This window comes from Delphinapterus leucas, chromosome 13 (genome assembly GCF_059928025.1).
Source record: "Delphinapterus leucas isolate spDelLeu-1000000601 "Yukka" chromosome 13, BTC_Dleu_Yukka2, whole genome shotgun sequence".
Classification (NCBI taxonomy): domain Eukaryota; kingdom Metazoa; phylum Chordata; class Mammalia; order Artiodactyla; family Monodontidae; genus Delphinapterus; species Delphinapterus leucas.
The window spans coordinates 60475913-60719705 of NC_143141.1; the positions used below are offsets into that span (position 1 = coordinate 60475913).

Below are 243793 nucleotides of genomic sequence, written 5' to 3' on the forward strand. Positions count from 1 at the left end.
CTGGGATGGAAGATGCCTGGGGCAGCCTGTAGGTTCTGAGGGAGGAGAGCTCTGAGGATCTCATGGGAGGGGAAGGTGTGGGGAAAAGAGGGTGTTTTAAAATGTAGGTTTTATTATTATTCAGGTATGGTGAGGCCAACAGGTCAGGGGATCAGGAAACAATTGTCATTGAAAAGATACTTTGTTATACTCATAGGATCCCAAGAGAAAGGGTCAAGCCACACCATGGTGGGGGACACACCGGGAAGCACCAGGGTCAGTCAGGAGGCAGAGAGAATTAAGGGAAATGTGGGCAAGAGCCCTCTTTTTTTAAAAAAAAATATTCATTTATTTTTGGCTGCGTTGGGTCTTTGTTGCTGCGCGGGGGGCTTTCTCTAGTTGTGGCGAGCGGGGGCTACTCTTCGTTGCGGTGCATGAGCTTCTTCTCATTGTGGTGGCTTCTCTTGTTGTGGAGCATGGGCTCTAGGCATGTGGGCTTCAGTAGTTGTGGCACACGGGCTCAGTAGTTGTGGCTCGCAGGCTCTAGAGGTCAGGCTCAGTAGTTGCGGCGCCCAGGCTTAGGTGCTCCGCAGCATGTGGGATCTTCCCGGACTAGTGCTCGAGCCCGTGTCCCCTGCATTGGCAGGCGGATTCTTAACCACTGCTCCACCAGGGAAGCCCCTGGGCAAGAGCCTTTATCGTGGCTTCCACATCGAGAATGCGCAGGCAGGGTAAACAGATTTAGGATTGGCTAGTTTGAATAATTTCAGCAGGTTCTAGTGCACAGGGGCCGTCCCTAGCTGTCTGAACCCTGGTCCTGGGAGGTTAGGGCTGGGGATATTGCTTTGGAGTGTAAGAGACCTATAAAGGAGGTGGCTGACGATTTGGACTCTGAATTGGTTGGTTTGCATATAAAAGGTGTACCAGCAGGTGCGTCTCTTACTATCTCTAGGAATTGGCTAACGCTGGGAGAAACAGTCCATCCAGTGTCAGCAAGACCACAGAGCAAAGCATCAGAAATACAGAGAATAAAAGACACGCTTAGTGCAGAGGGAAAGAGGAGAGATTTGGTTTTTCTTTTCGTAGCCCCACACTAGACATTCTACAGATACCGGGCCTTGGATTAGTCTCATTCTAGAGCTTGTTAGGATAGAGAAGTCCATTTCAACCGAGTGTGTGACTGCATCATTTCAACAGGCAGGAAGATTTTGGTGACTGAAATTTCCAGAAACTTCTCTTGATGGGGCAGGCTGATGATAACTCCCGTTCAGGCCCAGATAACCTCTCCACTGCGCTGGCACCACCCGGACACTTGATGTGCCCCACTTCCAGAAGCTTTTGTCTCCTGGTGTGGCCAGGAGAGAAGAGCTCCCAGGTGTCTTCCAGGGGAGAAGTGCCCTGGGTGGGAGGGTTTGAGGAGGCAGTGTCTGGAGATGCTGGGTCTCAGGGTCCTGCTCAAGTTTGGAGGAGGGTCTTGCCAGGGGATTCCCAGGGACTCTAGACTGTGAGTTGGGGGTTCAAAAGACAGCTCAGAAGTTCTACTTGATTTTTCTGAGCTTGAATAGATAATCAAAATAAAGGCTCCCATTTATTGCAAGCTTATTAAGGGCTAGATGTTGGGCTAAGAGCTTTGCAGTTCTATGTCATTTCATTCTCTCAGCAACCCCAGGATGTAGATTTTTTACCCTCATTTTACAGACCAAACTGAGGCACTGAGAGGCTAAGTGACTTGCTGGCAAGTGGTAGAGGCAGAATTGCACCCAGATGGATCATGGCCACTTGGAGTTGAAAACTGAAGGAACTTTTCCTGGAGGCCTCTTCTAACAACCCCACTGATCTTTCTTCACTCCCCTGACCCGGTGCTTCTTAACCCTTTGGGGGCTGCAGGGCCCTCTAAGCACGTGATGAGTGTAGCGTCGCTTCCCAGAAAATGCACACTTTGCATTTTGCACATGTATATCTCCCAGGCAATTTCAGGGTCCCACAGGCCCTCCTGAAGCTCACGAACCCTGCTTTTGGCATTTGCTTCCTGCAGTGACTGTTTCTCTTTCTTGTAACCCTAGGGCACAGGGCAACCTTCTGGGCCCCAAAATCACTCCAGTGGGGAATGGAATCAGACAGGACAGGTTAATCAATGAAAGCTTGCGGCATGCTCCTTCCATAATTGCATTCCTGCCTTTTCATCCCAGCAGCCAGCACTTAGGGTAATTGCATTCCAATAAGGCTCCCAGATTTGGGGCCTCTGGGGCCTGCCCTGGAACCTGTTGACATGCCATCTGCTTCCAGAGGGGTTCTGGAGACCAAGACAGCCTTTTAAAATTCTTCTCTGTTGTCTTTGCTCTAAGAGAGACAAAGAACTCTGTAACAGATCTTGTCCAAAATTCCACTTTCTTAACCCACCCACATCAGCCCTGGAGCCAAGGAGCCTTCCTCCCTCCCTGGCTGTCTTTCTGAAGTCAAAAGAGCAGCACCTGTCATTCCAAGTAGATGACCTTTGGAAACACCTGGCTTCGGAGCAGGGTGACTGCCACCCGGCCGGCCGGCGGCTCGGAACCCGCTCAGGACTAAAGGATCGAAGGTCTTGGGCGCTCCCTCAGTGGCTGGGCCTTGTACTGCCTCAAACACCCCACTTCACTCATTTGTTCATAAGATTTATCGGAATCTCCCTAAAAGACTCCTCCTCTTTGCAAAGAAAACCCACCGTACAGGAAAGTAGGGAATCCCTCAAGAAACAGGGGAGTTTCATGAATCCAGGGAGTCTCATTTCCAGAAATAGAACTTCCTCTAAAAAAGGTCCACGTGTTCTCCAGGCACCACGAAGTCCATACAATTAATGGGAAAAGTACAGGGTTCAGGATGATTTGAGTTTCACTCTTTCCCAAATAGGAATGCCTCCTCTCCTCACCCCCACCAAAGGAATGAGGTATAAAATGGAGAGGTCTGCTGTTTGTTATATGACTTACAGATGCCTCTCCTCTCCCCCCTCCCCCTCCAGCCCCTGAGGCTTCTTTCTTGCAAAGAAAATTTTCCTCTGGGGCTCTTCTTCCTCTCGGATCTGAGCCCCAAGAAGCCCCCCACCAGCCCAGCTCCCTTGTGCTGCTGCCTCCTCAGGGCTGAGAGCCGAGTCCCTCGTTCCTGCTGAGACCTTCCCTCTCTCAGAGGAAATGGGTTGTTTCAGGATGGAAACGTTCTTAACTGCAGGAGGGAGGGCGATGAGTATTCTTGGGTGGTTAATGCCCCTCCAACATTATAATGCTGGTGGCTGACCTGTGGTTTAGCAGAAAAAGCATATCGACAGGCCAGCATTTGAATCCTGCTTCTGCTGATCACGAGCTGTGTGACATTGGGCGACACTCCTCACCAGCCTGCATCTCAGTTTTCTCCCATGGGGGTGGGGGGAAGAGAATAAGATTTACCTTATACGGTTGAAATTGAAGAGATAACATGCTCTGGCCCCTGGTATCTGATACTTGATTTCCTTTCCTTCTTTCCCTACACAAAGGCACAAATTCCTACAGCATCATGAGATGTTAGAAGGTTCTGCTGGGTTGTTCTCTATCAGCGCCCTTGGGCGAGGCTTCTCCCCAGCCTTTCCCCCTTAACCCATTCCGTTCTCTTCTTCCTTTATTCTCCTAGTCTCTGCCTGTACCTACAGCGGGTCACCTGAGCTCCAAATCATTGCTTCAGCCTTTCTCCAGAGAACTTGGTTCTCACTAACAGGCTTGGCATCCCTCCTGTACTTCACAGCAGCGGTCAGTGTGGCCTCACAAATGGGGACACACGTGGACAGGTCAATTCGTCCATCCCTGCCTCTTCTGGTTCAACACTAGGGTCCTTACATCCAAGTCTGTTAAGGCTGCTACACACTTTCTGTGGGTGGTGAGATGGTTGACTTTACACTGCGTGGGGTGGATCCTACATGGGCATCAGCCTCCTGGGCACGAACAGGAGCCAGCAGGGCTGTGCGATGCGTACATCCTTCTGTTCAAGGCCATGCCTGCTCCCATCACTTCATTGTCACCACCATGGTCACCCTTGCCATCGGCACCCGGCACCCCTATCAGGACTACCTGAACCTCGGGAAACTAACACCCTAAGACAGAGACCAGGACCTCAAAGAGGACCCACACCCAGACCACCAGTTCTGAGTACGTTTTGCATGCTTACAGGTTAAGTGTTTTAAATGGAATCTTGAAGTTCCCAAGTCAGTGCGGCGGAGGGGGGCGGGGGGGGGGCAGGGAGTGGGGTAGGGAAGGGGTCAAGACAGGCCAAAGGAGATTAGGGATTTAATTAAACTGCTTGTTTAGGTAAGGGCTTTTAGGTGCAAAGCTGCTTTGCATGATAATGGCAGTTTATCTGAATTCCATTCTACTGAAGGAAACTCTTTTAATTACTGTGACCAGTAAACCTGGTTTATCCTTTATGCCCCTCCCCAGGGGAAGCCACGGGGCAGGGGTGGGGGTAGCTTCCCTCTCAGCTTCAGTCCTGCTGACTACTGCCAAGGACAGACCCCTAGTCATCTGTTCCGTTATGAGGAGGCCTGTCCACGCAGCAGGCAATTCTAGGTGGGTGGAGGGACTTTGGGATGACTCCGCAAAGTCAAGTCTGGTTTCGGGGCAGGGGGGAGTGACCCCTGAAGGTCCCCATAGGGCTCTACGGCCAGCCAGGGCCACAGAGAACGGGGCTGGGATTAGGCTGTGGGCACTGGGCCTGGGGTCTCTGCTCCCAGAACCCCCAAACACTAGACAGGACCGACACTCACCTGGCAGGCTCCTGACCTGGCTGGCAGGGGTGTGGTGGCTAAGTGTGCTGGGTGGGGGTGGGTACGGGGGGGTGGGTAATCTAGACCCGAGGGGGACTCCTTGGCCGACTTATCAGGGCGGCCCGAAGGTGGAGGGGCTGCATTTTAGCATTTGGTGGCGGTAGCAACTGTTCTCCCGGTAGAAGAACAGCATTCATTGACCTGTCAGGTAAAGGGAGAGGAAGATGGAAAGGTTGGTGGGGAGAGTCAGAGAGCCCTGGTACGGATAGGAAGCCCCAGGGAGCTGGGCCTCAGCATTTCGAGACTCCAGGCGCACGGGCAGGCTAGGGAAGGGTTAAAGGGTTTGGGAACTCCTGTTTCCAATCACTTGTCAGCCAGCTTCTCTCCATCCTTATCAGCAGGGGTAAGGGCCAAGCGGGGAGAGGCTCAGAGAGCTTTAGTTTCCAAGCTCTTCCCAGACTCCAAGCTCTCAGCGTTTCTCTTTACCTTCTAAGGGCTCGAGGCTCAGGCTGGGGGCAGGGTGGCGGGTAGGGTCTGGGAACCCAAACACATTTAATGGAGTAGAGTGGGAGTTACTAAATACAGCCCTGGGGTGGTGAGGGCTGTAGAATCTCGGGAGTAACCCTTCAGAGTTAAACTGCCCCTCCTCTTCCCTCCTCAACAGAAAGCCAGATCCGCGCAGCTCTATCTTTGCTCCTTAGTTATCTCACCATTGGCTAACACTCTTCAATGTTTTTCCCTTTTACAGTTACCGCTGAGCCAGAGATCTCCATTGTGTATTTGTGCAGTGGCTTTTGGAACTCAAGTAAAGGACCTTTCATTTCGGGTGAAATTCCTCTTGGTAGAGTTGACCTATGCTGGTCTTTGGAGAGGTACGCAGTTTTCATTTCTGCTATCCCACCTATTTACCAATGGTCCGTGTTTCAGCCATTAGAAAAGTGTGATAAGTCTGCTTTCTATATCTTCATTCAAGTTATTGATTTAAAAGATGTTGCCTGGGAGAGGGCTGAGGGCAGAGCCATCAGTCACATGAGTATAGATTGTCTTCTAGAACTGGATATCAATCCAGGGTCAGTATCCTTTGGATGTGGCTGTTAAACGAGCTACTAATCTCCCGTATTGTGGTCCTCTAATTTATAATCCACCGATGTATCCAGAAGGTTACCATGAGAAAAGAGATGCGCCTTTCTGAGATCCAGTGCACTTGGTCCCCTGAATCTTTCTGATTTGCCGTTCCAGTAACCCTTAAAGAAGGAAGGAAGGTTCATGCGATATTTTGCAGTAGACAAGAGATATATTATGAATGAAAGTCAAAACTACAGTTTTGTAAGGAGCAAGTGTTTCTTGCCAGGAAGAAGTAAGTGGTACATGTTTCAAACATGCCAGGGAGCTGGGTCTGTAAAAGAGAACTGACCAAGGGAAGAAATGGGAATCTAAAGAGGATTTGAGTTAATCAAAAGCAGGGACTGTGACAGCAGTTTGTGGAAAAGGCACCCGTTTCGGCGATCTGGGGGCTCCTGTGACTGCAAGAGCAGGTCTTGCGCTAGAACCAAGATTTTCCCCGGGAGAACCAGCCACAAGGCCTTGATTTTCTAGATCTAGAAACTCCAGGCAAGTTCTGAACACCCCAGGCTGAGACTCCATGCCTTTGCTAATGCTGTTCCCTCTGGGAGCCGTCTCCTTGTGTCTACCTGGTCAACATCTCATCCTTCATTTCCGTTGCAAGTCTTACGTACTCTAACAGGTCTTGCCTGCCTCTTCCCCATGTCTCATTCCAGGTAGAACTACTTCTCCCACTGAGACTTTTTGTTCCCTGTATAGATGTTCCCAGAATACATTTGCACTGAGAACACTTTATTGTACAGAGGAAAGAACACAGGCTTTGAAGTCCAATAGAGTTAGATTTTAGCTCTGACTTTGCATCTTATTTTAACCTCTGTAAGTTGCAGTTTCCTCATCTGTAAAGTTGGGACAAGATAAATACTCAACAGGACTGGTGTGAGGACGCAGTAGATAATGATCACAAAGCACTGTATTAGCTCTCCACTGCTACATAACAAATTACCCCAGATTTAGTGGCTTAAACCAATAATAAACACTATCTCACACAGTTTCTACGGGTCAGGAATTTGGGAATGGCTTGGCTGAGTGATTCTGGCTTGATGTTTCTTATGAGGTTGCAGCCATCTGAAGGCTTGTTTTAAATTGGAGGCTCTGCTTCCAAGATGGCTGTTGGCAGAAGATTTCAGCTGCTCACTAGTTATTGGTGGGAGGCCTCAGTTCTTCTCCGCGTGGACCTCCCCATAGGGCTTCTTGAATGTCTTTACTATATGGCAGCTGATTCTCTCTAGGGTGACTGATACGAGATGGAAGATGCAATAGCACTTAATGGCCTAGCCTCAGAAGTCACACACCATTTTTTCTATAAATTCTATTAGTTACACATGTCAGTCCTGCTCAGTGTAGAAGGGGAGTACACAAGGACATGAATACCAGGAGGTGAGGATCTTTGGGGGCAGTCCTGGAGGCTGGCTATCACAAGTACCCAGCCTAATGTTTGTCGAAAGCATATCATATCATAAGGTGGAAACAAAGTATCCATTGACAGATTGATGGATAAAGAAATGTGATATATCTATGTATATATATAAAATGGAATGTTATTCAGCCTTACATATAACATATACGTATAATGGAGTATTATACAGTCCTAAAAAAAGACGGAAATCATGCCATCTGAAACAACGTACATGAACCTGAAGGACATTATGCTAAGTAAAATAAGCCAGACACAGACAAATATTGCGTGATCTCACTTATATGTGGAATCTAAAAATAAAAAAGTTGAACTCATGGTAACAGAGAGTAGAATGGTGGTTACCAGAGGCTAGGGAGTTGGGGAACAGTGGAGATACTGATCAAAGTGTACAGACTTTCAGTTATGAGCAAGTTCTGGAAAACTCTTGTAAAGCATGGTGACTGTAGTTAATAGTCATGCAGTATATGCTTGAAATGTGCTAGGAGAATAAATCTCAAGTGTCCTCGCTACACACGCACATAAAGTGTTTAACTATGGGAGGTGATGGATACATTAGCTAGTTGGATTGTGGTAATCATTTCACAATACCTACATATATCAAAGCATCACATTGTATACTTTAAATATAGACAATTTTTATTTGTCAAAAATAAATTAAAAAAAATTTTTTAAAAAGCCTACGGTAAGGGTTCAATAGATAGTAGCTGCCATTGTTATTAATTCACACGTCTGCATTCTCTACTAGAAAAGAAACCCGTTGAAGGTAGTCACCATGTCTTGACTGTTTGTATCCCAGGTGCCTAGAGTAGTATCAAGACTATCGGTAGGCCCGTGCTAAATGCTGGAGGAGAAGACCTGAATGAAGTCTTGGAGAGAGTTTGTCTAGCGGCAGGCTCAGAGCGACTGGAGAGAGTTCACACTCAGATTCTGTAACAGCCATGTACCTGGAGTTACCAACCTGTATGGAATCAAGATGAGACGGTTCCTCACACTTTGATGCTTGAGTACAAAAGACGTTTGATACCTTAGCAGCAGGTAGGGCAGGTGAAGTTCTTATGATGCTCTTTGGAAAAGAGGTCCTGATCAGGAATTTGGTGTGGAGAAATGGCCCATCCCCAAGTGAACCCACTGCTGTTTAATTCCCCAGGCTAAGGCAGACATGGGAACCTCTTGATATTTTTGTCATACTCAAATTCCTATCTTGATGACTCCTGTGTCCTTCAACCAGGCAGAACAATCTCCCTTTCTAGGAGATCTGGTGCACATTTCTTAGCGTTAATTAAAAGGTGCACAGAGAGTTTCACGTCAGAGACCTGCCCTGCGTCTCCTGCCCTCCCAGCAGCAGAGTCTGTGAGGTAATTGATGCTCTGGGCAATATTGAGTTTCCAGACATGTAGCTCAAATTGTAAGCCTTGCTCCCATCCCCTGGGCTTGAAAGTGCACCGATTGTCCTTTTTGTACAGACAGAGCCATCTGTCTCTGCTGGTGCTATGTTTGTTTGCCCCATTTTCCAATAAGAAGCCACTCCCGCAGGGCTGCACCTCCAGGAGCCTCGGACACAATGACCTGTGGAGGGGCAGGTATCTTTGCAGAGATTTCCCATGTAGATCACATTCCCACTTGCCCGAAGTCCCATTTCTCCCCAGTTCCTTGAAATCTCAAACGAGTGGCTTTAATGGGCTCTTTTCTCCCTTCTTTAAGCTATGGTGAGAGTGGCAAGAAGAGGGAAACTCTTTTTCCATTGGAGGGTAAAGAACTTGGTTGCACTGATCAATATGTTGCCCCCAGATAATAAAAAGAAGATTGAGACATGAACATAGACACACCATGGGAGACAGATGGTACTTGCATTACATCTAAATCAAACCAGGTCACTCTATGGGACTCTGAAAGGAAATTAAAAATGCTTATTGATTGAAATAAAAAATTCCATAGTTGGGTCTGATATTTCGTATCAGGAACCGCCGTAATCCCAGGCAACTGCACTCGGGAATGACCCCCATCTTGAATGAGCTCCTTTTCATGGTATTCATTTCACTTTCCATTAGGATTTAACCAGAAAGAACATTTTTGGTAGAGAATTGAGAGCATTGAGAAATATGGCCAGTGGGGAGTTGGAGACTCGTGCATATGAGGAATTCTTTGGGTATAGGATCAAGGCAATGTGACTCTGTTGGTTTTCAATTTCCCCCTCTGCGTAGCTGTGGAAAGAATGTGTCATTCCTGGTAGAAAACCCTGCCAAAGTATTTCCTTGGAGATAAAAACATAGAATAAGAGTTTTAAGAAACAATTTGGGGGAGTCAAAAGAATGTTAATGATATGGTTGATTAAATTATAAAAGAAGTTGAAAATAAAATAAGTACTTATGACCAGTTAAAATATTTGAAAAGATACTGAAAGAAAATTTTAAGTTTTCAGAGGAGAACCAGGGATTACAGCAGAGAGAACCCAAAAGGGGACAGCATGGAAACAAAATTGAGGAAGCAGGACTTTTAACCAGTGATTATTAGAAAGACAACAACAACAACAGGTATTGATTCTTTTAAAAAAACCAATTATGGTTCTAGGAAAAGGGACCCAAAACCATCCATCAGCCTTGGGAAGACTGTACTAGGTTGGATAAGCTGTGATGTTTATGGATAGTATCTTATTTCCTCTGTGATTAAAAACACTGTTTTTTGGATCATTGCATTCAGTCGACAATCATTTATTGAGCAGATACTATATGCCACTGCTTGGCATATCGGTATGCAATAAATATATTTAAAAAGTCCTTACAAGTAGGATTGAGTACGTGTAATTATTATACTCATTTTATAGGTGAAGGAATTGAAACCCACATGGGTTAAGCACTTGCTGAGTGCCACAGGTAGGAAGCAGTGGGGCATAGATTTGAACCTAGGAAGTCCTGTAAACCACTACATAATACCGCTCTTTGATAAATACACAAGACAGAAAGTGGAAAGCACTCCGTGGGTGATGAAACCAACTGCAGTCAAAGTTCTAACCTCTGGCAAAGGAAGGGAATGGTAGGAGGGGCTCCCTGGAGGGGTAGCATTTGAGTAGTGTCTTAAGTGTCGGTGAGATTTTCTAAGTGAGCACAGGGGGAAGCATCTTCAAGATGGAAGGGCTGACATGAACCAGCGCTCAGAACTGGAAAAGTGAAAGGTGTATTGGAGACGTTTACGATTCCAGTATGTTGGGACAGCAGTCCTCCATGGTGGCAGCAGGTTAGCTGGAGTGAGTTGGAAGCAGTCAGGAGTAGGGCTTCTCGTACTGTCATGGGCACATGGGTGACCTGGGGGTCTTGGTAAAATGCAGCTTCTGCTCCAGTAGTCTGTGGTACTAGCCCCCGGGCATGCCCAGGCAGCTGGTCTTGGATCACACTGGGCATCTGGGCTCTTGAGGGCCTTGCTTTCCTGGGCCAGGGCTGCACAGATGGATTCTAAGCAGGAAAATCAGGCTTTAGAAAGACATTTGGTGGTAGCGTAGAATGCTCTGGAGGGCGCTTGGGCTTTGGTTTCTTTAGCTCCTAACTTGCAACCCTCAAAGCTCAGAACACTGATTTAGTTGGGGTTCGGGCAGGAAAACAGAAACCACCCTGGCTAGTTTTTTTTTTTTTTTTTTGCGGAGCACAGGCTCAGCAGCCATGGCTCGCGGGCCCAGCCGCTCCAAGGCATGTGGGATCTTCCCAGACTGGGGCACGAACCCATGTCCCCTGCATCCGCAGGCGGACTCTCAACCACTGCGCCACCAGGGAAGCCCCATCCTGCCTAGTTTAACAGGACTAATCTCACCCTTGGCTTCCAATTGTCACTTATTTACCAGAACTGCCTAGAAACTATTCCTCCTCTCCTCCAGGATTGGACAGAGCTAGGTCTGTCCTATTCTCTAGGGGTCCAAAAAGGAGATGAAATGTTGGCTTGACCTTGGGTCATCCTTGTGGGCCTGTCCAGGTAAAGGCTGGGTCCTGTCACCCAGCACATTCTGGATCACTTTACCACAACCAGTAGATCTGCTCAGGGAAGGAAAAATGCTGCTAATATCAGCCTGAAGAAAAAACATCAGGAAATTAAATCTGTGGCTTTAAAAAATCCCACACAGCTTTCTGGCTCTGCTCCCTCTCTCAACCTCTCCCTCTTCCTGGGGGCCTCCTTCCGGCCTCCTTCCCTCCCTATCAGGTCCTCCCACCCTCTGTCCCCTCCCCCAGCCTCTCCTTCTCCCTTCCTTCCTTTCTTTCTCATCCCACAAGACCTCCAGCTTTCCTTCTTTCTTCTCACTGGGCTTCTCCTTTGTGGCTTCAGGCTTCCCTTCTGGTCTCCAGGCCTCCAGCTTTTCCTCAGCTCCACGGAAGCATCTGTCTGTCTCCTTTTCGCTTCCCATCAGGGAATCCGAAATGTTGAATAGGCCCTTCAGACCAGGCCCTGAAGGGGACTTGGCTGGGGCACCCGGCGAGAGGGGAGGGGTGCCAGGGACCTGCTGGGGCCATACAGAAGCCCATTGATAGGCAGCCCCTCGACACAGACAACCCAGCCCAGCCTCCATGGCTCCAGGCGGAGAAAAGTGTCCCTGGAGGCAGTGGTCAACATCCCGACCATCGTGAATGACCTCAGTGTCTCTGGCTGGTGGGGGGACCTTCGCTCTGTACCCTCCAAATCCTTCAGGGCTATCAGTCCCACCATCGGTGTGAATATATTCATCTTGAAAATAATTTGTCAGTACATCTCCATCAGCAGTGCTGATTTCATTAATTGAAAGAATTAGCTCTTTGTGGCCAATGGAAGAATATGGAGCCAAAGCACACGGAACACTTTTCCCCAGTGACCCAGAGACCCTTGGACGAACTCCTGGGTGCCATGAAAATGGATCGTTTCGCAGAAAGAATATCATTGGATGTTTGTTTAACATCACTCTCGATCCCCCCCAAAAAACCTTCGAATCCTTCTCACATCTGGCTGCTTTTCTTCCTGTACTTTTGTGCAGAGCCAGGGCAGGGAGGAAACTTCATCAGTCCAAAAACAGCCAGCAGCAAAGTGTAAATTAAATGTGCAGAGAAGCCGGGCTCGGGGGAGTCTTACATCCTGGGGGTGGAGGAGTAAGAAGACTGTGTTCTCACCCCTACTCAGTATGGGCAGAACTGTTTCTGGACCCTGCATCTGCCACTAGGAGCTGTGTGACCTTAGGCAAGACACTTAACTCTTTTGGGCCTCGGTTTCCTAACTGGTAAAATGGGGGAATAAGCATATCCTCACAGGACTGTGGGAGGATTAAAGGGGGTAATGCATGTACAGTGCATGGTACAGAGTAGATACTTGATTGATGGTAGCTACAATTATTGTTGCTGGGGCCAAAATTAGAACAGAATTTCAGCTGTCCCTAGGTCTCAGAGACCTGCCTTTGCTAGTCGCATTCAGGGAGACAGATGGGCAGAAGTATATCCAATTGGGGGGGAGACAGATGGACAAAAAAGCATGATCAAGGGGATTGGATGGAAGGACAGGCCAATGGGATGATGGACAGATGGGACATCTCATGGGGAAGGTAGATTTATGACAACTAAAAGGGGATACTTAGAAACGGTTGTCCTGTGGGAGGGACAGATAGATGAGGGTCCATCGGGGGAGACGGAGAGATGACAGGCCGAAGTGGAAGACAGATGGATGGCAATTTCATAGTGAAGTTGGGGGGAGGGTGGGCACCCCTATGACTGGGGAGAACAGATGGACAACATGCTGATGGTGGGGCCTGGGCTTCCTGTTTAGTCTCTATTCCTCAGGCCTGGACATCCCTGAATTCAGAAGAACCCCAGGGGCTCTGTGGGCATTTGAGCAGTGGGGGTGTGTCACATGACCTGAGAAGACACTAAGCACCGGGGTCAGCTGGGCCTCTGTTCCTCCCACAGCCCCTCCCTGGGTGGCCCCGCAGATAAAGGCTCAGCCAGGATGGGAAGGGGAAGAGGCGGGGAGGGGGGAGGGGGGAAGAGGAGAGAGAAAACAGCGTTTTGAAAGAAAAGGGAAATAAAACTGGCTAAAAGTTTTATTTATTTAAAATAAAGGTTCAGTTATGCTCGACTGTAAACATGCCGGCCCATCCCTCGCTCCCTCCCTCTCCTCCTGGCAGAGGGCTTGGACCACACAGCAAGCTGGGGGCAGGAGGCAGAGAGAAGGCCAGGGCAGGCCGCAGGGAGGGGTGGCACTAGGGTACCCCAGGTGTGGGGAGGGGGGAGGGACCTAGGAGCTCAGTGACCTGCTGGGCACAGCTGGGCTCCGCTGGTCTGAGGCCCGCTGGCTGTCAGCTCCCAGCCCCCCCCCCCGGCACACAAACCCCGACTAGTCCCAAAGGCTTTGGCTCCACACGCAGAGGGCGAACAGTGGGCACAGCGATGCGGGTGGCATAGCTGCGCACGCGGACACACATAGGTGTGCAGGTCTTTCTCTCACCTGCCTCTCTGTTTCTCTGTTTGTCAGAGATAGACGGCAGGGTCCTAGAGGAGGTGGCAGGACTCCAGCCGTGAGTCATATTTTCTTCCTTTCTTTTTTTGTTTTGCGGTACGCAGGCCTCTCACTGCTGTGGCCTCTCCCGTTGCGGAGCACAGGCTCCAGACGCACAGGTCCAGCGGCCATGGCTCACGGGCCTAGCCGCTCCGCGTCATGTGGGATCTTCCCGGACCGGGGCACGAACCCGTGTCCCCTGCATCGGCAGGTGGACTCTCAACCGCTGCGCCACCAGGGAAGCCCCCACATTTTCTTTTTTGAACTCCAAACCCTTACCTGCCTTTTGTCCTCTTTCTTTCCGGTTCCACCTGACATCCTTCCGTGGTTTTCAGGGACTGAGTCAGTTTGGGTGGCCTGTGAGAATCTGGGAGCTCCCTGGAGAAGGGAGCAGTGTGGATGGAGAAGAATCTGGAGTCGCGACAGGTGTGGGGGGCCCCTGCCTTGCAGATCCTTGATGGAGACCTTGCGGGGGTCGCCGCTGGTGGCGTCACTGGCCGGGGAAGGGCTGTGGTATGCAGCAGGGTCCGAAAGGAACAGGCAGGAAATGTTTGTGATAAGACGCTTCTCCTCTGCAAGCCCCCCCTCATTTCCAGAGGGCTGCAGGATAAGGTCAGGGAACTGCAGAAGTGCCTGCTGCAAGAGCCAGCCCTCGGGACTGTGGCAGGAAGGGCAGCATTCGCGGCGGCCCCTGGGGCCCAAAGACAGGCAGCGCCTGGGGATAAAAATACCCCTGGGAGCCCAGCCAGGGTTGCCTTCCTTTGGGATCAGAAAGCTCAGTCAGACTTCAGTAAGGCTGCTGGCCTGGCCCCAGGGCGTTTCATGCCCCAGGTTGGTCCCACCGGGGGTCACTCCTCACGGTTAACCAGTAAAGATGGGAAATGGAAGAGTGCGCTGAGGATCAGGCTAGAAGCTCCTAGAGGGAATGCAACCCAAGAGAGCCTTCTGCTGGGAGTAGGGGCTCAGGGATGCGGTCATGCAGCCGTTTGCGAAGCTTGGTGCTCCCTGGGCTCCTCCTGTCTCCCGTCTGCTCCGGGCCCATTAACTAACTTTGCCATCTGCGGTTGACTTGGCCAGCTCGCAAAGGAGCGGGAAGTGCTGCAAAGGAGCCCGCCACCCACGGGTGCTATTGTACCAGGGGCCCTTCTGAAGGATTAGCAGCTTCTATCTATCCCCGGGGGCTGCACTGTAAATGCCTGTGTAATGCTAATTTGTGGTTGGCAGGAGATTGATTGGGAAGGAGCTGAACAATGGCAAGAGGAGGCTGAGCTCGCTCCTACTTCAGGAGAACTTGGGTCTGTGTGTGTGTGTCTGTGCGTCTGTGTCTTCTAGGAGGAATGTAGCAACAAGGGTACAGAAAGGATGGTTCAAAGAGAGGAAGCCACCATCGGTCAGAGCGGAGTCTGCGGGGCACAAATTCAGGGAACTTTTTTTCATGGGAGTTAAGTGACATCCCATCACTTTTGCTGAATTCCATTTGTTGGAAGTGAGTCCCTAGGTCCAGTCCACACTTAAGGGGAAGGGGTTACACAGGAGGCAAGAATCAGGGAGAGCCAGTTGAGAAGCTGCGTGGGACCCTTAGAAAGATCCCAGCAAAGTGGCTGGTTTCTAGTCAGTGCTCAGGAAAATACATTGTTTCTTGGTCTAGTGAAATGGTCTGGGATACATGGTAGTTTCCCCCCAGTGGCCCTGTCCCCTGCTGTCCCATCTTCAACCCTGTTGGAACGGCTGGGTTTTCCTGGAAGGTCTTCCCTCTAGCACTGTGAGGTTTGTGGCTGTCTTCTCTGGGTGTGGGCTGGCAGACAGGGGACAGATGCTAAGTCATATTCACAGTATCTTCCTAACCGCCTCTTCATGAGCATGTGTGGTCCTGCGTTGTGGTCAGTGTACAGATATTTTAATTTCCTGCTCACCTGCTCAGTGGAGGATCCGATTTCTTCTTGCATTTATTTTTTTTTTCTCCAGCAGCCTGTGGACAGGTATTTCTGTCTGACCATCTGGTAGCCATTCACCTTTATGGCGGCTTGAGAAAGGAATTAATTTCACCTGTTTTTCAGCTGTATCTGCCTCCTTTATCACCTCTTAAAATTCTTACAATGTTGGTCCTTCTGGTACCTAGGGGGCTCTTTAGATCCCCTAACTTTGTGCAACTGCATCTCCCTCTTCAGGTTAGCTTCTCATGCCTTTCTTTTTGTGCCAAGGGTTTAAACATTCTAGGTAAACTCCTACCTACGTCTGTACCTGTCCCCACCCACCACCCACTGAGAGTGATGGATTCAGCTTAACTAGACCAGACCTAAAGGAATCAGAAAACAATCAGCTGAAAGAGAAAATCTGACCCCTGTCCCCATCTTGTCTCTTGACTGATTCTTAAGGCTTTCGGCCTAATTCTGGTGGGTGATTTGGGGACAGCAGTGTGTGGGAAGATAGAGGAAATTCCTGGGCAAGAGTGAGATGGGTGAAGCCTCTTCATCCTGCTTTGGTTTTGTATCCTGTGTCTCAAGGGCCTACCGCCTCCCCCAGGACTCCTAGAAGGTGGAGAAATCATGGATTGGTATCCCATTAACAGATGGGACATCAAGGGCTTCTGTTCAGGAGTCTTAGCTCAGCCAATCATGCTCTGTTGTATTTTTTGTCGGAAGGAGCACTGGGAAGGCAGGGGGCTCTCTGACCATAGGATACAAACACTTATGATAAGCGTCAGAATATGCTTTTCCTGAAAATGGTGCTGCATGGAGTGAATGACTAATATCCTAGTCAGGATGAAGCCAACTATCTTCTGGGATCTTAAAACTTCTCCCAACATCACTCACATACTAGTTTCTAATTGGTTAATGGACGTGGTCACCATTTCTAGGACCTGCTGCTCTCATGGTCAAGGGTATGCATTCTGGTCAGATGGGCCTTGGTTTGAATCCCAGTTCCTTCACTTACTAGCTATGTGACCTTGCTCGCCTCTCAAAGTCTTAGTTTTCTCATCTGTAAAATGGGCATGTGATGGTTTCTATTCTCACAGGGTTGTTATGAGGATTACATACAGTAACACATGTAGGAGACTACATAGCATAGAGCGCCTGGCATACAGGAAGCACTCAAAGTCTATTATCAGTTTTATTATCTTGGCCCCCAGGACTTTCCAACAGTTGAAGCCTCCGTTTTTGGAACTTACCATCTCTGTTATATGTCTTACTTGATGGGGACTGTCGCTTTCCCCACCCCTCCCTTGAAGGTTGAGCATCTGATGACCCTTACATCTGTCTCTCTCCTGGACATTCTGTCTCTGGGACCTCGACTCCCCTCCATGCAACCCTCGCCCCACACTCCTTCCAGTGTGTGGATCAGACTCCAAGTCCTGTCAGCTTATCACTGTGAAGTGTCCTCTTGGGGCTGAGGGACAGTCTGGCTGGGAGGTCTCCCTCCTTATCATTGATGACCTTGTCGTGAACCTTACTGAGGCACTGAGGAGAAATGTAAAAAGTTCAGACAACTTGTTAGTTGTCAACCTGCTCACCCCCCACCCGAAACTTAATGGAATTTAACGCACTTCCTAAAACACAGAAGTCAGTCAAAACCCTTTTTGTCTGTAGACGTAGAGTGAACCTTTCACGTGGCTGGGGAGCTGTGCTGAAGAAACCGCCCAGGAGGCCGGATGGGATGTCTGTGGTGGGTCGGATCTCTCAGTGTGAGAAGAGGTTAGATATAGGGGACAGGGAAGCATCCGTGTGGCCCAAGGCTCCACGGTGATCCCAGGCCGTATCCACAGCCGCTCCAGGCCAGAGGCCTCCTTCATTTCTACAGGAACCCTGGCAAAGCAGTGCTGCCCCGCAAAACTAGTCTGTCTCCTTTGGAAACTGGCACACTGGTTTCCATAGCAACAGGACTCCCCAGCTCTGTCCTCTCTGAACCCCATCTCAGAATCTTTTTGGCATGGATATCAAGGGGTGGTAGTCTTTTCAGAGAGGATAAATCATCCCCATACTTGATCCAAAGGGAGTTGGGCTTTCTAAGCCCACAGCTCTCATGTGATGTAAACAGTGGAGCTGAAGGCTAGGGTGTCAGGGTGTAGGGAGCTTGACGCTGCTCAGGAAAACAGGGATGCTGAGTCAGCTGATGGAGGCAGATTTCGATGAGTGTTGTGAATTATCGGTTTGGCATGGAACACGAAGTGGCTTTGTACCAAATCACTGGGGGGGGTGGGGGGGTGGGGGACAGGGCTGGCACCAGCAGGGACCTCAGCTGGCTTAGGTGGAGTGGTAGTGACTGTGAGCTCCTTCTCAGAGACCTGGACAGCTTGTGTTACAAAATCCTCCTGAGGAGGATGAAACTCATAAGCTGTCCCCTAAAGGGGGGCAGGAGGATCATTCATCTGTCTCAGTGACTACTGTCCTGTCCATCAGGGTGGATAAAGCCTGTTGCTCAGATGGGACAACGGGAGTGAGGGTCTGGGGGTGGGAGAGTGAACTTCAGGCGGGTAGGAATGAAATGTCTTCAGTTGGAGTGAAGATACTTTTCCTTTCTGATTATCCCAGAAGAGGACCCAGTTGACTGCGTGGTGGATGCTAGTGGCACTTCGTATGAAGGCTGGTGTAGTGGGAAGAGAACAGTGCTCGTGAGCTCTGCAAGCTCGTTAGCTACCGGAGGAGCTGACACTTACTTGGGGGAAGCTGATCACCCATATGGGTCTAATTTTCACCTGGGTTATTTCCCTGTTTCTTTTAGTACTTTTAACAAATAAAGGGAGAAGGATGAACAGATCTCCGCAGGTTTCATACTAGAAGATCCTGTTAATCTCTTCGTGATTTGAATAGGTGGATGAGATTCCTGATTTCCGTAATTATCTGTGCCTGGAGGTGTATACGGGAAAGGATCACCGGAGGAGACTGGAAACACGGTGCCCAGGAGTGGGGAGTGTACCTCAGGGGCCAGGGAAAGAACTTCCTTCTGACAGCCGGACACAGCCTTCTGTGTGGGTGAGAGGGGAAATAATCCCTTTTATCCTGGCTTTGGTTTGCTTAATTACCTCTTTAGCAGTACTGCACATGGCTGCAACAGGTGTCAGGCTTCGTGACGCAGGTGCCAAGAGCTGGCCAAGATCCTTGCTCATTCCTGACCTGTATGGTTGGGTCTTCGGCACCGTGAGGTCTTGTTCCCAATTGCAGTCCCTTGTCCTGGGGATGAGAGATAAAGTATCGTGTTCAGTTCTGAGAAAAGACTGGAAGGGCAGTTTCTCCTTCTGAATTGAAAAAAAAAGCTCCAGTGGAAGAATTGGGGTGGGAGGATGGGCGCAGGGGATGGAGACCAAGGGAATTTGTCATTGCTTTGGAAAATTGTCCTGTGCATTTGCAAGTCACAGAAAGTTAGCAGAGAAGAAACAGCTGGGTTCTTTTCATCACCTTAGACCGCGTATTATCTTGAGATAATATGTACTACACTACACTTTGAGAGAGTGTAGAAACCTGGGAAGTGCACGATAGTGGGATTCGGGACACTGGGATTTTAGACCGCCCCTGGCCAGTTGTGGACCCCTGGGGTAGCAGCTGGGGCTCTCTAGATCTCTCCAGTTTTCTCCTCCATTGGTGTGGGCAGGGAGGGTTGGTGGACCGGGATGAGGTAGTCTCCAGCCTATGACTCACTGGCCCACAGCATGACCACATCTCAAACCCGGAACCAAAGACGCTGATTGCTCTCAGCGGCCTGCACTCTCCCCTCCCCGGCCTCCCCAGCGGGTTATCATGCTGACTCAAGGAACACAACCCCCATCTGGATGCAGTCCAAACGCCAGATGTGCCCCCCGATTAGTGTCGGTCTGGGGAATGGTTCCACGACTGAAAGGTCAGTGTCGGCTGGAAGTGCCCAGAGTGGGCGTCTGCCCCCCACCCATGTCAGCTGCAAGGACTGAGCCTTGCATGATCTCACTGGCCCGGGAACTCAGCTGGGGCGGCATGGGGGCGGGGGCCAGCCAAGTTCAGAAGGGCCTTGTTTTACTCGCCTTCCTTCTCTGATTTTCCACTTGGAAGAGACTCCAGGGGTGTGCAAAGAGGGAAGGAAGTCCTGCTGGTGTGTAACTGAAAACACTTTGTTCTCCTTTAGATCTGCAATGGGCTCCTGTCTATTCTGATTTTCTTATGGCAGCCGTCACCTCCACTATGGAAAGAAAAATGAACGATAATGTTGTGATGGGCCGGGCTGCCATGTTTTAGCCTATTTACAGGTCATGTTAAGTATCGCTTCTACACTTCAGATGGGCTTTCATGTTTAATTTCATTCGGGTAGGGCTATGCTCGGCTTTCCTCTAGGTAGCAATGAAAATTAAACACAATTGAGTTTGATGTGTACCTTATTGATTCCAGACCCATTTCAGTAGACTGTGACACTTCAGCGACCTGCAAATTCTACACATTAGAGTTCAGATTTTACACAAACGCTGTACACCCAAGACGTGGACTGGGCGTTTCTACCAGCAACACCCAACTCCCAACAAAAGACACAGGCTCTGTCAGAAGATGAAAACTACTAATGAAGATGCATTCCAGATGATATTTTGGATCATCCCCTAGGAAAAAAAATGATTCATGAATAATTTCATGGCAATCACACCAAAAAAAGAGAGTAATAATTTCCTCAATTCCACGTCGTCCTTTTTGGTTCCTCTGTAAGCGACTTCTTGTCCCACAGTTGCCACAGTTTCATTTCAAAAGGATGAGGAAGGAGAGGGGAGAGGTTGTGTGTTAACCTGGCTTGGGAACTACCAAGTAATGATAGCTGCTCAGCACCTTGGATAAAGCGCAGAGTTTCTCTTCTTTGGGTGTGACTGTGAGGGTGAAGCGCACTCATCTGTGGCCCACGGCTCCGCTAGCAGAGGCATCCTTAGAGAAGGCCACTTGAGCAAAAGGAACAATTGGTAACAGAGCAAGCCTGGCTGGGCCGGTTCTGACCAGTCACTGGTTTCAGGGTGTTGGGTCAATCATTTCTCTTTTGCAACTGAGCTAGGAATTAGAGGCTTTATTCAGCCCGAAGTGGGAGAAAGGGAATTTTTACCAGAGGGCATGGCCTTCTGAGGCAAGAGAAAAAAAGTGTCTTCCCTGGGGCAGGGAACAGAGGGGAGTCAGAACGGCTTGTGGAGAGTGGTCACAGGGCCACTTGTAAAATGACCCCTAGATGTTGGTCTCCAGCCAAGGTTCTCAACCTTGGCTGCACGTAGAATCACCTGTGAGGCTTTTACAATCTGGATGGTCAGGCCCCGCTTCAGACCAATTACATCAGAATCTCTGGGGTGGGACCTCGGCTGAAGGAGTTGTCAAGGCTCCCCAGGTGATTGCAGTGTGCGTCTAGGTTTGAGGCCTACTGGTCTAGGACCTTGCTAATCAAAGTGTGGCCTGAGGACCAACATCATTGGTATCCCCTGAGACTTGTAAGACATGCAGCATCCCAGGCCCCAACAACAGACCTACTGAGTCAGTCAGTTTCGCAAGGTTCCTGAAAGATCTGAAGCCTATTGAAGTACGAGGAGCTGTGGTTCTCCAGCTGCACGTTAAAATCTCCTAGGGAGTGTTTAAAAATCCCAACGCCCAGGCCACACCTCCTGCCCATTAAATCAGAATTTTTGAGCGTGCGATGCAATCATTGGTAGGTTTTTATGGCTTTTCAGGTGATTCCAATGTATATGAGTTAGCAGCCCTGGCTACATATTAGAGTCACCTGGGGAGCTTTTACATATGCAGATACTTGAGCCCTAGTCAGAAATTCTGATTTAATTGGTCTGGAATAAGCTGCAAAAAGCTTCCTATATATTTTTATATATAGCCAGTGAGAGTCTCTGTTCCAGAATGTTGGTCCAGCTTCATTGAGGGGACAGCCTTGCTACAAGTCAACGAGTCCAAGAACCACTGATGGAAAAGAACGACCAGACCATGTCTAGACTTATCTAGTCTCAGGGCTTTGTTTGATATTGGATCTCCTTACATGTGACCACTACTATATTATTTTAATGAATTCAAATATTTCTATAAAGTTCCTTTTGAAAAATTCGACCTCAGTTCAGCTGAATTAAGGGGCGAAAGCACTGGCCCTACGCCTGGGCCACAGGAGCTGGGAACAATGGAAGGATCAGGTGGGATGGAGGCAAGAGAAGCCAAGATGAGAGCTAGGTTGAGCCAGGGTGGAGACGAGGAATGGAGAAGGACCCTGGGGGACAAGAAAGAGGTGAGCTGACTGGGATTTCTTGTCCCTTTCACCCTGTGGCACTCTCACCGTTTTCAGCATGGCTGTGGAGCCAGGTAGCTCTGCAGTAGGGTTGCTGGATTGAGCAGATAAAAACACAGGCGCCCAGGGCTTCCCTGGTGGCGCAGTGGTTGAGAGTCCGCCTGGCGATGCAGGGGACACGGGTTCGCGCCCCGGTCCGGGAAGGTCCCACATGCCACGGAGTGGCTGGGCCCGTGAGCCATGGCCGCTGAGCCTGCGCGTCCGGAGCAACGGGAGAGGCCACAACAGTGAGAGGCCCGCATACTGAAAAAACAAAAAAACAAACAAACAAAAAAAAACAAAACACAGGCGCCCAGTTAAATTTGAATTTCAGATACACAGTGAACATATTATTTTTTAATATAAATATGTCTCATGCAATATTTAGGCATGCCTATACTAGAAAATTATTTGTTGTTTATGTGAAATTCAGTTTTAACTGAGTATCCTATATTTTATCTGACAACCCTACTCTGTAGACAAACTTAAATGCTCAGTGTTGGAAAATGTGTGTTGTGGGTACGGCTTTCTCTAGGCCTTGAGTGGGCTCTTGCCATCTGAGGTGAGGTTCATGTGTACTTGTTTGAACCCTGTCCTAGGAAGTCCATCATCCCGTGTTCCATAGGGCTCTCTCAGCACCCCCAGACCAGCCTGGAAGGGCTGTGTGGGGATGTCACTGTGCCTATGGACAGTATCCTTGAACTTCACTTCTCCGGGCGTATCTACAGTCTTTTGTATTGAGGTGGTCCCTGGGAGTTCCTCTGAGGTGCCCTCTTCACCCTCTGGCACTCGCCCCATTTAGGCTGCATATGCCCAAGAGAAAGGGAGCCGAAAGGCTTTGATGGGCTGGAGGTGACAGTGTTGAGCGGATGGTGACTCAGACAAATGTAGGGACAAGTGGGAGCGGGGATTAAAAGAAAAGCATGGTTCACAGCCGCAGCCAGAGCACGTCCCTGAAGCTGCTGTTCAACGGCTGAGCCCAGCGAGGCTGGCTTTCAGCAGAGGCTGTTCTCCTGCAACATGTTCAGAGTGAAAAGTGCAGTTTCCTGTTCCATTCGGCTCTGAGCAGCTCACCCCCTGCTGGCTTCAGAGTATGTGGGGCTTGAGGGAGGGGAAAGGGGGGAAGAGAGTGGGAAAGAGCCAGCTGCCAGCAGGAGACGCACGTGCAAGAGATGTGCAGAATGAGAGAAAGATGGGGTCGGGGAGAGAGGAAAAGGGAGAGGGAAGATAGAGGGGGGAGGGAGAGAGAGGACGGGGAGAGAGGAAAAGGGAGAGGGAAGATAGAGGGGAGAGAGGAAAAGGGAGAGGGAAGATAGAGGGGCGAGAGGAAAAGGGAGAGGGAAGATGGAGGAGGGAGAGGCGGATGGAGCGAGAAAGCTGCTTAGTTAGCTGGGGACGCTCAGCAAGATGCCGATAATCAGGAAGGTTACCCTTGGATCATCCCGTCGCATTGAAGACCTCAGCTGGTGCTGGTCTCCTCTCTGAAGCAGAGTCTCTCAACCAGTTAGCCTCAAGAAAAGCGCAGGGGGGCTTGTGCAGGCTGGAGAACCGGCTGAGCCAAGGTCTGAGGCCATGGCTCATTTTCCCTGCTGCTCTGAGGTGAGCACCCCATTTGTGAGGCTCAGGAGCTGGTCCAACCCTGCAGGCATTACTGAGGCTGGAGCATTGGCATGTGCCCTAGGAGGAATGCTCACTTAAGATATCTGCAGTTGGAAAGTCTCCGCATCTCCCTCCTGACACCACTGTCTTCTCAGAATAATAAATCACCACACTTTATATGAAGGTCACGGACTTGGTTTTCTGTTTCTGCTGGGATTCAAGTCTTCGGAAATCCAGGCTCTCTACTGTGTCTCCTTCTGTGCTTCCTGTTCTCTCTTGCCTCCTTCCTGATATGTTACAGCGTGGAGAGCCGGGCTTTCCAGCACATCTTTTCCCACAGACATCCTAGACGTGCTGTGGGGAAGACTCTCCAGAGAAACCTCAGTAGCTGGTGGCAAATTAAAATAATAAATGGGCTTTTTGCCTCCCTGGCCAGTTAGTTGAAGACAGGAACAGCCAGAGACTCTGTGGAAGACTGGAAGAGAAGCCAGGGGAAGGGAGGGAAGGAGGAGGGAGTGGGTAGCTTCAGAACAGGGCTGGCGTCCTCAGCTCACACTTGTGGGGACCCCTGCTCACAGAGGGCTGGTCCCAGTTCAGTGTGGAGGGCTGGGCATCTCAGTGAGAGGTAGGTTTCCAGGTGAACTGTGCTGACTGGTAGATGGAGCTGGGCCTGGGCCTTGCTGCCTATTTAGGGTTTGGCTTATCAAATCTTGGCCAGTGCCTGACTACTGGCTCCAAGCCTGTTCTCCAGGAGATTAAGAGGCTTGGCCACTGGGGTAAGAGTTGGCCCGCTCCTATGGGCCAACAGCTCATTCTGGAATCTAATTCAGAAACACAGCCTGTTGGTGACATCATGTGTGTTATGGATGGTGGGACAGTGTGTCAAGTCCTGGAGCCATGGAAGATGGGCTTGGATGATCTCAGGGACAGGGTTCACGTTCTTAACCCAGCTCTGGGGAAGAACAGCTTGCCCACACAGGCTTCCTCCGGGGCTGGCGCACAGACCCCATTCAGGGGACAGGCTTGTACGGGCCTGGCTGGCCAGATCCTGGCTGGCTCTCATTTGTCCGCCTTTGACCAGACCCAGGCTTGGCCTGGGGGTCCTGAATCTCTGCCTGGTAGAGACATCAGTGTGGAAAGAGCCAGGACCCAGGAGAGACTCTTGGGTGAATCTGTAGGGGATTGTGATGTGCATTTCTTCCCGTGGAGCTGTGGGGTCTGAACACCTTGCTCATGTGTATTTTGAGGGTCAAGGAGGGAGAGCTCAGAGGTGGGGACGTGGCTGATTAAAAGAAGAAAGAGCCCAGCTCTCAGTCAGTCCCCACTCTTCATCCTCTCCTGGCCCCTCTCCTCCACACTTGGCATTTCTCATGTTCTGGGACAAGGTCTAAATTGAGACATTCCAGGAGCTGCCAACCTCCCGGTTCCAGGGTGGTCACAGGACTTGCTGGCTCCACATCTCCTCTCGGTTTGGCCCTTGCCCTAATCCCTGCTGGCGCCCGGTGCAAACATCTCGCTGCCCTCTGAGGTCCTCTTTTCTTGTGCCCGTTCCAGGCACTGTTTGCAGCTGCCGAGGTGGGTCTGCGTGTGTGTGCCTGTGTGTGTGTGTCTACACGTCCTCCTCGGACATTTGACTAGTCATTTATTGGCCCCGAGTGAGGCACAGATTCCACAATCCTTTCCAACCCTCGACTTAGTGGTTGGAGAAAGTGCCCGAGTACAGCTTATTAAACACGTATGGTTCTCCCCACCCTTTGGGGCCCAGCCCCTGCTGCCACTCCTTTAGAAAGTCTTCTCTCAGGACCTCCGCTCTGTGTGCCCTCTCCCCAGGCTCCTAGGGTCCAGAGAGTGTCCTAGGAGCCTCTGGGACAACCCAGCCGTGAGCTCTTCTGTCTTGGACCAGTTTTGAACAGTTGGTTTGTTACCTCCCAGAGCCCAGGCTTTGGAGTCAGTCGAACCCAGGTTCCAATTCTGATTCTCTTGCTTACGAGCTGATCACCTTGAGCTAGTTAATTTCTTTGAGACTCAGTTTTCTCATCTGAAAAGAGGGATGATATTACCTTCCTCTCGAGTTGGTTGTGAGAATTCGTGGGCTCATGAGTGAAGGACTTGGCACAGGTCTGAGTTCCTGTTTCTTTTCTTCTCTCCTCGTGGTGGTTGGAACAGAGCTGGGCTTGTGGTCGGCACCCAGAAAAGTAGTAGTGACTGACTAATGATTATGGAGCCTGCAATTGTTGGGATGAAGTCCCTAAACAGAGGAACAGCTCTAAGCAAACCCATTAATTAGGGGCCTGTTTGCAGTTCTTTTGTGCTGGCTTGTCATGTGTTAGCTCAGGGGGGGCTGGGTACTCCCCATCCCCAGAGGTCATTCTGGGAAAATAATGACCAAGGGGAGGCTCTGGCCTGAGGTGTGCAATTCCCACCTACTTGTGACCTTCACGCCCATCCTCCCCTCCCCACCCTAGAGCTGGTGCAATAAACAAGTTACCAGGTGACAAACACAGCCCTAATAAAGAGGGCCACCGGCTTTAGGACGGCATTAAGCCTGAGCTAATGGACTTTGCAGGGAGCGCGGACTCCCTGGGGCACAGGAGAACTTCTGACCTGGAGTGACCTCCCAGGCTATAGGGAAGGCGCAGGCCAGCAGCTACTTTCTGAGAAAAAGGAAGCTGTTTTTTTTTTAAAGGTAAAAGAAATCCCAAAATAGGGTATTACAAAAATCATGTTATAACTTGTATGTTAATGTTTATCCCATTAACTAGTTTAAACCCAAATGCAAAATAACTGTCATTTTACAATAATTTCAGGACTAATAAAAATATTAATTGTTGTGCACGGCAAACAAGCAGGTGGTGATAAGCTAATGGGATAGAAGTTGAAGGTAGCATGATGGACGTGTCTGTCTGTCTTGGGTCAGTGCCCAACCCACTCCACGGGGATGGTCCTATTGGGGCAGATTGGAGCCTAGGGCCCTGGCCTCTGCTGAACACTGTGATCCCCTTAGAGCTGGGTGGGGCCCTGGTGACAGACTCAAAGATGACCTCATCCCACTGGGAAACTAAAGCCCGTTCACAAGTCGCAGACCCATAAATGAGAGGTGGTACCGGCTTCCATTTTTTGGCCGCGCACAGCTTGTGGGATCTTAGTTCCCCAACCAGGGATCGAACCCGGGCCCTCAGCAGTGAAAGTGTGGAGTCCTAACCACTGGACCGCCAGGGAATTCCTGGCACTGGCTTCCTTTAAAGGCTGTGCTCCCTGTGGCTGGTGTGCATCTCTGCGGTGCCGGCACCAGCATCCTGCATGTAGTAGGTACCAAGTGCTCTGGAATTACCTGCTGCAGGCACAGCCAACGTGCTTTCATTCACTTCTGGGATGACTGCTGCTTCCCCTAATTGTAGTAAATACCACAAGACAGGAAGTATACCTGACTTTTTCCTTACCTGTGTCCTCAGCACATAAGTGCTTCATAAATAAATGTTGAAATACATTGACTCAGATCTTCTCTAGGAAGCACACTGATTCCCACGTGGACTGAGTAAGGCCTCTTTTCCTGGGCTTCTTTCCTCCATTTCAGAACATATTATATTACGCTGTTATTATATCTGTTTCCTTGCTTTTGTCCTGCCCGGGCTATGAGCCTTTACTTGGTATCCTGAGTGCTCAGCACAGAGGCCTGACCAAAATTCTGTGGCAGAACTGGATAAATCGTTGTGTGAATGAGTTTGCAGGGTGGGCAGAACGAGACAATCTTCCACCGACCCCAGGCCCAGCACGCTTGGAAGCTTGGAAATTTCCTGATGAGTGTTTTCCTGTTTTACAAAAATCCTTGTATGTCTCTAGAAGCCCATGTTCTCTTCTCCCGGTATCAGGGCACATCTGGTTGTTGGTACATGTCGCTTAGTTAGAAACTCTTAAAACAGCATGAAATTGTTAGCACGTTGCTCCTGCCTGCCAAGCTCTTCTTGAGACTCAAGCTTTGGTGGATTTGGTTTTCTCTTTGTTTTCTGTTTTCATGCAGTTTAGAAAATTGGTCTGTGACAACCTTGGGGGAAATAAGCCTGCCTTGAGCCCTGCCAAGGAGAGGGCAAGCCTGAGGTGAGGGCTGGGGGAGGCGGGGGATGGAATCAGCCTGGAGAATCTCTGGGAATCCTCGCTTGCACTTCCTTTCCTTGCGTTTTGGATTGGATGCTCGGGCTAATTTGATGTGTGTTTTGGATTGGCCGCTAGGGCTAATTTGATTAGAAGGGTGCCCGAAGGAGGTGGGGTGGGACTGGGGAGAGCCTTCCTTCTGGATGGGTCCTCACAGGGAGAGCAGCGCTGATCATTCCAGCACCTTTGGGTTCCGGAGGACCCAGACACCAGATAAATGCCCAAGGATGGGGGCTGGGAAGGACAATGCCCCTTCCTCATGCATTTGATTTCTCTGCTATCTTTGTGTGTGGGCAGCACCGGAAATCAACTCTTCCCCCATGGCCCCAATATACCATTCCCCGCCCTCCCCACTCTTGGTAGCTCTTGTCTCTTGGCAGATTTCTTTTCTGGAAATTGTCTCATCTGGGGAAAAGTCTGGGCTGGTCTATTTCACCTTGGGTGCCAGTTGTTATCCTTGCTGGGTGTGGACACCCAGCCAGGCCAGCTCCTGGATAGTCAGATGGGGCATGGCAAAGGCAGGTGGGAAAGGTCTTCAGGACGTCAAGGCAGGACTCAGTTTGACTCCTGGCAGTGGAGATGGGACTCATCAACTGTTCTGTTCCAAATGCCAGGAGCAGCCTTGCCCCCTTCTCCCCCAAGCACTGTGCCTTGTCTTTGGTGATCTGTGCCCCATTTTTACTGCTATTTGAAAATCTTTTCATCCACAACCGGGTGGCCTCTGTTTCAGCCTCTAATCTCTCGTCAGGGAATGATTCTGGGCTGTGCTGCTGGGCTCTGGGTCTTTTTGAGCAATGCTGAGATTTCTACTCTGGCCGCAACATCCTGAATGAATCTCAGAGCACATTCTCCAGGACCCCAGGGGTGGGCATTCTGCCTCTTTATTGCCCTTGGACTCTGAGGGCATTATACCATGGTATGCACTGAATATTTTGTCCCCCCAAAATGCGTAAATTGAGACCTAGCCCCCAATGTGATGGTATTAGGAGGTGGACCTTTAGAAGATGATTAGGTCATGGGGGTAGAGTCCTCTTAAATGAGATTAGTGCCCCAGAGAGCTCCCTTCCCCTTCTACCATGTGAGGACAGAACAAGAAGATGGCCATCTATGAGCCAGGAAGCGAGCTCTCACCAGACACCAAGTCTGCCAGAGCCCTGATATTGGTATTCCGGCCTTCAGAATGGTGAGAAGTAAATATTTTCAAGCCACATAGTCTGTGGTATTTTTGTTACTGCAGCCCAAACGGGCTAAGACACACCACTAAAATCTAAGTTCTCTCAGGGCACCTTTGCTTATTTTTTTATTATTTCTTTAATACTCTTTAGTCATTCTTTTTATTTATTTATTTATTGGCTGCCTTGGGTCTTCGTTGCTGCGTGTGGGCTTTCTCTAGTTGCGATGAGCAGGGGCTACTCTTCATTGCAGTGCACGGGCTTCTTATTGCGGTGGCTTCTCTTGTTGCGGAGCATGGGCTCTAGGTGCGCGGGCTTCAGTAGTTGTGGCTCGTGGGCTCTAGAGCACAGGCTCAGTAGCTGTGGCACACGGGCTTAGTTGCTCCGCGGCATGTGGGAGCTTCCCGGACCAGGGCTCGAACCCGTGTCCCCTGCGTTGGCAGGTGGATTCTTAACCATCGTGCCACCAGGGAAGTCTGACCTTTGCTTATTTGGTATCTACAATGTGCCAGACACTTAACACGTGGCTTAGATATAAAGACTTGCCCAAGCCATACAGGCAGTAAGTGACGTAGTGACAAAGTGACATTTAAGTGCATGTCTGTCTGAGGTCAAAGCCCTCCCTCATTCCTCTACACTAGGGGTTCATGAACTCAGGAAGAGCAGGGATTGGGGGGCTTGGCTTCTGAGTGTCACCCTGCCGCAGCCCAGAACTACTGGTCTGAATTTCTCAGTCTTACATTCCTCAACTCTAAGCCTGCAGGAATGCCCTTGCTATCCAGATCTAAATTAAGACAACATTCTCTGTCACCACCCCCTGAGCTTTACTTAAATATATTAAAACGGTCTTTCATTTTAAAAGGTGGGGGGAAGGGAGACAAGTACAAAAAGAAACCACTGGAAGAGTTTATAAATTTTGAATTCTGAATGGTAAGGCTTACAGGCACATGGTGCCATATTTCAACCCAGCCACATCTCGGGGATCTCCCAGTGCAGCTCCCTATCAGGCAGTGGGAAATCCTCCCTCTCCTCCCCTCCTCTGCCCCCTCCCCACCTGGATAGTGTTTGAGGCAAGTGTCCCTGCCACACCCATAACGTAGACTGGGGTTCCTAAACTGGGATCCATGGATGAGCTTCTGGAACCTGGGAATTGCCAGAGATTGAATGTGATTGCATGGGTGTATGTGCTATTTTTCTGGGAAGTGGACTCACAGATGTAGTGAGATTCACAGAGAAGTCGGTGGTTTCAAATGGTCTAAGAAGCCCCGGAGCGGAACATGGGTACATCCACGTGAGAAATTTACTTTGGAACTAAGTGCTAGGACAAGTTTTGCTTCCTCTGGAGGAACTGTTGGTATGTTTTCTCTCTTTGCAGTTGATTTTCTGTACATGACATCATGAAAGCCTTTCTAAATTATTCCATTTTTATTTTACTGAAATTATTTCTACCTGGACCAATTCAATTTTGCGTAAATATTACAGGAAGAGTTCGTTCATTAATCAGTTTTCTTCTTCGTCGTCTTTTTCTTTTTTAACTACAGAACATTTATCAATTATTGTTTCTCTTATACAAAGGTTTCTCTGGTGGCTATGATGTAAAGTGAATGCAGAGTGACAGACAGAGGGAGAAGGGAGACGAAGCCTGAGGGGCATCTTTACAGAGAGTGAGTTCAAATGTTCTTGGGGACAGATGCCCATGGGGTCAAGCAGTGGGGTCAAGCAGTGGGGTCAAAACATTCTGTTTTAGTGTCTCCACCAGGAGAAGGTCTTGGATTAGGAGGAAGCAGGCCCCTTAGAGAGTGAAAAGAAGTTGCCACCGTCCCGTGGGCTGGTGTGCCTTCACCGGGAAGGACGCAGTTGATAGGAAAATGCAGACGTCAGCGAAGTTGAAAGACTCCAGTGAGTTGTCTCCCTCTTTTTATCACCCGTGTGAGGCCCAAACGTGGCTCATCTTGAAGTAATCCTTGTCTGTCCCATCCTATAGGCTTCCCTCTGTCACTGAGTGACTCAAAGCCCTCACTCTCCCTGTAGTGCCAGGGTGGCTTCTGGCTTGGGTGGCAGGGACCCTCGGAGCAATTCCCTAGCTTTTGAAAGACACGTCTGTGCCGCTAAAACTTATGAGCCTCATTTATTTATTTGACCAACTACTGGAGGACAATGTTGGTTTAAAAAAAGAAAAAAAGAGGCGGTACCGTACAAACAACATGGGATTTGGAGTCGGTCAATACTCGTTCATATCCAAAAGTCAAGCAGCCTTTGCCAAAAGACACATTTAAACACTGTTCTTCCTCACTCTTTTCCCAAGGGCAGGACACACCTGAGAATATTTACTGAGCCCCTGAGATAGGGGCATTTCCTCTCAATGTTTGCTATCTAGCAGCTGTGGCAAGACAGGCCTTGTGGAAAGGACCACAGAGAAGCCACTGGCCTGTTACATCCTAATCCAGGCATTAAGCCTGTCTGCACTGGGCTCATACTTGGTCCAGCCTAGCTCACTAAGATGAGTGTTGGGCCAAAGGCCCAGCTAGAATAAAGTTTTACTATGCCTAGCATGGTTGGTTTTTAGGAAACATCTTTAAAAGAGGTCATATTTGACCTGTGCTTTTCTCTCCATCTTGCTAATGCAGATGTGATGGCTGGAACTCTGGCAGCCGCTTGAGAACATGAGAATGAGGGATGTACTGTAGCATGGTAGAGTGATGACCTGGATCCAGAAGACTGAGGAAATGCCACGTAGCCTTGTATTGTCAGCTTCTAGCATTCTTTTAATTCAGAGAGAAATAAACTGTCTTGTTTAAGTCACTGTTATATTAGACTTTTCTGGCACATAGGACCTAACCATACTAATCCAGTGGTCGCATTTGGTTTCTGGAGTCAGTTTACCTGAGTTGAAATCCAACCTCCATTATTTTATGGACTCCAATGTGGGAAATCTCTTAACCTTTATGAGCCTTCAGTTTTCTTGACTGTGAAGTGGGGGTCATTAATGTACATATCTCTTAGATTTATTATGTATGTTAACATGATATAATGTATATAAAGTACATGGGGTGTGTTCAGTGCTCAGTGAATGTTTCTGTTGCGTTGTTGTTATTACTGTTATCATCGCCGTCATCATCGTCCTGGGGCATCTGTAACCCTTGGAGAACTTCCTGGGGGCGACTATAGGAGGCCATGAGTCATGTGTTCAGGATCCACAAGAGAAACAACTCATAAATTCAGGGAGGTCACTTATCCTCTATGAGCTTCCCTTTCCACATCTAAAGCAGGGTTAATAATAATTTGTAGACTTGTTGGGAAGATTAAATGAGAAAATATGTGCAAAGCAGCCAGCTCAATGCACAAAGCATGCGTGCCACAAATGTTAGTTCCCATCTCTTGGTTGTATTGATACTTGCTTTTACTCTGTAGAGATAAATAGAGCCCCCTTCCCCCCACCCTTAGTACTCCTAGCCTGGGTAGATTGTAAGTTGGCATTGGCTGCTCAGTGGCTATAGGTGAATCCAGCTGGTGAAGGGCCAGTGGCCCAGCCAGGGCAGAGTTATGCAACCCCACCTGAAGACGCAGGCTGGCAAGCCAGATGGGTGTGGGTGGCAGGAAGTCTCTTGGGGGCAAGGGTAGAGGACAGGGGGATTGGGGGGACAGAGGGGAAATGGGCAAGTTTTACCAGCAGTGTTGGGGGCCTTAGTGAGAGGAGGCGGGAGAATGAGGGCTCTTCCCTTCCCTCTTCAAGAGATACTGCTTTTATTTTTTCAGATCCAACTCTGCAATTTTCAGGGTGAGAAACTGCAGGCAAAATAGTAATCTCTACGAAAACAATAATACTCATCTTAAAGGAGCTGTTTATGAGGCTCTAAAGAAATGAAATAATTTATATAAAGGTGTGTGTGGCATGTAGTATAGGCTGCTTGCTCTGACCCATCTTCCATTCACACCAACAAATTCTTGCCTCCTAATGAGTTTGCTATACCTGAATGTGCCCTTGGCGTCCCTGAATACCATCTGCTTATGCCTGAGGTAAGGCTGTGGGGCTGGATGGCTTCATATAGGGTGAACACAAGCTGTCATAGAAAGCTGGGTATAAAAGCAACCAGTTGCAAATACCAAGGTGTGATGGAGACAGGGCCTGGGGGTCCTACACCAGCAGCCCTGCCCTTCAAGTCTCTCCCCTCCATGCAACATCGGTATGCTTCCCACTGGACACCATCCTTCCAGCCCAGCACGGGAGATGGAACAGAGAGAGACCTGCCCTCTCTTCCCTCCTCCACCACCCCCTAAGCAAGCATACAATTCTTGTGGATTTGTATCTCCTCCCTTTTAAAAGATTTTTAACTGAAAAAAATTTAAATTACAGAAAGATATTAGAAGAAAATACAATGGTGTCTCACTGCTAAATTTAAGTGAAAGTTAACGTTTTGCTTTGAATACTTGCCTTGATTTTATTTTTCAGTAAAAGAAAAAAAGTTACTGACAATGCTAAAATGTTCATTGAACTGCTTTCCAGTCCCATCTTTTGGCAACCTCTGTCCTGTTATTGCTGTGCATCCCTTCAGCCCATGATTTTTACACTTACCCTATGGGTATGTATACATTTGAGATTTTGTATTTCTTCCCCTGTCCCTTTCATTTTGGAAATTACACATTGTATCTTTATTCTCTTTGTAGTTTCCCTAACACTCTTTTTGATTTAATTTTATATTGGGGAATAGTTGATTTACAATGTTGTGTTAGTTTCAGTTGCACAGCAAAGTGATTCAGTTATACATATGCATATATCCATTCTTTTTCAGATTCTTTTCCCATGTAGTTACAGAGTATTGAGTAGAGTTTCTTGTACTATACAGTAGGTCCTTGTTGATTATCTATTATATATAAAGTACTGTGTATGTGTTAATCCCAAACTCCTAATTTATCCCTCCCCACCACCTTTCCCCTTTGGTAACCATTAGTTTGTTTTCAAAGCCTGTGAGTCCGTTTCTGTTTTGTAAATAAGTTTATTTGTATCATTTTTTAGATTCCATATAAGTGATATCATATGATATTTGTCTTTCTCTGTCTGACTTCACTTAGTATGATAATCTCTAGGTCCATCCATGTTGCTACAAATGGCATTCTTTCATTCTTTTTTATGGTTGAGTAATATTCTGTTGTATATATGTACCACATCTTCTTTATGCATTCCGCCGTTGATGTACATTTAGGTTGCTTCCGTGTCCTGGCTATTGTAAATAGAGCTGCAATGAACACTGGGGCGCATGTATCTTTTTGAATTATGGTTTTCTCAGGGTATATGCCCAGTAGTGGGATTGCTGGGTCATATGGTAGTTCTATTTTTAGTTTTTTAAGGAACCTCCATACTGCTCTCCATAGTGGCTGTATCAATTTCCATGCCCACCAACAGTGCAAGGGGGCTTCCCTTTTTCTCCAGCATTTGTTTGTAGATTTTCTGATGATGCCCATCCTAACTGGTGTGAGGTGATACCTCATTGTAGTTTTGATTTGCATTTTTCTAATAATTAGTGACGTTGAGCATCTTTTCATGTGCTTTTTTGGCCATCTGTATGTCTTCTTTGGAGAAATATCTATTTAGATCTTCTGCCCATTTTTTGATTGGATTGTTTGGGTTTTTTTTTTTTGTCCCTCACATGCTTAACATCTATACTTCATATTTTGGGAACAAATTTTAAATTAATTGATGTCTCTGTTCTCTTCCTAGAAAAGACACAGAACCACAGAACTCAGAATGTTTTAACTTTGCTCCCATCTTCCGTGTTACCATGGTCTAGTATTTAGTTCTGCCATGTTTTTACTCACCATTTGTCTTTATTATTATTTTTAGAATCTACACCATCTAGACTTACCAGCACGTGTGTGTGTGGGTGTGTGTGTATATATATATATATATATATATATATATATATATATGCATTTTTGCACACAACTGTTTCTATACCATCTAGACTTACCAGCACGTGTGTGTGTGGGTGTGTGTGTATATATATATATATATATATATATATATATATATGCATTTTTGCACACAACTGTTTCATCTCTCTTCATTTTTCTGAAGTAATCCTTTAGTGGTTATTCAAAGATCTGTGTTTAGTTAACTCAGTTTTTTCTGAAAATACCTTTCCTTTGTCCCCCATCTCAGATGTGGGTCAGCTGAGTACAGAATGGCAGATGGACTTTTTCCCCCTACTTAGCACTTTTAAGATATTATTCCCTCATCTTCTGGCAGCTATATTGTTGCCAATAAGAAGGGTGATATCAATCTGGTAGACATTTCTTTGAAGGTAATCTTCCTCTCTTCTCTAGTATCTTTGAAAATATTATCTTTTCCTTTGATGTTCTGTGGTTTCACAGTCATGTGGCTAAATGTGTATTTGTTTTTTACTTATTCTATGTGTTTTCCAAGCCAAGGCTTAGACCCTTTCTTCAAATGTGGAAATTCCTTAGCCATCGTCTCTGCAAATATTACCTCTCACCCTCTTCTCTGTTGCCTGGCTTTCTGTAGCACTTACTGACAGATAGATACAGAAATATTAAAACATATTCTCCATGGTTCTCAATTTCTTTTTCATACATTTTTTCTTTCACATATATATATATATATATATATTTTTTTTTTCTGCGGTACGCGGGCCTCTCACTGTTGCGGCCTCTCCCGTTGCGGAGCACAGCCTCCGGACGCGCAGGCTCAGCGGCCATGGCTCACGGGCCCAGCCGCTCCGCGGCATGTGGGATCTTCCCGGACCGGGGCACGAACCCGTGTCCCCTGCATTAGCCGGCAGACTCTCATCCACTGCGCCACCAGGGAAACCCTCTTTGACATATTTAATAAAATGTCCTTTTCTTTATGTTGTGTTCTAGATGATTTTTCTTGGATCTGTTTTTCAAGTCACCAGTTTCCTTCATGGCTCTGTCAATGGACTATTGAACCAGCCCTGCTGAAGTTGTTGTCTTTTTTTCAATTTGGATGATTATGTTTTTCAATTTTAGAACTTTATTTTAGTTCTTTTTCAAACCAATTCTTCTTTTCTCATAATGTTTGCACTTGCTGTATAGATTATGTTCTTCTAGTTTTAAAACGTTTTAGACAAACTTATTTAAAATTCCTTTTCAGAAAGCTCAGTTGGCAATTCCTTGGGAATGATTCCTCTCACTTGTAATTTTTGCTGACACTTGTGGTTTTGCATTTCCTTGTGTGCTTTGTAAGTTTTGTCTCATCTTCAGCAGGAATTATCTTCCTCTGAGTCCTGTATATTCTCTAGTATTTGGAGACACCCCACTGGTGTAGTTTCTTCATTATAGGATTCTTTTTCCTAAATCAGTTTTACTTCATTTTATTGGCTTTGGGCTTTTTTTCCTAGTAAGAAGTGTGAGAATTTGGGTTTTATACTAGCACATACAGGCTAAGTGCTCCAATTTCTTTCATTAAGTCTTTTTCTTTTTTCTTACCCACACCCTGGGGTGGCCAGCCAGTTTCTCTGCTGACTAGCAGGAGTTTTTCTGATGGGATCATACTTTCCAAAATAATTTCTTCCTAGTTCCAACTCCTTGTGATAAACAGGAACTGCGGCCTTGACTTCCGTCCGTGATATTAAAGCCCTCCGTAAGTCCATGTTTCTCACATTTCAAAGTACGTATGAATCGCTTGGGGAACTTGTTAAAATGAAGATTCTGATTCAGTAGGTCCGGGGCGGGCCTGAGGTTGTGCCTAACAAACTCCCAGGTAATCCTGATGGTACTGATTCAAAACTGCTTGGAGGAGCAGAGTCCTCCAGCATGTACATCTCTTGTCAGTTACCCCTGGTGGCTTTACTTCTCACTCTCTGTTCTGCACTCTCTGTTTTTGACTACTGGAAAGTTCCCTCTAGAGTGTCCGTTCAACCTTAGACTAGGAGACCTAGGCTCTTTCCTGTTCCAGAAAATCTCTAGGTAGCAAGTGTTTTAATTAGCCATACAAAGTATGGCTGTGAGTCACAAACACCCCCTCCCCCCAAAACAGAGCCTTAAACTAGGAAAATATTTCTCACTCACATAAGAGGATCCAGAGTTAGGAAGTCTAGGGCTGTATGGTGGGCCTACAATCCTCAGGGACTAATACTCCTTGCATTTTGCGGCTCTGTCATTCTTGGTGTGCTTCCTCACAATTTAAGATAGCTACAAGAGCTCCAGCCATCTCATCACACTCCCACCATCAGGAAGAAGAGATAGATTAAGAAAGGCAATCCTTTAAGGATACTTCCCAGCAGTTACAAATGCCAGTTCCATTTATGTCTCACTGACTGGAATTTAGTCACATGTTTACTTCTAGTTGCAAAAATGGCTGGGAAATGTAGTATTTATTCTGGATGGCTAGATGCCAGCTAAAAGTTGAGGCATCTACTGCTAAGGAAGAGGGGAATTGCTATGCAATAGTTTCTGCCATAATCAGAATGCAGTTTTCTAGAATCTTAAGGCATTCCCTTAGCCTTGGACCCAGAAGATTGGTGGGATGGTGGAGGTGATGATGAAAAAACAACCTTGTTTGCAAAATGGCAGTTTGGGAGCTCCAAGAACCAAAGAGCACAATTTTTTTTAAAAGATAAATATTCCAAGAGGAAATTATGCCCCTTGATTAGTCTATTCCTTGCATGAAAAGAAAGCAGAATCTTGAGTACCTCATGATGTCTGTAAATGCCAGCATTTTCCCTCAAAGTCTTGCAAAATTTGCCAAGAATAACTGGGTGACAAAAGGGAAAGAAATGGAGACACCCTGGGAAATCAGAGCACTGGAGACTGGGGCAGGAGCAGACCTTTTAGAAGATGGGAGCAAAACCAGTTGGCAAGAAGGGAGAGGAACAGCTGTCCATGGGTCAGGAGCAGAGTGGTTAAAGATGCTGATATTCCTGTGTCTGGGTGCCTGTATGGGGGTCGAGCCAGGTGGCGGAGGTGGAGGGGAGAAGGCGCAAGAGAGGAGACACACCAGTCATCATGTCACACTTCAGGACCTCTAAGGTCTCTATATCAGGCTGCAGAGAGCTGGGCAGTGCAATCAGAAGTGTCGGGGTAGAGAAGAGAAGGTAATTTCTGCATGTAAATATCCACGTCAGCTCTACGGTTAGGACCCAATACAAGGACTGGCCTGTTATGATCATCCCCAGTCACCAAGTACATAAATGTTATATCTTAACATTATATGTGTATTGCACATTACCACATTAGTGACTAGAAGTCCTGCCTTAAAAACAGACAAAGAAACACACAAAACTAGATTTGCGTTGGAGATTTTTACTTTTTTGACTATGGAATCCCTTTTTCATGGAACACCAATGAACTGCCTTTGCCCTAGTGTACCTCACAGTACCCTCTAGAAAAATCGTGCCACGGATAAGTAAACCACTTGCCTGGGAGAAGCACTACTATTTTTAGCACTAAATTCAGACAGAGTTAACCCTGAGGCTACTTAATAACGCAAACGCTGTGTGATGTAGCGAACAACGTCTTCAACAGCCTTCTTACCCCAAACATAATAATGCTTTTCATGGGACTGTTTCTTGTAATTCTATTAAAAAATGCTGATGGAATCACACCAAAAATAGTTCAGCAAAAGCAGTTCTGCCAGGGCCAAGGTGATGCATTCCAGGCATCTGTGTTTCAGTTGCTCTGGTGGGATCCTGGGATTGGTGTTAGGAAATCTGGAAGAGTGAATGAACTGCTTATCCTTCAAGCAATCCTCTCTGAATAGTGTCATTTCTCAGCAGGGGTTTTAAGTAAATATTTAGTGGTAGGGCATTCAAATTGTACTTCCTAGCTGGACCTAAAGGGCATTGCTTTTTATGCCCTCTGAGTTCCTATCCACGTCTTGACTGACACTCGAGCTTGGGTGAGGTTGGCATCCCTTTGGAAAGCTGAGCTCTCCCATCATTGCCCACCAGCAAGATCAGAACTCTCTCCTGAAGTTGCCTTGAGCCCATTCCAGGGCATAAATGAACGAGCAGACCAGGGCCCCAAAGCCTACTTCAATTAACGTGGCTGAAGTAGTGCCCATGGCCGAGAATGTTTAAGATTGGTATAACCAGACACTTGCCACTGCCAAATAAAATCTTGGCAAAGCACCAGAGAATGCCTGGCTTTGGGCAATGCTACTGTCAGGACCCTATCCAAGAAAAAACTCTCCGTTAGTGCCAAGGTAACTAAATGAAGTAACTTGTACCGGATTGTTATTTATAAATCGGTTCAAATGTGGAATGCCTCTGAGAGATAACATATTTAGTTTTAGGACCATGGATTTGTGGGCTTTCTTTCTGAAAATAATTGGCTGGCATGGCAAACTTATTTTCGGGTCACCTCTAATTTGAGATAATAAAATGTCATCTCTGTATACGAGAATCTCTGTCTTTTTGCTCTGCGTGGGGACGGGGATGTTGGGATTGGCATCCAGGACACCCAAAGGATCATTAGGAAATAAGCTAGAAAGAAATGATTCCAGAATATATCCCTCCAGTGTGCTTGTCTGGCCAGTTTTCACAGCAGACTTTGAATCCCACTGACATAGATACCATCATCCAGAACTGTTCTAGACAGATATCAACGGTCCAAGCTCTACGTAACAGTCTAGGCCAGGGTCCACTCCAGGTCAACAGCAGTCACACATCATCTAATATGCTCTCGGGGTTGCCTGCAATGGTGACTGAATATTCCAGTGGATGGAATAGCTGTGTCCGATGCTTGCACGTTCCCTAAAGTGTAAGAGTTTGATATTTGCTGAAATATGCACTTGATCTACTGACAGTGCAAATCTCAGGTAGAGAGAGAACCTTTTATTAATGGTCTCCAGCATTTGCATTCTGTTTTCCATCATGGAAGTGAAAAGAATCTTCTATGTATTAATATTTGTGTACATGAGAAATAGATTCTCCCTAAAAGCCAACTCCTGTTGCTAGTGAAAGAACTGAAGAAGTTTAAGAAAAGAGACATTTTGGACAAGTTAGAGTGAAATATCACTCATACACACACACACACACACACACACACACACACACACACATACGCACACACACATGGATGGTAATTTAGTACATGATAAATGTGGCATTGCCGATAAATGGGAGAAAGGATACTCAATAAATGAGATTGAGACCATCAAAAGTTTAGGAAAAAGGGCTTCCCTGGTGGCGCAGTGGTTGAGAGTCCGCCTGCCGATGCAGGGGACACGGGTTCCTGCCCCGGTCCGGGAAGATCCCACATGCCGCGGAGCGGCTGGGCCCGTGAGCCATGGCCGCTGGCATCCGGAGCCTGCGCTCCACAACCGGAGGGGCCACAGCAGTGAGAGGCCCGCGTACCGCAAAAAAAAAAAAAAAAAAAAAAAAAGTTTAGGAAAAAAATAGCTCCCCTTTTTTCCCCATATACACAAATTTATTCTAGATGGAATAAAGAGCTAAACTACCCCCCCAAAACAAAACAACACAAAAAACCTTCAAAATATCTGAAGAAAATATAAATGAATATTTGATGAATCTTAGAAGTGACAAAGGATGCTACAAAGGAGATATTTATTATATTTGCATAAGCCTAACAACTTTGGACAAAAAAAGAGACTGTAAACAAAATCAAGAGACAAATGACAGGCTGGGAGAGAGTGTTTGTAACATGTGAGAGACAAAGGATTAAAAACCACAAAATACAGTTTCTATAAAATAGCAATTAAAAAACAACCCAGTAGAAAAATGGAGACAACATAGGAATAGGCAACTTATAGTAAAAATAAAAAAGACCACAAAATTGACTAGTAATCAGAGGGCTAAAAGTTGTCAGTGAAATGGTTTCCTAATATCAGATTAGTAAAAATTTGAGAGGGTTTAAATTTTCTGTGTTGGCAGGATGGGGGAAGCTTTTGGTGGAGTGGAATATAAATTCTGCCCTTAGGGCGGCAATGTGGCAGAGGCAGACAAAACTTTCAATACACAAATCATCTAACCCAGGTAAGCGCTTGTGCACATGCCCAAAGAGGCATGTGAAGGGAAATATTTTTCAACATCATATGAGGAAAAATTTAGAAACACCTGAAATGCTCGTTCATAGGTATGTCTCTGCTATGGAATATAATGTAGTGCTTAAAAGGATAAGGAATTTACTGGCATAGAGAGGTCTGCTAGATATAAGAGAAAGTGCAAGTTGCATCACTGCACACATGGCACAATACCATGTAATACGGGTCTCCAGGCACGAGGTCTGTAAGGAACAGGTCATACCAATTGTGTGTGTGTGTGTGTGTGTGTGTGTGTGTGTGTGAGCACGCTCTCTCAGTAGAGAAGTGTGATGAACTAGGGAGGAGATTGGTGAAAGGGAACTTTGTTTTTTTCTTTACTTACTTGTATGTTGTTAAACACACACACACACACACACACACACAAGAATGTATTCATGTATTACTTGCATATTAAAAAAACAAAATTACAGGGCTTCCCTGGTGGCGCAGTGGTTGAGAGTCCGCCTGCCGATGCAGGGGACACGGGTTTGTGCCCCGGTCCGGGAAGATCCCACGTGCCGCGGAGCGGCTGGGCCCGTGAGCCATGGCCGCTGAGCCTGCGCATCCGGAGCCTGTGCTCCGCAACGGGAGAGGCCACAACAGTGAGAGGCCCGCGTAACGTGAAAAAAAAAAAAAAATTACACACACAGAGTGGAGTGTTGCATCCTGTAGTGGCTTTTGGACACTTGAAGTGAGTGATTCTGTCATTTTGCTATACCTTCACTCATTCATTCATTTAACAAATATTTTTTGAGTGCCCACTATGTTCCCAACACAGAAACTAGAGGAAGACTAGAGAAAGCTATCTATAAAACTTATTTCAGTGAGTGCTCTGGTTAGCAACTGTGTTAGTCAGCTCCGGCTGCTGTAACAAAATACCACAGACTGGGTGGCTTAAGCAAAATAAATTAATTTTCTCTTTCTAGCTCTGGAGGCTGGAAGTCTAAGATCAGGATGCCAGCATGGTTGGGTTCTGGTGAGAACTCTCTTCCTGGCTTGCAGATGGCTACCTTCTTGCTGTGTCCTCACATAGTGGAGGGATTGATAGTGACAGAGAGAGACAGAGACAGAGATTAAGAGAACCTTTCTAACAAGGGCACTAATTCCATCATGGTGGCTCCACTCTCATGACCTCATCTAATCCTAATTATCTCTCAAAGGCCCTACCTCCAAAGACCATCACATTGGGGCTTAGGGCCTCGACGTATGAATCTGGAGGGGACATAGTCAGTCCATAACGATGATACATTGTATAGCATGTTAAAAATAAAAATTCCACAGAGACTTCAAGGTAAAACAGATGTGAACTTACATAGTTAGATCACCACTTGCAGAATGTACAAAGGAAATGGAACTGGTGACATTACCTTGTCCCCCTTGAGAATGTCAAATGGTTGAGGCAGTGGAGAGGGAGAATAGATGAGCAAAGAGGTTTCTCTGGAGGGAGCTGTTGCAGTGCTCTGACTCTGCTCAGTGCGTGTGCGTGTGTGCATGCATGTGTTGGTGAAAGACACACAAGACAGCTAGAGAGATTAACCACTCCCTCCCCTTCCCACCAAAAACTTTCAGCCTAAAGCAAAGTGGAGCTGGGGGAGGGAGGAAAGCATGCTCTTTTTTTTTTTTTTTTTAAATAAATTTATTTATTTTATTTTTGGCTGTGTTGGATCTTCATTGCTGCACACGGGCTTTCTCTAGTTGCGGCGAGCGGCGGCTACTCTTTGTCGGTGCACGGGCTTCTCATTGCGGTGGTTTCTCTTGCTGCAGAGCGCGGGCTCTAGGTGCTCGGGCTTCAGTAGTTGTGGCACACAGGCTCAGTAGTTGTGGCTCGCGGGCTTAGTTGCTCCACGGCATGTGGGATCTTCTCGGACCAGGGTTTGAATCAGTGTCCCCAGCACTGGCAGGTGGATTCTTAACCACTGTGCCACCAGGGAAGTCCTTTTGCTCTTAAATCAAGTTTAATCTTTATACATAAATGGGCATTCAACTTACTGAATCAGGACTGTGTCTGTCACTTAGTGAGTGACTTAGTGTGTCAACAACCTACGACTGAACTAAAAAGTCGTGGACCTACAAGGAGTTTTTATTTCGCAGTAGAGGAAGACTGCCCACGTGGAGTCAGGTTTAAAGGGATAATGAGAGATGAAAATAAAATTGTGCTTTGATTACATCATAAGTCATGCGTGGTCAATAATACCAGTTACATATAATTGCTCATCAAGCGAGAGGCAAAACTGTAGAGTAAGTGGAAAGGGAGGGTGGTGTGTGCTTCCAGGCGGCACATAGGATACCTGTGGCTTTCCATCTAAATGTGATTCCCGAGCAAGCCAGGAGTCTGTCCAGGCTTAGCTGCGTTTGTGAATTTGGAGATTCACCAAGACCCCCCGATGTACCTCTTTCAGATGCCAAGGGTTTACTATGGTACATTTTGGAAAGTTTTCCACTAAAATATCCAGTTAAAATTATGCTTTGGCATCTGAAAGATTAGCCTCCATTTATCCAGAAAGTGAAGCTATCTGGTTGGAATTTACTGCTACAGTACTTTGAGATTCTACATAGTCTCTGGAGATTCATGAAAGCCTCTCTGAAGGTTTGGAGAAGGCATCTAAAAGACCCGCTGGCCCCAGTAGCCCAGGGGAGACTCTCCTGGCAAAACTTTCCCCCTTTCCTCTTTCAAGACTCAGCTCCAGTGTCACCTTTGTGAAGATTTCCCTATTTCTATGGTTAACGTCAGTTACTTCCTTTTCTGGATTCCAGCTGAACAGCCTACCTACCTGTTAATACATTTATATTGTATGGAACATATTTATTTGCTTATCTGCTCTTTCATAAGGTCTTCAGCTTCTTGAAGGTAAGAAATGCTGTGTTTCATCAGTTTTAAGATACACATTTCCACCCCCCAAGTTTTTACATTTCTGAAATTAGGATAGCTTTTGATGGCATGTCATAGTTTCATTGGCAATATATTTTTTCTGTGGTACATAATTTTTTTTTAGTGGTACATACAGTAATGGTAGGTCTTATAATTGGTTATGACTTAGAATTAATGAACTATGGCATATCTAATTTACCATTGTAGCCTTAAACAGCTAGTACACCGCCTGGTATGTAGTAGGTTCTCCATAAATTCATGAAACTAACAGATTTTGTGACGGTGGATTTCACCAGCAGGTGTCACTAATCTGAGTAATTCTGGCATTGGAGAGCAAAACCATAGGCGGCAGACTTTGGGGGTTGCAAAACTTCCAGAATATTGAAGGAGATGTGATAATTAGGGTAACCCCAGCTGCTGTAACAGCTAGCTCTCCAAACTGCATAATGGCTCAAACTCAGAAGGAGTTTATTTCTTGCTATCATTAGCTGTTCAGACCAGGTGCTCCTTTTTGGTGGTGACTGTTCTCAGTGCAGTGTTTCAGGGACACAGGCTCCTTCCATGTTGTGCTGCCATCGATCTCCAAGGCGTCTCATCACCATCCCCATCCAGGCAGAACAGTTAAAGAGAGTGTAGAAGGCAGGTCCGCTTTTTTTTTTTTTTCTGTACGCGGGCCTCTCACTGTTGTGGCCTCTCCCGTTGCAGAGCCCAGGCTCCGGACGCGCAGGCTCAGCGGCCATGGCTCACGGGCCCAGACGCTCCGCGGCATGTGGGATCTTCCCGGACCGGGGCACGAACCCATGTCCCCTGCATCGGCAGGTGGACTCTCAACCACTGCGCCACCAGGGAAGCCCGGCAGGTCCGCTTTGAAAGCCTTGTTCTGGAAATGATTCATAACACTTCTGCTTATATTCCACTGGTGAGAATTCATCTTGTACCACATCTAGATGCAAGCCAGGGAGTGGGAGCCAGGAAATGTAATCCTTAGCTGGGCATCCATTTTCCAGTGACAACCCTATGCGATGCAGTGGGAACATGTATTTTGGTGGGACGCTAGCTCTCTAGCACGGGGAACCACTGGACTCTTGCTTTTATCAGGTAGGGCTGTCTGCTTCTTGTTGCAAGTTTAATTTTGGCTTCCAACTTCAACTGTACTAGCCAATAATTTCTTAGTTGCAAGAGACAGAAACCCAACTCTGACCAGTTTTAGTAAAAATGGAAACACCCTTGTTAGGTGTAGTTAGACCCAGGAGCTCAAATAATGTCAATCATCTTTCTTTCTTTCCTTTCTGCTTTTCACTGTACTGGTCTTAATTCGCAAACAAAAACTCTCCATAACATGGGTGAGAGAAGGATGCCTTACTGGGTCCTTTCAGCCCATAATCTTAGGAGGAAGGAGAAAGCTCTTTTTCACAGTGAAAGCTGGGGATCAGTAGGGATCATAGGTATCAGTCCCCCTGCCAACCAAACCAAACCAAACCAAACCAAACCAAACCAAGCCAAGCCAAGCCAAACCAAATGTTTGGCTCTAATTGGGTCATGTGACCACTCTTGGGCCAATGGCTGTGTCCAGGGGGTGGTGGCCTGTTCTGAATGGAGAGCTTGACAGCCCTGTGAGAATCACCTGGAATGAATGGGGGGAGGGGCAGTTCCTAACAGGAAAGGATGAACAGACAAAATGTGAAAGTTGTCCACTGTTTCCAGCACCACTACTGGAGCTTCATCTCCAGCCATTCCTCCTCTGCAGCTGCCCCAAATTGATGTCATTTCTCAAAATGTACCAGACCCCTTTAGAGATTCTCTGCTGTACCCCCTTTCTGAAATGACCTCTCTCCCATTCTTCTCCCCTATTCATCCATCAAGGCCACATCACAATCATCTTTGCAAAGCTATTTCTGACACCCTAACCTCACCCCATCGAGCCCGGTTACAGCTACCAAACAGGCTTTGCATTCACGTTGACAGCTTTGAGTAGATTTCCCTGTGCTATCCAGTAGGTCCTTGTTGATTATCTATTTTATACATAGTACTGTGTATATGTTAATCCCAGACTCCTAATTTATCCCTCCCCCCCACCTTTTCCCCTTGGTAACCATAAGTTTGTTTTCGAAATCTGTGAGTCTGTTTCTGTTTTGAAAATAAGTTCATTTGTATCATTTTTTTTTTAGATTCCACATATAAGTGATATCATATGGTATTTGTCTTTCTCTGTCTGACTTACTTCACTCAGTATGATAATCTCTAGGTCCATCCATGTTGCTGCAAATGAATTTCTTGTTCAAGTTTTTTGCATATTTTCTACTGGATTTTACATCTTTCTCATTGATGTATAGGAATTCTTTAGATGTTCTGAATACTATTTCTTCGGCCATTATTATGTGGTGCAACCATTTCTTCATACTCCGAGGCTTCTATTTGCACTCTACTCCTTTTAATATAAAAAAGTAACGTGTTAAAAAAATTGACTGAGCTTTGAGGCTGCATCTCAGGCCCACACAAAAGTGGGTTCTGTGGTTCTGCCATGCTGGTCACACCTGCAGTTCAGAGCTGGCTGGCCTGGGAGCAGCCTGTGATGTATTGTGTTGGCTGAGGTGTAAAATGTCATCTTGTCCCGAGCAAACACCAGTGCTGGAGAAGTCCTCATCCACATCACACAGGGACCCAGCTGGGGAGAGGGCTGCAAGGAGTTGGCTGCCCACAAAGCTCCAATTAGCCCTCAAATTATCTCCTGTGTCACGTGTGCAAGGATTTCTAACCAAAATTTGCTGGAAAATGGATTCTCAATGCTTCTGTCTATTTACCTAATACTTAACCCAAGGATAACAACATACATACAAATTTAAAATAAAACACATGTTGGGTTTTTTTTTAAATAAAAATTTGAAACAGATGGTCTCTTTTAAGACAAATATTTATTCCCCTGACATTTTTTTTCACTTATATGTTTATATTTTTAAATATAGGCTTTATGCAGAGACCTTAGCGATGTCACGATAATAAAATCCATGTTTTTCATAATTGTCTATTTCCTAGAAATGCATGGCTGGAAGCAACCTCAAGAAGCTATCTCTGGCATCCCCCTCCTCCAGGCAGGCCAGCATGCGACCAGCTGAGACCAACTGGTGTTTATTTTGTTTATCTTGGAGTCTTTTGAGGAAGGAAGCTGTAAACTCTTTCTTACTGAGCTCATGGACTCTCCATTGAGTTTTAGATCCCTTGGCTGGGTGAAGAGTTCTTGGATAGGGCAGAGTTCAGAGCAAAGCTTCTGAGTGTTTTTCCCCCTGGTGTCTCCCTTGTTATACTCTTGCTGATCCCACCCTGAATTTGCAGTGCAACGACCTTGACTTCGTCACCACATGCTTAACTTGGGTTTCATTGTTACCTGTTCAGATCCCTTTGTGCACATCTCTGATACGGTCAGTTGTCATCTTGACCAGGACCATTATTTTTTCTTCCCCTAAGGTAGGTGAATGTCTAAAGGGAGAATCAACAGATGTATGAGATATTAGGCAGAAAAAGATGGATGCTATTCAGAAGTCATTGATAAGAAGGGGCCAGCCCTTAGCCTGAAGTATGCGACATGAAGATATTTCCTTTGTGAGAAATACATTGATTTTTGTGTATTCTTGTATCAGTTAGCTTTTGCTGTGTAACAAACTACTCCTAAAGAGTACTGCCTTAAAATAACCGTATCCTTTCTCCCTATTCTATGGGTAGGCTGGGCCAACTGTCTGGTCTGGACTAGCTTGGCTGGGGATGGATAGCCTAGGATGGCCTCACACTCACGTTTGATGGTTAGCTCTAGTCATCTGAAGCAGTAAAGAACACTTGGTCTCATGTTTCTTACTGTCCAGCAAGCTGGTCTGGGTTTATCCACACGGTGGTGGTTGCAAAGTTCCCAAGAGCAGCAAAAGAGAGCAAGCAAGTGCATTTCAAGTCTTCATTTAGGTTATGCTTGCTATTGTTCCATGAGCCAGAGCAAGTCACTAGGCTAGCCCAGAGTCAGGACAGGAGGCCATATCAAAGGGCCTGGACAGAGGGAGGCCATCTTTGCAAGCTTACCCCACTTCTTGAGATCAGGAGAAGGAAGATGTCCCTTCTTGGCTCCTATAAAATCCAGATGGCCTGACAACATTCTCAAAGAAAGAAAATCTTGCAGTTTCTCATCTCAAATCTCATCCTCACCGAGTATTTGATTCAGTGCTATTCTTCCATGCCAGTCTTCCACACAGTCTCCGTTTGATGAGGACTTGTATATCTCTGACTCCTGGCATAGTTCTGGGCAGATAGCAAGTGCTCAATAAATAGTTTTGAATGAATGAATGAAAACTTGTCTACCTAAAAGAGGTTGTGCTAACTTGATTTCACTGTAACCTTCCTTATTTGCTTGATAACTAAAGACATGAAATAACTGGCTTCCAACCATCCCAGGTAGGAAGTGGTTTGAAAACCTAGATCAGATCAAGTCCCTCTCCTTCTTAAATGTCTTCAAAGGCTTTCTGTTATGCTTATAATAAAATCCAAATTCCTTACTATGGCTTAAAAACCCAGCATCATCTGGTGCCTGCATTTCCTACCTCATCCCAGTATTTCTTCTCATCAAGTATCAAGCAAATTATTTCTTCTCATCCCCGCTTACCTACCAAGGTCGGCCATAATGGCCTTCTTTTTGTTCTTAGAACACATATACATGTCATATTAAAGTTTTTACCTTCCCACCTAGAGTGTTTCTCCTTAGAATGCTGCCCTCACCCCCCAAGCCCCCAGTCTTTACAGGTTGGCTCCTTCTTTTCATTCAAACTTCATCCCTCATATAGGCCACCCCTAATCATCTATACGAAGGTATCTCCTCAACCACTCTCTATCACCAAACCATTTCAATCCTCTGTGTAGCTCTTGACACTAATGCTGCCCCCACTTATTTATTTGTTTCTTTGTCTATAGTTTGTCCTCCATCTCCCACGAGAATGTTAGTTCCAGGATAGTACCTTGTCCATCCTGTTCACTGCTGCATCTCCAGCATCTAGAACTTTGACTGGCACATAGCATGTGCTCAAGAAATATTGAGGGTAATGGGAGACTCTGACCTGATTCTTTAGGTCTTAATTTCTTAGTTCTCCTTGTTTAATTGACAAACAAAAAAGAACACCCTCCATTAAATTACTTAGGGGAAATGTAATCTGGTTCCTTCTCTGTAACAATTCCCTACAACGCAAGGTAACATACTACCTAATATGGACACAGAGGAACTAACTGCTAGAGAATCTCCATTTGCATTGATTGCTTTAAAAAAAAATCAGGAACAAAAACTAAAACTCGAGGAACAAAACGTTAAGATGACATAGCAATGAATTATTCTGATGATTCCTTTTATGGCAATAGCTCTACAGTGTGACCTTTTCTTCAGAATATTTTAAAAGTTAAAAAAAAAAATCAAACCAAATGGTACCGAAGAGCTTATAATGAAAAACAACAGTTGTCTGCCCTTCCCACCCCACTCTCCTACCCCTTGTTCTGCTACTGAGAGACATTCACTTTTATCTGTTTCTGTCTTTAGATCTAAAGTGTATCTAAATAATGTGCTTATACTGTTTTGCCTTGATTTATCAACTTCAGACATTATCTTCTGACGTCTGGCTATGATGGATGAGGATCTAGCTCTCTACAGCTCTCTTTCATGTTGCAGGATTTCCCCCGAATCTGGGGATGCTTGGCTGTTGTTCATATGTGAGAATGAAGGCCAAAGAAGTATCCGTGGGGGCTCTGTGTTTATGGGTAGTCACTGGAAGCTTTGGTTGGAGTGAGAATGAAGGCTGGGGGTAGCAGCTGGCCATCGTGCTGTGGGTTTCTGAAATATCAGGATGCTGGAGCTTTCTTTACTGGGGTACCACCAACGACCTCTGCTGCTCCTGTTTTCCTAGACAACAAAATTTCCCTAGAGAAGCGTGCCCCTCAACCCTCGTCTCATCTCCTCTGGACCCTTCCCCTCTGCCCTCTCTCCTCTCTCTTTCTTTCTTCCCTCTCTAGCCTAGGGTTCAGAGCCTGGTTGTAGGCCATTCTGTCTGCTGAGAAAGGGGAGGTGTCAGAGTGTCGCTTACCATTCTGTATACAGATTTTGAATTAATCTCTTACTTCTCGCTTTCATCCTCTACCTTGTCTGCTGTCTCCAAGTCATGACCCTCTCCACGGTATGGCAAAGAAGGTTCTAGGAGGTCAGGATTCCTCCTCTGCCACCTACTTTGCTTCTTCAGTGAATTATCCACTATGGACTTTAAGTTTCCCAGAGATGGGATGAAATGCTTCCTTTGCTGAAGAACCCCTTCCCGTTTTCTTCCTTATTAAGAGGTAATACCTTAAAAATGAATTTTAGGGACTTGCCTCGTGGTCCAGTGGCTAAGACTCCACGCTCCCAATGCAAGGGGCCTGGTCAGGGAACTAGATCCCACGTGCCGCAGCTAAGAGTTTGCATGCCGCAACTAAAGATCCTGCAGGCCGCAGCTGAGACCCAACACAGCCAAAAAAATAAAATTAACTAATTAATTAATAATAAAAAAGTAGAAGTGATCCAGTTACAAAGCTTTATTAAAAAAATGAATTTTAATGGGGGTCTCATAAAGGACAAGGTGAATGCATGTGCTCATCTGCGATCCTTAGGGTATCTTAAATCTTCTTTTACTTAAAACCTTTCTCTTATGCCGTTCAATTTAGATCTTTATCATTTCTTTTAAAGATAATTAGTCTATAGGTTTTTGCTCTGGTCAGCTCCTGACATCCTTTGTCCAGCTGCAATAGGATACATTCTTCTTCACTCATCTCTACTCTTCAGTCCTAGAGCTCCAGCTTAAACAGGTGGTCTGAAGGTCTTTTCCCCAACTTTGCAAGTTCTTGCTTATCTTCCCATGCTTATTTTCACTGCCCACTTGATGTTCTCAGCACATTTTCTGGGAGCCTTTGATCATAGCAGCGAACTGGGTTTCTTTCATCGGGCCAGAGGCTTCCTGATGGTTGAGTCACCTCCTTGTCAAACTGGGGGATTCCCAAGGATGTGAACGATGATTTCCTAATTAAAAAGGCATTCCTTATTGACAAGGCTGCCTCCCCTGCAGATTGGAGGCATCCTATCTACTCCTATATCTCTTCTAGTAGAAAGAGGTCTGAGATTTACAGACATATGTGATAAATACAAATAGTTGTGGGAGTGGGTTGGGGGCAGGGGGGTCAGGTGACTCAAGCCCAAGGTAAAAATAGCCGTGGTATCTGGGCTGGCTGGGTGGCAGTTGGCTGTTGGTCGTAACATCAGAGAGGTGCTCTCTTTAACTATATTTAGTCACCCCTGACTTGGATAGTTTGGGTTTTATCTTTGTGGGATAGCTCTGGCTGTCTTCAAGAAGGCCCACATAGGTGAATGAACAAATCAGAGGCCCGCATCACACAGAACAAACCTGTCACCCTCTGAGCAATAAGAGTGATGACAACAACCAAGGATCCAGAAGAATATAGCTTAGGGTCAATGGAAATTCCAAAGGTTGTTGGGCTCAAGAAGGGCCCACAAGTTTGAGCTATTCTTTTAACTCCCTCAGAGGATTATCACATTCTAACTTGAACCAATTCCAGCCTTTATTGGAAACTACAAGTGGAAAGTCAGGTACTGAGTATAAGATATTATGGGTAAAAACATGGCTATGGTTAAGAAAAGGATGGAGCCAGGACTGTTATCAAGACCAACAGTTTAAAAATGGGGGAAAAAATATGCAAAAATAGCAAATAAGGTAGTTGTATTACAAATATAGAATAATACGCAGCTATTAAAAATCTTGACTTATGGAACACTTAACAATATGGAAAATGTATAAAACTATGGTATAATTGCATTTTTAATAAAAATACGTTTTAAATACATATATATTTCCTATAAATGCATTTTCTTTTGGTTTTAATTTTTGTAAGCAATCTCAAGATGGTGAGATAAGTGGAGGTTCTTTTTTTTCCTATTCTGGATTTTCTATGCTTTTACCATTGAGAAAGTGAGCATGTATTATTTTTCAGTGAGGTATTTTATTCTAATATTACTAGTTCAATATACTAGTCTCAGAATTTATTAGAATAAAATATCGCATTGAAAAATAATACATGCTCACTGGCTCAATGGTAAAAATGTAGGAAAAAAATTACATAGTGTACACCAGAGGTTGCAAACTTGGATTCCTAGAGAATCCAGAAATGCAACAAAAATGAGTAAAGTGGGCTGCCAGAAATGTAATCAAACTTTCTCTCATTTTTACTTGACCATGGCATAAGCACATAATGTAGTACAAACATGTATGATATTGGAGATTATATACTAAGTTCAAAATTGGAAAACAACATTTGAAAAAACCAGCAATATTTAATTATTAATTTTTTTCTTTCATAACTCATTACTTCTTTGCTTTATAACCAGAAATGTGACACTTCTTCTTTTGCCCCAATATGTCAATGTTGGGTCTTGCATTTCATGTTGTGATGTGCTGTATAGAATTCAGCCTTGAATCCTTTCACTGAGAGCAATAGTTTTATTTAGTTTCATAATGGAAAACAGCTGTTCATGGCTGAACATGGATAGAATCTTTGTGTGATGGCTTTTATACTTAGGGTAACTACTCTTGAGATATTTGTAGAATAATGGCATTCCAATGTTGCAACATTTAATTTGGGGGACTAAATTGTGGTTCAAAAGATTTCATTTATGGCACACTATTAATTAAGAAAGGTGAGTTGAATAATAGCATTTATTTTTTATAAAATTAGAACCTTTTTTTGGAATCCTGTCTTCAATCTCACAATTTTGGGAGAGCAGTTGAAGCAATCTCTTTCATTTCTGAAAATTGATTTCAGCATAGGAAAGTGGGTTAGATTAGTCTTTGTCAAATGAATTTTCCAAATATATAATTTCACTAAGAATGAACAAATTCAGTAGCTCATTTGCATACCTGTGAAGATTCTTGCAGAGAAGTACCCAAATGCCTTAGATGGCTTGGGATATTTACCAAAAAATTCAATCCTTTGATATTTGCTGGTGAGTTGGGTAAATATGTTTTGTTTGATGATATAAACAAGTTAATAATTTTTCAACTGTTCCTCTGAACTGCAAATAAGACTCCAATATTATACACCAATTATCCTTAATTATTAGAACAGATGAATGGTATTACTTTTGTGTATCCGCATTAGGCAAAGCACTGAAATGTCTATACTTTCAGCCATGGGAGTGAATCCAATTCAGTAAGCCCATGATAGTTTCTATTTTAACTTAGTGTAAGGCAATTCTTGGTGAGTTGTTTAGGTTTCATGATCGTGCAAAATTTGGCACCTTAGATTTAAGTTTGATAACAAGGTCGTTGTTCATGCTGACCATCTCAGGAGCTCTGTTTCATACTTACTAATTTTGACCTGTCTGCTTTAAATTTTTCAAGACTTCTCAACACACAAAGCTAAGCCATTTCCTGAAGTTGTGCCTATGATGGACACCATGCCCTAAAGTTCTCCAATCACATTGGAGTCTCTTTGGAACCATAAATAAATATAGCTGACTGGGTGGTATTATTTTAACTGGGCTCTCATAAGCTTCCCTAGGAAATGCCACAAATGATTGAACTTTTTCACACAACCTGTCCTGTAAGTTCTCAGCCATGTCGTCATCGTGCTGAGAACAGCATTTCTGTTTAGTCTTCCATTTGCAAATACTTGTTTTTGTTCAAGGCATGAATTTCCTCTTTCCTCAGTAGATGCCCTTTTACAAACTCAGCATTCATAAAAGGTTTCAATGCCTGAGCAGCATTCTCACCTATTTCACTCCATAACTTTACTTCACAGTTGCATCACTTGTTTTATTTGCATTGAAAAAAAATGTGTTGAAACGTCAGTCCTTTGTTTTTAGATCATTAAGTTCCAATATACTAGTCACAGCTTCTTTGGCTAACACATTTTATTTGCATGTCAAACTTAGAATATTTTTTAAAAATATTAATTTTTATTAGAATATAGTTGCTTTACAATGTTGTGTTAGTTTCTACTGTACAGCAAAATGAATCAGCTATACATGTACATATATCCCCTCTTTTTTGGATTTCCCTCCCATTTAGGTCACCACAGTGCATTAGGTAGAGTTCCCTGTGCTACACAGTATGTTCTCATTAGTTGTCTATTTTATACATAGTATCAATAGTGTGTATGTGTCAATTCCAATCTCCCAACTCCTCCTACTCCCCACCTCCCCTGCTTCCCCCTTGGTATCCATACATTTGTTCTCTATGTCTGTGTCTCTATTTCTGCTTTGCAGATAAGATCATCTATACCATTTTTCTAGATTCCACATGTATGCGTTAATACACTATATTTGTTTTTCTCTTTCTGACTTACTTCACTCTGTATGACACTCTCTAGGTCCATCCACGTCTCTACAAAGGACCCAGTTTCGTTCCTTTTTATGGCTGAGTAATATTCCATTGTATATATGTACCACATCTTCTTTATCCATTCCTCTGTTGATGGATATTTAGGTTGCTTCCATGTCCTGACTATTGTAAATAGTGTTGCTATGAATATTGGGGTGCATGTGTCTTTTTTAAAAAAATTTATTTATTTATGGCTGCATTGGGTCTTCATTGCTGTGTGCAGGCTTTCTCTGGTTGCGGCAAGCAGGGGTTACTCTTCATTGTGGTGCGCAGGCTTCTCATTGTGGTGGCTTCTCTTGTTGCGGAGCACAGGCTCTAGGCACATGGGCTTCAGTAGTTATGGCACACGGGCTCAGTAGTTGTGGCTCATGGGCTCTAGAGCACAAGCTCAGTAGTTGTGGCGCACAGGCTTAGTTGCTCCATGGCATGTGGGATCTTCCCAGACCAGGGCTCGAACCTGTGTCCCATGCATTGGCAGGTGAATTCTTAACCATTGCACCACCAGGGAAGCCCGCATGTGTCTTTTTTGAATTATGGTTTTCTCTGGGTATATGCCCAGTAGTGGGATTGCTGGGTCATATGGTAGTTCTATTTTTAGTTTTTTAAGGAACCTCCATACTCTTTTCCATGTGGCTGTATCAATTTACATTCCCACCAATAGTGCGTGCGGATTCCCTTTTCTCCACACCCTCTCCAGCATTTATTGTTTGTAGATTTTTTGATGATGGCCATGGAAGAATGTTTTTAACTTCTGAAAAAAAAAAGTTATTTTTCTGCAAATACATAGCCCTCTCTGGTGCTCTTTTGTTTCCCTCTTTTTAATGGAGTTATGGATATAAAAAACAAGGATTACTTTCTTCTTAATGCTATTATAAAATGAATACAGTCCAAACTGATGATAAATGACTACTGACCATCTGCCTCAGTGATGGGAGGACAATGGGGAGTGGCAGGGAGTATGGCAACATGGAAAACCACTCAGCTCCAGCTGACTTGATCCTTGCTGGACTGTGGCTCCAGTGTTGACAGATCTTCTACATTTTTAAAATAAAAAAAGTTTAATATACAAATTAAAAGTGGATATATTTAAAAAGTACAGCTTCGTGAGTTTTTCACAAATGGAACGAGGTGATCGAACTCGCAGCTAGATCAAGAAACAGAACCGAAGCATCAGGCCCCACAAGGCACACTTTAACTCCCTTCCAGTTGAGATCTTTTACTTTTTAAGAAAAAAATCTGGATTCATATGTGGACTCTCCATTTCTAAATCTTGTCAAGTAATTCAAAACATTTTCAAACCCCGTGGGCCAAGCTAAATACATCTTCTGATCAGAGTCAACCCAGAGGACTCCAGTTTGGAGTCTTGCTTTTTTCGTTGGTGTCTGGAAGACCACACCACTCTTTTCTTCCCTCTAGAGGGGTGGGTAACCGTGTTTATGCTATGATTGACTGGGGTCTTTCCCTGGGATTTTGGCAATAGGACACTAGCTGGGTAATGGTGCTAAAAGTGGGAGCTTCTGTAGCCCCAGGCCCTACTCCACCATGTCAGTGGAGGAGCAGAGAAAGCTGGTTCCCAGAGGGAAAACTGAAGTGCAGAGAGAGGAAAGAGAGCAAACATACAGCAAAGGAGAGCAAGAGAGCAAGAGAAGCTGTCTTGATTCCCCAGTAACTTTCCAACTTCCCGATTCTTGGTCCTATATCCTTCTGAAGCCAGGATATACTAGGGACTGAAGAGCTAATTAGGCTGTAGGCTTCTCTAAGGGTTCAGGAGGGACAAGCAGGTGGTAAATCACGGTTGGAGATGCATGTGACAGCCGATGGCTGGCAGTCAAGTGCGCAGGGGTCTCCATGTGGGAGCTGTGTCCACACAGAGCCAGTCCCTAAGCCTGAGCCGGGGTAAGGAGTGAGGAGGTCTGGCAGGCAAGTGGGAGCTAGAAATTCACTCAGGTGAGCTCATAACAGCATTCTTGTTTAAGAAATCTTGGAGATTGGCTTATTAGTCTCAATTCTTCACACTTTCCCTATAATAGAATTATTCATCCATGTCCTTTGCCATATGACTTTGCACACACCCTACTAGAATAAGTGGAGCATGAATTCACATCCATTGGACTTTGGGCTTGGCCAGTTGACTTGCCTTGGCCAATGGATATGGGTGGATTTGACAGTGGCCAGTTCTGAGTTAAGGCCTTAAGAATCACGGGAAGTTTCCACTAGCCTTTTCTTGTGCTTCTTCCATCCATGATGAGATGAGCCTGCCCCAGGTATCTGGTGGTCCCAGAGTGGGTGACATACAGAACTGATCTGTATCTGACCCACAGCCTGAATCAGAGCCACTCCACCCAATCCATAAACTAAGTGAGAAAAATAACTGGTTATTTTTATAAACCAGTAAGATTTTAGGATTATTTATTACATAGTATTATCATAGCAATAGCTGACTGACACAGAGTAGGAATGGATTCTAGGCAAAATTAGGGACCAGAAGTCAAGGCAGAAGGAATCTAGTAATGCGGAGTGGACGAAGCCGGGAGTAGAGAAGGGAGAGCTCAGACTCAGAGGCAACATGAGCAGTAATGGGGGCTCTTTGAGGTCATTCCAGAGGGCACCAGCTCCACGTCTGATTGGAAGAGGGAAATGAGAGCAGTCTGGGGGAAACACCTGTCACCACATTGATCATCTGGCTTGAGAGAATCAGGAGGAACACAGGAGCCAAGCAGTTGTAACTGAGCTGGTGACCTTATTCTAAGCCATTGGGTCTGTTCAAACTTTATACTCCACTCCCAGCTTGGTCAGCATTGGCTCAGGATCTGCGAGCATCAGTGGATCTAGCTCAGAGGATTCTGGGAAAATGGCAGCAGGAAAAATACAATGGAAGAGGACAGCACCAGTACTGCAACTCACAAATGCTCAAAGGTGTGTGTGTGTGTGTGTGTGTGTGTGTGTGTGTGTGTGCTGTGCGTGTGTGATGGCTCATCTCTTATAAACCTGGTGGTTGCTTGCTGTCCACCTGCTCGCTGCTTTTGTTAAGAGCTCAACCTGGAGTGGGTTTGAGGTTGGGAGACTGTTACATATTCCCACCACATTCATCAGCTTTCTGAGAGCTTACAGTTTCAGATGAAGCCCGGGAAACCATAGATCAGTAGGACAACTGGATGACAGAGCAGGATGTGGTGGCCAGTGGCCTGCGTTGCCACAGCAGAGGATCCTGGGCAGAAGCACAGACAGAGGGTGTTTCTGATTTTCTTCCTTGAAATTCCTTTTCCCTGGGGCTTCCAAGCTCAGGAAGCTCATGTCATCTCCTAATTGAGGCAGACGAAGATGGGAGTTCTGTAGGGAGGTGTTTCCACTTAATCAAGGCCAGTCATACCCAAGCTCTAGGATTAAGTGGAGATCTGCAGATCTGCACACTTGCTTGGGCAGCCTGTTTTCTGTCTTCACTACCTTGTTATCTGGCCCTTTGCTGAATTCCTGTAGCTTTTCCAGGACTTAAACAATGAGATTAACAGCTATAATTGTTTGAATGCCTACCATATGCTGGGTTCTCTAGTGGATCTTTTACAAATATTACTGATAATAACAACAGTGACGATCACTAATATTTATTAAGCATTTACTACGTGCTAGGCACCGTGCCAAGCCCTGTACGTGTATTAACTCATCAAGGATCCTCACAGTAAGGCAACGTGGGCCTCATTATTTTTGCATGTGAATAATAATCAGTGGAGTCATGACTTGGATCTAGATTGGCCTGACTCCAGGGCCTCTGCTTTTTTTCATTCATGATGCTGTTTCGCTTGGTTTTGCTCTCTAGCCATGCCAGGGCCCTGTCCAGTTAGTAGGATGGGCTGGGACAAGATCAGAAGGGCGAACACGGTGTGGGGCCGTTTCTAGGTAAGCGTTCGGTTAGCAGTTCACAATGGGGGCAGAGATAAAGTCCAGCAGGAAGCGTGGCAAGGCCCTGAAAGGTGAGTGGAACAGAGAGAGGGACAAGCCAGAAGCCAGCAGGTGTCCTGGCAGGTAGCTGGGCTGTGCAGGAAGCTTGTCAACAGGGAGCATGCCCTAGATGCTGGGCAGGGGTCCAGGAGCAGGACACCAGGCCCTGGAGGAAATGGAGCTGGTCAGAGCACAGCCTATAGTTCTGGCTATGCCCTTTATTAACTTTTTGGCAAGTTACTTACCTCCCCTGAGCTTCAGTCTCTTCATCTGTAAAATGGGGAGTATAATATTACCTTCTTCATAGGGTCAATATGATGGTTAAATGAGACAAGCATAAAGTACCAATGGTAGCGTCTGGCGTTACCATTGCAATGCCCATTGTATTGAGCACCACCAAGGAAGTGCACAATGGCACAAGGCACAAGGACAAGGCAGGACACAGTTTATCATAACTGAGAGTCACATGAAGCATAAGAAGAACAGTCCCCACCCCACCGAAAAAAGAGCAGCCCTAAAATTCCTTTTGATGGAGATCAGTATTTGTTTTAGAGTCTGGCATGGAGTTAAGTGACCTCAGTCCCATACAGAGGAGGGTGGTTGAACCCAAAGCAGATCCTGTTCTTTCCATTCATAGGTTTTAGAATCCTGGCCCCTTATAACTGAAAGGCTCTTGCTCAGGGATTTGGACCCCCAGCTTGTTGCTCTTTCAATGGTATGATGCTGCTGATAAACACCTGACATAAAATATGGACAGCCATGTCAACGGCACATGTACTACAGTTGTTTTAAAGCATGTATGCAAGTTTGTTCCTTGACACTCCTCCCATCAAAAGGTAGCATTGAACATGGGCCCTTGAACACGGACTGACTTTAGTGATTGGCTTCTAATGAAGAGAATGTGGTGAAAGTGATGCTATGTGTCTTCCAAGGCTGGGTTAGAAAACATAATACAGCTTCTGTCCAGCTCTGTCTCTCAGGATGCTCACCCTTGGAACCAGTCGCCATGTTAGGAGGAAGCTCAGCCACGTGGAGAGACCACATGAAGTGTCTGGACCAACTGCCCCAGCTAAGGTCCTATCTGCTAGCCAGCGTCAGTCACCAAACAAGTGAGTGAGCTAGACCTCAGATAATTTGGTGTAGCCTTGGAGCCATGCCAGCTGACACCAAGTGGATGGGCTGTCCCCAGCAACTCCTACCCAAATGACTGACGATTGAGCAAAATGAGTATTGCTGTTTTAAGCCATTATGTTGTGGGCTGGCTTGCTAAATAGGCTATGCATATGCATAGTGGAGCATGGAAGAGAAGCAGTTGGACAAAGGGCTTAAGAGTTTGTATTCTGGAGTCAGAAAATTGACTCTCAAATTTCGGCTCCGCTGTTTGCACTGAGCCAGTTTCATAACATCTTGAGACTGTTCTGCCCTCTATAAGATGGTGATAATAATCATATTAATTTTATGGGTTGTTGTATTAGTTTGCTCAGGCTTCCATAGCAAAATACCAGAGTCTGAAATTAATTTTCTCATAGTTCTGGAGGCTGGAAGTTCAAGATCAAAGTATCAGCAAGGTGTTTGGTTTTTCCTGAGGCCTCTCTCCTTGGTAGACGGCTGTCTTCTCACTGTGTCCGCACGTGATCTTTCCTCTGTGAACACACCTATCTGTGTCTACATTTGCTCTTTTTATAAGGCCACAAGTCATAATTGTATTAGGACCCACCCTAAAGCCTTCATTTTAACCTACTTACGCTTTAAAGACCCTTTCCCCAATACAGTTACATTCTGAGGTGCTGGGGTTTAGGACTTCAACATATGAATTTGCGGGTTGGGGGTTACAGTTCAGTCCATAACTATAAAGAACTGGTTTTTGGTGGACACACAGTAAATGCTTAATAAATAATGGCCATTACTGTTATTGTATATATGTTATATATATATGACATCAACATGCAAAAAGAGTAATACCACCACATTTGCAGGGGAAATTGTATTTTATTTTCACTTTGGTGTTAAGAGAAGACAGTTTCCGACTCAGCACTGTTTGTTGCCCAGACCCCCAACCTGGCCCCCAGCCCCAGCTCAGTGATGGTGGGGAGAGAGGGCCTGAGCAGTCTCCTCTGAATGAAGGAAGCAGCAGCATTTCCTGACCCTCCAGAGACAGGTGCTTCCTTTGGCGACCCTTGGGAGGTGCTTTCTCTTTGATCCTGGGGGAAAATCCCAGGGTGATCTCTGGTAAGAAAGGTTTGGGGTGATGTAAAAACCAGAGGTCACTGTCTGTCTGAAGTTGTCTGGGTGCTCCAGAGCTGATCCTTGGAGTTGTTCCCACTGGACACAATTTGGAAAAGGTATTTTAGAGAGAAAGTCCCAATTCAGAAAACATTTCTGCCAAGTCCTTTGTTTTCTTAATGTTGCCGCAGTGTCTGGAGCTGAATTTTAGAAATGGCATTTTCCTGGAAAGGGCTTCTTGGTCTTTTTTGGAAATGTCTCATGTAAAACAAGATCACCAGTGGGCTGTTGGGTCTGGTCTCCCAGGAGTGAGTTTGGGAAATGGCAGTGGGGGAGGGTGGGACAGGGTGGGAAAAAGAACAAAAACAAAGAGGGGGAAAGCAGGACGAGAACAAGGGGCCAACATTCCTGTGTTAGGAGCAGGCTTAAGGCTCAGGAATTGTTCCAACGGGTCAGGCATCATGGTGGGGAGAAAGGGAGGGAGGGGAGCCCTGACCCCGACAGCAGGGCTGTAGGAATGTCCCCCAGGAGACTGTTGGTGACAGTGCTCGGTCATCATTCATCACAGAAATGGGCCTGTCCCTCGGCCTGCCATTTCCCTCCTCCCTGGTCTTGCATGGGTGGGAGGACAAGAGATACAGCAAGCTCTGACTAGGGCTCTCTGAGGGCAGGGGCCTAGCGTCTTCCATTAGATTTGATTTTCTTCCTGAAGAGAGGGATTGTATGTGGCACCCATTCTAGAGACTTGTAGTCCTTTTGGGCTGCTATAAGGAAGTACCATAGATGGGGTTTCTTATAAACAACAGAAATTTATTTCTCACTGTCCTGGAGGCTGGGAAGTCCAAGATGAAGATGCTAGCAGATTCTGGTGATGTCTGGTGAGAACCCGCTTCCTGGTTCATAGACAGCTGTCTTCTTGCTGTGTCTTCACATGGTGAAAGGATGAGGGAGCTCTCTGGATTCTCAGGAAGGACACTAATCTCATTCATGAGGGCTCCACCCTCATGACTTAATTACCTCCCAAAGAGCCTACCTCCTAACATCATCACATTGGGGGTTAGGATTTCAACATATGAAGTTTGCGGGGGGGACATAAACTTTCAGTCCATAACAGGCTTCATGAGGGCCAGACTGTGTCTTTCCATCAGACTGAAGGGTTCCAAGTACAGGGACCCTGTCCCTCCTTGATCTAAGGAATCTCTGAAGCCGGGAACCTCATCGCCTTCTTTCAGCATGTCCCTGAACCCAGTATGAGGGAGAAACTTGGTTTATGGACCTGACTGACCTGGTGACCTACATACAGTCCTGCTTCTCCAACCTTGTAAGCAGCACAGACAAGACGTACTGGCTGGAAAGACTTGACATGGGCAGGCCAGCTACTACTTCCCTCCAGGCCCAAGACCAGGGCAATTACTGTGGCCAAGTGGAATTTCTGTGGCAGGAGGACACTTAGAAACTCTTTGCAGAGCTGGCTTCCATCCTCTGGGCTTCTATGTTACTCTTCCATCCATTCCTTACCCTGTCCTTGCTTCTCATTGCCAGCCTCAAGTCTCCTGGATTTGTGGTGACTCTGGGCCTCAGAATAGGGTAAGTGTAAAGAGCAGAGGAATGGGCATGTAAGGATCACTGAATCTTAGAATTGGAAGCCACTCTAGAGGTGATTTTATCCATTTTCTTATCTGGATCATTCATTCATTCATTTGATAGACACTTAATGATGACTGTTCTGTGCCAGACTCTGCTCTAGGCACTGGGTACATAGGAGTGAACAAAACAGACATAGTTCCTGCCCTCGTGGAGCCAAGTGTCTGATGCTTGCATATGCCAGCCTCATCGAGGGTCACACAGATTCTGCAAAACTTCCATGTTTTTGTAGCTCTCTGTCCCAAGGCAGCCCATTTCAATTTTGGTCAGCTCTGAAAGTCATAATGTTCCTCTATAGACTGAGTCAATGTCCTTTTCTTCTGTAATTTTTACTCATTTGTCTCAGTCTGCTTTCAGATGAAATCTCTCACTGTGATGGTGAGTTTGTTATTTTTTTTCTTTCTTTCCGTCTTCTTATTTTTAGACTATATTGTTAGGTGTGCCCAAGTTTAAGATTGTTGTATTTTCTTAGAGAGCTCTTCTTTTGATCATTTTGTAATCATTTCCTCTACTTTTTCTGATTTTAGTGTTGCTTCATCACTTGTTTTTTTTTGGCTAATGATTGCTTGGTTTACTTTTTCCACTCATTACTTTCTTTCTGTGTTATTACACTTTAAGAGCCGTGTTTCTTATTTGATCTTAACATTTCTGTCATTTAGCAGGTAATCTGAATCCCTTTTATTTATATTCATCACTGGGATCCAGTTGTTACTGGTATATATTGATATCTTAATGTTTTGGTTTTAATCTCTTAGCTTCTTTGCTTCTTTTCTGTCATCTATTATATTGACTGAGTTTTCTTTAGTCCATCTTTTTCTCTTCTACTGTTTTAAAAGTTACATACATTCAAAGTCTTTTCTTTTAGTGATTATCCTTAAATTTTTAACATGTTGTGCAATTAAGTGTTGCATTTGGCTGCAAATAATGGAAAACAATGGATTAAATATGAAAGGGTTATTTTGTAGAGAGAAGGCCAGAGTCAGGCAGTATAGAGCTTAGTGTACCTCTTTAAGGATATCATCAAGCACCGAGGTTCTTTTTATTATCTTTTTCTCCTATCCTTAGTATGTGACTTTGTCTTCTCTTCATGGTCACAGGGTGCCTGCTGCTTGTTCAGTCATTGTATGCTCATTCTAGGTAGGAAGAAGAGAAGGGGTAAAGGGCAAAGTGTTCTTCCTGGAAGCCTACTAGGAAGCTGTGGTTATATTTCATTGGCTGAAACTGTAACACCTTGCTACCCTAGCTGCAAGGGAGTTGGGAAAGGTGAGTATTTTTAGCTGCCCTGTAGAAAATCAAGGTTCTACTATAAGAAAGAAGGAGAAAGAGAATATATTGTGTGGGCAGCTCCAAGCATCTATAACTCATGTATATTACTGTAGTAATCTTACAGTTTATCTGAATTTCTACATCTTTTTTTTTTTTTTGCAGTTCATTCTTTTTTTCCCCAATTTTATTGTGATATAATTGACATACAGCACTGTATATGTTTTAAGGTGTATAGCATAATTATTTGATATACATATATCATGAAATGATTACCACAGTAAGTTCAGTGGACATCCATCACCTCGTATAGACACAAAATTAGGGAAAGAGAAAAAATATTTTTTTCCTTGAGGAGAAGTCTTCGGATTTACTCTCTTAACTTTCCTATGTAATGTACAGTAGTGTTAATTACATTTATCATGTTGTACATTACATCCCTAGTACTTATTTACTTATGACTGGAAGTTTGTGCCTTTAGAATGCCTTCATCTAATTATCCCTTCCCCCACCCCCTACCTCTGGTAACCACAAATCTTGTCTCTTTTTCCATGAGTTTGTTTGTTTTTGAACATCTTTATTGGAGTATAATTGCTTTACAATGTTGTGTTAGTTTCTGCTGTATAACAAAGTGAATCAGCTATACGTATACATATATCCCCATATCCCCTCCCTCTTGCGTCTCCCTCCCACCCTCACTAACCCACCCCTGAATCTCTACAGCTTTAGGATGTTCTTATTCTAATCACTCCATCTCAAGTTTCATGTTATTATTTAGCATTTTAGCTCTACTTTGTTTTTAAACTCTGCAGAAATCAGACGTCACTACTGCTCTTGCTATCTTATAGTCAATTTGTACTTAGACTTATTCACATGCTCATCCATTTCTTCACTAACCATTGTTTCTTCCATCTTACTCCTCCCTCTCAACTCAGTTTCCTTCTATAAATGATAAACTCTGTTGTCCTTTTCTGAAGATGTGGTGTCTTTTTTTAAAAGCATTTTTCAATTGAAATATAGTTGATTTACAATATTGTGTTAGTTTCAGGTGTACAGCAAAGTGATTCAGTTATATATATAGGTTATTACAAGATATTGAATATAGTTCCCTGTGTTATACAGTGGGTCCTTGTTACTTATCTATTTTATGTGCAATAGTTTGTATTTGTTAATCCCATACTCCTAATTTGTCCCTCCTTCACTCCCTCTCCCCTTTGGTAACCATAAGTTTGTTTTCTATGTCTGTGAGTCTGTTTCTGTTTTGTATATAGATTCATTTGTATTATTTTTTAGATTCCACATATAAGTGATATCATATAATATTTGTCTTTCTCTGACTTACTTGACTTAGCATGATATTCTCTAGGTTCATCCATGTTGCTGCAGATGGCAATATTTCATTCTTTTTTATGGCTGAGTAATATTCCATCGTGTATATATACCATATCTTCTTAAACCAAAATCATTTGTTGATGAGCATTTGGGTTGTTTCCATGTCTTGGCTATTGTAAATAGTGCTTCTATGAATATTGGGGTGCATATATCTTTTTGAATTAAGGTTTTCATTTTTTCGGGATATATACCCAGAAGTGGGATTGCTGGATCATATGGTAACTCTATATGGAACCTCTATACTGTTTTCCATAGTGGTTGTACCAATTTATATTCCCACCAACAGTGTAGGAGAGTTCCCTTTCCTCCACCCCCTCTCCAACACTTATTATTTGTAGACTTTTTGATTCTGACATGTATGAGGTGATACCTCATTGTGGCTTTGATTTACATTTCTCTAACAATTAGTGATGTTGAGCATCTTTTTATGTGCCTGTTGGCCATCTGTATGTCTTCTTTGGAGAAATGTCTATTTAGGTCTTCTGCCATGATGTCTTTTTTAAAAATCCCCACTCTTGAATGATAGTTGACCTTGGCGTGATGTTCTATAAAAATAGCTATTCTCCTTCAACATAAAAAATTATTCTATTTGCCTCTATGGTTGCTGATGCCAAGTCTGCTGTCTATTTTTTCTTATAGGTGATCTTTCTTTTCTTCCTGGTGTTTTCATGATTTTTCTCTCTTGTTGGTGCTCTGCAGTTTCACTATAATGAGCCTAGGTGTATTTTTATGTTTATTTATCTTGCTCAGGTCCCTAAGTGCCTTTTCAGTTTGAGGATCTGTCTTTCATCAATCTAGGAAATTCTTAGTCATCATCTCTGAATATTGCTTCTCCTTCTTTCTCTCTAATCTCTCCCTCTAGTACTCATAACACACTCATTTTGGACCTTCATGTTCTATTCTTCAAGTCATATGTTCTCTCTTTATATTTTAATTTTCTTAGTTATTTTATGCTATATTCTGGAGACTTTTCTATGATCCATTTTTTTGGTTCACTAAGTCTCTCTTCAGTTTTGTCTAATTTACTGTTTATCCTTTGCATTTTTTATTTCTAGAAGTTCTAGACGTTTCTTTTTCAGATTTATCGTTTTTTTCTCCAGTATTTATTCCTTATGGTTTCTTGTCATTCTTTTCTTTCTTTAACATTTTAAACATATGTTATGGTTTCTTTTAGATTGTTCTTTCATTTTAAATTCTTGAGGTAATAATCCTCTCATTTATCTTCCAGTCTCCCTTATGGTGATTTGTAATTTTTGGTTGTGAGTACATATTTAGCTGTTTTTTTTCCCCTTGAAATAGAGAAGTTTTTCATTTGTCCTGCTCCAAGGGGGCAGTCCAAGACAATTTTTTTTATTAACTTTTTTATTTACAATTTGCATAGGGATGCTGATTAATTTTATATGTTAACTTGGCTAGACCATGATACTGAGTTTTTGGTTAAATACCAGTTTAGATGTTGCTGTGATTTTTAGATGTGATTAACATTTGAACAAGTAGACTTTGAGTCAAGCAGATTGCTCTCCATAATGTGGGTGGGCCTCATCCAATCAGTTGAAGGCCTTAAGAGAAAAAGACTGAGATCCCTTGAGGAAGAAATTCTGCCTCCAGACTGCCATGGATTTGAGCTTCAACATAAATACCTCCCTAATCCTCTAGCCTGCGGGTCTGCCCTGCAGATTTTGAACTTGCCAGTCCCCACAACTGCATGAGCCAATTCCTTAAAATAAATTTCTCTCTCTCTATATAAATACATTCTATTGTTTCTGTTTCTCTGAAGAACCATGACAAATACACCAGGTAAGGAGTGCAAATTTGGAGAACACTCTTGTATTTAGTGATGATTTGAGGTTTTGTTTCTCAGGGGTAGTTTTGTTTCTTTACCTGCAACTCTGGAAGGAGGTACATATCACTGGGGTTTTCCTCGGCCTGTGAGTGGGACTTAAATTGAAACAGTGATCCTCCCAGAGTCTCCACGTAATGCTTCTAGAGTCTCCATTACAGGACCCCAAAGCTCCATCTTTTGTTCTTCTGTGGGCTTTAAAACCCCAGCCTCTAGACATTTTTGTCAATATCTTCTGGTACCATTAGGCATCAGTAAAGCTTGACACTCTGACTAGAACTTCGCCCCTTTTTTTTCCTGGCACCTAGAGATTTTACTTTATTCTTATGAGCTTAACTATATTTATTTACAAATTTTTTTGCTATATTTTACCATTATTTTTATTGTTTTATAGCAGAAATAGAAGTTCATGTTAGCTCATTCTGTAATGTTGCTGGAACCTGAAAACCCAGTAGCCCTTCAAGTTGTTGAAGACAGCTCTTATATTCAACCTCAGGCTTTTTCTACCCTGTCGTCCTCATGTGACGAAGTGTCTTATCCTGATTATACTTCTCTTATGCTATTCCAGCTTGTTCACATCCTTCTAAAGAGTAGAACCCCAGACAGGGGTGGGCTCCCAAGGTAATGGCCAGACCAAGAGGTCAGAAGTGTTGCCACTCCACAGACTGGACACCACGCTCCTCTCCATGAAGTCTAGGGTCCCAGGGACTCTTTGGGCTAAAACACAACAGTGTTGGCAAAAAGTAACCTTACAAAAACCTGTATGGGGTGGAAAAAGAGTAAGAACAGCCATGAGAGACTGGGAGAGTGTCAAAGAGTGAAATAGCATTTGAGGGAGTTAAAACAAATGAGATATGGCTCTGCCCAGGGAGCCCTGCAGAGACATTCCACAGCCCTGTCTCGGGATCAATGATGTAATAGCAGAAAACTTCAGGGGACTGTCTCAGTGTTTTCTTAAGTTATTTAGGTTATTATTTGCCCTTGGTCTATTCTTCTTTTCAGGCCTAGTTTTTTCTTTTTTTTTTCAGGCTGTTGTATAAGCACCTTAAATCTCTGATTAGAAACTTTACTGTGTTCTGTTTGGTGTGCTTTGTTCTGATAAGCATGGATTTTATAACTCCCAGGTCTTTTGTAGAAAGGCTGGGGAGCTGGGACCTGTAGTCAGATGGAGATAGTTGCTATGGGATATTCATTTAGTGTAGATCAGGAATCCTACCAGTTATCGCCTCAAAGTGGGGATGGGAGGAGAGGTGATGGGGGGAGGGGGGAGGGGGGAGAGGAGGGGAGGGAGAGAGAGAGAAAGGGAGGCGGGGGATGGGGGGAGAGAGAGAGAGACAGAGAGAGAGAGAGAGACAGAGAGAGAGAGAGAGAGAGAGAGAGAGAGAGAGAGAGACTGATCCGGTAGAAAGAAAACTGCCATGTGACTTTTCCAAATCCCTTAACCTCTCTGGATCTCAACTTCTTAATCTGTATATAGAAAGCATTTACTTTGATTCCCTTGCTCAAACGATCTGAGCCCCGGTTCCCCTGGTAGAGAAAAGGCAGTGATGCAGCGTCATGCTACTGGGAAGAGAAAATGCTGCATATCTTTCCTATGTAGTTCCACGTCTCAGAAGGGCAGTTTTTAATTCTCGAAGTAATAATCATAGCCAGGTTTTATGTGGTGCTCACAATGGACCTGACACTGTTTTAAACACTTTACAAGCGCCTCTCACTTAATCCTCACAGCATCCCTATGAACTAGAGACAGTTATTATCTTCATGCTCAAGGTAAGAAAAGAGACACAGAGAAGTGAAGTAACTTGCCTAAGGTCGTACAACTAGAACATGTAAGGATTCAAACACAAGCCACCCGGCTCTAGAGTTCATGCTGTTAGCCCATACTTTTAAGAGCTAAGAGCCCGGGAGCTTAAGGAGTTCCAAAAAAGCCATAAAGACACATTCAGAATCCTTGAAAAAAGAAAGAATGAAAGATAGAGAGCATGTAATGGAGGATTTGACTTAGTCTTTTTTTAAAAATTTATTTATTATATTTTTATTTATTTTTGGCTGCATTGGGTCTTTGTTGCTGCACACGGGCTTTCTCTAGTTGCAGAGATTGGGGGCCACTCTTTGCTGTGGTATGCGGGCTTTTCATTGCGGTGGCTTCTCTTGTTGCGGAGCGCAGGCTCTAGGTGCGCGGGCTTCAGTAGTTGTGGCACACATGCTCAGTAGTTGTGGCTCGCAGGCTCAGTAGTTGTGGTGCATGGGCTTAGTTGCTCCGCGGCGTGTGGGATCTTCCTGGACCAGGGCTCGAACCCGTGTCCCCAGCATTGGCAGGTGGATTCTTAACCACTGAGCCACCAGGGAAGCCCTTGTCTTAGTCTTGATGGGAAGGCTTGGCATCTATTGCGCTGAGATCTGGAGGATGAGAAGGCACTAACTAGATGAAAGGAGAGGGAAGAGCCTGGCAGGCAGAGGGATCCGAATATGCTGAGGGAGCACAATGCGGTCCAGGGGTCTGTGTGCCTGCGGTTCAGGGAGTGAGGGGAAGCAGGTGAAAACTATGGTGAGGGGAGGTGGGCAGGGCCAGCCCTAGAGGGCTCCTGTGTCTCTGTGTGTCTCAGGGTCTCTCTAGCTCAGCACTATTGACATTTGGGGCTGATTAAGTCTTTGGTGTGGGACCCTCCTGTGCTTTGTAGGATGTTTAGCAGCATTCTTAACCTCTACCCACTAGATGCCAGTAGAACCCCTACCCCGGCCCCAGTTGTGATAATCAAAAATGTCTCCAGACATTGCCCAAACTGGGCAAAACACGGCAAAACTGGCCCTGCTTGAGAACCCCTGAGCTAGATATTTCACCCTTCAGTGAAAGCCCAAAGTGTCAACAGCAATTGCAGTCATAGTGATATTTATTGAGTAGTTGCTACTAAGTCAGCCTTACGTTAGGTGCTCTGTGCACATTTTCTCATTTAATTGCCTATAAGATGGGCCCTGAGTCATGGGGTCACTTTCTACACATGGGTATTGACTGAGTCTCTTTGGCCAGGTCATAGCCAAGCCTGACCAGGTAGGTGCAGCCTCCTAGAGACTGTCCTTGGAAACAGTCATGTTCCAGTAGAGATATCACTGTCAGAGTGGACAATGCTGAAATTAGGGCACTGAACTAGAAGACGAAGACTGAAGAACTGCATCAGGTTCAGAGCAGAAACAAAGGAGGTTCTTCACAAGCAGGTCCTCTAGAGTTTCAGTACAACATGATACGTTCTCAACAGGTCCAGTCCTCTTTCTGCTGAAGCCAATGTAACTGCGTAGAGTTTAACAAAGCAGGCCTTTTACAAAGAAAATTACCTTAAATCAAAAAGAATAGAAACAAGATCCTTGGCATTAATGGTAATAATAACCAGATTCCCGTGAAGGGCTAAAATATTGCTACTTTAGTCACTCACTGTTGTGGGAATTTGTACTTTTCAAACTCAATATGAAGTTCTTCTGGAACTTTTTGTCATGTGTTTTCTGTGGCTGCCAAGTAACCCAGGGAGAAGGAGAAAGGGTTGTTCTGTCTAGCGTATTTCTTCCCTCACCAGGAAAATGAAGTTCTAGGCAGTCTGCTTTTTTTCTTTGTAATTTTTTTTAATGGTATGAAGATGTTGCAAATACTACAGTCTGGTCTGTTGAGGTACCCCTGAAGCATGACCTTTATCCAGGGTCCATCCTGAGCCCTTTGTCTTTGTGTTGTAAGGATTCTCTGATTTCTTTTGCTCTCAACCTGCAGGACTTTCAAAGGATGACACAATTTGACTAAAAATCATATTGCCAGAAAGATTATCTACAAAGAAAAGTGTGCATGAGGATCTTCCACATTTCCTGGTCTGTTCCCCTAATTCTCTGAACCTCTGATTTGTGACTCCCCCTAACCTCTTTCAGAAAGCCTGAGTCCTGGCCTGGAGGCCACTCTCTCAGAGGAGACCCGGCTTAGAAAACGCACCCTGTCTCCTAGCCTGAAGGTCATTTGGGCCAGGTCTGGGCTAGCTTCTACTTACCCATCTCTCCTGCTGAATTATTACCCCTGTTTCACAGTCGGAAAAGTAGGCAGAACGGTCAAATTAAAATTAGAGTTGGACTTGAGGCAAAAAGCCCAAAGTGTCAACAACAATTGCAGTAATAGTGATACTTATTGAGTAGTTGCTACTAAGTCAGCCTTACGTTAGGTGCTCTGTGCACATTCTCTCATTTAATTATTACCTCACCTCCATGAGATAAGTACTATTATTATATTCCTTTTACAGATGAGAAAACTGGGCTTAAAAAATTAAATTATTTGCTCAAAGTAACACAACTTCTAAATGTTAGAGCCAGGGCATTCAGAGCCCAAGTGTTACTTGTACCCTCTCTACGCTTTGCTGTCTCTCTTGACCCTTTTGGAGACTTTATGAAGACATCTGGAGGGGTTGTTGGTGTTCCCAAAGAACTCCACCTTTGGGGCACATTTAAGCCTTGAGAAGGCCAAATCTCAAATATTTCTGAAAAAGTTGATCTCATGCATGGCTTTTGAGCTATGCTGGGTTAAGCATGTTCCCTGCCTCCTATTTAAAAGAAAATACATAGATATTAAAGAAAAGCTTTATAGTTGTAAATATGAGTTTTATTGATCGAGTTCCTCATCATCTATATGGATACTGTTTATAAAGACAGCATGGATCTTTACCACTTGGCATCATGATACCTAAGGTGATTTCTCTGGGGTTTGGCTTCCTTATTTGAAAAGCAGGGGTTTGGTCAACTTGATCTTTATAATCTCTAACTCTGTGCTTGGGTGTGTATATACATACACGCATCTGGAAGCCTATTTAAAGACTTGGAATCCCTTACGTGAGGTGTCAGTCATGTTCCATGGGCTTCTATAATGTAGAATTCTGGTTCTAGGTGGGCAGTCACTACTCCTGAGGATTTGCAACTCCAGTCATCTAAGCAACTGGCCTCCTGGCCCAGGAGGAGGCGGGTTATACACAGTCCCCAACCCTCACTGTCCCAGGATCTATAAACAGTGAAGGGTATTAACCAAATCAGCTGGTTTGCTCGAGGGGGCACTAGCCCTCTGTAGGAGGGGCATTTGAATCAGTCTTCTACTCTGTAGGCAGAAGATGGAACTGAACCAGTCACCATCTTCCATGGCCCAGAGCTGAAGGGGGTACTGGAAGGCCTGCTAGTGGAATTACCATTCCATGGCATGAATTTCCCTGGGACCAAATTGCCATGAGGAAAGCCCAAGGGACGAGGCACTTGAAACCCGGAGTGAGGGGAAGCTGGAAGGGTGATTGATCCTGGTTAATCCTGGGGGCCTCGGGGAATGGCCTGTCCCAGAAAGGTGCCTCCTCACAAGGCCCGTCAGAAGTAATCTCGCATGCAGGTAAAGAAGGATCCAGGGAAGGAAGGATTGGCTTAGCTGGGCAAGTTCACAGTATGAGAGAAAACTTTGCCATACTGTAGGAAGGACCAAGGGGGTAGTGGGAAGCCAAGTCTGTTATTGTCCAAACAATACTAACATATAAGAGGTAAGAAGGAAAGAAAAAATCAGTAGAATGATCTAATATTGATACAGGTCAAAATCATGGCATCCCAACTGGAGGCAAATTTTGATAGACTCATAAAGATTGAAAAGAGTTTATTCTGTGGCACAGAGGAGGTATAGCGACTACAGCCTGTGGGCCAAATACGGCCTGTTGACCTTTTCTGCAAATACAGTTTATTGAATCATCTACCTATTCATGTATGTATTGACTAGGGCAGTTTCTGTGTTGCAGTGGCAGGGTTTAGTAGTTTCGACAGAGATCGTGTGGTGTACAAAGGCTGACATATTTACCATCTAGTCCTTTACAGAAAAAGTTTGCTGGCCCTTGATGTAGTGGAAAGAACACATTGTTCCAAGCCCTGGGTCCACAACGTTGAATCCACACTAGCTTTTATAGCCTAACTTTCAAAGTTTTAATTTCTCATCTGTGAAATGGGGGACTATATTATATAGTGCCAACTAACCCCTTAACTCACTAATTATGATAATTTATGATACTCGAATAAAATAATGAATGTGAAAATGCGTGCTAAGTTGTAAAGAATTATACAAACACTAAATATTATTAGGGTTATTTTAGGAGTATCTGGCAAAAGAGAGAAGGCAAAGAAAGTTGTTTTTTTTCCTCAACAGAGGTAAAGAGGACATAAATAATAAATGACTGCAAAGCGTACATGAGCCTTCTTATTTGTGTCACTTAATGTGTAGTTCTGAAATGATCTAAACTGGATCATTAAAGTTAAGGAGAAAGAAATAAAAAACACAGCCACCTTGATGATGGATTGGAGAAATCTGTTAGGTGTGAAGCATAGCAGGGTACTGTGGCCATCAGAGGGGATGGCCTAGGAGCTGCAAAGTGGAACTTGGGGAAGGGAAGAATAAAAGGGCAAATTCAGGAAATATTGCATGGAATAGATTTATACTAACAATTATACATTGTTTATCTGAAATTCAAATCTAGCTGGATGTCTTGAATTTTTATTTTCTAAATCTGGCAACTGATCCTCCCCTCCCCCACTCCCCTGTGTGGTCCTGGGGGGGGCGGCCAATCATAGGGCTCTGCTCATCGATCGCAAAGATCGTGCAGATTCTAGGAAACTCTGAATCTTCAGCAGAGATGAATAAGGATGGAGGACAGAGCTGATCATCTGATGGCAGTATTCTAGAAAGGCTTTCAGAGTTTCCCTGTTTTGTCCTTCCCTATGTATGGTTTAGCCTTTCTTTTAATTCCACAAACTATGCTTTTCATCTCCAATCTATCCCTTTCTGTTTCTTAAACAAGTCAGAGTTGGTTTCTGCTGTTTGCCGTCGAAGAACTCTAACCCATATGTATTGTATATCAATATACCCAAAACAGTCTCCAACAAAATGCTTGTGGGGATCGGTGGCTGGTAAACTTGTGGACAGATGAGGAGATTGACAAGGGAGAGCTTTCTGAGGGAGGGTCTGGACAAAGGCAGAGAGGAGTAGGGAAAGCGTACTCTGGACCCAGAGTCTGGCGAGTGATGACATTTGCTGTACTGTATAGCAACTCGTGGCTCTTAGGAAAGGGAGGGACGTGATAAAAATGACATTTGATTTAAAAAATTATTTCTAAAGCTGGTTTTTAAGGGTTTTGTCTGGAGAATATGGCCGGCAAGGAAGCGGGCTGAGGGCCCGTTCTCATGGACCAATAGACTGGGGGTCTGGACCCTGGCAGAGGTGTGGCAGTGACATGCAGGGGGATCCAGAGAGAAAATGGTGAGAATCAGCTCAGAGGAGACTGCTGGATTTTAGTGGCTTTCTGATCCTGGGGAACATCCAAGTGGGAGGAGGAAAGAGCTCCAACTGGGCCATGAATGACAGTAACTCTGCTTGGGGGCTGCCCTGACCATGGGCTTCCCAGGACCTGCGGCTGCAGGGCAGGCCTGAGAGGAGGGAGGGCGGCAGGAAAGGAGCAGCTTTTTAGGTCGTGGGGCGTATCCTTCCAGTTGGCTCGGAGTCTCCACCCTGGGGGAGGGATGTGGTGAGAGTGGAGCCCATCCAGCAGAAAGTGACAGGGATGATTAAAGGGATGGAAAATCAGGCCCGTGAGGAAAGGTTAAAGGGATTGGCGCTATTTAGCCTGGAGAAGAGAGGCGGCGATATAATAGGTCCCTTCAAGTCCATGCATGGTTATTAATAGATGCGTGCTAGGCAGCCGCCCTGCGCATCCGGGGAAGGCAGCACCCCTGAAGCTGGCGAGGCACCTCTTCAGGACAGAGAGGCGAGCTGTCGAGGGAGGCAGCGGCATAATTATTAAGGCTCTTTTGTGGTCTCTGTAGTGCCCTCTGCCCTCCTCTTTGTTTTTGGCATCTGCCATTACGCCATGCAAACCACAGCCCGGCCTCGTGACAGCACCAGTATCTGCTTTCCTGCCCACTCGGAAAGTACTGTGGCTATAAAATTGACGCGTTAGATAAAGACAGGCACAAAGGGTGGACTGTGTCTAGCTCTGCGGAACGTTCTGCCTGCTCTCCCCTCCCAACCTGGGTAAATCGTCCCGTCTCCGGTCCTTGCATAACCCCCAGCCTGGTCTAGTACAACCGGGCTCCTTCCTGACGGCCTCCCCAGGAGTTCACATTTGCTCTAACTCCCTGTCTCATTTGTCACTTTGGCAACTTGAGAGGTCTTCTGGTTCTTCCCAGGTCAAATATGTTTCATTTCACTGTTCTTTCTTTAAATGTGACACTCTCCTTCTCAGCAGGGCAACCTCTTGCTCTGGGGCCAGGCTGCAGCATCACACAGCCAGGCCAGCCCGCCACAGCCTCTCCCAGAGGAGGCCAAAGACCCCTTGGTCTAGGCCACTTCAGGTCCCTGCTAGGGTGACCCAGGTCCTGGGCGTGTGGAGACTGTATTTTCCCGACGGACATGAAAGTGATATAGTCATGGAAGGAAGGTCTGTTATGAACCACACATTCAGACAGGTCAGAAGTGGAGCTGAGTGACAGGTGGATGGGGGCATGGGAGGAGGAGAGATGGGGGCATGGGATGAGGAGGGATGGGGGCATGGGAGGGGGAGAGATGGGGAATGGACATTAGCCAAGCGTGTACCATGAAAGTGATGGAATCTGGCTTTCGGAAAGTCCAGAGCTAAAACTTATTTGATTACGGTTCCCCGTGTCCTAAAAGGAGCATGTCGGGGACTTCCACTTGGCTGCTAGCATCGTCCCCCGAGTAGGTGAGAAGAAACAGAAGGTCAAGTTCCCACGGAGAGGTTCTGTCAGGAAGCAGGGGACTTAGACCCCACCAGCTGCCTTTAGCCTTGGCAGGAACCACATTCAGCACTGAGGGCTCCTCAGGAGGCCGAAGGAATCAACAGGGACAGGGAAGGGGGACGACAGGAGCGAAGTAGGCACGAAGGCTGCCCCGCCGAGGATTCCTGGGACAAGCTGAGCCCCTCCCTAAACAAGAGAAGATGCTCTGTCCCTTTTCCCCTGTGGCTGTGGAGATGTCCAAAGGGCAGGTCTGGCTGGTATTGACCCCTGGACCAGCCCCAGGATGAACACCCAGCAAGCACATGGGGTCCTGAGACTGGGGAGTTAGGACAGTGGGCCTCAGAACCAGGCAGAACTGTCCCACCCTTCTCCAGCTGTTGTTGCCCTCCTCCTATCTGTGAAATGGGCATGACCACGGTGGCTACCTTCTAAGGCTGCTGTGAATGTTGAGTAGCACTCAGTGCGCTTGGCGTGGACACTCAATCCACACGAGCTACCATTGTAATAACTTATTGTCATTGTGATCTGCTGAGTGGAGTTGATGGAGCAGAGGAAGGGATGTGAACAGTGAAACGCTGTTTCATTCCTCCTTTTAAGGCCACCCTCTCCCTAGCACTGGCGCCCAGCAGGTCTGTGACAGTGGCCAGCTTCGGAGGGATCAGCCCCCCACCTTTCGTAGGGCACAGGCATCCTTGGTTCTGCAAAGAGGCGTGCCCATCTCTGTGCTCGATTCTGCTGGAAAAATCAGAACAATCCCTATTATTTTCGGTTCCTAGACCTTGAGTGTGTCAGGCTTCAGGTTCACTTCCTACATCTCTCTCGTCGCCCGGATCTGCAAGTAATTTAACCTTGTTTTCACAGAGCGCAAAGACGTTCTGCTCGTTTACACTGGACACAAATTTCCCTCAATTGACGCAATCCTATTGATTAAATAATGACTTTCTTCCTCATTTAAAGGTAATTTCGGTTGGTATCATGACATGGAGGAGGAGTGAATGCCTTTTCTGTCCTGCTGTCTGAAGGGCAGGCTGTGAGGGTCGAGTCCCACCGCTCCAGACAGGGCCTTTGCATTTTTATCACCTGTTCTGGAGTGGCTGAGTGATACCGGTGCCAGGATCCTGTGAGGAGGTTGGCTAAACGTAGACAGATCTCGATCAGGGACATTAAAGAGCCTGCATTTGCTTGGCGATGGATGTCAAAGCTAGGGCAGTGTAGAAGCTCCTTTGTTTCAAAAATGGATTTGCGGGGGGTTGGGGGTGGGTAAAATGGGTGAAGGGGGTCAAAAGGTACAAACTTCCAGTTTTAAAATAAATAAGTCACGGGGATGTCACGTGCAGCGTGGTGACTACAGGTAATGATACCTACTGCATATTTGGAAGTTGCTAAGAGAGTAGATCATAGAAGTTCTCATCACAAGAAAAACAATTTTATAACGCGCTGCATGGTGACAAATATTAACCAGACTTAGTGTACTGGTCATTTCATAATATATACAAATATCGAGTCACTATGTCGTACACCTGAAACGAATATAATGTTTATGTCACTTATACCTCAATAAAAGGAAACAAATGTTTTGAATGATTATTAAAGGTTATTAAAAAAGATTAACATCTAATAAACTATGACCTGCGCATAAACTGTCTTGCAAGGTCACGTCACATGATAGGACATGTCATTTGAGCCAAAGGTTCAAAATCAAAGGGAAAGGAAGCGTTCACGTCGGGAAGGACGTCAGAGACCAGCATGTGCTGGAGAGGCACCGAGATGATGGTGATGGTGGTGGCGGTGGTCAAAGAGAGCTGGGTGCTCTTAGCTAAGTCCCTTAACTTCATCTGGGCCCAGCTTCCTCATTAGTAAAATAGGGCCAGTTGGATCAGGTGATTTCTGTTTTCTTTTTAAATTAATTAATTAATTTTTATTATTGGGGTATAGCTGTTTTACAACGTTGTGTTAGTTTCTACTGTACAGCGAAGTGAGGTAGCGTTCCCTGTGCTATACAGCAGGTTCTTATCAGTTATCTCTTTTATACATGTTAGTGTACATATGTCAATCCCAATCTCCCAGTTCATCCCACTCCCGCCACCGCCCCTGGATCAGGTGATTTCTGAGGCCCTTACTTCCTTCAGTATTCTGTGATATAAAGAAATCTGGAGACTTGGTTATTGTTTGCTTCCATTCCAGGTCTTTCCACTGAGTATTCCAATAAGGATAAGTCCAGAGGATGACATTTAGGGGGATGGGGCCTCTCTCCCATTGTCTTTCTGTGTGACTGGTCTCTCACAAGGCCAGGAGATACCTGGTTGGTTTAGGAGTAGTCACATGGAACGATAGCTCAAAAGGTGACTGAGCAGGAGAGAGAAGGAGATGGAGAAAACAGAGTCAGTTCTGTGAGTATCAGGATCCAGGTGGAGGCCTGGCCACCTTTGTCCAGGAAGGATGGCCTGAGGGTCAGCTCAGCTCCTCCTTGGGATGGAGGGAGTTGAATCTGAGGGAGGGAGAGAGAGCCTGCCATGGCTCCCAATCCTGTTCTTCAAGATGATGCACGTTGGAGAGTTCCCTGATGCTTCCTGTGGACAGACCTTGTCTCCAGAGCTAACTTGTCATCTCCCGGGGAGGCCTGTGTCCTCTCCACTCTTGGTGAGGTCTGGGCACATGGGGAGGCAGGTGAATGAGGCCTTCCAACTCCAGAGCAGAGTGCTTCAGGAGGTTGTGAGCTGCCCACTTCTGGAAGCATCTGGGGAAGCTCGCTGTCAGCGGACACTAGCATAGAGGGCCTCCAGGGGTGGGAGGCAAAAGAGTGGAGGAGGGCTTGAAGACCGTACTTACCCATGTAATAAACATTTGTTTGGTACCTAATATGTGTGGGATCCAAAGCCAGGAGACCGCACCTATATTATTTCCTTCGATTCCCCAAACTGACTTCTGAGGGAGGCACTGTGGTCCCATTAGATAGATGGAGAAACTAAGGCTCAGAAGAGCTGGTTGTGTCCCTGAAGGGATGCAGCAGGGAGTGGCAGAGTCAGTCCAGTCTGCTCTCTACGTCCTATCACAGGCCCCTACATTGGGCTGTGCAATGGGCTGCAGTTCTCACTCTGACTCTTGCTGGCTGTGTGGCTTGAACAAGTTACCTGACCTCTCTGAGTTTCAGTTCCTTCATCTGTTTAAGGGTTATACCTACTTTTGAGGGTTGTCATGGAACAAAAATTGGTATCGTGTGGAGGTGCCTAAAACAGGGCTAGGCATGGAGCAGGTCATGTGCATGTTTGCTTTCTTCCTCCTGCTTCAAGCTGATGCGGTTTTGTGAAGTTGACTGAATAACCAATCTTACTCACTTTGGGATTTTCAGGGTCTAGCAGAAAGCTAGGCATGGCGCAGACACTTAATAAATATTTGTTGAATGAATGGATACACAACACTTGTACCTACTGATGCTGGTCACCTGGATACTTAGGAACTTCTAAATGGATGGATTCATGACTTTTCATCTGAATGTTGGCTGTCATCCTAGAATATAAGCGGCAAAAAGCCTCTAAAACATAGAAATATGAAATTGGTCAGATCTTACTGATGCAGCTTCACTGGGAGAAATGTGTGGCTCAGTGAAAGTCTGCATTGGGCTATATTTAAAGAAAGGTGATCTGTTATTTTCGAATAACTCCAGCTCTGTCACCAGGTTTATTTATTTACCACCCATCCATCCATTCATCCAATCATTCAACAGTGGCCTAGAGGGGCTTTTAGGGCCTCCTTTAATAAACAGGGAAGAAAGATTATCTGGAGCATGTCGGTTATTTGTAGATAAATAGAGGCTTCCAAACTGCTATGGGAGCTGGGAAACAGTTTGTTCTCAAGTGTTTTAGACATTCCTCCCATATCCTGCATGTATGGTTTCTGTGCATCATCTCTGGAGAATCTTTATGCTAATTTACGGTTATATTTTTATCTCCTAAAGCGGTGGAAATGCCGGGTGCATCTGTCTCTCGCGTGTAAGTGCGTCTGAAGAGGAAGCACTAACACAGGGGGAATCTCATTCTTGAGGTTGAAAATGACTGAAAATGGACTTATAAGGAGTAAAAATCCTTTGAAGTGGGTGAAGCTGGGCCATTATTCTCGGAATCAAAAGATGGGTGGAAGAACTCTTTTTTTTTTTTTTTTTTTGATGATTCAGGCATATAGTAATACCTTCAGGTCTTCTGAAACGTACCTGGCTATACACTAAAATAACTGCAGGTTTCTGTGCTTTCGGAACTCCTATCTGTGTGTTTCGCTTCCCTGTTTCACACAGCTAACTATCATTTTGGTAATTCTCAGTCTACCTATCACCAGCAGTTCTTTCGTCGAATCTGTTGGCTCCTTCTAATAGTCCATGGATCCAAAAAAAAAAAAAAGTAATAAGGATAACAAAACCCAAACCCAAGCAAAAGAAAACCTGAAAGGTAAGCTTGTTAGAACTATTTATGAAACAAGAGTTAAAAGGATCTGAGGGGGACTCTCCTCCCCTCCCCAGGTGGCGCAGTGGTTGAGAGTCCGCCTGCCGATGCAGGGGACACGGGTTCGTGCCCCGGTCCGGGAAGATCCCACATGCCGCGGAGCGGCTGGGCCCGTGAGCCATGGCCGCTGAGCCTGCGCGTCCGGAGCCTGTGCTCCACAATGGGAGAGGCCACAACAGTGAGAAGCCCGCGTACCGCGAAAAAAAAAAAAAAAAGGATCTGAGGGGACTTTCGGTGAGCACGTGGCATGACCTTTGGAACCTGGATTTTGGTGTCTGCACTGGCTATTTGGGGGCTTATGCTACTTCTTTGTTCTTGATTGCAAGCTGATTTCAGGATTGGTGAGACATAAACTACATGTATGTCTTACCATGGCAACCCGATGGCATTCTTCTGAGACAGGGATGTGGCTTCATTTTCTGGAGGAGGGGACTGAGAGGGAAACAGTGTGAGTACTGGCTCTCCATGAGGCGCGGCCCTCAAGACCATGCTAAGTGGGGCTTCCCTGGTGGTGCAGTGGTTGAGGGTCTGCCTGCGGTGCAGGGGACACGGGTTCGTGCCCCCGTCCGGGAAGATCCCACATGCCGCGGAGCAGCTGGGCCCGTGAGCCATGGCCACTGAGCCTGCGCGTCTGGATCCTGTGCTCCGCAACGGGAGAGGCCACGGCAGTGAGAGGCCTGCGTACCGCAAGAAAAAAAAAAAAAAGAGACCATGCTAAGTGAAATGGTGAGGTGATGTGTTTATTTGCAAATGACCGCATTGACTACTCAACTGTCATAATCTGGAAGCTGATTTTTTAATATTTTGATCAGAGCTCCTGATTTCTTGACCTCTTCCAGAGGCCTTATGGGAGATTTTGGTATCAGAAAAGGAGCACTCAATTAGGACTCAGAGGTTGAGAGCTGCAGACTGGATCTAGCTCTGTGTGGTTGCTTAACCTCTCTGAACCCTGATTGTAAAACGTGAGGGCTTTGGTTAAAACCTGACCTTTGCTAGGATCTCTCTAATCTAATAATATCCCGTGTATCTTTGATTTTCTGTGAGCTATGGAGCTGGCTATCTACAGCACTGGGGGAGAGTGGCTGTGAAAGGACAGCCCGTCTTCCTGTGGGGAACTGCTGGGGAGCTGGGCTTTCCCCAGAGCATCATGGCATTATGGCATCCTGGTCACGAGATGGGCTTACATCAGGGACTTCCTACACTGTCCCTTAGCATGTGCCTGGGGTTCTAGGAGGACTTGGATGGGATGGAAGTGGCATCAGCTCTTTCGGTCATGCTTCATTCCCCTCGGCATTCCCGTCTGTCTCTGTCTTATCTTCCTCAGCCTTTCCCGGCTGGAGCCACCAGCAGGCATGTCCTATCCTGCAGCCAATTCTGACCAAGGCAGGAAATGGATGTGGAGTCTCAGCCTGCCACTGGGGGGAGGAGGGGGTCGGAATTTGGTCTCATGTTTTCAATCAGTAACAATCGTGCCTTGGTTAAACCTCGGAGGCGATGGTGCTACCACCACTGAAAGCTGATAGTAAGTTGTGTTCCTCAGATGTGGGATCCAGAGGCATAGGCACGACTCACAGGCTCCTGGGTGCCTTCTGCCTGCTCTCCAGTCGTTCAGATCCAAACGAGGATTGGGTGTGTCAGAGGCAGGCTGGCTCCCTGGGCAGCCCCCAACTTCCAGAATTTCTTATGCATCCCCATCCCGCAATGGTATCTATATAGCAGCCATTCCCGAATTCACAATCTGACTATAGTCTGATCTAGTATTCTAGACCCTGCCCTCTCTTCCTTGAGACTCAGTTTGAGGCTGGGGGCCTCCCCTAGGCACAGAGGGCTACAGGGTGGGGTCCCACTGGGGATGGACAGCATAGGGTCCCATCAGTGCCTGGACTCTGCTGGTGTCTCCTCTCGTCTGAGCAGGGTCAGACCCTCGATTGTCACCTGCAGGAACCACACCTGAGCTTGCCTTGAATGGCTGAGCATCTTCACAGGAGTGACGTCCAAGGTTGGAACAATTAGCCCAGAGTCCCAACACACTTGGTTCCTTAAGCCTGCCTCTTTCATACCCCTAGAAAACCAAGAGCAGACCAATAAATGCCTTTTGAAAGAATGTCTAAGTTTGTGGAGGTACCACCCTGAGATGTGATTTAGACTTGGGAGGCCCAGGTCTCCCTGAAATCTTCTCAAGGGATATCAGTGGACCTGCAGTGTAACTAATATCTGCTAAGCCACACTCCTGGCAAAGGTAATATGAGGAAGGTTGTAGAGATGGGAGCTTTTGGTGTCTAAGGAGCAGAACTGAAAGTGGAGAAGCCAGGGAGGGTATAGAATTTGTCAGGGTGTCTGCCCAGAGGCGAGTAAATTTGGATTCTAGACAACAGGTGCCGCGCCTCAGACAGAGGGGAACAGGGGTTGCTGCAAATGGTGCTAGGAACATGCACTGCCTGGCCTCAGACTCTGTGCTTCTAAGTGCAAGTCCCAGCCCCCGCTGGCCACAGGGAGTCCCTCCACCTCTCCTCAGGGGTTCACTGTGGGTGGACACACCTGCTGCTCTGGCTTACCTTCTCAGTGGCCCCTGAGTTTGCTACTTGACAAGCAGAGCCAGGGTGAGCACTTCCCTCCTGGATGTACTGGGAAAACAGCTTCAGAGCATTCAAGGAGGACCCCTGCTGCCTGCCTGGTCCTCTGCCTGTGCTCACCCCATCAGCACCCTGCAGGCAGAGCTGCCTTCCTACCTTTACTCCCATGAGGGCCTGGCCTCAAACAGAGGGAACAGAACTGGGTGCAAATCCAGGAGGCCTCTTCACTCCCTACCCGGTACCTCCATCAACCCCACAGTGTCCTGGCCAGGCTACGGTTGCTCCCTCTCAGGAAAAGGCTCACAGGGGAGGGTCCCTCCAGCCTCCTCTGAGACAACCCCAGGGGTCCAGGAGGGGAGATCCCAAAGCCTTAAGGAAAAGTCCGGGAGTTAGAGTGGGGTGGGGGAGGGACAGAAGCCCACTAGAGGTTCTGAACCCCCCCTTGAGCCTCTGCCTACCCCAGGGCCGTTGGTGGGGCAGCAGTGCCCCCTGGTGGCCACCACCTCTGGGCTCGCCACTGTCCCCACCAACGTGGCTTCCCAGATCTGTCTCATCTCTTCTCCCAGAGACCCCATTGCCCACTGTTCTTTCCTTCTATCCTTTTCCTTTATCAGTTCCCTTCACTTTTTCTTTCGAACTGAGCTTTTGCCTTTTGAAACCGCGCTGCTGAAAACCATCCTGTAGGGATAAGATGGATAAACTAGCAATAAGGCTTTAATAGCCGATAGTGTACCAGGCTAGCACTGTGGGGCGGGGGGTTGTCACCTGGACAGGAGCAATATATTTTTTCATTGTACCATCTGTGTCTCAAATTTCCTCCATTCCATTCCAACCCTAAGCAACTGCATTGTACTGAATGCTAGTCTGCGGCAGTTCTACTCTGTGGGGATCTACTCAGTGCCTCGTTTTACTCCTGGTCAGAGGCACCGGTATTCCTGTTGGAGGAGGAGAGGGATGGCTGTGGTAGGATGTGGGCGCAGATGGATCTCCAGCCTGCCTTGCCCCCAAGTTCCCCCGCCTCATGCTGGTCAAGATGACCTGGCTTTCTTCAGTCTCGGGGCACGAGATCCTCAGGCTTCGCCGCCTCATTCCATAAGGTGGGTAAGAAGCAGCTGCCCTAGTGAAGTTCTGGACCTCACCTTGGCTGCTGTAGGGTCCTGGCTTCTCACCCCTTGCCGGTGCAGCTGCAGGGCCTGAGGCAGAGTGTGTGTGGAGAGGAGGAAGCGCCCATTCTCAGGACGGGAGGCCCCCCTCCCACCCCAAACGGGCCCCAAGTAAGGGTTAAAGGTAATAGTTAAAAGTCAGAGGGCTTTTATTTTCCTGATAAGGAAAAAGCTGAAGTATTCAAATAAAAATGAGGTTTATAATAGAGCACAAAGCTCTCAGCCCGGGTTCCAGTCCTAACATGGTTAAGCACCCACTTCCTGCCCCAGATCTTAATTTCTCCATCTGTACTGAGGCTGCAGTACCCACCAAAGGTCCCTTTTTTGTGCTGAAGTTCTGTGGTTCCCGTTCCCTTACTTTTGCACAGCCGGGCAGGCTAGGATGTGGCTTTGATCTCCCCAAACTGGATCCTGTCCTAGCACCAGCTCCCTCCCACCCACTCACATGGATTCTAGGCTTGCATTTTTGCTGGAGTAATATTTTTCTAGTGTTTATTTTTAAGAGGTCTGCATCTGCGGTGACTGTCTCCCATTTGGAAAATTAACTGCTTACAGATGTCGTGTGTGGCACAGCACTCTCCCGAGCAGTGAAACCACTGGGGTTTGGATTTCATTTCAAAAGGAAGAGGAGGGAAGGAAAGCTGCATGTCTCTGATGTAGGTGGCAAAACATCTTGACCTTCTATGAAATGCCCGAATGAGATTGACTTGGAGAAACTGAAGGGTGCAGAATTTCTTAAGGTTTGAGAACCATAGTGTTAAAAAGCTCTCATTGAAATGGGTCATTTGTGGGATGTTTGTAGCTCAGGCTGCAGAGGAGGACTGCCTGGCTGGAAGTGAGCTAACTCCTTCTACCCCTGCACACACTGCACGGGGTTCAGCCCTCACCCACCCACTCGGCCACGGCCAGCTCTGGCCAGTCCAGGCAGCAACTTCCCTTTGGGGCCGGGGTGACTCTCTGAGTTTAGGTAAAGGGCATCCCAGAGCAGAACTCAGCAGATCTTTCTGGAGTCCTGAGTGCGCTCATTGGCTCTCCATCCTGTACTGCCCGCCTCCCCACCTTGACCCACCCCCTTAGTTTCTGCTCTCCCTGGCAACTTCTTCCTGGAGGCTTCCACCCCCAGGCATCACCCTGGCCCTTCCTCCCCACATACAACAGAAAACCGGTCCAGGCCTAAAAAGACATCACGTGAGTTCCCGAGGGACACCCGTACAAAGCCTGTTTCTGTTTTCTTACTCACTGGCCACCCTGAACCCCCACCTCCTTAGCAGTTTCTAAATCCAGGCTCAAGAATGGAAACTAAGGAGGAGGGGTCTCAGCCAACTCTTTGAGTGGGTGCTTGTGGGGTGCGTGTGTGTGTGTGTGTGTGCGGTGTCCGTATATGTTGTGTGTATGTGGTGAGTATGGTGTGTACTAGGAGGCTATGGTGTGTGTGTGTGTGTGTGTGTGGTTTGTGTGTGTGTGGTGGCATTTGTGGCTGTGAATAGCAAATAGGGGAGCAGCATCTTTCCCCCGCTGGTGCTCACCCAGGACCAGCCACCATTCTTACCTGGATCTGGGACAGCTTCCTTTTTGCCATACTTCCCTCCCTTGGTTCAGTGATTTCTCGATCTCTGGCAGATTCCTGCTGCCTTTGTCCTGTGAGAGTAACTAAGAATAAATGGAAGTTTGAGCAGGAAAAAACCTTAGAGGCTGTCTTGAAATTATAATGAATCTGATCACTTTACATGTGAGAAAATTGAGGCCCAATCTGTGCAGTCTGTTTGAATAGCAATTCCATGCCAGTTCCAAATCAGTAGATTTAAACATGGTAGTAATATTATTTTGTAGTTTTAGTAAGATTGTCTTTATGATAGAGACACCCAGAAACAACAGGAGGAGAATGTATAATGTTCACTGTAGGTAGTTGGATTTGTGTTCAGAATATGAAGCTTTAGAAGACCAAACTCAAGCTAGCTACAATGTTTTTTAAAAAAATGGAAAATTAACAGGCAGAAAGTTATGTCACTTGTTCAAAATCCTTTAAAATAAATCTGGGAGGAGTAAATTGAATGTAAGTTAAATTTATGATTAGGGATGGTATTGCCTCTTGGAACATGAAAACTATTAAGAAATGCAAGAACTGCAGGTTGCTGAAAAGATTGATACGTTGTACAAATCTTTTTTTTTTACATTTATCATAAGGAGAAACGTAATTCTTTTGCAAAGAAACAACATGCAAATTTATCAACCGTATATATCATTTGGAGGAGTGATGTCTGGTACTAAGTGGGGGAGACAGAGAGAAGGAGAAAGGAGACAAAGGCCAAAGGCTACCGATGGACAGTAAGACACACACATTAGGGCCCCCTTTCAGTAGTTAGCTGGATGTGGGGAAAACCATCTGAGAGATGCTTCTGGCTGTCCAGGGTTTCCATAAAATATCAAACAGTAGATCCTCCTTTAGGCTCCAAATCTAGGACAAAGATAAAGATACTGACAAGTTCTTCCCAGGTAATCACCCAGAGAGAATCTTTTCCTGCTGTGGGAGCACTCTCAAGCCTTTGAAGGGCTTCTCTGGTTGCAAACCATCATCACCTTGATGGGGAAGCTGGTCAGATTACTTGGAGCTTTTAAGGTGCCCCATGCCTCTCACGCGCACAGAACAGGACACACAGCTTATGCAAACGTGCTGCCTCTCTTTCTTTTGGTCACCATCTGTTTTCTAGTTTATTTGTGCTTGCCTCACATGATGCCAAACAACCAGTTTGACTGGTTTTCGTTTCACTAAAAAATGCCTCTGGCCTATTTGGCATCCTGTGGAGACAGAGCCCAGCACTGGGACACACGGCATGCTGAGGGAACAGGTTTTTTCCTTGGAAGCATGTTTGAATGTTCCTGAATGTTTGAGGTATTTAATATGGCAGGCCTGGAAGGATGTGTTCTTAGTGGTTTCAGAGTAAGTCTGGAAAAAACAACCACCAACTGAAGCAAACCCAGATGGAAAATATACTAGAAACGGGGGGTTAGTGATGGGTCCCAGGAGGGCATGGGCTGTTGGAGGGTGCTGAGGTGATTCATGTCCCTTCCACCCCCGCCTCAGGTCGTGGGCAGTGGCTGCAGAGGGCAGGCCCTGAGAGAAACCAGGACCAGGGGCAGAGGGAGGGACTGGTGGTCTTGGCCAGCTTGAGTCTTTAGGGGACATCCAGACATTGATGGACCACCTCAGAAATATGGCTCCCCATTAACTCAGTATAATTCTGCTCCCAGTTCCAATGTGTGGGGTGTCCTACAGTTCAACTCAGTTCTGACACTATCTACTTGGATACATTACCCACAGGTTAAGGGCTCAGTCCTACAAGACTGTCTCTCCACCCCCTTCAGATGCCAAGTGAAAGTCTAGGTTGTCATCTGTGCCTCTGACCTACCAGCTATAGATCGGAGGTTCCACCAACCCCCTCCTTGGGTTCGCTTAATTTGTTAGAGCAGCTCACAGAATTCAGAGAAATATTTTACTTACTAGATTATCGGTTGATTATAAAAGAATATAACTTAGGAACAGCCAGATGGAAGAGATGCATAGGGCGAGGTATGTGGGAAGGGGCACAGAGCTTCTGTGTCCCCTTTGAGTATGCCACCGTCCCCAAATCTCCACATGTTCACCAACCCAGAAGCTCTCTGAACCCTGTCCTTTGGGTGTTTATGGAGGCTTCATTAGGAGGTACGATTGAGTAAATCATTGGGCATTGGTGGTTGAACTCAATCTCCAAGCCCCTCTCCCCCTCCCCGGAGGTCAGGGCAGTGGAACTAAAAGGTCCAATCCTCAAATCACAAGGTTGGTTCCCATGGCAACCAGGACTAACATCAGGGGCTTTTGAAAAGTCACCTCATTAACAGAAACTCTAGTGTGGTTGAAAGGGGTTTGTTATAAATATCAAGGCACATTTATTGCTCTTATCATTTTGGATATTACAAGGGTTTTCGGAGCTCTGTACCAGGAACCATGAAAAGGCCCAGTTATGTGTATTTCTTATTATAAATCACAATATCACACTCAGGTTCCTACATATGCGAATGTAATATTTTATTTTCATGGCACTTTAAACCCTGAGTCTAGCCATTGATAGTTGCTTGATGCTGACTTTTACAGTTGCTATAATTCTGAGACAAGTTGGCCAGATACATTTGCTAGTTACAAATGATTGATTTTATTATGCAAATTCAAACTGCTTTAATATGTACCCCCCTACTAAATTTTTTGGTTTGGAGCATTACCTGTGACATATATCTTGTCTTAATCCTGAAGAAAGAGGTATAATATTTTTATTAACGTAAAATAAACATGTGACCAAATGTTAAATAAACAAATAATGAAAAGAATAGCAAAGCAATGGCATACTTACTATGTGCCAGGTATTTTCCATGTCATTTCATAAATGGCCCACAACAATGCTGTGGGGTAGGTATTATTATTCCCATACTACAGAGGGGAAAATTAAGGTTCAGAAAGGATAAGTAACCTGACTTCAGATCATGCAGCTTTTAAGTGTCAGAGCTGGAATGCCAACACAGGAGGCAGGACTGCAGAGTTCTAACAATTAACCCTGCTGCTATACTGCTTCCAAATATTAAAAAACAAACAGACACCCCAAAATGTTGATTTGAAGAGTAATCACATTGTTAGCCTGTCTGGATGTCGGTCTGCATATGTTCCTTGGGCTGATGCCACTAGGCAGAAATGCAGAACCTTGAGGAAGTGACAATATCTTGAATGATATTGAAGAGAGAATACTCATGAGGCAAAGCAGGGCAGAGAGTCAGGCCGGGGATAGGATGGATTTTCTGGTGGATCCACAGACTCCCAGGAAGGGTGTCTTGAAGAATGTTGTGTTAGGGTGAGGAGGGATGAATCCAGGGCTCTCCGGAGCAAGGTAAGGGAGTGACTTTCTCCTGGGGGAGGTGAGGCCAGGGGCTAGGGTTCGACTTAATACTGCTGGGCCAGGGCAGGAGGGTCCCACGTGTTATAAACACACAGAAAGCCGTCACTCGGGTGTGGCACTTAACATTGGCACGGTGTGACCTGCATCTCCAGGCCTTTGCTCTCTGACACCATGCAGGCTCCAGCAAATGCTTCTCCATTTGTCCCTCATGGTAAGTCCTTGGAATGAAAGGTGGCTATGTTTTGATGTGAGGAAGGTTTGGGGGCTGTGTTGCCACCAATATCAGAAAAGAACACTGCTTCGAAGTGCAAGGAGGATTTTGGTGGCAGAAGCCCTTTGGTGGGGAAAAAACTAATTAACTTGTGAAAACATTCATCTCAGATAGCATAAATGCTATCTTACCAAGTATCATTTTCCAGAAGTACTAAGTATCCATTTTCTTGCTTCTCTTTAATTTCCGGTTTCTGGTGCTGGAGATATTCGGGAATTAGCATGATATTAATATTTGCAACAATGTCTGAGGAACATTTGCAACCTAAACAATTCATATTACTCTTAGTTTTGTCTATATGTACACCTAGATATAACACAGATGAGGCAGAACACGTTTTTTTTTTTTTTTTTTTGCGGTACGCGGGCCCCTCACTGCCGCGGCCTCTCCCGCCGCGGAGCACAGGCTCCGGACGCGCAGGCTCAGCGGCCATGGCCCACGGCCCCAGCCGCTCCGCGGCATGCGGGATCCTCCCGGACCGGGGCATGAGCCCGCGTCCCCTGCATCGGCAGGCAGACTCCCAACCACTGCGCCGCCAGGGAAGCCCATAACAGCTATTTTTTACATGAGCAGTAATCAGATAGACTTTGGATGCTAGAATTACAATGCTTTATTACAATTTAAAAATAAAGGATACTTTACTTTTATAAAAAGTCTAGGGCTTTACTTCATTTAGTATGGTAATCTCTAGGTCCATCCATGTTGCTGCAAATGACATTATTTCATTCTTTTTTATGGCTGAGTAGTATTCCATTGTGTCTAGATACACCACATCTTCTTTATTCATTCATCTGTCAGTGGACATTTAGGTTGTTTCCATGTCTTGGCTATTGTAAATAGTGCTGCTATGAACATTAGGGTGCATGTATCTTTTCATATTATAGTTTTCTCTGGATATATACTTAGAAATTGGATTGCTGGATCATATGGAAACTCTATTTTTAGCTTTTTAAGGAACCTCCATACTGTTTTTCATAGTGACTGCACCAGTTTACCTTTCCACCAACAGTGTAGGAGGGTTCCCTTTTCTCCACACCCTCTCCAGCATCTCTTTGTAGACTTTTAAATGATGGCCGTTCTGACTGGTGTGAGGTGGTACCTCATTGTAGTTTTGATTTGCATTTCCTTTATAATAAGTGATGTTGAGCATCTTTTCATGTGTGTATTGGCCATCTGTACGTCTTCTTTGGAGAAATGTCTATTTAGGTCTTCTGCCCATTTTTTGATTGGGTTGTTTTTTTTTTGTTATTGAGATATATGAGCTGTTTGTATATTTTGGAAATTAAGCCCTTGTCAGGTGCATCGTTTGCAAATATTTTCTCCCATTTTTTGTAGGTTGTCTTTTCATTTTGTTTGTGTTTTTCTTTGCTGTGCAAAAGCCATTTGTTTATTTTTGCTTTTATTTCTATTACCTTGGGTGACTGACCTAAGAAAACATTGCTACAATTTATGTCAGAGAATGTTTTGCCTATGTTCTCTTCTAGGAGTTTTATGGTGTCCTGTCTTATATTTAACTCTTAAAACAATTTAGAGTTTATTTTTTTGTGTAGTGTGGGAGAGTGTTCTAACTCCATTGATTTACATGAGGCTGTCTAGCTTTCTGAAAACCACTTGTTGAAGAGACTGTCTTTTCTCCATTGTATATTCTTTCCTCCTTTGTTGAAGATTAATTGACCATAGGTGTGTGGGTTTATTTCTGAGCTCTCTGTTCTGTTTCATTGATCCATATATGTATTTTTGTGCCAGTACCACACTGTTTTGATTACTGTACCTTTGTAGCATTATCTGAAGTCTGGGAGGGTTATGCCTCCAGCTTTGTACTTTTTCCTCAGGATTGCTTTGGCAATTCTGGGTTTTTATCATTCCATATAAGTTTTAGAATTATTTGTTCTAGTTCTGTGAAAAATGTCACGGGTAATTTGGTAGGGATCACCTTAAATCTGTAGATTGCTTTGGGTAGTATGCCACTTTAACAATATTAATTCTTACACTCCAAGAACATGGAATATCTTTCCATTTCTTTGAATCATCTTCAATTTTCTTTTTCAATGTTTTATATTTCTCAGCATATAAGTCTTTCATCTCCTTGGTCAGGTTCATTCCTAAGTATTTTATTTTTTTGATGTAATTTTAAAAGGGCTTTTTTATTTTTTTTTTTACTTTCCCTTTCTGATATTTCATTGTTAGTGTAAAGAAATGCAGCAGATTTCTGTATGTTAATCTTGTATCCTGCTACCTTGCTGAATTCATTTATTAGTTCTAGTAGTTTTTGTGTGGAGTGTTTAGGGTTTTCTATGTATACTGTCATGTCATCTTCACATAATGACAAATTTACCTCTTCTCTTCTGATTTGTATATCTTTTATTTCTTTTTCTTGTCTGATTGCTGTGGCTAGGACTTCCAATACTGTGTTGAATAGAAGTGGTGAGAGTGGGCATCCTTGTCTTGTTTCAGATTTTAGTGAAAGGCTTTCAGGTTTTCACCATTGAGTATTATATTGGCTGTGGGTTTATCATAAATAGCTTTTATTATGTTGACATATCGTTCCTCTATACCCACCTTGGTAAGAGTTTTTTTTATCATGAATGGATGTTGAATTTTATCAAATGCCTCTTCTGCATCTATTGAGATGATCATGTGGTTTTTGTCTTTTCTTTTGTTGATGTGGTGTATCACATTGATTGATTTGTGTATGTTGAACCATTCTTGTGACCCTGGGATGAATCCAACTTGATCGTGGTGTAGGATCTTTTTTATGTGTAGTTGGATTCAGTTTGCTAATATTTTGTTGAGAAAACATACATAATTTTAAAAATAGAAAATATTACTCAGTTCAACTAAATTGTAGCAGAGTCAAAAGTCATGTTGAATAACTTACATTTATGATACTCATTGCTAGACTATCAGAAGAAAACAAGAGACATAAAATTAATGAGACTTTTATTGGTTTTACATCTGTTGTGAAATATGCAGGGTTTGTCTTAACTGAAGACATAGCTTTAAATTCTAGCCACTTATTTGAAAGATTGTTGAGGGTAAGCCTATGATAATTATGCTAACATGGTTGTTAAAGAAAAAGGTAAACAGTTTAGAAATTTAGCTGAAAATACAGAAGCATTCTCTAAAGATTATTTTGAATTTTAACAAAGACAAGCATAGCTTCAGCAGTGCTGATAGCAATGGCATTCCTTAGAACAGCTCAAAGATTATATACATTGTTTTCAAAATATTTTATTGTTATTGCCCAAAGGTGGAACATCTTGATGAAATGCATACCAAATCTGGCTTTACAAACTCTCTTAGCTCTACAATGGGAATTCTAATGAAATGCTGTTAAAGCAGCTAGATTTAATCTAGACAGGATATGAACTACATTAGTAGAATTAAGTAGAACAATATAAGATCCTCAAATAAAGAGCAAATATTGGTCTTTGGCAGAAAGTTAAATTAATTTTGAATTTTCACCATTCAGTTATTTGTTATGAACTTCTGTTTGCTGTAAATAGTGTTATCAAAGATTTATAAAAACAGAAACAAAAACAATCAAAACCCTGAACCATTTAAAGTTTGGTTATTTCACTTTTAAAATAATTCTTAAAAAGTATTTAAAAGTTTAGAGAAAAGTGTTATTCTCAAAAAAAAAAAAGCTGCATGATAAATATGCAACAAAAGTACAATTCCAGTAAAATATAAGTGAATTCAAACAATGAAAACAAAAACGTTTGCACGAAGGAGAAGATTCATATATATACAGTCTGGAAACTGGTTTCTATAGACTATTTTCTGGCCATTCTAGATTAAGGTATTATCTTGACCAGAGAGAAATTTGAACAAATAAACCAATATATTGCTATTTTCCGTTTTCTTTATAATAAGCCAGTCCAGAAAAATAAAAAAAAGAAGAACCTGTGAAATCCTGTATTGATCTAGATATTGTAAGAGAAGCTTAAAATGACTATATAAGTGATAGTGATTTATATAATGAAATGGAAATATTTTGTATTTCCAATGACAACACTAATTTATCATATATGGCCCCGTTACAATTGTTTGAGCTTGGTATGTAAAATTTATGATTCATTGCCAATCTAAGTATTGCTTTAAGGGGGCTCCTAGACCCAAGGAGGAGAACACCTGTGTGCCCCTGGCATTGTATCTGATGCCAGACGCTGCCCTTACCTGTGCCTCTTGGTGGTAGCAGGGTGCAGACAGAAGAGGGTCATGGGGAAGCTCATTCAACCCTCAACAGAAACTATTCATCAAGGGTCCTCAATACGCAAAATGGTCTGCCTTTATTTTTCTGGGTCATTCCAGAAGGAGAAAAGCCTGACTTGGTGATGGGAAGGGGAAGAAGTTTCTGTGAGTGAGAAGGGGCTTGCCCAGCAGGAGTCTGGGCTGGGGGCTGAGCATGGATGACCCCAGAGATCCGATGAGATGTCCACCACAATTGAATTTCCCATGTGTTTTGGAACACTTCCTATTTCCGATATTTTGGCTCAGCAAACTTGGTGCTGGGAGGTGTACGAAAGCAGCAGGCGTAGCAAATGGCCTGGGTGCAAAACCCTGATCCATCATGTATAATCTTGTGGCCTCAGAAAAGTTCATGAACCTCTCTAGGCCCTGTTGCCTCCTCATCTATAAAACAGGGCTAATAGTACTCACCTTGCTGGGTTTCCTGTGGCACCCACGTCTTAGGTTTTCCTAGATTGAGTGCTGCATCACTGGTGACTAGCACAGTACTTACCACAAGTGCAGCTCAACAAATGGCTGCTGACTGCAAGTGATGGTAGAGACGCAGCAGGTGTTAGTGGATTATTGGGTCAGACAAACCCAAGATCAAATCCTAGCTACACTCTTTATTAATTGTGCAAGTTACTTCATTTCCTCCACCTCCCATTCCTTGTCTGTAAAGTGGGGATAATTAGAGAGCATGCCTCATAGGCTGTTGTGATGCTTACGAGAGGAAATGTACGTGTGGTCAGCCATTGAGAAATCCTAGCTGTGATGACTGTAAACAGGCGGGGGGGTGGGGGGGAGCGCATTGAATGTGGCGTCAGGCTGCCGGCACCCAGTTTCCCGATCTGATAAATAACCAGCCCTCTGACTCGGCCATGTCACCTAAACCTAACCTTTCTGAGCCTTGTCTTCTGATCTGTCACATAGAGATGTTGATGCTTCATTGCCTCTGGACCATTGTATAGTTCAGATAAGGTGACATATGGGGAAGTTTGACATCCGTGAAGCACTAACCGAATAGAAAGCATCATTGTACTCTGACCCCTGTTGTGTCAACCGCCTGAGTCCTCCGTGGGCTGTCAGAATCCTTGGTGACGGCCCCTGAAGGTTGAAATTCCTTTCATTTTAGGAGTTTCTTTTCGTGAGGATCTGCTGCCCCCTGGTGGGTGATATCACCATGTTGCAAACAATTTTCTTGGAAAAGATTAAGGGAGCCTGGCTCAGGACCTTTAGGGAAGCTACAACTTTCCGGCTGTTACCTGGAGCACAGAATCCCCCAGCCCCTGGTATCTGTCTGAGGCTGCAGAGCTGCTTTGCAGGTTGGAGGCCATAGCGCATCTGGAAGTGTCAGCTATGACTGGCTGGTCCGTGGCCCACCTTCTAGTTCAGGCTAAGTGTGGACACACTCACACAGAGGGTGGAATATTCTCCCAGTTTTCTTCTCAGGGAGAGGAGAAGAGAAGCTTGGGCAGCCAAAACTCAGCCTGAGGATGGGGTGGGATAAAACCAGCTCCTGGGGAGAGGCCTTTGCTGAACCCACTAGAGGCCTGGGGTCCAAGTGGAATTTCTTTTGAAAATTTCTCTGCAGAAGACAGTTTGACATATGAAGTGCTTAGATTCATGGATCAGGTTGCCTGGGTTCAAATCCTGAGTCCTCCAAACAAAATGCTTCTCTAAGCCTCTAGGAGGAGAGACCAACTTGCAGACAGAAAGCAGGAAGGATGCTCTTCTGTGTGGGAGGAGAAGGGGTCCTCCTCCTCCTCCGAGCCTTAGACTTAAGGGCTTGCAGCTCTAGCTTTTTAAAAACTGAAGATGCTCAGCCCTGGGCAGCTCCTCCCTCCCTCCCTCCCTCCCTCCGCCCTTCGGCCCCCGGCTGTGGGCAACAACAAGCTACGGTCTGTGTCCCTGTGGCAGGACTGGTGAGGCAGACAGATGTGGAGAGGAACGAAGGCTGTGGACAGAAGCATTTGCTTAGAAGCCCGCTGTTGAGCATAGACAAGCAGGTGGTGTCAGCAGGCCTGCAGCTGCCTGCTCACCCTGCGGGGATCACTGCTTTGTCCTCTAAAGGCCCCACCCTCTGCTCTCACAGCCTGCGCCCAGCACTTGGTGTACACTCTTGCCGGGATGGGATGGAGACGGCAATAACAGAGTGGCTTCCACTGTGGAGGGAGCCGGGCTGAGGCCTGCCTTCCCCAGAGGAAGAGACCCTCCAGGTGGAAGCCTTGCATCCGCTCTACATCCCAGTGCTTTGCAGGACCTGTGTCTCTAGATTGCATGCAGGGTTTCTGCTGCCCGTGCTTCCCCAGCACTGGGGCCAGGAGGACACTGGTGTCACCTCCTCCCAGTGCAGAGAAATCTTTCTGCACAGGAGCCTGTGGCCTGACAGGCAGCAAGGGAGTCTCGTGGCCACACTGCTGTGTCCTCTGCAGCCGAGGGAGGCCTTGAGGGCCTGGCTGCTGTGCTCCAAACACCTCATGGCCCTGTCATTCTTCTGCCAGGAGGGGGGACAGAGAGGTGATGTTCAGCTTTTCTGCCTTTGTGAGACTTATTTTTTTATACACAAAGATGACAATTTATTAGCCCTTGATCCAATTATGAAAGTGTCCTATGTTTTATTGCCAAAATATTGGCAAAGCCAAGGGTGGAGCCTGGGAACAAGAAACTCAAAACCAAGTATAATCTCCCCACTCATAAATAATCAATGTCAAGATTCAAAGATTTTTGTTTTATTAAAAAAATGTTAGAAGTGTAGAAAACTGGAAAGAATGATAGAATGAATACCTATATTCCTTTCACTAGATTTACCAGTTGTTACCACCTGCCGTATTTCCTTCAGATCCTGTTCTCTACATTTTTTTGTGTGTGCAGAAATGCTAACATTTCACTTTCAAATATTTAGCAGGCATTTTGTAAAAGTAAAAAACTTCTCCACAGCCACAGCATCCTCATCACAGCTGAAAATTAATTAACAATTTTACCATATCATCTAGCCTACATTCTATATTCAAAGTTTCAAATTTCTCCAATTGTCTTCAAAATGTCTTTTATATTTGTGTGTGCGTGTGTTTGTTTTAAACCTAAGCGCTATGCCATGTATTGAGTCGTTATGTTGTTAGTGTCTTTTCATCTAAAACAGCCCATCTTCCTTGCCTTAAACATTTTCATGATATTGACTTTTTTGAAGAGTCCAGGCAGGTTGTGTTGTAGAATGTCCTACAACTGGAGTTGTCAGATTGTGTGCTCATGGGATTCAGGTTAGACATTTTGGCGAGAATACTTCATTGGTGATACTGTATTGCTTCTTGTTGCGTCATCTCAAGAGCTTCCTGGTGTCGGGTTATATCACTGCCTTTAAATGCTACTTGTGCATCTGAATCACCTGGGGGAGCTTTCTTCTAATACAGATTCTTGGGCTTCGCACCTGGAGTTGCAGAATCATTGGTCTGTGGTTTGCTCGGCACATTTGCATCGTTTAAAACTTCACAGGGATTCTGCTGGGTGGCCAGGTTGAAACCAGTGAGGGCACAGCCTTCCAGTCTCTCTCTCTTTTGTGAATTAACACCACCCATCCATGCCCTGCAAAGCCTCCCTTCCAAACCGACAGAACTGGAGCAGGGCTTCCAAATCCCCTGCCTCTTCATCAGCCCAACCTCCTCCCACCTCCTGTGGGATCACGAGAGATGACTCACCCCAGGCCCTTTGCTGGAACGCAGACTCAGGGGCCAGGATGGACCTTGCCCTCACTCTGGGGTAAGGGTGGTGGTGGGTGTGACCGTGGGTGGGGCCCATGTCAAGGAAACTGGAAGGAACTCTCCCTGGGGATGGGAGGGGCAGTGTGCTCCACCTACCCCTTGGGGTGAGAAGGAGGGAGCTTATGTGATCTGAGCCCCTGGATTTTCTTCCCACGGCTGGAGTGACATTTCTGGAAAGATCGGACTGACTGAAATTAGGAATTTGAAGATACTCAGCATTCCCTCTTCCTGTTGCAGCAGATTAGCCACTGACAATTCCCACTCCCTCAACATTTGTGTACACACACACACACACACACACACTCACACACTGAGAGCTGTGCCTGAGCTGAAGCAAAGCTGGGTTCTGGCCAGACGCCCCCACTGGCTGCTCCCAGCATCCTCCCCTCTCCTGCGTCTTCTCCCCTCTGCCAAAGGGGTCTACACACACACACACACACACACACACACACACACACACACACACACTCAATCAAGAGGTGCAGAGTGGAATGGCAGGGGAGGAGCTGCAGGGGGATGAAGACAGGTGAAGACAGAATCCAGCAAGTGTGACAGTGTGCTTTAGGCTGAAAAATCCAGCTGATCAACCGTGAGTTAAACCGTGGTGGTAACAAAAGGCCTATGGCTGTGCTAGGCTAGTAGGCTAAGTCAGGCAGGATTCAGTGGCTGGCTGTGCCCCAGTCAGGTACCTCCCTGGGTACCTTGTGCAGTAACCACTTGGAGGTCTCACAGTCAGCAACGGAGTACTCAAAGGTACAGTGAATAATTGAATGCGCGAGAAGCTGTGGTCCCAGGGAGCTGGGGATCCTTAGATGGGGACAGCAGACCAGACGGGGCTCAGGCTTGTCCCTGGAGCATCACTCTGTCTCCAGCTGGAGGTTGTGATGAGCGCTGGCTGGCTGGAACCCGACTGGATCCTGGGAGAGAAACCACTTCTAATCCTCCTGAGGATCAACAGTCTATCTGCTTGGTGCTTCTGACCTGGAAGCAGGAAGCCTCTCGTGGGGTCGGGTTGGCTGGAGGTAGGCACATCTGGCTAGGCAAGGAGCCAGAGCCCCTGCGATGGAGGGGCTGGGGCGGAGGAGGAAGCTGTGATTCTTTATAGCATTCCTGTAGCTCTTACCTGCCCACAGCTGCCTTTCCTGCCTCACATCCAAGGCCAGCTGCACGACACCCCTCACATGCATGGATGCCTTTGGAAATACCACGTTCCAAAAAGAAACTTCAGAATACACTACCTTGTCATGTATTCACATACATGCATGCACACGTGCACGAACCATATACATGTACAAACATGCGCATATGAGTTAGGACTCAGGGCCAAGGCAGGTCTGGTCCCTACTCTGCTACTTACTAGCTGTGTAGCATTGGGCAAGTTGCTTTACCTCTCTGGGCTACAGTTGCCTTCTCTGAGAGAGAGTGAAGTGAGGTGGTCTCTGAGAGCAGAGGATGTACGAGGGGGATGAAAAGTAGGAATCATCTTCTTCCATCCCTTCATTTTACAGGTGCACAATCAGAGTAGAAGGAGCTCAGAGGCTATGTCATCCACCCCTTCCTTAGAACACTGGGAGAAGTGAGGCCCAGATAGGGAAAGGAAGTGACTTGTCCTGGGGTACTTTAAAAAAAAAAAAAAATTAATTAATTTTTGGCTGCCTTGGGTCTTCGTTGCTGCATGCAGGCTTTTTCTAGTAGCGGCGCGTGGGCTTCTCATCGCGGTGGCTTCTCTTGTTGTGGAGCACGGGCTCTAGGTGCGTGGGCTTCAGTAGTTGTGGCACGTGGGCTCAGTAGTTGTGGCTCACGGACTTTGGAGCTCAGGCTCAGTAGTTGCGGTGCACGGGCTTAGTTGCTCCGTGGCATGTGGGATCTTCCCGGACCAGGGCTCGAACCCGTGTCCCTTGCATTGGCAGGTGGATTCCAACTTCTCCAAAACCAAAGTGGAGAGGAGGAAGACGGTGGGTAAGCAGTGAAGAAATGGGAACGCATGAGGCGACAAAGCCAGCATTGGTCATTCGGGGGTTGGAATGGCAGGAGGCGTGAGACTGTGGGTGTTGGCAGGCTGTCTCTGCAGCTAGGAGACTACAGGAGAGAAGTTCTGTGTGTGTATGTTTGGGAACACAGAGGCAGTGTTTGCTATGTACGGCTGCTAAGGGTGTAACTGTGAGCTTGGGCAAGTGGCTGGTATTGCTGTTTCAAATTGCTTGAGGTCAAAGCTTCAACCCTTTAAAATAGTTTTGTCAATGACCTGAAAGAACTGAGTCCACATTTTGTGTTTTTGGTGGATTTTCAGTCTGAGACACCTAGCTCAAACAAGAAGGTTTAATCTAGAGGTTCCCTGAGTGGTTTCATGGAGTGTTACTGTATTCCATGGAGTGTTCGGGGCGGCGGGGGAGGGGATGTTTGGAAAATGCTGGGGTTGACCAAGGCGTTGAGGTTTCCTTACTAAGTGTAAGTCTTCTTAGAGCCTTAAAGCTTTGTGAGTCTCCAGGTGAGGGCCTGCTGTGAAGCATCCCTCAAGCTGCTGGACCATGAATCCTTTTCCTTGGGGCTTAGCATCTCAGGAAGCCAGAATTTTATGGACCACCGTTTAGGAAACATTGTTTGAGTCCTAAGCATTTTTAAAGCCATAAAAATAAAGAAAAAAACGACCTTCTTATTTTTAGTATGAAAAACTTAACTCATGCCATTGATTTCAAGCAACATTTAAAAAGACTGTATTCAAAGATGATGATTTTAAGTAAATATAAAGACTGATTATTTTTTCAGTGATTCATAACATTTGTGATGAGACAGCATAGGACTTGTTCCTTGCGTTCTTCTGATTGAGCAGTTTTACGCTCGATGTCTGTTCTCTTATTTGACTTGGAAATTTAACATACATGTGTAACTTAAACGCTCAGGCTAGCATTTGTTCTATTCTGCCCAAACAACTCGAGGACTTGAACTTGCCCTGACTCCAATCTTTCCTCCTGACCTATATGCCATTGTTGTCCAACATCTTAGCTCTGTCTTATGTTTGGAAGCCCCCCAATTAGACATTACGACTACTGTTTTATACATCGGTGTTTATATAGATTTGTTCATGTGCTAACAACTTACCTTGCTTTCCTCATTCCTTCTTGCATTGCAGACATTAAAGTTTTCTTATTGAGGGTCTGTTGGTAACAAGCTGTGCTTTGTTTTGTCTACAAATTTCTTTAAATCACTTTATTCTTGAAGGATGGTTCTGTTTGGTATTAAAGCGAGGTGGATGGTTACTATCTCCAAAGTTTATTCCCTTCATCTATTAGATGTGGACAGTAAATAACTTCCTTAATGACCACATCAGGAGGTTCTTGGGAGGACCATTTGGCATAACAACTAAAAAGCTTTAAGCAATAAATGTCAGATTTTCTGTTTGTCCTCTGCTCCATAAGGAAACTTTGAAAGTTGTGTAAGACAGAGCTAACTTTCTCAGCAAACAGGCTCTTTGCCAAATTGTCCTGCACAGTGTTTCTCAACCTTGTTTTCATTATTGTCCTTGTAAGGAGACTTCTTAGGTATTTTTTCCTAATGACTTCTCCGTCATAAAATTTAATACTACAGATATAATGATATCTATTATGTACTGTATGTAAATCTGTGCTTTATACACAAGAAGAGTAAAGCTTTTTTTGCCCTGCCCCCTCCCCCCACCCAGTCCCTTTTTTGCTCCCTTTGGGGTCATATAACCTTCGTAGAGAATACAAGTCCTAGTGGCATTAGAAAATGAACAGCATTTTCAAGCCACAGCATTGCCTAAGCGTGAAAGGATCAGGCTTTGGAACTGGATAGACCTGAGATTGAATTCCTGCTCTGGCACTGACTAGCTGCATGTGTCACATTGGGCAAGTTACTTAACTTCTCGAAGCCTGTTTTAGAACTGAAATACGGTGACAGTAATTAAATGAGCATTTAGTATTAGACCTGTAATATAGTAACAGTTTAATAAATGTTAGTTATTAACTAACATTTCCAAATGAGTTTGCATTCCTTAACATTTTTCTTTTGTCATTTTATTATAAAAACAACACACACATGTTTTTAACATATGTAGCATGAAGGAAAAATAAGTTATCTAATTCCATCTCTCCCCCTCTCCAGACCCGACCCCACAGGAGGAAGAGCCTGTGGAGGTGCCTGGCTCAGTGGTCCAGTGGTCCAGAGCTCTCCCTGAGGGGCCCAAGGGGGAACCCTGGGGCTGGGGAGGCAGACAGAGGTCCTGGCAGACAGGTTCTCAGGGCAGCTATGCAGAGGCCACTACCGATGTCCAGCTACCTCTGAACACACTGGAGGAAGTTCCCCAAATGTCTGAAAGAAGTAGCCTGAAGACCTTTACCTTTCTCTAGGAGAGAGGTTCTCAAAATATGGTCCCCCAGGGCTTCCCTGGTGGCGCAGTTGTTGAGAGTCCGCCTGCCGATGCAGGGGACACGGGTTCGTGCCCCGGTCCGGGAGGACCGCGGCTGGGCCCGTGAGCCATGGCCGCTGAGCCTGCGCGTCCGGAGCCTGTGCTCCACAACGGGAGAGGCCACAACAGTGAGAGGCCCGCGTACCGCAAAAAAAAAAAAAAAAAAAAAAAAAAATTGTGGTCCCTGGACTGGCAGCATCAGCATTACTGGAGAATTTATTAAAGCTTCAAATATTTGGGCCCCCACCCAGATCCACTGAATCAGAAACTCTGGGTTTGGAGCCCAATTTGTATTTTATCAAGCCCTCCAGGTAATTCTGAGTTTGAGAACCATTGCTCTGGAACAAGTGTTCCCTCCCACAATGTCTCCTGGAGGGCAGGATTGCAAAAGGTCTGCTAAGGGAGGGGCTGGCTGAATCCCTCCTAAGGAGAAACAGGGGTTGGAAGTTTAGAAGGCTTTGAGCCAGAAGCCAACTGTGAATGCTTGAACATTCCTCTGAGACTTCTATTGCGGCTGGATTCTGTTCAAAAGAAGCTGTTACTTAGAGCTCAGTTTGGAGCTTGAACTGAACACAGTCACTGACAAATATGTACAGAAGTGTGCCTGTGTGTTGAGAATCTTTTTCTGCAGAATGCTGTTTTCTTTCTACATGAAACTAGAATGTCAAGGCCATGCCAATGTGTGGTTTAGGCAGAGGGTACATTGTATGTTTTGGCCCAAAGTGTTCCATGAACCCAAGGTTAATTTTGTGCTGGTCAACCTGACCCAGTCAGAAGAATGTTCAAAGTTTATCTAAAGTTAAGGTAGTTGAACCAATAATAGACTTTAGTTCCTCTGCTTTGTTGTTAAAAAGAAAAAAAAAATCAGTGGGATATAAGCTGCTTTCCTTCCACCAACCCTTAAACCTTGGGGCAGAGAGAGTGGTCCGTGAGGAATTAGGCCAGGGTACATGTAACAGGAAACCCCAAATGGCAGTGGCTTATACACATAAGGGTTTTATTTTCTCACATCAAAGAAGTCTGGTGGTAGGCAGTTCAAGGTCCATGGTTATCAAGATTCAGTCTCCTGGGACTTCCCTGGTTGCGCAGTGGTTAAGAAAACACCTGCCAATGCAGGGGACAAGGGTTCAAGCCCTGGTCCGGGAAGATCCCACATGCCACAGAGCAACTAAGCCCATGCGCTACAACAACTGAGCCTGTGCTCTGGAGCCCCCGAGCCACAGCTGCTGAGCCCGCGTGCCACAACTACTGAAGTCTGCGCTCCTAGAGCCCATGCTCCGCAACAAGAGAAGCCACCGCAATGAGAAGCCCGCGCACCGCAACGGAGAGTAGCCCCCACTCGCCGCAACTAGAGAAAGCCCGCGCACAGCAACAAGGACCCAACGCAGCCAAAAATAAATAAAATAAAATAAATTAATTTATATAAAAAAAGATTCAGGCTCCTTGTATATTTCTGCCCCGTCATCCTAGCTTGTGACTGCCATCCTCAGTGAAGGTCACCTCATTCCTAGAAAGCAGGACTGAGGAAGGGGGAAAGGAGGAGGAGAGGTAAAGAAGGGGAAAACAAAAGGGGGCCAGGGCTGCCTTCACTGTGCCTCCCAGGAAGCCCACACAGAACTACCTCTTACATCTCATTGGCCAGAAAACTAGTTGCAAAGGCATCTGGGAAATGTAGTTTTATTTCCAAAGGCAACGATCCCAGCTGTAAATCAGAGTTCTGTTACTAAGGAGGAAAGTGGACTGGATAGTGCGGTAAGCAGATAATAGCTTGTGCCCTATGTGAGACTGCTTCTATTGATGTACAGGATCTTCCAGGGGCTGAGGAAAGAGCACTTTATAAGGGCCGAGACTTGGCCACAGCCTTGAGATATTCTGAGACACAATCCTGTTTCTCAGCTTCTTGCAGGAGGGTGGAGAGGGGGCTCCCGTGCTGAGCTGTGCTCCAGGACCATCTCCATCCATCCCCAAGGGGCAAGTGCAGGGTTTTGGCCTCTCCCTCTCCTCATTCCCTGACAGCTTTGTACGCGATGTTTGCGTGCCCCCTTCCTCCATTTATGTATCCTGGATCCTCACTCGTCTTCCTCTGTTTCTATTTGGCAAATGTAGAGACTGAGGCTCAGGGAATGTAAGCAACTTTCCTGGCTGCAGAGCCACATTTTAGAACCGGATGTCTCAGGGTCTCCTATGTCATGATGAGTGCCAACGACCTTCTTGTACTCCTTTTATCTCCTAGCTGAGCCTGATCCCTTAGAAAAAGCTGGGCTGGGAACTCTGCCAGGATTTCTGGGGAGCTTTAATGGAATAATGGTGCATCTGACAATAGGACAGTGTGTCTTCTTTTTGGAGGCGGTGGTGGAGAGGTTACAGTTAAATAAGCTCTTAGGGGGCAAAATGTTCGAGGGATCTGGATGGGGTAGATATAAGGGCAGAGGTGCTGAGAAACCTTTAGCTTTGTGGAGGGGCTGCCTGAGAGAGCCCTTCTGACAATACTACTGAAGGGTAAAGTCATCATCAGCCCTTTCCAGCCCTATGTGGGCATCCTCTCTGGATCCTTTCCTCACTGGGAGGAAGGACTCTCATCCCACAGTTTGCTGGAGAGTGCTTTGGGAGAAATTTGGAGCCAGGTCGAAACTCTTGATCATAAGGATTTCAGTTCTTGGTGAATTGAGTCTTTGGGCCTGGATACTGCTCAGAGTTTGAGCAATCAAAGCCTTGGGCCTTGAGGGAGACTCAACAGAATTTGGCTTTAAAAATTAGAACGTGTGACAATAGGGGAATGGTTAGATGAATTCAGGTATGAAAGACCGTGTGGTAATTAAAGAAAAATAGGTATATAGACATAAAAACATCTCTGAGATGTACTGTAAAGTGAAGGAAAGTTGTAGAATAAATTTAAACATACACTAGTAAAGAGCCTTCTTCCAAATGCACATGTATGAAACTGTACCAAAAAGGTGCTTTGGGATTCCCACAAACCAGTAAGTGCCCTGAGTCTCACAGGGTTGCTGTGAGTGTTAAATGAGATAATATACGAATGTGCTTTGCAAAAGTTAAAGTGGGAGACACGTGTAAGGTAGAGGATATGAAACTATACTGTGCCATTCCATTCTTGCCCTTGCTACCAAACTGAATGTGGAATAAGGAAGAAAGGAGAAAACGGAGAGCTTGTTATAGGACAGACACTGTTCTCAGGACTTCTCATGCATTGCTTGCATGCACTACAACCCTACGGAGCAGGTATTATTATCATCCCCACGTCACCTGAGGAACTAAAGAATTTTAAGGTAATTTCCACAGTCATTCAGCTAGCAAGTTGCAGTCAGAGCTTCAGAGCGCTGTTGTCAGTTGTGATAACATGTTGAAATACCTTATACATATGTATGTTTTTACCATACGCTTCTTGCAGCAGTTTTGAGGAAGCCAAGATTTAAACCTCCAAGAATGAGTATGTGAAACTGATTCTAAATACTACTGAGTACTTACAGGCTTGTGCCCGGCAAAGGAATAACAGGAGCTAACATTTTCTGAGCATTTGCTGTGTGCAAGACACTCTTCTAAGGGCTTTACAGGTATTAATTTAATGCACACACTTTAGGTAGGAGGTACTATTACCCCAGTTTAACAGTTGAGAAAAGTGCTGCACAGAGGGTTTAAATAACTTGCCCAATGCAAAGATGTTTGAAATCTGGTCTCCACCCTCAGATCAATATGGGAGTAATAAATAATAAAACAGTGCAGTAAATGCTGCAGTGTTATATTTACAAAGTTCTAAAGGCGCTCAGAGAGGACCAATCCCTGCGAGGAGAAGATGTGACATTTTGTGTGGGATCCTGGAAGGTGGAAGTGAGCGAGATTACAGCAGGGGTGACTGCACGTGGAAGGCCCTGGGACTGAATCAGTGAGGCCCCCAATCCAAAGTCCCGGGTCAGAACCGAGTCGGGTGCCTACTGCAGCGCCGGCAAAGAAACGTGGCACCCGCTGTCTGAGGCTACTCTCCTGCAGGTTCCCACCCCACAGAACAGCACATCCCTGCGGGGGCGGGGGCGGGGGCGGGGCTCAGCTTCTGCTCCAGGCTCCAGCCACAAAGAGCCCCGCCTCACCTTGGACCACGTGATCGGCAAGGGGCAAACTGCGCTCCTGATAGGCTGAAATGGTAAGGGACCGTCTTGGAACGCAGAGCGATGATTGGTGGATAGGATAAACATGTAAGGGGGCTATCAGGATTGGTTGCCGCCTTCTCCGCCGTGGGAGGGCCGGGCAGAGACGCTTCTCGTAGAGAATTTTTCGGGTTAAAATGTCTGGAGCCTTCTATTCCCGCTACAGACTCCTGTGGAGACTTCCCGCCAAGTGTGCGTCACTTTACATCTTTGGAAACCAGATGTCTCTTAAGAAAATTATCCAGTCGTTCTCCACGGCTGTTCCCGCGGTGAGCGCTGCTCCGTCAGCGGAGCTTCTGATTGGCTGCTGTGGGATGGGGCGGGCTAGACAGGAGCCCGGCTTCCCGGCGTTCTCGCCAGCCCAGGGAGGACAGCGGCCCCAGGTGGTTTTCTGGCGCTATTGCCACCCGAAGTCCGCGCTTGGCTTGCTTGGCTCCCGGAGCCAAAGCTTTTTGACCTAGAAAGAGAAAGACCTAGACTCGAACAGATAACCAGCTATGCTGGGTGAGAGTGTGGACTCTCAGGGCTGACTGCCTGTGCTCGGCTTCAGCGTTACACTTTAGTCAGTTTCCTTTCTTTCTTGCCTGGGTGTCTAAAATAGGTATAATGATAATACCTACCTCAGGGGATTGCTGTGAAGTTTCAATTAATATGCTTAAGGTTCCCACAGTGCCAGGCACATAATAGGTGCATAATAGCTGGTGGAGATCTGTGAAAGAGTTATGTGGAGTTTGAAAGACCAGCCATTATTTCCCAGATTACTCTCTTTCTCTGTCTCTATCTCTGTCTGTGTCTCTCTCAGTTTCCACATCTGTAAATGGGACTAACAGCAGCACCTGCTTAATGAAACTGTGGATTAATTGAGATAATACTGGTAAAAATACCCAATATATAGTAGTCGGTAAATGTTGGCTTCTATTATTATTATCATTTAACTGTTATGATTACTGTTTCCATTCTTCCTCCCCCAGGCAAAAGGTCACTTCAGCCCGAGTTGGCCCCTCCGAAAGAGGAATAGTAGTTTACTTTGCCTGGAATTAGAGTCTATAAATCTATGACATTCACATGTTTGAAGACCAGACTTGGAAAATCTGTACACCCCTGTCCTGCCCATCATTTCCCTCACTATTTTAGGCACTGTCTTCTTAAGCCCCAGTTGGTACCCGAGAAGAGCATAACATTATTATCATTAACTCCTTTGGTGCAGGATTTGTTTATTGGACTATCTTTTAAGTTGACCCAAGTGTTGAACAGTATTTTGAGGGCAGGGACCACAGAATGACATGTGCTGATGGGGTAAGATAAGGTGTCAGGGGTCTGAAGGACCTAAGTCAACATATGCTCTAGGGTGAGCCTGTGATTGGGACCAGGGATGGTGAAGTGTGTGGTGGTGGTTGGGTGCAGGGCAGCCTGGAATCCTTGTGAGTCATGGGAAGAGCACTGGACTAAGACTCCGAGATTTGAACTCTGGATATAACTTAATCTCTCTGGCTGTGACTTTGGACGAGGCACTTATATTTTCTGAGGATTAGTTTCGTAGTTAGTAAGATAAAAATGTATACTCTTGATTGGTGCCTGGCACATAACAAGCAATCTATAAATACTAGTAATTGTTGTTATTATTGTTATTAATTCATCTTCAAAAATATGTTGAGGATTATGGGAAAATGCAGTCTATTAAGTTTTTATATACCAAGAATCATGGGTACCTGAGATCACCCAATGAGCAGTTGGGACTTTGGCAAGGGCAGTCCACTTTTCCTTTTCCACTTCCTACTTGTTATCTCCTCTTTTGTCTCTATTAAAAAAATCTATCTAGCAGGGGAAGTCACATAAGTGACCCAGTTTAATGAGGTCGTCATAATTCCTTGGATGCCTCCCTCCCCTACTGTAAATCTGACCAGCTCCCATCATCTTCCCCAGATACTCCCTTCCCTTTTGGCCTATAAGATGGGGCTCTAGTTAGAGCTTAGGCCCTGTGCATGGTGACCTCCATGTACCTTGGCAGCCCCAGGACCCTGGAGGTCTTCTTGGGGTGAATGGCTTAGTAATGGGAAGCCCAAAGTTTGCGGTGGTACTGCTGGGAGCAGGTGTGATGGGGGTGGGTGGGTAGGACAGTTGACATCCTCTCCAGTCATCCTATTCCGCTCACTCTGGGGTGCTATATCTCTCCCATTCTGAAGATGTATGTAGAGCTATTTCTCAGTTAAAAATAAAATAGAGGCAGAGTAGTGGAAAAATCTGGGGCTTTTGTGTTGGGCACAAAATTACATTTGAATCTAGTCCTTTACTGTGTGATCTCAGAGGAGTTGCTTATTTTCATAGTTTTCTTATTTATACAGTGAGAAATAATTGGAATACTACTAGCAGCAAAAAGGAATGAAGTATTGACAAATGGAGTAACATGGATGAATCTCAAGGTAATCATGCTGAGTGTAAGATGGCAGATAAAGAATATACACCGTCTGGTCTTATTTATATAAAATTCTAGAAAATGCACACTAGTCTGTTGCATCAGAAAGCAGCCCAGTGGTTGTCTGGGGACAATGAACTGGAAACGGGTGGAGGGAGGATTACAAAGGGCACAAGGAAGCTTATGGAGATGGTGGTTTCACAGGTGTATACATATATCAAAACCTATTACATTGCATACTTTAAATAAGTGCAGTTTATTGTATGTCAGTTCCTCAATAAGCTTATCAGAATGGGGATAATAAAACCTATTCATAAATAGTTGTGATGTTTTAATGAAGAAGACATGCTAAAGTGCCAGGAATTGCTAAAGCAATCAATAAAGGGCATTTTTATTCTCCCCCATTTTCACATATTTTAAAGAACAATATCAAAGCATTAGCTTTAGCGTCATATATTTATCTGACAAGGCCTATAAGTGGGCACCAACACTTCAAGTAATACAGGGTACATTTTTTTCCTGCTGTTTTGGGGGTCATGGGTATATATTATTATATAAGGATTAAATGAGACAATCATGAGAGGAACTTCGAGCAGTGCTGAGCATGTAGTAAACACTCAATATGTTTTGGTTTTTTTGACTATTAATCATTATTACAGACTTGATGGATGTCACAGAGCGAATGATCAGTAAATAATGGTGTAATTACAGTTATTTTGTTGCTATATTGGACAGACAGGAAAGACTTGCTAAAAGATCAAGGAAGTTAATTTCAAAAAAGGGTTTGCCTTTCCTGAGACTCCTTGATGGGGTTAGATTTTTGTATTTGGTGACAAATTGTGACATGTACCATCTGGAAGAAATTTGGTTAATGTCCTTTTCAGGAATATAATAACTCATCATGACTGTTAATAAGATAATATTGCAAGTTTTTGATGTATTCACAGTGATCAGTGAGTTCAGGTGGGAATAAATGGTCCCTGGTCCTAATGAAGTGGTACTAAAATTTGGGAGACATATCTTAGTGTCAGACATAAGCAGCTCCTGAGAAACTTGTCAAAATGCAGATTTGTGAGGCCTACCCATAAAGATTCTGACTCGGTGATTCTAGGATGGGCTAGGAAGTTGTATTTTATTATGCATACCCAGTTGATTTTGGTACAGGTATGCTGTAGACCATACTTTGTGAAGCACTCTCTAAGACATTTGAGACCTTGGACAGCGGTGATGCTAGCTCAAGATTTTCAGGACGCAGGACAGCTCCCAGCATCTCCAGCCCCGTACACAGTGGGAAATGAACTTCAATTCTCTATGGCAGCGGTCCCCAACCTTTTTGGTACCAGGGACCAGTTTCGTGGGAGACAGTGTTCCCACGGACCGGGGGCGGGGGTGGTTCAGGCGGTAATGCGAGCGACGGAGAGCGACGGGGAGTGGCAGACGAAGCTTTACTCGCTTGACTGCTGCTCACCTCCTGCTGGGTGGCCTGGTTCCTAACAGGCCGTGGGCCAGTACTGGCCCGTGGCCTGGGGGTTGGGGACCCCTGCTCTATGGGGCTTGCCCATTTTCCCAGAGAATTAAAAAGCCCAGGTCTCTAAAGTCTGCACTTTGGGAAATGAAAAGTTCTGGTTCCTGGTAGCAAATAAGGAGAAGGGGTACCTGGTACACCCTGTAGTAGAAAATATTGTAAGTCCAGGGTGCTTAACTTGGGAACTTTGGGGGAAGTTGGGGCACAGGTAGTCTCCAGAGGATCTGAGACCTTCCTGAGCTTGTATGCAAAATTTTGAGGAGGATTGTGGACATATATTTTAGTGGGTGGGGAAATTAACTTTGTCTCCATTTGAGGATGGAAATATTCTGGATCAATGAATATTTGTACTTTTATGTACAATTTATGTACTTTGATAGACCTCTTAAAATTTGTGTGGGTGACTAGAGAATTTTATTTAAGTTCCTCCTGGTTATTCAAGTACCTAACAACTATCTCTATCACTTCAGCTATGACAACATCAATAAAAACAAGTATGCGATCAATCCCTGAAGGCATCCAACTCTGGCATTTCAAGTCATAACTTGAAGTACTCTCAAGTGTTGTGATGGAGGTCCATTAAAGTTGGTACAGAATTGGATAGATCTCATCTTGGCTAATCTGGAAACTTTACATTACTAATATACTGTCTTATTATAGGCCACGGTTAATGTGGGAAATGAGGTTGTTGGGTGATTAAGGAGTTTTTTTTCTATATATCATTTGATCTTTAAGTGTTCTTATCCTTGATGGGTTTACAAGTAGACAAGTCAGTGGTTATGGAGTGTTGAGTTAGCTGATATTTGCAGCAGGTCAGACTATTTCTATAGACAAGGTGATGGCTATTAACAAAATTTCACTTAAAATACATCCCCAAAGGCAACCTTTAATAGTAGGCAAACCATCCCACATTCATCTGTCTGATGGTAGTCTGTAGCCTAATGTTCTAATACACATAATATATGTAAAGAGAAAGTCATTCTCTCAAAGGCATAGCTGATTTGAATGATGTGTCCTGAAAGCTGTTGTTTTTTGACTAGGAGAAGATCCTCTTGAGTCAGTGCCAATAAAACTTGAGCTACTCCTGTGGTAGAGAGGAGGGAGTGGAGCTGTTAATATGCTTCAGGAGACTAAGGGTATGCATTTGGGGGGCAGTTCGTGTCCATGACCCTGACCTTTTTCTTTCTGTGAGGAATAATGAGACAGAAATGATTGACTCAAGGCTCTTAGCAACTCAGCAAACCTTCTGAACTATCTGTGCTAATTTCAGAGTAAAGATAACCCAGATAGTTTCTTTTCTTGGCTTCTGTGACACCAGCTTCTCATGTTTGATTCCCTCCCTCCGGTCTCCCTGGATGCTCCCTTTTAATCTCTTAACTGGCTCCACCTTCTTTGCTTGACCTCCAGGCTCTTTCCTGGGTCCTCTTCTCTAGCTACCCTGTCTTCCTGGTGGATTTCATTTAGTCCCATTATGTTAATACCATCTATATGCAGATGACTCCCAAATGTTAGTCTCCAGTCTTGACCTTTCCTTGAGCTGCAGAGTCAAAAAGAAAACTGCCTACTTGATGTCAGACTGCCTCCCTGACTTGGAGGTCTGATAGGCATTTTAAATGTCATGGGCCCAAGCAGAACTCTTTATTCTCATCTTTTCCCTCTCCCTATACTCTTCTTCTCCCGGTCTCTTCTTGGAAAATGGCATCACCTTTTCCTACTTTTTAAGATAAAAACCTGGGGGTGGTTCCATTCTTTTCCTCACTTGTCCCATCCAGTTAATCAGTTCTATCTCCAAGATACGTCTCCAGTATATTCACTTCTTTCCATTTCTATAACTATCACGTTCAGGTTAAACAATCAACATCTCTCATCTGGACTTAAAAAAAATTATTTATTTTATTTATTTATTTTTGGCTGTGTTGGGTCTTCATTGCTGTGTGCAGGCTTTCTCTAGTTGTGGCAAGTGTGGGCTACTCTTCGTTGCGGTGCGTGGGCTTCTCATTGCGGTGGCTTCTCTTATTGCGGAGCACGGGTTCTAGACGTGTGGGCTTCAGTAGTTGTGGCACACGGGCTCAGTAGTTGTGGCTCGCGGGCTCTAGAGTGCAGGCTCAGTAGTTGTGGCACATGGCTTAGTTGCTCCGCGGCATGTGGGATCTTCCCGGACCGGGGAGCAAACCCGTGTCCCCTGCATTAGGCAGGTGGATTCTTGACAACTGTGCCACCAGGGAAGCCCTAGACTTTTAATGGCCTTTTAACTAGTCTCTCAGCTTCCATTTTTGTTCTACTCTAATCCTTTCTCCAAACAGCAGCCAAAATAAATGATAAATCGAATCATATCACCTCCCTTCTTAATACTCACCAATGACTTCTCATTGAATTTAGTATAAAATTCAGACTTCTTTCTTTCCATTGACATTATGACCCTACATTATACCATCATGTCCATCTCCCTAACTCACCTCTTTCTACTCTCTCTTGCTTTCTCTGCTCCAGCCACGTCGCCTTCTTTCAGTTCCTTAAATAAACCAAGTTTATCCCTACCTCAAAGCTTTTGCACTTATTTCTTCTTCCTGGAACATTCATATTCAAGAACTTCACATGGCTGCCTCCTTCTCAATATCCAGGCTTAAGCTCCAGTGTTATTTTCACAGAGAGAACATTTATTCGTGACAGAGAAATCATTCACTTATTTCTCCTTCAGTCACTATCTCTCTTGTCTCCTGGCTTCATTTTCGTAGTATTTATCATGTACTGGGTATAAATTTTATATGTCACATATTCAAACAAGCAAAAAGTGGTAATTTACTTGTTTTTAGTAATAATTGTACTGTCACAGACAGCCTTAAATTTCAGTGGCTAGACACAATAAAGTTGGTTTCTTGTGCATGGCACAGTCCCCTGTAGGGTGGGAGATTATTGGAGTGGAGACTGGGAAAGGGGTGTCAGATCTACTTCATGTCCACTCTGATCTCTTCTGAGTGGTTGAAGACTTCTGTCTCTGCTGACATCAGTCACTGAGGTTGTCATGCTACTCTGTCATCTAGTCAGTCCATGCCGGTCATCCAGCATCCTTTTTGTCCAAGGCAAGTTGCCTCTTCTGGTCCACTGGTGCTCTCTTAGACAACTCTGTACCCTTACTGGGATTAGGGAAAACCTTTTGATGCTCTTCTGTACCATTCTGTGCTGAAGGAGCCTGTTGGGGCAGGGGAAGGTCATGGTTGGAGGACAGTTCTATTGGGTTTTCTTTCTGCCTGAATATGCCAGCCTCCATTCTGCTCTGCTGGGAACAGTCCCTGCTGTGTGAGACATTTTGTGAGGTTTTAAGAAATTCTCTGCTCTCATTCCTGAACCTATTTAGGGGGCTCTATCAACACCCAACTGAAAATTCTTTTCTGAGAGGGAAGAAGGGGCCCTATCTTAGTGACCGTCACCAACCGTTTTCTCTCTTGCTTTTATCTACTAATTTTGAAGCTCTTTCCCTCAACTCAAAAAGGTCTTTGATCTCCTCTCTGAGTGGTGAGAAGACATCTCCACTCTTCTCCTTCCAAACTGCGTTTATGGGTAAACTGTGTGCCCTCTTCTTCCAGGCTTTGTCTTCTTGATGTTCGAAGCCAAGCTTTTTGAAACGAAACAGAACAAGGCAAAATAAAGCAAAGCGTTTCATCTTCAAACACCTTGATTTTCAATACTGTTGTCTCTTCTATGGAGAAAAAAATCTACGTACACACTCAAAGCCACTGAGAACAGTGCCAGTAAAAAGGGACCACTGCTTCTTAAAGGGCATGAGGAAGTGAAGTGTGGGGTGAGATGGGGTTGGCTGTGGCAATGAGAAACCTCAGTAAAGGTCTCAAAATATTACTCCTCCACCATGTCTTGTTGTGTGTGAGCTCTCTCCCCCAACAGAAAATAATCTACATGAGAGCAAAGACCTTGACAATCTTTTTTACCTATACATTCCTGGAGCCTAAAACAGTAAAAATTGTACTGTACAAAGTAAATAATTGCTAATTAAGCAATTTACAATGATTAACTGATATTTGCTAAATGAATGGAAGAAAGGCTTTGGCATTTTTCTCAGCCTTGGTTTAAGCTAGGACTTTGGTCTGCCCATCTCTTCCTAATTCTGTACCCCTTAAAAATGATTTGAATGATCATGAACTACCAACTAAATTGTGTTGACATTTGAGGAGCTCTTAGAAGACCCTGTCTTTAGACTCAGTCATATAAATACTCTATAGTCTGAATTCAAGTCCTTTTCTGAAGCACAGTTACCAGGACAGGCACCTGGATTGCTAATATGGACTTAAGAGTGTTTCTTCTAATGATAAGAACTGAAACAAAATGAGGTTTTGTTATCCAGAAATTAATATAATTTAAGAAGATAGAACTAAAATATACCCTGCTTTATTCTATAACCTATTTTCTTCACATTATTTTAACTTCTGTAGCATTAAAGTAGTTTGGGCATGGTAGTCATCTTACACAGATTAAAGCAACTTAATAAAATGCTGTTTTATATCGTTTAAAGGAAGTAAGTGCTTTACAAAATTTGGAGGGAGAAGGAAAAGAAAGGAAATCCACTTATTTTGAGGCTAAGATTTTGCGCCCTAGTCACAATCAGACCCTGATATGCACCCCTCCCTTCTTTTCCAAGGTCATCACCTAAAGTACCTTGCATGTGCCCAGCCTTCTCAGGCCATCTAGGTACTGCCATTTCTCCATCACCTTGGCCATGACATTCCTTCAGCCATTCTTCTACTTTAGGGCTCAGCCTAAATACCACCTGCTCTTTGTTACCCTACCTTCTCTTCCTACCCATCAGAATCAACTGTCCTTATTCCCATAGCATGCTTTTCATACATCTATTTAGCATGTGTTTCATTCTCCCTTGGGTTCGAGTGCATTCTTGAACCATGTGGTTCTCTCTTACTGGCCTGCAAGCCTCTGGGAGAGGCTCCACTCATCTCCACAGCACTCTGCACTCCACAGGTGCTCAGTTGTTAATGCTGTCATTGAACCAATGCTTATGTGTCTACCATGTTAAGGCACCCTTAATATAGCTAGGTAAACAAGGCTCTCTGCTTGTGACTAAACAAAAGTCAGTTTTACATTATTATTTTCAATTAAACAGACAGGTTTTATTTCAGCATTGCAAGACAGATGATTTTCTCTTTTTTTAATTCTTTAAATTTTAGATGTAGGACTTACACAGATGACTTTACTTTTTGATTATATGTCATCCCCAGATATATGAGATATATTCGTATTTCTGCCTATTCTCACTGTTCAGAAAAGAAGCTGAATCCTTCATACACGTGAACACAAAGAGACACTTCTTTCAGTTTGGCGGGAGGGGGTAGGGTTGACATTTTATATCTGTGTTCACCCTCTGCTATCTTAGTTTGAATTGCTTTATCAGGCAGAGAGTCCCTTTGGGAACATTTATTCATTGAATACGTATTTATTGAGTACCTTCTATGCATAATACCCTTCTTGTTATCTGTATTTACTCTTGGAATAAACTAGCACGAACCACCCACTCTTTTTTTTTTTTTTTTAAACATCTTTATTGGGGTATAATCGCTTCACAACGGTGTGTTAGTTTCTGCTTTACAATAAAGCGAATCAGTTATACACGGACATATGTTCCCATATCTCCTCCCTCTTGTGTCTCCCTCCCTCCCACTCTCCCCATCCCACCCCTCCAGGCCGTCACAAAGCACCGAGCTAATATCCCTGTGCCTTGCGGCTGCTTCCCCCTAGCTATCTACCTTACTACGTTTGTTAGTGTGTATATGTCCATGACTCTCTCTCGCTCTGTCAAAGCTCACCCTTCCCCCTCCCCATATCCTCAAGTCCGTTCTCCAGTAGGTCTGCGTCTTTATTCCTGTCTTACCCCTAGGTTCTTCATGACATTTTTTTTCCCTTAAATTCCATATATATGTGTTAGCATACGGTATTTGTCTTTTTCTTTCTGACTTACTTCACTCTGTATGACAGACTCTAGGTCTATCCACCTCATTACAAATAGCTCAATTTCATTTCTTTTTAAGGCTGAGTAATATTCCATTGTATATATGTGCCACATCTTCTTTATCCATTCATCCGATGATGGGCGCTTAGGTTGTTTCCATCTCCAGGCTATTGTAAATAGAGCTGCAATGAACATTTTGGTACATGAGTCTTTTTGAATTTTGGTTTTCTCAGGGTATATGCCCAGTAGTGGGATTGCTGGGTCATATGGTAATTCTATTTGTAGTTTTTTAAGGAACCTCCATACTGTTCTCCATAGTGGCTGAACCAATTTACATTCCCACCAGCAGTGCAAGAGTGTTCCCTTTTCTCCACACCCTCTCCAGCATTTATTGTTTCTAGATTTTTTGATGATGGCCATTCTGACTGGTGTGAGATGATATCTCATTGTAGTTTTGATTTGCATTTCTCTAATGATTAATGATGTTGAGCATTCTTTCATGTGTTTGTTGGCATTCTGTATATCTTTTTTGGAGAAATGTCTATTTAGGTCTTCTGCCCATTTTTGGATTGGGTTGTTTGTTCTTTTGTTATTGAGCTGCATGAGCTGCTTGTAAATTTTGGAGATTAATCCTTTGTCAGTTGCTTCATTTGCAAATATTTTCTCCCATTCTGAGGGTTGTCTTTTGGTCTTGATTATGGTTTCCTTTGCTGTGCAAAAGCTTTGAAGTTTCATTAGGTCCCATTTGTTTATTTTTGTTTTTATTTCCATTTCTCTAGTAGGTGGGTCAGAAAGGATCTTGCTGTGATTTATGTCATAGAGTGTTCTGCCTATGTTTTCCTCTAAGAGTTTGATAGTTTCTGGCCTTACATTTAGGTCTTTAATCCATTTTGAGCTTATTATTGTGTATGGTGTTAGGGAGTGATCTAATCTCATACTTTTACATGTACCTGTCCAGTTTTCCCAGCACCATTTATTGAAGAGGCTGTCCTTTCTCCACTGTACATTCCTGCCACCTTTATCAAAGATAAGGTGTCCATATGTGCGTGGGTTTATCTCTGGGCCTTCTATCCTGTTCCATTGATCTATCTTTCTGTTTTTGTGCCAGTACCATACTGTCTTGATTACTGTAGCTTTGTAGTATAGTCTGAAGTCAGGGAGCCTGATTCCTCCAGCTCCTTTTTTCGTTCTCAAGATTGCTTTGGCTATTCGGGGTCTTTTGTGTTTCCATACAAATTGCAAGATTTTTTGTTCTAGTTCTGTGAAAAATGCCAGTGGTAGTTTGATAGGGATTGCATTGAATCTGTAGATTGCTTTGGGTAGTAGAGTCATTTTCACAATGTTGATTCTTCCAATCCAAGAACATGGTATATCTCTCCATCTATTTGTATCATCTTTAATTTCTTTCATCAGTGTCTTATAATTTTCTGCATACAGGTCTTTCGTCTCCTTAGGTAGGTTTATTCCTAGATATTTTATTCTTTTTGTTGCAATGGTAAATGGGAGTGTTTTCTTGATTTCACTTTCAGATTTTTCATCATTAGTATATAGGAATGCCAGAGATTTCTGTGCATTAATTTTGTATCCTGCTACTTTACCAAATTCATTGATTAGCTCTAGTAGTTTTCTGGTAGCATCTTTAGGATTCTCTATGTATAGTATCATGTCATCGGCAAACAGTGACAGCTTTACTTCTTCTTTGCCGTTTTGGATTCCTTTTATTTCCTTTTCTTCTCTGATTGCTGTGGCTAAAACTTCCAAAACTATGTTGAATAAGAGTGGTGAGAGTGGGCAACCTTGTCTTGTTCCTGATCTTAGTGAACCACCCACTCTTGAAGGGATTATTGATTTCTTGCCAAACTCAGCCATGTATTGACTGTGTTAACTTCTTAATTAAGGAATTGCCAGTTGCTATAAAGGACAATCCCTGAAATCTCAGTGGTTGAACCAACAGGAGTTATTCACTTGAGCACAGTTCAGTACAGGTGTTTTGTGTAGATTCAGGGACCCAGGCTCTTTCCATTTTGTGGTTCTGCTGTTTCTTAGGGCTTCAGAATCCTTTGCTTTCAGCTGCTAGATGGAAAAGAGAGAGGATAGAAAATGTGTAGAATATTTTTATAGGCCAGGCCGTGAACTGTAGTGCCTCATAGCTCACAATCCATTCACACGGCCCCACAGAGGCAAGGGGGAGCGTGATAGAGAATGTAGCCTCTGAGCAGCTGCTTCCTTGCAGCAATGCTAGCCCTATGGACTGGAGCATCAGTTTTCAATCTCTGCGGCTATCTAGGCCAAACAGTGAAGCCAATGAGGTCTGTCTTCTCATGTTTCTGTTCCTTTTGCCTCCCTCCATGATCCTCCCTTCACTTTCCCCCTAGCCCTATAGGTGCCCAGTCATCTGTCCTTCATCAGAAACTGCTCTTAGGACGGAAGTGATGGTTATGCTGAAGTCTCAGTGACAGATGAGGCTCAGTCTAGGGCTGTTTGCATTTTAACAGAAGAAAGCCTCTGTTTGATATAAGTAAAAAAATATGAAGCTCTAATAAGGGAATCTGAAGGCATGTGAAGTATTTTGGGGGAACAAGAATCATGCAGTCCCTAAAACTAAACCACATGTTAGATCTAACCGTGTCTTTCTACACTACCCCCCAAACCACAAGGCTGTTACGTATGGGATGGCTTTCTTTATTCTTTCATATAATTTGGAAACTTTCCATAAAGACAGGCTGTTATGGGCTGAATTGTGTTCCCCCCCGCTCCCCCCCCCCCGCCAAATACATATGTTGAAGCTCTGATACCAGGTATTTCACAATGTGACTATTTGGAGATAGTGTCTTAAGAGGTGATTAAGTTAAAATGAGGCTGTTAGAGTGGATCCTCATCCAGTCTGACTGGTGTCCTTGTAAGAACGGGAGATTGGGACACACGGAGAGACCACAGGGCATGTGCACAGAGGGACAGTCATGTGAGGACACAGCAAGAGGGCAGCCACCTGCAAGCCAAGAAGAGAGGACTCAGAAGAAACCAAACCTGTGCCCATACCTTGGTCTTGGACTTCCAGCCTCTGGAACTGTGAGAAATAAATTTCTGTTGTTTTCAAGCCACCCAATCTGAGGTACGTTGTTATAGCAGCCTGAGAAAACTAGTACTCAGATTCCCCCATTTTATTAAAAAAAAAAATATATATATTTATTTATTTTTGGCTGCGTTGGGTCTTCGTTGCTGTGCACAGGCTTTCTCTAGTTGCGGCGAGTGGGGCTACTCTTCGTTGCAGTGCACAGGCTTCCCTTTGCAGTGGCTTCTCTTGTTGCAGAGCACAGGCTCTAGGGCACATGGGCTTCAGTAGTTGTGGCATGCGGGCTCAGTGGTTGTGGCTTGCGGGCTCTAGAGCACAGGCTCAGTAGCTGTGGCGCACGGGCTTAGTTGCTCTGTGGCATGTGGGATCTTCCCAGACCAGGGCTCGAACCCGTGTTCCCTGCACTGGCAGGCGGATTCTTAACCACTGCGCCACCAGGGAAGCGCCCCCCCCCATCATTGGATGAATGGATAAAGAAGATGTGGCACATATATACAATGGAATATTACTCAGCCATAAAAAGAAAGAAAACACCATCCAATGATGGTGTTTTTAAGTATGATAGGGCGCTAAGAGAAGGTTTGGGAGCGAGGATCCTCAGCTGTAAAAGAATCACAGAGGAGTGAAAGAGCTTAACAACCGAGAGTGAATGACTTCCATGTTTCCTTGAGAAGCCAAGAGTGTAATCTGTTAGATATTCTCCAGAAGTGTGAATTGGCATGGTCAACTCTGAGTTAACGCCTCTAAAACGTGGTCAGATAAATTTGTGCTTGTCTCTATTTGTGTTCCTAAGGACTGATTTAAGTTACATGAGAGGAATGGAAGATTTCTGCAAAATGCTTTAACACATGGAAAATAAAATTTCTGGATAAATATTAGTCAAAAACTTCTTGCCCTAAACTACCCTCAAATGTCCTGCTAGCAATCCATAACTAGATGATTCAAAGGTAAGGTGGCACTGTGGTCAGCACAGTCGGTCTGAAGCCTTGGACTGCCTTGTTTTTTCCCCCTAAGTAGGAAGAGCCTCAAGTCTTAGTTCCCTTTTGCTTCTGAAACTCAGCAATTGCCAACATATTTTTTAGCACCCAAAGCTGAGTTCAGGACTTGAAAATGCCTTAGGGCCTGCCAACACTGGGTTGGCCAAGTGTTTCTTCCTTCTTGCAGGCACACCAGTGGCTCTGGGGCCTTTTCCAGGAGACAGTGTTTAAGAATTCAAACCCAGTCACAAATCCCCTGTGTGTGGACAGGAGAGAGCAAGCATCTGGCATCAAGAGATAGGAAACAGAAGAAACATGGTCCTGTCAAGTTGCTTTCTACAGTGCTTTGTTAGAATTCAATTCTCTTTGTCTTAAGAAGCAGTCATGAGCTGCTTAATTTGAGATTTTTGGAAAGCAAATCATCCTTTTGGCAAAGAGGGAAAAAATGTGTCAACCATCTGGCTAAATCAAAGGCGTCAGCATAGGGGAGGGAGCTTGTGCACTGAAAGGGGGCAGTGTGGGTGGGGGGAGACCGAGCCCTGGACTGGGGTTCTAGTTCCCACTCTGCCACCAGCTGCTGATGTGTCCCAGCTCAATCACTTAACCTTGGGTTTTCCTCACCTGTTGTGTTAGAGTGAGTCTTGGCGGGGCTAAGCTGGGACTCTTGGGGAATGGAGTTAGGAGACTTTGCTGACGCCATGTAACTGTTTGCAAACACTTATTTGCAAAGGGCCTAGGATAAAAAGACTTCATTGCTGTCCATAGCTGGGATTCCAACATTTATAGACATCTCTGATGGATTGGTGTGTGTGCACATGTGTCTGACTGAAGTCCTATTCTAGGGGAATGAGGGAAACCACTGAGAGAGAACTCAAGAGAAAGAAGAAGGGGTTGGGCAAGGAGATCCTGACTTAAAATGAGACATAAGTGTTTGGGGACAATGTGACAGCAGGCTCATGAGTTTGTCTAGACCGAGCCATCCTACAACAGAGGGCTTTTGTTTGTAAATTTAAAGTGCAACATCAGTAAACACTTGCTGGGGGCCTTTCCTCCCACAGACAGATGTGACACAGAAGGGATAGTACCCTTCTCACTTTGGAAGAAGGGCTTGTTCTTCCAAGGTGCAGGGCCAACTTTCAAGTCCATGGCACCATCACAGAGGGGGAACCGTGGCAGAGGCCATGACCACAGATCTAAGTCATGATTACCTATATGCATCCTGAGAATTACAAGGAAAACTTGGAGAAGGGCAACCTGTGAAAGGTAAGTAAGACTTCCTGTCAACAGAAAGATAAAGGCTTGGAGCCTTTTAGATTTAGGTAGATTGGAGCATTCAGCTTCCACGTAAGAGGATGTAGCTGATCTTTGAACTCAATTCTAGTCCTAATCTTCAGTATTTCTCAGAATCTGAGGAGAATCCAACAGAAACTCTCACAATGATTACAAGTGTAATAATAGTGATAATTAACATTTGTTGAGTCGCCTACCTTGTGCCAGGTGCTGTGACAAGCAGTTTCCATTCCCAATGAATCTGGAGGGTGGGTGGCAGTACACCCAATCTAAGATGAAGAATCTGGAGAGACGCTGATGTGCCAGACTCAGATGGTGAGCACTGATATTCAGATATGTCTGGTCCCAGATCTTATGCTCTCTCCACTTTACCACAACACGACGATAGGAGATGTTTTAGAATGGCCTTTTCACTATGCTTGACTGGATACCCAGAAGATGTGGCTGTCACCAGGAAACTGCCATGTCAGAGCCCTGAGATGAGAATTCCAGTGACAAAGATGAGCCAGGACAAGGCACTGCACAACCTTTCCAGCAGCAAGGCCACTCTGAAGGCTCTGTGACACTGCCCTGGGGCAGGGGGCAGGTGGAAGTGCCCCCAGTGAATTACACTTCTGGGCATCTTTGTCATCAAGACTGGACCTAAGTGAAGTAGTGAAATGGAACAAAAATAATAATAATGACAAAGACAAAAATAACACCTAGCATTTATCCAACATCATTACATGCTAAGAACTGAGCGAAACACCTTATAAGCCTCTCTCTCTTTTTTTTTTAACATCTTTATTGGCGTATAATTGCTTTACAATGGTGTGTTAGTTTCTGCTTTATAACAGTGAATCAGTTATACATATACATATATCCCCATATCTCTTCCCTCTTGAGTCTCCCTCCCTCCCACCCTCCCTATCCCACCCCTCTAGGTGGTCACAAAGCACCGAGCTGATCTCCCTGTGCTATGCGGCTGCTTCCCACTAGCTATCTACCTTACGTTTGGTAGTGTATATAGGTCCATGCCTCTCTCTTACTTTGTCCCAGCTTACCCTTCCCTCTCCCCGTATCCTCAAGTCCATTCTCTAGTAGGTCTGTGTCTTTATTCCCGTCTTGCCCCTAGGTTCTTCATGACCATTTTGTTGTTGTTGTTGTTGTTGTTTTTTAGTTTCCATATATACGTGTTAGCATACGGTATTTGTTTTTCTCTTTCTGACTTATTTCACTCTGTATGACAAACTCTAGGTCCATCCACCTCACTACAAATAACTCAATTTCGTTTCTTTTTATGGCTGAGTAATATTCCACTGTATATATGTGCCACATCTTCTTTATCCATTCATCCAATGATGGGCGCTTAGGTTGTTTCCATCTCCGGGCTATTGTAAATAGAGCTGCAATGAACATTTTGGTACATGACTCTTTTTGAATTTTGGTTTTCTCAGGGTATATGCCCAGTAGTGGGATTGCTGGGTCGTATGGTAGTTCTCTTTTTAGTTTTTTGAGGAACCTCCATACTGTTCTCCATAGTGGCTGTATCCACTTACGTTCCCACCAGCAGTGCAAGAGGATTCCCTTTTCTCCACACCCTCTCCAGCATTTATTGTTTCTAGATTTTTTGATGATGGCCATTCTGACCGTGTGAGATGATATCTTATTGTAGTTTTGATTTGCATTTCACTGATGATTAATGATGTTGAGCATTCTTTCATGTGTTTGTTGGCAGTCTGTATATCTTCTTTGGAAAAATGTCTATTTCGGTCTTCTGCCCATTTTTGGATTGGGTTGTTTGTTTTCTTGATATTGAGCTGCATGAGCTGCTTGTAAACTTTGGAGATTAATCCTTTGTCAGTTGCTTCATTTGCAAATATTTTCTCCCATTCTGAGGGTTGTCTTTTGGTCTAGTTTATGGTTTCCTTTGCTGTGCAAAAGCTTTGAAGTTTCATTAGGTCCCATTTTTTAATTTTTATTTCCATTTCTCTAGGAGGTGAGTCAAAAAGGATCTTGCTGTAATTTATGTCATAGAGTGTTCTGCCTATGTTTTCCTCTAAGAGTTTGATAGTTTCTGGCCTTACATTTAGGTCTTTAATCCACTTTGATTTTATTTTTGTGTATGGTGTTAGGGTGTGTTCTAATTTCATTCTGTTACATGTAGCTGTCCGGTTTTCCCAGCATGAGTTATTGAAGAGGCTGTCTTTTCTCCACTGTATAGTCTTGCCTCCTTTATCAAAGATAAGGTGACCATATGTGTGTGGGTTTATCTCTGGGCTTTCTATCCTGTTCCATTGATCTATATTTCTGTTTTTGTGCCAGTACCATACTGTCTTGATTACTGTAGCTTTGTAGTATAGTCTGAAGTCAGGGAGCCTGACTCCTCCAGCTCCATTTTTCTTTCTCAAGATTGCTTTGTCTATTTGGGGTCTTTTGTGTTTCCATGCAAATTGTGCAATTTTTTTGTTCTAGTTCTGTGAAAAATGCCAGTGGTAGTTTGATAGGGATTGCATTGAATCTGTAGATTGCTTTGAGTAGTAGAGTCATTTTCACAATGTTGATTCTTCCAATCCAAGAACGTGGTATATCTCTCCATCTATTTGTATCATCTTTAATTTCTTTCATCAGTGTCTTATAGTTTTGTGCATACAGGTCTTTTGTCTCCTTAGGTAGGTTTATTCCTAGGTATTTGATTCTTTTTGTTGCAATGTCAAATGGGAGTGTTTCCTTAATTTCTCTTTCAGATTTTTCATCATTAGTGTATAGGAATGCAAGAGATTTCTGTGCATTAATTTTGTATCCTTCTACTTTACCAAATTCATTGATTAGCTCTAGTAGTTTTCTGGTAGCATCTTTAGGATTCTGTATGTATAGTATCATGTCACCTGTAAACAGTGACAGTTTTACTTCTTTTCTGATTTGGATTCCTTTTATTTCTTTTTCTTGTCTGATTGCTGTGGCTAAAACTTCCCAAACTATGTTGAATAATAGTGGTGAGAGTGGGCAACCTTTTCTTGTCCCTGATCTTAGTGGAAATGGTTTCAGTTTTTCACTATTGAGGACCATGTTGGCTTGTCATATATGGCCGTTATTATGTTGAGGAAAGTTCCCTCTATGCCTACTTTCTGGAGGGTTTTTATCATAAATGGGTGTTGAATTTTGTCGAAAGCTTTCTCTGCATCTATTGAGGTGATCACCCTTTAGAGAAAGAATAACAGAGAAACCCCAAAGTTAGCAGAAGGAAAGAAATCTTAAAGACCAGATCAGAAATAAATGAAAAAGAAATGAAGGAAACGATAGCAAAGATCAGTAAAACTAAAAGCTGGTTTTTTGAGAAGATAAACAAAATTGATAAAGCATTAGCCAGACTCATCAAGAAAAAAAGGGAGAAGACTCAAATCAATAGAATCAGAAATGAAAAAGGAGAAGTAACAACTGACAGTACAGAAATACAAAGGATCATGAGAGATTACTACAAGCAACTATATGCCAATAAAATGGACAAGCTGGAAGAAATAGACAAATTCTTAGAAATGCACAACCTTCTGAGACTGAACCAGGAAGAAATAGAAAATATGAACAGACCAATCACAAGCAATGAAATTGAAACTGTGATTAAAATCTTACAGCAAACAAAAGCCCAGGACCAGATGGCTTCACAGCCGAATTCTATCAAACATTTAGAGAAGAGCTAACACCTATCCTTCTCAAACTCTTCTGAAATATAGCAGAGGGAGGAACACTCCCAAACTCATTCTATGAGGCCATCATCACCCTGTTACCAAAACTAGACAAGGATGTCACAAAGAAAGAAAACTACAGGCCACTATCACTGATGAACATAGATGCAAAAGTCCTCAACAAAATACTAGCAAACAGAATCCAACGGCACATTAAAAGTATCATACACCATGATCAAGTGGAGTTTATCCCAGGAATGCAAGGATTCTTCAGTATATGCAAATAAATCAATGTGATACAGCATATTAACAAATTGAAGAAGAAAAACCATAAGCCTCTCTCTTAATTCTTACTCCTCCATGAGTTGACTGTTAGTATCATTATTCTACAGTTGAGGAATCAGAGGCTCAGGGAGATTAAGCAAGTTGTTTGATGATAAAGTATGTGAGTGGCAGGCAGAGCCAGGATTTGAACCCAGGTAAATGGAACTCCAAAGGCTGAATGCAGAATCACTATCATCCAGCATCTCTCTAGAATAGTACTCAGTTCGGTGCCCTCTTCTTCCCCTTCTGAGTCACCCCACATCTCCCTCTTGCTCTGCATGTGGGACTCTCTCCCTCACCCTTGAAAGATCACTGGGCTCTAGTGCCCTCCAGCTCTTTTCCTCCCCAGTTATAATCCCATGGAAGGCACTGCTTTCAGTCATTTATACTTAGAGCTGCAGCGGAAAAAGTTGAGGTACTTTGGTATTGTTTTAAAATGTTCCTGCTATGTATCATCACTGTTTATATTTACTTGTACGATAATTGGTACCAGAAAAAAGACAGGTGATTTTTCTTTCTAACCCCAAGAGGATCTGAATAGTTTTTATACTGGTTGACTTAATTATAGCAAGCTCAGTGAAGTCACTGTGGGTTAAATATTACAAAATGCAATTTCCTATAACAAATAAACAATGATTGATGAAAGCAATTTCCTACACTGGGCAGTTCGGTGAGTTTTATAATCTCAAGGTTAGAGGCTGTGTAATAATTAACCATTATAGTTAATAGCAAAATCCCACAAGAAACCTTTGTGTACAAACTACTGAATTTTATGGTGATAAAATACTGAAAAAGTATAAATCTGACAAAAAAGCATCCTCTCCCTCCAATCTATCTTATGTTTGTATTCTTAGTGGCTTCAAATTGAGTTGACTGGTAAGTATTTTCCAGTTCTTTCCGTATCTATGTAACGAGGTGTAATTGTTAGCTCTGTACAGAGTATTCTCAAAGTCTCATGTCAGCTTCTTAATCTCCCAAAGCTCTTTTATCAAAAAACTTGTGGCTTTTAAAAAAATATCTTATTTTTATTTTCTCCACAGCTTTATTGAGATATGGTAGACATATAACATTGTGTAAGCTTAAGGTGTACAACATGTTGACTTGATACATGTATATATTATAAAATGATTACCACAATAAGGTCAGTTAACACCTCCATCACCTCACATAATTACCTTTTATTTTTTTGTGGTGAGAACATTTAAGATTTACTCTTTTAGCAGCGTTCAAGAATTTAATACAGCATTGTTAATTATAGTCACCAAGTTGTACCTTAGATCCCCAGAACTTTAATTTTAGTCAATGGTTAGTTAAAGAATTTAGGGCCTGTAATTTTTATTTCTGTAGTGTAAGTTTAAAAGGCAATTGCATTTTGACTTGCTTCTAGTTAAGAAACAATAGCTTTGACCCCTACATACAGGAATTTTAAAAATTACCCAAAGGAAAGTATTGTTACTTTTTGTGGTGGGACAGGGAGTGAATTTTCTTATGGTTTCTGAAATCATGACATCCAGAGGTCCTTCCTGATGCTGGTCCAGCAGGTCATGCAGTATGGGCACTGTTTTCTGAAAGCTGACATGATGTGAACAGAGAGCACTGGTGACAATGTGCAGAGGTTGGGGACATGAGTGAGGGAGTGTACAGGGGTCGCCATAAGGTTGAATGAGCCAGAACATGAAGCAGAGGGGACTGCTCAGTCCCAGGAGAGTGGCCATACAGGCTTGAGTTTCTTGATACTTCACTCCTTCTTTAATACATTCTGTTCAAAACTATATTGATTGGGTGTTCTAGGCACTGTGCTAGCACTATGGATATAAAAGTAAGCAAGGTAGACCAGTATCCTCAAGGGACTTACAGCTTAAACAGATAATTAAATGAGCAGTTATGAAAAGGTGTGCTAAGTGTCATGATAGAGAAAGTTCAGGGTGTTGGGAGAACAAAGCAGGGGACTCAGCCCCATCAAACAGAGGTCAGGAAGTAGTAGCATGTGAGGTCTGAAGGATGAGGGAGGAGTTGAAAGATGAAGATTCCAGACAGTGAGTTCTTCTTCTTTGAAGTCCTAGGGGCAAAAGATAATGTGGTGCATTGAGAATTGAAAGAAGTTTACTTTTCGGAGGAAGTAGCTATAGGGTGTGAGATAGGGAAGGGAGAAGGAGATTAGGCTGGAGAGATAGGTCGGGCCCCATCAGAGGCCATGGTAATGTTAGGCTTCATCTGAAAGACACTGAAAAATTACTGAAGGGTTTTGAGACTGAAAATGATGTGGTGAGATTCACATTTTAGAAAATCACTCTTATTAAGATTGAAAGAATGGAAAGGGGGCACAATTAGGGGCAGAGAGACCAGTTAGGAAGCTATTGCAGATTTCCAGTTGATAAATGTTGGGGGTGGTCTGGTGGTCTAAGGCAGTGTCACTGGAAATGAAGATAGTTTGAAGGACTTTGAGAAGGTGAAGTAGACGTGGTGAGAAATTTAATGTGGATGTGAGGAAGGAGAACAGTCAAGGGTGGCTGTTGTATGAAAGTGTCATATACATATTCAAGGAAAGGTTTGAGGGGGGAGGATGATGGTTCAGTCTTGGACTTGTTGAATTTGGGTCCCAGTGGGACAAAGTGGGGGTGTTGAGTAGAAGGTGGGTTCCATGACTCTGGAGCTTGAGAGAGTGGTGTGGGCTGGTAATGTAGATGGTAACCGAAATGATGGGAGAGGGTATGAAGGGAAAAGAGAAGCGAGCCTGAGGAATCAACGTTTGAGTGACAGGCAGAGGAAGAGGAAGGTCCAGTGATGAGAGAGCAGGAGGAAAACCAGGGGGGCCTGGGCTGTGGTTGAGAGTGTTCAGTAAGGGAGAGGTTAACAGTATGAAATGGTGAGGATGAGTGAACTAAAATAAGGAGCGAAGAGTGCCTGGAAGAGTTAGCCCAAAGGTAGACGTCGGCATCTTCGGCAAGAGCAGTTAAAGTGCAGTGATGGGCCAAACGCCAGATTCCTTTGGGAAGAGGAGTGGAACGTCCTCCTTCAGGAGGAGAGGGACTATATTCTGCAGAGGACACAAGGCTAAAGGAGCTCGATGGGAAAGAGCCAGTGGATGAGAAAGTCTGAAGATGCAGGAAAGAGATGGGGTAGTCAATAAAATGAGGTGAAAGTGGGTGGTATCCAGAAACAGGGGGAGGGATAAGTCTTAAGCGGGGGAGCCTTACTACGCTGGGTGGGAAGGAGGCAGCTCTGAGTAGGAATGTGAGCATTTTGCAGACGCAGAGGCAGGAAGTTGTGAAGTGTGGGTGAGAGTGGTATCTTCTACTTGTGGGTTAATGTTAAAGACACACCTGCTTATTTCTTTTCATGCACTTCATGAAGTGTCATCAGAAATGCTATCAATGAGCTTTCTTTTGATACTTTTGTTGCCATTGAAGCAGATTCTCCTGATTAAGAAAAGGAGAAGGAAGAACTGTGTAAGCAATAACCCCTCACTTCCAAGCGAAGCAGAGTAAGGTCCTGGCCAATCCCAGGGTTATGGCAGTGAACGTATCTGGCCTTCCAGGCTGGCTGGTCCTCCTTTGGCTGTCAGCTTTAGGTTAGCACCTGCCAGGATGTCAACCATATGGGCTAAAAGAGACTGCAACCACTGTCACTATCTTGGCCTTCTACCATTTGGTTTTAGCCAGAACATTTTAAGGATCAATTATGATAATACTTTTAAAAGAGCTTTGAAAATTGTAGCTGACTAGAAATGTAATGGCGTGAGATGATTATGTGAGGCAGTATGAAGTGGTGGAAAACAGTGGTATAGAAATTACTTGCTGTATGATTTTGTTTGGGTGCCTTAATCTCACTGAGACCCTTCAGCTTCTCGTTTATGAAGTAGCCTTTTCCTACCAGCTCTATAGATTATTGTCAACATCCAGTGCAGTGGTTTTCAGTGTGGCTGGTCTTGTCCATTGGGGGTGATTTTGGAGTGAGTAGGGCAAGTTTTAGTTGTTCCAATAATGGGGAAAGGGTGGCATTTGTTGGGGTGGAGAGATTCAGGAATTTTGAGCATCTCACATACACTTGACAATCCTACAGAGAAGTTTTCTACTCCCAGCGTACAGCTGATGGGTCATATGGTAGTCGCATGCCTAGGTCTTTAAGAAAATGTTTTCCAGAGAGGCTATCCCTTTTTACTTTCTCAACAGCAATGTGCGAATGATCCAGTTTCTCTACAATCTCTTCAGTATTTAATGTTGTCACTATTTCTTATTTTAGTCATTTTGATAGGTGTGTAGAGATACCTAATTGTGGTGTTAATTTACACTTCCTTAGTGGCTAGTGATGTGAAAATCTTTTTGTGTGCCTGTTTGCCATCTGTATATCTTCCTTGGTGAAATGTCTGTTCATTTCTTTCCCTCATTTTCTAATTGGATTGTTAGTTTCTTTACTGTTAAGTTTTGAAAGTTCTTTATATATTCTAGATGCTAGTCCTTTGTTGGATATGTGGTTTGCAAATATTTTCTCTTAACAGAGTCTTTTGCTGAGCAAACTTTAAAATTTTGATGAAGCCTAACTTACTGATTTTTCCTTTTATGGATTATGCTTTTAGTATCAAGTCTAAGCATTCTTTGCCTAACCCTGGATCCTGAAGATTTTCCCTTAAGCTTTCTTTCTAATGTTTTATAGTTTCATGATTTACATTTAAGTCTGTGATCCATTTTGGGTCAATTTGTGTGTAAGATGTAAGACTTAGGTCAGGGTTCATTTTTTTGGACCTATGGATGACCAATTCCTCTAGCACCATTTGTTGAATTATTTTTGCTCCTTTGTCAAGAATCAGTTGGGCATATTTTTATGGGTCTGTTTCTGCATTCTTTACTCTGTTCCATTGATCTGTGTGTTTCTCTCTCCACTAGTACCAGGCAGTCTGGATTACGTTAGCTATATAATAAGTCTCAAAGCAGGCTTCTCTGGTGGTGCAGTGGTTAAGAATCTGCCTGCCAATGCAGAGGACATGGGTTTGAACCCTGGTCCAGGGAGATCCCACGTGCTGTGGAGCAACTAAGCCCGTGCGCCACAGCTACTGAGCCTGCGCTCTAGAGCCCGTGAGCCAGAACTACTGGGCCCACGTGCCACAGCTACTGAAGCCCATGTGCCTAGAGCCTGTGCTCTGCAACAAGAGAAGCCACCGCCATGAGAAGCCCACACACCACAACGAAGAGTAGCCCCCGCTCACCGCAACTAGAGAAAGCCCGCGTGCAGCAACAAAGACCCAATGCAGCCAAAAATAAATAAATAAATAATTTATTAAAAGAAAAAAGCCAAGGGATTGGACTAGGGAAAAAAAAAAATGTCTCAAAGATGAGTAGATCGATTCCTACCACTTTATTTTCTTTCTCAAAATGTTTTGTCTATTCTAGTTCTTTTGTCTTTCCATATACATTTTAAGAATAATCTTGTCTATAGATACAAAAAAATCTTGCTGGGGTTTTGATAGTAATGGTGTTAAAACTGTATGTCAGTTCAGGGAGAAATGACATCTTAGCTATGTTGAGTCTTCCAACCCATGAACATGGTATGTCTCTCCATTTATTTAGATTTTCTTTGATTTCTTTAATCAATAGTGTATAGTTTTCAGCATAGAAGCATGGCACATGTTTTGTAAGATTTACACCTAAGTATTTCATTTTTTGAGTGATTTTAAATGGTATTATATTTAAAATTTTTGTATTCACGTGTCTATTGCTAGTATGTAAAATACAGTCAATTCTTGTATGTTTATTTTGTATCCTACAACCTTCCTGAACTCATTTATTAGTTCCAGGAGATGTTTTGTAGATTCCTTCGGTTTTTCTATATAGATAATTAAGTCATTGGAAAATAGGGACAGTATTATTTCTTGCTTTCTGATCCGAATGCCTTTTATTTCCTTTTCTTGCCATAATATGTTGACTAGAACTTCCAGGACTATGTTGAGTAAAAGTGGTGAGAGTGAACATCTTTGCCTCATTCCTCATCTTAAAGGGAAAGCATTCAGTTTTTTACCTTTAAGTATAATATTAGCTGTAAGTGTATTCTAGATGTTCTTTATCAAGTTTAGGAAGTTCTCCTCTATCCTATTTTTCTGAGTTTTTTTTTTTTTAATCATGAATGGGTGTTCAAAATTGTCCAGTGTTTTTCTATATTGACCAATATGATCGTATGTTTTTCTTCTTTAGCCTTTGATATGGTGGATTATATTGATTAATTTTAGAATATTGAGCCAGCCTTCCATCCCTGTAATAAGCCCCACTTGATCATGGTCTGTAAGTTTTTTATATTACTGAATTCCATTTGCTAGTTTTTTTTTTTGCGGTACGCGGTCCTCTCACTGCTGTGGCCTCTCCCGTTGCGGAGCACAGGCTCCGGACGCGCAGGCTCAGCGGCCATGGCTCATGCACCCAGCCGCTCTGCGGCATGTGGGATCTTCCCGGACCGGGGCACAAACCTGTGTCCCCTGCATCAGCAGGCGGACTCTCAACCACTGCGCCACCAGGGAAGCCCAGTATTATTATTTTTTTAAATAAATTTATTTATTTTTATTTTTGGCTGTGTTGGGTCTTCGCTTCTAAAAATATGGAACGCTTCACAAATTTGCGTGTCATCCTTGCGCAGGGGCCATGCTAATCTTCTCTGTATCGTTCCAATTTTAGTATGTGTGCTGCCGAAATGAGCACCATTTGCTAGTATTTTGTTAAGGATTGTTGTATCAATGTTCATGAGAGATATTTGTCTGTAGTTTTCTTTTTTTTAATACTGTCTTTGTTTGGTTTTGGTTTCAGCATGATACTAGCTTCATAAAATGAACTGGGAAGTGTTCCTTTCTCTTCTGTTTTCTGGAAGAGGATGTGTAAAATTGGTGTTAATTCTTTATTAAGCATTTGGTAGAAATTTCCAATGAAACCATCTGGGTTGGGAGATTGTTTTTGCTCTTTATCATTTCCTTCCTTCTGCTTGATTTGGGTTTATTTTTTCTAATGTATGCATTTAGTACTATAAAATTCTCTCTCAGCCTCGCCTTAGTTCTGTCCCACAAATTTTGTTACCTTGTTATTTTCATTTTTGCTCAGTTAAATATATCTTTTGATTTTCCTTGAGACTTCCTCTTTGACCTATAAATTATTTACAAGGGTGTTGTTTAGTTTCCAGGTGTTTGGAGATTATCCTGTTATCTTTGTTATTGATTTCTGTTTTAATTCCATTTTGGTCATAGAACACCCTCTGTATGATTTCAATTTTTAAAAGTTTGTTGAGGTTTGTTTTATGATCCAGGATATGGTCTATTTTGGTATATGTTCTGTGGACACTTGAAAAGAACGTGTATTCTGTTGCTGTTGGGTAGAGTGTTCTATAAATGTTGATTAGATTCTGTTGGTTAAGGGTAATGTTGAGTTCTTTTTTATCCTGTTGATTTTTTGTCTAGATGTACTAGCAATTGTTGATTGAAGGGTGTTGAAGTCTCCAGATATACTTGTGAAATTGTCTATTTCTCCAAAAGCTTCCATCAGTTTTTGCTTTACATATTTGGCATCTGTGTTGTTTGGTATGTTTACGTTTAGGATTGCTGTTTTATTGGTTGATTGATCCTTTTAAACATTGTATAATGTCCCTGTCTGGCTCTGGTAATTTTTTTTGCTTTAAAGTCAACTTTATCTGATATCAAAACAGCCACTCCATCTTTCTTTTGATTAGTGTTTGCATGATGTATCTTTTCCCATCCTTTTACTTTCAACCTTTTACTTTTAATCATACTGTTTATATTTAATATAATTATTGTTATGTTAAGGTTTAAACCTGCCATTTTATCTTTTGCTTTCTGTTCTTCCTCTATGTTTAGAATTAGTTAAATTCCTCTGTTTCCTTTTTCCTGCCTTCCTGTGGGTTATTTGAACATTTTGTAGAATTCCATTTTGATTTACCTACAGTGTCTTTGAGTGTTTCTCTCTTTAGAGTGTTTTTAGTGGTTGCTTTAGGTGTTATGTCACACAGACACACACACATCTTATCACAGTCTGCTGGTGTCATAATTTTGCCAGTTTTGTATGAGGTATAAAAATCTTGCCTCCCTTTGTGTCCCTTCTCCCCCTATTTATAATAAAGATGTCTTAGATATTTCCTCTCTATACATTTAGAACTATATTAGACCGTATTATAATTTTTGCTTCAACCATCAAACATAATTTAGAAGACTCAAGAGTAGAAGGAAAGAAGGTTGTATTTACCTATATTTTTGCTTACTATGTTCTTTCAAAGGGTGCTTCTTCACTCCTCTGGAGAAAGACAAGGTGAAAAACACATGACTCATCAAAGATTGTGAGTTACCCTGGAATAATTTTTTTTCTTGGAAGCTGCCATTTCCCTCAGGAACTCTCACTGGATCATGTAATTCATGTTTTTATACCCTGTGTAGGGATTTGGCTTTTTTGTTTATGGAGTCTGGATAAATACAACCAGGCTACGCATTTAGCTAGTGTCCCAGCAGGTGCCAGAGAGGCAAGTTTGTCAAATGTAAATTAACATATATAATCTAAACATACTTCCAGTGACTGGGTTTAATATGTGCTCTGTTGACAAAGAAGTCTCCCAGGTAATAAATATTAAATGCTTGGGAATAGAAATACAGAATTAAACTCCAGCCAAAAATTTAGCTCCTGTCTCTTTGGGCAAAGAGACAAAGTGGTGTTTTACTATTTTTTTTTTTTTAAACCCTGGATGATTAGCTAACTAGATAAAGAAACATAAAAATGATATGATCTCTTTTCAGTTGAGTTCTCATTAAAGAGAAGTTTGATTAAAAATAAAAAATGAATACATTAGTGCATTTTAGGATCATTATATGTATATATAGTTATATGTGTAAATATATTTCAAGGAAATATAATCAATATAAAAATATATAATATATTTCAAGGAAATATAACAAATATAAAAAATATAAAAATAAGGAAAAAACTCACTAATTTTGAATAATTGGCTCAGTGCTATAGAGAAACCCAGTCTATTTATCTATCTATTTATTCATTTATTATTGAGATATAATTGTATATATACAATTGTATATATAACATTGTATTAGTTTTAGATGTACAACATAATGATTTAATATATGTATATATTTAAAATGATTACCACAATAAGTTTAGTCAACATCCATCACCTCACATAGTTACAAATTTGGTTTTTCTTGTGATGAGAACTTTTACCATCTACACTCTTAGTAAATTTCAAATATACAATACAGACTTGTTCACTATAGTCACCATGGTGTGTATTATATCCCCAGGACATAGTTATAGAAATTCAGTCTTAATAAGTAAAAATGGTTAAAGTATGGAAGATTTGAATGGATATACAGTGTTAATACTTTAAAGAACTAATAATTAAAGGAAGACCACCAATTAAAAATCCTGACACATTGGCTTTAAGGAAAAGACAAAAGAATTGTCATTGTTACACTCAATGTTGACATGCAAGGAAGTTTCTCAAATACTGTTATTTTACTTCTCAAACTAAGATTTTCATTTATCATGTTAGTGCCATTAACTTGTCAAGAAAGCCTTTCTTTTTATAGTTGGAGCAAAATCAAACTTCAGATTAGAGTATATTTGAATCAAAGTCTCTCAACAGTGGCACTGTTGACATTTTGGGTTGGGTGATTCTTTATTGTAGGGGCTGCCCTGTACATTGCAGGATGTTTCGTAGTGTCCTCTACCTACTAGATTCCAGTAGCAACCACTCCTGCCCATCACCTCCACCAAGGAGTGACAAATAAAAATGCCTGCAGGCATTGCTAAATGTCCCCTGGGGACAAATTTGCTTCTGTTTGAGGACCACTGGTCTAAATTATTGGAATATCCAAAATAGTGCAGTTAAAACGTCTTATTGAACATCTACTCTACAATGAGCATGAAAGGAAGGATGCCTTTAATTCAGAGTCAGTGATGTCTAAATAGACCACACTTGATGGCATCTGGGGATCTCCATTTTCATGCTCATTCCAAGGCTGAATTTGGGTGACCATAGCAGACTATTTGATTTACATATGCTTCCATTTTCCCCTTTTCCCTGTCTGGGTTTGGTAGATAACCTGTCTGCTCCATGATAACTTAGAACAGAGTATACCTTATTATATTCAACATAATAATTCAAGGATGCCCACGTTGGCTAAATACATTGTTGATTTAATTACTGTGGTTTTGAATAAAGAGTTTGGCCTTCTTCTTTCCAAATAAATGCTTCATTGACCTTTTCCTTGTAGCTCTTCATAACCCCAATGACACATTCACTAATTTCAAAAACAGTAATTCCCCTCCAAAGGTTAATAATTTCAATTAACTGTTCTGATCGAGGTAGGAGTTTTAAGTCTTGGCCAGTTGGGCTAATTGCTCATTCAAGGCTCTTGATTGTTCCCTGGCTAATTTCTTTTAAAGAAGCATCTAAACTAGCCTTTCTTTTGCTCATTAGGTGCTTGGCAGCTTCCCAAAGTAAGCAAGGCTTGACATCTGGTATGTGGTACCTAGTACACTAGGGATTTTTGCCATCTCTTTGATATGACCCATTGTCCCCTTTATTTCTTTCAGGCCAGGGTTTCTTCCTCTTGGGTTGCTCCTTGATTTCTAAACAGGCAGGTAACACAACTGCAGGAGCCCAAGTAAGGCTTAGGGCAGTGAGAGTCATCAGTTTTTGTTTTTGCTGGGTCTAGTTGAATCATTTTGATGTAGATTAAGAAAATGGCCAGTGTGGGACATGTTCAGTCTAAGGGTTGAGTGGATAGGGGCTGCTTATGAGGAGACGTTTTGACCTGACTTGGACTGAGGAGTTTTCTAGGACATGGGGCTTTCATTGCTAAAATCAGGAAAGGCCCAGGCAAATTAGAATGAGTTGGTCACCCTAGGAATACTACTGTAATCCAGACGTCTCATGATTTAGTAGCCTGCAAACTCAAATATGACCACATAGTTATCAATACCTAAAAATTGACAGCTCTGAGTCTCTACATCGTAACTGCAAGAACTTAGTCCCTTGAATGTCTCCCAGATTTTTCTGGGAGTCTCCGGAAAGTGACTCATATGTTCTCAGAAATGAGGGCTCCTCCCTCTCTCTCTCTCTTTCTCTGTCTCTCCCTCCACCTTCTGTTTTTCTTTTTTTTTTTTTCTTCCTCTATAACTTTCAAGCAGTGGCCTGCAGCCTGCAAAGTGCCTGCAGAACTGCCTCCATACTGCCCCTGTTGTTACAAGTGTCTGTGAATAAATGGTCAACCCCCCAACCTGGTTTTTCTGCTGCTTTGCCAAGGATAGTTTTCTCCTGAGGGAGATCCCAAGGCCGCCAGGTTATTCACAGAGAGTCACAAGGTCCTTTAGTCCTTGGGCTCCCTCTTCTTTTCTCCAACGCCCCAGCTCCTTTCCTTCCATTATCCTTTCCTCCCACCTCTACTTATTCTCAGACATTCCTACACCTACAAAACGGAGAATCAAAAACCCCCGTACAACACCAACCCACACTGTGGGGCTGGGGTGGGGACATCGTCTTACTCATCTCACCTACTCACTCAGAATCTTCTTTTCTCCTCAGCCAAGCCACTGGGAGGATTTTCCAACCTGACCAAGAGTTTCCTCTCAGCCTCCAACTGCTTAATTAAAACCAGTTTAGGCTGTCCCTATCCCTCATGGCTGTATGGCACAAGTCTGAGAATTTACCTATCAAATCCAGAGTTGCCAGGAAGCCATCTGGATAGGCAGCAGGAGGTCAGGGGTACTGTCCATGTGCTGCATCAGGACTAAGTGTTGATGAGCACTGATGAGTTTCAAAGTACTGAATTAGGGCACTTATTAGTGACTCAAACTCTCATTTCCTCACTAACCACTCCCATCCTAACCTGAATCATTTTCATATCTGTTGTAAAGACAGAGGATGAAAAACAAACTGTCGAAAGGATTTTGGCTGCAAATAACAAAAATTCTGATTCAACCTGGTTTAAACACATAGAACATTAATTATCTTATGTAACAGTGAATCCATAAGTAGGGCAAGCTTCAGAGTTGAGTGACTCAGTGGTTCAGCAATATCAACAAGAAGCCAGGTTGTCTCCATATCTGTGATATGTAGTCCATACATTGTTTCACCTTTGGACTAATTCTCCTCCTGGTCACAAGATGGCTGCCGATAGAAACTGGGAAAACCTGTCCCCTTGATTTTATGCATTAGGATAAAGAGAGGGGGAGAGGAGGATAGAGAGATGGGGGAGGGAAGGGAAAGAGTGAGGGAGGGACATCCTCCTGAAATATGGAATGTGAATTTTTTCATGTAATCTGATTGGGCCAATGTAGGTCATATGTCCACTGTGTGATCAGTGAGAATCACCAGAAAAATGCTATCCATTGATTTGTTGTGACTAATCAGAATCTATGCCCAGAGTTAGAAAAGGGTAAAGCTTTTCTGAGTCGCCTGGGTTACACGAGAGGTGGATGGATAGTTGAACAGAAATTGGGATTTTTTTTAGGAAGGAGGAAAAAGGGAATGGATGCTGAATAGCCAACTGAAAGAATCCTCTACACAAACAATTCAATTTTATGCCATTTCTCTATCCCTGTAATGGCCTTGGTAGTTCAGGAACTTTGGTAATATTCTTACAATATGACAGCCTAAATAGTGCAGAGAGGATGGGTGTTGGATTCCTGTGGACCCCAGTTTGAGTCATAGCTTTGCTATCTTCTAATTGTCTGACTTCCAGACAAGTGAAGTAACCTCCCTGATCTTCTGTTTCCTTATCTGTTAAATAGCTTAATGCTACTGACTATGGAGCATTGTTGTGGGTATTAAAGACACAGTGTAAGTAAAGTATTTATCATAGAGCCGGCCACATAGTAGGTACTCAAGAAATGTTACTTTTCTGTGCTTTGTCCTCCCCACTCCCACTGGCCAATTTTGGAACATAACCACCTACCCACTCCACACCCCCATCCCTCTTGGCCAGCTCTTAGTGACACTCATTTGCACTTAGTCCTTTTTCCAGCCACACTTCTGGGCTCCTTGGGCCATCCAGGGGGCCAGTAGTTGAGGGTTATATGTCTAGCAGCCCTTTCCAAAAGGTGGAAGTTGATGGTGTGATATGCAAGTCTTTCCTATGTGATGTCAGGTGGTTCAGTCCCTCTCTTTGTGGGTGATTTCCCTACAGTATCCAGCTTCTTGAGTACCTGATCCTGGAACAAGCACAGGTTTAGGGTTAGAATATCTGGATCCTTCCCTTTCTGGATGTGGAATCAGCTACTTGAGTATCTCTGAGCATCAGGTTCTTCACAGTCCAATTTTGATAACCAAATCTTCTCTGTTGGTTACTTTTCAATATCATAATACATAAGATGATGTGTGTGAATGCACTTAAAATGTGAATGTGTGAAACCATGTTGAATAAGTAGGAAAATCTGCTGTTCTCCAGTCTCAGTCTCTCAGGTTTCTAGGATGCAGACCCAGATATCATGATGGAATATGGAGCTGTCTTACCCAATAAGGGATGTTTGGTCAACTTCCTAGCCTCACTCCCATTTCATTCCTTCCTTTATTCATCAAATATTTAGGACATTCTGTGGGCGATAAAAACTAGGGGTACAAAGATAGCTAAGACGCCTGGCTTTATGAAGTAGTGACTCCTCTGCCCTCACCCACTTCCAGTTAATCCGCAAATCCTGTTGAGTTAATAAAATAGCCCCTGCTTCTCTAGTTCTGTCTCTAGATGGTACCTTCTCAGTGCTGTTGCAGCTTCTGTATGACACTCAGCATCCCCTGAGCGTCTGAGGGCCTGGTTTCAGTGGGTCCTGATGCTGAAGATGGAAGCACTCTCCAGAGAAGGGAAAGGTCTTGTTCAAGGCCACACAGATTTGGTGTTCTGTTCTCAGCCCTATTTCTTTCTTTTAAAGTTAACCAATTAATTAATTAATTTTAAGTTTATTTTTGGCTGTGTCAGGTCTTCGTTGCTGCGTGCGGGCTTTCTCTAGTTGTGACGAGCAGGGGCTACTCTTTGCTGTGGTGCACGGGCTTCTCATTGCGGTGGCTTCTCTTGTTGCGGAGCGTGGGCTCTAGGCCTGTGGGCTTCAGTAGTTGTGGCACGTGGGCTCAGTAGTTGTGGCTCGCGGGCTCTAGAGCACAGGCTCAGTAGTGGTGACGCACAGGCTTTGTTGCTCCGTGGCATGTGGGATCTTCCCGGACCAGGGCTCGAACCCATGTCCCCTGCATTGGCAGGCGGATGCTTAACCACTACGCCACCAGAGAAGTCCCCCTCAGCCCTATTTCTCCTGATGCTCTGGTGAATGGTAGAGCTCATGTCAAGACTCTTTTCTCTCTAACACGTGGGTTCTCCTGAACTGTCATGAGTGTGTTTTCCCTAGTGTCGAAGGACTTACTATTGAAAACTATGTCCATCTCTTCTTCATACCTGCAAGTCCATCAGTTGAAGTCTGTATATATAAAATCACTTCCCTCAGCTCTCTGGTATTGGCCTGTTGGAGGCAGAGGGTGAGGTGGGCAGAGTGAAGACCACTTGGTTCTCATTTCAGTGAAGACTTGCTGAAGGACCTTGGAGAAGCTGCCAGCTGTGCCCATAATTGACAGTAAAAGTTGCCACCTATTCCCTGGTCTTCAGGGAATCTGGGAGGGTATCTGAGAGAATGAGAGGAATGTAGGGGGGAAAAGAAGGGCCCTGGATTGGGATCCCAAAGGCTGTGGTGTCACCTTCCTTCTTTTGTGCAATCATGGACAAATCCTCACATCTCTTCGTGCCTCTATTTTCCCATTGTTAAAATAGGGATAATTATAAATATTTGCCTTCCTGATCTAAGAGGGATTATGGGGAAACCCCAGTATGGCTGTTGCAGTCAAGAGAAAAGAGAACGTGTGAAGTGGATGAGATAATGTGGGCCAGGGGGTAAGTACTGAGAAGGAATGGCATGGAGGAGGTGGGTGTGTGGGGGGGTGATGTCAGCAGACGCAAACAGAGTAGGAGCCTGGCTGTCTCTTTTGGAAGGTAGAATGGATCCTGGTGAATAGTGGTGTTACAAATGGATTGGGAAGAGGTGAGGAGAAGCAGAGGATCTGTAGAGGGAAGAGGACAAGAGGAAAATCGTTCTAGACTGCTTGAAATTGGCAGGCTGTTTTCCTTTAAGAGTAGGTTGGTCTAAGACGGGGAGAACAAAGACAACCAATATATAAGGAGTAAGATGGAGAGGTTGAGGAATAGCGAGCAATTTGAACCATCATCAGGAAAAAGTCAGAGCAGGGATTTTCAATGGGTTATGTTTTGGGTTCTCAGGCTGTAAAAACCAGTGGAATCCCTGTGAAGTCAGGGGAGAGGAAAAAACATGCTTAAAGATGGTGCTATGTACCTGGAATTCTCCACAGATACTTTTAATTATTGACCAGAAAATAGTCATATGGCCACACCTAGCTTCAAGGGAGACTGGAAATACAGCTGTGTGCCCAGCTAAAATTTCTATTACTGTGGATACTGGGGGACAGCTAGAAGTCTGTGTCCCAAGGATTAAATAAGACAGCGTTTGTAAAGCAATCAGCACAGTGGCCTGGACAGAGTAGACGCTCAACGTGAATTAACTATTGTTTCTACCCCTTAGTTACTTCAGGAGCAGAAGTACCAAAGGAAGGGTGGAGCAAGGGTGGGGGGAAGTGAGCCCTGCACTGTTTTTTAAAAAAATTATTTTATTGAAACGTAGTTGATTTACAATATTGTATTAATTTCTGCTGTACAGCAAAGTGACTCAGTTATACACACACACGCACACATATACACACACACACACACACACACACACACACATTCTTTTCCATTATGGTTTATTACAGGATATTGAATATAGTTCCCTGTGTTATTCAGTACGACTTTGTTGTTTATCCATTCTATACATAATAGTTTGCCTCTGCAAACCCCAAACTCCCAATCCATCCCTCCCCCACTCCTCCTCAGTCCTGTGCTATTTTTGAAGTGAGAGAAGCTTCCACGCTCCTTATCACAGAGGTATGGAAGGGAAGTAAGTTTGGCCAGAGGTTGGAGGTTTATAGTTGCCCTTTTAGGTTTCTGTTTTGAAAATTGGCGTTTCAAAGACATAATCAAAATGGAAATGTGCTAAACCAGGGACAGGGGAAGAGAGAATAGATAAGACTAAAATGTGTTTAAATGTTTTAAAGAACTTTTACATATGTTTACATAGCAACCCGCGAACACTTTTCTAATAAAAATTCTGAGAGGGAATTAGACAATATGTATGAAAGGCTTTAAACCCTTAGGAGGAGTGGAGCTATGCAAATCTAAAGTGTTGGTATTATTAATAACAACAATAGCTTTAATATGTGTCAAGCACTTTGCCCTTCCAAAGACAGGAGCTTAATGCACACCCCACCGGGAACATGAGTTCCCGGCGGGGTGGCCTGCCTTCTCCTAGTGACTAATGCACCTTCTTCATCTGGGGCAAAACAGAGGATTAGCGGCCACTTCGTTAATCTCGCTGTTTAATCACCAGACCAGAAACACTCCCTTTTTTTCTGTTTCTTTTTTCTCCTTTGCTTCTCTTCTTCTCTACCAGCGGGGGAAGTGTCCATGCCCCTTTCCGCCTCAATTTCCTTTTTTCCTCCTTTCAAATCCCTCGAGGACTTTGGGCTCTTGCTTCAGGCCTAACTTTGACTAGCAAAGCCAGTATTTTCTCAGGACTCCTGTTTTTCTTCTGCAAACATGGAACAATAGAACCTGTCCCTGGTGTGTGCTCAGAACCAGGACTCTGATCATGCTACGGACGGAGGGAAGAGCATTGGGTTTGGAGGTAGAATGAGTGTTTCCTACTTACGGGTGCAGTTATTTTGGGTAAGCCATGCTTCAGCATCCACAAAGCTCTATACAAATGTTATTATCTTACGGGGCAGAGTGGGTTCCAGTTGGCCAGGTAAGTGGAGATACAGGAGCACTGGAATTGATCCTACTTACAAATGCCAGAGTTCATTTGCCTCTGCAAGTGGTTTGTCCTTCTTGAGGAGTAAGCGTATTTCACAGTCATCCATTTATTTAACACTTCCATCAGATACTCTGTGTGCCTACGATGTACAAGGTGCCATCCTTATACTGGGTGCAACACTCCCTGGCCTCGTGGAACTTAGTCATGTGGGGGAGACAGATAATAAACAAGTAAACAATTAAATTTGTAATTCCAGATAGTGATGTGCTATGAAGGGAACTGACAGGGCTATGGTTGAGGATTCTGGGATGTGGGCTGGCGGGAGCCACCCTCTGCTGACCCTTTCTAGGATGTGGCTCTCCAAGCGGAAGAAATCTTGGGACGTCTCTGGTCTTTCCCCTCATCCTCAGTTGGACATCCGTTTAAGGATCCCAGACTCAGGAGAGCTGATTTTGTTTTAGAAGCGCTGCCCTCAGTTGTTGCCCCATTGCCTCCTGCCTGGTGTTGGGGAGAACACGCTGCTTCCTTGTCTCCATCCCTGGGATCTGCTACCTCAGTGTCTCCCATCACCTGTGTCTTCCCCCATCAGAGGAGAGAGACTCCTAATTTGCCAGGGAAGGGCCCTTGCCTAAGCTTCTACCATGTATCGACTGTGCCAGCTTCTGGGATGCCAGCTCCCAGGCCTGCAGGCTGAGTGAATAAATGCGGGACACAACTGTTTGGGGAGCTGACTAGCTTTTTATCAGGAGGCTCATGAAGCCTGTTTCCTTCTCATGCTCACGTGGCTGGGACAGCTTTTCGCTGTCTTAGGTGGCCCACTCAGCCCTGGCCCTCTGGATCAGCTGCTCCTGGGGGTAGCCAGCTGGAAGCTTGTTGGCATTTATTTCCTTTCTCAGCTGTAAAAACTCTGCCCCCTGAGATGGACCAAGTAATTACCGTGAAATAGATCTGGGCAATCACATCTAGATAGAAATGAAAGGTAAAATGTGAGTGGCAGGTATTTACATGATCTTGCTGCCCTGGGGGTCTAATGATCCCGTTTTGCCTGGCAAAGAGGTCAACTACTTGAGGGGCTGTGTGGTGTCATGAGTTGTGCCCTGGGCTGGGGGGGGTCACAATATTTGGACTCTGTTCCTAACCAGATGGTGACTTTAGGTAAATCGCTTCACCTCTCTGGTCTCAGTTCTCTTACTTGTAAAATGAGGGGAATGGGCTAGATGATTTACCTAGGCCTTCTACATCAAATAATGAGATTTTATACAGCGTTTTCAGATACAGTCCTCGAAAACAATACTTTCCAGTCTCTGTCCTTTTTTCCTTTCTTTCCTTCTTTCTTTCAGTAATGAGTGGCCAGGAACTCTCTGCTGCTGAGATAACATGTGATTCCATAGTTTCTGTAGTTTGGTGACTTATATTCTTTGTCTGAGACTGTTTAGTCTCTGCAGAACTGAAAGCCCTGCCCTGCACCCTCCCAGACTGGCCTCTGGCCTTCTCCGCCTTGGTGGGTTCAGGAAAGTGATTCACTTGTTCCCCCAGTCACCAGTGGGCAAGAAGGGGAAGCCAGACACTGGTGGGCAGGCCAGACCAGTGGCAGGGAATTGGAATTGCTGACATCTGTGCAGTGGGCGCATGTAACTGCCTGACGTCATCCTCTTCGCTCTGCCGTCTCTGTCCTGCTCTGTGTCACTTCCCTGCCAGCCTGGCAGGTGGGACTAGAGGGAGGTCAGGGTACTTATTTGTGTTCCCTTGGGCCTTGGCACCTGGCTCCATGCAGGACTGTGGCTCTCCCACAGCTCCGGCCCTCCCTGGGCTCTGGAAGCACTGTTCCACTGCTTATCCCTTCATCTCCAGGGATTAATTCATGCAGTGGTTTCTTGTTGGGTGCACTTATTCTCTTAATCCTGCTGAGATTTCTACAAATAGTCCCATGTGGGGTGAATTCTGTTTCTTGTCAGGTCCTTAACTGTTGTAACATCCAAAGAGGGCATGAAAAGTAACCAGGAGTTAAGATTGTATTGGTATTTATCTGTGTTTCTTGACCATGGCTGAGCTTTCAACTCCCCAGGGGAGTTTAAAAAAATACTGTGCTTGGTCCCTATCCCTAGAGATTCAGATTTAATGGTCCAGGGTAGGGCCTGGGATTGACATTTTTAAAAAACCTCTGACATGCAGCCTGAGTATGAAGCAACCAATACCATTGGTTGGTATTAATTGCTGGGGAAAATATATCTTTTTCCTGAGAATCGGGATCATTTCCTTGGGTACAGACGTTTACTCTTTTTTCTTTTAAAGTTTCTATGATAGAAAATGTCATACCTTTACAAAATTAGGGAGTGTAGAGCAATGAATATGCATGTACCCATCACCCAGATTCAGCAATCGTCAATTTATGGCCCATCCGATGTAGGTGTATCATTTTATACACTGATCAGCAGTGGATGGGTGTTCCGGTGGCTCTGCATTTCTACCAACGTTTGGTATTGTCAGTCTTTTTTTTTTTTGTCATCCTGCTTGGAATGAAGTGATATCGTGGTTTTAATTTTCGTTACCCTATGTCTAATGATGTCGATTACCTTTTCATGTGCTCATTGGCCATTGTGTGTGTGTGTGTGTGTGTGTGTGTGTGTGTGTGTGTCTGTATTTAGAGATGACTGCATGTTTTCTGCACATTTTAAATTGCCTTTTGTCTTTTTATTGTTGATTTGTAGAAGTTATTTACATGTACTGAATACAAGTTTTTTTTTGTATTTGTTATTTGGTTACATAGGTATGCTGAAAATGTTCTTTCCCAGTCCGTGTCTTGTCTTATTTTTCTTAGTGGTGTCTTCCTTCCTTCTTTCCTTCCTTCCTTCTCCTTCTCCTCTTCTTCTTCCTCTACTTCTCCTTCTTCTTTTATTATTTTTTCCCTTTCAGTTTTATTGAAATATAATTGACATACAGCACTGTATATGTTTAAGGTGTACAGCATAATGATTTGAATTACATACATCATGAAACGATCACCACAGTAAGTTTAGTGAACATACATCATCTCATATAACTACAAAAGAAAAAGAAAAAAATTTTTGAAGAGAACTCTTACGATTTAGTTAACCATTTTCATATATAACACAGCAGTGTTAATAGTATTTATCATGTCATACATTACATCTCTATTACTTATCTTATAAATGGAAGTTTGTACCTTTGGACTACCTTCATCCAAATCCCCCTCTCCCTCCTCCCTTACCTCTGGTTACCACAAACCTGATCTCTTTTTCTATGAGTTTGTTTGTTTTTGAAGTATAATTGACCTACAATGCTACGTTAGTTCCTGGTACACAATATAGTGTTTCAGTATTTCTGTACATCTCAGAATGATACCCATTCTTCTTTTTTTTTCCACTATAAAAAGGGCCATTCTTAACAGAACAAGGAAAAGGATGGATGTGTCATCCAGGGCACATCCAATACAACAAATACCAAGCTAGAATGTGTGTGTGTGTGTGTGCGTGTGATTGTGTCTGAATGATTTGACACACACCTTACAGACTGCTCTAGGTGTCTTCCTCATTTTGCCAGCAATTGTCTATGTCATTCAGGGTTCCAGTAGGAAACATGCTATACCAATGGGGTAATTGAGGAGACCTTAGTAAAAGCACTATTTGTAATGGTGTGGGCAGGATTAAGGGAGATCAGTAATGGATGGGGCATCACCCTAGGGCTAGGAGCCTAGGAGTCATTCTATCCCTAGGCCCGAGGAGTAAGGGAGGGAGTGGTTATGGGAGCCCAGAGAGGATGGTTTATGGAGAGGGCTGCCTTTGTTAGAGGTGCACACCCAGCTCGGCTGACTCAGTAGGGAGGGAGCTAGATGATTTTAAAATCTGATTTTACTTTCCTCTTTGCTTCCAATACCCAAATGGTGCTTCTCAATGTCTGGATCTAAGTGAAGCCAAAGGGCAAGGGAACGCATTGATGCAGTGTATACTTAACCTCCTGTAGCAAAGAGGCAGTTGAAGAAAGGTAGGGAGTGGATTTGAAAGAGTAAATGGGAAATAACCAGCACATTACTTGTTTCAACTACTTGTATGGAAGAAATAAATCAGCATCTGTGGAACAGTAACCATCCACTAGGCTCTGTGCCAGACACTCTACTTACACCATTGCTGTAATACAACAATCCTTATTCCTGTGCCTCAGAGGAAGAAGCACTCAGTGGCATACCCCAGGCCAGAAGTGGGATTCAAAATCTGTGCTGGCTCATTTCATAGCCATTGTTCTGTGCATCCCACCGTGATGACCCTAGTAACACAGGCTCAGGGAGCCAAACAGAAAAGAACTTCTAATGTCTTGTATGAACATTCTTTCCTGCAGCAGAGAATGGAAAAATAGGCAAGAAGTAGGTAACTTGAGGAATTTGTCTTCTCTGCATCAGAGGACAGCATAGGGCTGATAATGACCTGCTTGCAAAAATGGGGAGCTGGAGACCAAGGGCGATTCAGTGGTTATCAGTGGTTAGCACATTCATCACAACCTGTGTCTTCGGAAAGTGTATCATTTACTGGGTCTTTTTTCATGGGTTCTTGCCTGGCATTCATGGGCCTTGGGGATCCACGGATGGAACTGTGTTCCAATGTAATTGGTCCCTTTGTGATACAATGTAGTTTATTTGTGCATTTATAAGCTTTAGTGACTGACGTAGGCATCCCACCGTACAAAAGATTAAGAACCCCTGTGTGACAACGAATTCAGCATTAGTTAGTAATGGAGGACTTTAATTTTAATAAGAATATGATGAGAAGTCATGCGCCCTTTTTATAGGGCAGGAGAGGTACTAAATGTCATGCCCAAACTCACTGTTCTAAGTGGCAAGGAAAAGGCAATGCTTTCATTAAGTAGGGAAGAAAGCAAGCAAGCATGCTAGAAATATTTCATCAAGAAACACTTATTAAGTAGATATTAGGCACTGTAGTAAGTGATTAAAAAACAAGGGGGGGGTCCTTTTCTGTGCCGAGATATTAGATCTCGCCATATAGTCTTACCTTACTTTGATGTGCAGGTTTGTTGTTTTTTGGCAGACACAGTTAAGGTGGGGTGGGATTGGAAGATCCAAGACCTGATGACCCTATGTGTGTGTTAAACCATAGAAAGGCAAAGTCACAGAGGCAGAGTTAAAAGGGACATCAGAATCCATGAGATTCAACCTCCCATCTAACAAAGGACTCTCTTACCTAACTCGTGTGACAGCTGGCTGTCTGACCTCTGCCTGACATGTCAGAGATGATGCACTCCAGACCCTGCAGGGCCCAACGCTGTCTTTCTTTGGCCTTAATTTAACATTAATGAAGCAGCAGCAACACCGCCACTAACATCATTTATGGAGTACTTACTCCATGCTGGGCACTGTGCTGAGCACTTTAAATGCATGATCCCCTTGAATCCTTAAAATGACTCTATGGGACTGGTGATGTCACCTCCATTTCATAGATGGATGAACTGAAGCTTAGTGATTAGCCCACATATTTGCCACAGGGGTGTGTGTGTGTGTGTGTGTGTGTGTGTGTGTGTGTTTGTGTTTGTAGGAGTATATGTGTTTGCGTGTAAAATAAATATGTAGTACCCGGCTTCTCCTCCCACAAGCAGAAGACCAATACACACTGCAGGGGATCTGACAGGACACTATTATGGGTGTCCCAGACAGGCCAATCATTTGGTGACTTTTTAAACTTATTTGGAATTATCTAGAAGTTATAATTTTTTTCTGCACATAATTATTGGGAAGTTATTTATCTTTATCCACCTCCTTTCCTTCTTTATTTCTTCTTCTTCGTTTTTTTTTTTTAGTCTTTATTGAATCTGTTGCAATATTGCTTCTGTTTTTTATATTTTGTTTTTTTGGCCACGAGGCATGTGGGGTCTTAGCTCCCTGACCAGGGATCGAAACCGCACCCCCTGCACTGGAAGGCAAAGTCTTAACCACTGGACTGTCAGGGAAGTTCCGTTTCTTTTTTTTATAATCACAATTTTAAAAAATGTATTTTTTAAATTGAAGTATAGTTGATGTATAATATGTTACAGGTGAACAATATAGCGATTCACAATTTTTAAAGGTTATACTCCATTTATAGTTGTTATAAAATATTTGCTATATTTCCTGTGTTGTACAATATATCCTTGTGGCTTATTTTATACCTAATAGATTGTAGCTATTGATCCCCTATCCCCTTTCCCTCTCCCCTCTGGTAAATACTAGTTTGTCTTCTATATCTGTGAGTCTACTGCTTTTTTGTTATATTCTAGTTTGTTGTATGTTTTAGATTTCACATATAAGTGATAATATATAGTATTTGTCTTTCTCTGTCTGACTTATTTCACTTAGCATAATGTCCTCCAAGTCCATCCATGTTGCTGCAAATGGCAAGATTTTGTTCTTTCTTATGGCTGAGTATTCCATTCTATATATATACCACATTTTCTTTGTCCATTAATCTGTTTATGGACACTTAGGTTGCTTCCATATCTTGGCTATTGTAAATAATGCTGCTATGAACATTGGGGTGCATGTATCATTTTGAATTAGGAGTGGAATTGCTGGGTCATATGGTAGTTCTATTTTTAGCTTTTTGAGAAAGCTTCATACTGTTTTCCACAGTGGCTCCACCAATTTACATTCCCACCAACAGTGTAGGAAGTTTCCCTTTTCTGCACATCCTTGCCAACATGTGTTATTTGTGTTCTTTTTGATGATGGCCATTCTGACAGGTGTGAGGTGATACCTCATTGTGGTTTTGATTTGCATTTCCCTGATGATTAGACATGCTGAACGTCTTTTCATGTGCCTGTTGGCCATCTGTGTGTCTTTTTTGGAAAAATGTCTATTCAGTTCTCTGGCGTTTTTAATCAGGTTTTTTTTTTAAAATAAATTTATTTTTAAAATTTTTGGCTGCGCTGGGTCTTTGTTGCTGTGCGCAGCCTTTCTCTAGTTGTGGTGAGTGGGGGCTACTCTTTGTTGTGGTGCACGGGCTCTAGGTGCTCGGGCTTCAGTAGTTGTGGCACACGGGCTCAGTAGTTGTGGCTTGCAGGCTCTAGAGCGCAGGGTCAGTAGTTGTGGTGCACGGGCTTAGTTGCCCCGCAATATGTGGGATCTTCCTGGACCCGGGGTTGAACCCGTGTCCCCTGCATTTACAGGCAGATTCTTAACCACGGCGCCACCAGGGAAGTCCCTGTTTGGTTTTTTTGATGTTGGGCTGTATGAGCTGTTATATATGCTGGATATTAACCCCTTATCAGTCGTATCATTTGCAAATGTTTTCTCCCATTCAGTAGTCCACCTATTTTCTTTTTCTTTTTCTTTTTTTAACATCTTTATTGGAGTATAATTGCTTTACAATGTCTTGTTAGTTTTTGCTGTATAACAAAGTCAATCAGCCATACATATACCTATATCCCCATATCGCCTCCCTCTTGCATCTCTCTCCAACCCTCCTTATGCCACCCCTCTAGGTGGTCGCAAAGCACTGAGCTGATCTCCGAGTGCTATGCAGCAGCTTCCCACTAGCTATCTATTTTACATTTGGTAGTGTATATATGTCAGTATTACTCTCTCACTTAGTCCCAGCTTACCCTTCCCTCTCCCTGTGTCCTCAAGCCCATTCTCTACATCTGTGTCTGCCCCTAGGTTCTTCAGAACCATTTTTATTTTTAGATTCCATATATATGTGTTAGCATACGGTATTTGTTTTTCTCTTTCTTTTTTTTTATAGATTATACTTTGTTGAACTGTAAAAAATTGGCTATAATCCCTATGCTGTACAATATATTCTTTTTTTTTTAACATCTTTATTGGAGTATAATCGCTTTACAATGGTGTGTTAGTTTCTGCTTTATAACAAAGTGAATCAGTTATACATATACATATGTTCCCATATCTCTTCCTCTTGTGTCTCCCTCCCTCCCACCCTCCCTATCCCACCCCCTAGGTGGTCACAAACCATTGAGTTGATCTCCTTGTGCTATGCGGCTGCTTCCCACTAGCTATCTATTTTACGTTTGGTAGTGTATATATGTCCATGCCACTCTCTCACTTTGTCACAGCTTACCCTTCCCCCTCCCCATATCCTCAAGTCCATTCTCTAGTAGGTCTGTGTCTTTATTCCTGTCTTGCCCCTAGGGTCTTCATGACCTTTTTTTTTTCTTAGATTCTATATATATGTGTTAGCATACGGTATTTGTTTTTCTCTTTCTGACTTACTTCACTCTGTGTGACAGACTCTAGGTCCATCCACCTCACCACAAATATCTCAATTTCGTTTCTTTTTATGGCTGAGTAATATTCCATTGTATATATGTGCCACAGCTTCTTTATCCATTCATCCGATGATGGACACTTAGGTTGTTTCCATGTCCTGGCTATTGTAAATAGAGCTGCAATGAACATTGTGGTACATGACTCTTTTTGAATTATGGTTTTCTCAGGGTATATGCCCAGTAGTGGGATTGCTGGGTCATATGATAGTTCTATTTGTAGTTTTTTAAGGAACCGCCATACTGTTCTCCATAGTGGCTGTATCAATTTACATTCCCACCAGCAGTGTAAGAGAGTTCCCTTTTCTCCACACCCTCTCCAGCATTTATTGTTTGTAGATTTTTTGATGATGGCCATTCTGACTGGTGTGAGGTGATACCTCATTGTAGTTTTGATTTGCATTTCTCTGATGATTAGTGATGTTGAGCATCCTTTCATGTGTTTGTTGGCAGTCTGTGTATCTTCTTTGGAGAAATGTCTATTTCGGTCTTCTGCCCATGTTTGGATTGGGTTGTTTGTTTTTTTGATATTGAGCTGCATGAGCTGCTTGTAAATTTTGGAGATTAATCCTTTGTTGGTTGCTTCATTTGCAAATATTTTCTCCCATTCTGAGTGTTGTCTTTTCGTCTTGTTTATGGTTTCCTTTGCTGTGCAAAAGCTTTGAAGTTTCATTAGGTCCCATTTGTTTATTTTTGTTTTTATTTCCATTTCTCTAGGAGGTGGGTGAAAAAGGATCTTGCCGTGATTTATGTCATAGAGTGTTCTGCCTACGTTTTCCTCTAAGAGTTTGATAGTTTCTGGCCTTACATTTAGGTCTTTAATCCATTTTGAGCTTATTATTGTGTATGGTGTTAGGGAGTGATCTAATCTCATACTTTTACATATACCTGTCCAGTTTTCCCAGCACCACTTATTGAAGAGGCTGTCCTTTCTCCACTGTACATTCCTGCCTCCTTTATCAAAGATAAGGTGACCATATGTGCGTGGGTTGATCTCTGGGCTTTCTATCCTGTTCCATTGATCTATCTTTCTATTTTTGTGCCAGTACCACACTGTCTTGATTACTGTAGCTTTGTAGTATAGTCTGAAGTCCAGGAGCCTGATTCCTCCAGTTCCATTTTTCATTCTCAAGATTGCTTTGGCTATTCGGGGTCTTTTGTGTTTCCATACAAATTGCGAAATTTTTTGTTCTAGTTCTGTGAAAAATGCCAGTGGTAGTTTGATAGGGATTGCATTGAATCTGTAGATTGCTTTGGGTAGTAGAGTCATTTTCACAATGTTGATTCTTCCAATCCAAGAACATGGTATATCTCTCCATCTGTTTGTATCCTCTTTAATTTCTTTCATCAGTGTCTTATAGTTTTCTGCATACAGGTCTTTTTTCTCCCTAGGTAGGTTTATTCCTAGGTATTTGATTCTTTTTATTGCAATTGTAAATGGAAGTGTTTCCTTAATTTCTCTTTCAGATTTTTCATCATTAGTTTATAAGAATGCAAGAGATTTCTGTGCATTAATTTTGTATCATGCTACTCTACCAAATTCATTGATTAGCTCTAGTAGTTTCCTGGTAGCATGTTTAGGATTCTCTATGTATAGTATCATGGCACCTGTAAACAGTGACAGTTTTACTTCTTTTCCGATTTGGATTCCTTTTATTTCTTTTTCTTGTCTGATTGCTGTGGCTAAAACTTCCAAAACTATGTTGAATAATAGTGGTGAGAGTGGGCAACCTTGTCTTGTTCCTGTCTTAGAGGAAATGGTTTCAGTTTTTCACCACTGAGAACAATGTTGGCTGTAGCTTTGTCATATATGGCCTTTATTATGTTGAGGTAGGTTCCCTCTATGCATACTTTCTCCATCTCATTTCTTTAATTCATGTTAATCCAGTACGTACCCAAGGATGCATTCTGGGCATAGATTATGACCTCAGATGCTGCTTGCTTTGACTTGTCTCTTAATCCAGCTCTGGACTTGAAGTGGTATTGATGGTGGAAGTGTATTGTTGATGAAAAGAGGGGTTCTCAGCCCAGAGACAGATTTCCTTCTTTGTAAAACGATGTAGGCAGGTTGCATGGGTGCCTAAGTTTCATTCTGGCTATGACACTATGTGAGTCTATGAACCTGAAAATGAAAAATGTGAACTGGGGGATAAGAGAGAACACAGTGTTCGTTGGCCTGGGGGAATAAAAAAGAAATTTTCCATAGATAAAATTGATTTTATCAAATTAACTTAGTTACTTATCATTGTAAAATAAAAAAGGATCTATTTTTTTCCTCAAGGTTGACTACTGAACCCAAGACCTGCCTAGTTCCTGTTAATGGGAAAGGTAATTTGTAATTTTTAGTATGACCACTGGGTGGCGCAATTGCTCCACATTGTTAGTAAAAACCACCGTCATTTTTAGGTGAAGTGGGTTTTCAGGAAGCTGCTGCACCTGCATCTCCTTTAGGAGAAATATACAGTGGTTATAGCCAGAAAGGACTTCCGGAATTATTTGGTTCAATCCCTTTTATTGTTTTTTAATTGCACTATTTTATTTTATTTAATCTATGTGATATATGAATACATTCTAATTATAGAAGAATCAAGTTTTATATACGCCCCTCTTCACTCTCTCTCTGCTATGCTCATTCCCCACCTCTGAGAAAACCCATTGTTAACCCTTTGGGGTATTTCTTTAAGGTCCTTCCTTTGTAGTATACACATAGGTATATGTGCATGTGATATATGTCTTTTCTTAATGAACATTCATGCAACCTCCTGATTTTGTAAATGAAGAAAGATACAGTGTAGGATTTGGAGCCAATTTTGATTTATGGGAAGAGCCTGTGCTTTAGAGTCACACAGACTTGAGTTTTAAATTTTGATCTTGCAACTTAATAGTTACCAACCTTGGCCAAGCTATTTAGTTCTCACCTGAGCCTCATTCCCCTCAACTTGCAAGCTATTCAGGTGTACTAAAAGCGATGAATACATGCAAATGCTCCTAGCTCAGCTGGCCGGCTGTAAAGTGTTAGTTTCCTTCCCTGTCACTCTTTGCCAAGTTCAAACAGCTCAGTAGTGGAAGAACACAGTTTTCTCCATCCTGTGCCTCCTAGGAACCTTTGAAAGATGTCAATACATGTGTACCTGCATAATCATATACAAAATCCAGCTTAAGGACCCAGTGACCCATAAGTATGAATCCTGCTGTTGCCAAAGCCTTCCCTGGCCTCTGTGTGTCTTGCTTCTGTCCAAATTCAGGGAAGAACTGTATTTGAGGGCTGGAGGGAAACGCCAGGGGCTCCAAAGGGCACAGGAATTCAGAAAGGCTCAATTGGCTGGGGTTCAAGTTCAGACTAAGCTCAGGTCTGTAAACTTGTGCAAAACTCCTATGTTCTCTGTGCCCAAGTTTCTTTACCTGTAAAACCAGAAAGATAAACTTGGACCCCATTAGAGCTTATACTAGTGAGTAGATAAATCAGCCATGTAGCTTATGATGCTTTCCTTTTCGCCTTGTTTTCCAGGAAGCTCAGAGCCAAATTGAATGTGAACTGAAACCACTTTCCTTGCCCCCAGGTTTCTGGGGTAAGTACCTTCCATTTCATGGTTCTATGTTGGTTATTATTGTAATGGTGTGAACTGTGGATCTGTAAAGGCGATGGTGAGGAGATGGGCTGGACTTCTTGCTAATCCAGGCATGTGGGAGCTTCAGGCCTTGCCCTTTGAGATACTGTGGGCAGGAGGGTTTCCTACCCCTGTTTAAAATGTTCTCGTCTCAGTTTTGCCTAACAATTCCTGATATTTCATTTGGCCATTTTAGAAGATCCTTTCAGATAAGTTTGAAAATAGTTATTTAAAAATAAGATCTCTGATCTTATCTAAAACTCTCAACAGTCTCTGAGGCTTGATCACAAAGCAGCAGGCACACGGGGACACTAGTCGAATGGTGTTTTATAAAAACAACACAACCTTCAAAACATTAAAAGACCAAACCCAACCCAGAGTAACAGCGTATCTGTTTCAGTTAAGAAAGTCTTTTCCTGAAAAAACAAAGCGGGCTTTAGAGGAAACTAGATGGCTGGTAGCACAGGTCTTGAGGGCAACTTTGCAGGTTGATGATTTTATTTCATCTCCGGGTAGACTAGGCTCCCTCAGATGGGGCCACATGCTCCCTTGTCTCTGTCTGGTTCTGAGCTGCTCACTGAGTGACAGCTCTTTCCCCCTTTACTCTGTGGATGTGAATCTCACCTCACAGTTTAACTCAGGAGGAGAAAGGGGCTGTGGAACCCACCTTGGAGATCACAACCTGCATCGTTATGGCACCTTGTTCTGCCACTGTCCATGAAATGGGAAAGGTCTCTCTATTTGGTTCATATCCTGCCTAAATTGACCAAAGAATCTCCCGGGGTTCCTGGGGCGGGGCCCTGGAGCTCCCCAAAGGGACCACCTCTGGGACTCCCTGGATCCCTGATTTTAGGACTCCTGGGTGGTGCTTCTGAGACACAGAAGGATCAATTTTGCAGTTAAGGAGAAACGAGGAAGACACAGACCTCAGAGCAGAATCTTTCGATCACTCTGCAGAGCAGCTCCATTACTGTGAATTCTAGAATGAGCTTGCTGTGGGATGAACAGGAATGGCCTTTGCCACTTGTGCAGGTTTTCTCTCATTCCAGGCAGGTGACGGGGGTGGGGAAGCAGCTGCAGGCTTTGGGTTTTAAACAAGTCTCCTGTCCTGGTGTAAAGGCTGAGCTTTCTGATGAAGAGGAGAGAGAGGCTTGGATGACACAGTGGAGCTGTGGGAGAACGCCTTCACATCCCAGCAGAAGGGGCGGGAAATAAGCCTCGACAGAGTCTCCCTTGACGAGGCTTCAAGGAGGGACGTCTGTTTCTTTTCCTGAGTTAAGAGACAGGCACAGTCTACAGTCAAGGCTGTGAGCTGTGCTACTACTAATTTTATTTAAATAGAATTTCTTCTCGTTCCTGCATGAATTGCTATTGACAGTGTCTGAGCATCTTCCTCGCTAACGGTCTCCCACTGGAGAGTCTTGTCTGAGTAGAACTGTACCTAAGCCATTCAGGTCCAAGCTGCCCGGCATTCAGCAGAAGAAAGCCTGCTTGCAACAGCTGTGTTTCAATGGTCACTATCATGCCTCTGCAGGAAGCTGGGCAGCTTTTTCGAAATGCAAAGTCAGCTAAGTCGGTGCAGTGCTGAGACCTGATTAAGAAAGCCTCCCTATTCAATTCGATTTAAGTGAAGCGATTTTCAAAATCTTAACAGTTTAGATGCCAAAGGAGAAGGAAGAAAGCTAAAACTGATGGGGAACGAAATCACTTTCCAAAAACGGGGGCTATTTTCACAATGGAAAAATCAGTTCTGAACTGCTGCGCTGGGGACAAAGTGGTGGCAGACCTGGCTTCAGGGCCTTGTCTGCAGAGTGGCCTGACAGTTGGAAGGAGCCAGATGGCCTACTGGTTCCACTCAGCTTGGCTGCACTTGTCAATCCTGCAACAGGGCTTCTTCCTGACTCCAGACCTCTGACCTCCTTTTCTTAGAGTACTTACTTTAGAAAACTTTCCATTGTAAATTCTTTCTCTGCCCCTTGTAGAGGTAAATCTTCTGCCAGCCTCTTGCCAGGGTTATAATCCAGGAATGTCTTCTTCAAGGACCTGGGAGCCACCCCTTTGAAATGAATCATCGGGAAACTTGGTGGTCGTATCTCCCAGTCTATGTGGGCAGGTAGGAGTCTAACTGCCACAAGCACCAATTAGCAAACGCAGACGGCCTGTTCACATTGATCAGCCTCCCTGCTAACTCCCTCTAGTACTTTTACACAAGCTCACCCGGCACTTAATAACTCTCCTGCCTTGCCTTTTGTTCAGCTTCTCTCCCCTCTTGCTGCAAGAGTCCTGAATAAAATCTTCCTTGCCTGTTTAATTCTGTCTAGTGCAATTTTCTTTGGCATTGCTCAATCCAAACCCTCTTTCTGCCAACCCCTGTGGAGCAAACTCTTCTCAGATGGAACCAGCCTGGGAGATACCCCTCCCCCTACCTTCACTTCTGGTTGGAAGGACCCCATTCCGGTCCCTCTGGCTGCCATCTGTAATCCCAGAGATGCTCACTTCAGTATTTCCTAAGGAGGGAGGACATGGGGAAAGGGAAGGGAAACCAGCACTTGGTTGCTCCTTGGGTCTGATCTCTTTTTCCACAGTGGTCTCTCTATTTTGTAATTTTCTTTTAAAAATACAGTTTTAGGGAATTCCCTGGCAGTACAGTGGTTAAGACTCGGTGCTTTCACTGCCGGGGCCTGGGTTCAATCCCTGGCCGGGGAACTAAGATCCTGCAAGCTGTGTGGTGCAGCCAAAAAAATATTTTTCTCTTGTTTAAAACTTGGATGGGGAATAAATTAGAAATGCTGCGCACAGCAGTGCGAGAGAACATCCCTTGAGCCACGGTGCTGGGGTTCGGGGAGAGAGTATCTCAATGGCTTTACTTAGAGAAATGTGTGGTCCCTGTGGAGTCCACATCCCACTGAGTGTGGTGCTTTAGAGACTGGGCTCTGGAGTCCGCCTGCCTGGGCTGATTCTCACCTCCACTGCTTGATGTGTGACCGTGGGCGAGTTGCCCAAGTCTCCCTGTGCCTCAGTTTCCTCATCTGTACAATCTGGGCTCCATCATAGGGTTGTCATGAGGGTTACATGCTTACATGTGAAACATTTAGTACAGTGCCTAGCACGGAGTAAACTTCCAATAAATGCTTAGCCATAATCATTATAGTATATGCACATTTTTGTTTTTTCCTGAGTTGTTAACAAATAACCTTTGGGGAGAAACAGAGTAGGGAGGGAGATATTGCCTTTTGATTTTATGCTTCCTTGTACTGTTTCAACTTTTTAACCCTATACTTCTTTTATTTAAAGGTTTTAATTAACTAAACATTTTTTTTCCCTTTGGTAATTAAGTGAAAAAGGCCATTGATAGGAAGGGAGGAAATAACTGTCTAGAAACAAGGCTTCAGTAAATCTGTGCAATTTCAGAGTAAAATTTAATCTTGAAGAGCCCATTTTAAAAAATGAGAATTAAACATGTGGAACAAATAAATACTGCTTATTTCAAATCCCTTCTCCTAAGTCCCTTTGATTTGATTGACTTAAAATTACATGGTAATGCAACAGAATCACTGCTGGGAAAACACTTAATGTGTTTCAGAGGTGAACTGCCCTGCAGGGTGGCACCGTAATGTATTTTTGGGTGGAGAAAAAAATACGTATTGTTTCCAACCTGATAGCAGAATTCCTGTCAGGGTGGGATTAGCCTTTAGGAAAACTTACTGTTATCTTCTTTAGGTGTGAGGGGATTATCCTAATCCCTCTGCCTTTCTGCCCCTACTGGCTGAGTTAGAGACTAAGAGAGATGAGAATTTCTCTTTATCAGAAGCTGGAGCAATGTTAAGTTCCCACGGACAGCTGAGAAATGAGGGGACGAGAAGCTCAGAGATAGAGGAAAGCAAGAAAGCTGACCAGGGAGAGTTCTGGGGAGCTTTGGAAGAAGGGCGTCCTTGATTTGAAGTTATCCCCTGTGCAGCAGTGTCCTCCACAATCACTGTTCTACATAACAGCTCTTATGTAAGGGTTTGGGGAAATAAGGAAAGATACTAAAAGAGGATGAAAAGAATAGCCTTAAGAGGACTAATTTGACTAAGATAATTATTTAGGGGGTGGAAGAAGTCAAAGCCAGGGGAAATAGTGCAACCTCTTTGAGAGATATTGGGGATGTTGGGTTTCCCACTGACTGGGGCCAAGGAGGCTGAAGTCGTTTCTTCTAGTAGTGTGGCAGAAACTTCCAGTTGTCCCCCATCATCTATTCTTGCTTTTAACCTAGAGCTCGCCTAGCTTCACCAAGGTACATGATTACCCTACTAGAGACTACATTTGCTTTGCAGCTAGATGTGTCCCTTTGACCATGCATCTTGCCAATGGAAGACAAACAGAATGTGCAAAGCATGTAATTTCCCTTTCATTTCCCTTGACCGGAAATGATTTATCTCTCATCTCCTCTTTTCCTCCTTCCATGGTCTAGAACGTGGAAGTAGCAGTAAGTCCATTTGACCACAAAGATAAGGACAGCGCCTACAAGGCTTGTCAAAGCAGAGATTGCAGGACCTCCCTTTCTAGAGTTTCTGATTTCAGTAGGGTTGAGGTGGGGGCATGAGGATTTGCATTTCTAACAAGCTCTGGGGTGATGCCGATACTGCTAGCCCAGGGAACACAGGAGAATGGAGGACAACACAGTAGGAGCCTGGGTCCCTGGGTGTTCTTGTGGAGCAGAGTCACCTAACCCACTGTATTAGACAGTTACCATAAGAGTGGAGTAAACTTTTACCTTGTTGGAGCCACAGTGTTTTCATCTCTCTCTTTTTTTTAAGCAGTTGAACCTGTATCTTAATACAAATATTGCAGGTAAGGTTTACATAGTAAGGCTGGAGGACTTGGGGACTGCTGGGCAGCTGGCTCTTATGTTCGACACGGGTGATTTTTATTTGGAAAAGTAATAAAACAGAGGCAATTACTTGTTTAATGACATAAGGACTTCTTTTATGAGAGTATTACAGGTAGGCAGTGAACTGAAAACATTCCTTCCACATCTGCGTCATTGCTTGTTTTCTTGTCTTGGGAAAATCTAAACACTTGTGTGCCCTCGTGTCCTCATTTAAGTGGGGCGTGCAATTTCAGTGGTTTTGTTCAAAGAGGGGTACCTTGTCTTAGAAATCATTGGAAAGTCAAGCATTTCCTATTATGTACTTGTTAGTTAATATGAACATAAAGATAATGATAACAATAATAACGAACAGTACTGAATGCTTACTAGGTACCAGGTACTATGTACTCTCCATGCATCATTTCATTTATTCTTACAATGACCCTGTGAGGAAGCATTACTATTATCTCCATTTTGCAGATGAAATTGAGGCTTGGAGGGCTCAAATAACAGGTTAAATTCCATTCCAGGCCTGCCAGATACCAAAGCCCATGAGCTCAACCTTGGCAATACTCTCTCTCTCCCTGGTAAATGATTCATTCTCAGATGGTTTTCAGGCTTAGTGTATCAGGCCTACCATTTGTTAGCAATTGGGTTCTTTTTAGTGTGTATATGTTTTCAAATGCAAATATTATTATTTTTTCTTTGAGCAGTTAGGCCTACCTTGCATAATCTAGACTGCTCTGGTTCTAGGAATCTGCTGTGGGGACTGTTAATTGGAAATGAGAAAAGGGCATGGAGTTTAAAAGGTGACAAATGGCTCTGGGTTGCCTAGATTTAAGGCTGTGAGAATTTACTACCAATGCAGTGTTGGGTTTAGTAAGTAATCACCTGCCTATGGGGGCAACAGTGAGGGGCACCATCCCACAACAGTTTCAGGCAGGGACCATGGTAATTTTCCAAGTTATATGCCTCTGGAGCAAAGCCGAACCCCAATAAATGCAGGCCAGCATGAATGGGGAGCCTTAACCACCATTAGAACAAATCCACGCATCTCTATAGTGGCCCCTCTTGGTTCTGGGTCTCTGGCTCCTTCTTAGAGTTGATGTTTTGCCCAGCCTCCTGTCACTGCTTCAAAATTCATCTGCTCTTTCCCCATTTTTCTGTATCATAGCAGAGCAGTCACTGAATTAATTAATCCGCAGTTCACTAATTAATTCCATTCTTACTTTGATGGGATTATTAGGAAGTGCCACCAGCAGAGCCTATCTTTAGTTCTACACAGACCCTAGGGATGATCACATGTTGACATGACTTCACAACTGTGAACCATTGTTCCTAAATGTGCTGATCAATCATTGGTAATCAACCATAGGCCTGTAACACCCTGTCTTTGACTTGATTCTATTCTGCATATTTCAAGGCCTTCGTTTGGGGAATCAGTAAACTTTTCCTGTAAAGGGCCAGATGGTAAATATTTTTGAGACCGTATGGCCTCTGTTGCAACTGCTTAACCTTGCTGCTGTAGTGGGAAGGCAGCCACACACAGTAGGTAAACAAATGAGTGTGGCTGTGCTCCAATAAAACTTTATTGAAACAAGTAGTGGGACAGATTTGGCCCACGGGCTATATATTTGCCTACCCCTGATTTAGATGAAGACAATGATTTATTCAGTCAACATTTAAGAGGACTTAACAGCTGCTGAGAAAAGTTGGGGGAGGAAGAAGTAGCTGGACCATGGTTTATAGGACCAACATTCAAAGCTGTCTTGGCATTCTGGCTCCAGCTCAAGACAATAAGATTCAGTACGATAGGTTCAAAGTATGACCTTGAGTATGTAGGATGGGAGTCAACTTGCTGGGAGGGAGTTTGCATGAAAGAGACCTAACTCCTACTTTGCCTTAAAGTGGGATGCCTTGCCTGCTAAAAGTGCTGACCACCTGGGGCTGTACTTCATGTTGACTGGGTGTAGATCGGTGATATGATAGTCCCCCTGGGTTTTCTGCTGGTCGGATTATGCCTGGAGTGTGGGGTGCAATTTGGACACCTCCTTTTGGGGTCCACTGACAAAGTGCATCTGAAGGAGGGGGACCAAGATGGTTAGGGGCCAGGACATCATTGTCTATGAGGAACTGTGAACTGAACCTGGTTATCTTTAGTCAGGGAAGAGAGGACCAAAGTGAGGATTGTCATTACCTTCATTTGTCTGGATTTCTGTCACGGAAGATTTTTATGTGGCTTGAGGGCTGTGGCGCTTGCAGGCAGCAGCCACCCAATTAGTACATGACTGAACAATGTGCAGAGAGGTTACGAGGAGGGAAAGTCAGGCCTGGGAGAAAGATAAACTTTCTAACAGAGTTGTCTGTCAATGGAACGGCTGCTTTCGTTATTTCCAAGCGTCTGGAGACTGCTGGGCACCGAAGAGTTACTGAGATGCAACAACATTTCCCTCTGCATCAGGAGGGAAACCAAATGTTTTGATGTTCTAACAAAATGGCCTTTAAAGAAAGATAAAAGGAGTGAGGACAGATGGGTTATTTTTATTGTTTGTAAAATCCAATAAAAATATTCTCTGTAGTGTACAGTGTCTTTGGCTGAGCAGGCATTCAAGTATTGAGGGGGGATAATAAACATTTTCAGCAAATTGCTTGTATCGTTCAACAGAGAAGTGGGAGAGATGATCATGTAAGTACTTACAGGTTTGCCAGGCGGTCGATGCCATGTGGATTCGTTACCAAGGCCTTTGAAGAGTGGAGGGTGATTCAGATATGCGTAACTTTATTAAGCGCTCTATAAGAATAGTGAAGTCCTCTTCGTTACAGAAAAAAACTGTCTCTCTAGTCTCCAGACTCTGTTATCCTCTGGGTCAAGTTATGGAGCATTTGCTACGTGCCAGGAATAGGTCTAAGCATTGTATGTATTGATTTATTTCGCTACAGCAGTGTTTCTTAACCAAGGATGATTTTGCCTTCTCAGGGGACATTTGGTAATATCCGGAAACATTTTGGTTGTCATAACTGAGGGAGGGGGCTGGAATCCAGTGGTTGGAGGCCAGGGATGCTGCTAAACATCCTACAATGCACAGGACAGCCCTTCACAACATAGAATTGTCCAGGCCCAAATGTTGATGATGTTGACATTGAGGTACCTTGTTTTATAGGACAGTAGGCGCTATTATCATACCCATTTTACAGATAGAGAAACTCAGAAGCTAAGTAACTGGTCCAGGGTCCTCCAGAGCTGGAAAATTAGGTAACCACTTTGCTGTCTTGTCTCTTTGTTTACCTAGTGATGTTATAATGCATGCAGCCTATGAAGTACTATGTGTGCTTGTCATATTTTCTTGGTACCAGGACAAAGATGGACTGTTTTCATTTTTGATTTTATACTTAATAAATAGGAAAATTCTTAGCGAGCAACTCAGTTCTCTCCTGATGAGTTTGTTAGTGGAGTCGGACCAAAGGTTCTGGGAGGCTCTAGCGGCCTGGGAAGAAGAAGGCATGATCCACATTTCCTTATTGTCTACAGTGCCCTTAGTGACTGATGGCAGAGAGGTTACCTGCCGCCTGTGTAGGTAAGTTCGGGTGATCAGCACTTCCTCATGAGAGTTGTTTATATATCAGACAGGGAAACCACTTAAGTTTGTGACTTAAGAAGTGGATCAAAATTCTCTGTTTTTCCTTCTCGCTGTGGTCCCCAGTCCTGACACTAATCCCTAGCCAGGGGTCTGAATTTCTTCCATAAGTAGCCTGTTGCTTATTGTGATAAAGTGTCCTAAGGTGCAGATGTGTTATCTGGAAGGACTAACCTAAATTAGGTTCCTACATTTGTTCCAGAGGCCTCTCAGGATTCTTAGGGAAGGACAGAGGACTGGGGATTTCAGTGGAGAGAAAAGAAAAAGGAAAAGGCAAACATCATTTGTTACAGAGGAAGGGCTCCCGTGGCTGGGGCTTGGGAAGGAATGGAAATGGAAACGTTTGTTTACCGAATTGGTAGGAAACTGGGCCTGTCTTCTTTCTCCATCTTCAGCTCTCCTGCTGGTTTGGCTCTTTCTTCCAGAGACAGTCTCAGAGGCTGTATGTGTGTCACGTGCATAGTGTGTGTGATTGACCTTTGAGACTCTAGTACCTAGTGCAGAGCCTGGCATGACTTTACTGATGTATCCATTCAACTGGCATTTAAGGAGTGCTTCATATATATCCTGGTTCCTGACCTCAAGAGGCTTAAAAGCATGTCTAGGAACCAGATAAGTAAAACGAAGGCTACATACTCAGACATGCACGCACAGGGGGTTTTGGGGGCAGCAGTGTTTCTGGGTCAGACTAGGGGGTCAGGGAAGGTCTCCTGGAGTAGAAATTTCTTGAGTTGATTTTCGAAGGCTCAGATTTAGTTAGCTATTAAAAGAAGTGATTGGAATGTGTCTCAGCCCAATGGAGTAGCATGTGCCAGGGTACAGAAGTGTAAACCTTGGCAATGAGAGAGAATTGTAAGGGTTCAGCAAAGTGAGTGTGGGGGAGGGGTGGGAATGAGGCCAGGGATGTGGGCAGTAGCCACACCAATAAGAACCTTCCTGCCACACTAAGGGCTTTGGATGTGGACCTGGAAGCTCCAGGGACTCCACTGAGGGCTCCCATCATGCTTTCAAATGTGCCCTCTGGCAGCTCCTTGCAGAAAGTATTGGAGAAGGGCCAGACTGGCAGCAGGAAATAGTGTCAGGAGCTTTTGTTACATTTTTGTGTGGAGGAGAAGCACAGAGGCCTGAGCTCACAACTCATCGGAGCACTGGCTAGGAAGGGACTGCTTTGAGAAATACTTGGAAGTAGCATCTTCACGGTCGGTAACTGCTTCTACATGGATAATGACAGGAGCGTGCTTCCCGGCTCCCTCTGAAGTTAGGTGTGGCCATGTGACCTGCTTTGGCCAATGAAATCTGAATGGAAGCGCTTTTATGGTGTCTCATCAGAGATTGCATTGTTTGAAATGAGGTTGTAGGTGAAAATTTTTTAATGAAACATTTTAGCAGAATATAACATAAAAACTACCCAGCAACAGAGATCTTATATTTAAATGCTCTGCAACCAGAGGAAGACAAGAATGAAAATGACCAGCCCTCCTGGGATCTGTTCACAAGCAGAGTGAACCCTTGTGGTTTTATTTTTGTACGGGTTTTTCAGCATTTGACTCCTATATTTGTCTACATCTTAACTGGAGATACTCTGCAGCACAAAGTCACACACACACACACACACACACACACACACACACACACACACACACTCTCCACTCAAGCCAGGATATAGTGTTCTAAAGGCCTTTCAAGAGAATAGGACAGTTTCACCTTGGTGTGGCTCTCCAGTGATGAAGGGAGAGAATGGTAAATGGTCGAAGTTGTTGGCTTCTTCTTTTTAGTGTTTCTTCTTTCCTAATGTTTCAGGGTGTGGCCCTGCAGTCAACTCTACATCATTCATGCTCGAATTGTTGAGGACTAGCTTCATGTGCCTCTTTCCTTTTGTGTCTCCCACCTGATATGCTGTTTTGTTTTTTTTTTTATCACTTTATTGCTAACTGTACTGTTGCAGCAGGGAAAGATGGTCTAGCTAAATCAATCTGATTTACCTGCCCCCCCAGAACTGAGGGGACTGAAAAATGACCCGGGGAATAGTCTCCTGATAACATTTAAAAAAATTCAGATTATTCTCTTCCTCAGCTGGGAAAAGTAACATGCTGAGTGTTGACTTCCCAAGTAGTTTATTCCGTAAGTTATGAAATATGTCATCTTGAACCTACCACTTGAGAAGTACTGCAGAGCCTTTGATGGTCCATAAAATGAGATGGGTCTTCATGGTGCAGGGTGAGGCTGTCCGGGATGCGTTGCCTGGTAGGAAATGCTCTTTGCAAAACTTCTCTTCTGCCCTCCTTCCCTACCAACTGCCAAGATTTAAACTCACCATCAGGCAGAGAGATGAGCTCTGGAACTCTCATTCATTACTGAGATTCAAAGGTACTGAAATAACCACAAAGCAATGAGATTCCTTCTTCAGATTGCCAAACAAGGAAGCGAATGATCTGTGACTCAGAGGTATCTCTTTCAGTTAATCATGGCTGACTCTTCACTGCCTTCAATCCCTATAAATCACTGTGAAACGAGGAAGAAAAATGATATATGTGACATGGAAGGAGGGGAAATAGGCTGCATGTTTCTACACAGGGTTGCTGAGACAGTTCTGAGTTTTTAAGAGGCAGCACCCGCATGTAGAAGGCGGGAATGACAAATGTGTCTGAATCATTGGTTAGCAAAGCTGGCCTCGCTTGACTGATGGCCGTCTGATGGGCTCCGCCCATTCCCATCTGTTTCACAAGTTCATTGCCAGTAGGGGAAACATGCTTAGCTTGGAACTGTGTTCTGGTCTTGCTCGATGCTTTGATAAATCACAGGAACCTTAGAATGAGCTGAAGGTGACTAGAGAAAGTATCTCTTCTGCACTCTGTCCTGCATCTGAGTTCCCTGGTAGGCTGGTTCCACCTCGACTAGACTTAGACAGGGATGTTCTTTCATGACAAGGTGGGAAACAGGGAAGGATTTTCAAATGAGAAGGGTCGCCTGGCATACTGTGTCTACTTCCACAGCCATGGCCCTGGAAAAACAAATAAGACAATTGTGCTCATTTCTAGGAACGCTCGCAATACTTGGCAGAAACATTCTCTTTCTTGGTGGCCCTGCCTGAAAGCACGTGTCCTTTATTCTTTTGACAAGGCATTATTCAGTGCCCTTAAATATAACTTTTATTCTTTCAAGCTCCAATAACCTGAGGCAGTAATTGAAGAGTATATGTGCTTGTGACTTGTGATCCTTGTGTCTGGTTTGTAACCAGACACACTGGGGGCATCTGTCTGTGCTCTGTGGCGGCCGTCATGAACCCGGTCTTGCCTCCGCTGTAGTTCTCCAGTGGGTTGATCTCACTCCTTGTGGGTATTGCTGCAGCTCAGTTACTGCTGTGTTATGTGTACAGGTGGTTTGGTATCCTCTGGTTTCGCATCTGCAGATTCAACCAATCGCAGATTCGACTATAGTTGGTTGAGTCTGTGGATGTGAAACTTGTGAATATGGAGTGCCACCTGTATTCCTCCGTTTTACGTAAGGGACCTGAGCATCTCTGGATTTTGATATCTGTGGGGGCTCCTGAAACCAATTCCCCACAGATACTGAGGGAGGACGGGACATCCTTGGGGGTGGGGTGGGGGTGGAGGTGTGAAGATTCGAGATGAATCACCAGCAGAAAAGTCCCAGTGACAGAATTATAAAGATACCGATGGAAGTGGAAAAACAAAATCAACAGACTTGGCGATGGGATGACTTTCAGTCATTTGGGGAATTGGAGTTCTATGCAGGTAAACTAAGGAAGAACCTAATTGTGTAAACAGAGTAAGAAAAGAAAACGATTAAAGGGAAAATGTTGGAAGAGGAAACACAGGGCAAGGACATTATTTGAGGCCTGGTGGGGAAGGTGATTTCTGATCTAAAAATGGTTGTAGAATTGGTGAGCTGGCAATGAAGGCAGGCAATCCGGGGGGGTGTGTTTGGTAGGGAATTGGAAATCTCAGAAGGAACTGAGATTCAGAAGTGAGGTCAGTACTGGTGAGATAGGTTTAAGAGTATTTTGTGTTGATGTGATAATTGCTAGGTCCAAGGGAGTAGGTCTGATTGCGCAGAGAGAGATGTGCATGGTAAAGAGGAGACCTGCAGAGGACGTCTGAAATGTTTCCATTTGAGGGCTGGGAGGAGAAAGGTGCCGGTGCAATGGAGATGGAGAAGGAACAGTAGAAAAAGGAGACCAGAGGGCACAGAGGAAAAACAAAACAGTTTTAGGAGAGGATAGCTACATCGAAGGTTCCAGAGGGGTCAAGTAGGGGGAGGACTGTGATGAGACCATAGTGTTTCCTCTTAGAAAGATATTGGAGATGTTTGAAAAAGCATTTTCAGTGAAGTATTTGATGTGGAAGCCTGATTCCTGGGAGCTGAGAGGTGAATGAGGGATGGAGAGCCATGGGTAGTGAATGGGATTTGTGTATGATGTTGATGAATGGAAGGAGGGTTGCTTGACGTGGGGACACGTGGAAAAGGCATCTTACCGTAAGGGAAAATCTAGGAGGAGGCATGAAGGATGGAAACCTGTAGCTGAAATTCGGTCTCCGTACACCAGTACTGAATTGAATCTCAGAGATAGCGTTTTGAGTGAAGTAGAAAAGAATAGCTTTACTGCTTTGTCAGGCAAAGGGAGCCACAGCGGGCTAATGCCCTCAAGACGGTGTCCAGATCTGGAGGGGGTAGTGAGGAGTTTTATAGTAATGGTTCAAAGAGGAGGGCGTGATCAGCTCGTGGACACTCTTCTGATTGGCTGGTGGTGAGGTCAGTGGGAGTCAACATCATCAACCTTCTGGTTCCAGCTGGTCTGGGGTCTACGAGCTTGTGGGCAGCCTACAGTTAATTTCTTTCACCGGGTGGGGATATCAGTATCTGCAAAACAGCTCAAAGATATTGTTATGGATATCCCTTGATGGGGAACCAGGACCCTGCCCCAAGACTGCACTATTGTTTTTTGACTGCCCCTCCCTTGTCTCCACATCCCCTCCCTTCCCTGATTAGCAACTGTTTGAACCTGCCCTTTGGAACTCAGGGAAGGTCATGGAGGCTGAATGAAGCCTATTTCCTGCAAACAAGAAATCAGAAAGACTTGTGTGCCCAGGAGCCCCAAGGGTCCTTCTCTGTTTCAAACCAAAGCCCAGGGATCACCATTAGCACAGGAGAGGAGTTGGGATTCCTCCTCCCTGCAGACTAGAGAGAGGCCGGAGGAGCAGATGAAACAATGAAGTTACTTTGAGGTGAAGGTGGCGTTGGGGGGGGGATGGGGGTGGGGGTGGTGAGGGAGAGAACGTTTTCAGTGAAGTAGGAGGCTCAGAAAGAAGGGGATGGGGTATTTGAAGATTAGAGTAGGGTGGGTTGAAATTGCTGCCATGTGGAGCAGGATGGACAGTTAATAAGGATGAATAAGAGGATTAGTGAGCAGCTGAGGCAGAATAACATAGATTTATAATGGAGCTGGCCAGCTGGCTTTTATAATTTTCTACAGTTTGGGAACAGGAGTGGATAAAATGGATGATTAGGTTTACCCAGGGCTGGGGATTGGCAAGATTAGAGAGATCGTAGGGTGGGATAGATCTGGGAAGAGGACTTCAGGGTGTTCCTGTGTATCTGTATTTAACAACAGAGACCCCTGGGATGGGTCACTGAGAGAGGCCTCAGAGTCTTGAATGCCACAGCACAAATGAGCTCACTAGCTCTCTTTCACTCAAGAACTTCTCCGAGGAGGTCTGTGGTACCTTTCAAAGGTGAGTTTTCATGGGAAGGAGTGAGGAAAAATGAAGAGCCCTGCTAGGATAGTTAGGTTAGGATAGTGTTGGAAATCAAAGGCATTGAGGATCCTGGGACCACAGAAGTCTCCCAGATGGAGGGGGCAGCTCCTTGGCCTCTAATCTATGTCAAGAATTGCATCATGTAATCCTTTCTCTAAGGCTGTGAATTAAACACAGAAGGCTGAGACTTGTGCCCCAGGTTGCCTGGGTTGGGAATAAGAAAATTAGCCAGGATTCCAGCCCAGGTTTGTATGACACCAAAGTGCATGAACCACTCACTACCCTACACCACCATCTTCCTTGAAGCTTTAGAAGGTTCCACGAAGGGAAGTCTCTGGTTGGTCCTCAAGAGGTTTTGGACCACCAGCACCATCCTGACTCTGCTCATCAGGGAGCAGATTCACAAGCACAGTAGGTTTGGATAAGAGTGTAGCTGCCTTTCTGTAAAGCGTGACCAATAACCAGGGAGGGGGTTGCTTCTAGTGTGCTGTAAATTCCTCATGACTCATTTCTTTGGAGAATGCTTCCTCAAGTTGGCTTTTCAATTCTCTTCACATAAGGTTGGACATTTGTGTTTAAACTGAGGTTTGAAAACATTCTGAAGTGTCTCTTGTCTACTTAATTCTACCTTCTATTTCCCTCTTGGTGGAAGCAGAATGGGTTAGAATTTGAGCTAGAGAAGGACATGCCATTCACTTGCCTTCCGGGGGAGATCTCCTGACAGGAGGCACTATGCACTGTGTCCCTGGCCATGGACAGAGACCCTCAGAGAGGGAAACATGGTGGTAACTGACAATGAATGAACTAAAGATTCACAAAAAGGATGCAACCTGAGGGAACATGTGAGCCGAGGAGAGCTGCGAGCATAAGTAATGTGGGGAACAGGAGCCCGAACCCAAAAGCAGGCCCAAAGGCTGCAGTTAGAGGCTTGTATGCCTTAAAAAAATAAAAACAGTGCGCCTGGGGCTATACTATGCTCAGGCAAGGCAATATTTTAGAAGAAGAATAGGTGACCTCCTTTCATTTCTGAGTTTTATTTTGCTCAGAGCTGGGAATGGAGGCAAACAGTGTGAAGGGAAGACTTCTAGCAGCTACTTTTGGTTAGTTTTTAAGTTCACTATTATGGTAGGCAGCCTCTACAATGGCCCCCAGTGATCTCCACATACTGGTGTTCATATCACTGTGTAGGAGTGAGTGCTAGGCCTAGTGATGTGTTTCTAACAAGTAGAACGTGCTACAAGTAATGGTCATCGCTCCCAAGATTAGGTTACAAAAAAGACTGACTTTGTCCCACTGTCTCGTCTTGCCCTCCCACCTGCTTTCTCTGATGGAGTCAGCTGCTGTGTTGTGGACTGTCCTGTGGAGGCCCACGTGGCAAGGAGGTGAAAGAGGACTCCAGTCAACAGCCAGTGAGGCCCTGAGAACCTCAGTCCAACAACCTCCAAGGAACTGAAGGCTGCCAACAACCACATGAGCTTGGAAGTGAATCTTCCTCCTGTTGAGTCTTGCGATGACTACCGCCCGAGTTGATCTTGATCATGGCCTTGTGACTCTGAGTCATAGGACCCATCAGAAACTGTGAGTTAATAAGTGTGTATTTAAGATGTTATGTTTTGGGATAATTTATTACACAGAAGTAGATAACGAATACAACTCTATGACTTCCCACGTGACTACTCCATCCACCATTGGCGTAAAATAGGTTCTTCCTGGAAAGACAGAAGAGAACGCTTTATAATCACTCTGGGCCATATAGCATTGCTGCCCCTGAGTCTGTGACACCCCGATCCTCCTTGCCAAGAGCATTGATGACCTCCTGAAATAGAACTGGAAAGGCCAAAATCTCAATGCCTTCGGATGCCGCCTATTACACTGCCTGGACCCCTCTATGTAAAAGGCTGTGAAAATTCTTCGGTTTTGTGGCTCAGTAACACTAAGAACCGACTGGAGAGATGGGCAGGTTAGTTAGTGGTAGAAAGATCAAGTTTTAGGCCAGGGTAGAGTAGAGCCAGGCCTTGATTACCTGGGGACTCTCCTCTCCATAGGACTCTGCTTCTTGACTGGGCTCTGTTCCAGTGGGTGGGGCATTCCTGTCCACTCTCAGACAATGTGCTCTTCCTGACCTCATCACGGCACACTCTCCCTAATTTTCTGAATTACTAACCACACTGCTTTTCATTAACCCTGGATCCCCACCAAGTGTTTTTCTGACACCAGCCTTTTAAGCTACATACACTTAAAAAACATTGCTTTATATACTGATGGTTTTACCTAACATTCTTAATTCCAACTCTATCCTGTCTCCTGCCACAGCTATCATAGATTTGGCTTTAAAAGAGGTTTTAGTTTTTTTTCCCCCTCAAGGCCAATATCCTATCCTTCATTATACCACTCATAGGCAATCGTTAGGGAGCTCCTTGGAAATATTTTCAGTTTGTTCTTAGATATATTGGGTGGGCCAAAAGGTTCGTTCTTTTGTCCCATAAGATGGCTCTAGTAGCACTTAGTTGCCTTTAACTTCATTCAAGATAATTTTGTTAGATTGCATATGACAGCTGTCATATCAGCGTGCATTTAAAAAAAGACTTACCAAAATTGGTGAATTTTTGTGTAGCCATTTTAATATTGAAGATGGAAGAAAAAAAGCAACATTTTTGGCATATTATGCTTTATTATTTCAAGAAAGGTAAAATGCAACTGAAATGCAAAACAAGATTTGTGCAGTGTATGGAGAAGGTGCTGTGATTGAATGGGTCAAAAGAGGTTTGTGAAGTTTCATGCTAGGGATTTCTCGCTGGACGATGAAATCTACCCGTCTCACTGGATGGGTAGACCAGTTGAAGTTGACAGTGATCAAATTGAAACAATAATTGAGAACAATCAAAGTTATACCACATGGGAGGTAGCTGATATACTCAAAATATCCAAATCAAGTGTTGAAAATTATTTGCACCAGCTTGGTTATGTGAATTGCTTTGATGTTGGGTTCCACATAAGTTAAGAGAAAAAAACCTTCTTGACCATATTTCCACATGCACTTCTCTACTGAGGTGTAATGAAAACATTCCATTTTTAAAACAAATTGTGATGGACGATGAACAGTGGATACTGTACAATAATGTGGAATGGAAGAGACTGTGGGACAAGAGAAATGAACCACACCAAAGGCCAGTCTCCATCCAAAGAAGGTGATGTGTATATGGTGGGATTGGAAGGGAGTCCTCTATTATGAGCTCCTTCCAGAAAACCAAACGATTAATTCCAAAAGATACTGCTCCCAGTTAGACCACTTGAAAGCGACACTCAATGAAAAGCGACCAGAATTAGTCAACAGAAAATGCATAATCTTCTATCAGGATAATGCAAGACCACTTGTTTCTTTGAAGGCCTGGCAAAAACTGTTACAGCTTGACTGGGAAGTTCTGATTCATCTGCTGTATTCACCAGACATTGCACTTTCGGATTTCCATTTATTTTGGTCTTTACAAAATTCTCTTAATGGAAAGAATTTCAGTTCCCTGGAAGACTGTGAAAGGCACCTGGAACAGTTCTTTGCTCAAAAAGATAAAAAATTTTGGGAAGGTGGAATTCTGAAGTTGCCTGGAAAATGGCAGAAGGTAGTGGAACAAAAGGGTGAATACGTTGTTCAATAAAGTTCTTGGTGAAAATGAAATATGTGTCTATCATTTTTACTTAAATAACCGAAAACACTTTTTGGCCCACCCAATAGAAACCTATTGGACTTATTTACAGAACAGAAATAGACTCACAGACATAGAAAACCAAATTAAGGTTACCAAAAGGGAAAGGGGGGGAAGGGATAAATTAGGAGTTTGAGATTAAAGTATACATACTACTATATATAAAATAGATAACCAACAAGGACCTATAGTACAGGGAACTATACTTAATATCTTGTAATAACCTTGTAATAACCTATAATGGAAAAGAATCTAAAAAAGAATATATATGTGTGTGTATATATGTATAACTGAATCACTTTGCTGTATACCTGAAACTGGTACAACATTGTAAATCAACTATATTTCAAGAAAAATTTTAAAAAAGATAAGAGATGCTATATAAGAAAATATCTTATGCTGGCATACTTTTGACAAGATCATGTGTGCATTTCTCTCCTTCTATACTTAGAATAGAAGGAATTGTATTACATTTGAATTTCGGGTACTTATTATTAAAAATGAAAGATCAGGGAAGTACTCCTTCTCCTTCCTTGACCCCAGATGACAGCTACTTCAGACCTTCTCTCTCCTCAAACCTCCAATACCTCTCCCAACATTGCTTTAAGCTGGTGACCATGCGTCCTACTTTATTGAGGACATCAAAGCAACTGAAAGATGCTTCTACAGACTGCTCCCCTGCCAGTGTCTGCCCTTCAAACTCACATCAAACTTCTCCACTTGTGCACATGCTCCCATTCTCCAATTGCTGTTTTCAGGGTATCACTTCAGCAACTCTCCACTTCTTTCTTACGCCATTGACTTTTTGTTCTTCACTGGATCATTCTTATGGACATACTATTATATCTCCCATCTTAAAAAGGGAATCTTCTCCTGAGTCTACTTTCTCCACCAGCTGCCACCCTGTTTCTTTGTACCTGCTGCAACAATAATCCTAGAAAATGATGTCTATGCCCACTGTCTCTAATTTCTTGCCTCCTGATTTCTCTTGAAACCTACTTAATCAGGCTTTTTCTCAAATTTTTCCATAGAAACGGCTCTTGTCAAGGTTACCTATGACCTCCACGTTGTTATACCCCATGGCTAGTTGTCAGTCTTCATCTTACTTGAACTGCTAGCAGCATTTGAGACAGGTGTTCAGTCCCTGCTCTTTGATACACTTTCCCTGCTTGGCTTCCAGTGTACCATACTCTCCTGGCCACTCCTCCTTGGCTTCCTTTGCTGGTTCCTTTTCTTTTCTCAGATCTCATAATGTAGGAATGTTCTAGGGCTCAGTCCTTGATCCTCTCCTGTTTTTCTCTCCATACTCCTGGGTAATCTCCTTGGTGATCTTGGTGATTCCTTGGTGATCTCCTCCAGTCTCATGTCTATAAATGCCATCTATATGCCTGCCAATGAGTACAAAATTGTTATGTCCAGCTCAGACTTTTATACTCCAGATTATCATAGCCATCTGTCTACTTCGCATCTATATTTGGATGTCTGATTGACTTCTTAAACCGAATCTGTACGAAACTGAGTTCCTGTTCCCCTGATTGTTGCCAAACCTGTAACAGTTGTAGCCTTCCCCATCTTAGTTGATAGCGATCCATTATTCCATTATTTAAGCCAAAAAAATTGGAGTTATCTTTGACTCTGTTCTTTCTCTCACGCCCCGTTTAAACAGTCAGGAAATCCTGTTGACTTTAGCTTTTTTTTTAAATTGAAGTATAGTTGATTTACAATATTGTGTTAGTTTCACGTGTACAGCAAAGTGATTCAGTTATTTATCTTTTTCAGATTATATTCCATTGTAGGTCTGTATGAGATATTGAATATAATTTCCTGTGCTATACAGGGGATCCTGTTGCTTATCTATTTTATGTATAGTAGTTTGTATCTGTTAATCCCATACTCCTAATTTGCCCCTCCTTCACTCCCTCTCCCCTTTGGTAACCATAAGTTTGTTTTCTATGTCTGTCTGTTTCTGTTTTGTACATAGATTCATTTGTATTATTGTTTAGATTCTACTTGTAAGTGATATCATATAATACTTTCTGTCTCTGTCTAGTTTACCTCATTAAGTATAATATTCTCTAGGTCCATTCATGTTACTGCAAATGGCAATATTTCATTCTTTTTTATGAGTGAGCACTATTCCATTGTGTGTGTGTGTGTGTATGTATATATATACATACACACACACACATATATGTATATATACATACCGTATCTTCTTAAGCCAGTTGTATGTTGATGGGCACTTGGGTGTTTTCTATGTCTTGGGTATTATAAATAGTGCTGCTACGAACACTAAGATGAATGTATCTTTCGAATTAGAGTTTTCATTTTTTCTGGATATATACCCAGGAGTGGGATTGCTGGATCATATGGTAGCTTTATTTTTAGTTTTTTAAGGAAGCTCCATACTGTTTTCCAGTGGCTGCACAAATTTATATTCTCATTAACAGTGTAGGATGGTTCCTCTTTTCTCCACCCCTTTCCAGCATTTATTATTTGTAGACTTTTCGATGATGGCCATTGTGACAGGTGTGAGGTGAAACCTCACTGTAGTTTTCTTTTTTTTTAACATCTTTATTGGAGTATAATTGCTTTACGATGGTGTGTTAGTTTCTGCTGTATAACAAAGTGAATCAGCTATGCATATACATATATACCCATATCTCCTGCCTCTTGCATCTCCCTCCCACCCTCCCTATCCCAGGCCTCTAGGTGGACACAAAGCACAGAGCTGATCTCCCTGTGCTATGTGGCTACTTCCCACTAGCTATCTATTTTACATTTGGTAGTGTATATATGTCCATGCCACGCTCTCACTTCGTCCCAGCTTACCCTTCCCCCTCCCCGTGTCCTCAAGTCCATTTTCTATGTCTGCGTCTTTATTCCTGTCCTGCCCCTAGGTTCTTCAGAACCTCTTTTTTTTCTTAGATTCCATATATATATGTTAGCATACGGTATTTGTTTTTATCTTTCTGACTTACTTTACTCTATATGACAGACTCTAGGTCCATCCACCTAACTACAAATAACAATTTTGTTTCTTTTTAAGGCTGAGTAATATTCCAGTGTATACATGTGCCACATCTTCTTTATCCATTCATCTGTCGATGGACACTTAGTTTGCTTCCATGTCCTGGCTATTGTAAATAGAGCTGCAATGAACCTTGTGGTACATGACTCTTTTTGAATTATGGTTTTCTCAGGGTATATGCCCAGGAGTGGGATTGCTGTGTCATATGGTAGTTCTATTTTTAGTTTTTTAAGGAACCACCATACTGTTCTCCATAGTGGCTGTATCAATTTACATTCCCACCAACAGTGCAAGAGAGTTCCCTTTTCTCCACACCCTCTCCAGCGTTTATTGTTTGTAGATTTTTTGATGATGGCCATTCTGACCGGTGTGAGGTGATACCTCACTGTAGTTTTGATATGCATTTCTCTAATGATTAGTGATGTTGAGCATCCTTTCATCTGTTTGTTGCCCATCTGTATATCTTCTTTGGAGAAATGTCTATTTAGGTCTTCTGCCCATTTTTGGACTGGATTGTTTGTTCTTTGATATTGAGCTGCATGAGCTGCTTATATAATTAGAGATTAATCCTTTGTCAGTTGCTTCGTTTGCAAATATTTTTTCCCATTCTGAGGGTTGTCTTTTTGTCTTGTTTATGTTTTCCTTTGCTGTGAAAAAGCTTTTAAGTTTCATTAGGTCCCATTTGTTTATTTTTGTTTTTATTTCCATTTCTCTAGGAGGTGGATCAAAAAGGATCTTGTGGTGATTTATGTCATAGAGTGTTCTATGTTTTCCTCTAAGAGTTTTATAGTATCTGACCTTACAGTTAGGTCTTTATTCCAATTTGAGTTTATTTTTGTGTATGGTGTTAGGGAGTGTTCTCATTTCATTCTTTTACATGTGGCTGTCCAGTTTTCCCAGCACCACTTATTGAAGAGGCTGTCTTTTCTCCATTGTATACTCTTGCCTCCTTTGTCAACGATAAGGTGAATCTCTGGGCTTTCTATCCTGTTCCATTGATCTATATTTTTGTATTTGTGCCAGTACCATACTTTCTTGATGACTGTAGCTTTGTAGTATAGGCTGAAGTCCAGGAGCCTGATTCCTTCAGCTCTGTTTTTCTTTCTCAAGATTGCTTTGGCTATTTGGTGTCTCTTGTATTTCCATACAAATTGTGCAATTTTTTGTTCTAGTTTTGTGAAAAATGTCATTGGTAGTTTGATAGGGATGCATTGAATCTGTAGATTGCTTTGTGTAGTATAGTCATGTTCACAGTGTTGATTCTTCCAATCCAAGAACATGCAATATCTCTCTATCTGTTTGTATCATCTTTAATTTCTTTCATCAGTGTCTTATAGTTTTCTGCATACAGGTCTTTTGTCTCCTTAGGTAGGTTTATTCCTAGGTATTTGATTCTTTTTGTTGCAATAGTAAATGGGAGTGTATCCTTAAATTCTCTTTCAGATCTTTCACCGTTAGTGTATAGGAATGCAAGAGATTTCTGTGCATTAATTTTGTATCGTGCTACTTTACCAAATTCATTGATTAGCTCTAGTAGTTTTCTGGTAACATCTTTATGATTCTGTATGTATAGTATCATGTCATTTGCAAACAGCGACAGCTTTACATCTTCTTTTCTGATTTGGATTCCTTTTATTTCTTCTTCTTCTCTGATTGCTCTGATTTCTTCTTTGATTGATTCTCAAAACAATGTTGAATAATAGTCGTGAGAGTGGGCAACCTTGTCTTGTTCCTGAACTTAGTGGAAATGGTTTCAGTTTTTCACCATTGAAGACGATGTTGGCTGTGGGTTTGTCATATATGGCCTTTATTATGTTGAGGTAAGTTCCCTCTATGCCTACTTTCTGGAGGGTTTTTATCATAAATGGTGTTGAATTTTGTCCAAAGCTTTTTCTGCATCTATTGAGATGATCATATAGTTTTTCTCCTTCAGTTTGCTAATGTGGTGTATCACATTGATTGATTTGCGTATATTGAAGAATCCTTGCAATCCTGGGGTAAACCCCACTTGATCATGGTGTATGATCCTTTTAATGTGCTGTTGGATTCTGTTTGCTAGTATTTTGTTGAGGATTTTTGCATCTATGTTCATCAGTGATATTGACCTGTAGTTTTCTTTTTTTGTGACGTCTTTGTCTGGTTTTGGTATCAGGATGATGGTGACCTCTTAGAATGAGTTTGGGAGTGTTCCTCCTTCTGCTATAGTTTGGAAGAGTTTGAGAAGTATAGGTGTTAGCTCTTTTCTAAATGTTTAATAGAATTCACCTGTGAAGCCATCTGGTCCTGGGCTGTTGTTTATTGGAAGATTTTTACTCACAGTTTCAATTTCAGTGCTTGTGATTGGTCTGTTTATATTTTCTATTTCTTCCTGGTTCATTCTTGGAAGGCTGTGCTTTTCTAAGCATTTGTCCATTTCTTCCACGTTGTCCATTTTATTGGCATATAGTTGCTTGTAGTAATCTCTCACGATCCTTTGTATTTCTGCAGTGTCATTTGTTACTTCTCCTTTTTCATTTCTAATTCTGTTGATTTGAGTCTTCTCCCTTTTTTCTTGATGAGTCTGGCTTATGGTTTATCAGTGTTGTTTATCTTCTCAAAGAACCAGCTTTTAGTTTTATTGATCTTTGCTATTGTTTCCTTCATTTCTTTTTCATTTATTTCTGATCTGATCTTTATGATTTCTTTCCTTCTGCTAACTTTGGGTTTTTTATTTTTGTTGTTATTCTTCTTTCTCTAATTGCTTTAGGTGTAAGGTTAGGTTGTTTATTTGAGATGTTTCTTGTTTCTTGAGGTAGGATTGTATTGCTATCAACTTCCCTCTTAGGACTGCTTTTGCTGGATCCCATAGGTTTTGGGTCGCCGTGTTTTCATTGTCATTTGTTTCTAGGTGTTTTTTGATTTCCTCTATGATTTCTTCAGTGACCTCTTGGTTATTTAGTAGTGTGTTGTTTAGCCTCCATGTGCTTGTATTCTTTACAGATATTTTCCCTGTAATTGATACCTAGTCTCATAGTGTTGTGGTCGGAAAAGATACTTGATATGATTTTAGTTTTCTAAAATTTACCAAGGCTTGATTTGTGACCCAAGATATGATGTATCCTGGAGAATGTTCCATGAGCACCTGAGAAGAAAGTGTATTCTGTTGTTTTGGATGGAATGTCCATCAATTAATGGACATAGTTAATGTCCATTAAATATCAATTAAGTCCATCTTGTTTAATGTGTCATTTAAATCTGTGTTTCCTTATTTATTTTCATTTTGGATGATCTGTCCATTGGTGAAAGTGGGGCGTTAAATTCCCCTACTATTATTGTGTTATTGTTGATTTCCCCTTTTATGGCATTTGCCTTATGTACTGAGGTGCTCCTGTGTTGGGTGCATAAATATTTACAATTGGTATATCTTCTTCTTGGATTGATCCCTTGATTATTATGTAGTGTCCTTCTTTGTCTCTTGTAATAGTTTTTATTTTAAAGTCTATTTTGTCTGATATGAGAATTGCTACTCCCGCTTTCTGTTGATTTCCATTTGCATAGAATATGCTTTTCCATCCCCTCACTTTCAATCTGTATGTGTCCCTGGGTCTGAAGTGGGTCTCTTGTAGACAGCATATACACGGGTGTTGTTTCTCTTTCCATTCAGACAGTCTATGTCTTTTGGTTGGAATATTTAATCTATTTACATTTAAGGTAGTTATTGATATGTATGTTCCTATTACCATTTTCTTAATTGTTTTGGGTTTGTTATTGTAGGTCCTTTCCTTTTCTTGTGTTTCCTGCCTAGACAAATTCCTTTAGCATTTGTTGTAAAGCTGGTTTGGTGGGGCTGTATTCTCTTAACTTTTGCTTGTCTGTAAAGGTTTTAATTTCTCCCTCAAATCTGAATGAGATTCTTTCTGGGTAGAGTAATCTTGGCTGTAGGTTTTTCCCTTTCATCACTTTAAATATGTCCTGCTACTCCCTTCTGGCTTTCAGAGTTTCGGCTGAAGGATCAGCTGTTAAGCTTATGGGGATTCCCTTGTATGTTATTTGTTGCTTTTCCCTTGCTGCTTTCAATATTTTTTCTTTGTATTTAATTTTTGATAGTTTGATTAATAAGTGTCTTGGCATGTTTCTTGTTGGATTTATCCTGTATGGGACTCTCTGCACTTCCTGGACTTGATTGACTAGTTCCTTTCCCATATTAGGGAAGTTTTCAATTATAATCTCTTCAAATATTTTCTCAGTCCCTTTTTTTTCCTCTTCTTTTTCTGGGACCCCTATAATTCGAATGTTGGTGCATTTAATGTTGTCCCATAGGTCTCTGAGACTGTCTCAATTCTTTTCATTTTTTTTCTTTATTCTGCTCTGCAGTAGTTATTTCCACTATTTTGTCTTCCAGGTCACTTATCCATTCTTCTGCCTCAGTTATTCTGCTATTGATTCCTTCTAGAGAATTTTTAATTTCATTTATTGTGTTGTTCATCCTTGTTTGTTTGCTCTTTAGTTCTTCTAGGTCCTTGTTAAATGTTTCTTGTATTTTCTCCATTCTGTTTCCAACATTTTGGATCATCTTTACTATCATTACTCTGAATTCTTTTTCAGGTAGACTGCCTATTTCCTCCTCATTTGTTTGGTCTGGTGGGTTTTTACCTTGCTCCTTCATCTGCTGTGTATTTCTCTGTCTTCTCATTTTGCTTATCTTACTGTGTTTGGGGGTCTCCTTTTCGCAGGCTGCAGGTTCATAGCTCCTGTTGTTTTTGGTATCTGTCCCCAGTGGCTAAGGTTGGTTCAGTGAGTTGTGTAGGCTTCCTGGAGGAGGGAACTGGTGCTTGTGTTCTGGTGGATGAGGCTGGATCTTGTTTTCTGCTGGGCAGGATCACATCTGGTGGTGTGTTTTGGGGTGTCTGTGAACTTATTATGATTTTAAGCAGTCTCTCTGCTAATGTGTGGGGTTGTGTTCCTGTCTTGCTAGTTGTTTGGCATGGGGTGTCCAGCACTGTAGCTTGCTGGTCGTTGAGTGGAGCTGGGTCTTACCATTGAGAAGGAGATCTCTGGGAGAGCTTTCACCATTTGATATTATGTGGGGCCGGGAGGTCTCTGGTGGACCAATGTCCTGACCTTGGCTCTCCCACCTCAGAGCCTCAGGCCTGACACCTAGACAGAGCACCAAGACCCTGTCAGCCACATGGCTCAGAAGTAAAGGGAGGAAGGAAAAGAAAGAAAGAAAAAATAAAATAAAATAAAGTTATTAAAATAAAAAAAATTATTAAAAATAATAAAGTATTAAAAAAAAGAAAAAAGAGATCAACCAAGTTAATGAACAAATCCACCAATGATAATAAGTGCTAAAAACTATACTAAAAAAAAAATGGACAGACAGAACCCTAGGACAAATGGTAAAAGCAAAGCTATACAGACAAAATCACACAAAGAAGCATACACATACAAACTCACAAAAGAGAAAAAGGTAAAAAAAAAAAAATATATATATATATATTTTTAGAAAAAGGAAGAAAGCAACCAAATCAATAAACAAATCTACCAGAGATAATAAGCTCTAAATAGTAAACTAAGATAAACATAAAAACAGAAGCAAAGTAGTTGCAGAAAGCAAACCCCAAGTCTACAGTGGCTCCCAAATTTCACCACCTCAATGTTGGGATGATTCGTTGTCTATTCAGGTATTCCGGAGATGCAGGGTACATCAAGTTGATTGTGGAGATTTAATCCGCTGCTCCTGAGGCTGCTGGGAGAGATTTCCCTTTCTCTTCTCTGTTCGCACAGCTCCTGGGGTTCAGCTTTGGATATGGTCCCCCCCTCTGCTTATAGGTAGCCTGAGGGCGTCTGTTCCCCTCTCAGACAGGACGGGGTTAAAGGAGCAGCTGACTAGGGGCCTCTGGCTCACTCAGACTGTGGTGGGAGGGTGAGGGAGGGGTATGGAATGCGGGGCGAACCTGCGGTGGCAGAGGCCAGTGTGATGTTGCAACAGCCTAAGGCACACCGCGCGTTCTCCCGGGGAAGTTGGCCCTGGTTCACGGCACCCTGGCAGTGGCGGGCTGCACAGGCTCCCCGGAGGCGAGGTGTGGATAGTGACCTGTGCTTGCACACAGGCTTCTTGGTGCCTGCAGCAGCAGCCTTAGCGTTTCATGCCTATCTCTGTTGTCCATGCTGATAGCCGCAGTTGCGCCTGTCTAGCACTCATTTAGGTGGTGCTCTGAATCCCCTCTCTTCGCGCACTCTGAAACAATGGTCTCTTGCCTCTTAGGCAGTTCCAGACTTTTTCCTGGACTCCTTCCCTGCTAGCTGTGGCACACTAGCCCCCTTCAGGCTGTGTTCATGCCGCCAACCCCAGTCCTCTCCCTGGGATCTGAACTCCGAAGCCTGAGCCTCAGCTCCCAGCCCCCACCTGCCCCAGCGGGTGAGCAGACAAGCCTCTCGGGCTGGTGAATGCTGGTCAGCACCTATCCTGTGTGCAGGAATCTGTCTGCTTTGCCCTCTGCACCCCTGTTGCTGCGCTCTCCTCCGTGGCTCCGAAGGTCCCCCCGCCGCCCACCCCCCGTCTCCACCAGTGAAGGGGTTTCCTAGTGTGTGGAAACTTTTCCTCCTTCACAGCTCCCTCCCAGAGGGGCAGGTCCTGTCCCTATTTTTTTGTCTCTGTTTTTTCTTTTTTCTTTTGCCCTATGCAGGTACGTGGGGACTTTCTTGCCTTTTGGGAAGTCTGAGGTCTTCTGCCAGTGTTCAGTAGGTGTTCTGTAGGAGCTGTTCCACATGTAGATGTATTTCTGATGTATTTGTGGGGAGGAAGGTGATCTTCACATCTTACTCCTCTGCCATCTTGAAGGTCCCCTCCTCATTGTAGTTTTGATTTGTATTTCTCTAATGATTAGCGATGTTGAGCATCTTTTCAGGTGCCTGTTGGTCATCTGCTTGTCTTCTTTGGAAAAATGTCTATTTAAGATCTTCTGCCCATTTTTTGATTGGGGTGTTCGTTTTTTCCATATTGAGCTGTATGAGTCCATTGGCTTTATCTTTAAGATCTATCCAGAATGTGACCATTTTTCACCAATTTCTGTGCTTTCATTCAGACCCACTGTGATCTCTTACATGGATTCCTGTGATAGCCTCCTGGGGCTCCTTGTTTCCACCCTTGCTTCTCTGCAGTCTGTTTCCAACACAGCAGCCAGATCTACCGTTCTGAAAGATTGTGTCGCCTCATTCTTAAAACATTCCAAAAGCTGTCACCCATTTCATATATATGTCCTTTAAGTGGCCTGCATGATCTGATTTCTGTCACTTCTGTGATCTTGGCTGTGCTACAGAAGTCCTCTAAGTGGTGGTTTCCTCATCTGAAAAGTGGAGGAGAGTATAATTCTTACTTTACAGGGTCGTTGTAAGGATTAAATGAGATAGTACATGTAGTAGTAAAAAAAATTGAAATAATTATTTTTTTACTATTAATTATTAAATATTAAGTTTAATGCCTTTAGCTTGGAATTCAAGGTCATTTACATCTTTTCCCAATCTTTCCTTATACTGTATTTCTCATGGTTCTCCCTTCTCTACTTCTCAGTTTTCTTGCTTGTAAAATTTGTAAAATGGAGATAAGTTTTGCCTTTGCTCACAAGGACTGCACATCAAACTCCTCTTACTGAAGAAGGGGCTGCACAAATAGAAGATATTGTCATCCTGTTCCCAAGGACTAAAAGGTTCTTCTTTCTTGTCTCTGCAGTAATAACAACAAAGTGCTTTTCCTTCAAATGTTTTACCTGGGAACCCTCCCTTCTCCCCCACCCCCCCAAAACAACCTGCATGTCTGTTGCTCTGGCAACATCAGGAAGGGAATTAGCACCCAAAGAAACTGTAAGTACTGTGCCTGTGCAGGCTTCAGGGATGGGTACTTGATTTGACAATTTAGAAAACAGCAAAGACCCTTGCTTCTACACCTTGTGATACCATTTGTCCTTGTCAACTCTGATTAATTAATGTTCCAGCAGATCAGAAATGCCGTTCATTGTGTGTTCTTCTTGTTGCTTGACGTTGATGGGGCTTGTTTCTCTCGTTTAATTGAAATGCTTCCCACACAAAAGAAAGTCAGCTTGTTGGATTCCCAGAGAATATTCATTCACCCATAGGCCCAGAGCACCATCATTTCAGTGCAAATTGTGCCAAAAGAGGGAAATGTGTTATTATCCGATCATCTTGTAAAAAATCTGGTGTAATGTTTGAGTTCAGCAGATGGTTGGACCTGGGGAGATGAAAGACTCTGTCCTAGAACTTTTTGGATGGGCCTGTGACCCATCTGCTTGACTGAGGTACCCTACATGGCTCCTATGTGAGACCTTTGCTCCTTTTAATCCTGCCTCTACATCTTTGTCCATAAGGGTTGTCTGTATGGTTGGAGCTGGACAACCTAGGTCAGGGGAGGAAGGGGGAAGAGGTCTTGGAAAGAAGTGAGACGCAGCCAGTTCTCTATAGGGATTGTCCAGATGAATGTCTCATTAGTTCTCCATTTTAAATTTGAGTTGAAGACCAGGATATATGAACAACAAAAATAAAAATCTGGTACGACGAACGGACGTAATGGAGCCACCATCAAGTAACTTAAAGTTCATCCTTACTGTATGTAGCAATTGAATAATTGTTACCACGTGTATGGTATTTGGACAGAAATTTAACTTTGCACTTATTTTGGGGCCTGGGTCCTCTGCAAGGCATTATGCTTAGCAGTGTAATATGGTAGGAGAAGCATGACCTCCACGGGCTAACTTTACCATACCAGCTGCATGTCTTTGGGCTAGATGTTGAACCTCTCTGTGCCTCCGTTTCTTCTTCTGCAAAGTGAATGATGTGATAATAATGATAATAATACTTTGTAGAGTTATTGTGAGGGTTAAATGGGATAATGTTTGTGAAAGTAACTGGAATGGAGTTAGATCGTTTGACCCTATGTGCTTTCAGGACCATCGAGGGGTGAGATGAGTATAACAAGATAATGATAACATGATCCCCTTTCCCCCAGGTGTAGCAGGAAAGTAAGTAGACAAATAATATAAATATAATGCAAATGATTAAACGTGCTATAAAGCAAAATGATTAGAAAAACAAGAGAATGAGATGAATTTTGACTAAGGAGAAATCTGGATGCTTTGGAGAAGGTGGGATGGGTGGATAGAATGAGTGGTGGGGAGGTAGAGGGACTTTCTGGTGGAGGGAAAAGCAAAAGCTAGCACCTGGAGTCTGGAGAGCACAGGGTATGGTGGGGTAACCTTATTAGGATGGCTTCCCAGGAATAGGCTCTCTGGAAGGGTATTGGAAAAGAAGTCTGGCTTCCAGTTAGGTTGAGATGGAGTGCTGGATGAGTAGTTTGGGTTTTATTGTGTTAAAAAATTGGGAGCCATTGAAGTGTTTTGTTTTGTTTGTTTGTTTGTAGCAGGTGAGTGACAATGATCAGGTCTGTGCTTTAGAAACATAATTCTGGCTCTAGTATGTCTGAGGGGTAATGGGGAGGGAGACTGCAATACTCTACAGGAGAAATGATAAGGGCCTTATGCAGGGAGGTTGGATGCAGGGGAAGAAGTGGGTATGGGAGATGTTGCTGATGAATAATCTACAGATTTTAGCAACTTATCAGATGTAATGACTGAAACTGGGATAGGCCAAGCTTAGATTAGCTTTGAAGTCCCTTGGGAGCCTGGGTGACCTGGAAGATGGACAGACTAGGGACCTGTGGTTGTTAAATGAGTAATTTGTATCACTTCCAGTTCAGTGGTGGGAAAGGTTAAGGGAAACTGGGTGAAACAGAAAACTACCACAGGCCCCAGTAAAGACCCCTGGATCTGTAACTCTGGATGGGGGATGGGGAGATATGGTGCTCACACTGTCCAGCTACTCTGGGAGATGAAACATGAATTTCCAGCCCTCTCATTTCTGTCCAGGTTAAGAATCAAGGTCTGGCCCCATTTAGTCTTCCCTTTCCTCTCCAGTAGCCCGTTGAAGCTCAAAGCCTTGCCCAACTTTCAGCAGTCTGTGAAGGAGGAGTCGTCTCGTACAACCAAGGGGAGGATGCTTCTCTGGGTGTCTGATGCAGTGCCAGCCCCAGAGCCCTAGCCCCAAGTCTACCCACCAACACCAGGGGGCAGGCACACCTGTCAGCCAGGAGTTGGCATATAGAACTCAAAGAAGTAATTTTTTGGATTATTATTCTTTTTCCCTTTTTCCTTTGGTTCCACTTACCATCATTATCTAATCCTTCAATAAGAAGTTCTTGAATGCCCACCAATTGCATGGGGTGAGAGTATCCTTTTAACAGTAATTAGACATTGCCCTCAAGGAACTTATGCTAGACGTTTATGTTGCTTGATACCCTTTCCTGTCTGTTAATAGGAGAACTGCCCTGGGAAAGTTAACAGTTGATCATTGGCATTATTTCTGGCTAGAGCCTGCAGTCTATAAATATAGTCTCCCTTATTTTACAAATAAGAAACAGGCTCAGAGAGGAGGTCAGACAACTCAAGCCAAAACTGGGTTTAGAACCTATGTTTTTCCAGCTGTGTCTTTTGAAATTCCTCTTTGTCTCTCTGAAGCTGAAAACCCCAGAATAAATTATCACAAAAATATTCTAGCATAAAATCTCTTTTTGGGGGAGTGGTGTCAAAGAATAGTGACACTAATTTATTTTAGTTTTGAAATATTTTAATTGATTTTTGACAAATAAGAACTGTACATTTTTAAGGTATACAATGTTATGTTTTGTTTTGTTTTGTTTTTGTTTTTGCGGTACGCGGGCCTCTCACTGCTGTGGCCTCTCCCGTTGCGGAGCACAGGCTCCGGACGCGCAGGCTCAGTGGCCATGGCTCACGGGCCCAGCCGCTCCGCGGCATGTGGGATCTTCCCAGACCGGGGCACGAACCCGTGTCCCCTGCATCGGCAGGCGGACTCTCAACCACTGCGCCACCAGGGAAGCCCCAATGTTATGATAATGTATACATAGTGAAATGATTATCACAATCGAAGTAATTAACGTATCCATTACGTCCCATAGTTACCTTTCTTTTGCATGTGTGTAGTGAGAATAGTTGCGATCTACTCTCTTAGCAAAATTCAAGTACATAATGCATTGTTATTAACTATAGTCACCATACTGTATATTAGGTTTCCAGAACTTACTCATCTTGTAACTGATCGTTTGTAACCTTTGATCAATATCTCCCCTTTTCACTCACCTCTAGCCTCTGGTAACCTCCATTCTACCCGCTGTTACTATGAGTTCAACTTCTTTTTTCCTTTTTTAAAAATTCTATACCTAAGCGAGATCATGCAGTATTTGCAATATTTGTCTTTCTATGTTTGGCTTATTTCACTTAACACAGTGTCCTCCAGGTTCATCCATGTTGTCCCAAATGGCACGATTTCCTTCTTTTTTTTTTTTAAGGCTGAATAATATCCTATTTTATTTGTATACAACATTTTCTTTATTCATCTGTCAGTGGACACTTCAGTTGTTTCCATATCTTGGCTACTGTGAGTAATGCTATAATGAACATGGGAGTGCAAATATCCCTTTGAGATAGTGATTTCATTTCTTTTGGATATATACCAAGAAGTAAGATGGCTGGATCATATGGCTGTTTCACTTTTTGAGGAATCTCCACACTGTTTTCTGTAATGACTGTACCAATTTACATTCCCACCAGCAGTGCACAAGGGTTCCCTCTTCTCTACACCCTCTCCAACCCTTATCTTTTGACTTAATAATAGCTGTCCTAGTAAGTGAGAAGTGGGCAAATCATTGTGGTTTTGACTTTCCTAGCAAAAGCTGTTAATGATGAAGGATGATTTTTCTTCTCACTCCCTGTCAGTGCACGTGGCTGGATGAGACAGAAACATGAGTTGAAACAGATGAGGAGGATGGAGCAGTACATTGTGTGGATGAAGTAGAGATAGTGGAGAATTGCTGTGGATGCAGAGACCTGTCAGATACAACACTGAAGCCTGTGGACAGGGTGGTATCTAGAAGGATGTGCTTTAAGAAAATGGTTGGCTCTTAGAGCGAAGGTAGTTGGAGGAGGATTTTTCATGTTTGTCTTTTGCTTGTCTGTAACTGTTTTTCTTTTCTTTTCTTTCTTTTTTTTTTTTGCGGTACACGGGCCTCTCACTGTTGTGGCCTCTCCCGTTGCGGAGCACAGGCTCCGGACGCGCAGGTTCACTGGCCATGGCTCACGGGCCCAGCCGCTCCGCAGCATGTGGGATCTTCCCGGACTGGGGCACGAACCCATGTCCCCTGCATCGGCAGGCGGACTCTCAACCACTGCGCCACCAGGGAAGCCCTGTAACTGTTAATTTTCCTAGAATAAACATGCTTAGTCTTGGTGCTTTGCTACTCTGCATCCATTCTTCATGCTCCAATCAGTTTTATTTCACTTTTTCTCTGGTAGAATGCCTCTCTCCCTGAATCTCAGTTCATAAGCTTTGGGTAGGAATCACCTCTGCCCCTAATCTCCAGCATTGGGGGAGGCATGGATTCCTACAGGTCATCACATTCTTGGTCACATTCATTGTTTCTGAGATGGACTCATGAGCCAGTAAAATGTAATAGGACATTTTCTGTAACTTTGAGATGAGAGTCAAGCTCTCTTGGTATTGTACTTGAACATGAATACTCTCACTAGACCCCTCTGTGGGAATGTGAATTACCTCCCTAAAGGTAAAAAATTATTAGGCACTAGTTGATGGTTTTGTGAGCTCTGTGAAAGAGGATGAGAGAAAATTGAAACCATATTCTGTGAGACAGGCTGCATATCTTCTCAAGTGGGAAATGAGCATTTTCTCTTCAAGTGGATTCAATATCGAAATACCTGGGCAATCCTGGAATGCCCTCAGGCAGTAGCACCAGGGCCTATCCTAGGCTAGTGCTTAATATAGCTTGTTTTAAAGAGATAATACAAACCCCCTTTACCACACAGTCATTCACAAACACTCTGACACAAATTCTTTATTAAGACTGTTCAATGTAGATGCAGGTTTTTAGCCCATAGGAAATCAGGCCTGGGCCTTAGGGAAATTTCAGAGTTTTTTTGCGAAAAGTATTATGGATTCAGAAGTACTTAGTGAGAAAAATTTAATGCTGGAGAAAAGGAAAACTGTGGAATAGCTGAGCTCTTCTCTTTAATCCAGATGGCTTCTTTTTCTGTATCTCTTTTTCGTCTTGGTGTCCTTACAGTTCTCAGATGCCCATATCCTCATGGAACCTCCTAGAACCCAAATTATAATCTTGAAATGCCAGTTTTTGTTAAAAGAAACTCAAGTTCTTGAAGAAATGATTAACCTTAATTCAGGGTCAGCATAACATATTGGGTTCTCTAGAAACAAAGCCTGAGAAAGGGATTCTGGTGCTTGTGATTTATCAAAAGAGTGCCCTTTAGGAAAATTTATAAGGGAGAAAGTGAATCAGGATAGGGAAGGGAAAGAGTTGAAAAGTCTCAGGTAAAGTCTGATCCATTTGTGTGTGGGGGGACAAGAGCTTCAGAGCATAGATCACATGCAGTGTCAAAAGACGAGAACCAGCCTTTAATACCCCTGAATCAGTCAGTTGCTGGCAGTGGGTTGCCTTATATGTGTGTGTGTGGGAGGGAACATAATTTCCTATGCTAGGCGACTCCTATCAGCCAAGTATAGTTCGCAGGAGAAGTAGGGCAGCTGTTAGCCATTAGCAGTTGTCCTTATCCACACAGGATGCCATAACAGAGTACCATAGACTGAGTGGCTTATAAACAATAGAAATTTATTTTTCATAGTTCTGGAGGCTGGAAGTCCAAGATCAGAGTGCCAGCATGGTTGAATTCTGTTGAGAATCCTCTTCCCAATTGCAGACCGCTGATTTCTGACTGTATCCTCACATGGCAGAGAGCAGAGAGAGGAAGCAAGCTCTCTCATTCCTTTTATAAGGGCATTAATCCCATTCATGAGGGCTCCACCTTCATGACCTCATCTAATTCCAATTACTTCTCAAAGGCTCCACTTCTTAGTATCATTACATGGGGGGCAGGTAGGATTTCAACATATGAATTTTAGGGGGACCCAAACATTCAGTCCATAACAGCAGCCAGCACTCACAGCAGCTGTGGGATGGCTACATAGCCCTATAAAAGAAATCTGGATGGGGCACCAATAGCATCTCCTCAAGGTAGGAGATATACGGTATGAACTTAACAACTTGTAATTTAAAGCAAGGAAGCTAATGAAACTTACTGGGTTTGTGCTAAAAGAACTCAGGAATCACCTTGAATAGACTTCCACTGGCCAAGATGAGATTGGTTTCAAACATATAAAATGTTAAAAACCATGAGTTTATAATGATTAAACAACAACAACAACAAATTAATAGCCTTACTGGTTACCTGGTATGTAAAGGGAAAGAAGCAAGCATTTGTTCTGCCCTTCCCTGAAGAACTGTGTTCAGGTAACCAAACAGTTGATAAAATAAAGTTCTTCTTTAAGAATAATTCCAGGTAACAGATTGAGAAGGAATAATAGACTTAGAATATTACCACTTTCAACTCCTAATGTAAGAATGGATCCATTGAAGAGATGATCATGGCTAAAATCATTAAATGAAAAGTTGATTGGAAACCCATCATATATGGGAAACCCATAATTGGTGGATCAGATTGAAAACAGCTAAACCCACTGATCAATCTTACTAGCACAAAAAGACAGACAAGCAGACATCATGTGCTTATTGATATTGTGTAATAGGAAGCACACAGCATCACATATAAAATAAACTTGCTGCCCCCCCTCAAATCAAACTCAAATCTAATTGTATCCAACTACCAGTTTATAGAAAATACAGGGGATAGAGAGACATATTAAATGACATTAACAAATTAGCAAAATCTGGAAAGAAGGGAATTCCATAGGACAAATGATCTCGTTTCTTCAATAACTGCATTGTTAAAGGAAAATAAGAGAGGAAAATAGAACATATAGAGTAAAAGAGATTTTAGAGGCATATCAAACAAATGAAATGCATGCACCTTATCTGGTTCCTAATTTGAGAAAATCAACCACAACCACAACCACCACCACCACAACAACAAATCTGTGGGACAACTGGGGAAATTTTAATATTTCCTGGATATTTAGTTATAGTAAGGATTAAAAAACTTTAAGTTGTGATGATTGTAGTTTTGTTAGAAAAAAAGTACATGTATATTAGAGATAAAAACTGAAATATTTATAGATAAAATGATGTATCTTTAGATTTGCTTCACAATAACCCACGGTAAGAGAGAGGTAAATGTGGGTATGAACGGAACAAGACTGGCTATCAACTGACAATATTGAAGCTGCGTGAAAGATACCTTGAGATTTACAATATTATTTTAATTTTATATGCATTTGGAATATTCCATAATAATATAGATGAAAATAGACTCCAAAAGGATTATAGTTGTAAATGTGAAAGGTAAAACAACAAAGCTTCTACAAGATACAATAGGAGAAATGAATATGACCTTGAAAAGAGAGCACTAACTACAAAATTAGGATTCTTTATTCATTAAAATAAACCATTAAGAAAATACAGTAACAACACATTGAGTGGGAAAATATATTTGCAATATGTATTACTGACAAATAATTCATATTAACATAAAACAAAATACTCCTACAAATCAATGAAGATAAAAAGAAAAATAGACAACTCAAAAGAAAGAGGACAAAAGACTTGAATAGGCCCTTTACGAAAAAGGATATCCAGTGTCCAATAAAGAGGAAAAGTTGCTCAACCTCATTAATCAAGTAGGAAATGCCAATTAAAATCATAATGGGGTATTTCTTTTCCTTTTGTATTTTCTTTCTTTTTCATGGTGTAAGTTCCCTATGGGCTCTGGGTGAACAATTAGTAATTAACACAGAGCTTTTTAAATAAAATCACTCATGAGAATGATTCATTTTTTTTCTCTAGCTTTATGAGATACTACATAATGCAATATTTCTACACACCTTGCCAGAGAGACTAAAATGAAAAAGACTGACCATTACTGATTCTTAGCAAAAATGTAGAACAACTGGACCTTTCACATGCTGCTGGTGGGAGGTATAAATTGGTGCAACTCCATTGGAAAATTGACAGTGTCTATAAAAGCTGAATATATCAATACATGCATAAGTCTCTGACCTAGCAATTCCAGTCCTAGGTATACATACCCAACTGAAATGTGTATAACTGTGCACAAAATGTTTAAGAATGTTCATTGCAACCTTATTATTAATAGCATCAGGTCAGAAACAACCCAAATATCCATCAATAGTAGAATGAATAGGGCTTCCCTGGTGGCGCAGTGGTTGAGAGTCTGCCTGCGGATACAGGGGACATGGGGTTCGTGCCCCGGTCCGGGAAGATCCCACATGCCGTGGAGCGGCTGGGCCCGTGAGCCATGGCTGCTGAGCCTGTGCGTCCGGAGCCTGTGCTCCGCAACGGGAGGGGCCACAACAGTGAGAGGCCCGCGTACTGCAAAAAAAAAAAAAAAGAATGAATAAATAGTGATATATAGTATCATGCTCTAATAGAAAATCAGGAATCACTTTTTCATCTTCCCTACACAAAAAGCGACAGGACCAATCGTAGGTTTCGAAACTTTTAGTGAATATTAGTAGTCAGTAATTTACTAGGAGACATTATATGTACCCACAAACAGCACCACAGAAAATATCCTTTGGACAATAACAGGAAGAAATTAGAACAAAGCCTTCTATACACTGCCAATTTCGTCCCTCTGGTTGGGTCCTTTAGGTAGGAAGTAGGTCCTTAAAGCAGAAATGGTTCTTCATCAGCATTATTACTTTTTTATGTCTCCTTGTGTTCAAAAGATTTTGAAAGCAATAGAGATTTATTTCCCCTCTCTTACGGTTATGGAAAGAATTGACTTACTAGGCAGAGGCATTTTACATTTTATTTTCTGGGGCTTTTTTTCCCCAGTCTGTTGACATCCACCCACTAAGAAGGATAGGAGTTTGTTTTTTCTGGAGAAATTTCTGGAAGGCAGATAGAATTGAGGTGTTCCAAGCTAGTTCTCAGACACCTACCTGTCTAATATGACTCAGTTTAATATTTTATTCCCATACTTCCAATGTCCTCTTAGGTCTCCCTGCTAAATACAGTCACAGCACTTATCACAGTTTTTATTGTTTGGCTAGGTGATTATTTATTTAGGGTCTGCTAAGGCAGCAGTCCCCAACCTTTCTGGCACCAGCAACTGGCTTTGTGGAAGGCAATTTTTCCATGGACTGGGGTTGGGGGAGGGATGGTTTTGAGATGATTTAAGTGCATAACATTTATTGTGCACTTTATTTCTATTATTATTACATTGTAATATACAATGAAATAATTATACAACTCACCATAATGCAGAATCAGTGGGAGCCCTGAGCTTGTTTTCACTTGCCACTCACTGATAGGTTTTTCTTTTTGTTTTTTTCTTTTGCGGTATGCGGACCTCTCACCGCTGTGGCCTCTCCTGTTGTGGAGCACAGGCTCCAGACGCGCAGGCTCAGCGGCCATGGCTCACGGGCCCAGCCGCTCCATGGCATGTGGGATCTTCCCGGACTGGGGCACGAACCCGTGTCCCCTGCATCGGCAGGCGGACTCTAAACCACTGCGCCACCAGGGAAGCCCCCACTGATAGGGTTTTGATATGAGTCGGCAAACAATTGATTTATTACGGTCTCTGTGCAGTCAAACCTCTCTGCTAATGATAATCTGTATTTGCAGCTGCTCCCCAGCTCTAGCATCACCACCTCAGCTCCACTTCAGATCATCAGGCATTAGATTCTCATAAGGAGCATGTGACTTAGATCCCTCGCATGTGTGGTTCACAGTAGGGTTCGTGCTCCTATGAGAATCTAAAGCCGCCGCTGATCTGACAGGAGGCGGAGCTCAGGCGGTAAGGCAAGTGACGGGGAGCGGCTGTAAATACAGATGAAGCTTCGCTCCCTGGCCCTGCTGCTCACCTCCTGCTGTGCAGCCCGGTTCCTAACAGGCCATGGACCAGTACCATGGGGACTGGGGGTTGGGCCCCCCTGTGTTAAGGTCCATGAAGGTAGAGATCACGTCTATTTTGCCCACTGCTGGCTCTCCAGTGCCCAGTGAAGTATCTCATACATAGTAGGTGCTAAATTATTTGTTGAATGAAATCGTTTCATTGGACTAACCCAAAAAAACCAGGCCAGTTTTATGCTGCAATTCAGAATGGATTTATTCTTATTCCATGTACAAACCTAAGAAGCTTGCTTACCTGGTTTCCAAATCCACAATTGATCAAAAGTAAGATTCATATATAAATCACATATTTATATCTATATCCGTGTCTATATTTCAGGTATTGGGTGGGAAGCGAAATTCCTAGATTTAATGAAACTTGGAAAGAAATCTCTCCTATTATACAAAACTTATTGACTTGGTTATATTTTCTACGTTGCAATATAAAGCATCTATGGTTTTCACTGTCATATCGTTTCATGCTCATTGTTGAGGATAAAGCCTCAACATCAGTAAGCTTCTGCTAATCCCAATAATGCACACCTCAGGATGCATCATGATTCTGGGGTTAACCACTTAACCAGTGTTTGAATTTCTCTTCATCATCCAGTAACATCAGTATCACCTCTTGTGAAAAAAGAATCACAAGCTCAACTCCAGGTCTACTGAGTCAGAATCTGCATTTTATCAAGACCCCCAGATGATGTATATTCATAGTATAGTCTGAGAAGCACTGCTATAGACCATCTTGAACACTCTTGATTATGTTAAAGTTACTGCATTTTGGAGAAACCCATTTCATCTTAGCAGATTCTTAGAAGGATGATACTGAGCTGAAACCTGACCTTTTATTACCTCCCCATTTGTTCCTGGTTTCACATCCAGGGCCTTATACTAGTCTGCTTCATTTTTTTCATGACAGTTCTTCAAAGATCTCAAAGCAGCTTACCCTCCTTGAGGGTTTTCCAGGCCAGCATCTCTTAGAACTTGTATCAGGGAATATCAGTTTTGTAAAATGTTCTGTGGAAACAAATGGTTCAGTGCTACATAAATTGCAACTATGTTTGATTTTGGAATGTTTCATTTGAGGCTCTGAGAAGTAAGGAAAACAGCTTAATTTTGCTTAATCCAATTTTCCCAAACTAAGTTGTTCAGGAAAGCTTTTCCATGCATGTAACACCTAGTAACATCTTCAAGAATTGAAGAAGGAATTTTGAGAAATGTGGCTCTCAGCTGGAGCCTCTTCAGGTGCTCTGTGGCAGGCTAAATAATGGTTATCTAGGTTCAAAGATATCTAAGTTCAAATCCCTAAAATCCATGAGTGTTACCTATATGGTAAGAGGGACTTTGCGAATATGATTAAATTAAGGATCTTGAGATGTGGAGACTATACTAGAGTATCTTGGTGGGCCCTAGATGTAATCACAAGTATCTCTATAAGGGGGAGGCAGAGGGAGATTTGACTACAGATGCAAGTAGGAGATGTCACACTGGAAGCAAGAGGTTGGAGTGATATGAGGAAAAGGTCCCTAGCCAAGGAATGCAGTAGGCCTCCAGGAGCTAGAAAAGGCAAAGAAATGGACTCTCCCCTAGAAGCCTCCAGAAGGTACTAGTCCTGTTGATGTCGTGTTTTAGTCCAGTGACTGAGATATTGGACTTCTGGTCTCTAGAATGGTAAAAGAATCCATCTGTGTTTGATTAAGCTACCGTTTGTGGTCCTTTGTTATAGCAGCATAGGAAACTAATACACTCATCATATCACTGCCTACTCAAAACCTGCAGTGACTTTCAGTTACCCTTCGGAAAGAGAATCCAAGCTCCTCATTCTGGCCTGCAAGTCTGCACCCAGTCCCACAAACCCTTCAGTCTGAGTCCTACCACTCTCTCTTATCATGGTATTTGAATCGCACTGCTCTTTCTGTTACTTGAACCTGCCAAACTCAATCCTGTTTCACAGCCTTGTACTGCTAAGCTTTCTAATTTATTTGTTGACCTGTTTATTGTCTGTTCTTCCATTCCTCTGAGGAGACGAGAGCCTGGCACATAGTCAGTACTTAGAAGACATTTGTTGTTGAATGTATAAATGGATAACTGAATATGAATGTGGTTTCAACTTTCTTCGCCAGCCTGATTGCTTCCTTTGGATTATTTTCTGCTTGATTTATGTCTTTAAAGTTATAATTCCCAGGCCTGACTCCAATATTATGGACCTGATATGACCATTGTCAAGCATAGCAGAGATATTTCTTGCGAGCTTTAGGGAGCTTATATTTCACATTTTTGTGTCTGAATTATTTTATAATACATTTTTTTAAAAGGAGGAAAGTCTGGGGACTTCCCTGGTGGCGCAGTGGTTAAGAATCCGCCTGCCAATGCAGGGGACACGGGTTTGATTCCTGGTCCGGGAAGACCCACATGCCAGGGAACAGCTAAGCCTCTGCACCACAACTACTGAGCCTGCGCTCTAGAGCCCGCGAGCCACAGCTGCTGAGCCTGCTCGCCTAGAGCCTGTGCTCCGCAACAAGAGAAGCCCCCGCAATGAGAAGCCCGCTCACCACAATGAACAGTAGCCCTCACTTGCCGCAGCTAAGGAAAGCCCACGCACAAAAAAAGGAGAAACCTTTCGTTTAAAACCAAACTCAGACGGTATTAACGCTGACATCTTCCCTAGACATCCTGCCTAAAGTTGTAAACTACCTCCCACCTACATTCCCTGTCTCCTTTTCTGCTTTATTCTTCTTATTACTCGTCACTAAAATCCCATATATTTTACTTATTTTTCTTTTTTGGGGTCTGTCTGACTACACTAGAAAATAAGTTTTATGCTGACAAGGAGTTTGCTATTTTTTAAAAACTGCTGTATTCCAGTGCCTAAAGAGTGAGTAGCACAGAGTAGATGGTCAATAAATGCATATTAAGTGAATGAACGTGTGAATAAATTAGCCAGCTGAGTTTATTCACCCAAATGTTGGCTAGAAATTAATTTCAAAATTATTATTCTTTTTCATTATTTCCGGGAAGAAGGATTTTTAAGAAAATTCATTTTCTCTTTTTCCCAGATTGTATTTCTCTGTTTCACCTGCTGTTTGGTGTAGCTAATGAATGGAACGTGAGCAGAGGAATTATGCCTCCCTCCCACGTCAGCTCCATTAAACCTCCCTCACCTAATTCTCTCTGCTCTTTGCCCTCCTGGCTGTGACATGGATGCCAGGACGACATTGAATGCCACGTGTTGAGGCTGGCAGAGTCTCTCTCAGTCTGGGGCCCTGTACAGTTTTGTGGAACCAAACAGGAAATGCCTTGAACTGTTTATGTGCAGGAGAAACTAGACTCCTATTGCATGTGAGCCTGTTATATATCTTTGGGTGTATTTGTGGCAACAGTGAGTCTACCCTAACAGATAAATTTGTACAAATAAATACTCTTAACCTATTAAAGCAGTTAACATGCAAAAAAGGCTAAGACAGATGAAGGATAGTATTTTAATTATCATCTTTATTTTTCCTGCGTCCTGTCTTTGAGGTCCTTGGTTACACATGGCAATTTGAGGAATGGGTTGTTGGACCACTAGGTCACCCCTAAAGGATACCCTTAGAACCATTTATTCTCTCTTTGAGGTAGCAGAAAGCAATATCCCTGCTTTAGCATTGCTTTCTCATCAGAGTGATTTATGGAAGCCTCTCAATTCCTGGGATTGCAGCAATGTTTGGTTGTTCCCCAGATGCCAATACATTGTCTTTAAAGAATCAATGGCCTTGCAGTTCCCCTCACATGCACCCTCATTTGCAAAGGCATGTGTAAGCACTGTGAACCCCAGACGCCCTCAGTGAAAAATCAAATCAACGATTTGGTGTGTTCAGCAAACATAGATGGAGGAGGTTAGATGCAGAATAGATGGGGCCCATTATAGCTGACACACGCACTCTTCACCAACAATATTGCACAAACATGCAATGTGTAACTCAGAGTATATTTATGACTTTTCCATTGTTTGTTTTCCACAATATCCCATCAGGTGGGTTGGCACATATTATAGTTTCTAGTTTGTGGGGCGAACTGAGATTCGGAGAAATTAAGGAGAGCACCCTCTTCTGGGGTAACAAGCTCTCATGGGAGAAATGGGGCGACACCATCAGATGGGGTGAGCTAGCATGTCTTACATGAACATTCCCTTTTATTGGGAAAGAGGCATAGGACTAGGGTCAAAGCAGGGAAGAAATGGATGGGCTTTAGGGGGATGTGGACATCCTGAAATCATAAGCCTTTATGTGCACCTGTGTGCATTTTATTGGAGAGAGTCCATAGCCTTCAGCCAATTTTTTAAGGAGCTAGAAACCCTCAAGTAATTAAGAACCATTGTTCAGGTGTTCTGTACCTGTAGACGGTCTTGGGCTGTACAGAGCAACTGATATCCAAAGCCTTACTGTGGGGAAATAGTGCTTTTGTATAAGAGGAAAGGGGCACAGAATCTTCTTAGACAGGATTTATATGTGCCTTATGGATATTTGTTGCACAAAACAATATGAATACCAATTCCTATAATCCCAGAGAATTCCTCTGGCTCCACAGTGATCAGATTTACTATTTTGCCCAAAAATAATAAAGACAGGCTTGCCATTTTAAGAAGAAAATGCTTAGCATTAGCAAAATCCTGTAGATCCATTCCAGGTAAGGTGTATAAGACTCAGAAAACTTTTATTTTGTACACTGATGTTTATACAGTGGAAAGGTTGGCTTACCAATTTACCAAAGGGAGCCACAGTTGCTGGGGCATCGATTAAGGGAAATAGGGATGTAGGCAATTATTATTATTATTATTTTGCGGTACGCGGGCCTCTCACTGTTGTGGCCTCTCCCGTTGCGGAGCACAGGCTCCGGACGCGCAGGCTCAGCGGCCATGGCTCACGGGCCCAGCCGCTCCGCGGCATGTGGGATCCTCCGGGATCGGGGCACGAACCCGTGTCCCCTGCATCGGCAGGCAGACCCTCAACCACTCTGCCACCAGGGAAGCCCACTTAGGCAATTATTTTATAAGCATTTCTTTGCTTAGAATTTCAGAAGGGTTGACAAGGTCACACTTACAACTCTGGCTACCAACATGCCTATCCTAGGGACACTTCACACATTTTCTGAACCAGGTGCTTAGCCAAACGTAGACCACGAATGAAACCATTACCCTGAGAGGGTACTGTCCTCAGGGCTCAGGGTCTGTTGAGGAAAAGAGCGTGAGGGAAAAGAGAAATAGCCCTGAGAGTTGCCCTATAATTGGGGAAATTATAACGTTCACTCTCTTGTCTTGAAAGTAAACATTAAGCTTTGCTTAGTCACCAAGGGCAAATCCTGAAGCCAGTTGCTGACACCAACTGGTTGTTGTGTATTTTGGCCCTAGGATTTGACTCTAGGGGAGCTCCTTTTCTTAGCTGAGAAACAAAGTAACTGAATTCTCAGCACAGTGTTGATTCTGGGAAATCATTTTGGTTTGTACAATTTGGGGTTCTGAGCACAGAGTATAATCAGAGTGGCAGTGATGGGGTGAGGAACCCCAGGAGGCTGCGTATCCTTGTTGTCTCTTGTCTATGTGTTTTAGTAAGAGATTAGAATGTCCTAGATGGCATCTCATGATTGCTGACAACATAGCGACTGGATCTAATTTTCCACTCAGGATGTAAAAATATGCTCAAGAAACTGAAGTGAAATGGAAAACATGAAGAAGCTATCTTCTTTATATTCCCCCCACCACCTCTTCCTTCACTCTTTACCCACTGATTGTAAAAATGCTCATCTCAGCGTTCATCTCTTTGCCTTTCTGGAACTTAATCAACTCACATTTCAGCTACAAATACATTACTGTGGCATTGCAGCCAGACCTGAGCTCTCACGCGTATTCTAAGTGTCAAGCTCTGTGGTTGGCCAGGTCCTTGCATGTTTTACTGCTGCTTAAAGGAAAGAGATTGGGATTCAAAATCTATTCGCCAAAAGAAGGTAGTTAGGTATGTATGTGTATTCATATGAACATTGCAGTAAGGATTTGGAGACCCTGGAGACAGGATAGAGATAGACAGGAACACTATCTGTGGGCTCATTCTTTAGTTAGAGGACATGAGTTCTAGTCCCACCCCATGCTAGCTATATGACTTTGGCCAATTCAGTTAAGCTTTCAGAGCCTCAGTTTCTTTCATCTTTAAAATGGGAATAGTGCATGTCTTGCCTGCCCTATTGTGTAATTATGAAGACCAAATGAGGTAATGCCTTATTCAAACATAAGATGGTGTTTCAGTCAGGAGAGCTTAGGTTATGTTGTGATAACAAACATTCCTAGAATTTCAGTTGCTTAAAATAACAATTTTTTTTTTCCTCACAGTTCATGTCCAAAATGGGTTAGATGGGTTGGCAGAGGGACTCTTCTCATTGAAGTGTCTCAGAGATCCAAGTTTATGAAGATTCCATCTTCTTGTGATTCTACCCTCTCTGTGTGCAATGACTGTGTGCTTCCATGATTACTGCATTGGGGGAAGAGAACACTGGAGAGTGAAACATTGGTAATTATATACATGGTTTGGAAGTGACATTCACTTCTGCTCATGTTTCATTGGCCAAAAAAATACGGTCTTATGTAACTTTAGAGGAGATAGCAGTGTCATTCCATGAGAACCTATGGAGCTTTAGTAATGCCAAGCATAGGTGGTTTTGCAGAATTCTCCCCGCCCCTCCCGCCGCCATTTTAGTATCTCTGAAGTTGAGATGCATTGAACAATCAATATCATCTTATAATCACCATAAGCCACTTATTCAGATTTTATCTCTGAAGCCAGAATGCAGTTTACAGCCGGTGGTATCCTAGATTTGATGATAATATGGCATTATTGCTATTCTTCCCAGATACTTGGGCTTCAGTGATCCTAAGGGACCATGACTGGGATGGGGTCTGTAATCCCAGCAGTGCTAGATAGTGCCATAGTTTCTCAGCCTCCTTGAATTTTCTTGTACCATTTGCGTGGGGCCACTGGGATGAGAGAGTTCCCTGAGGCTTTCTCTCACTCCCAGGAATGACGGTCCTCTTTTCCCTTGCCCTGACTTTGGATCCCCATTCTAAGACAAGTCGTTGAGTGTATAAGGGTCCATAAAGATTTATAAGACAGCAGTCTCCTCAGTGGCAGTGACAGCATCTTTTCCTTCTGTCCAAACAATCCCCTAGACACCCAGCGGGTCAAGATAAATGGTGGTTTAGGATCCAAAATTCCCGTTCCAGCTGCTGAAGAAGTGTGACCATCAGCTCGTGTCTGGGCCAATGTCCTCACTGTTTTACTTTTGGGCTTTACCCTTATCCCCTTTATTGCCTTCCAGGTAATTGCCTTGAGACATCAGATATTGCCTTCTCTCTCGTTTCTGGTTTCCTCACCTGTGGGCTCCTAGACCATTTGCTTTTCACACCTGTGCACTCAGACGATGATGGCTGATCAGAAGCAGGAGGAGAGACTGAGCATTGCGGTGGGCGCGGGGGTAAAGGGCGTTGGAGGGGAGTAGAGAATAGAATGGAGGGTGGGCTGAAGCTCAGATCGACGCCATCCGAGGGCTGAAGTAGGAAGTCAAAAGCATGGGTTTTCTCCATGGCTTCTACCCAAACTGTGTGAGTCTCCTGGCCTCTAGATCATGCATCCTAGTACTTTATACACATCTCCACAAAAAACATGATTTTTGGCAAAAGGACTGAGATTAACCTTCCACGCTATTTCCATTTGCAGCCCAGGCAGCCTGTCATGTATAATTTGGTATTTAAATCCTCTCCATTGTGGCCAAGATAATGACCTTTCTGGGAATTAATGGCTGAGTAATGGCATGCCCTTTTGGGGAGCTTCATGGTAACACATCTGATTCTAAGTTAGGCCCAACTCCCCGGCATTCTTGCCTGCTTGGAGACCACCTGGGGCTAACCGGGGACCAGAGAGCCCTTTTCTCTCAGACTGTGGTTGCTGTTGGAGAGTTTGGGGTTATGTTCTCGTCCAGAGCCTCCTTAGCTTGTGTTCCTACTCAGATTCCCTGGGTCTTGATGCTTCTTTTCCTTTAATCTCTGCTTTTAATTTGATTCACTTGTTTAAGTTTTGTTGGAGGCCAACTTCAAATACCATGACATTTATGGGCTGTTCCCTGGTGGCTACTGGGCCTAGACAAGGCCCGGTGACTCACCAACCTCTTCCCACCCCAAGTGCTCTGTGTGCTCCCAGAGAGCTGCATCTCAGGCTTTGCTTTGACCCTTCTCCTGGCCTCAGGCTGCTGACCAGTCATAGTCTCCTGCTGTTGGGTATGCTCTAGTCCCTTCCCGCTGCCACCCCTTGAGGGTATGGTATGTCCCTACCACAGGGCACAGAAGACTGCTGATACATTTCCAGCCCATGCTGCCTCCACCTGATCCTGCCATTGTCTCCACTCCTCCCACTGTAGCCAGTCCTGGCCTGGCCCAGCCACCAACAAGCCTCCATGGTCATGGGTGCTGTTCACGGTCTTGCTCCCTTTTCTCATCCCAACCTGCCTCTGTTCAGTGGACACTTGAATGGTGCCACAGCTGGCTTTAGAGACAGACAGCATTGGGCTCAAATATTGGTACCACCACTTCTTTTACCGAAGTCAGTTTCCCGAACTATAAAAGTTGGGTATAGCAATGCCCAACCAAGCACCCAGCATACAGCATGAGCAGTGACTATTAGCGTGTTATTAGCGTAGGAAGTAGGATCATTGTGGTTAAGTTCATAGGGTTTAGGGCCAAACAGGCTTGAGTTCTAACTTTTGCCTTACTGCTTAGCCAGTGTCAGTTTCAGTTTCTGACTCCCAGTCTGGCGCTCTCAGCATTTCTCTGGACTGTCTTACCACAGTTTACTTTTCATGTTGGTAGATGGCGACCTAGCCAACTCCTTGGACAGACCACTGTAAACTGCTGGATCTGAATAAAGGGGTGATTATTATTGCAGGGAGGAGGACATGCAGGGAATTGATGGTCGCTTAGTCCATTGTCTCAACAGCAGAATACTGGCTCTACAGGGCTCCGGGAATCCTCTGCTTTCCTTGGCTCGGACAATTCTTTGGAGAAGAGCTAGTGCCAGGGGTAAGACTGACTCCTTCTTGACAGAGAGTAATGGGAAAGTTAATAAGGTGTTTGGAAGAAAAAGTGCCCTTTCTCTCTGGACAAAGAAAGAGGGAAGAACCACCGTTTGATTGGGCTAGGATAGAAGGAATGAACTCGTAGGACTTAGGAAATTTGCAACCACAATGTCTCTTTGTCAGGAAAGCAAGCCAGTGACTCAGCAGTTTTCTCAAGTCGGCAGAAGGAGAAGGGGTGAGAGTGTCAGAGATCGTGACTCTGAAGGGAGCAGGTTATCGTTTTTGGGGACTTGACAGCAGTCAGCCTAGAGAGAGATAGGTTTAACATGGATAATTGAAATTCACATATAACTCTAACTCATTGTCGGTGGTGGTAACTACAGCCTCTCTCCTGTAGTAAGTCGTTCAACAGAGCTGTTCAGAAGCAGCAGCAGTGATTGCCTTGATTTTATCTTGTTCTTTTCCTCTGCCTACCTTGAGGGCAGCTGCAAATAAACTAGGGAATGAGCTTAAAGGTGAGCTGGCAAAGCACGAGAGGAGAGCTAGTTGGCTAGGGCTCTGGGTTTTGAGCTGGAAGAGCAGCTGGTGCCACAGAGAGACCCAGGAGCAGCTCATACACCTCCCGCTCATTTCTCCCTGGTTATTTGGGTCCGATGGGTTCCCATACACACGGGACTTTCACGCTTGTTGAAAACCTTTTGAGGATTGTAGAAGCACGCTATTCCATTGGAACACTCAAATTCCTGAAGTGTCCTTCTTTAACTGCATCGGAATGTGAATTGTGTTTGGAATGCACTGGGGAGAATTGCCTGTTAAGAGCTTTTCTATGAGCCCCTTTTAGAAGGAGAGAAATCACTTTTAGATTATCTTTTTGTAAGACTCTGCATTTCCAGTTATTCAGAGTGTATGAAATCTCCCTCCAGAGCCCTCATTCCAATTTAGCCCTCTAAGAAATTCTGATAGCTCCAAATGTGTAACTCTCAAACCTTGTTTTTAAAAATAGTCATGTACTTTCTCTACAACATGATAGAATTTGCAGAAATTCTGGATGTGTTTCCTGGCTTTCCCAAAAGGCCTTTCTTTACCAGGGGCCCCACTGCGAGAATGAGGCCTGCATGATGATAGAGAGGGCCATCTCCAGAGTGCTACAGGAGCAAACGAAGCAAAAATACCTGCCAAGTGAACAAAAAGAAAAGTTAATAGGACAAGAACCCCGGGTTAGAAACTCACAGTGCTCAGTCCCAAGGGGCTGGGAACTTGCTATTTGGATGGTCTTGCTGTGAACGTTTCAAAGACTCAAGGGGATTTATTAATAGTTGGGCCATTGAAACCTTTGGCTGCTTGCAGCAGTGTCCTGTACAATAGCAAATTTGCCTTTCAAAAATATCTCGAACTTGTGCTTAATGTTCTTTACTGATTTAAACCAGGCAAGGAGGCAGTAAATCAGATTATCATCATCCTCGGGAAGGAGAGCAATCTGGAATGTTAATTTTCCAGCTGAGATTACTGGAAGTTTCTTTTCGGTTTATTTTTTAAAGGGAGAGAATAAAAAAGGAAGAAAGCCAAAGGTAAGAGGTTTTTCCTTTTTTTGGGTTTTTTTCCAGGAAAGCATATATTCCAGGTTTCCATTCTTGTCACTTTGTGAGTTATAACTTATTGTTTCTTATGTTTTTCCTAAAAGTATAAAGATCCAGAGAATCTCCTTCAATGGAGCAAGGGATTTTGTCCCTGTATGGAGTATAGACTGTAGGGATTTGTCTAGGGATAGTAACCAGTCCATAATCAGAGAAGAGATTTCCATATGGCAGATCAAATATAAGACCATTGTGTTTCAAAGCTTGTTAACTGTGGCTGTATTGGAAAAATGCCTTCATTCGTTTATTTATTTTTTAGCAAACATATGGACTTTGGGCAGATATGTTTAAGGTGGAACTTTCTTTCCATTTGGTAGGGCTAATAAGTATTTTCCTTTTCCCGGGAGACTTGTCTCTCCCTATGTACAGTGTGATACATGCTGTCCTTTATGAACCCAGCCTTCTCAGAACATGGGAGTTGAGCAGCTTCTCTGGTGGTGAGGGTACCTCAGGGAGGAGACCTCCTTAGGGAAAGGGCCTGGAGTTGGGTACCAGCGAGACCCCGAGTCAAACTGGCACTGCTTGCTCATTACCTCTGTGGTCTTGGATCCCGTGAGCTTCAGCTTCTCACTTATATAATGGGATAATGGCATCGGCCTTGAAGAATTGTCTTGCGGTTGAAGCTGTGTGTTTATGAAGTGCCCAATGTAGTGTCTGACTGGTTAGTCGGGGACTTCATGGCCGTAGGATTGGCCCAATCCAGCAACAAATGTCCTGCTGAATCTCCCTGACAACGTGATTTTGTGAAACGTTTGATTGAAGCTGGAGGGAAGAAAAATAAGTCTATTATGAATGGAGATATCATGCACTCAGAATCCCAAGTCCCCTCAAAGAACCTGAAGTATCAGCTTCAGCTCCCTTTTGTGGGAAATGCTGTAGGAGTTTTATTAAACACAGGCTCTGACGCTTTCCCTGGAATCACAAGAATTGTAGGCTAGTTACGGTGTCAGAGGAGTGCCTCATGAGTAATGGTTGCATTCTCTAATGACTCTTGGGATAATTAATCAGCAAAGCTTCATGAACCTTCCATGGCCTTCTTTTCTCAGCAGCGACAACTTGATTAGTTTGGACATAGAATAATAGTTTGGTACTTAAAGAGGACTGGCTTCATGATGCTCATTTTCATGATTCTCATTTTCTTCCTCTTGAATATTTTGAACTTTTAATTATCTAAAGACCTGAAAATTCTTTTAAAAAATTCATAGAGAATCTTGAGGCTAGTTTTGATCATTTATGTGTTATCATTAGTGGATAGAATTTTATTCCTCATAGAGGGGACACAGCTGTGCAACAGCTGTCAAATTCTAATTCTTATCACTGGGCTTTTCCTGGCCTTAAGTATTCGAGGCAGAACCAGTACTCCATTTTATCAAACTGATAACAGGGGCAGGTTTATGTAGGGAAGAGAGCACTGGACTTAGGTTGACCAACTGCTACTGGTTTGTCTGGGACTTTCCTTGTTTTTGCCCTGAAAATCCTCTATCCTGGGAAACCTCTCAGTTTTAGGCAAACAGAGACAATTTGCCCAGGCTGTTCTGCTTTGAATATGGAAGGTTTCATGTCTTGGAAATCTTGGGAAAACTAAATATTTGAGGTCTAGTCCTTGTGGAGCTGCTACATAGCCATGTGACATTGGCCAATCAGTTTGTTGAAAAAAGCGAGGTGTTGGATCATATAATCCTGAAAGTCCCTATTAAGGTTGCCCCTTTGGCTTAAGAGGCAGCTTTTTATTGGAAAAGCTGTGTCATTACTCAGGGTTTTCTTTCCTTCTGAGAAATCAGTATCCAATTTGTTCTGAAAGGTCCTATAAATGAATCTAGACTCCAAACTGGATAAAGATGTTCAGAATATTTCTGGATCAAATCTCAGGTATGGAGGTATATGACACTGTTGAATACTGGGGTGCTGGAGGAAGCAGGTGCTGCTCTTGTTGATGTTACAAACCAAACACCCAGTGCAAGTGTCCTACATTTCATGGCCAGGGAGGAAATTGGCTGGGATTTTCCATTTTAGCTAACATGCAGTATTTTCCCACTAGTGAGGTTGAAGCCTTGGTTGTAACTCTGGAACCAAGACTATTTATAAATTGGAATAAATGTTTCCAAGCCAAGATCAACCATGTGCACAAAGTTGGGGTGACACTGATGCTTTTTGGGCACTTGGAGTGGGGATTGTTGTTCCCAGTGGGCCAGTGATCACCCAGTGCAGCAATAACTTCCTGATTTCCCATCATGTGCTTGGGATCCAGGTACAAATAAGACATGGCCCCGCCCTCTAGAAGCCTACTGTCTTGTGAGGGGCATGGAATGGTAATTAATTACTAAACAGAGTTTGGCAAGTCCTGTAATGGAAGCATAAGCAGAATGATGTGGGAGAGTGAAAGAGGAAGCAGTTGATTCCATTATTCTGCTGCATCTGGTTGATGGCACCCTGCTCTCCAGCCTGCTAGCTCCTGCATGTATGCCCATAGCCCAAAGGGTGGGACCAAGATGCCCCAAAGCTGTGTTTCTGTGTTTTTTTCTTGGATATAACAGGATAGAGTGCATCATTATTATTGTTACTGTTCAAGGCAAAAAATAAAGATGACAAGAATGATTTGTTTCCACTGAGTTTCCCTGAAATCCCATGCCCAACTTACTTCCATTAAGCTTTTCAACTTAATAGCTGGTAAAACAGTATGTGCATGCATTAGAAATATGTCCTTTTAACATCCAGTTGCTCCCTGCAACAGGAGATAGCAAAGAAATATGGCTTCTATCATTTTGACCCATTGTTCAACATTTAAATAACAGTAAAATAATGACTCCAACATGAAGTTTCTAGTTAAATGAGCACCAGTGTGGTGCCATGGTTAATAGTATAGTAATTTTTGGCATAAAGTGATACAGGAAGCTTGATTTTAGCTGTCTTACATTAAGGAAAACTTGGCTTTTGTGTTTAATAATGAGAAGTTTGAAACTTTATAGAGTGCTTTTCTTCCTAGGAACAATGAACAGTTCATATATTTTTTGATTTCTCTTCATAACATCCTTGAAAGAAGGGAGGAAGAGGTATTGCATTGTATATTTTATAGAATAGGAAATTGAGGCCTAGAACAGGTAAAGGCCTTGCCGAAGGATGTACAGCTGGTTAATGAAAAGCCTTTTCCTGGTTCCCATGTCTCCTTACCTAATGTCCTCACAACACGTTGTGCTGTTTTGCTGTGGTTATCAAAATATCTCAGGAAGTCACATTTTCTGATGAAAAAGTTCACTTGCACTTATGGAGACTCAAAATGCTAGATCCATGGAGGCCACTCCCCCAGATGTCATTACAGCTGTGATCACACTATTTTGAAATTTTTTTTTTTTTTTTTTAAAGAAGATGTTGGGGGTAGGAGTTTATTAATCATTTATTTTTGCTGTGTTGCGTCTTCGTTTCTGTGCGAGGGCTTTCTCTAGTTGCGGCAAGCGGGGACCACTCTTCATCGTGGTGCACGGGCCTCTCACTATCGCGGCCTCTCTTGCTGCGGAGCACAGGCTCCAGACGCGCAGGCTCAGTAGTTGTGGCTCGCGGGCCTAGTTGCTCCGTGGCATGTGGGATCCTCCCGGACCAGGGCTCGAACCCGTGTCCCATGCATTAGCAGGCAGATTCTCAACCACTGCGCAACCAGGGAAGCCCCGTATTTTGAAATTTTTATAGCAGTATTCTTCAGATCTTCACCCCCGACAGTTAAGGTTCTGGAGGGGTCAGACTCCTTTCTTTAGGAAAAGAAATGTCTGAATCCAAACCAAGCATGGTACAAGAGTACACGTTGTAACAAAGCCCCAGCACACGTCATTAAAGTTGGAAACAGCCAGGAAGACCTGTGCTAGACAGTGACCTGGGTGTGACAGCTGAGAAGTGGTGGGAAGAATGGGGCAGAGGATATGGGACCTTGGTCTTCGTGCTGACTCTACCATAAATCTGCTGAGTGATATTGGGCCTCAAGGTCCTACTTGTTTGTAAAATGAATGAGCTAGGCTGTACTGTCCAATAGAATAGGGTAGCTATATAAATTAATTAAAATTCAATGAAATTAAAAATTCAGTTCCTCAGTTGCACTAGCCACATCTCAAGTGCTTGATAGCCACATGTGACTAGTGGCTGCCGTAATGGACAGGGTAGAGGTAACATGTTTCCGTCATTGCAGAAAGTTCTGTTGGAGACCCCTAAGCTAGACTGCATCAGTGGTTTCCCCAGTGTGTTTCAGTAAGTCTCCAGGATTCCTTAGACATTCCTTAGGACCTCTGAGAAGGTAAGGGAGAGCCCAGCAAGCAGGTGGGGCTCTGAGCACCCTGGCTTCATTTTCATCTGTTTTAAATAAAATGGGTATTATAATTTTGAAACACCTTTGAATTTAGGTTCTTTTATGAACCTGAAGCTGGTCTCTCTCTCCACTCTGTTCTCCATTATAACTAGAGGAAGAGGATGGTAAGAACAGGGGGAATGTTCTAACCCAAGAGAAAGAGGAAGGAAGAAAACCTGCCCCTTCCAGGCTGAGGAGCTGTGGGAAGAAGAGGGGAGATTGAGGAATGGGAAGGAAGACACGTGTGCTCGGTTTCCTCTCGCTGGCTGAAGCTGTGAAGGGGGACTGAGTTCGTAGATTGAGGGAAGCGGGGCTTCTGTGCTGCTCTCTCATTCAAGGCCCTGGCAGGTTACCTTGAAGTGTACCCGCTGCAAGCTGGAGTGGCCATTTGGTGAAAGTGAGGACCTGCCCTGAGCTCCCGAATAGAGCAGAATTTGACTTCTTTCTTTAGGGAGCATGGCTGGGAAGCTGCTTGGAAGTGGGAGGGCGTGGCATGGTGTGGGTGGCCATGTTGCTGAGGCTGCAGGTTAGGACTTTGGGGTCTCAGGGCTGAAGAGGAGTCACTGCTAAACTTTAGGGCCACTGCAGGGCTGATGAGAGCTGAGGTGAGGCCAAGAGAGAACGGGGATCCTGGGCCGGACCAGACCAAGAAAGCATAGTGTGTGAATTATATCTTCTGTGGACTGTCGGCAGTGGAAGCCAGTGGAATGATGGGGAGTGGGGTGGGATTGTGGGGCTGACCAACCATACTTCATGTAGCTCCAGGCCAGTGCATGCCCAAGAGCTAGCACGAGGTGGTAGTGGAGGGGGAGGGCTTCTTTGACTTCTTCTTCTATTCCCTTCTTATACATAAGTTAAAGTACCTTTATGATTGTCTCCGTCGTATTGTACAGGCTTCTCTTAATACCCTGTGAATCTGAGTCATGAAGCTGAACCACTGCAACATGACTGTGCTTCCTCCAGGACTTGTCTGCCTGATTCCAGCTTTCTTTCTTTAGCTCCTACCCATGGAGCTATGTGCTTTGGCTTCTGTATTTTGCTTGGTTCAGGATCTGTTTTTTTTTTTTTTTCCCCCCCTGGTCTTCTTTGTTCCTTGGGTCTAGATGTTCAGGGTTCAGATGCTCAATCCCCCTTGGAGATGTGCCCTGATTCAGAAGAACTCTGGTCCTGGAATGGCCTGGGGTTCTTGGGGAGATAGAAATAAACTGCACCTTGGAATGTGGGGTGTGGGATATTAAACACTGTGTTAATGTAGTTAAGACCGTATAAAGTTCTAAACCTTTGAGCTGGGACTTCCTTGGTGGCACAGTGGTTAAGAATCCACCTGAGGGTTTGATCCCTGGTCCGGGAAGATCCCACATGCCACAGAGCAACTAAGCCCATGTGCCACAACTACTGAGCCTGCAGTCTAGAGCCCATGAGCCACAACTACTGAGCCCGCGTGCTGCAAGTACTGAAGCCCGCGCGCCTAGAGCCCGTGCTCTGCAACAAGAGAAGCCCCCGCAATAAGAAGCCCACACACCACAACGAAGAGTAGCCCCCGCTCGCCGCAACTAGAGAAAAGCTTGTGCACAGCAACTAAGACCCAACGCAACCAAAAATAATAATAATTAAAATAAACCTTTGGGCTCTGTTTACTGTGATTTGAGACTTTCTTCAGGGAAAAGTTGTTGGCCACTTTCTTACTGAAGTCAGGAAGAAGTTACTAATTGGCAGTTACTAACTGGACATAAAAATACTTTCTTATAAGCTGCTTTCTGAGGCAATAACTTCCATGTCACTGGAAGTGTTCAAACCAAGAGCAGACAATTTCTGTTTAGGTTATTGGAATAAGACTGGATGGAAGATTAAAGCTGGAAGGCCACTGAGTTCCCTGCTCTACAAAAGAGTAACCTTGAGAATACCTTCTTTCCCTTAAAGACATGACTTGGTGTCTAGCCCAGTACCCAGGAAAGACTGGGCTTAGAGTGGATGCTTTTTGTAGGGTGTACATTGTTGAAGGTTAAAGGTCCAAGCCTTCTGTTCCAGGCTTACTTCCTATTTGAGGCTCCAGATATACTAGATTGTTTCCACTCAAATATGTCCTGCTCTCTCTTACTTCCTTGTCTTTGAGCATATGACTTCATGATCATGGAGTTTGTCCCCCCTCCTCTCCCTCCCTTTGCATCTGGCTAACTCTTAACTTGACCTTGGGGTAGTCTTGCCTTGGTATCCCTCAGTGTCCTCCACTTCACCCTGGGCTTACCTCGTCAGCTCACAAGACCCACCTCATGGTGCTGTAATCCTCTCCTTGTCTGTCTGCCATATGAAATGTCCCTCTTTCTGGGGCCCAGGGACTGTGTCTAATGCCTTTTTGTTTCCCTGCACAGTGCCTGGCAGACTAGGGGTCTAACTGATGGCTGCCAAGTAAGTGAAATGAGCTGGACTGTGGGTTCCAGGCCTTGCAGACCTAACGTGTTTCTGTTCCCTGATTTATTTCTGTCTCTGATCCTTCCTTTATGGGACTGAATTATAAAGAACTTCGGGAGGAAAAAATAAATGATGATATAAGAAAAATTGCTTTACTGCATTGGAGACACGAAACCACCCAGCATTTCTTTCTCAGCCAGTACTGGCAAGAGACAGAGAAATTGAGCTGTGCTGGGCAATCCTTGTCTACTTTTTAGCGTGACTTGGCAGAATTCAATTATTCTTTCCCTTGCACTTCAGGGAGTAGGTGGATGCCTTAAAATATTCAAACCAGTACTTTGGGATATCAGATCTGGGTGACTTTTCGTCCAGACAGATAGGTGGTGGATGGTGTAGTCACTCAGTGGGCACTGGAACTTTCTCTGGGCATCAGTTTAATGAACAAAGTTTGTTGTAAAGCTGTACTTCGGGTTCTTTAATGCACGCATATCGTTCCCGAACCAAATTTATGAAAATGTGTTGGGGCGGTGAGCATTTAAAGAATTTCAGGGAATAAGTCAGAATTGAAAGTTCCAAACAAGTGTAATTATTATTGCATGCATGTTGTGTTCAAACCCTCGGCCCTCCTGGGAACAGGCTGACTTCACAGAGTGCCTTATTAATTAAAGGGAAAACAAATGTGCTGCTGGAGTAGTTCTTGTCTCTCCTTGGACTGACCGTGGGAGACTCATGTCAGCTTTCTGGGCCTCAGTTTCCTCAGCTGAAAAATTATGGATTTGTTCATCTTTAGAATGTCTCCAGGTTTTTAAATCTGTAAATGAGGCACATCTGCTTTTTCTCTTTCTGAAGACCTGCACCTGAAAAGTAGCTTTGTGGCTGAGATGATAAACTTATTTAACATGATTTATTTACGCAATGAATGTTCATTGAACACTTACTTTGTGCAGGTCGCTGAATTTATAGCAAAATCCCTGTTCTTAGGAAGCCTAGAGTCTAGAACAGGGCTTGGCAAACTTTTTGCTGTAAAAGGCCAGATAGTAAATATTTTTGACTTTTCAGACCAGTGTCTGTCACAGCTACTCAACTCTGCCTTTGTAATGGGAAAGCAGCCTCAGGCAATATGCAAATGAGTGGGTGTGACTATATAAATAACCCCTTTATTTACAAAAAACAGACGATGGGCCCCATTTGGCCCATTGCCCAGTTTGTAGACCTATGACCTAGAAGGCAGAGACATTCAGCAAATATATAAACAAATAGATATGTAAGATTTAAGTGGTGATTAGCACCCAATTTCACTGAGATAGAAGATCAAGGAGAAATACAACATTCACTAACAACTCAGCATTTCTGATCAAAACAATCCTGTTCTGCACTGGCTTAAATATTGGCTAGGTATTCTCTGTTCCATGGAAATTAAGCATATTATTTTAAAAAACCTTTTGATTTTAATAAGAAACAAAATGAAGACAAGGAAAGCAGTGAGTGTCAACACATAATTAATCACCACTACGGGGTGCCACGCTAGAATTTAGGGCAGTTTATCTGAACCAGGTTGAGGATGGAGGCAGCCATGACCTGTCCTAAGGTGCATGGTGAAGGGCTGCCGAGGGTGGACAGATTTCCGCAGAGGTTGATCATTTTGAAATGACTATTTAAATGTGTGGCATTTGGTGATGTATCATTGATCAATAATATTCTTACAATTCCTGCTTTGCTCCTGTTCAATCTCAATTTATAAAGATTTTCTGTCATTGGGAAATGAGTCAGAACCAAGAAAATAGGTTTCATCATTTAAAAATACATTTTGGGAAAATCTAAATGCATCTCTTATTTGTTACCAATGCAGAGACCGAAAAGAAAAAGAAAAAAGTGTAGGGGGGTTCATTTGCTTTGTGGCACCAGGCTTCTTAAAAAAACGACAGAAATTTAACAGTACTCCTTTGTGCAGAAGTATATTTGCAGACCTGTCCAGGAGACTTATGATTAGCAAAGAAAACAATTCTACTATCCAGAGATGATTTTGTTGCTGTGTAGCTGTAAGGGCGACTCCCCACCACTGACTGTCAGTGGGCAAGAGCTTTTATAGGTGGAGGGAGGGGACTACATGTAGAAACAGCACAGTCAGCTCTGACAGTCATCTTGAAGTTGGTCATTGGTGGTCTGACCAGCATCATCTTGATTGTTTTAAGTACAATTAATCTTCAGTTCCAGGGTTAGTTTGTTCCCATTTCTTTGAGGCCAGTTCTCATAATTGTGGCAGCTTATGTCATGGCTACAGTCTGGTCATCATGTAGTTAACTTCTTCCATCTGGTGAGGGTTTCAGTATCTACAAAACAGCTCACAGGTTATGGCTCAGAATATTAATCTATAGCCCTTGAGAAGGAACTAAAGGTCCTTGACTATGCTTAATGACTGTATTATTATTTGGTCTCCTTTGACCGTTTTCCTTTGTTTCTACATTTTCTCACTCCTCTGATTAAACTTATTCTTTGGCTAAATAAGGCAGGCGGAGGACGTCGGGGAAAGGACCATTGGGTCCTGCTCCATTTCAGCATACGTGATCAGGTGGACATCCTTTCGCAGGCTCATGTGATTGTGGTTCATGGGGGACTTAAAAATATATATAAAATATTTCTGAGACAGAAAAGAGATAATCTTTGGAGTTTCTGGTTACAGCAGTTTTTTGTCCAAATCACAGTAAATTTCATGGCTTAATAAGAATCCCACTGCTGGTTTGATGCCCTCCCAGACTATGACTCTTAGGGACCCATAGAGTGTGGTTTTAAAGCATTTTAACTATGAATTTGGGATTTAACATTTGGGATTTTACCTTAGGAAGAAAGCATGATACTCCAGTAACAAAATTGATGGAATGTACAATTTCAGAAAGGCCAAGAATAAATAACACCAAGCTTGGAAATTATTTTCCTTGATTTTTAATTCTGGAAAAATTTCCAATTTAATAGAATGCAAGTGTGGATGGAGTCTTGGGGTAAGGGCATAGGGAAAAATCTTATGTGAATTTAGAGACCATAAGAAAAACCTGATACACTAATTCTCCTTATATGGTTTTGTCTAGCTCTTTTCTACAAGCTCAGCTGGAAGAGATGACAGCTATGAAAACAAGTTGTCCTTGGATTGGTGGCAGTGGCTGGTGCTTTTCAAGAAGAGTGGGTTTTAGATCGGGAGCCAGTGGTGTGGCAGTTTGTAGTTAATAAAGCATATTTACATATATCCTATGATAGAGTGATTGCAAAATGGCCCTACCTCTGCACTCTTCCATGTATACATGCCCTTTGAAGTGTGATTTTGGAGTCTGTTTCCCCAACCCTTGAACCTAGGCTGGTCTTGTGATTTACTTAGCTAACAGAATATGGTGTAAGTGATGTAATGTCAGTTCTGACCCTAGGATACAAGAGGACTTGTATGCTTTCTCTGTCTCTGTAATGAGAACAAACCTGGACTTGCCTATTAGAGATGAGAGGCCACAGGGAGCAGAACCAGTTATCCCAGTGATGCCATGCTAGATCACCAACAACCAGCTGACCGCCAGGCACATGCTCAGACCATTAAAACTGTCCCATCTAGTCCAGCCAAGATCAGCAGACTGCCTAGCCTCCTCATGGACCCAGGAGAAATAACAGATTAGGTTACTCTGGCAAAAGACAACAGATACACATCATCATGTGACTATAGAAGGAATTACAATAATCCCTTTCTAGATGAAGAGACTGAGGTTCTGAGAGGTTACACTTAGGAGGAGGTGTCCCACCATGTGGAAAGGGTGGATGCTTTCAAATTATACATAGGCTTTCAAGCCAGGGAAAACCCCTGGTTCTGATATCTACTAACTGTAAAGCCTTGGGATGATTATTCAAGTTTTCTGAATCTGTTTCTCTGTCTATAAAGTGGGGATAATAGGATCTTGCTTATAAAGTTGCAGTGAGGATTAAAGGAGATAATCTATAATCTGTGTAAAGGGCTGAGTTTGTTTTAAGTTCTCTATAAGTTATAGCTTGTTATGACGATGATAACGATGATGATGTTGAGAATTGCTCAAGATCACATGGCCAGGAGAGGTCAGGGACGTGAATTCAGGTCTTGTAATTCCTAATTCCACAGACTTTCTATCTCCTCCACTCCCAGCCCCCATTTCCTTTTCTCCTCTGTATCTCTCTTTTCTGTTGTTACCTCCTCTGTTGTGTTGTAAGGGCTTATTTTATGTATTCAAGCCACCATCAGCTCTACCTTATTTTTAAAAGCCTTGCTTTGTCCTTTGTATCTTCTCCTCACCTTGCATAAAGCTTATTCACTATCAACAATAATTTTTATATCTTGTGCAGCTCTCAATTGCCCACCTCTGTGTCTTTGAGAATACAGTTTTATTCTTGCATTTTCACTTTATTGCAATAAAATTAACTCCTGGGAATAACATTTTGGTCCTTGTTTTAAATGTTATGTCTGTTTTATTATTTCTCCACATTCAGATGATTTCTCCCCTAGAAACCAGTGAGTGAAGGATGATGTGCAGCACATGGCCTAGGTGTGTGGGTAGTCATTGAGCACCACTGACTTATAGTGGGTTAACTATAGGAGCAAAAGCTGTGCAGCAGATAAACAGTGCATCTCAGAGTCCCACTGTCTAAAATCCTGGAGAGAAAGGAAATATATATCAAGATTATTTGTGGAAACAATTATTCAATACTGCTGGCTTCATCAAAATGTCTTCTAGTTAAAATTTGGAAGCCTACTATTAATCAAGTTGCCTTGGGAAAGATCACTACTTCCCTCAGGATCCCGCTTTTAGCATCAGAAAGCAGATGTTTTACTAGATAAGGAACAAGCATTTTTAACAGCAACAGGCAGAGTTTAGTCAGCAAGAAACACCAAGTTTAATTTAGTGTCATGGCTGTATTTTTCCCTCTTGGAATTATTAATTCCAATGATGCTAACAAGAACTAGTCCCTAGGCTTTGGAGCTTGTTGGTCTTTTTATTTGAGATCAAGGTTTTCTACCATTTCTAGTTTTAACTTGGTTTAACCATTAAAAACCTGATGATTCAATCTATGGTACTCTGGGTACTTAAATATGTATGTATACCATATAATTATGGTATAACTATATACCCAGATTCTTAAAAAATCAGTAATCTTGGATCTTTAAGCATAAGTTTTGAAAACCATACCTCTGGAAGTATGGTTTACTATACTTGTACTTTCATTTTCTTTTCTTTCTTTTTTTATTGGAGTATAACTGCGTTACAATGGTGTGTTAGTTTCTGCTGTACAATGAAGTGAATCTGCTATATGTGTACATACATCCCCTCCCTCTTGGACCTCCCCACCCGCCCCCCCAACCCTGCCATCACCTCATCTAGGTCATCACAGAGCACCAAGCTGAGCTCCCTGTGCTACACAGCAGGTTCCCACGAGCTATCTATTTTACACATGGTAGTGTATTTATGTCAAACCTAATCTGCCAGTTCATCCCACTCTCCCCTTCCCCGCTGTGTCCACATGTCCCTTCTCTACGTCTGCGTTTCTATTTCTGCCCTGCAAATATGTACATCTGTACCATTTTTCTAGATTCCATATATATGTGTTAATATACAGTATTTGTTTTTCTCTTTCTGACTTACTTCGCTCTGTATAACAGACTCTAGGTCTGTCATGTACTTTCATTTTCTATATCCATTTCTCTGTATAAATTACCTTTGATACCCCTTGGGTGGCAAAACTGAATGTTATTTTGAGTTAAAAATGACTTAAATGGAATACTCTGGATTTGTTTATTATAAGGAAGTGGTGGCTAGTAAAACTATTTGAAGAGAGAGAAACAAAACACTGAATTAGGTTGTAGTTTAAGGTCAATTTTTTTTTTCCTTTCATACATAATTGTTGAATCAAGGACACTGATGACAGAGCTGGAGGTGTGGCTTGGTACATGATCCCTTTTTTTTTCTTTTTTTATATAGCAGAGGGGTTTGAGTGCATGAAATCTTGAAATCTGAGCCTTGGTTGGTATCATTTAGGCTTTCTACTCATTGATGAAGCCTTTATGGCATTCCATCAGACAGTTATACTCTCACTGTTAGAATCCTTCTAGTGAGGGGGGACTCATTACTTGAAGAGGCAGCATCCATTATGGCATTGCACATTTTGTTATAAAAGTTGTAATTAGCTACCTATTTCCATTCTCCACAAAGCACTGTTAACTAATCTGGGCACAGGCATTGAATTGATTCAGAATCTGAAAGTAGGCCCAGGGGTAGAAATTCAGGGCTGTTTTGTGCCCACCATTCACAGTCCTGTTGGTCTTTGTACCTGCATCTGGTACTTTTCTCCCTTTCTGCTAAGTGTATCAAAGGACATCATAGAGTCAGCATATATTTCAGTTTTTTTCTAGAATGTTCCTATTGACCTAGAACTCAGCAGCATAGTTGGACATATAAAGTGCTGTTCTCTAAATTTAACCATAGAATCGGAGTTGAGAGTGAGGTGGCAGTTCACTGTTGGAGGTTGGGCTTGAGTTGGTACTAGACAAGTTTGATGTATCCAGGACTTTATCTTCATCAGCTTTTAAAAAACTGCTTCCTGAGATGAGTGAGCCATAGATTCAGAGTCTTGCTTACATTTCAGAATACCAGCAGTAAAGGCTTTTTTTGGGGTGGTGCCAACTGCTCATGAATTTTCTTCATAAGGCTAAAAAAAAAGTATACATTTAAATGAATTCTGGGATAACGCTTTGAACCACTTTTAGAAGTTATAGAAGGAAATCTGAGTACCTTACCATTGTATAATTTAACTTTAACTTTTTTCTTTGTATTAGAGACTTACTAGATATTAATAAGTCCCATTTCCTTTTCCTGGGCACACAGAAAAACTGCCTTGACCATTATTCCTTGCATTTGGTTTGGGGCCAAGTACCTGGGTTTGTTTTTTTTTTTTTTTAGTACCTGGGTTTTGTTCAGTGAAATACGATTGGGAGTAATGTATGCTATTTGTAGCCCTGATCGTAAAACCCACTGTGCAGTCTTCCACATTCTCTTTAACTTTCTGGGAAAGGCCGTGTATTGGGGATGACAATATCAAAAGGTACAAGGAGACTTAATCTCTGAGTCATTTAGTTCAGTTCTTAGTTCCATAATTATTTTTTACATCAAAGCCATTATCATTTTAATTATGCAATTAAAATTTTTAAATCCTCCTTAATTCTTTACCTTGTTACATAGGTATTTTAATTTTGTAACTGGAATAGGAAATAAAAAACATCGTAAGTTGGCAATTTTAAAATGATGACATAATTCTAAAGGAAATGACTTTATATGTGAGATAGAAGATTGGGAAAAAACTTAAACAATTTAATATCCAGAGGTTAGACAAATGAAATATTGACAAATTGCCTTTCAGAGATCATTTTGATTTGAATGTTTCTAAAAGTTGATTATATGCTCCAGTGTTAAAAAATCAGTGCTTTTCAGGGAGATCAGCTCGGTGCTTTGTGACCACCTAGAGCGGTGGGATAGGGAGGGTGGGAGGGAGACGCAAGAGGGAGGAGATAGGGGGATATAGGTATATGCATAGCTGATTCACTTTGTTATACAGCAGAAACTAACACACCATTGTAAAGCAATTATACTCCAATAAAGATGTTAAAAAAAAAAAATCAGTCCTCTCTTCAAAGGCTAAAACAAATGATTCCTGAAAGGTCCAGTTTGTTTTCCAGTATAGCTTAAAACTGAAAGGAAAATATTAGTGCAGTAAAGCATGTACTGCTGTAATAGAATTTTCTTCTCCATTTACTGCAGTGACATTGCTTGAACGGAGTGGTATGAACAGCCATATACGATATATTATTTTTGTAAGTCTTAATAAGAATATCAAACATTTTTTTCACCACCTGTGTTCAGGATTGATGTATCCCGATCAATATGACACAAATCTTATTGAGGAATCACAGGCAAAGCACAAGATAAATACACTTTCAATTTAAAGTACAGTTTCTCCTGGGAAACAGTTTGTAATGACTAATCTGTAGGAACCTTAATTACCCAATAGAATCAATGTGCTCGCCTGGGATGGTACAAGGCTTCCTGCTCATCCACGACCATCCACCCACTCAGTTGCTGCCTCTACTTCATAATATACTTCTCCACATCTCTACTTTGGAAGCATTCTTTGAATATTCTCATTTTTGCAGGTGCTGTGCAGTTTGTTTTTTTTTGGGGGGGGGAGCATGTCTAGAGCTTAATTAACCTTTATTACTTTGAAATCCGTATTCATTCTTAGGTTTAATTTATGTCTTTCTACTTTTGAATTTCAAAGACGGGGCTGGCTAACAATGGGAGCATTTGGGAAAATCTAATAATTATCCCAGCTTGGCCACTACCAAGATGCATAATTGCTAGCAAATTATTCTATTTGCTGAATCTCTATTTTACTGTCAGGAGCTGACAGCAGTTACCATTATTTACCTCCAAGTAGATTATTCTTTTTCTTTTGCGGTACGCGGGCCTCTCACTGTTGTGGCCTCTCCCGTTGCGGAGCACAGGCTCCGGACGCGCAGGCTCAGCGGCCATGGCTCACAGCCTAGCCGCTCCACGGCATGTGGCATCTTCCCGGACCGGGGCACGAACCCGTGTCCCCTGCATCGGCAGGCGGACTCTCAACCACTGCGCCACCAGGGAAGCCCTAGATTATTCATTTTGATGTTTGCCTTTTAAAATGCTAGAAAAACGCATTGTGGCTGATAAGAGGGCTATAAAAAAAGACAATGTGAGGTGGAGCTCTGCATTCAGGAAACCTGGGTGTGAATCTAGGTTCTGTCATTTATTGGCTTAAAATCTTAGACAAGTCATTTAATCTCCAGGCCTGTTTGTTCAAATATGGAATAGGATAATCTTATCACTGTCACAGGGCTGTTATGAGGATGAAATAGACAAGTGCCTAGCACAGGGCTGGTCTATAGAAAGAGCTCAATAAATATTTGTTAACTCAAGAAATTAGATATGAAACTTAAATTCCCCTGCAAAGGGCGTAGAGCCTTGTGGAGAGTAATACCACCCTACAGATAGTTATTTGTTGGTCCAGGGTCATCCACATTTACGGTGAATAAAGAATTCTGATTTAATTCTTTCATTTCACTATCGTTAAGCGTGGAGAAAGAAAAGTGGGAAGGATCTATTGATTATAATTCCACAAGAAAATTAGGAAGTCAAAAGTCCTGCAAATTCATTCTCTGCTCCAAATCTTCTGGTAGAGTTCATCCTATTTGGAATAAAATCTAAAGTCTTTACCGGGGCCCGCAAGGGCCTGTAAGATAGGAGGTGGGCTGTCTCTGTACCTCATCTTCCTCTCCTCCTCACTCACTCTTCTCCATCCCCACATGTCTTCTTGCTGTTTTGGACCATTGAGTACATTCCCATCTGAAGCCCTTTGCCATTGCCATTCCCTACATGGAACATCTTTTCCCTTTCTCCCAGATTTCTGCATAGCCGAGCCCTTTCCATTATCCAAGGGGTTCCTTCCATATCACTTCCTCAGAAGGAATTCTCTAAAATAGTCACCTCCTTGTCCAACCCCATCACCGTCTATCCCAACAATCTGCATATTTTTCTTATACAGTGATAAAAATATAAAACAGCACTTATAATCACTTAGCATTGTGTTATGTGTATATTCCTTTAGTTGTTTGTTATTTGTCTCTCCCACTACAATGTAAGTTCCAAGAGTGCAGAGGATGTTTTTTTTTCCCTCGTTGCTATCCTTCGTACCTAGAACAGAGCTCAGTACAAGCAGGTCCTCAAAAACATTTTGTTGCAGGAATGTGTTTACTGTATGGATTGACCTTCTTACTATCTTAGGCACTGGGATACTGTGTTTACCGTGTGAGAAAGCATTAAGAGGTCCAAATCTTATGGACTCAGAGGTAGATACACTTAACTAGCTGTAATTGAGAGCTTGATGAAGGAAGACCCTTTTAGAAACACTGAATTTCCTGTTGGTAAAGAAAATGGGGTTATAGGAGGGACGTGTTGACTTGGGACCTCAAGATCACTTTGGATGCCAAGAGCCATCAGGAAATTGGAAAAGACATGATGATTTTTACAACAGTGGTGAGGATGCTTTGGCTGTCAGGCTGTGGGGTGAGAGAAGGGTATTCCTACTAGTCATCATAAGAGTGAGGACTGGAGACTAGGATGATCTTTAGTAAGAAGTGGTGAATATGTTTTGTTCATGAAAGCTGTGGACAGACCTGCCCACAATGATACCTAATGCTGTCACACTGACCCATAAAGTGGCCTTGTGATCCCATCCTGCATATGGACATTGTCCAGCTACATTCCCTCCTTCCCCACCACCCTGTGCCCTTCCATCTCTATTTTTTTTTGAAACCGTTATCTGTGACCTCGTTATTTTCTCCCTTTCATTTTAAATTTGTATAAACATTTCACAGTCTCTGCAAAGTAATGTATGCCTAAGATAATTAAAATTGTATAGAAGAATTTCTGGTAAAAAGCAGTTGGCTTCCACCTCATGTGTCTCTTTCCCTCACTTGTGTTTCCCTGAGGCCAACTCCTTTATTTGTATTTTCAGTTCTACTGATGTTTAATATCAAAACTCTAAAGCCGTCCTAATAGAAATATAATGTGAGCCACAACTATAATTCTAAATGATCTAGTAGCCACATTAAAAAATTAAAAGTGCACATATAAAGCTTATTTTAATAATACATTTTATTTAACCTAGTATATCCAAAACGTTATCATTTCACCATATAATATATTAATGAGATATTTTACATTTTTATATCGTTTTCAAAATTTGTGGTGTAACATACTTGAAGCACATTTCAACTTGCATTAGACACATTTTAAACGTTCAATAACCACATGTGGCTGGTGGCTACTGTATTGAACGGTGATGTTCCAGGTAATGTGTGCCAGTTCATATTTTTTGATTTATATTAATGATATATAGTATATGTTTATTATACATAATATATATAATTTCTCTTTGATTTTTTAAATCAAAGGTTTAAATAGGTTTAAAAGGTTTAAACCTATTCATTTCTCCTATCCTCTTCCTACTGTTTTTAGATACATACATGCACAAAAACATACAGGTGTGTATCCTTATATATGTATATAATTTATACTTATAATTTTAGTTCTTTTATTGGTTAACTTTTTTTTTTTGCGGTACGTGGGCCTCTCACTGTTGTGGCCTCTCCCGTTGCGGAGCGCAGGCTCAGCGGCCATGGCTCACGGGCCCAGCCGCTCCGCGGCATGTGGGATCTTCCCGGACTGGGGCACGAACCCGTGTCCCCTGCATCGGCAGGCGGACTCTCAACCACTGCGCCACCAGGGAAGCCCTATTGGTTAACTTTTATAACTTTAAGTAATATACCTAAAGCTCTATTTCTGATTCTTCATGTTTCAATAATATCTCAGTTGTATCTCTTGACCCCTCACCTTATGATGTTACCGTTTCTACCACATTCTGCACATTTCCTCCTTTTTTCTCGGTTCTGTCTTTTGTCAGCCACACTTCAATAGAACCCAGTTTGTAAATACTTACAATTGATTCTGCAACCATGTGTTTTAATCTTTCTAGAAAATTACATAGTCACGGAGGGAGTCTCTGTGTAATTTTGATTAATATTGATGGAGATACAGACAACTAGAACTTGATCTACTGAGAGCTGAAAACCAAACAGAAAAGGCGTTTCCTTTCTGTAGGCCAATAAATTATGTAGTAACAGTTTTTGGTAATGGAATGAAGTATCAAATGCTAGTTTGAACTGGGACTTTTATTATTTTATGAGGCCATTTTTGGAGATTAAATATAGTAAGGAAATAGATTCACATTTGGCATGTAAATGATTCTTCCTTGTTCTGAAGGCAGCTGGTTCTTTATGGATCAGGGTTATGTTCTGCAAAAGACAAAATGCCAAGAGCCCAGAGTCAAAGGAAACACAGAATCACAAATGGCATTTGTATTTTAGTAGTACTGGGAGCTGATGTCATTCACAGAAAAGAATATTTGCAGGTACTTCTGTCTTTAAAGTGAGAATTTGATATATTAAAATTATACACTGAAAAAATTTTAAATTGAACTATTATATTCAATTCCTAATTACTATTATTCTATGTATAAATCTAGTAAATGCTACCAGTCACTTTAAGAATTTATTAATTAACTTGATTAATTATAGTCCTTTAAATATTTTAAACTTGAATGGATTTGATCTTCTTAAGAGCTAGATGCCTCTAACAAGTAAATGACTTTAAAGTACTTAAAATGCTCTGGTTAATTTAGTAAATAAAATTTATAAATATTGTAATTCTCAAGTTTCTAAAATATATTCTAATAGTATATACAAACATAGGCAAATCCATTTATACCTTTTAACTTGAACCATAAGTCTAAAAATCAATTATTCAATTACATATTTTATTTGGTTCCATATTTTAATGTCAGTTGCTTTGATGTACCAGATGTTCTAAGCAATTTAAAAATATTGATACCATGGACTTGATTACTTTATCATCTCTATTTCTCTCTCAATCTTCTGAGAATTAAAAAACCCTTACCCACTGAGGACAGGGTCACCATCCTGAGCAAATTGGGGTTACTTCTCAGCTAGCTGAGAAGGCTAATTGTCCAGAGATTTGGATCTGGGGCTGCAGACATTCAGGGAGGTTTTCCTTATGGCCACGTTGAGTCTTGCCCAAGACACATCCATCAATGCCATTTTTTTGACTCCTAAGACTCCTAAGACTCCTAAGTGCCTGGAGTCCAAGTTAAGACCTTTTTATTTCTTATGTGACATGTTTTAACCTTATTGTTTGATGTGGGTAGATGAAATTCCATAACTCCTACCCAGGTTGCTTTATCACTAGATGGAAATCAGTTAACCAGTTTAAGGTTTGAGTCTATCCTTAGTTCTTTTCTTCATCTCCTCTAACTGGCAGGTCTGGGGCACATAGGTATTTAAGTGGATTGTGTATGTCTCACATCTTTCCTGGCTCTTCAGTTACCACACTGAGGACATGCTAATAACAGGAGGTAGTAGTCACTGTTTTTATTTTGTTTTGTTTTTGGCAAATAATCTGGAAGTCATGATTATCTTTGTGTATCATGAAGTGACCACTGTGTTGGACCTTGCAGTAGAACTTTCAAGTCAAAAGAGCTGCCATTCCACTGAATTGGAAGCCTCAAAGAAGGTGGAGCACCTAGAACTTCAAATGCATGATCAGGGGGCTGGAGGAACACAGCAAAGGGACACCTGCTTTGGGGGAAGGTGGGACATTTTAGCTTCCACTGTCCCTTATGCTCCCATAAATAAGGGTGGAAAACAGAGGCTGTAGAGGTTTCAAGTGTCTTATTTTTCAGACTCTTTTCCTATTAACCCCAGCATATGCTATTATTAATTACCATTCTCGAGTGACTGATGTGTGCCAGGTCGCGAGGTATTATAATCTTTATGGAGTAGGAGGTCCTTCCATTGCTATCTTAGTATTTTTACCTCTACTACTCACTGCTCCCTGTTGAAGGGAAAATATCTAATCTCAATGGTCAGTGTCTGAAATATTCCTTGGGTCACACTTCCGCAGGGGGCAGAATTATAGTACTCTGAAATGCTTTCTGCTCTTCTCTGTACCTTCCCTTTCTATACTCTGCACCCACGGGCTTGTCCCCTGTGCCTGTGTGGGTAAGGCAGGCTGGGCAGGCTGTCCAGGTAGCTTGGTGAACAGACTAGGAGTCTGCTCAGACAGCCGGTCATTCTCGAGTTCAGGTAACAGGGGGAGGAAGTCTTGCTTGAACTCCTCGCCTTCTTCTCCAATCCACGTTTTAGCAGAGTTGGGGTTTGGAGCACTTGTCCAACTTTGATAAAATTGGTATTTGTTCCTTATTTTGCTACTGGTTCTTGTGGGTATGTTTCTTTTGGTTGAGAATCTCAGCGTGATAGATGGAGAATGGGGAGGATTTCAAATGCTGCACCTACAGGTCCTCATATTCAGAAAGATTAAGTAACATGACTAGGTCACGTAAACTAATCACTGATCAAACTAGGGTTTGAAATAGACCTGTCTCCAAAACCAGGATGGTTCCATGCTGCCTCACTGCTCCTGAACCAGTACAGCTTTTGAGCAACAGGGCAGTGATCATGATACCACCTATGGCTGCTACTTCTTAGCGGGTGCGGGTCACACTGTAGACATCTACTCACTCACTGGTTCACAACCTTTTGATCTCTTTACACTCAAAATAATTGAGGATTCCAAAAAGCTTTTGTTTGTGTGGGTTATATCTTTTGACATTTACTCTATAAGAGATTAACACCGTGAAACTTTTATAACACAGGAGCACGTATTCCATAGTGATAAGGTCATCACATGTGGTGTAGCCTCTGGAAATCTCCACCGTACACTCATGAAATGACTAAGAATGAAAAACATGCCTTAATATTATTATGAAAATACTTTTGACCTGTGGTCCCTTGAAAGCACCCTGGGAATCTTCAAGGGCCCCTGCCACACCTTGAGAACCACTGTAGAGACTTATTGGAGAGCAGGTGGTCCAGGGACGGAGATTCAAGACTCTCAGCTGAGTGCCAGAGGCTGCAAGAAAGACTCTTCCAATAGACACCCTCATGTATCTGCTGGCATGCACTGTACCCAGTCTCACAGCACTTGGCGTTCGTCTCATCGACTGATCTTGGTGGCCTGATTTCCACCCTAGCAACCTCTGTACCTGCCATAGCATCTCACCTTGAGGTTTCAGTGTGTGTATAGACATGCACATGGGCATCTACTATGCATACTGCCAGTGAATTCTTGGTACTGGGGGACATGTGAGCAGGTGAGAGTATGGCTACGGCAAGCTGTTCAGCTTGTGCATTCGTACACTAAAACATGTACACACACACACACACATTTTTTTTTTTTTTTACTTTCAACTTGAGGAGAGGGTGCCATTTTTCTAATTTGCTTAAGGATGCTGTATGTGTTAGAGGCAGCTCTGAAGTAGCGTGATTGGACACCCTCTTTTGGAAGACTACTGTGACATCAGCATGTATCCAGTGGTTTGGAATGGGGAGAGGTAAGCATCGAACAGGTCAGTTAAAAGGAATCCAGCTCAGAAAAATTAAATTAGGATGATTTACATTTGTAAAGTGACCTATATTGCTAGACCATTCCTGCAGGCTAGTCAAATTGCTGAACTAATATGGAACATAAAGTTGGGAATTCCCTGACAATTCTACGTTTACTTTCTCAACCTTAAATTTACATTAGCTTTAGCTTCCCCACTTGACTGCATTATAATTTATTACCCCCAATTTTCCCCATGGTTAACCTATTTGCTATTAGCCCTAGGGGACTTTCGGTGCTTTAGATCTACCCTTGAATCTTAAAGACATTTTGCTTGTTTCAGTTTCCTACTTAGAGGGAAACATGGTCACAGTGGTGGTACCAGTTCCCTCCAGTGACCTTCATGGGCTCAGTGATTGATCTGAAGATGAATGAAAATTGAGAGCAGTTCCGTATTCCTCACAGATACGAGGCTTGTTAGCATCACAAGATTGGCTTTGTAAAGGACCTCACTTCCTGTGAGGTCCTTCCTGTGTCCAGTCACTGTACCTCACAACTAGGTTTAAGGCACCCCTCGGGAATAAGCAAAAGTAGAAAAGCTGTGAAATCCAGGTGGTATGCCATTTAAATCAATTAAATGGTATTTAAAAATTGCTGCTCTCTCTCTAGGCTTGTGAAAATGGAAGGCTGTTAAGGAGAAAAGTTTACTTTTATTGTATGAAGAAAAAAATGTACTTTGTATTTGAGAACAATATAATTTTTTAATATTGTTCAATATTTTTTTCTGCTGCTGGTTGCAAATCAGATGTGTTAGAGAAGGACTATGTTCCCCAATGAACTACTGCAGACTTTATGGAGGTAGGGACCAGAATTTTTTTCCTGTATTTCTTCTTTACATTCATGTACCATATTATGAAATATACCAATCAGTACATATTAAATGAAAATAAAAGAATTAAAACTATTATGTCCTTTCCCTGTTATCGCATTAATGGAGTGGTATTATAATGTAGATATATATGTATGTGTGTGTGTATATATATGTGCATATATATATACATACACACACATAAATAAATAAATATATACATACATATATATATATATATATATACATATATATACACACATAGGAGTATTTAGGAGTGCGTGGGAGAGCTCTTACATTTGGACTTGTGGCAAAAGACCCCAGACTTTCCATGTGGCCTGGACTTATGAGTGGCTTGAGAGCCTGTGTGATTACCTCAACTTCTGAGTTCATCAGTGCAGAGCAGACCCACCTGGGGCTCTCCATCTATAGGAGCCTTCAACCATGCCTGAAAGGCAGCCTTGGCTTATAAACTCTGTAGACACATGACTTAAGTCCAGTGTTATGGTCTGAACTGTGTCCCCCTCCCATCCCCCAATTCATATGTTGAAGCCCTAACCCACAAATGTGATTGTATTTGGAAATGAGGTCTTTAAAGAGATAATTAAGGTTAAATGAGGTCAGAAGGGTGGGGCCCTAGTCCTATACGACAGGTGTCCTTATAAGAAGAGGAAGAGACATGAGGGGTGGGAGCTCACAGAGAAACCCAGTCTGCCGATATCTTGATCTTGGACTTCCAGCCTTCAGAACTGTGAGAGATAAGTTTCTCACAAGCCACCCAGTCTGTGCTATTTTGTTGTGGAAGACTGAGCTGGCTAATATACCCAGCAAGGAAAACAGTTGTTTGACAACAACTGTTGGAGATAGTGTGCCATGTTTTATACACAGCTAAAGCACTGATTCATTTGTTTGCAGACCTGTTTGCCTCTATCACTGTGATTTTACTGCATTTATAGTGAAGAGGAAGGAGAAATGGGCTATGTTAGTCACTCAGTTGGCCTCTCATTCTAGCCCACAGTTTGTTTTACAGCCTTGCTCTTGTCCTCTTCTAATCCTTTTGGTTGCAGAATGCAGGTTGTCTAGCTTTGTTACCAAGTCCAGAGTACTGTTTGTTAGCATAAGTGGTGACATAAGGAGGCAGGAATTCAGGGGGTTGAGGCAGAAAGGTGGGAGGGAGGAAGCCACAGTGAAGTCAAGGCAGGCAGTTCTGCTGGTACATCAGGGAAGCAGTGCAGGCTATGGTGGTTTCACATAGACTGTGGAGTAAGACCTCCCAGGTGTGAATCCTAGCTCTGCTACTTTTCAAATGGCGATCTCGGGCAAGTTACTTAACCTCTCTTTACCTCAGTTTCCTCATCTTTAAAAAAGATATAAGTAGGATTTTTGTAAGGTTTAAATGAATTAATATTGTATAAAGTGCTTTAAAAAGTGCCTGCTAAATGGGAAATGGCTCCTTTAGCGTTAGTGACAATGGCAGTGATGATAGTGATAATGAGGATGGATGTTGTCTTTTCACATGTACTTGGGCATACTGGTGTTGTCATGCCCCTTTCCCAAGGTTTCTCTTGGTTCCACCTCAGGCAGCTTGAGCAACTTGGGTCCATCCTTCCAACCCTGACTCAGAGGAGGGAAACTTCGTGTCCCACATAATCTGAATGTGTGGCGTCTCCATCACCATGACACAGAACTGTTCCCACTCAGGATCTTTCTCAGAATTCGTTAGACCATCCTCCCCTGTGACTTGGATATCTACCTTGTGCTGGGACTCTAAGTTGCTCCCCTCAGATTGGATCTCTTGGATATTGATGCCAGCCTGAAGTTCTGCTGCTCTGCAGATTAAGGATTTGGACTCAAGCCCCTTCCTTCAGCCATCCCTTCTTTTCTGATTGGTTTTTCAATCAATGGGTTTTCATCCCACTTGGGCCTGTTTGCTTCCTTCTTTCCTCAAGGAACTCTCAGGGGGCTCCAGGCTCCATGGCTGGGCTCTACCACTTACGACACACTGACTTCAGTCACATAATTCTCTTTCCTTTCCTTGGAATGTCATTTCTTGTCATCTCTGCAAGTCTATTTCCTGTATATCAGCCAAGCCCTCTCTCACACGGCACTTTCCCATGAAACCTCTCCATATTCTAATTTTTCCCTGAGTGGATGTCTCACGTAACATTTTGATATGAATTTAAACTCCTAGAATAGGCGATGGATGTTTCTAAAAAGCACAGATGATTCTATGTCAAATGCAGTAGAAAATAAACGTGCATGCATATAGGATGTTATAACGGAAGTTTAAACTGAGGCTCTAAGATGCAGAAGATATCAGATACCAGAAGTTATTGGGCAGTAACTTCAAATTTGTGCCTGGGAGCTGGTTAGATTGACTCATTCACACTGAACATATATGAAAGGATTGGGTTGTTAGAGATGAAGGAGGACTGTGCAGAGGGTTTCTTTTCAGAGTCTGTTTCATCCTCCTCCCTGCCCCCCAAAGCCACTAAGCAATTCCTAGGCAGTGTTTAGAATGGCCACATTCACTTTCTTCTCACAATACCTGGCCACAATTGGCTACAACGCCTAGATTAAGCAATTTGGCCCTTATAAAAGTTAAATGAATTATTTACCTACTATGGCTTGTTTCCAGGAAGTAAGTGTTTTTCTCATATTGAACAATTTTGTAGATAATTTATGACTCTAAGTCAGCTACAAGGTGGGTCAACTGTATACCCTGGAATATGATTACCTTGTGATTAGCAGCTTGCTTTCAGGATGATCCAACCTGCATATCTGGCAAGCCATCAAATACCTGCTAATAGAGTGTCAGGCACACTCATGCAGTTGTTAAATGTCTTCGTATGTGATGAGCATAGGAATCTTCACAGTAAGCCCCAGTTTGCACATCAAATTCTGTGTGCCCTCTGCTATCAGGCACACTATTGACCTGTAGACTATCTATTCATTCAAACGGAAGGAAGAACAGCATTTTCTTCCTTACTAGTGCTTTCTGGGTGTTATGGGCTGAATTGTTTTCCTCCCAGATTCATATGTTGACTTGCTGACGCCCAGTACCTCAGAATGTGACCTTATTTGGAAATAGAGTTTTTGCTGGTATAATGGGTTAAGATGAAGTCATACTGGAGTAGGGTAAGCCCCTGATTCAATATGACTGTTATCCTTATAAAAAAAGGAAATTTGGGGCTTCCCTGGTGGCGCAGTGGTTGAGAGTCTGTCTGCCGATGCAGGGGCCGTGGGTTCGTGCCCCGGTCCGGGAGGATCCCACATGCCGCGGAGCGGCTGGGCCCGTGAGCCATGACTGCTGAGCCTGCGCGTCCGGAGCCTGTGCTCTGCAACGGGAGAGGCCACAACAGTGAGAGGCTCCGCGTACCACAAAAAAAAAAAAAAAAAAAAAAAAAGGAAATTTGGACACAGAGACATGCATGCAGGGATAATGTCGTGTGAAGATGAAGGCTAAGATTGGGGTGATCCTTCTACAAGCCAAGGACTGCCAGAGATTACCAGCAAACCACCGGTAGCTAGCAGAGGGGCATGGGACAGATTCTCCCTCACAACCCTCAAAAGGAACCAGCCCTGCCAACACCTTGATTTTACCAACAGAACTGTGAGACAGAAATTCCTTCTGTTTAAGCCATGCAGTTTGTGATACTTTGTTACTTACTGTAGCCATAGGAAACTAAGGAGCAAAATCAACAATGAAGGAGTATTTCCTAGGTCCATGGACTCCTTTCACTACTTCCCATGCTTTATGTGCTATAATAATTCTCACTCTTCTATTGCCTTTATCACAGTAGCTCATCTTTCCTTTCTCTTTAGAGAAATTGCATAAAGCCTCCAGTATCCAGAATGGGTGGCTAATGGGTAGATTAATTTGGTTTGAAGTGCAAAGATTTACTAAACGGCCATGGGATATGTTTAGAATATCCAACTCTAGCAAATTTGAGAATTCTTAGGTTGCATGCATACTTTTTCTGTAATCCTAGATGTAAAGGCAAACATCTAAAAAATGGTGGACATTTTAGGATACTTAATAAAAAGATGAAAGACAGCAAAACTACAATTAATGAAAAATAAGGTTGGAATGGAGGACCTTATACGCATAGATGAATGTGTTTTAGTCTATGAATAATGAGAGCTACAAATAACTACAGAAGGGAGTGACATCGTTATTTAAAACTTAAAGAAAATTCTTATTAGAGTATAGTTGATTTACAATGTTGTGTTTCAGGTGTACAGCAAAGTGAATCAATTATACATATACATATATCCACTCTTTTTTAGATTCTTTTCCCATATAGGCCATTACAGAGTATTGAGTAGAGTTTCCTGTGCTATAAGGTCTTTATTAGTTATCTATTTTATATATAGTAGTATGTATATGTCAATCCCAATCTTCCAATTTATCCCTCTTCCCCTTACCCCCTAGTAGTTATTTAAATCTTTATCTTGAGATACGTATATAGATTTACAGGAAGATGCAAAGAAATGTCCAGGGAGGTCCTGTGTGCCCTTTATCCAACCTCTCTTAATGTGAACATCTGGCATAACCCTAGTATAAAATGAAAACCAGGAGATTGACATTGGCATAATCTGCTTGTTCAATTTCACCAGTTAATATATGCACTCATTCATCTCATTTGTGTGTGTATGTGTGTGTGGTGCTATGCAATTTTGTTACGCATGTAGCATAGTATAACCACCATTACAATTAAGATTCTTCCCTGTACCACGACTGCAAGACTCCTATGTTTGCTTTTTATAGCCTCACCCATCTCCTCCCCCACCCATTTCTAACCCCTGGTACCCACGAATCTGTTCTTCATCTCTATAATTATGTCATTTCATGAATTTCACATAAATTGAATCATACAAAATATATCCTTTTGACTTAAATTTTTTTTTATTCAACATAATTTTGTTGAGGCTCATTCAAGATGTTTCTTGTATCAACAGTTCACTACTTTTTATTGCTGAGTAATATTCCATGGGCTGTCAGTACTACAGTTTGTTCAACCATTCACTTATTGAAGGGTATTTGGGTAGTTTTTGGTTATTGCAAGTGAAGCTACTATGACATTTGTGTCTAAATTTCTGTGTGAAAACAAGTTTTCCTTTCTCTGCTATATGCCCAAGAGTGTAGTTGCTGGCTCTGTTGGTGTAAGTCTATTGTTAGTTTTAAAGGAAATGTCAAACTATTTTCAAAGTGGCTCTGCCATCTTACATTTTCACTAGTGATCTAACTTCTCCACATCCTCCTCTAGATTTGGTGTTATCACAATTTATTATTTTAGTCATTCTGACAGGTGTAATTATATCTTATTGTAGTCTTTTTTTAAATTAAATTTAATTTAATTTTTTTACATCTTTATTAGAGTGTAATTGCTTTACAATGGTGTGTTAGTTTCTGCTCTATAACAAAGTGAATCAGTTATACATATACATATGTTCCCATATCTCTTTCCTCTTGTGTCTCCCTCCCTCCCACCCTCCCTATCCCACCCCTCCAGGCGGTCACAAAGCTCCGTGCTGATCTCCCTGTGCTATGCGGCTGCTTCCCACTAGCTATCTACCTTACATTTCATAGTGTATATATGTCCATGCCTCTCTCTCGCTTTGTCACAGATTACCCCTCCCCCTCCCCATATCCTCAAGTCCATTCGCTAGTAGGTCTGTGTCTTTATTCCTGTCTTACCCCTAGGTTCTTCATGACATTTTTTCCCCTTAAATTCCATATATATGTGTTAGCATACGGTATTTGTCTTTCTCTTTCTGACTGACTTCACTCTGTATGACAGACTCTAGGTCTGTCCAACTCATTACAAATAGCTTAATTTCGTTTCTTTTTATGGCTGAGTAATATTCCATTGTATATATGTGCCACATCTTCTTTATCCATTCATCCGATGATGGGCACTTAGGTTGTTTCCATCTCCGGGCTATTGTAAATAGAGCTGCAATGAACACTGTGGTACATGACTCTTTTTGAATTATCGTTTTCTCAGGGTATATGCCCAGTAGTGGGATTGCTGGGTCATATGGTAGTTCTATTTTTAGTTTTTTAAGGAACCTCCATACTGTTCTCCATAGTGGCTGTACCAATTCACATTCCCACCAACAGAGCAAGAGGGTTCCCTTTTCTCCACACCCTCTCCAGCATTTATTGTTTCTAGATTTTTTGATGATGGCCATTCTGACTAGTGTGAGATGATATGTCATTGTAGTTTTGATTTGCATTTCTCTAATGATTAATGATGTTGAGCATTCTTTCATGTGTTTGTTGGCAGTCTGTATATCTTCTTTGGAGAAATGTCTATTTAGGTCTTCTGCCCATGTTTGGATTGGGTTGTTTGTTTTTTTGTTATTGAGCTGCATGAGCTGCTTAAAATTTTGGAGATTAATGCTTTGTCAGTTGCTTCATTTGCAAATATTTTCTCCCATTCTGAGGGTCGTCTTTTGGTCTTGTTTATGGTTTCCTTTGCTGTGCAAAAGCTTTGAAGTTTCATTAGGTCCCATTTGTTTATTTTTGTTTTTATTTCCATTTCTCTAGGAGGTGGGTGAAAAAGGATCTTGCCGTGATTTATGTCATAGAGTGTTCTGCCTATGTTTTCCTCTAAGAGTTTGATAGTTTCTGGCCTTACATTTAGGTCTTTAATCCATTTTGAGCTTATTATTGTGTATGGTGTTAGGGAGTGATCTAATCTCATACTTTTACATATACCTGTCCAGTTTTCCCAGCACCACTTATTGAAGAGGCTGTCCTTTCTCCACTGTACATTCCTGCCTCCTTTATCAAAGATAAGGTGACCATATGTGCGTGGGTTGATCTCTGGGCTTTCTATCCTGTTCCGTTGATCTATCTTTCTATTTTTGTGCCAGTACCACACTGTCTTGATTACTGTAGCTTTGTAGTATAGTCTGAAGTCCAGGAGCCTGATTCCTCCAGTTCCATTTTTCATTCTCAAGATTGCTTTGGCTATTCGGGGTCTTTTGTGTTTCCATACAAATTGCGAAATTTTTTGTTCTAGTTCTGTGAAAAATGCCAGTGGTAGTTTGATAGGGATTGCATTGAATCTGTAGATTGCTTTGGGTAGTAGAGTCATTTTCACAATGTTGATTCTTCCAATCCAAGAACATGGTATATCTCTCCATCTATTTGTATCATCTTTAATTTCTTTCATCAGTGTCTTATAATTTTCTGCATACAGGTCTTTTGTCTCCTTAGGTAGGTTTATTCCTAGATATTTTATTCTTTTTGTTGCAATGGTAAATGGGAGTGTTTTCTTGATTTCACTTTCAGATTTTCATCACTAGTGTAGGGGAATGCCAGAGATTTCTGTGCATTAATTTTGTATCCTGCTACTTTACCAATTTCATTGATTAGCTCTAGTGGTTTTCTGGTAGCATCTTTACGATTCTCTATGTATAGTATCATGTCATCTGCAAACAGTGACAGCTTTACTTCTTCTTTTCCGATTTGGATTCCTTTTATTGTCTTTTCTTCTGTGATTGTTGTGGCTAAAACTTCCAAAACTATGTTGAATAAGAGTGGTGAGAGTGGGCAACCTTGTCTTGTTCCTGATCTTAGTGGAAATGCTTTCAGTTTTTCACCATTGAGGATGATGTTGACTTTGGGTTTGTCATATATGGCCTTTATTATGTTGAGGAAAGTTCCCTCTATGCCTACTCTCTGCAGGGTTTTCATCATAAATGGGTGTTGAATTTTGTCGAAAACCTTCTCTGCATCTATTGAGATGACCATATGGTTTTTCTCCTTCAATTTCTTAATATGGTGTATCACATTGATTGATTTGTGTATATTGAAGAATCCTTGCATTCCTGGAATAAACCCCACTTGATCATGGTGTATGATCCTTTTAATGTGCTGTTGGATTCTGTTTGCTAGTATTTTGTTGAGGATTTTTGCTTCTATGTTCATCAGTGATATTGGCCTGTAGTTTTCTTTCCTTGTGACATCCTTGTCTGGTTTTGGTATCAGGGTGATGGTGGCCTCGTAGAATGAGTTTGGGAGTGTTCCTCCCTCTGCTATATTTTGGAAGAGTTTGAGAAGGATAGGTGTTAGCTCTCCTCTAAATGTTTGATAGAATTTGCCTGCGAAGCCACCTGGTCCTGGGCTTTTGTTTGTTGGAAGATTTTTTTTTTTTTTTTTTGCGATACGCGGGCCTCTCACTGTTGTGGCCTCTCCCGTTGCAGAGCTCAGGCTCCGGACGCGCAGGCTCAGCGGCCATGGCTCATGGGCCCAGCAGCTCCGCGGCATGTGGGATCTTCCCGGACCGGGGCACGAACCCGTGTCCCCTGCATCGGCAGGCGGACTCTCAACCACTGCGCCACCAGGGAAGCCCTGTTGGAAGATTTTTAATCACAGTTTCAATTTCAGTGCTTGTGATTGGTCTCTTCATATTTTCAATTTCTTCCTGATTCAGTCATGGCAGGTTTTGCATTTCTAAGATTTTTTCCCTTTCTTCCAGGTTGTCCATTTTATTGGCATAGAGTTTCTTGTAGTAATCTCTCATGATCTTTTGTATTTCTGCAGTGTCAGTTGTTACTTCTCCTTTTTCATTTCTAATTCTATTGATTTGAGTCTTCTCCCTTTTTTTCCTTGATGAGTCTGGCTAATGGTTTATGAATTTTGTTTATCTTCTCAAAGAACCAGCTTTCAGTTTTATTGATCTTTGCTACCATTTCCTTCATTTCTTTTTCATTTATTTCTGATTTGATTTTTATGATTTCTTTCCTTCTGCTAACTTTGAGGGTTTTTTTGTTCTTCTTTCTCTAATGCTTTAGGTGCAAGGTTCGGTTGTTTATTCGAGATGTTTCCTGTTTCTTAAGGTAGGATTGTATTGCTATAAACTTCCCTCTTAGAACTGCTTTTGCTGCATCCCATAGGTTTGGGGTCATCGTGTCTCCATTGTTATTTGTTTCTAGGTATTTTTTAATTTCCTCTTTGATTTCTTCAGTGATCACTTCGTTATTAAGTAGTGTATTGTTTAGCCTCCATGTGTTTGTATTTTTTACAGATCTTTTCCTGTAATTGATATCTAGTCTCATAGCGTTGTGGTTGATACAATTTCAGTTTTCTTAAATTTACCAAGGCTTGATTTGTGACCCAAGATATGATCTATCCTGGAGAATGTTCCATGAGCACTTGAGAAAAATGTGTATTATGTTGTTTTTGGATGGAATGTCCCATAAATATCAATTAAGTCCATCTTGTTTAATGTATCATTTAAAGCTTGTGTTTCCTTATTTATTTTCATTTTGGATGATCTCTCCATTGGTGAAAGTGGGGTGTTAAAGTCCCCTACTATGAATGTGTTACTGTCGATCTCCCCTTTTATGGCTGTTAGTATTTGCCTTATGTATTGAGGTGCTCCTATGTTGGGTGCATAAATATTTACAATTGTTATATCTTCTTGGATCGATCCCTTGATCATTATGTAGTGTCCTTCTTTGTCTCTTCTAATAGTCTTTATTTTAAAGTCCATTTTGTCTGATATGAGAATTGCTACTCCAGCTTTCTTTTGGTTTCCATTTGCATGCAATATCTTTTTCCATCCCCTTACTTTCAGTCTGTATGTGTCTCTAGGTCTGAATTGGGTTTCTTGTAGACAGCATATATATGGGTCTTGTTTTTGTATCCATTCAGCCAATCTGTGTCTTTTGGTGGGAGCATTTAGTCCACTTACATTTAAGGTAATTATCGATATGTATGTTCCTATTCTCATTTTCTTAATTGTTTTGGGTTCGTTATTGTAGGTCTTTTCCTTCTCTTGTGTTTCTTGCCTAGAGAAGTTCCTTTAGCATTTGTTGTAAAGCTGGTTTGGTGGTGCTGAACTCTCTCAGCTTTTGCTTGTCTGTAAAGGTTTCAATTTCTCCTTGAAATCTGAATGAGATCCTTGCTGGGTAGAGTAATCTTGGTTGTAGGTTTTTCTCCTTCATCACTTTGAATATGTCCTGCCACTCACTTCTGGCTTGCAGAGTTTCTGCTGAAAGATCAGCTGTTAACCTTATGGGGATTTCCTCGTGTGTTATTTGTTGTTTTTCCCTTGCTGCTTTTAATATGTTTTCTTTGTATTTAATTTTTGACAGTTTGATTATGTGTCTTGGCATATTTCTCCTTGGATTTATCCTGTATGGGACTCTCTGTGCTTCCTGGACTTGGTTAAATATTTCCTTTCCCATATTAGGGAAGTTTTCAACTATAATCTCTTCAAATATTTTCTCAGTCCCTCTCTTTTTCTCTTCTTCTTCTGGAAACCCTATAATTCGAATGTTGGTGCGTTTAATGTTGTCTCAGAGGTCTCTGAGACTGTCCTCAGTTCTTTTCATTCTTTTTTTCTTTATTCTGCTCTGCAGTAGTTATTTCCACTATTTTATCTTCCAGGTCACTTATCCGTTCTTCTGCCTCAGTTATTCTGCTGTTGATCCCATCTAGAGTATTTTTAATTTCATTTATTGTGTTGTTCATCATTGTTTGTTTCATCTTTAGTTCTTCTAGGTCCTTGTTAAATGTTTCTTGCATTTTGTCTATTCTATTTCCAAGATTTTGGATCATCTTTACTATCATTATTCTGAATTATTTTTCAGGTAGACTGCCTATTTCCTCTTTATTTGTTAGGTCTGGTGGGTTTTTACCTTGCTCCTTCATCTGCTGTGTGTTTTTCTGTCTTCTCATTTTGGTTATCTTACTGTGTTTGGGGTCTCCTTTTTGCAGGCTGCAGGTTCGTAGTTCCCGTTGTTTTTGGTGTCTGTCCTCAGTGGCTAAGGTTGGTTCAGTGGGTTGTGTAGGCTTCCTGGTGGAGGGGACTAGTGCCTGTGTTCTGGTGGATGAGGCTGGATCTTGTCTTTCTGGTGGGCAGGTCCACTTCTGGTGGTGTGTTTTGGGGTGTCTGTGGACTTATTATGATTTTAGGCAGTGTCTCTGCTAATGGGTGGGGTTGTGTTCCTGTCTTGCTAGTTGTTTGGCATAGGGTGTCCAGCACTGTAGCTTGCTGGTCGTTGAGTGAAGCTGGGTGCTGGTGTTGAGATGGAGATCTCTGGGAGATATTCGCCTTTTGATATTATATGGAGGCGGGAGGTCTCTTGTGGACCAGTGTCCTGAAGTTGGCTCTCCCACCTCAGAGGCACAGCACTGACTCCTGGCTGCAGCACCAAGAGCCTTTCATCCACATGGCTCAGAATAAAAGGGAGAAAAAGTAGAAAGAAAGAATTAGTAGAAGTAGAAAGAAAGAAAGAAAGGAGGGAGGGAGGGAGGAAGGAAGGATGGAAGGAGGGAAGGAAGGAAAAAAAGAAAAGATAAAATAAAGTAAGATAAAATATAATAAAGTTATTAAAATAAAAAATAATTATTAGAAAAAAATACGGACGGATAGAACCCTAGGACAAATGGTGGAAGCGAAGCTATACAGACAAAATCTCACACAGAAGCATACACATACACACTCACAAAAAGAGGAAAAGGGGAAAAAATAATAAACCTTGCTCTCAAAGTCCACCTCCTCAGTTTGGGATGATTCGTTGTCTATTCAGGTATTCCACAGATGCAGGGTACATCAAGTTGATTGTGGAGCTTTAATCCGCTGCTCCTGAGGCTGCTGGGAGAGATTTCCCTTTCTCTTTGTTCTCACAGCTCCCGGGGCTCAGCTTTGGACTTGGCCCGCCTCTGCGTGTAGGTTGCTGAAGGGCTTCAGTTCTTCGCTCAGACAGGACGGGGTTAAAGGAGCAGCTGCTTCGGTGGCACCGGCTCACTCAGGCCGGGGGCGGGGGGGGGGGGGGGAGGGAGGGGCACGGATGCGGGGCGGGCCTGCGGCGGCAGAGGCCTGCGTGACGTTGCACCAGCCTCAGGCGCGCTCTGCGTTCTCCCGCGGAAGTTGTCCCTGGAGCCCGGGACCCTGGCAGTGGCGGGCTGCACAGGCTCCCTGGAAGCGGGCTGTGGATAGTGACCTGTGCTCGCACACAGGCTTCTTGGTGGCGGCAGCAGCAGCCTTAGCGTCTCATGCCCGTCTCTGGTGTCCGTGCTTTTAGCCGCGGCTCGCGCCCGTCTCTGGAGCTCCTTTAAGCAGCGCTCTTAATCCCCTCTCCTCGCGCACCAGGAAACAAAGAGGGAAGAAAAAGTCTTTTGCCTCTTCGGCAGTTCCAGACTTTTCCCCGGACTCCCTCCGGGCTAGCCGTGTCCCACTAACCCCCTGCAGGCTGTGTTCACGCCGCCAGCCCCAGTCCTCTCTCTGCGCTCTGACCGAAGCCTGCGCCTCACTTCCCAGCCCCGCCCGCCCTGGCAGGTGAGCAGACAAGCCTCTCGGGCTGGTGAGTGCCGGTTGGCACCGATCTTCTGTGCGGGAATCTCTCCGCTTTGCCCTCCGCACCCCTGTTGCTGCGCTCTCCTCCACGGCTCCGAAGCCTTCCCCCTCCGCCACCCGCAGTCTCCGCTCGCGAAGGGGCTTCCTAGTGTGTTGGAAACCCTTCCTCCTTCACAGCTCCTTCCCACTGGTGCAGGTCCCATCCCTATTCTTTTGTCTCTGTTTATTCTTTTTTCTTTTGCCCTACCCAGGTACGTGGGGGAGTTTCTTGCCTTTTGGGAGGTCTGAGGTCTTCTGCCAGCGTTCAGTAGGTGTTCTGTAGGAGTTGTTCCACGTGTAGATGTATTTCTGGTGTATCTGTGGGAGGAAGGTGATATCCGCGTCTTACTCTTCCGCCATCTTCCCCTCCTCCCCTTATTGTAGTCTTAATCTGCATTTTTCTAATGGCTTATGCTGTACAGCTTTTCATGTGCTTTTCTGCCATCCGTATCTGCTCTTCTGTGCAGTGTCTGTGCATGTCTTTTGACCATTTTTGAGTTGAATTGTTTTTCTAATGTTAAGTTTTGAGAGTTCCTTATATTTTCTATATATGAGTCCTTGTTTGGATATGTGATTGTGAATACTTTCTTCTGGTCTGTAGTTTGTCTTTTCATCCTCTTAACAGGATCGTTTTCAGAGCGAAAGTTTTAAATTTTGCTAAAGCCCAGTTTATCAACTTTTATTTTTATGTATTGTGATTGTGGTATCAAGGATGTGATGAGGTTTGTATTTTTGAACATGAAGGATGAAAAGGAAAGCATTAAACATGGTGAAAGGTAGATCGTGGCGAGGCTGTTTCAACAGTCCAAATGCAGAGGCAATGTCAGCATAGCTGGAGAGAAGAGAATAAATAGTTTTATTAGGTAGTAGGCATAATAGGACTTCAAGATCAATCACACATAAAGGGTGGGGGTATTAGGAGACATTTGGGGTTTGGGTTTACATAACTGAGTGGGTAACTTTGCCATTACCTGGGCTGATTACATGAAGAAAGAGCAGCTTTGGGAGATGGGGCCGGGGTGACCACGATTTTCAGACACAATGAATTGAAGGTGCTTGTGGGACATCCAGGGTGAAATATTTAGTGGGCGGTTAGAGAGAGAGATGGCTGTAGACCTCAGGTGAATGTTGGAAACTAAAGACACGGGCTTGGGAGTCGTGACACTCAGATGTGCTTGAGGCCATGGGAATAAGCGAAACCACCTGGGGAGAGACTAACCATGTGGTTTCGGTTCTGTGCATGAAATCAGAAGACAGTAGTGGGCTTCAGTAAACGACGTAAAAAAGCTGAAAACTGGCTGAGAAATTCCAGGTCCTCTTCCATTATCAAGAAGTTCTGGAAATCTGGAAAAGCAAAAATCTTTCAATGCCTTCCTTTGGAAAGAGGATTCAGAGAATGATTCTAATTTATCTGAGTTCTTGAACCTTAAACGTATGAAGGACAAGTCACTAGGTAGGCCACTGACTTTTATCTCCAATACTCTCCAACCCATCTTTCTATTCCAAACGTATCCCCAAGAAATGGGGGTTAGCATCCTATCTAATTTGGAATAAGAGACACAATGCCACATGAGGTAAATCAAATAAAAATGCAAAAGACAACGTAAAGAAAGTCATGGTTGGTGGAAATGGGTATTTGAAGATCAGCTTTTGATCAGCATGTGCCATCTAAGTCTTTAACTTTTAAAATGCTCAAGCACAGTAATTTATTTTCATGCTGTGAGTGAATGAAAGGGGAAGATTATAATTCTTTTAAAAGGAAAGACTGCTGCCTGCGGTCTTGGAAAATAATAGCACTGTGTTCTGAAGCTGGAAACCCACCCTGCCCTTAGCTCCACAAGCTGTGCTTAAAGGAAAAGAAAATATACAGGGAAGAATGCATCTCACTATATTTAAAAAGGATTTGAGGAGGTTTCTGTCCTCCCCCACCCCGGATCCCTCACAAAATGTTCCCGTGTCCTCCTGGTTCCCCTACACCAACACCAGAGCATGCATGGATTCCTACCTGCCTTTCTATTGTATCGGGCTGAAAAGAGTTTGGGTCAGAAAACCAAAATTCCTCCTGAGTATGACACTTTAAAAAGCGAAAAGGGGATGATAAAGTGTGAGCAATCAACCTGCAGGATAGGCTGTGTGGGTCTCCAGGTGGACCGTTAGGGGAAGTGGAGATGCATGCAATGTCCAGCAGGTGGCAGTGTGAGCACGTGGCAAGGCCAGTAGAGGTACTCCATTCCCGAGGGCCAGGACCTGGGAGCCGGTTCTGTCCATCTCTGAAGGTAGGTTTCCAGCCCCTTACCTCCTACCTTTTAAGTCCTTAACAAATCCTGAAAAAGCCGTTCCATTTGATGATTTGTAGAAGCATCGCTTGTCTCCCTTCCATCCAGTGGCTTATTTTGAAAGGCTGAGCTCTTGGAATAAACGAGCAACCTACACAATACGAAGGGAAATAAAATGCTTGATAGCCATTTGATGGCAAGTTTGTCTGCCTTAAGCATTCCTTTGGCAGAATGATCAAATAAGGACAAGGTCGTGGTTTTGATCTCTGCAGAGGCCAATTAGCTTTGTTCTATTGTGTGGCCAAGGGCTTCACCTTGCATGCCTTTAACCACCTGAAAATGTCTGTTTTGCGTATGGGAGTCAGTGCTGCAGTGTTGTTCAAAGAAATTCTCTAGGGTTAAAAAAAAGAAGATTGGGGGCCTCCCTGGTGGTGTAGTGGTTAAGCATCTGCCTGCCAATGCAGGGGACACAGGTTCGAGCCCTGGTCTGAGAAGATCCCACATGCCGCGGAGCAACTAAGCCCATGCGCCACAACTACTGAGCCTGCGCTTTAGAGCCCGCGAGCCACGGCTACTGAGCCCGTGTGCCACAACTACTGAAGCCTGCGCGCCTAGAGCCCACGCTCTGCAACAAGAGAAGCCACTGCAATGAGAAGCCCACGCACTACAACGAAGAGTAGCCCCCGCTTGACCAACTAGAGAAAGCCGGCGTGCAGCAACAAAGACCCAATGCAGCCAAAAATTTAAAGAAAAAAAATCCTATTAAAAAAAAAAAGAAGATTGGCATCAGAGTCATGCAGACTTGGGTCCAAATCCCTGCTCTGTCACTCAGTGGTTGTGTAACCTCAGATAAATTACTCTCTCTGTATCCTTCTTCCTGTTACTACAGGTGCTGTGTGAAGGTGATAGTGTAGATGAAGTGCCTGGCATACTGCAAGTGCTCGAGCAAGGGTAGCTAGAAATAATAATGATGTTAAAATCTATTGACTGTTCCCATGACAACTTACCTGGATTCTTTGTTCACCAAGGAGAACATTGTTTTGTTCCAGTGCCCTATGAAGATACAGTTATCTCTTTGCTTCAGTGGACTCTCTACTTAGACCCTTACCCTTTCTCCTCTTGCTGGTCTCAGGCTGCTGAGAGGGGCCAGAGGTGGAGGACTGCCTGGGCTAGAAAGAGCAGGTTAAGTGTACATTGTTGTCACATCACTGCAGCCCATGGCCAAATCAAAATGACCTTTGGATGGTCAGTTCTCCCTCTCTGCAGAACGCTTAACGGAATATGAGCTATGCAGGTCAAGTGACTTCTCCAAGGGAAGAAAGCCCAGATTCCTTGCCCTCTGATCACTCACATACATTGTTATTTGGATGGCACTCCTAACCTCCGCTGCATCCATGCTGCTCCTGTTAGGATCAGTTCTCCATTTCCATCTCAGTTCATAGCTCCACCATCCATTCAGTTTTGCAAGCCAGGTATCTAGGAGTCATGCTGGGCATCTCCCTCTGCTTCTTTTCTCTCTGTGTCTTGCCCCGTCACCCAGTCTTGTCAGTTTTATCTTCAAAACATCTTTTAAATCCATTCCATGTCTTATCATCTGGATTACCATCCCTCTTGTCCATGACATCCTAATTTCTTCTAGATCTCTACAGCAAACTTCTAGTGGCATACCTGCATTCACTCTGCCCCTTCACTAGTCTCTTCTCTGCTCTGAAGTTAGAGTGATGTTCTCTCTGCTCTCCCATTGCCTGTAGGATGAAGATGAAACTCCTGACGTTACTTACGAAGTCCTGCCTGGTCTGACTTCTTTTCTCAGCTGTAGCCCTGGTAGCCTGTTATTAGTTCCTTGGATTTGCTCCTATCCTTTCCACCTGTGGACACTTGCCTGGGCTCTTCACTCCCCCGTTTCACCTACTTAACACTATTAACCTTTGAATATCTCAGTTCAAATGGTACTTCTTAGGAATCCCTCTTTACTGCCCTAATTAGGCAAAGTAATAATAATGAAACAGCAAATCCTTATACAGTAGTTATTAAGCACCGGCCGTCTCTCTAACTTATTTAATCTTCTACCCTATGCATCAGATACTGCTGCTACCCCGTCCTACAGATGAGCAAACAGAAGCATAAGGAGGTACGTACAGTGACTGGCTCAAGGCTGCCTACCCGGTTAGTGGGTGAGTGGTAGCCCTAGAAGCCAAACCGAGGCCAGCTGGCCGCAGAGCCTGCCCTAGGCCACTGCCTCTCTCCGTGGTGACAGGCACTCGCGGTGTCTTCGCCTCTGTAGCACCAACCACAGGTGTAGGTTTACCTTTGCTTAGTGGAATGTTTATATCCCTGAAGGGACTGTAGGCTCAGTGAGTGTGAAAACATGTTTGTTTTTGCTCTCCTGGTCAGCAGTTCTGGGCACACAGGAGGAGTTGAATAAATGCTTGGATGAGCAAATACAAATGAATGGTGGCTATGGGCCTGGATTGCTAGGTGCTTCCACATCTAAGCCAGACATGCTTTCCAGGATCTAGTTCTCGGGACAAACTGCTGAGGCAATTCTATCTTCATTTTTCAGTGGAGGAAACGTAGGTCTAAAGAGGCCAAGGGACCTGCCCAAGGCCAGGTCTGAGGCAGGTGTGAGTCCACATGGTCTGACGTCAGAGCTCCGCTCTCTGCACATCACCATGTTGCCTCTTCTTGCCCTTTCTACCCTCCTTTCTTTCCCTTCTCCTAACATTTTTCATCCTTCTCTTCTTCTAGGTCCCTGAGCAAGGTCTTCCGTTCCTCAGGGTATAGGAGGTGTCAGTACCAGTAGAAAACCAGGCTGAAGACCTGTCATGAGTAAGGTAGGCTATGGCTATTCAGTGCCGCAATTACTTCACTTAAATACGCAGTTTGAGCACTTAATACTTGCAAGCATTTTCAGTATATTCAGTAAATTTAAACTTCTTTTGTTTTTCTTTTGCATTTGTATTTGCTCACAATGTTATCTGAAGGCAGGGCTTTTACATTTTCTCTCTGCAGGTTTAGGAGCACTGCGCCTTCATGAGTTAATCTTTATGCCAGATGTGGGAGTGGAGGGAGGATGCTTTGCTATGCTGGGAACACACAGAAGATAGCCCTGTTGTCAAGAAGCTCACATTCTTGTGGGGAGAGATTGACGTACAAACGAAATGCTACAGAGCAGTGTATCAGATGGGTGTGGGAGGAGGCTGGCGGGCTGTGGGAAACCTTCACAGAGGCATCTGCTCCACAGATGTGTGTGCGGGGCTCTGGGCTTCCTGCTCGGGCTGAAGTTCAATCCTTG

At 43.4% G+C, this 243793-nt stretch overlaps 1 long non-coding RNA gene and 1 other non-coding gene across 6 annotated transcripts; one reads left to right on the forward strand and one right to left on the reverse strand.

The window, feature by feature from the left end:
• The first annotated feature begins 97743 nt into the window (after positions 1-97743).
• On the forward strand, positions 97744-243261 carry LOC149747768 (uncharacterized). Of its 5 annotated transcripts, XR_016395464.1 has the most exons (7): positions 97744-105598; positions 107672-107749; positions 109738-109851; positions 152084-152130; positions 153311-153371; positions 155393-169252; positions 212975-226242. It is a non-coding gene; the product is annotated as an uncharacterized LOC149747768 (long non-coding RNA). The 5 variants fall into 5 exon arrangements; XR_016395462.1 differs by lacking the exon at positions 212975-226242 and adding an exon at positions 242581-243261 and having other exon boundaries at positions 153311-169252; XR_016395460.1 differs by having other exon boundaries at positions 153311-169252.
• On the reverse strand, positions 131141-131247 carry LOC115803465 (U6 spliceosomal RNA). The gene has a single exon (XR_004024215.1). It is a non-coding gene; the product is annotated as a U6 spliceosomal RNA (small nuclear RNA).
• Positions 243262-243793: the final 532 nt, after the last annotated feature.